This window comes from Colossoma macropomum, unplaced genomic scaffold (assembly GCF_904425465.1).
Source record: "Colossoma macropomum unplaced genomic scaffold, Colossoma_macropomum, whole genome shotgun sequence".
NCBI lineage: Eukaryota > Metazoa > Chordata > Actinopteri > Characiformes > Serrasalmidae > Colossoma > Colossoma macropomum.
The window spans coordinates 1,381,627-1,669,984 of NW_023495761.1; the positions used below are offsets into that span (position 1 = coordinate 1,381,627).

Consider the following 288,358-nt stretch of genomic DNA (forward strand, 5'->3'; position numbering starts at 1 on the left):
TTGATGTATTTGTATATTTTATTATTTTTCTAGATTTGTGGCCACATTATAAAATGTACACAATCAAAGCTGTGGATTTAAGACTGCTGTAAATTGGCACACCTGCACAATGTTTGAAATATTTCTTTCCTAACTAGTCTATAGTTAAAACTATAGATCCTCCTTAATTGTTATCCTGTGATTGTCATTGTCTTTTGAAGGTACTGTATGTATTTGTTAAAGTTATTATTAATCATGTTTTTAAGGACGTAGATTTGAAATGGATGAAAATGTTAGCCCTTTAATCCACATTGTAGCAAGATTACGTGGGTCATAACTGGTATGTAGATGCACATAAGTAGATTATTTAATTTGCAGAGTATATACTTTTTTTCAGGCTTTTTAGGTGTTTTAGACATTGTTTAGGTTCCTTTTGAAAGGCTTTTTAAGTAGAAAATGAAAGGTTTGTCACTGTACACTACAATCAGGGAGTAATACAATTCCAGGTATATTCAGACCAACACTGTCTTGCTGTTCACTATTTTTGGAATATCATTTTCATAGTATGATGGTCATCAGGCTTACACACTATACTGTATGTAAAGCATAACGGAGCTGTTCATGTTTAATGGTTCACTGTAAATAACGTAACTTAAAAGCCTGCCCTTTTACCACACATCAACTCTGTGATGAGCTCAAACTGAATATGCACAATGAAGGAAAACGTAATTTAGTTTTGTTACGTACATCTGACCATGTATGTATATTTTTATAATTTATTTTAAAAATGAAGGGACGTATTATTTTTGTATTTGGTTCTGTTTGTATAAGTGGGCATCAGACCATGGCAGCTCATTTTAATCAGAAAAAGGTTTTTAGACTTGAGGTATTACTACTGGTCTGTTATATCTTTTGTTTCAATAATGAGAAATAAAACTGGATTGCTGTATGAACTTTGGCTTTTATTACTTTTCTTGAACATTTCAGCTGTAACCCTTTAAAGCAATAATGTACATAGAACAAACGCTGCCTAGGACAAACACAGACCAAAACCAAACAGTGATAAAAGAAAAAACACCTGTATAAAATCTATGCTACCAAGAAGGATAACAACATTGAAACAAAAGTAAATGAGTATTATAAATGAGAGAAAACGACATTCTGGCTGTACTGGCTGAAGAGTGCTACATCAGTCTCTTAAGTTGTTCTAACATTGCTGCTTGGACCTGCCTGAGACAATAGCAGCTCCAGCAGGCAGTCTGTGGCAATGCAGGATGAAGGCTCTTCCTCACCCAGACACACTAGCTGCCTGTACAGACCCTGAGGAACCGCGCACAAAACCCTACAGTGCAAACACACAAGCATCAAACTTCTTATATAGCACCAGATGCACATTAAGGCCTAGTTACAGTCACAGGATGAGCCCAAGTCAAATAATAATGCATTAGTACAGTCAATTGTGATATTTTTGCCATGTCACTCAGCCAACTAGAGGCTGTTCTTTCTTGTTGATTTTGGACTGTTATCAGTTTTAATTTATTAGAACAAAGCTCAATAAAACATGAACTCATTTTTTGGCCTACATTTTCTAAAATCTTGGTGTATTTTTTTTATATTCTACTTCTGTGTAAATAGTTCATCCAGTAAAATTTGTCTAGTATTAATTCTAGCAAAATATTGAACTGAATTGAATTATAATGAACACTGAAATTTCATGATGCACTGACATGTTTCCTAAAAAAATCGTAAATAAATCAAACTGTGAGTTCAGACATTTACACCCCCTGTTTCTAGTGAGATGTAGCACACAATAGAGGGACCAGGTAGTCATTTCAGACTCAGCCTAAGAAGTCTGACTCTACTAGAGGTTTTTAGTTCACTACAAGCCAAAGATCTTCCACATTTTGCAAATGACCCTAGATCTGAGAGGGCCAAACCTCATTAGATCATTTTGGATTTGCACAAGTGATCCATTGTAAGGAAACAACAGTTTCATCATTAGTTTAAAATAGTCATGAATCCCCTCCTTGTGTTAATGATGAGATGGGTTTGTGTTTGAGTCTGTTACCACTCATAGATGTCCTCAGTTTCTGGATCAGGGTATGTCTGCACCCACTGCCCTATAGACCACGTCCTTACTGCTCTGTCGTCTGCTCTCATTTCTCTCACTGCTTCTCCTTCTCCTGCCAGCACAGGAACATCCTCACAGCACAGGAAATAACTGCAACAGGATTACAGCATAATGAACGTCTTCCTCTGGGAGCACAAACTAATATGTGCTGTGAAGTACAATTATCATGTTTCATGAAATATGACATAGTTGAATATACACAACATTCTATTTGATTGCATTCAGCTACAAGAACACTAGTGAGGTCAGATACTGATGTATGATGAGTTCTTAACCACAAACGCCACTCCAACTCATGGATGGAGCTCCATCACTCCAGAGAATGCAATTCCACTACTCTACAGCCCACTGCTGGGGGGCTTTATACGCCTCTAACTGACGCTTGGCATTGGGCATGATGACCTTATGGTCATGTGCAGCTGCTTCACTCAGTGTCTCATTCTACTGGCAATGCTCTTCTATGGAGATTTGTACAAGCAGTAGGTCAGCTATTGGTGCAACTTAAAGTAGCTGAATTCACTAATTAGAAGGAGTGTCTGGATACTTTTTGAAATATAGTGTACACTATATTTTTTTAAAAAATGCACTGTGCTTGTACATCTATACCCACAACACAAACTTCAGAATAAAAATGATCATCTAAGAGCCTGTTTATGACAAGTGTTTACGCACAATCAAAGCAAACGATATGAACTGCTATGAATGGCTACTTCATGAGGGTTTTAGGTGCACCGGAGATGCAGGTGAGACTAAGTGTATTTGTTTCTTCAAGCAGAACTACATCTTACAGAACAAAGGTGAATACATTTGTCATCGTTTTACTCCATAAGCATCAGAAAAAGTGGGTCAGTTATCCCTTTAGTTCTTGCAGAATGTACAATATTTTAGGCATGTATGGCATAATTTCAGGAGAAGCAGGAAAATAATTCCTTAGATTTGTATGTAATGTGGGAAAACTGATGAGACCAGACTTCTATTTGTCTAACTGTGATGCATTTATGTGGCCAGGTGTAAACAGAGTGCTAAAAAATCTTATCTGGACATGAAGTGACAACTGTAAGCCGGCTCTAAGACAATTTCCTAGGGCAAAATCACGCATTTCACTTGTTCATATTTATTTCTTCTCGTTTTATTGATCTATAACATAAGCACTACACTGACACGTAAAAGTCTGGTGGGCAAAACAGCCCCCGTCTGAGGCGGGTAATGAAGTGCACTGTAACAGTAATCTGAGACACTGCCATTGACTATCTAGGCCTGCAACACACTACTTCCTGCCTCACTGCATGGAAAGATGCAAGTAAAATGCTCTGAGAAACAACCAGCAATCGATTCCATTCTCTCTCAGTCTCACTCACTACTCTGTACTGTTGTCTCGCTCTCCTTCCAGCCTTTCCTCTTTCTTTTCCTTTTTTTCTGCACCCTCTGCCTCTCGTGTTCCTCCCATCCCCCTTTCTTTCTTTTCTTCTTGTCCTCCTCCTCCTCCCTCTGTCTCTCTTACTCGCTCCACGTTCCAGCGCATGCGCTTGTACAGGCCACTGTCAGCTGAGGTCAGGAACAGGGAAGGGAGGCAATAACGGAAGATTGACAGCCTGATGTTATCTACCTGACACTGACCAATGTAGAAATGAGAGATACTGAGAGAAAGAGAGAGAGAGAGAGAGAAAGAGTAAAGCTAGATGACGGTAAGCAAGGCTCATATATCAAGTACAGTGTCAAAGCGCAAATTCTGAATACTGATTAACCACCACCTTCCATTTAATCAAAATCATTAGGGTAATAAAAAAACTGTTAAAATTAACAGAATCAAGCTTAATAATTTGCAAATATTTTCATTTTATCAGGTCCACCTACCTGTAATTGAAGCTTTACAATAACAGATAGAAGATCTGTTTCTGTGAATAATTTGTTAGGCCCCCTTTATATCATTCATCAATGGTCAGGACCCCCACATAATGATCTACCTCTAGGTCCAGCATTCTATAGCACCTCTTTAAAAAGTCCCACATTTAAATTAGCATACAATGAATGTGCTTGTGTGGTTATGTTTGCTTATCGAAGACGCCACAAAGTTAAAGCAGGTGTTTTACAAAGCACGGTTTTTCAGTTTAGCCAGATAACTTAGGCCTACAGTCAAGTGAATCCAACAGGAAAAGAGCTGTGGGACACTGCTATTGTACTTAACTTTGGGGTCAAGTTATCTGGCTAACTCATGACATACATTACAAGAAACATGTTAAATATGGTCCATGTATGTAGGTTTTAATGACTAACAGTGTGCTTACCTTCAAAGCTTTTACAGTTTAAACAGAAGCTAAATTGTGTTCAAACTGCATGATCACCCTTTCTTGTTTGTTAACATGTAAAAGCGAACCAGACGGGACATCAGCTCTTACCACAGGGGGTTCTCCTCCACCAGAGAGAGGTAGCCAAAAGAGGCATACATTATCAGCAGCTGCTCCAGCCGACTGCACAGCTGCTGAGAGAACTGCAACAGCTGCAGCAAGTGACACATAAGAGATGATGAATGTGGATGTATTTACCTCAAACACACACAAATGCAAGCTCGGTCTGGAACTGCGCTCATAAAATATCTCAGAAACAGAGCAGTTCAGCCACGGTCGTAAATAAGACTACTGGTTAAAATGTAAGTAAATTTAAACTGAGAATAACGCAGTCTTCAACTTTCCCCCTGTGGCTATTTTGGTACGGCTATTGGATTGTCTAAAGCAGCATTCCTGTCCATAAAAGCGCTATTAATTTCATCTTCTCAGTTATTGGTGTAAACACTGATGTAGCACTGGAAACATGAGCAATATCTGAGTTGCATTTGAGCCGCAAAATGCTAAATGTTTTTAATACCAATGAGCTTGTTTTCTTTGTAGATTTGCAGTAACTGAATATATTAGAGACCACGCAGGTTTACTGCCAAACCTCATACATTTTATTCCCTTGCTGTGATTATCATTATTATGGCAAAAATCTGCTGTTTTCATTTGAACAAAACATTCCTTATTTATTTATTTTGAGAAAACAGAACTGAGTATTTTACCCTAGTATTAAAACTCCTACACAGGCTGGCAGTTAGTCACAGAACTGATTTTAAAGTTTTGCGACTTATCTAACAATGACTCAATAGCTTAGGACCAAAATACATCTCTGATCTTCTCAAAGAAAAAAACCTAAAAGCCTTCGCAGATCACTCAGACCCAAGCATGGTGATCCAGCATTCAGCTTGAACACCTTCCAAAGCTGGAATCAACTGCCAGAAGACCTCAGATTACGTCCAATCTTTACGGGTCAGACTCAAGACACCTTTTTTTCCCATGACTTTGACACTTTCTGTCAAGAACAGTGGTCACCAACCCTGGTCCTGGAGATCTACTCTCATGCAGAGCTTAGTTCCAACCTGAATCTAACATGCCGCCCCACTTATCTAACACTAATCTGATGCACCCAATTGAGGACTTCTGAAGAAGTTCATTAGCTGGAGAAGGTGTAGCAGATTGTGGCTGGAACAACTCCAGTGTTGGCGATCAGCGCTCTAGGCTTTGTGCTTCTTTTAAAATTCATCTTTTATTTCCTTCTTTTGTTCTTATACTGTTTTTATTTGTGCTTTGCACTTTGCATTGCATTGGTGTATAACAAAGTGTTATGTAAATAAACTTGCTTTGCCTTTATTAACTGGAGTGACACTCACAATCAAACCTTGAAAACAATCAAAGATTACTCAGAATATTCCAAAAGAAAGCCAGGTTTCCCCAAACGTCACAGCCACTGTACATCAACAGCTTGTCTGCCTGCTGTACAGTGTACTGTGTGGTTCATCTCTGGTGAACAAACTGACTATAGGTTCTATGGGTTTTACAGTATGCATGTTAACATTCATTTTTCCAATACAGGGGTTGCAAAACAATGCACACTGTGAACTGAATACAAATAGATATACTGCTATAAAACCATCATTTACAGTATTGTACAGAAGTCAGAGACCACCCTTAATTCTATTTAATTTCTAGTCAAAACGGCATTTAAATATAACTTAATAATTTTCTGCAGCAGGAAAAAAAAGAAAACCTATATTCAAATGAAAATTACAGAGAACCCTCAACAACTAAATATAACTTTTCAGTGTTTAGTGTGTCCACCCTTTGCATTTATCACAGCTTCCATTCTTTTCAGGAGACTTGCTTTTAGTTTTTAAAGAAACCTGCAGAGATATTTTCAGTCTTGGGTTGCATTTTCTGTTTCTTACAGTCCAAGTTATCCCAAACACCTTCAGTGATGTTGAGGTCTGGACTCTGGGGTGGTCAGTCTGCTGTTCTGAGAACACTGCGGCCTCTTTGATTTGCAAATGTTCTTTTTTGTCTATTTCCTTTTCTCAGTAAGAGCTTCTTGTCAGCTACACATCCTTTCATACTCATAGTGTTGAGTTCTCTTTTCAAAGTGGAAGGATGGACAGAAACACCAATGTTAGATCTGAAGTAAGAGTGGAGCTTGATTTTCTCCTCTCTCTCAAAGATGAAAGCTTTCAGTGCTGTTTATCTGAGGGGACAGTTATGGTGTTCTACTAGGTCTTGCATGGTAGTTAGGAGTCTTATTTTTTCCAGTTTTAGAAACTTGTTTTTCACCTATTTTGCTTTCCTGTTCCTTTGGAGAAAGGGGGTGATTTTATGTCTTCAGGAATATCTGCTGAAAAAGAATAACATGTATTAATGGCCATTTTGTCTGAAAACTAATAAAGGGTGGTGTCTGACTTTTGATAGAGTACGATACTGACATAAACTGAATGGTTTCCAAGGTTCTATTACAAAATGCTCCATGATACTCCTAATAGAGACAACAGTAAAAAAAAAAAAACAACCCTATTTTATACCCGAAACCTTTTGCCAATTTGCCGTCTAAGACATGTACTTGTTTCTGTTAATTATGTTTTTATCAAATGCTGCTGTCTTGTTGGGATAACTGGAGTTTTTACTACTGTATCAAAAATGCACAGGCAAGAACCACAATACATACTGTGTCACAGAATCTGTATAGATAAACCCCTAAAAGGTTCTTACCCGAGTGCGAATGTACATGGGCAGTGGAGTCCGGTCAGGTGAGGAGTTGCGGGCTGTGGACTCCAGGTAGGTGAAATATGGCTGACAGGTATGCAGAAACGTTGGCACCACACGAGCGAAACCCTCACTCTGGAGCCGGTCTCGACTACAAAACCCATACAGAGGGTTATTTTTGGTTGGCCATGATAATTTAAAATATTTATCAACAATGTTTTTATATAAAATCACTGTGGTTTTAAAAAAGTGTTGAGATCTGGAATAGAGAAGGATCAGTAGCAGACATATGTAAAATTATGTATTATAGTTTTCTGTGTTTATGTTTTATTAGCTAAACATTTTGCTGTGCAAAGACACTTGTATATGGGTACAATGTGATGCTGACACATCATGATAATGAATCTCTGCTGTAGCGATTTTTTTTTTACCATTCTATTTGACCAGTAATGATAGTTATATCCATGATATATTACCCAAAAAATAGTAGCATTCATGCTGTTAGTGATTTAATTCTACTTAGTGCATTATACTCAAATTATGCTAGAGCTGAGAGTTCAACTTTAACACAATGGGAAAATATTTTGTTAAAACAGATCAAAAAGCACAAAAACTAAATAAACAGTAAGTTAGTATTGACTTTATTAATGCTACCTTATATATTGCTTGATGCCATGATATTATTGGCACCTAAGCACATTGTTAAAAACCATTTAGCAATACATGCTTTTGCTTGTAAAAACACCATATATCACCGGAATAGATGCAAATTAACACAAATATAGTAACAAAGGTAAAAATAATTTACTGTTTTGAAAAAAGTAGAAAATATTGTCTAATTTGCAGAACAAAGTTTGGTTCCAGATGTCAACACCCCTGGTCAGAATCAATATAAGAATCACACCCCTAGTCACTGGATGGATTTGCAGTTATTCTGATATCAATGTATTTCTGAGCAAATGAAAGTTTACTGCACAGATAAAGAGCTTTTTAATTCAGCTTTCCTCAGGGGCCTAGACTTTGCACAGTACGATATTTGGAAAACACAGTGATACTAAATTTTCATTATCAGTATCAATCAAAGCACTTTAAAAGAAAGCAATAACACAAAGATGATTTTCCCTGCACCTGTGAATGAGGTGTGTCTGGAACTCGTCTGCTTTGCTTAAGAGATATTGGAGTTGCTCTTCTATGGGATGCAGCTTTTCATCCATCATTTTCAAGCAGGATGGAGCGCAGTGCGCTTCTTCACCGGCAGAGGGCGCCGCCGTATTGCCATCTACAACCACAGGCGCGGAACAGGGCTTTAACAGAATAGACGAGGATTTTTGGAGACAGTTAGCGACACTTTATTTTTCAGTCTAACTTACCGGCTCCTGTCTGTGGTGGTTCGGGATTATTCTCGCTACTTTCAGGTATCAGTTCCTCGTGAACTGCCCTCGACGTCCGCCATCTCTGCGCTCCGAAAATAGCGGTTACTAAGGTTAGCGAGTTAGCCGGTTAGCTGCGCACACAAATAAAAGTAATGTTAAATAGCAAACACAGTGATTCCGCCGGGTTCTGTCTAACTTTAGTGATACTATTAAGACAAAATTAAGTAATCCAAGTTTTAATTTAGCTTAAATCAATTAGTTTAAAGCAGCAATCTGCACTGGTGATGTGAAGTCGATCACGAAAGAATCAATTCTTCGACTCCAGCTAGTCTGGGAGTCGGGGTCGACTCTTGGGCAGTGACTCTAAGAGCCGAAATGTTTGGAGTCGACTCTTCGATTCAGTGTTTTTTCATCGTTTTGACAGAAGCTGATGTACAGCAGTAAAAAGTCTCACTGGTGTGAGTTTGTTCAATTGCCAGCTTTAAACAGCGCCAGCTCTGCTCACAAAACCGCTTTCGATTCTCCCTTTCGATCCGCCCTGCACCGCAGCTCTTTATTTTCGTCATGATTTGTGTTGGAATAAACTATTATTAGAAACGGTAGAAGGAACGAAAACAAAAAAACAATGTTTTTACAGACCGTTGTGGAAAACCGGATGAAGCCGAGGCTCATTTTCTGACAGCTTCTTATTTAAACCGTTCCACCTTAAGTGGGCCGCAGTTACTTTCTGGCGCCGACGTTTCGTTAAAGCAGGGGTCGCAACCCAAATGTTAAGAAGAGCCATTCTGTCCTTTCAACAAAAATCAGACCACCTTGGGAGACACAACATTTATGTCCATTTTACTGTCGTGGCTGTAAAGTGTCTCAGTGTGCGCTAATGTCCTGGTATAGGCAAAAAATATAATATAAACGAAAACACGGCTCTTTCACCAGCTTCTTGTTCTAGTTTCCCCGTTCCACCTTAAATGGTGCCGGAGGCGCCAGAGTGTGACTGCTGCACCGTTTAAGGTGGAACGGGACAATTCGAACAAGAAGCTGGCTTCAGCTTAGCGACGTTAGTATTTGAATTTTCTCGTTTCAGATTAAACGTTTCAAGACACCAACTGGAGTGATTATAATACAAACAGGTCAACTCGTCTCTGATTTATCTATGTCCGTCTTAAATCTCTCTATTTACCTGTTCTTTAACCGCTAACTAGGTGAGACGGGTGTCCGCGTTGCTGTGGTGACCAGTGGTCTGCACGCCAACCTTCAGGGTTAAAGGTCGGTGGATAAGCAGTTACACATTAACTCCAGCGTTTAAGACCATTTAGTGTTAAAACTGTGTAGGAACGATCAGCAGAGCTTTGTTTTACTGGAAATGATGATTATTTACCTAAACAGTCGAGCTAATTCTGCTCTGGAGCCGCAACAGGGCAGTAAAAGAGCCGCATGTTTCCGACCCCCCGCATTAAGGTAACTGCTGCATCACTTAAGGTGGACCGGAAAAATCGTATAGAACCTGTCGAATGAGAAGCCAAATTTAGCTTCTTAAAAACAGGAACACCATAGCTAGCATTTCCTTTTTCAAAGAACTGAAAACAAAATGAAAACATTTCCTTTTCAAAGGATTCGTACTCCGTCAGCACACTACTCAGAGGTCCCCTTTGGATAAAATGGCAGTGATTCCAGGGTAGGTGATGATGTGGCTGGCAGAGGCGGTGATACAACTACAATTGAATATCACACTTAACATTTTAACTTTTAAAATGATTTATATCATATTTAATCCATTAGTCTTTATCAGTCTGACCACTTCACTAAAATTAAAGGGGAACGCCACCGATTTTTCAAAATTTCTGCATAAATGGTTGAGATGTAAACGAAGTCATTCAGAGTGTTTTGGTGTTAAATGCTTTATTCTAGAGAAATTTACAGAGCCAGAATTGTTCACAGTGGTGGTGATGGGAACCAGACGTCTGAAGTGTTCAATGCCTCTAAAACAGAGGTCACTGAGATGCAAACCGTGGTCCGAGTCTGGACCCAGACGCTGTCCTGTGCAGACCTGGACCTATAACCGATAAACTATGGACAATTATTTAATTTTGATGGGAGGGGTCTATTTTAATCGGTGTAACTTTTCCAGCCTGTGCGGTACCGCTTTAGTGGCCCGGGAAACTCACAGACCAATCGCATGCGTTGTAAATATCACGCGTCTACTCAGCCAATCAGATCTGTATATTACAATGAGCACTGAGACTCGAGTGAGTGACGCACACACAGGTTAGGGACGAGGCGAGACACAGCAGTCGGAGAAGAAAGTGAGTCAAAGGGAAGTTATTTCACATTACGTGCTCTAAAAAGAGAAAACTGACAATAAATGTTGTTGAAATATTACTGAATTGTACTTTATTTGATTTGACATTCAGTTGTCGACTACATAAGATGTTGATATACCTACTAGGCTACTTCAGTATAGAGTGTATGGCATTGAATCATAATGCAGGTTAGACAAATTTTCTCTAACTGGACCTTATTGAATTTTATTTAACCACCCCTGCTCTAAAAACTCCCTCACAGGAAGTTATTACACAAATCAATATATTACATGACGTCATCAACGTCACATACAAAACTTAGAAGATATGTTTAGGTTCACTGGTGGTTTTGAATTGCAAATTAAATGGCTATATTTGTGTTGAAGACATGGTGACCCTTGGTTCCTATCACCGCCACTGCAAAGAAGCCTGTGTCGGCAAGTTTCTCTACAATGAATCATCGCACATCAAACCACTCTGAATGACTCTGTTTACATCTGAACCACTAAATTATACAGAATTTGTGAAAGATCAGTGGAATATATTGAAGCATCGTTCTCTTAGGTTTGTTCCATCAGACAGAACTGCTTGGTGTGCTCTAACAGGAGGACTTTGGTTTGATTCCTAGGAGAGAATAGTTTACACACCTTTACATTAGTAGAGAAGTAAGGTCACCGCTGCCCTGAGGGTAACAGGAGCTGTTAGGCCAACTTAAAGCTGTAAAAGTACCTGCAGATTTCTAAATCAGTCTCTCCAAAGCAAATTAACACGAGGCTCAAATTAGGACACATAAATGACAGGACTGACATATGTAAGCTTGGTTTAAGCGAATGATAATTACGATGCAAATAACACCAAAACAGTTGTAGACACACCCTTATAAAATCTATTAGCAAATATAATTTCTCTATATTGCTGTTTAATACTTCTATATTTTCGATAATATTCATGTAGCACTGTTTAATAGTTTTCTATGATATACACAGATCTTTAAAAGGGGCAGTCCAAATACACGTGAATGCTTTTTAATTGACTTTTTACGTGTTGGTATGGAAAATGTTCCATATGAAGGTTTTCCCGAGACAGCAGGTGTCAATATTTACATTGATAACTTCGAACCGATCACGCTTTATTGTCCTTTTCCTCAGGCTGGTCACGTGACGCGAGGAGCGCGCTCCCGCTGCCCTGTTGTCTGTGCGCGCTCCCGAGCCATCCTCAGTGAGTTGGAGAAGCGCGGTCTCTATTCAGACACGCCGAGCGGTTCAACCGGCAAAAAACACGCGTACAGCGCTGTTTTATTCGCAGTTTAAACGGATACCGACAACTCCGGGCGATGGCGAGCGGCGGTTTGGACGGTTTCGGTGCCGGTTCAACACACGAAGACTAAAAGATACGGCTCGGTGAGATGCGTTGAATAAAGCGAGGAAGGCTCAGCTCAGCACAGCTCAGCTCAGCACAGCACAGCTCTTCCCTCCTGGTTTGGCTAGCAGACCCTGCCCATTTCCAGTGGTTTGGGGTTTTGGAAGCGGGAGACCAGCATGCTTCTTCTAGCCGGGGTTTGACTTGGCTCTTTATGGATGAACGTCTTCAGGCTTTTAGTTAAAAATAGTCGTCGTTGGAGAAGCATGAACTGGACTTTACATCTTCAGATGAAGATATAAAACCTCTTTCAGAAATCACTCTTAACTTGTAGCTGTTATTCAACGTTTGTTCCTCTTCCCTTCTGAGAACAGACGTGGTGGTTGAAGCCCACATGACATTGACTGGATGGACGTTGGACGCCCATGAATAAGGCTTTAGTTTAAATGTGTCAGATTTTATTGAACATCTGTTATCTTTTACTTTAAGAAAGAGCTCTGGACGTGCACAGCCCCTTTGTTAGTGACCACTGATTCTCTGGAAGGAGGGAAAGCAGAAGAAAACAACGGTTGCTGCTTCTTGGAGTGCCTGACAAGCCATCTGGGTTCACCAGAAACACCTTTTTACCTGAAACAGAAATGGCAAACGACTCAATTCAGGTGAGTGACTTCACGTGAAGTGGTTTGATGCTTGTTCACAGAGCTAATGTCACTGCCACACTGCAGGCTGATCCTTTTCACCTGTGACATTGTGAAACATATAGTAACATCAGCCACTTCACCACACATAATCCACTGCATTCAGGCTGCGCTGCTGTGGCAGGCTGATTCCATGTAAACGCCCTGTGGCTATTGAGGACCTTCCTAATGGCCATGCTAACAGGAAAGCAAACCGCTGGCCAGTGTTTGTGCTGTACACAGTCTTCTGAAAAGCCCTGGTGAGACTCCATGGACACTTGCTGTGTGTCAGATACCAATATTTATGTTTGCCTTGCCACCTCCTACGGCCATGTGTGGTGTTACACATTGGGGCAGCTGATTAAGGCTTCGACACTTGAATCTGTTGTCCCTCCAGCTCTTTATCGTGAGTGTTATCAGCTTGTGCCAGAAGAACTTCTAGGCTTTTTCCAGACCTTCCAAAATAAAACGCAACAGAATTTCACATCTAAATATTGAACCGGCCCTCATGGTCCAGCCAAATATGTATGGAGTAAGAGAAACTACATTCTTAACTTGAGCTGGCACTGTACCACCATATTAAAATATTTGAACGTATTGATGTTGAAACCTTGATTATTGGCTGATCTGATGTTTTCCTTTAAAAACTACTGCACTTTTAAAATGAGCTATTTTTAATTGACTCTCCTAACAGCATGACATCACACAATGTGAATGTGTGCTATTGAGGCTAGACTTGTTACACGTTCTTAAAAAAGGTGGCCCTTCAAGGGTCTTTAGTAAATGGTTTCATATAGAACCATGAACACTCAAAGAACCCTTTGCATGATTAAAGGGTTCTTTGCATCAAGAAACAGTTCTTCAGATTAATGGGGAATGTGTTGTATATGGTTGTATATAGAACCTTTTTGAAAAGGGTTCTATATAGCACCAGAAAGGGTTCTGCTATTGTTACAATGTCAAGCTTTTCAAAAAGGTTCTACATAGAACTATACAGGACACATTTTCCATTAATTTGAAGAACTCTTTTGTGATTCACAGAACCTTTTAATAATGCAAAGGGTTCTTTGAGTGTTCATGGATCCATATAGAGCAATTTTCAATACTAAATAACCCTTGAAGCACTATCTTTTTCAAGAGTGCAGGGTTGAATCGGATTCATTCTTTTTTTCACTCCGATATCTGATCCAGCATTTTCTGCTGCCCCATCGATACTGAAATGCCATCTCTAAACAATGATCTGCACTCCTCTTTGGAGTGATGCAATAGAAGAATGACTTTAGTTTCCCTAAAGAAACTTTCAATGGACGCTTCTTTAAAGAAACTATGTTTGTAAATGAAATGTGAACATGAAAGACCTTTTTAAAGTTTAAAGAACCTTCAGGTTTTATACTAATTAAAAATGTTAGAACTATGGTAGAACTTTACATCCAAGCCAAGAACCATCGAAGGACCTTTGTTTATAGAGTGTAGAGAAAGTGGGGTAAATAAAGAGAGGAGACGTTGATGGGAAACAGTAAGTGTTGTTGAAAGTAAAGCCTAGAGATAGTCAGAAGGGACTGAATGAAGGAGGGTGAGGGGTGAGATATACTGTGAAGGTGGAAATGCCCTGGTGGCTGATTTCCAAGGCTTTAAACACACTGCTTGGTTTGTGTGTGTGTGTGTGTGTGTGTGTGTGTGTGTGCGCGCGCGTGCGCGCGCGCGTATCAGTGGATGATGGTCTTGTGGGATTCAGGTGTCTTTTATCTAAATCCAGAGTGAAGCCCCACAATGTCATTCAGCCAGTGTGTTTTGTGTCTGAAGTTTGCTTCTTAGTTTTGCAGCAGAGATGGCGTTTAGCTTCTGTATGTTATTTAGAGGTAAGCTAGAAAAATACATCGCACTACAGGAAGACATTTTTACAATACACGATATGTTTCTAGGCCTGGGCGATATCAGACAATATATAGCACAATTATATCTCTCTCTCTCTCTCTCTCTCTCTCTAACCGACGACTGGTGCGATTATGGGCTTTTACACATGGCTGTTGGGTTACTTGTCCATCATCGACGATATCCAGTAACATTTCTCTGTCGTCCTTATGGCCTATATGTGTCACGATATTCTGTTTCTCTGAGGTTTGATAAGTTGGTACAGGTAAAAGTCCCAGTCGTGCCACATTTTAACATTCTGTTAACAACTACAATACTATTGAAAATACAGTGATTCTGATTACCAAAGACTAATTATTCACAGTGCAAAATAATGTCAGAATCATATAAGTATCTGCAGATATTAGTTTTAAAAAATTGTCATTGGTCAGACGTTTAGATTTGACAGATATTTCAAACTGATATTTGATGATGTATGTATAGTACTCCAGAAGAGCAGAACTAATCCAGGTAGGAGTACATTCTAGAAACGTCTAGCTACAACATTGTCAAATAAGTACATGAAGTATCAGACATAGGCAACAACCCGCAATTCCCTACTAATTATGCTCTGAAATGTCCACAGTATGCTCGGAAAAGCATGTTGTGATGTAATTTAGCACAGTAACAGTAACTGTCATCATATTAAACACCCCTACTGTTGTGTATAAAAATGGAAATGTTGCATTGCTGATATGTAGTGCCATCTTGAAGCCTAAGTTTTCCTGCACTTTAGTCTATTTTAATAAATAACACTATCATACAGTGTCAGAAACCACATCGTCAAGCCTGTTTGTGAGGTTTGAGGTAAGTGTACATGATACTTGTTGGTGTCAAGTTTCAGTTACTTGTTAGCTATGTTAGCCTAACAGGCTGATTGAAGTAAGAGAAAAACAGTGTAAATTAGATTTATCTTGCTGAGCTATCGCTTTAAATGGTGGCTTTTTGGAACATCTCTGGTGTAGACACAGATACAGACATATACTTGGATGTGTACCCACTCTTTCTGCTTCATTGCATATTTTGTAAACACACATGGGAGAACTGAGCAAAAACAAGTCGACCAAGAATGTGAACCCTTTCTGACACTTCCTCCCTGAGGTCAAAGGAGAAATAAACGTTCTTTGTACAGTAAATGGAGGGGTATATTGTTTCTCTACTAAGCTCCAGCTCCAATTTCATTGTAATGTACATGAACCAGATTCACATCTCCTGTACTTTTTCAAAGGCCTTCTTTCCCGTCCTTCAGTATTAAGGTTTTATATCAATTCATTCTCTTCTTTCCTTCGCTCTCACTTTCTGTGCCTGTGCTTTCTTTTTTGCGTCAGTTTCTTTCACACACAAACACACTATAGATCACACAGATACAGGCAGCCCCCGGGGAGGCCGTATACAGACACTTCCCATAAATTCTTTCCTGACGTCATGCAACAGTTATGCTCGGAGACAGAAGTCCAGACGCTTCATGGGTTCAGTGAGAAATCGCAGTGTATTACAAACATACAGCTCTGTGAAAGAGCAGTGGAAATTGTACAGTACAGATAATGGAGTACTGCTTCAATGTGTTGCCAGTAGACCTTAACATATAGGGCCTCAGTGGAATTCAAACATCCATTTATTCCCAAATAGTCAGTAGTCACTTTACTAACTTCCTGTAGCTCTCAAAATGGCACCACAGACAAAGGGCCATTTATTTGGAATGACCCTAGAGCTAGTCATTAGCAAGGGTTAAATGGAATTACCTGATTACCAGTTTCCCAACTGGGTGTGGGTTGTTTTTCACAGCTTTTTAACCCCAGTGTAGTTTGTTTCTTGTCGATACAGTGCATTCATTGATTAGTTCATTGATCTGCCCATGTTCATTTTCTGGATGCTTAAGCCTTTGGGTGGTCCCCAAGTTTGCGTTTTAGTGACACACGCTTGTCATGCCTCTAGAATCTGGTCAAAAAACAGTTAACCTTAACTGGTAATTGATGGATCGTTGAGGCTGAAGCTTTGGTGTTAGCTAGAAAACATTGACTAAGTTAGCTTAGTTAGTTATGGTCGCCATAACAAATGATTAATAATGCTAAATAAAAGCAACATGCCACTAGGGCAGCCACAAGGGTGAAGTTATAATGCACGTTTTCTTGATATCGGATGAAAAAGAAATATCTACACTTATAAACATTAGCAGTGTTTATTAATAAAAAAGCTGTGTTCAACAGTTAGCCTGTTTGCGAGAACGGCTGACAAATACTAATGGAAGACTACTGCAAACATGGGAAATGTGCTGTTGTTTACTAATAAATGATAAACTGTTAATTGTAATATCAAGTATTACATATAGGTTGAGGTTGTCCATTGTAAAAAATACTGTGAACAATCAGACAAATCAGACGTCACTTTTTATGCGTATCTTATTTAGTTCCCATTGATTTCACAGCTGTCCATGGGCAGGAGTCGATGATAGGATAGTTGGTTACGCCCTTACATGGTGGAAACATGTCAATATAAAGTGTTGAACACTTGCTATTCTCAAGAGAATGTGACCGTGACAGCATCTTAGTTTTAGCAGAGGCATCCAATCTTCTCAGTAACTCATTATGTACCCATACTGGGACAGACGATACATCACCCAGCACTGCTGGTCCTAGTGCAGTTTGAACAGGCATTATCTCAGAGTTAATTGGCCATCAGAATTTGGCCCTGTGCTCCTATTGGTTGGGAAGCTTTATGGTGAGCTCTCATTGGCTGCAGTGTAGTTGGCTGACAGTGCAGTTTTGAAGGGGATCAGTAGGGCATAAGGTTGATGCTTGGGCACAATGGACTCCTTTGTGCAAGTGCCGCGCCAGATCAGATTCATCATTTCCCTAATGTCCTGCTCTGCTGCCACGCCCTCACCCCATTCACTGACCCCATGCAAATAGCCAGTGTGTGTGTGTGTGTGTGTGTGTGTGAGAGAGAGAGAGGGAGCGAGTAACACAGAGGTGCTTTGGATTTCCACAGCTGCCTGGGTTTGAGTTGTAGTTTCCTTTGCGTGTGTGTTTGTATGTGTTTTTTGGAGTTAGGGATAGTGAATGGACGCACTTGTTTTTTTTGCTCTATGTGAATATGATGATAACATCTTTGTATGTGTTTCCCTTTAAAGAGATTGGTGGGTAAATATATAAACGTTACATCAGATGTAGTTGATCAGTTAAGACATGTTTGACGTCTGAAGTTTGCTTCTTTAGTTTTGCACTGGAGCTATGAGGCTGATGTAACAAGTAATAGAAGCTGATAGTCCACTAGCATTGTGCAAAAATCTTACACTCATACTGCTTTGAGTTTTCAAGTAATCTTACATGGACTTGGTTAAGTGTTTTCTGCGTGTATGCTACGCAATATACTGTTATCTATTAAAACGGACAAAAGTATGTTGCATAGCTTATACAAGCTATGTGTAACGGGTACTTGAGTACTTGGTTACTTACTCGAGTTGCCAGTGTTTGAATACTCAAAGTGCTGTAGGGTATTCATTATGTTTCAGCATTGGAAGATGGTGAAAATATACTGGCCAGTAGTTTTATGTTTATGATTTTATGTTTTAACTGGACTGTAAAATGTAGCAGTTTTGCTATTAAGTATGAAATACTTTGTTACTATTAAACGTGTGCCTAAACGTGACTGTGTTGCCAAGGATGTGACTGAAAAGGCAGAGATAATGCAGCCAGTGCTTTCTCTACTATAACTACTCTAGCTGATGTCCGCTAAGGCAACAAACAGTGGATATAATACTTCTCTGAAAAACTAACATGTTGGCACATCTTTCACTGAGGAGAAAAGACCTTGTGTAGAAGATGCATCCAGTGTCATACTGGTTAATGTTAGTTGATTAGCTTCTCTGAAGAGGCAGCTTCAGTGACTTATCTGAAACAAAACACACAGATTTTGCTTGGGTATTTTTTTTAGTAAGAAAATGTTTCCATTATTTCTTTCCCTCTTTGTTGTTGCTTTTTCCTTCCTGTGGTGGTTAACCAGATATCTGGCTATTAACTCTTACAGATACTTGAATATCCAAATTGGTTGGAATGCACGTTCGTAGCTAAAACAAGTAGTAGCAGCTATCTTGAGGCCTGAATTTCATCAAATGATTGTTCAGGCATACAGTTTGCACAGCGCTAAATGGTGGGATATAAGCTTCAATAATTTGTTAGCTACATTAGCCTTTTAGCTCCAGTGCAAAACTAAAGAAACAACACCAAACAGTGTTGATTGACTTATGTCTTGACTTGAAGAAAACATTTGGTTTTGGAGAAATTCAAAAAATTTGATTTTTCAGCAAAGTAATGCTCTTGTACAAGCTTTTTTGTGTTTCCTTGATGTGGACCTTTCTGCTCTATAGTATACCAAGCATATGATTAGCCTTGTTCAGACAGTCCAGCTGTCTAAGACCCTTCAGACAACAGTGGTATATTTCTGTCTCTGAGTAAATCAACAGCTGGTTTAATGCTGTGATGGGTGGTTTCTAAGCGGCTCCTCTGCTTTTGGGTTTTCCCTCCCGCCTCAAGTGTCAAACAGCTGCCTTTTCTCATGACCTCACCAACACCAGGCCTCGCCCTGTGCTCTGTCCCCGCTCCCTCTCTTCTCGCGCTCTGTTATAACCTCATGACTTCTGTTGCCATGGACAGTTCTGCCCAGTCGACTCGCCTCTGTTCTAAAGTCCACTTTGGGCTTGCATAACTGGCCCATTAATAAAAGCCTGGTCTTCGTTATTCCACTGCCGCAGGCCTCTTCCCCATGTATTGATCTCAACATAAATTACTCTTTACATCTTGTACACTTTCACTGATGGCGCTCTCTCCATCGCTGTCTCTCTCTGTCTGTCTCTCTTTCTCTCACTTTTTTTTTCTCTCTTTTCTCTCCCTCTTTTTCTCAGTCGATTTTTAGATTTGCTGACATTTCAAACTGGTATTTAACGATGTAGTTATTGTACTCTGAAAGTGCAGAACGCTTAGGATGCTCTAAAGGCCTCTGCATTTTATTAATGTTACTGCATTCATTACCCTACAGAAATAAATGTTACTTTTCTCTGTATGGGTGAGCGATAAGGATAAATAGCATATCATATGATATCTTTACACAAAGACAAAATACACTAGCAGTGTCACTTTTATCAACTGCTGTCAAACGCTGTAAATACATTTTTTTTTACATTTCACATACAATACAGCACCTAATCCAGTTAAACAGGACTAATTATGCTCTCTTTGTAATGAAACATGCAGTTGGTCGATGTTCTTTTACAGAGGATACTGAGGATACCCTCAGATTGTCTTGTATCACAATAACAAAAACTTGTGACTAGGAGCCTGTCACAAGTGGAGTTAGGTATTGTGTGTGTGTGTGTGTGTCTGTCTGTCTGTGTGTGTGTGTGTGTGTGTGTGCTGTCTGTCTGTGTGTGTGTGTGTGTGTGTGTGTGTCTGTGTGTGCCTGTGTGTGTTTGTGTCTGTGTGTGTTTGTGTCTGTGTGTGTTTGTGTACTTGTTCTTGTATGTCTATTGTTAAAATGATTATAAAGCGTGCGTTATTATTATTATATATTATTATTATTATTATTTTGTCCCATTTTGTACATTATACAAGTTTTTATGTATTGGCATCATCCTATAATTCCCATATCGGTGCATCCCTAAAAATCAACATATTATATATTTTCCGTGTTTGGTGAAGGGCTTTAATTATTCCTTTGTAATTATTTATTTATTTGTTTTTTTTTATGGTTTACATTTCTATTGTCATTATTGTCTATATTTTTGGTATCAAAATGAGGCCTACATTCCTAACTGTAAAGTTAGGCAAAGACTTGGCAAGTAATTCTGGACCATGTTTATTGGTCCAGTCATCATAAAATGTTCACACAATGTAAAAAAATAAAAAAGGTTGAAAATATATAATGGCAGCTGAACAATGGAGCAAGTGAAGCATATACATGCTCTCTTTATTAGAGGGGGAGCAAACATATGCTTTTGATCTCTCACCTTTTATTTGAAAGAAAAAATGGTGTCCAGTGTACATAAGGGCATGCGCATGAATTCTGAAATTTATTAAAGTCTAAATTGTTTTTTTTAACTAGATTTTTCAACCTCCCCCCAAAAAACACTGTCTCTTTAGAAACACCACATTCTCTGCTGTCAAGTGTAAAGTGTAAAGTTTTTATTAGCTTCATTAGTTTTTAACTAAATTTGGACTAAGGTTTTACTAAAAACAGGAACAAAAAATTACAAAAATGGAAATACAAGGTTTTGTTCAAATGGCGGTGAGGTGTATGTATGTATAAAAAAGAACATTGTCACCAACATTTTGATTTTGCTTGTTTTCATATGTTTCTAATTAAAAAATGATGTGCTGTAAGATAACATTTTAACAATATGATAACATTTTAACAAATGTTGTGCTGTTAAACAAGTCATGCTAGCTCAGTATTTTCTCCGAGAGCGGGAAAAGAAAACCGTTTTAACAGCTGATTTCCGGTATGTCAAATCAAACAGTGGATTCAATTAACAAAAGCCTGGAATAATGAAATTTAATGATGGGAGGGCAGCATATTACAGCCTACAGGAGCCCCCCCGCCCGTCCACTGCGGCCCTGTTGCGCTTTGTCTGACAGCGACAACAGTTTGGGAGTTGTAAATCGATCCACAGAGCCTCATTCTGACTGTTATTCTCACTCACTCCCTTTGTCTTTGTCTTTGTCTTCTCTCTCTCTCTCTTTCTCTCTCTCTCTTTAGTGTCACCACCTGCTCAGCCCTCTCCCATGGGACCCCCTTCCTTCCCTCTGAAATCCCCATTTTCTCTCCCTCCCTTTCCCCTTTCTCTTTACACACGCTCTCTCACACACACACACACACACACACACACACACACACACACACACACACAAGCTCTCTCACACACACACACACACACACACACGTCTCTCCTGCTGTAGGCTCTTCGTTTTCCATGCTCAATTTAGGATTCAGGCGTTCTCTCTGTGGACACTGAGCTCACTGTTCATGACTGAGAAAAAACGCCTGTGTCTATTTGGGCTTCACATTCTCTGCTATTGCAGATTTCTTAGAAAATGACTGATATCTATCCATCAGATTTATCTCACTGTAATGACAGTAACTGTAATGAGAGGAAGTTAAATGCTGTAATGCCTCCATAAACACAAGACCATAAATAATTGGATTACATATTTTACACACTCAATTTGATTTGTGCAAAATCCAAATACTGGAAATGTTTTGTACTCATTGTTGGGGGGGCAGACTGTTTGATTTGTGCCTGCAAATTAGCTCTGGAGCCCTGCATACATTACATTGCATTTTGTGTAACAGTGTTTATTTGTATTGCCCCAGTCAAAGAATGTTGATTCATTTTTTAGATAACTGTTTTAAATGCAAAAATGTAACTGAAGCAGCTATTTACGCAAGAATACTGACAAACAACAAACCAGACTTTTTTTAATTTATATGTTTGAATTTTATCTGGCACCTTTTTACTATAATCTGTTATACACATATATGTGTTTAGCCTTGGTTATGAAGGTGATCAGCCCAGGCAGAAATCGATTTCATAATAAGAGGGACATTTGTACAGATGTTTTAGAACTTTTCTTTAACTACATACATTATTATCATTACAGGTGGTTTCCTCAGTTCATTGTAGGATCTGCATTTGCATTGCAGTGATGTCATAAGTGTATTTTAATAATATTTTAGAGGCAGTGAAAACATATACACGTTTAACATATAGAACGGTATATCTTTGCTGTCTTTTCTCCTCAGAGGACGACGTGCCAACATGTCAATTTGTCAGAGAAATGTCTTTTTGATGTTTCTAGACCGAGCTGACGTCAGCTGGAGTAGTTAGCCTACTTAGTGAGAAAGCCACATCAGAGCTTCACCACCACATTTACATTCCAGTACTCGTATTTCATAGAATCAAAGTGTAACTTAACAGACTCACTCCAGATCACAAACTGAACTGTTACGTTTACAGACCTATTACAACATAAAATGGTTATTTTACTGAATTGTTGGACTGTTTATTTTCTCAGCCTTCCTGTGATGAAATGCAACCGAACAGTGATTTTTGTTATTCGAATAGTGACGCCTTGGATGGTAAACTGGTGAAGGTGCCACTATTTAAATACTGAAATTATTGTGTGTATTTGTTGGGTATTTGTTGCGTTTGATCACAGAAAGATGGAGAAAATAAGCAGCAGTATTCAAATAGTGGCACCTTACATGGGTAATCAAATACTCGAGTACATGTCATCACTACTTTTTACCTTCTATACAGTTTTCACAGGTAAGATGTCTTGTTATGACAGCAAAAATATGAAAACGTGGCCCTTTTAATGCAATAAATTTGTGTTTGTAATGTAGGGCTGTTAGATGAGATCAGAAGTCAGATTTCCCTTTTTTTTCCAATAATCAAATACATTCAAATTCAGATATACACAAAATGATTTTACAAAGAAAGATAGGGTACATTGCTACAGTAAATCCCCGATTTGTCAGTCAATGTCATGTCTCCTAAACCCTCAAGGGGGTGCTCAGCATTAATGATCAGTCCCCCAAACACAGTTTTTAAACCTGCGATTCTCAGCCCAGGGTTCGTGACTATTCTGTTATGTCTTTGATGGCACTCACTGTAGTGAAAGTTTAACTGCCGCTGGTAGCGGTGTCGCAGCTTACCCACACAGCTAAACTACATTACTAGATTACTTCACTTCCTTATGAGGTTATTAGCTTACCGCACTACAAAGCTTCCACATTCGGAGCATTGGCAAGTCAGAAAAATTCTGCCATCTGAAGCAGATCATTCGCTAACCTCACAGGAGATTTCTGCCTTTCAGCTAGGCTTTCAGGATTTCATGCTTCCATTTGCTTTACCGTTTCCGTCTGTAATTTTTCAGCGGTCACTTACACCGAAGTGGATGTGGGAGAAAAAATGTGCATTGCAAATGTGCATTAGATAGCTAGGTTACATTAGTTACCTTCGAGTATCGAGTAGCACTGCAGTGGAGAAGAATGGGGGTGTTTTGCATCAAAAAAATGCTTCTGTGCAGCTATAGGTGAAATACATTTCAGAGTTTTGTTCTTATGCTCCTCATGTGTCTCTTTCAACAACAGTCTTCACGGAGTCAGACACACCTCCCTGTGTGAGCAGAGCCTTCTTCACTGCCAGCTGAGTTGTTTGTTCAGTAGTCTGTCAGTGTACATTCAACTTATGTCACATGGTATCAGCTGGTGTTGGTGCATTTTTATGAAGTCGAGTTTGAGTAAATGAGCACTGTACTGGCTCGATAACCGATATCAGTATCGGTATCAATGCATCCCTAGTTTTTACCATCATTGGGGCTGTTAATCTTGGTAATGCGTTTATTGAGTGTATTATTGAGCTATTGTTGAGCTTATTATTGAGCTTGTTATTAAGCTTATAAAATAAACAGATCATTTCATTCAGAAAGAGCGAGTTGCTAAAAAGCTGTTGGATGTTAGTAAATATCTCCACACAGTTTCAAACTCCAAAACAAATAATTGTTCGGTTTGTTTTGTGCGTTAGTGTTTGCATAGGTAACCTTGTGTGTTTGAAGAAAGGGGTCTGTGTGTTTTTGTTTGTTTGTGTGTATGCATTCAAAGACAGAGTGTGTGAGAAGACAGGGAGAGTGAGACGTGTGTGTGTGTGTGTGTGTGTGTGTGTGTGTCTATGAAAATGGCTTTTTTCCTTCAGCGGCTTACGCAGAATTCCCCCATCAGCAGATCAATCTGTGATAACTTTAAAAACTAAGCCGCACAGCCGTGTGTAAATGAGCCACTCCAGGAAGAGCTGAGTTTCCGTCCAGCTCAGCCAGCGAGCAGCCCGATAACACCACTGATAAGCAGATGAAGAGCTGATTGGGATGAAGATATGGAGAGATTATTCTCTCTTTTCCCCTCTTTCCATTGCTTCATTTATTCTTCAAAAGGATGCATGTTAATATCATGACTACAGCAGTATTGATGGACAGTTGATTAAGTTACATATAACAGAACTGAGATATTGTTCCTAATGTCTAATTTTAGTCATTTCTAACAGTATTAAATGTATTAAACGAGTAGAACATAAGACTTGCTTCTTTGGTTTTGCTATGAGGCATGTGTACCTACCAAGTTGTGGAAGCTTACAGTGGTTTGCAAAAGTCTTGGTGCCCTGGTCAAATTACAGATTAATAGATCTAATACATGCTTCTGATTATTTTAATGCACAGTTACTTTTACATTTCTGTGACCTTTTTTGGATCATAGTTCTAGAGCTTTTGAACTGTTTTATTCCAGAGGGGATAAAGAATATTACAACTCTAGGGTTTCTTTTGCACTGTTTAGCTGGTGAGGAGGCATGACAGCTAAAACGTTGTTACTTATAAAAAAAAACCTGAACTGTGGAAAAAACACACCATTTGTTCTGAGAAACATTTGCATTTGTTCAAAAATGTTCATACCAGAAGATTGAGGTCTGCGTTAACGCTTCTTTAGGGTGCTTGCTTGACATTTACAAAATGTCTTGGCTCAGCAAAGTCACCTGAAATATCCTGAGGTGAATTCTCTGCTATTGCTACCATCACAAACTTTGGTTGAAAAGTAGATGTTTTTATGGTTGTTAGAGCTTGTTGAGCTAGTGGATGAGGAATGTAGGGTATAGACCAGTGATTCTCACCCTGGTCCTGGAGGCCCACTGCCCTGTGCTTTTTTAGTGTTTTCCTGCTTCCAACACACCTGATCCAGCTAATGAGCTCATTGACAGCCCAGCTGAGTTTAAATAGGAGTGTTAAAGCTGAAGTGTACTAAAATGCACTTAAATGTGCTGGGCAGTAGACCTCCAGGACCAGGGTTGAGAAACACTAGTACAGACCATGCACATTGTGTCGCTGCAGTGAGTCCCCTCTGTGTTTGATGCATGACCAAAGGTGTCACTGGTCCAGCTTTTCTTTGCTTTATTCTCTGAAAAGGCTTTCATGGTGGAAAAAAAAATCAGGTCTCTAGTATGACACAGCACCTTAAAATGAGTGACAGTACAGACAAAATTCAGGTTTCAAGATGGCTTCTGCTACTGTTTTTAGCTGTCTGACACTTTTTGGGACAGACTGTTCTGTTAATTGGTTCGCACTCTGTACTCACCAGCTGTAGCCATACTCACCATAGATCTGCAGAGTGCTTTAATTGTGCACCTGCAGTGGGAGGGGCCAGGTGTACACATTCTGTCTCCCTGGAAACAGTTACCATGGCTGTGATGCTTGATGATTGCACAGATGTGGCTTTCATGGAGGAAGATGTGACCTGCTCCCTCTTTGTTTGAGGAGATAAACATAACCGAACAGTGAGGACAGCTGTTCCATTTCCGCCATCCTGATAAGGAGGTGCAGAGGAGTTGGAAGTTGAGATGACCCAATGCTAAAAAAACACTCCACTTGGAGAGAGGTTTGGAAAAAGTGCTCCTTGGGGCCAATTGGTCATCTGTTATTTCTTCTTGTTCTGCCTTTCTCTTTCTCCCTTGTTGTCTCTTTCTGTTTCTGTCTTTCTCTCTCTCTCTCTCTCTCTCTCTCTTTTGCTCTCTTTCCTTCCATCTCTGTCCACTCAAGCTCTCTTAGTTGATTCCATTCAAGTAAAGGAGGTGCATTAAAAAATAAAACGCCTTCCTAAACAAAAGTTTTTTACAGGCATTTTTAACAATAACAGCATGTCGTCCAGTGTCAGTAACCACATTGGTGAGTCTTTTTGAGATTTCTTAACAATAGTATTGTAAATCTTTTTCTGCACCAGATGAAGAGAGTTGGGAGACTGGATTATTTAAGGGCACTTTGTGAGATGAGCAGTGGTCCAGTCTGGGTTCAAAACAGCGCTCTGTGCATCTGCACTCTCAGCCTGCAGAGATCCTCTTCAGCCATCATGCAACATGCATTTCAAAGCATGTTTTATCAGTCAGAAGTAGCCGAGAAAAATCAAAACTCATACAAAGTTTGCCTCTTTAGACGAGCTTAAACTACAGTTAACCAGTACAACACTGGATGCTGATTAGGACTTGTTGTCTTGTCCTCAGGTATTTTTTGTCCTCAGTGGACGATGTACCAACATGTTAGTTTGTTAGAGAAATATATTTTTACTGTTTCTGCATCTAGCTATCATCAGCCTAGCCTATTTAGCGATATAAGCCTTGCCTTCTCAGTCGCATCCTTAACAACACATCCTTGGCAGCACGCTCACATTAACACTCCTGTGTTTTAGAATAGCAAAGTATAATATAACACACTTACAAATACAGTGAAATGAAATGAAGAAATATTCAATATTCTGCACTGTTTCTGGGTCACTGTTCAGATTTAAGCAAATTTGTGACATTGACCATGTTGGTCTTATGCCATATCAAACAAACATACCACTAGGGCTGTCATGAATATGAATTGTTAGCTGATGATTATTTGTCTTAAACATAACTGCGATTTAATGGCTCTTGTTCATCAAAAGCAACGACTACAGTACAGGCCTAAAGTGGCCAAATTGGCTTTCTTTCTAGCTGTGTTTCATTAATAGCTAATACTGGTTGTACTGTTGAAATGGCACACTACACCACTGCTGTGTGAGCTAATACTCACACAGGTGTCTATAGAATCATGTGTAGAGTCAAGTAAAGCTACATGAGAGTGAAAATATAAGCACACAAACACGCCTTCATGCTAGCATACATGCTGCAATGTTAGAATTAGCTACATAGGTAACAAATACAATACAAAAACAAAAACAAACTTTATTTTCACCAGAAGCATTGTAATGAATGCGTTTAAACACTTTCTTTTATTCACGTTTATTTGCCTAAACCTAAGAAACCCAGTTCGCTTTGTGTTTGCTGCAAAAATCTAACCACTGTGGAAAATTATTGTAGGCTTAAATAACCGTGATCATCCCCAATAATTGTGATCATGTCAAATAATTGCGATCAGGCGATTATGTAATAATTGTGACAGACCTACACAAAAATGCAATATCACATACTGATTGTATTTCAATGACTACAAAGTAAAAAAAACTACTGCACTCATTTCCATAATTGTCTCTCATGTCACACATTTACTAGAATGTTGATGACTGTGCCTCCCAAAGGCTTTATCATAATCTGCTTACAGTTCTGATTAACAGTTCCCTGTATAGACTAAGCCATATTGTACTTGAGTTTAAGTCTCTAGTCTCTAGTCCCCTACAGCCCCCTCAAAAATGGTTAAGTCTGTTAAAAGTATGGGTGGAGGATGTGACTCAAAACTGACATTCCAGGTCTTTGGATTTTTTTTGGAATTGTTTTGTTACCATGACAAGTAACATTCTGGGTTTGAACAACAGTGGCGTTTCTGGATAACCTTTGGGGCAGAAGTCATTGCAGATGTCCAAGAAAAAACATTCCTTGTTTTTTAGTTAGGGTGGGAATCACTAGACAGTATGATATTTCTGTGAAACCTGAGCCATCATCTGATTCTTTAGCGATTTTCACAGATTTGTCATATGCTAATACTGTGATAAGACAATGTGACATATTGCATTTATTTCTTTTGACTGCACATTGCCTACAAAAGAAAACTTTATATTTATTGAAGTTTACACTAAATCACACTTGAAGCTAAAACAGAATTGAGAATGGTTTACAATGGTAGATAAGGGTAACATTAGGAATCTTGCCCAAAGACATGTATTGATATAGCAATGAAAGTGGACACCCTGACTGGACAGGAATAGACCTTTGATTAACCGTGTGTGGAGTGAGTTTGTGGCCTCCTGCTTTATCAAGCTGGGTTTTTTTTCCTCATTAGAAGGAACAAAAAACAGACAGTTATGCTCGCTTCTCCTGTTTTTCACCCAAATTGTCACAATGATTAATTATTTTTGTCTCTGAGCTCTAATTTCTTTATTTTATTTTCATTAAGACATTTGTCAAGTAGCAGTCACAAGCACATCTACAGATATGATTATTTTCATGTACAGAAGCGTAGAGGGGCCATGTGGGTAGTCAATCTAGGAATGATGATGCAGCCATAAAGTGTAATGGAAAAAGAAGTGCACTTTAGATATTTGTAGACATCCAAAACACCAGGGAGAAAAGGAGTCAGCTCTAATGTTTGAGATATATCTGTCAGTGTAGATTCTCAGAGCCTGAATAGAACATAGCCTAAAATCTGGCTAAGGCAAACATGATATGTACATTGTGGCACCTACATTTTTAAAAAGCAAAGGGAAATGTCCTCTGCAGGTCACTCCAGAGAATGGTCTGACGTATTTTCAACCAGTCCTGGCCCAGTGAGCTGTCTAAACAGCTTTTAATCTTTTGCTGTTGTCCCTGCTCCAAAAAAGGACAGAATAACCTGCCTCAATGACTGCACAGTTATTAAACTCACATTATTCTCTGTTTCTAGCTGACAGTAGCGCATGAACAGCTACTACCACTGCAATGGAATTGGCCCCCGTTTTGGGAATGGTGTGTGCTACAGCTGCACAATATGGACAAAATGCTAGTACTGTGTCTACAGTATGCCTTGCATTGAACAAAAATGCAATAGTGAATCAATATTGTGACATGATTAAAGATTTTCCTGCTTTTTTTTGGATTATACAAACACCTCAATTCACCAAAACACTCTTAGAAGTGATTTAGAACAGTTCTAGAATTGGTCTAGAACTGTGATTGGTCAAGATGCTCTCAGCACACAAGAAAGTACTCATTTGCATATTTCTGCCTTCTTCAGTATCAGTGTTGCAAAAGAAATTATCGCAATAATGATTAACAAACAATAGATTGTAGAGCCCCAGTCATACTACACAGTCTAGATGTCTTAGGGCAACATTGTCCAACAGTGGCTGGAAACCATCCATTCCGTAAGACCTCACAGTACATTTGCATTAGAATGTAGAAGTAATTAGAAGTGGCCCATTATCTGGAACGCTTGTGTAGAGTAGATGAGTGGACACTGGCACACACAAGAATGTCTGGACCCCAGAGGCATATATAAAAGAATCCGGTCTGTGGGCTTTAAAGTGACATTCAACACTGACAACTCATCCCTGATCTTCTGTTATTTGAGCTGAACTGACACATATGGATGTAGATCATAATGGCTCCAAATGGACCTAGAGTTTCCTGACAAACAGGAAACAGAACATAGGGCTCGGCTGCTACCTGCCTCACTTCCTCCATGACAGAGCAGGTGATTCATCTTGCATGGAACATTCAGCGGCGATAACAAAGATATTTTAATGAGACATTCCTTAGCCGAGTAGTAACTGCAAATGCTGTTTTTGGCTTTTTTTTTGCATTAATTTCTTTCTGGCACAAAATATGGACCTTTCCATGCTCCATCCACAGATTCAGAAGTGTTGCTAGGAGGGAAAAACTTTACAGAACATTGCCAAAATTCCCAACGTTTTGCAAAATAACCCAATGAGAAATAGAGCACAGCTTAGTGTTATTTGTTTCAAATGATTTTTATTTTGTATGTGTGCCAAAGGTCACACTACTGGGGATGGGTAAGGTGTAGATTTTTATTGTTTATGTAGGTTAATGTTAACCTGCTGGTATGTTGTTGCTGTTTGTAACCTGCTACAAAAGCATAGCTGCAGTTCGGTAGCATAGCATTTTAAATGCTAGGTAGTGACTCTCAGTAATGATTGCTGAAATTTCTCATTAAGTTCAGTGCTAGTTCATACAGCCTGGCAGCAATAACTGTAAAATAATGTGTCTGTGAGTGAAGCATGGATTGGTCAACTTGAAAATTGGGACCACAACTAATAAACAGTAATAGTTTCTGCAAAAAAGATTTAGAGGGCAGTCATTCCAAACCCCAGGTACCAGAGCAGTTACTTTTTCCAAAAATTGCCAGTTTTTTCAGATTCTGTCAGAGAATCACATTATAGTTAGTTGCACTGTAGCATAAAAGTAATTCACATTAGGATAGAGTTGACTTTAGCTGCTTTCAGTCACTTAATGGTGATCATACGGAGGAATGGAGTAAAGGCTGTGTAAATAATTCAATGATAATGCTGTTGCAGACTGACCTGTTTACCAGCAGTCGATTTAGTGCATTAATGACCAGAGTCAGCCTACAACAAAACTCTGACAGTGACAGAAATTTTTGACCGAGAACGCCACTACGAGACATATTTAAAAAGCCATCAAAAGAAGAATGGCATGGGATGACCAAAGAAACACACAGATGCAGGCTCTGATGGATGACTTAAGAAGCATTGTGTCATTTTTCTGCACTGTAGGCTTAATTTTCATTGTATAATGCAGCATGTTGCACATATATAGATTTTGGTACGTGGCCAAGACTTAGTCGCCATCATCGCATACAGTGTGCCTCAAATAGGCTTGAATTTCTATAAAATTATACAGCCACTGCTGTGGAATCTGTCCTTCTTCTGGAGGGATGTTTGCCATTTTTCTAACTAATCACAGCCATGCGGAGTGCAATAAAAAATAGGCAGAGAATCAAATGTCAACATGTGTATATCCCATCTGGAAATTGGTAACAGTAACTTACAAATCATTTGAAGTGGTCCAGCACAGTGTAAGGACAGCTTCAGATTCATTCTCTTTTTTATCCATTTGATGCAAGGAAGTATATGTCTTAGCTAATGCTGCTCATGGATAGATGGTCTCTCTGGCCTTATAAGTTGGCGATCTTTAGAACGGTTTCTTGATTAGAAGCGATATTGGACATCAGGCCTGTTCGGATAAGACCTATTCAAAGTTAAAATTGCCTGTCACAAGATGTCTTGTGGAAGTCAGATTAATGTAACTAATGTTCTAATATGAAGCTTTCAGAAATGCTACAGTGTTTGGAAGTGAGTTGTTTGTTTGTTTGTTTGTTTGTTTGTTTGTTTGTTATGAAGCTTGCTAGAGCATAACCCCATGCCTGCACTGCCTGCCTGGTATCTGTCATATCAGCTGAAGCAATGGATCACAGCCATAGTATGACTCAAACAATTGCTGAACACACACACACAGTTGCTGTTTATGTGCCATAGATATACAGGACCGTGTTTAACACAATGTCCCCTCAATCTGCAATTAAAAAGGTTTATTCTTTTGTTTGGGCCATCTGCCTTAATGTTGTATTGCTGTACTTGTAAGTGTCGCCTAGGCAGGCATCGACAGATATAAAAATAAATAAATAAATAAATTGCACTGGCCACTCAGGCAGGTCACTAAGCCAATGAATCTTGCCACAATAATGGAAACATGTTTATCATATATGCATTGAATTTATAGTTAACAAGCATGACCAAAATCAGCCAAATGTTGCTTTTGAAAAAGGAATTATTTATTAAAAACTTCATTTATATGAAGATTACCATAGTTGTGGCCCCTCCTGCCGAGCTGATCCGTCCTGACGTCATTTGACTGAGATCATGTCAGTTAGGTACTGTTTAGCCACTGCTGTGATAGCGATGTTATTAGAGTGATATTAGCAAACTTTAGCCAACAGAACAACATCTCTATTGCCAGGTAGACCAGCTCAGCAGGAGGGACCACCACCGTCACCATACCTAACAGTAACACACTAATACAATTAACGAATTAACAAATTCTGACAAAATCTGATTTGTCTGATTAGCTCTGTGTGTCTGACCAAACTGCTTTGTTAAATGGGAGACAAAAACACAAAAAATCTCCAAGGCAGTTGGCCTGTTGAGCCACAGGCCCTGCATTTTTGGTGGCCAATGTGAAATTTTGTGGCCAGGGGCACCGGACAACAGGCAGTGTCGACCCTTGTTTGTCGGTCAACATGAAACATAAATCATAACACATTTTTCTTCTACTGTGATGTACTATGATGAGAGTGTTGGGAGGGGGAGGTGAAACATATTATTGGTTAATGTTTCTTTCCCCATCTGCTGGTGCACATTGACATAATTAAAACTCCGAAGATGTTTTAGAGTCAGGCAAAAGGAAAACAGGAATACTATGTTTTAAATGATGTGATTAGTTGTACTTTCTATGACCAGGGACATGAACTGACATGGTAAAAAAAGGTCAGTTTTGTTTCGAGGTTGACTTAAAGATGTTTATATTTTGTTGTTGAGTGTTGAGTTAATGCTGTAATATAGGGTCTATCATAACAGCATTATCTAGTGATTTCCATTCATATGCATGGCTGTGTGTGTGTGTGTGTTTGTCTGTAAACAATAGAGGCTAAGAAGTCTCACTCTTTTCCGCCTCTGTCTTTGACTACACTACAATGAGACTATTCATTTTTACTCATAGTGCTTACACATATACACACACACACACACACACACAGAAACACTCAAACTCACTCTCTGTTGAGACTGATTGAACCCCCTGAAGACCAACGGCAGAAGGTTCTTTGCACACTGAACTCTGTAATGAACTCTGTGCACTGTGCTTCAGCGCACACACACACTCAGTCATTTTCTGGCAACACACTCAAGTGTGTGTTTTCTCCCTCAGCCAGGGCTCTTTATTGCGCTCTTGTGTGATTGCTTGCCAACAGGGTCAGTGTGTTTTTGTGTGTGTGTGTGTGTGTGTGTGTGTGTGTGTGTGTGTGTGTGGTTTTTTCATACATTTTCGGGACAAAAAGTCTTGCTGTGTAGGACAATCAGAGAAAAACAGACTAACTTACAGTTTAACCAAGGATGTGCATTCCGACTAATTTTAATACCAGAGTATATGTAAGAGTTCATGAATGGATGTCCAGTTAACCGAAGGGGTGGAAAAGGCAACAACAAAAAGAAGAAAAAAAAGAAATAGGCTACAGTTAGGGCTGTATTTTGAGATGGTATCACTTTTTTTAGTAAGTTAAAATTTTAAAAATATATTGATTAAGTAATGGAGGCAGCCTCAAATGAGATAATGAGCTAATGCTAACATACAGCTACCAGGTACACCCACAGAGGTTAAGGATAAAGAAGTGTTGTCTCCTAAAGAAGGTCTTTTTTTCCTTAGCAGATGATGTGGCATCATATTCATTTGTCAGAGATAATAGAGAAATATCTTGTTCGTGTCGTCACGTCACGTCATTAACAATGCATTCTTGGCAGTGATCATGTTAAGGCATCCATGTTTCAGAGTAGCAGAGTGTAATATAATATAATAATAAAACCGAAAGGCCCAAACCATTTCTTTTAGTTACTGAGGTTAAGACTGAGGTTCTGTTTTGGCTTCTTGTTGCTTCAGACAGATCAGCATATTGTGAAAGAATTCTTTGTGAGTTAAAATCAGGATCCTTGCTCATTTGTTTTATTACTCCATGGTGGCTGATTTAGTGCCTTTGCGACCAAAGTCAGCCTGCAGTAATGTTCTGTTATTGTTACGCAGCAAAGACACAAAGATGATGAATAAAAAAACTTCATTGCTTGGAAGTTATATGTTAGCTTGAAATGGTAGAGTTAGCTATCATGTAACTGCTTGAGTAACAGACTCTGAATGAGCTAATGAGCTAATGCTAAAACTTGTAGATGGTGATGTCTTTTAAACAGGTTTTTGTCATGTTAGTTTGTCGAGGTCACATTGAGAACATAGAAATATCATTGGTTTTAGTTCTAGCTAACGTCAACTACAATAGTTCGCCAAGTTCTCTGCACCTCCTCTCCCTTCTGTCATGTGCTTTGTGATGTGTCCATGGGAATTTGTTCGCGTCAAGGCATTTTTGTAGTGACCAAGTGTAATATGTTTACTTCATTTTAAATATGTGCAAACATACTTGATCTAAAATACAATACAAGCGTGGCACTCCACGTCTTGGCGAGATATAAAAACAAAAGTGTATGTGTGTGTGTGTGTCTGTATGTATCTGTGGTAGTATTAAAATTCTGACAGGCTGTCATTTGCAAGTATGAAAATCAAACATTTGGTCCGTGTTCCTGTTTTATATACTTGTTCTGCTGCCTTTTCTCCTTTTTAACACACACTCTCTCTCTCTTTATCTCTCTCTCTCCTCTCTTTCTTTAACTGTCCATCTTCTTTCTTTCCTTCCCCTGGAGGTGTGTCCACTTACTGGACTACATCTACTGTCACTGCACAAGAATGTGAAGAATCTTCCAGATGTTTCTCCGTGTGTCTATGTGTGTGTTGGTGAGAGAGCGGAATATGGTCAGAAAAGGCATTAGGCCAACAACTGTGGGTAGTGCGAGTTCCCATTAGTTGAAAGGTTCTGTCTCTTTTCTTCTCCTATATCTCTCCCTCACTAAGCAGATGTATGAATCTTTATAGCTAATTCTTTAATACTGAGGCAGTAAAGAAACTGTTTCTGCTGTTGGATCTCACTGTGCAACCAACACTAAAGACAGCAGGATGCTTCTTTTATACATTGATAGAATCTACATTTTTAATTAAGAGAAAATTGTGTACATTTCATCTGTCACCAGTTTTTCCTCTAGTGTTTGTTCTCTCTCTCTCTCTCTGTCTCTCTCTCTCCCTCTCTCTCCTGTCTCTCTGTCCCACAGTTTGTGCCCCATGGGTTTAACTGAACCCAGAATCACTGGCATTCTCACGAGTTACGGCAACTGAATAGAGCTCCCTGTGTGTGTGCATGTCTGAGACAAAGAGCAAGAGGGAGGAGGAGTTAAAGAAAGGCCGCTTGAATGCAGAAGCCTTGTGCCTGCTTGCTTTGACATCATAAGTTGAACTGTGTAACCCAGAGCTGGAAATGAACATTACACCACTTACACCAAAACCTCAGCACCCTGATAGGCTTCCTTTACATGGTGATACTGTCACCCATCTGCAAAAGTAGTTGTGAAACGTAAGTTCCATGCAACTTGACATTTACAAGAAGCAATGAAGAGTTGCATGCAACACATTTGTTTCCACTGGTTAACAAATGTAGTAGCTGGTATATTTCATCTATTGTATTGTTTTTGCCATATTCAGTCTTCATATCAAAAAAAGAGAACATTAATCACCTACCTTTGGTCTTCAGTCTGGACCTTGAATCCAGTTTCTGGTCCTGTGTTTTGTAATGACTGCTAGTAAACTGATCTGTTGATGTAACTCAGGGGTTCTTAGGGAGCACCTTACAGTCCAGGTTTTTGCTCCAGCCGCACTTGGAAAACATATGAATAGAGCAAACATGAGGTCTGTCTGAGGGTCCCTAAAGAGTGGTTTGAGACTCGCTGATGTAAATGATTAGCCAACAAGTGACTGCAAAATCCAGGATTGGAAACTGGATTCAAGATCTGGACTTCAGGACTTCTGCCATAGACTTTCATTCCAAGGGATCTTTTCCTCATTGATGAAATCATTCTTTTCCAAACAACATTCCGGTCTCCATTTCTGCTTTTAATTATTGCTGTTATTCTTCTACTAAAATTCTTTTACTAGTGATTGTTTGGTTCTCCTGCCCAGGCTTGGCTGTTGCCATGACCACAGAGTAGACACTAATGCTAATGACTCCCTCTAGGTCCTTTCAAACTGCTGTCATGTTAACATTGGCAGGTAATTAACTTGCTAAATAAGCTAACTGGTTACCCGTAAATTAGCATCCTTTGTTGTATTTTGTACTCTATGATGTGTCAATAATTAAAATCAGTTGGCTGAAACAATATTATGTTGGTCACATAGTATGTTGTCTTGTTTCACCAACTTGTTTATTTCTGCCCAGTATTGTTTTTTTGTCCAACATTTAATGTATCACCTCTTGACTCTTCATAAAAACAGGCCTCACTCATTGGTCTCATTGTAAGATTTGTCAGATGATGACTTTTCCCAAAGGCAGCAGTGTGTGTTTCTGTATTTGTGAGTGTAAACATGTGTGCCACATGTATGTGTGTTTATGGTTTTGGCAGCTTTGTCTGGGGGGTTTTGTGTGACTCAGAGGTGGTGTGGCCCTCCTAGATAGACACACAAGCACACACACCCACACACAGTTCCAGGCTATTTATAGCCAGCCACATCATTGCACCATTAAATCTTCATTAAAGGGAGGGCTTTTAGGCATGGTCTGTAGACACGCTCCATGTGACTGATTTGTGTGTTCAGGTCAATTTAGGGCCGAGTGGGGGCAGACAGAGTGTGAGTGTTAAACACCCATCGAAGACCCCTACCCAAAGGCCAGCAGTAATTGAGCCCTTGCAACGAATGTGTGACATTTCTTGTAAAAATCATATAAGCATGATGTGACATTGTTTGTATGCATTTTATTTAAAACAAAGGGCTCAATAATATGTAAAAAAATGAGCATGGCTTTTTAGTGTAAAAAGTCATGCAAAATAACTGATACTCTAAAAAAAGAGTAGAACAGTTAATACATGGACTGCATTGGAAGGGCTCAAGTATTCTGCAAGGCTCAGGTCATGGACAGTGACTTGCTGATTCAAGTAACTAACTATCTAAAGTAAATAAAAGGGTCATGCGTGCAATAACTACAAAACAAACAGTGACCAATTTCAATAGAAATGTAAATCTCTCCTTTCATGATAACTGTCTTTTCTTTAGGAAAAAATTCAATGCCTCAGGAATTAGCACCATGAATCGATTTGATTATTTTGGTATGATTACAATTTATTTTTAGAAATACTTTGAATATGTAAATACTTTTACTGTGTGTCCTGTTTGTTTTCCACTAGATTTTGGAACATTACTGAAAGGATTCTCTTCCTTTCGGTCACAAGAGTAGACCACTGATGCTGGGCCATAAGGCCTGGCTAACAATCAGTGTTCCAGCTCATCCCAATGATGTTGGATGGAGTTGATGTCAGTGCTTTTTGTAGGCCAGTCAGGTTCTTCCACACCAAACTCGCGTTTCTTTGTGGACCTTGCTTTGGACGTGGGCCATTTTTTCATTGTGTTTACTCGGCAGTAGCACTTAGTGTATGAGCTTTGTTCACGGCTTAGATGTTGTTACTGCTCGATTCTTCCACTTCATTATAACAGCGCTTACAGTTGACCAGAGCAGCTCTAACACGACAGAGATTTGATAAACTGACATTTTGGAAAGGTGACAGTGATGGTAAACATGACAGTGCTAAATTTAACACACACTTTTTAATGCCAGTGTGTACGTGGTGATTGTATTGTTGAATACTTGATCTTATGCAGCTGTTAGCAGTGAGTGTGACTGAAATAGTTGAACCCACTAATGAGAGAGGCTGTCCATAGCAGTGTTTTCCACACTTAGGCTATAGGCTGAGTTTAGATTTTATTTATGTTTGAAATCAGTTACAATTATTTCACATCCTGTGACTTTTTAAAAAGACTGTAATCAGATTTTTGGAATTATTGAAATTCTTAGTTTGAGTGTATGTTGGGAGGCATAATTAAAACCAGTAACTGCCCCATCCGTAAAATGGACCTATTTTTTTTTCTCCTCACACAACCCAGCAAACCAGTTTTATCATGAAAGCACCTCTTGTCTATCATTTCCTGCCTCTTTTCCTTGCTCCTGCCTTCTTTTCCTCTCCCATTTTCTTTATTTCCTTTCCTGTGTCGCTCTTTTCTGTTGGTGTGCTGTCGTCCTGAGCTCCCCTTCTTTGTCCTCACCCCGTCTCCTCTCATCCTCTCATTTTCTTGTCCCTTATTCTGCTCTGCATCCTCTCTCGCTGTTAAGCAGTGACAGCAGCATTGTGATAAGTTGCTGCTGATAGAAAGCGTTGCATTAAACTGACAGGAATTGCCCAGGGAGCCTCAAGAGTGTTCACATTGAAAGTGCCCTCTTGTGTATCATCAAGGAAATGCAACACTTTTCAGTTAAGCTTAGACCTGGTAAGGGAGTCATATTTGAGATTACATGCTGTAAATAGTTCCCTAAAAACATTAGCCGAAACTGTCTTTATTAAGTTGTAGACAAAAACTCCCTTGATGCCTTACTACATGCACTCAGAGCTAGAAGTGAGCGAAACTATTCAGCCCCATAGTTCCAGCAGTATGGAGGTGCATGGCTTTGGTCAACTTTGTCAACTTTGGGAAGATGTCAGATTTTCTTAACCCTTTAGATGGTGAAGATACGCTGCTAGTTCCAAAAATCTTTATTACAATCTTCCAACACCCGAGAGCTCAGTTTGCATTGTAATCCATGTAGTTACTGAATAATAAGCCTTAGGATATAATAAGCCTGGGCTTTTATGGAGTTCATAACAGCTTTCCAGCCTTAATCTATTCAGTGTTTTAAGTGGCATATATTGTACAATTTTCTTGGATTTGTAGCCCTTCAGATTAAGCAGGCTGTTTTTGTTGCTGTGCTTTTGAGGCCAATATATGTAAATGTTCTGATTGGGTACCCTGTATTATACCTCATTTTAAAAGCAGTCCGGGCTAAAATGCTCGTCATGACTTCAGTGTGAATGCTGCCTTTACACAGCTGTATAGGTTGATTATGTAAATGCATTGGTTTTTATGACATCACAAAATCAATGAATTCAAAACAGTTTGTTGTCAAAGCTTAGTTTCCAAGTGAGTTGAAGCGTTTTAAACTTGAACATGTTTAAATACTACATAAATTTAAAAACAATAAGGAACAGTTGTTTTTTTTTTTTCATGATATGCATCAAATATAAGCTGAAAACAAAATGTTAAACAGAATGTTAAAGTCCACAAGGCTGTTGGGTTGCTATCTGTGATGTAGTCTCTCTGAAATCTTTCATACTCACTTATAGTAACTGGAGAATAGTATATATTGCTATGGGTGTAGGATATAATACTTGATTTTGGATGCAACGTAAGTGTAAGCCTAACCAGGCAAAAGCATGACACAGACTTTGGTGTACATGCTGACGTGTGCTGTCTGCAGTCGAAGACTATACTCCATTGCCTCAGATATTTTACAACACCAAGCTGGAAGTACTTTCCCATTGGATTTCTAGGTTTTACAAGCAGCTGTATCCTGTCAGATGCTGGAACCCTTGAGAAGCTACCTCCTAGACTTGTGGTTCCACTAATCTGGTGTAAACCAGTCAACAATTCAACCAAGTCAGCAGTGCTCATTGGAATGGTTTTGATATACTTTATATTTAAAAATGGAGGAAAGTAGGTCATATAGCTTAAAGCAGTAAGAGAAGCCATCTCAAGGCCTGACTTTTGTTGGCACTTATCCATTTTTGTAGATAACAGTTTAACTTACAGTGCCAGCAACCACATATGTAAGTCTGTTTGAGATGACTGGACAACTTGAGACAATTTAAGACGTGCAGACTGATGCTAATTGGTATAGTATAATCTTTCATTACTTGTTAGCTACATTAGCCTTCTAGCTTCAGCAAACAGACACCAAACATATCTTGGCTGATGGGCTAGAGTTGGGCTAAGGAGAAAATGTGTGGTTCAAACTGGCATAAGCCCTTTCCAAACTACAACCAATGGACGTAAGAGACGGACAGCTCTCATTCAGGAGGTTTTCCGGTGTTTGAGTTGAACAGAATCAATCGGATTTCACTCCAGTGTAGTCCAGTCTGCAAGTATTGCTTCAAGAACTCATGATCATTCAAGCTAATCTAAATGTTCAGTAATAGGAATTGATAGGAATAGGAATTTGTATTTTTTGGAGATCTGAAACCAAATTCTTGACAAAAGAGTGGAAAGTTACCATAAGCTTCTGCAAATTAAAGAAACTAGTGAATAGGATTATATGCACAATAACGTTCTGGTCCCCCATACTTACTAGAGGCCGGCCAGTATATAAATTACACCGATCAGGCATAACATTATGACCACCTCCTTGTTTCTACACTCATTGTGCATTTTATCAGCTCCACTTACTATATAGGTGCATTTGTAGTTCTACAATTACAGACTGTAGTCCATCTGTTTCTCTGCATACTTTGTTAGCCCCCTTTTACCCTGTTCTTCAGTGGTCAGGACCCCCATGGACCCTCACAGAGCAGGTACTATTTGGGTGGTGGATCATTCTCAGCACTGCAGTAACACTGACATGGTGGTTGTGTGTTAGTGTGTGTTGTCCTGGTCTGGGTGGGTCAGACACAGCAGTGCTGCTGGAGTTTTTAAACACTTACTGTCCACCCTATTACCGTTTTGGTCTGCCTTGTAGATATAAAGTCAGAGACAGCAGCTCATGTGTGTCAGCATAGTTTGTATTGGTCATCCTCTAGTCCTTCATCAGTGGTCACAGGACACTGTTGGCTGGATATTTTTGGTTGGTGGACTGTTCTCAGTCCAGCAGTGACACTGAGGTATTTAAAAACTCCAGCGGCACTGCTGTGTCTGATCCACTCAGACCAGCGCAGAAACTTGCAGTTATATATTACTTTTGTTTTTTCTTTTTTTCCTTTTGTTCTGCATACGAAGTTTTTTGGTATTTTATGCAAATGCTTAAGTTAAAGTTAAGTAATTTTTTGTGATTGTGTTTTGTGTTCAGATTCACCTTTTCAGCCTGTAATGCTGTCTTGTAGTTAAACAGGTGGTGACTTACACTAGATTCTCTAGCAGCTGTTGTCTTGTTTTGCCCTGCCATTGGGAGATAGCATGTTTGAATTCTGTTGATGTTGCAACCAAAAAAAGTCAGTAATTACTGGTTACGCTTGATGTTTTCACCAATACTGATAAAACTGCTCCTCAGTGTTGGCTGATATTATCGGCTAACTGATTTATCAATGGAGTCCTAGTGCTTACATCATTTCCGTCCAGTTTGTACCATGCAGAGTTAAACAGCACTATTGACTTAAGAGCTATAGATTAATTTCTGCCATTTAGGGACCTGAAACAGACTTGTTTGCCAAAAGAGTGCTGATCTACAATAATGTACTACCTTTTAATCAAACTAACAGGATTACATGCGCACAATCCTGGATTAGCACCCTTAATGTGACAAATTCTCACTGTTATTGTTCATTCAACAGTTTGTAACTGTATCTCCGTTGCTTGCTGCCATAGATCAATGCAACAGCTGGAGTCTTGCGACACATTTGATTCTTGCATGCGTGCTGTGTGTCTCTTGCTCTCTTTCTATGTTCAGGAAGTCATGGGGTGGAGCTGTAGCAACCTTCTTTTTTCTTCTTGATTTTCTCTTGTTCCTCACATTAAAATACTTTAGTTATCCCCTGTAGGAGTGTCTGCGATTTTTTTATTTATTTATTTTTTTTTTGGTATTACTTTGGTTTCCTCAAGTTGGGAGTAGGCCTTGTGGTTTTGGACTTGAAAAGAGCTGAACGATACTAAACAAGGCTCAAGAAGTGCAGTTTTGACAGGGCTTGGTGTTGGGGGTGGGCTGCGGCATCATGGCCACAGAAGAGGGCAGCGGAGACGTCCCTATAGAAAGACGCCCGACGGACATCGTGGGCCACCCAGAACCGGGCGAGACCACACACGGGGTAGGCTTAGCCATTGTAGGTTAGCAGTGGTGGTGTACTAATGCGTTCATCTGAAGGTGAAGAATCAAATATGTCAATTCTTTGCCATTATTATCAATTCTAATAGTGTTCATTGGAATATGCACATTATTTCTTGGCTAAATTAGAAATATTCGGGCAAATTTCAAGTATAGAAAATTCAACAGAAGCTTGGTATATTGTTTTTACTAAGGAACTATGGAAATAGGTCCTCCAGTCATAGTTGTGTACTGTGGATTTTTAAAAATTATGAATTGCCACAAAATAACTGACAGAAATTGAATCAAATCATTGTGAAATTTGAGATTTGATGCACTGAATCATTTTATAAAGAGTTTAGTTGAATGTAATTGCAGTGAGGTCAGAGTTGTATACCACTTGTTAGCACAGTGGCCAATTTTAGCAAATTTTAGTGTTGTACTTGCTCTAACCCAACTACTTCAGCTTAGGAAATGCTTGTTAATTAGTTTGAGCAGGAAAACGCTGTAATATTAGATTAACATATGGTTCTGTCTGAATTAGGAACTTTAAACAGGGTTAAAGCTCTTTACTTCCTTTGCCTCCATTGTTTTTGTGTTTTTATCTTCGTCTCCCCTCCCCTTGCGTTTCTCACTTTCCCCAGTTTCAGCAGTGCTTTGCTACGTGTTCCTCTACTCTCTCTCTCTCTCTTTTTGTTTCTCTTCCTCCACTGCTACCTCCTCTTTCCTCTCTGGCCGACATCTTTGCTGTGTTGCGTCAGCTGTCGTCTTCTCTCTCTCTTTCTCTCTCTCTCTGAAGTCTATCCCCCTCTCCCTTTGCTTGTTTTCTCTCATTTCATCTCTAACGACTTCAAATTCATGTCCTCTTCATTTTAGTGTTTTTCAGCTTGAGAACTTAATGACTATATATAATATATGCATGGTGCTAATTATGCCAACAGCAGTTGCCCCATACCCCTAAACCATTCACTACTCTTTGAGACAAGCAGACCTATTTTTTTCTCTGTTGATTTGGTCATTTTGTCTCACTCTCGCACTATTTTTTGGGTAAATTTTTGGTACCCATGTGAACATGTTTGGTTGGGTGAAAGCGTGCTTGTGTGCACTTTGCGTGCCAGTGTTTCCCACACAAATATTTTGGAGGTGTACCCAGGTCTATTCACACCTGCCAAAGTAAATTTCACCCCATTAAAAACAAAAAATTACTATTTTTATTCATTTGGAAAAAAAATTGAATGAAAAAAAATTAATTTGACTGCTGCGTAAACACAGCTCTGGTCGAGGGACAGTGAGAGAGAATGAAGGAGACGACGGGAGAATGACCAGCAACAGCAACACTTGCATAAATTGTCTGTTACACATAAAAAATACTTAGCTGCGGTTGCACCAATGATTCATTTAATATTCACTGAACAGATGAATGCTGAGAAATATTTTAAGCCCTGGAGGAGCTCAGGTTTTCTGATGTGTTCAGATTCATGGTGTCAGAGAAGTGCTTTGCAGCTATTAAACAAGCATAAACCCCGCTGAAATACAGTCAGAAGAAGGTGCTAGATCTTAGAGACGTGCATTTTGGGCATTTCAGCAGCCAATATTCAAGTCTAGTTTGTGTCTTAGTTGTGTTTTTGACATGTGTTTAACCCCTTTTGTCATTATGGTTTCTTCTTCTGTCAGTAATAAAACACTGCAGTTCGCTGTTCGCCGGAGCAAAAAAGCTCAGAAATAGATCCAAATAGTTATTCTTTTATAGCGCTATATATATATATATATATATATATATATATATATATATATATATAGTTTTGCCCATTGCAAAACTTCCTTTACTACAGCGATTTGAAATTGGTCCGGCAGCTTGTCCACATTTTTTACTCAACTTTTTTAAGTCTTGGTCCAGTAGGGTTACTTTTTCTTTATATTTCACACATCCTTTTTAGGAAAAATCAAATGTTCTGTTTATCACAATTTGGTAATTTTTCATGATGTGATAAAATGGGCCAGTATCTCAACAAAACCCCTTCAGCATTTGAACATTTGAGTTAGATTTAGTGGGAGTTCAAACTTGGCATCCAATAGATTAGTTGAATCAGGTGTGGTTGAGTAGGGAAATCACCAAACAGTGCTAGACACCAGTCTACCAACATCAGAGTTATGCGCCCTTGGCCTATAGCCTGTTGTTTTTAGGCTAGGCTAGTGACATTTTAATTAAGTGAACGTCATGACAAGCTTTGTCCCCAGCCTATAATTCTGTGTTTATATCCGGAACACTTAACATGTTGACACTGTGGTTCAACAAAGCCAGTTTGGAATGAGGACTATCACACAATGTACACTGCATACTGTGCATGATTTTGGAATCAGTGTTCTTGATAATATAAAACCAGTTTGGCTGAAGAAAAGCGTATAAAATGATTTTAATGTGCTGCTCCTGTTCACAGGTTTCAAACACTAGGGAGCTGTAAATAAAATTGTAGAAATGTTTGATGTCTGATGAATGGAGGTGATTTTATAATGACTCATATTTCAAAAGTGGAGATCAAATCTCAGGTAATTTGACAAACATGAATGTAAGTAGATAATTATGTTGTTTTTTGTTTGATATATTTTGCTCCCAGAATTCTTGAAATATTGAATAAAACATCTGAAATAGCTTTTGGCAAATAATTTGTAATATTTAAATCCACACTGTATAAGATATTATTATTGTATATAAAATGTTAATGTCAAGTGATTCCAAACATTTGAATGGAAGTATATAACATTAGTGAACAGCTGATTTGTTCATATAAAATCCTAGTTTCCTATATATATTTTTAGACTTTTGTGACTATTAAACTGTAAAACATTGAATTCATTTCTTGTGTAAAGGCCAAGAACTAGGACTGGTGGATTTTTCCATTGCCACTATTGATTCCAAATACTGAGCTCCAAGTCTTCTTTCTACTCTACTCAAATGATAAATTTATGTAATCCCTCCATGTAAATGTGTTGAACAGTTGTGCAATTTTTGCTCATGTAGTTTGGCTTTGTCCCAGCAGGTCAAAGCTAATTTTATTGGTTGTTAGGCTTCATGCTGTTGCTGACTCACACTCAGTTTATATCCGGTTTCTGTGTGGATGATGATATCTGTGATTGGCAATAACCACTGTACTGTTACCCAGCAGCGAGCTTTGATGTCAGTATTCAGCAAGTACTGGTAGCCGTATTGTCACATCCCCACTAAAAACTGATACTATCAGCTGTCACATCCGGATGTTTCATAACGAAACCCCAGGATTCACTGCTAGCAAAACTAAGCTTCAACTTGAAGTCATCAATTTCTTCCTCACCCCAAATGTTTGCTTCTTTAGTTTTGTAATGGAGCTACAAGTAACGGAAGCTAATAGCATTGTGCAAATTGCATACCTAAATCAGCACACTCTTCACTCAGATTATGTTGAGTTGTTAAGTAATCTCAAATATGTGCTTATGTGGTTTCTGACACTTAATGACACACTGTTTTCAATAGAACTGGACAGATGTATGTTAAGCAGTTAAAAGTAGTAGTAGTAGGCATCTTGATCTGTGCACTTTAAGTAGGGCCAGAGATTCGCTTCTAAGCCCAAGAATCCAGTTCCATAGTATTGAACACCACCTCAGTGTTGTAAGTAGAATGGAGACAGGTTGTTTGTGGTATTGGAGCAGCTGTGAAGCTCTCTCTCTCTTGTTATGAGTCAGGTTTGCCCTCTCATCCTCCCTTACTGTAAGTGACTCATGTGTTTTTGAGCAGGCTAAAGCTACTGTAATGGCCCCTGGCTTAGTCACAGCATGCTTTTTGTGTTTTGGTGTTGTTCATTTCGCTTGCAGAGACCTGCACATATTGTAAACTAATGGGCAAGTGGTTGTGAAGTCAGGTTAAAGACGTCCACTGTGAACGCTTGAAGACAGCGCTGGATGTTGGTGTGTGTTTGACTAGACTTCACTGTGTGTATGTGCACTGATCAGATTGTAGGCTGAAGAATGTGTCACACAGGCATTTTAAACATTACTATTTTCGTATCCATGTTAAATAATGGTATTTGAATGTCCTGATAACAATGAGTATATTTGAGTTATATTTGTTTGTGTTCTTTTTGGTTCATTTTCAGTTGCACATGAGGTAATCTGTACCTGGATATTTGGTGATACAGACTTACAGTGAGGCTAAACAAGCACTTATACACTTTTGTTTTTGTTATTTAATATGTTTTTAGTGCATATATCTGCTTCATTTTGCCCACACAAAATGTGATTTTGAAATGACTTTTTCCTTACAAATATAAACAAAAAGTAAATATTGATGAGCATAAACAAAGATTTATTTAAAAAAAAACAGATTAGAGTAAAAAAAAACAAAAAAACATTCAAACACCACAAATAAAATTAGTGCTTTGTCACAAAGCCACTGTTGGCAGTTACAGCTTTGAGACTACGCAGGTGAGAAGTAATTAGCTTTTTGGTAATGTTTTGGTTAAGTTTTGGCCCGTACCTCTTGGCAAACCATTTTCAGTTCCTCAAGTCTCCAAGGGTCCCTATGATGGATGCCTAATTTCAACTTTTTCCATTCATTTTCAAAATAATTCAAGTAAGGGGAAGTGCAGAGGCCATGCAATCACTTTCACCTTCCTTTTCAGAATCCAGTCTTGAGTTATTTTGGCTGTATGTTTGGAGTCATTATCTTTTTGAAATATCCATCTTCTCCCCAGATTCAGTTTCTTGGCAGATGAGCTTTCATAATTTCTCCTCTAATATGTCCCAGTACATTTCTCCATTCCTGTTTCCTTTGATGACGTGTAATGCCCCGGGACTGTTTGTAGAGAAGCATATCATGATGGTCTCATCTCCATACTTCATTGTGCATGTCCTTGGAATCAAATGCACATGATTTGGTTGTGATTCCAGGAACGTTACCCTTACATATTATTGAACCAGTTGCACTGACAGGGATGTTTAAGATCTTTTTCATTCAAGTGTTGTTTAATGTTGACACTACCAGCCAATGGTAACTTCTTATATAATGCATGAGATTTTTTTTTTTGCAGCATTAATAACTAGAACTTGATTGTAACAATTTCTTTGCAGACTTCTGCAGGTTTACCTCCAAAATGCCTTTGTATGATTTGACTTGTTTTATTGCCACACACCGTGCCAGTTGCAATTGTATCCGGTGCAAAAAGATGTAATCCAACTCTGTTGTAGCATAATACACATAAACATACAGTATAGTACATGTACAGTAAACAACATACAAAACAATACACAGTATACAAGATTTAACATGGGGGGTCATGAAAAATTGCGCAGTAATTTTATGTGTGCATTCTTACAAAGGCTGGAAATCTTACAGTCAGACTTTATTTACACTACTCAGGGTTCCTGAGTTCATGAGCCCAATGAACAGAAGCTCAGTGATGCCATTTTAAGGCCCAGACTTTGACATTTTCATCTCTGTGCTTTACAGTACTCTTAGTGCAGTCTGGTTGGAATCCTTCTCCAGGCTTTCTACACACAGAGTCTACTATCAGTTTGATGTTGCACTAAAGATGTTCCTCTCTTGTTAAACATTTTATGAAGTAACCTAAAGGAAAAATGTTTAAAATGTCCAAATACTTTTAGAGGCCACTCAACAAGAGTCTCATTATCAATAGCAGCCAGAAACCTATTTAAAAATACCAAACATAATTTATTTAATTTTTTATTCTAGACTAGACATGATTTGTACACACCTGATACCATAAATACTGAAATGAGTTCAGATATCCATATATTTGAATACCCATCCTTAGTAGCAAAGTGTTTTGCTGTTTATCTTTAGGATTACTCGTTGGCCGCCTTTGGAGGTTCAAGTGGATTTATTGCCAGTTAATTTAAGGTAGCCTTAAATTGAACCCAAAGGGATTTTGCCCAGCTCAGCTTGATGCCGCCTTAAATTGAACTTGCAGTTGGCTTGCTAACCCTCGAATCCAGCTCTGTGTTCTACCCCTTGGGTGTTAATGCTAAGCTAATAATAGTATTGACTTTGCCTGTTTGTCTCTCTCACTCACACGTTGTTGCTCACACTCTCTCTGGCTATTCAGACTCGCACTGCCATGCAGCAGAGTGTTTGAGGTAGAGGTGTGTATGTGTGTCTGTAGACTTCACAGCCACTTGCCCATTAGTTAACAGGATGTGCACATCTTGGCCAAATGAAATGAGCTTTGCAAGCAACTGTGTCTTAAGCAGAAAGCAAACATGTAAAAGCTATGTATCATGACTGTTACATGTGGCTGAGTAGTTGCCAGGCGTCTTTCTTAATATCCCAGTAGGTGATGTTATTGTTTATATTTGGGGGAAAAAAGGGACTTGGAAAATTCTATCATCCAGAAGTTTTCAGATCCAGACCTTGAATCCAGTTTTTGGTCCTGTATTTTGTAATCACTGGTCTTTATCTGACCAGTGATTACAAAATACAGGACCAAAAACTGGATTCAAGGTCTGGATCTGAAAACTTCTGGATGTTCTCAATTTTTAATACCTTCTGTCGTTTTTACAGAAGTAACACTCTTTTAGATATGATAAATATGACAAGGTGGAGATCTAACTTCTGAAATTTTTCACAGCCCCAGTTTTAAAAACACTGATCTAGTTCACTGAATCACCCTTTCCTTTAGCACCCATTGACAGTCACCCATGTTGGGCATAGGCTGATCTAAATAGAACATTCCTCCACTGTAAAAAAAAAACAAAAAAATGATTTCACGATTAATCTCATGATCGTGTGTTTGCATTACTTTCATCTTAAACCCTCAAGATTGTACTGTTTTTTGCAGATACTCCAGTAATTGTTGTATTCTAGTTGTGCTCATGTACTGAGCATTCACACAGTTGAAGGGGAATCCCACCAATTATTCTAAATTTCTTAAATTGCAAAGATAAAACAAAGTCATTCCAAATACTAGTGGTTTGATATGCTCTGTTGCATAGAAACTTTTGATTAAGAAACAGTATTGTGGATCGATCACTTCTGACCAATATCCATTTATAATAATCTCAAATCGTCCAGACCTACTTTTATCATGCGTATTCCGCTGTAAATTAGCCTTTTATATCAGGAAATGTATCACCCCTCTCTTAGGCCAGGAGACTGAGTGGGATAGTACACTTTGTCATGTTGAATTGAGGACATGAGAGCTGAGCTTGGAGCTCCACACCCAGTGCTTCCAGAGATATCTTAGTGCCTGCAGGAGGATTAGTCATGAAAGGGCCGTTATTTTGTCCCCTTGGAATTCTCAGTTATGGCATGTTGTTTATAGGATTTATTCCTCATAGCTTATTGAAACAAGTGGAGAAATTCTGTCAGATCTGTATGATTTTAATTTGTTTTTGACATTGAAATAAATACCATAAAGTGCAGATTCAAGCTGTTGATACAGAATGCAAGTCAAATGTAAATGTAATTCATTATATAGCTAGGGAAATTAATTATGTAATTATGTGGTTAAATAGAGTAACACCACAATAATACCAGTAAATGATAGACAGCTATAATAAAACCAGTGGTTTAATGGTTAAAATAGCAAGAAGTACCATAGTAATGAGATGCACAGCAAGTGTGGGGGGAAAAAACCGTTCGCTGTCACAGCAGTCCAGTTACTTCCTGTTCTGATAGCGTAACAGTGTTTTGAATAATTCTGCAGGCTGGTTGTTTACTGTGTTATGCTTATTAGTCACACTGAGAGCCTTTTAGGCAGTTTTCTCCTCTGTACCTCTCTCGAATTCATGTCTTTTGTGGCCCTAATAGGAGGATGTAGGTTGGTTGTTAGTGTTAGCCTGTGTTTGTTTAAGTGAAGCTGCATTCAAGGAATCTGAATTGGATGCAATTGCAGGAAGAGTTTTTCTAGACCTGTGTTCACATCCTGTAATATGAGCTAATGATGTCCGTGTCTCTCTTCCTCTCAAAACACACTTCTGCAGTTAATGCACAATTATTGTTTATTTGCTGATATATATATATATATATATATATATATATATATATATATATATATATATGATATGTATATATATATATGTGTGTGTGTGTGTGTGTATGTATATGTGTGTGTGTGTGTGTGTGTGTGTGTGTTATATTATATATATATATATATATATATATATATCTATTATATATATATATATATATACACATACACATTAAACTCAGCAAATAAATAGAAATAGAAACAAAATTGTCTCAATCTCTCTCTCTGTCTGGTCTGTCTCTTTTGTTTCTCTCTCTCTCTCTCTCTCCCTCTTTTGCTGTCTGTCAGTTTCTCATTTGTCATTATGAGAATTCACCCTGTCCCTCCATCTTTTACTCCCACTCTTTTTCTCTCTCTTCAGCAGTTCTGCTGTTTGATCAGTGCTTATGAAAGGAAGAGAATGAAGACGGTAAAAATCTGAACCAGAGTGATTATAAAGGCACAGCATGTGCTCGTGTAAACCCATGTACTATAAACTTATAGGTATTACTGTAGATCACATTCTTCACTGAGCTGATGGGCATCAGTTAAATCTTTACTAATGCACTTAATTTACTTAAATAAAATATGTACATTAATTCCACACTTATATATTACGTCAAAACGTTTATTGCCAAAAGGACAGAATAGTGTCGATGTAATACATTTTATTCATGTGAAAATGATGGGTACGTTTCAATCACACCCGTCGTTTCAAATTCAGTGCGTCGTTTTTGTCGGTTTAGAACTGAATCACCACCAAAACACCAAACCACTGGTGCCGGCCAGTCAACCCGAACTTGACAGGAAACAGGAAGTGACCGTGCTGAGGCTCAGCCGGATATCCTGCCCAGGGAGGGCGACCCCAACCATGGCTTTCCCTTCCTTTCTATCTCTCTCTCTCTCTCTCTCTCTCTGTCTGTCTCTATCTCTGTCTCAGTTCTGGTTTAGTGGTTAGAAAGTAGGGCTGGAGTGAACAGCATGTGCTGGTCGGGGGAATGGGACCACTGGGATCGCTGGGATTACCTGGACACGCAGGTGGAGTGCCGTTGCTCACAGCGTTTTTGTTGTTTTCCATGAATTTTAGCTGTGTGATAAACCGCAAGAGTGAGTTGCATCAGACATGTTTGAGTTGTTTACCGCAGTGTCGTTATGATGTGAATGCGTGTTTACTTGGTTGTATTGCTGAGCTGCATTTTAAAACTAGTCTTTGCAATATTGACCTGGGTTGCGATGTAAACATATTAAGCTGTTGACATTTATATTTATGTTGTAGTTTCACAATCCTGAATGTCCTTAATGGCAAACATTTTTCCTTAATAACCAATAGCGTTACATTCTTCTTTCACTTTTTGTTTTCACTTCAAACGTGGTGTCATTCTTAAGGTATGTTAAGTATTTTTACTTCATTTTCTATTTGTATTCTGCAAGGCTAGTTGATGGATTGAGTAGCTTTGGAATGACACTGGTCACAACAGCAGCAAACCGTAGCTTCCTGGCTTATCAGAAATCAGATTTGTTTCGATGGAATTCGAGCTTCTGCAGTTCCTGGAAAACAATAGCTTAGTTTTGAGCTGATGTGTTAAGTGCTTTTTAGAGGCTTTGCAGCTGATTGTGTATTTGCTTTGAAAGATCTTTGATCTGTCTGCCCAGCATTTAGTGTTGCTTTGTTTCCCTTTTTGTACTTCGTCGTTTTATTCCTGACGATTATTTTGGTCTCAAGGCACAACCTCAGACCCAGCCACTTCTGTGTTTACAGTTTAGCCTTCTGTCAGGGCCGTTTGCTTTTTAAATTCAGAGAGTTTGCATTTGCGTGGCTTCCTTCAGCTGTTTCGTCACAAGCTTTTGAAGCTGTCTCACATACAGCATCGAGTGACTCTAAATGGTTGAAACAGGTCTGTATTTGTATAGAATTTCTGCAATGCTTTCACAGCTAAGCAGAGTATTTATTTATTTATTTATTTATTTTAAAGTTTTTGTTAAAAGTCAGTTCTACTTCAAGGATTTCAAGCAGTTTGGTCATTCTGAGCAATATTTGAACTGTACATTTAATCGCATGAATAGTAAACTATTATGAAGTGAATGATGTGGACCTCAACTATTGAACAAAAAGACTTTATTTCTTTTGATCAATGTGTCTTAAGCCTTTCTCAGTCCTGTTCACTACAGTTCACTTCAGGCTGCTTTATTGGCATAACAGAGAATAACACATAGCACAAGGCAGATATATAGGCTGTAATATTTGCCACAGTAATGCTGCTGTAGACACAAATTGCACAATGTGCCTCCTGCCTCCAGTTTATCAAGAGTACCCTGCCTTGAAATTGCATGGCTAGCCAGGACACAGTGTACAAAACAATTAGCATTGTTACATTATTAGAATAAGGTGGCGCTGCAGGATGACATAAGCTGAATCACAGTAGCATTTTAGGCCTGTCATCAGAGAATCTTTATCGTAGAATCTGGCATGCAGCACACGTAGGGCTTGTATGTACATAATAGGAGTGGCCGATATACACAATGTTACAATTTTTTGTTCATCTAGTCAGTTGAAACAGACAACAATGAAGCAGTAGAACAACATTTGAAAATATGAGTACAATGATTTTTGCTCATTAATTCACAGTTACACTAAATCCACTTAAGCCAGACTAACTATGCTCTCTTTGCAATAATACATGCAGTTGAGTGTTCTTTAAGTACTGACGATATCCCTGATATACTCAGAAAAGCATAGTGTGTTCTATTGTGACGTAATTTTTTTCATGATAGCGATAAATGTCGTCATATTGCCCAGCCCTAGTCCATAATCATATGTTTCAACAAGTTTCAATAAGTTGTAATGAACAGAATCTGAATTGAGTGTGGGTTTTTATCAGTTAGGAGGCAAATGCATGTAAACAGAAGAAAATAGATGGATATTGAGACGCGTATTGGGTCAAAAAATACAATTTCTATCTTCTGAGTTGTGCTACCGCATGTTTATAGTAACAGTGAGCCAGAAAACAAGATAACTAATCAGCCAATTTGACCACTTTAGGTTAGTACTTTAATAACGTACAACTTTAATAACTTACAGTAGATGAAAAAAGCATAAATTGTTAATCACGATTATTTAATTGGTGCTATTTATCATTAGTGGCCTGACTGCCATCCCCCTTTCCATGTTCTTTGGAAGACTATTATTATCACCTAAGATGTTTAGTTAATAATTCCATCTGTGTTTGAGATTTTCAAAACAATTTGCCTTGAATGTATCCAGAGCCAGCCCCCTCCCCCAGAGTAGTCATTTGAACCCACCATTCTTCTCGATTTTTTTTTTAATTCAACCTCTGAGCACATGTGAATAGTACGCTGTATAACTGTTTTAATTTTCCTAGACCAAATGACATTTATCATTTTTTTCCAAGTGAAAAGTTTAAGTGAAAACCCACACACAGTACACATATTTGATTATCTTAAAAAGATAATAATTTCTGTAACTCTCCAAACCTCGCGCTAACACTAACAATAACCATGTGACAGCAACAGACCTTTAGGAAGATTTAGCTGACACAGGAGTGGAGGTGCCCTGTTTTACTGTGCAGTGTTGGTTGCACAAATGCGATCTGCAGGGAAGAGTCATCAGAAGGAAATCTCACCTGTGATCTCATCACGAAAGTCAGCGTCTGAAGTATGCAAAGCAACATCTAGATAAGCCAAGGTATTTTGGATAGTGCTGTGGACTGATAAAATAAAAATAGAACTCTATCACGAAAGGTATGTGTAGAGAAAAAAGAGCAGCATTTGATGTATAGAACACTCTGCCTACTGTTAAGTATGGTGGTGGATCTGTTATGCTTTGGGGTTGAGTGGCAGGCTGTGCCACAGGAAACGTTGCATGGGTAGATGGAAAAATTGACTAAATTTCAGCAAATTCTGAAAGAAAGTGTGACACGGTCAGTCAAGAAACTTGAAAATGAAAGCGACCGGCTACAGCAGGACAATGATCCAAAACATACCTCCACCATGAACTACTTCAAAAAATGCAAGCCGAAGCTTTTGGCGTAGCCCTCAGAGTCCCCTGACTTGAATATCATAGAAAGTCTGTGAATAGATCTTAAACGCATTGTGCGAGCAAGACGGCCCAAGAATGTTGAAAAACTAGAATCGGTCTGCAGGGAAGAGTGGGTAAAACAGCTGCTAGCTGACTATAGAAAATGTTTGTAAGCTGTGAAATCTGCCAGAAGAGGGGTTAAATACTGACTTAGTAGAGTGTCTGAACTTTTGCACATAAGCCAGTTACTATTTTTTTAAGTTAATCAAATATAAAGTAACTGTATATCAGCATTTGCAGTAAATAATATTTGAAAAATGAAAAAAGGGCTTTATAAAACTTTTCTCTCTCTTTCCGCAGAGTGACCCTGGCGGGTTGTCTGTCCTGGAGCAGCTCGGCCTGGACCACAGCTCAGACTTTTCAGACTCAAGCGTGCAGCAGCGGCTGGACGAGCAGCGTGAGCGAATCCGCCGCGAGATCCGTAAGGAGTTAAAAATAAAGGAGGGCGCGGAGAATCTGCGCCGGGCCACCACCGACAAGCGCAATGCTCAGCAGGTGGACAACCAGTTGCGCAGCTCCAACCGCCGCCTCGACTCGCTCCATGCCCAGCTGCAGGAACTCGATGCCCATATTGTCGTCAAGGGAACTGACGACACGCGTGGTGAGCTGACTAATGACAGAGTCTCTTGGTGACAGGGATGCGGGGCAGTTGTGTTGTCGGCAGTGGGTATTGTCAGGCTAGCTGACAAGACAAGCCTAATACGAAACAGTGTAACAAAAATACTTAGCTGGCTACTTAAATGCCTAAAACTACTCAACGTTACTTTTGTGTTGTAACAGCCTTGGAATGGCAAACCTAAAGAATTGGGTTTATTAATTAATTTAATTGGGTAATTAGCCTGCCTGTTTCAGTGTTAATTTGTTAATTATGGCCAGATAGGTGTATTGCTTGTGCCAAAACTATGTGGACGTCTGACCATCACACCTATATGAACTTATTTGATTCCCATTCCAAAACCATGGACATTAATATGGCCTCCAGATGTTATAGCAGCCTCTCTTCTGGGAAGGCTTTCTACAAGACTTTGGAGTGTGTCTGTGGGAATTTGTACCCATTCAGTCAAAAGAGCATTTGTAAGGTCAAGCACTGATATTGGAATAGAAGGCCTGACTCAGAATCAACATTGTGATTCATCCCAAAGGTGTTCAATGGGGTTGAGTTCAGGGTTGGAGTACATCCACACCAAACTTGTCAATTTGTGTCTTAATGGACCTCACGTTGTGTACAAGTCACAGTGATCCTGGAACAGGAAAGGGCGTTCCCCAGATTGTTGCCACAAGTCGGAAGCAAATAATTGTGTAAAATATATTTGTGTGCTGTAATGTTACCTTTACTCTTTGTTGGAACTAGGGGCCCAAAACTCTGAAAAACAGCCCTAGACCATCATCCCTCCTCCACCAAACTTTACTGCTGGCATTATGCATTCAGGTAGATAAGGTTCTCCTGCCATCTGCCAAACCCAGGTTTGTCCCTCAGCCTGCCAGATAGTGAATGCTGCAGACTGCTGCAGGGTCCAGTGGCGTCGTGCTTCAGCTGACGGTGATTTCCGATATGTGTGCAGCGACTCGGCAATGGAAACCCATTTAATGAAGCTCCCGATGCACAGTTCTTCTGCTGATGTTGCTTCTAGAGGCAGTTGGGAGCTTTGTGTTGCAAGTGATTTTTACACGCTACGTGCTTCAGCACTTGGTGTCTTCGCTCTGTGAGTTTGCATGGTGTATTGCTTCGTGACTAAGCTGTTGTTGCTCCTGGATGCTTGCCTGGGGCAGATCTCACAGGGCAGAAATTTCATGACCTGGCAGTGGTGGCATCCTATGACAGTGCCACACTTACAGTGACTGAGCTCTTCAGTATGACCCATTCTACTGCCTTTGTTTGTCTATGGAGATTTAATGGCTATGTGCTTGAATTTACACATCTGTTAACAGTGAGTGCGGCTGAAGCACCTAAATTCAGTAATTTGGAGGTGTGTGGGTAAACTGTTTTATGTTGGCTTGGGGCATCGCTTGAAATTGAGTTTGTTCTGGAACATTTTTTCTGGATGATTACATCACAGAATTGTAGGAATTTGCATTATCATGACTGGCTATGTTTAGCTATGTCAAAATGGCTAGATGAGACAGTTGGTTCTGAGTCATTTATTACAAAAGCCTGTGGCTGTTTTCTGCGGTGAAACAAGCTAAGTCTAGCAGCCTTGAATTGAGGCTTAAACATCCGTTTGGGAGGATCATGCGTTCCCTGCAGTTTTAGTGTATATCAATGTTGATTTGTTCACAGCTGGATGTTTTTCTGGTTCACATGAATATTTAAATGGGAGAAAAACACATGTTTTGTGGGGTGAGATATCAATAATGGATGACAGAAGTTTTACTCTACACTGTGTTTCAATGTCCGTAAACTGTAGTAAGAATTATGCAGTGAACAAATCTGTAAATCATAACTGAATAGACATTTACCAACAGCTGATTTACAGTCACACTCAATCAAATCCTAAATCCTAAGAAGCTGACTTCATATAAGCAAAAAGAGCAGCTTTTGCATGGCAAAAAAAAACAAATTTCACATTTCACTAAATATAAACTGGATGCCTAAATCGTCACACACTTGCTTATGTGTTTTCTGACACTGTATGACATACTAACGTCTATAAAAATTGACAGAAGTACATTGTGGGAGCATTAGTAGCAGTAGTAGCATAGATTACTTCATAACTCTGTAGAAGACAAGTGTCTGATGATTTAGGCATGCAGTTTGCACAGTGCCAAGCTTCCAGTACGTGTTAGCTGCGTTAGCCTCGTAGCTCCAGCGCAAAACTAAAGAAGCAAGCTTTAGGCACAAAACATGTCTTGGCTGACTGACTATATGTGGGGTAGGGGGTAATCTGTGTGCATTTGATTTTCCTACAAGTTACTATTTCAAGGTAACAGGACCTAACTGTGACATTTGCCCTGCAGATGATGTGCCCCAGTCTCCAGGGGCAGAGAGCCGAGCATCTGCTCATCAGGAACGCATCGCAGCCCTGGAGAGACAGCTCAACATTGAGCTCAAAGTCAAGCAAGGAGCCGAAAACATGATCCCAATCTACGCCAATGGCTCTACAAAGGTAACCCAAACACAGTCCATTTCTCGCTGTTCAAACACAAACATGGCAAGATTTTCGCTGCAACCTGAAAACGTAGTTCAAATTAAAGGTGAGCGATATGGAAGAAATGTAGTATATGATATTTGAAGACATTTTACATGTCAACATGATATCGTTGTATACAAAAGTTTAGGCGCCCCTGGTCAAATTACATGTATTTTTTCCCTCCCCCTCACAAAAATCATCTCACTTGGATAAACTCATCCTACCCCTCTTCTTTGGATGAATAAAAGATTACTGTTGTTGTATCACCCAAAATATCTATAAGATAATTCCATCTCCATTTGAGAATTACAAAACAAGTTGCAAATGATGTATCGGGATGCACCCAGTGCTGGTTGTTTAAAACCGTGAATGATGTACAATAATTCTATAATGGCATATTGCAGCGTAATGGTTTGTGCAGGGTATTTTGGTGAGGTTGCCAGCCTTATATCAATTCAGGGTCCTCCAGTGTTAGTTTGCATATAGTCATATTTCTGCTCCCTTTAAACTATTTTCCGGAGAAAAAATGTTCACATGGCAAAATGTATCCGCTTTGAATAATTTGTAATACAACCTCGTTTTCAAAAAAGTTGGGATGCTGTGCAAAAGGTAAATAAAAATAGAATGCAATGATGTGCAAATCATTTGAACCCTAGATTTAATTTAAAATAGTACAAAGACAACATATCAAATGTTGAAACTGAGAAATTTTATTGTGTTTTGAAAAAAATATACCCATACATAATATCATTAAAAGAGTCAGAGAATCAGAGAAATCTCTGTGTGCAAGGACAAGGCCGAAAACCAATATTGGATGGCTGTGATCTTCGAGCCCTCAGGTGACACTGCATTAAAAACACACACAGTGGATGTTAAAACCCTGCCATGCAAAGAAGTAACCGTATACAAACAGGATCCAAAAATGCTGCCGCCTTCTCTGGGACTGAGCTCATTTAAAATGGCCTGAGGCGAAATGGAAAAATCTGTGGTCCGACCAATCAAAATTTGAAATTCCTTTTGGAAATCATGGACGCTGCATCCTCTGAGCTAAAGAGGAGAAGGACCGTCTGCCTTGTTATCAGCACACAGTTCAAAAGCCAGCATCCATGTTGGTATAGCGTACATGGCATGGATGACACGTCTGTGAAGGCAACATTAATGCCAAATGATATATAAAGTTTTAGGAGCAACGTGCGCTGCCATCCAGATGATGTCTTTTTCAGGACAGGCCTTGATTATTTCAGCAAGACAACGACAAACCACATTCTGTGAATGTTACAACAGTACAGCTCTGTGGTAAAAGAGTCTGGGTGCTAAACTGGCCTGCCTACAGTCCAGACCTCTTACCCAATGAAAACATTTGGCGCATTGTAAAATAAAAAATACCACAAGGATGCCCCAAACCGTTGAACAGCTGGTGATGTGTTATTCTACCTTTCATATGCTTAACTTTTGATTGTGTGTTTGTGTGTCTCAGGATAAGAAGATGCTACAGACGGCCCAGCAGATGCTTCAGGACAGCAAAACCAAGATAGACATCATCCGCATGCAGATCCGTAAGGCAGTGCAGGCCTTCGAACACAACGAGGACATACAGGGTGAGTTTGCCTGTTGCCTATTTTTATTCTTTGTGAGGCTCCTCCTTGTATCACATTGTGTTATTGCTATGAAGATGCAGTGCTTTGATTGATGATGATAGTAAACAGATCGATGAGTAGCTAAATCTCTGTATGTACAGAGGGGAGTGTGTGTGTATGTGTTTTGAACCACACTGCATTATTGGATTGATAGTACAGTCGCTTTATTGATCAGAATGGTAAGCAGATCGCTGTGGATTGTATGTGTGTGTGTCAGTGTACGTGTGTGTGTGCACGAACACTTGTAATGACTGGGCGTGTTGACCTAACATGACTTGGGACTAGATGCAAAGTCATACACTCGTTAGGATTGTTAGAGTAAATGAAAAATTTTAATATTCATTAAATAAAAAAACAGTGTTTGTTTAAATGGCATCACGTTTCTGGGCAGAAGTTATGTGACCTTATCACCCACACAATGATTCCCAAACTTAGAAGAGTAGAACATTGTTAAGATACTTGCAAACGTCCAACACCTCTTTAGAAAATAAGTAGTGGACAAAATGATATGTTTACCATATAAAGTGAATAACAACAGTAGGCAGAATTGCGTTCTTTAATGTAGTAACTGAATGGTCTGCTTAAGTTGGCATAGAAGCCAGCGTTCCAAATGATGGCTGGGGTATTCGAAGCTGGCTTGTGTTCTAAGGTGTGCTCTTATATGTCGTGTTTTGTGTTTGTATGTCATTTTTTTATTTATCTGTTTATTATATTTTGTGCAACCTGGTTAAGCCAAAGACACATTTTCAGAAATGGACAATACATTTTTTCTATTCTTCTATTGTATTCTATACATCAGTGGCCAATATATCGGTTGATTAATATTACAACTTGAATATTATTATCTATATGAATTCCAGAATATCCGAAGAATCATAACCGATAACTTGCTTTCCGATGTCGAACAGAGAGGGATGGGTTTCCCTTTTGAGTCTTGGTTCCTCTCGAGGTTTCTTCCTCTCTTTGGTTTGCTCATGGGGGCTCGGACCTGGATTTTTCTGTAAAGGTGCTTAGTGTTTTAAAAATCGCTATATAAATAAACTAGACTTGACTTGACACATGCATAATCACCCTCAGATGCTGCAGAGTGACAGTGTCAGCAGTGTGGACGTTTTTCACTGTTTTACCGCAAGACAACAGTCTTGAGGTATGCAACAAATATTCAGGCAAGGCACAGCAAGGGGGAAACACAGAAGATTTGCTGTATCACTATTCTAATTAGTCATTTGAAAACTTTGTCATTGCAGTGATGTATATTGTAGCTTAAACAATTCGGGGGAGCTAGCATTAACAGCTAGCATCTTTAGAGCTGTGCTCTTTGTAATTCATGCAAAAAAGTGTAAAAATCAGTTGTTGATTTTTCTATCAATGATTACAGTTAATTATCAATTCTGGTTATCAATATCGATGACTGTGATTTGTCAGGGTTATGTGTAATTGTTTTTCATCACTGTCCACTGTATACAGGATAGTTCACCCACACCACTCACAGACTCAGTGCAGGTCATTAGGCAGAAGCTGTTGAATGTGTGCAGTCTGGAGACGGTGGTTCAGTATTAAAAGCCTGTTTGTGTCTGTAATGCTGTTAAATGCACTTTACTCCATTACAGCTCTGACACAGAACAGAGACGCCGCCGCCTGCAGTCAAACACATACACAAATATTATTACATCAGCACACGCGCACACGCGCACACACAAACACACATACACACTCGCGCTCTCAGTCGAGACACAAACACACTTCCCTCGAGGTACTCCCTGTCTGATGCCTTATTAGGACATGAAAGCATCTCTTCTCATCCAGCCTCACCTTTTCATCCTTTTTTCCATTCGCTCTCATCCTTTCTTTTTACATCTCACATTTACATTCTCTCTGTTTTTCTCTCTCTTGTTGTCTCTCTCTCTCTCTCTCTCTCTCTCTCTCTCTCTCTCTGTCTCTGTCTCTCTCTCTGTCTCTCAGTTTCTTCCTCGCTCTTTCCTCTCTCCTACTCTTTCCCCACTTTCCTACTTACTCTTTGTCTCTCCTTGTTTCCATGTTCCTTCTCTGTTTCTCTTCTTTCTTTTCTCTCCCTCTCTTTATCTCCTTTTTCTCTCTCTCTCTCTTGCTCTATATCCCATTTTTTCTCTTCCCTTTACCTTTTTCTGTTTTTTCTCTCCCCTTTCCTCATTCTGCTTGTTTCTTCTCTCTTCTCTCTCTCTCTCTGTCCTTCTCTCTCTTCTCTCTCTCTCTCTCTGCACTGTGATTAGACTGTAGGTGTTTACAGTAAATATTGTCTGCAGACTGTTTCTTAGTAGAAGTTCTAGGTGAAAGTATTCCAAACACTTTCTTCTCAGTACCTGCTGTGCTTTCTGTGTTTACATAGCAGAACATTACAAGAATCCTCTGATTCCTCTACGCCCACTGATATTTAAGGCTAGTATTAAACAGTTGCTGGGCTTTCTGTTTACACACACAGCATTGAGACATTTCTGGCTATGGCTGTATAAGTCATTTTGACATCTATTAAAATAAGAGACAAAGCAAAATAGCTTCTGGTTTCTTTTACAGCTTGTGTTAGGAACATACTGTATATATTACAACTTGAGTATTTTAAAAGCCTAGTATTAATTTTCTGACTTTAATTCTAATACATGTCACAGTTTCTTAAAGAAATAGCTGACGTACTATAAGACATACCAAACCAACCTTCTAATTAGTAACTCTCTTAGTCAGCTACTTTGAAGGTCATCATGACCAATGCCCAGCATCAGCTATTGGGGTATAAAACCCCCACCCCTTCCCCAGCATTGGGCTGTGGAGCGTGTGGAGCGTGGGGAACTGTGTTCTGTAGAGTGATGGAGCTCTATCCAGTACCTCTGGAATGAGCTGGAGTGAAGTTTGTGATCCAGAGCTAATCATCCAGCATCAGTACTTGACCTCACTAATGCTCTTTTGGTTTCAGACGAAGCATTGAATGAGCAGGTGTCAAACTTTTGCCTATCTGTAAAAGTGGAAAATAGAGTAGTTTCGAACAACTGTATGTGTGTGTGTATTCAGGTAAGCCTGACCCGTGTGGAATGGAGCTGAGGATTGAGGAGTTGAGGCATCATTACCGAGTGGAGCATGCTGTGGCTGAGGGAGCCAAGAATGTACTGAGGCTGCTGGGGGCCAGTAAAGTGCAGGACAAGAAGGCCATGTCAGAGGTGAAATCAAACACTCACACCTTTAGCTAGTACCATCTGGCCAGGTGCTCTTTCAGTTCTACAAAGATGTCCTATAAAGTTTATCATTAAGCACAGACTATACAGGTTTTTATTACTCCAGGATTTTCTAATTATGTTTTTACCCCTCATTCGCTTCCTCTTTATTTTTTTTTTTACTTTTTTTATTCTATTAAGACTGTATTGATTTCAATACAGTGTTGAAGGGGAAAAATGTATGATGGAAATTTAAAAATATGTCACCAATGCATCCCCCATGCTCTTCTAAGGGCCTCTCATTTAGTTTAGGCATGTGGGTACATCCTATCGGAGTAAAGTGGGTGAATATGTGTGTGAGGCTTAAGTTATGCATATACTGTTGTATGTTTTTAAGTAGCTTATAACTTGTCAGGGTTGTGATTGTGTTGTTGTCTAACAAAAATCAAACAGCATTGAACCTAAAAGTCGTTACACTTGATATCCTTTTTTCCTTTATTTGTTTTTTTTTCTTTTTTCCTGTTCTTGTCCATACTTTTTAGAGATTGAATAAGCATAATGCTAATTACACTGTCTCTCACGCTCTGACGCTCTCTCTCTCTGCAGGCTCAGTGTCGTCTGAGTGAATCCTCTCAGAGGTTGGATTTGTTGAGGGATTCTTTAGACCAGCGTCTGGCTGAGTTGCCTGAGGATCACCCTAAAGCGTGTTTAATTAAAGAGGAGCTGGTTCTGGCCTCCTCGCCCGCTTTCAGCTCCAGACACGGCGCCCCCTACCTGCACAACCAGTACAGCACCCTCTCCAAACCATCACCGCTCACTGGTAACCGCACAGGGTTTTCTTTGTTTTATCCATTTTCCACATCTTAGAATAATACTAAGGGCAATAAATCTATGATAAAATTACTGCACCCAGAAATATTGACCTTCTTACAATAGTAATTTCACATTATGAGGACTTTTAATGAGGCACACATGTTAGTTAGAATGATACTTTGGTTCAACATTCTGCAGTTTTACAGTTCTAAAAGAAACTGAATGAAAACTTTGCTATGTTAAGAGGTGTTTTTTGTTTACAAGCAAGGTTTAAGGATTTCAGCGTATACCTTTACATCAAAATGTGTTTAAAATTTAGAAAACATATCGTCAATACATGATTTTCTTTGGACAGCGACAGTATGATACATTCAATCAAGTGTAACCAAACCATGCCTGCTAAGCCTACTGTAAATGTTATTTGCCTTCTTGGAAAATGTTCTTACTTGGAAAATTTCCTTACTTGGAAAAAATCTTTTTATATTAACTTCCATTATAATTTAAGAACATTTTTTCCTTCTGAAGAATTTCCATTTTGGATGTGCAAGGTTTTGTATTGGTTCCAACAGCTGTGATATAATAATATTATAAGACTACAATAATTTATAACAAATTACTTTCGGACATTTAACCTGTTAGTTATGTGTGTGTTTCAGGCACGCTGCAGGTGACGTTGCTGGGCTGTGTGGGCGTGATGGAGGTGGTTCCGGGTCGTTGCCGTGGCAGCCCGGTGGTATTGCCGTGCTACAGTCCGGGTGAGGGTCGCTCGTTTATGCGCAGCGGGAAGGGCCTTTACAGCCGCAGTGGCAGCGTGAGCGGCAAGAACTCGCTCAAAACAGACGAACTCTCCTGTGAGTTACTGCACATAAACTTTGTTTGTGTATGTGTGCGTGTGTGTGTGTGCGTGTGCGTGCGTGCGTGTGTGTGTGTGTGTGTGTTTGCTCTGTCTTTTACTCTTTTTGTGGGAATTAAATGACCCCACAGAGAAAGAAATTTCTGACTTTGTGAGGACATTTTGCTCTTCCTCAGAAGTGGCCAGAGCTGTATTTAGCCACAGTAATAGCTATAAAGATTAAAGTGAATTAAAAAGTCTGTGCATGCAATTTATATACCTGTCACAATCATTAAATTTTAGCTGCTGCTGATTAATTGCCATATAAATAATTGCAGTTAAAAATTGTATTCCTTTTTTGTTCATTTTATGCAGTTATTAAAGTACAAAAGTGGCTAAATTAGCTGATTACCTCTTGTCTTACTTCCTAGCTTATTTAGTAGCTCCCAACTGATGACAAAACAGCCTGAGCATTACTCACTGCTGCTCTCTAAAGGTGTTAGAGGACAAAATCAGAGGTCATATTTTTGTTGTTTGTGAAACCCATGGTATGTGTTGTCCGTTTTATGCTTTATTCTGTTTACAAACATTTGCCTCAGTGCAATAGACGAAAATGCACCCAACACAAACGTTCTGTTTAGGGAAATGTAAATATGTGAATGTTAAAAACAAACTGGAAGATAATGTCAGTCAGCTTAAAGTATTGTTTTATATTGGTGCTTATGTTGTTTGTCTAATCCAGTATGCTGAATATGTTAACAGTTTATAAATCTATATGGGCTTTGGTTGGCCTTTTATACTGATCTAAGACCAACTGTTTTTACCTAAATCTTAGTCTTACGGCCACATTAGCAGCGAGTAGTCTTTATATGACAATTAGAAAAGCTTTTTTTATAATGTCATGAAGCAGAATTTCTCAGTAAAGCTGGATATTTAAGCCAGCAGTGAAAATTTTCCAGTAGCAGTCCCACAAACATACGCATTGTCTCTTTTCCTATTGGACAGGTTTTAATTTTGGCTTAAGTTATCTGGCTGAAAAAAACCCTCTTTTGTGAAATACTAGCTTATTTAGCTGAGTATTAACAGATCCCATTAACACTTCTGGTACAGCGGAGGTGAGTGCAGTGCTGAAGCTGGATAACTCTGTGGTGGGTCAGACGGCATGGAGGACTGTAGGAGAACAGGCCTGGGATCAGACCTTCACTATAGAGCTGGAGAGGGTGAGCCTTCAGCAGTTTTCTCCTGTTTCTGAAATTCAGCTCCTGAGAAACTTTGGTCTTTGGAGTTTTTACACTTGTCTCACAGATGGCTTAATTTTTTGTGTCTGACTCGTTTCACCCCAGTCTTATCTGAGTAATATTTTCATAAGAAAAGTGTAAGATCTTATCAATTTCTTTATCTCTCTTATGTAGATCATTTGACATTCTCATTCAGACTCTGTTAATATCTTTCTATTATTGCCTGTATATGTATTGTTTTGAAAATGTTCTCTTTGTGTGTGTGTGTGTGTAGAGCAGAGAGATGGAGATTGCAGTGTACTGGAGAGATTACCGTTCTCTGTGTGCACTGAAGTTTCTGAAGCTGGAGGACTTTCTGGACAATCAGAAACACAGAGTTCAGCTGGAGTTAGAACCACAGGGCCTGCTGTTGGCTGAGGTATGTACAAACACACATGCATATTTGTTTTTATACCTTGTCAGGATGTGGGGTCACATTTTCTCCATATGTATTGTATAGACGTAAATATCTATGTAGTAATATATAAGTAATTATATACTATGTAATAATAATGTACTATATAGATGACTGTGTGTGTGTGTGTGTGTGTGTGTGTGTGTGTGTGTATATATATATATATATATATATATATATATATATATATATATAGATATATATAGATATATATATAGATACACAAATAAAAAGTACAAAGTCAGGATCATTGTATTCGCCATGATATTGCAGATCTCTGATGTACATATATACACATTCATATAATCACTGCTGAAAAATACTTCTTATTTCTCGTGTAAGTTTTTGTGGCAGTTTATCAGTGTGTTTGTGTGCTTCAGGTGACATTCTTTAACCCTGTCATTGAGAGGGTTCCACGCCTTAAGAGACAGAAGAAAGTCTTCTCTAAACAGCAGGGTAATGCTGCAGCATCAGCCCTGCAGATTCACACCTACTGCATACTCACATACACCTGCACCACATCTGCTCAGATCATTTCAAACTAAATGTAATGATGTGCTGACAGACACAAGCTCTAATTTCCACTGCGTTCTCTGAATGTATGCACTTCGGCCCTATTCAAGCTGGATTCGTTTTACCAGAGGAGGCAGAGTAATGTAATATGTTATGGGTTTGACTGGCCCTTATTACGGATAAAGTATCTGTAATTTCTCTAAAGTACCTCGGAGAGCCTGGATCAAAACATCATAGCCCAGACATACACTTCAGTGATCAGATTAGATTTAAACTGACCCAAAAAACCTGAACAACAACTTCCAGTGAATACCAGTTAGAATATCATTAGCTTAGTAAAATGGGCTCTTTTAACTAAATCAGTGTTGAGAGGTAACTTTGTGATTCTCATTCTAATTAATCAGTTACCGAAATGTTTTCAATTACACTACTCTTGTTTTGCAGATAAAGAAACGGTGCTAACCCCATTTTAGCAGTTATCCTCATCTGTCACCAAAAGGCAGAGACATTGATAACTATTACCAGGATTTGTTAATACATTACTATGATGTTGACAGTGATTTGAACAGGACTGCTGTTACTATAGGAGCTCCATAGTTATGATTTAGCAGACTTGTAAAAGCTACAAATGTAGCAGATTCGTACTGGATTAAAATAATGGATTTCCTTGGTAAAACAACTTGAACAGGCCTTTAGTTTAAGTAGTATAATGTACAGAAATGCATGATAAGGAAGAAAAGTGTGAAAAGAAAGGTACTGAGAAGACAGTAGTAGACTGATTAAAGAGAGAAAGATGAGAAAGTGAGCTTAAGCGTAGGGGTGAGTATTATTCAAAATATTTCAGTATGGATATCTTGATACCTTGACACTTGATGCTAACACTAGAACAATATTTTTTCAATACCTACAAAATATAATGAATTAAAAGTCAGTTATTGCATCAGTTTGCGATACTAATCAAAGGAGCTCTGCACAGAATTAAATAAGTGCTGAAATTAATACCTTACTTGCAGCCAATCAGCAGGTGAGATTTTAGAACAAGCATGCGTATTGGCTTACTCATGCTGATAATATTGACTGCTTAGGTATTGAAAATTGGCCTTAAATGACTCTGTAGTATTGAAGTAATTCTGTCAGTAAAGAAGTTCAGTACCCAGCTCTACTTAGGACCATAGACACATGACTAGATGGATAAATACATAAATGAATAGATGAGTGGTGAATAAAATAGAACAAAAGTTGATGAGATAGAAGGCTGGATTTTAGACTGTGCTGGGTGACAGACAAGGTTTCAAAATCTAGAAATGATTTACTGCGCCCTCTAGTGGACAGAGTGTTGATGTAGAGTCTAAGAATGCAGCAAATTGCACTGAAATCAACATTTTTTCTGAAAATAGTGAGAATAAGTCAAAATGCCTTGTCATTTTTTTCTATTTTCAAAAATTTGATCCAAAAAACCCAAACACTGTACTCCCTGTAAAGGATGTGTTAGTTTATTTTCTTATCCAAAATAAACAAAAGAAGTAATTTGATCAGGCGGGTTGAAACGTTTGCATAGGACTGTAACACTAAATCACGTCAGTGATCATGAGAATTGAAAGACTTTTTAATAATGAAAGGTTTTTTCCACTCATTACCTAGTAGTTAGCCTTTACTCATTTGCCTTGTAAATAGTTAATATTATAAAAAATACTGAATTGAATATAATATATATAGTGAATATATTATTATTATTATTATTATTATTTAGGCATTTGGTTGTGGTTTTGATTTTTGTTCTTGGTTGCCTCAAATTTGTTTCTTCAAAGAATATTGATTTTAGTGGATCAGTAGTAGCTTACAGGTGTTGTGTATGTCCACAGGTAAAGCGTTCCTGCGTGCTCGTCAGATGAACGTGGACATCGGCACGTGGGTGCGGCTTTTAAGAAATGCTATTCCAACAGTTAACAACACAGGAACCTACAGTCCGAGTTCAGCTCACACAATACAGTCTGGGTAAAACTCTCACTCATATCTAATCCAACGAGGGCTTAAAATAACGCTCATAGTGCAGTATATTGCTCCAGCATGTTGGCCTCATTTCTTTTTTATTTTCCTGTGCGTGTGTGTATGGATGGATGGGTTTGTATGTTTTGTGTGTGTGTTTTAGGGAGATCTCTGTGGAGAAACTGAGTCTGGACTGTGACTCTCCCATGAGAGTGGACCTCAGGAGAGACGTGACAGATGCACACACTCCAGTGAGAGATAATCTATATAATCCGTATAAGAGCTCTTAAAGTGACATTTGTCAAAAGAACAAATTTACACAGACCACAGGTGGGGGAGTGGGAGCATACTCATTTATGTGAGCAGATTGTCAGAGCTGGAGCTTCCCAAAAGCATCTGGGCACAAAAATGATTCTTAAACAGCAGAGCAAGCATAACACTGAACACCCTCTCTCACCCTTGTCTCTGTGGAGACAAAGCCTTGTATGTCTGCCTTTCTCATATGTTCTATATGAGTATTAGTGAATTACAGTTTGGAAGCTGTGAATATAAGGGTTACTGTCACTAGAGCTTGATACCTATGAGTGAGGACTGCATGCCTAAATTATCACACACATACCACAAATCACATCTTCAGTAGTCTCTAATAGATTTATTTATGTGGGTGTTCAATGTACTAGTAATGGGTGTACATGTTAGCTGCATTAGCCTTGTAGCTCCAGTACAGATCTACAGAAAGAAACTTGAGAACGAGTACATTTGGCATAAATTGTTAATATCGTTTTTTTCACTGAAAAAAATGCTGTTTCCGTCTTACTCTTTTTTCCTTTTTCCTTTTTTCCGTGTAAATGTCTCATGATGTCGGTAACTAACAAAATGTCGCCAAAACACTGCGTGACAGTCAGTGGAGCATTCCGAGTGCATGTAAACATAGTTGATGTGTAGTCAGTGTCATTTTGTGATTGTTGTTTTCATACCTCATCTAATTGGTTTTGTGTCCATTCTTTCTCTCTTGTACCGTCTCTCGTTGTTCATTTCTTTCCTTTTCTCCTTCCTTGCTTGTTTTCAGGAGAGACAGCCTGCCACTGAGCCATGCCCTCCTCAAGAATCTTCTACACCTCAGCGAAACAGCAGAACACACTCACTCAGCAGGTCCTCACACTCACTTTTATGCTTCACTGCTGTATTTTGCCCTGCTTGTTAAAACCTAATGCACTTAAAAAAACATTAAAATAATGATTATATAGACTGATATTTATACCAAATGTGTTACCATAGTGCAGAGTTCATATTTTTCCATTGAGAACATAACTTTCTCAGTATGTACGCAAAGAAAGGCAGGAAACTTGCCTTCAGATACAGAACATGCCTGCTCTTGCTAGCTAGCTAACTTGCTTGAAATGTTTAGTGCAGGAAGCTGTTAGCTAAAATAAATGATATTGGCATTTAAAATCATGATGGTGTCAAATTAATATTTCATACACTGTCAAATATGGTGTACCTGTTGTAGTAGTATGTAGCATTCTGCTGTATTAAACCTGTGTTTTTTGTGTGGAGCTGTTAATTTAAGGTACCTTTACTTCAGGTTCTCGTTAGCACTGAAAGCTAGTGTTGACTTAGCAAGAAGGCCTTAACAGCTTTACACGCTTCCACACAGGTTCATTCCAGCTCATAGTAGCTTTGCAATTTTAGAGAATGAAGACTCAAATCTGACTGGTGAAATCTTATGTTTTTGTGTAGATGGAGCTGTTTAGCTTAAGTTACTTTCAGTTCATTTAATTTAGAGGCTAACATTAGTTTAGCAAGAACGCTAAACCACCAGCAATTCTGGGTCACTGACGATGCGCTGAGGCACGTTTGGAGGATAAACGTTGAAATCTGAGCGAGTGAACTCGAGGGACAGGTGACAGAGACAGAATCTTTGTTTCTGCTCAGCCTCATCTCATCTGCTCAGGCTGTAACATGGAGACATCATTCAGGGTAGTGGGTGCTGAGGTTTAGGAATGCTCCTATGCCGTTTGTAGTAGTGTCTTGGGCATAACTATTACATAAAAATAACAATTTGTTATTCAACATAGATTAATTTTTTGTATTTTAAATAAAGATTTTAGGGATAATCATTAACTCATACATGTTATGTATGTGTGTGTGGACCTGTAGCAAACAGAAAAAGACACCATTGGGGCTGCAGGACTTCAGATTGATCGCTGTGCTCGGCAGAGGCCATTTTGGCAAGGCAAGCTTTGTCCTGTACTTTTTCCTCTTTTATTTCTGTCCTCCTGTTTCTGTGTGTGTTCGATGTGGGTATTCTTTCTTTTGCCACTAAAACAGTTTTGTCTTTCTCAGGTGTTGCTGTCGGAGTATAAGAAGTCAGGCACTATGTACGCTATCAAAGCACTGAAGAAAGGAGACATCGTGGCCAGAGATGAAGTGGAGAGGTGAGTACACAAAAAACACAAAACCAAATGAATAGTGAAGAAAGAAAGAAAGTCCACTCAAAACAAGCTCTGTTCGGTTTGTAGGACATTCTTTCAAATAGAGTTGGAGTACTCAAGGAGAATGGGTTCATTTACTCTTTTAATGCAAACTGAAATATAATGAAATATCCTCTGATACCAGGATATATTCAGAAAAGATTGCGATATTGAATGTTATCTGTACTGCGCACGGTCAGCTACTTTCAGGTTGAGAGGAAATTCTGTTGCGCAATTATTGCTTACCTCATAAGTGGAATGTTGACTAAGACACACTGTTTTCTTTACAGCTGCTTTCTAGCAGCTATTGTGTGTGTAAGTCCCAGATGTGAAAAACAGACAGAAAGAAGAGAATGATTAAGTAGTTCATGTTATTAGTGAATCTCTGACTACTTACTGTTTTTGTGTGTCTTTATTGTTGTGCTCTCTCTCTCTCTCTCTCTCTCTCTCTCTCTCTCTCTCTCTCTCTCTCTCTCTCTCTCTCTCTCTCTCTCTCTCTCTCTCTCTTTTTTTCTCTCAGTCTGATGTGTGAGAAGCGGATCTTTGAGATCGTCAACAGTTCTCAGCACCCGTTCCTGGTGAATCTGTTTGCGTGTTTCCAGACACCGGAGCATGTGTGTTTTGTAATGGAGTACACAGCCGGCGGAGACCTAATGATGCACATCCACGCTGACGTCTTCACCGAGCCACGTGCTGTGTATGTAGAGCATGTGATTAGTTTTAGTTAGTCAGTGGTCAAATGTTCTTTTGTCAGTCAGGTGACTCTCCCACTAGCATAGTTTTAGCCAAGATTTATTAATTAATTTATTTATTTATAAAGAACCAATACATTTTCCCTACCACTTTTGAAGGTTTGACGTAACCCTTAGTGTCACAGTATCAATGGAATCTTTTGTTTTGCCCTGTGTTGTGTCCGTTGGGTTTATGTAAGTGTGTTGGCATATAAGATATATGTGTGTGTTATCTCATGGCATCTGTGCTTGTTTACAGGTTCTACGCTGCCTGTGTTGTGCTAGGCCTTCAGTTTTTACATGACCAAAAGATTGTATATCGGTAAGTATATCCTCCAAATGTGTTTATATTGTGTCCTGTCCACAGTATACTCCTGTTGTTTTATCATATAATATGTTATATATAGTTGTAGTTGTACAGTAACTTTAATGTTGATCGTGTTCTTTCTCAGGGACCTGAAGCTGGACAATCTGCTGCTTGACACAGATGGATATGTGAAAATAGCCGACTTTGGACTGTGTAAAGAAGGTAGGTTTTTATGTATATTGGTGCTGTTTGACCAAAACCTTGCTTCGTCAAAGTGGTAACTACCCAAGAAGAGGAAAGCGTAACTTAAAGTTAATGTGAATCAGAAATCAGAACGAGACAGGAAATGAAAACAGAACATTTGGGCGGGAAATAACTGTGGGCAGGACATGCGTTTATCCATTGGGATTTGATTAGATCGGGCATTCGAAAACGAGCATGGAGTCAGACCAGGACTCTAATCTGCAATTAATTGTGGTGGACTACTCACCTCCTGCAGCACTTGGCACCCATGAAGAAGGAAGTAGTGGTAGTAGAGAAGGCACAGAAGGAGGAGGGGACAGTATGGAAATTATGCACAAAATATATTTATTTGAGCCTGTACCTGCAGCTCGGAGCAGAGTTGGTGATCAGTGTTTTCACTCAATGATGGGCAGGGGTGGTAGGGGGAAAACATGCTATAATAATGATTGGTTAATGTATTTTTACCTCGCCCTTGGTATACGATGACTTATCCAAAAAACAGAAGTCATTACACTTTGATCAAAGATTATGGAGAAATAATAATTTTGTCTTTTGAGTGGATTGTGTGTTATATGAGCAACTACGTAAACTAACAAGGTAAAAAACAGTCCATTTCATTGGTTGAATTTAATGTACATTCACATAACTACATTTAACAAGTAATTTTGGCCTATTTCTGTTCGTCCAATCATGATGAAATGTTCGCATAATGTGAAGCACACCTGGCATTTTCAAGTAGCGTAAAAAGTTAAAATGAGTCTCTCTTTTAGGTATGGGATATGGGGACCGGACGAGTACGTTCTGTGGAACTCCAGAATTTTTGGCTCCAGAAGTTCTGACGGACACGTCTTACACACGAGCCGTGGACTGGTGGGGCCTTGGAGTCCTGATCTATGAGATGCTGGTTGGAGAGGTGAGAGAGATAATGTAGTACAATTCCCAAAGTACAAGTGGTAGAAGTCCCCAAGAATTTTACATTAGAAATATGAAATCATACACTATGATCTTTTGAACCATAATGTTCAAAAGTCTGTAGGGAGTTTGTTCTCTTTTTGCTGCAGTAACAGTATCTTCTCTAAGGGACTTGACACTAGATGTTGGAACATTGCTTTAAGGATTTGAATGTGTTCACAAGAGCATTGGTGAGGTCAGGTACTGATGGATGATTAGTTCTGGATCACAAACATACTCCAGCTCATCCCAAAGGTAAAGGATGAAGCTCCACCGCTGCTACACTACCCAGTGCTGGGGGCTTTATATGCCTCTAGCCAGTGTTTGGTGTTGAACATGGTGATATTAGGCTCATGTGCCGCAGCTCCATAGCATTAAATTCTATTGGCAGTGTTTTTCTATGGAGTTTATATAAGCTGTGTGTGCTAATAAATTCCTGTGTCAGCAACCATAAAGTCATTAATTAGAAAGCTTGTCTAGACAATTGTATACTTTTGATAGTTGATACTTTATTTGTATCAGTTTTTATTGTTTCAGTGTTACCGAAAAATTGGCGCCATATCATAAATGAGCCATTAGCAAGTTACCATTTGTCGCATCGTCCTTTTTTTTTTTTTTAGAAAGTCCTGTGATGTCCACACTTTAGCCAGTTCCTCAAAGCGCACAAAATATGCTTGTTTGCTGTTGCTGGTTGTAAATGTGGGTGTTTATACTCACTTGAGGAAGTGTGACAAAGTCTGCAAAACATCTAGCCCATTATAAATAGAAGGTTAAAAATTTCTCACTTATTCATGATTTTTCTCTGGTATGTCTGCTCCCCGCCTTCCTCTCCTTCTTTCTCTCCCTGTCTTTTTTCCTTCTCTCTCTCTCTCTCTCTCTCTCTCTCTCTCTCTCTCGCTCTCACACTCTCTCTCACACTCTCTCTCTGTCTCTCTCTCTCTCTCTCTCTAGTCTCCATTCCCAGGGGATGATGAGGAGGAGGTGTTTGACAGTATAGTGAATGATGAAGTCCGTTACCCACGATTCCTGTCGTCTGAAGCTATCGCCATTATGAGGAGGGTGAGTTTCACAAACACACACACACAAAAGCTCACAGAGCAAATCATGAACTGATGTATTTGTGACTGTATTAAACAGTTATGTTTACACACTTTGTTGCTGTTTCTGTTACTTTTTTTGGGACAAGGATAAAATGTTATTAATGTAATTGTGTCTCATGACATAATGTAACATCTGATAGTGAAAGGTGTGAAATGCCATCTGAAATGCACACAATGTACAAGTCAGCTGGAGTTTTTGAATGATGTAAAAAAAAAAAAGAAAAAAAAGATTTTGATGCAAAAACAACATGTAGGAATGCTGGACTGTTCAGTTTGGGAGTTCATTCGGGTTTGTTTTGTGTTGGTTTACAGCTTTTAAGGAGGAACCCGGAGCGTAGGCTGGGCTCAGGAGAGAAAGATGCTGAAGAGGTCAAGAAGCAGCCTTTCTTCAGGGTATGAATGAGAGATTTCTGTCTTCATATTCTCTCAGTGCAGTGCCTTATAGCTACTCTTTCTGATTTCATGCATGTACTGCATCATGCAGAATTTAGCTAGTACTCAGATGTTTTTGTACAAAACGAAACAAAAGTTTAATTTAATTATAGTTTAAAGAGGATTTCAGATTTTTTTTAGTGTATGCTGAGGATGAGATGATGTGTATGTTTAGTCCCTGCCATGAGTTTGTATGATCCACTTGATTTCACTAAATAATTTTACTTGCAAGCTTGAGCTAATTAACAAATGTACCTTTAATTAACCAATATACCCTTCAGAATATGAATGAAATGTCCAGTCAGTTGTATTGCAGTTGCAGGACTAGCTCAGGTTTGGAGATCTCTGGTTTGGATGTGACATATGAGTGCATTTGGATTAGTGTCTCAAGATTTTTCAGAGTAAAATGGGGGTAATGGGAAAGTTTTTTCTAGTTTGCTATAGTTCAGTTGGAAACAAAGTATTGACTGATTAATTATAGCTGACATAATGTACTTTTGAATATGATAAAGAACAGTTTCTATAATACATTAACAAGTTGATGATAGATGTGTCCCAGGACTACTTTTGAACACGTATGCATTTATGGAACATAATAAAATGTAGTTTTCATAGCATTATATTATTTCATAGTATATTTTATTATGTTTGTATTGTTTTTTTTCCCCCACAAGGCTCTTAGGTCAGCTTTAAGTCTTTTAAGTACAGAGTATGTTGGGAAATGTCTGTGTATGTCCATCTCTAAGCAAGGAATAGTGTGACTTCTGTATGAGAAGTTTTTTTTTTTAATTGTACTATCTCTCCCATTTACTTTCTCTTAGAACATGGACTGGGAGGCTCTTCTTCTTCGGAAACTTCCTCCTCCTTTCGTTCCCTCTATTGGAGACAAAGAGGACGTCAGTAACTTTGATGAAGAATTCACGACGGAGGTGCCGACTCTCACTCCGCCTCGGGAACCCCGCGTGCTCTCGCGCAAAGACCAGGACAGCTTCCGCGACTTTGACTATGTCTCCGACCTCTGCTGAACTTCCTTGAATGTCACAGGGAGGTTGAGGGCCACGTGGAAGTTGTCCAGGATTATTCTGTTTTCTCTTCGACTGTGATACCGGCGTAGCTATGCCATTACCACTACACTGTGACTCGGCGAAAAATAAGGGCAGGCCATCTTGGCTGGCTTATGTATTTTATGGACGCCAGAATGACGTTTGCAGAGACTACGGCTTGATGAATGTGTGGAGTTTTACGCTGTAATGGAGAAAGAACTACACAAAGGACAAGAAACGAGAGATGGATAGTGAGAGAATCGTGGACTCGGCAAGAGAGGAGGTGCTAAGGGCCAACTAGCAAATTTCCAAAACAACAATGACAGATAAATGTGTATTTGAAAGGAAAAAGAACGTGTGGTCAAACGTAGTCTTTCCCATACCGCCTCTTTCTGTCTCTCACTTCTGCCTTTCAAAATCATTTATTAATGGAAGATCGAGACACTGAGAGCTTCCCTCCTTACCTGTGAGGTGTCTGAACCAAGTGAGACTTTTTACACACTGTGATCTCTGAAATGTTGCGAACGGAGAATGAAAATGCCTTAACTTTATACTCTTTCCCTTTTAAAACTTTTAACTTTGAACTCTTTTACTTTGAAGCATGTTAGTCAAAGGAACTGAAAAGGTTGCCTTGAATGGACGGTGTGATGTGATGAATATAAAAAAACACAATTGTAAGAATCATGAACTAAGGTTTATATGAGCTAATATACATAAGCAACATTCACTGCTTATTCTGGATGTATCTAGTATTTTAGAAGAGCAGAAAAGGTGAATTTGACAAAATTGGCCCTCAAATATGCCAAAATAGAGGACTCTTTGAACAATGGATTGTACCCACCATTTTTACCGTGAAAAACAGGAAACCCTAATTTAAGACTTAAAGGAGTTTAAAAGATGGAGCATCACTATTCATGGATTTAGTCAAGTGCAAACTTAATTTGTGGTGTGAATAAAAAGCCCACAGGATCTAAAATCTCTATATGTGGGCTGATTTCTAGAAAAGTTTTTAGCACATGTGAAAGGCACTGATCCTGGACCAGTACTATTACTCTGAAATTCTTAAAGGAATACTCCAGCGTTTTCTGCTACATGTATGTTGTTCCATCACTTACCACAGACAATAATTCTGATGTGTTTCCTGTACTTAGAAAACAACAGAAAACCTGTTAGCTTAAAACTCTTTCAATAGAAACCATTGAGCAGTTGCTGAATTAGACCATATTACACAAATTTAAAACTCCAGCTGTTACACTTTAACATTAAAGGTCTTAGGATGAGACAGACATGAGAGGAAAATGCTGCTAAAGCTGCTTTATAAAGCTTTAACCAGGTTTTCAACACTGAAGCCAACGGTAAAAAAGCAACTGCTGTGTTACTGTGTTACTACTGTGTACATGGCAATCAGGCCCACTATGCTGATAATATGTTGCTGCAAATGACGGATACTGGATGCATTAGATAACTTAGGATAATATTTGATATGCAACTTGTTTGTTTAAATTCTGAAACTGAAATTAGCCAGAAACAGACAAAATATAATTCAGCAAACAAAATGGGCTGTGAAATGCTTTACAGTCTGGCTGGAACAATACTACATTCAGGTAAAGGTATAGCAGGCATGTCAAACTGGGGACCTTCTGGGCCAAAGAGCTGCAGATACTAAGGTTTACCCTCATCTAATGCTCAGTTCATGAATGCCTTGCTAATTAGCCGAGGAGCTGTATCAGATGTGTTTAATAAGGCAGTATGCCAAAGTCTGCAGTGTGTGTATATACATACATATATATATATATATATATATATATATATATATATATATATATATATATATATATAATCAAATAACGTAATATCCATACAGCAGAATGGCTACTAAAAGCTCATAATTTAAAGAAAGAATTATACAGATTATACAGATTTATAAAGATTATACAGATTTTACAGATTTATGACTTAATTTACAAATACCTGTAACTGAAGAATTCATGAAAATTGGCAACAAAAATATGTATTTCACTTACACTTTACTGAGAAAATTTAGCAACTAGTCGGTGGATTCTATTCTAAATGCATTGCAAGTCACTGGATTTCACTTCTTTTCTAAGTACAGAAAAATGTAAAATTATTATCATCAAATTTATTGACCATGGTAACTGATCATATGCAACATGTTGAAAAACACTGGATTATTCCTCTTAAGGATTGGACCTGATTTTACTTTTAAAACTACAGGGCTGCTGACAGTTCTTGGTTTATTTTTTTGAATAGGAGGTTTTATTGTTTCATTATTTTTAGGTGGAAATGTATGGCAAAGTCATGCACGTGTTGTTTTTTTTCTTAGCAGAATTATTTTTACTTTAAATCCCTTTTTTGAAACCACTGGCTTGTCAAATATTATGGATGGATTTTTTTTGTTTTTTTTTTGTGCAAAATTAATTTTCACTTTTTCATACCACAGAAACATTAATACACTGTGATAAATATGTAGCACAACCTTTAGTACGGACTTTGGCTTCAGAGCTTATTGACCTTAATGGCTCACCCATCACAAAATCAGAGACGGCTACCATCCACTCCGTAAAGAAGTTATACCAGTGGTTTGAAGGTCAGTGTTGAATCTGTTTGGCTGCGAATCAGTGTGTCCAATGTACGACTATTACACACCATCAAAACTCTTGAGTTAAGCTCTATTTATAAAGACTTGTTGGAATGACTGCTGTGTCTATGTTTCTGTATGTCTGCATTTCTGGCATCCCAGTGTTGCATTTGGAAATTTAGAAGGCCACAAATGTTATAAACTATAGGCTTATCACGTTGATCCTTATTTTTCCATATATTTAGTTACATGGGTCATTTAATTTCCCACAATAAATATTCCATAATACTGCGAATATTAAAATTATGAAAATATTGCAATCCTACATGGTATCTCTAATGTTCCTTGAAACATTCCCAGAATTTAGAAACGTTTCTCTTCTCATGGCTAGTGTGTTAGCTCGAGGCATAAATATTAGCTTGTGGCTAGTGCGTTAGACCAGGGCACTATAGAGCACAGTCTTTGTTTTCTATACTGCTAAGACACTAATGTGAATGGATCAGGAAAAACTCCGCTGTGCCATTTTTAAGTCTAAAAATATCATACTTTTATAATTATGTTTGCAAAAAATGAATATTTTGGTAATCAATTATTCATGTGCATTAAGATCGATCTGCCAGTAATCGATTAATCTGCTTAAATGTGGCCTGTAAATGTGAAAAGCTGTAATAATAAAATGTTTGGCAACATTCTGACAGACTGAGGTATTGTTCACCAAGAGTTCAATTATCACCACAGGAAAAAAAAGTGGCACTAAAGGTGGGCAATACGGCAAAAATATATTACGATACTTCAAGAAGAAATGTTCACGATATATGTCAGTGTTTATTTTTTCAGACATCTGATCAGTTGGAACAGAAAAAAGAGGGATATATTTAAAATTACAATAAAACTATACAATCAAAAAATACAACTGTTTTATACATTTTTTACATAGTGTGTAAAAAGGGACTAATTCTGCTTGTCTTTTTAATGACATGCTGTTGGTCAGAGTTCTAGAAGTACACAGTATGATGCATATTCTATTGTGATATTTCATCACGATAATGATAAATAGTCATATTGCTCAGGCCTATGTGGCATTTTGTTTAAGCCTAACCTATAATCTGAGCTACATTAAGTAATGAGCAGTAGCTAAAACTGATACAGTAGTAAATATGTAGATTAAAGTTGTAGCTCTGCAGCTTCTTTTAACAGGCATAGCTTTTTCATGTTAATGTTCACCAGATGAGCCAAGTGTGAACAGGTTCCCAGGACATGCGGATGGCATTCTTTTCACGTGAAAACTGTTTACAAAATAAGTTGTATTTTAAGCTAATTAACCAGTTGTATGTAGTTAGCTGGCTACTGTATGTAACGATGTGACAGGACGAGCTGCCCAATGTTCAAGTTTATGAAGTAGCTGCTAAATACTGCTAATTAACACAAACTGATACGGCTTAATCCAGTGGCTAACATTAGTGATGTAACATGATGGGCTTTCGTGGTGTTTGTATGGGTAACCTTAGCTAGCTCAATCCGACAAAGCTGGAACACAGCACGACTTTTAAAATCCGAAAATATTTTTAAAGGCCACTTTTATTTTTACTGTAGAAATAACAAGGTATCCCCTTTCAAAAGCATTGGTTTCTGGGTATTAGCCTTGGGATTATGTGGTATTGAAAATGAAAGAATAAAGGAAATTAGTGGTGAGGCCCGTCCTCAGCTGCTTCAGAACCCACACCAGCATGTTCTCTCTTTCGCTGGTCGACGGTAACGTTGTGCTTCTGTGGAAAGCTAAGTGAGACATTCATGCTGTTTTCATAGACAGTTTTTTCTGACTGTCCTTCATTTTCAGAAAATGCTGCCAGACTGACATTACTGGTTCTTTTCTTTCGCTATCTGCTCACACTGGTACCACACTGTGAGTGAATCGCTGCCCTCTTCAGGTTAAGCTGTTAAATGTTAACTCGCTCTCTTCAATGTGAAGGAAAAATGGGGAAAAAGGGGAAAAATATGGGAAAAAAGAAAATATTTGTATGATTTTTTTGTTTACATGATCAATAACATGATTGAATAATTGCTTCAGCCCTAATTCATGTTGAAACCTCAAATAAAAGTAGAGAAATTAATTTTGCTGTATCGTATTGAACCGAAATATAAATTTCTGCTAAAAAATCACAGAAAACATTAAAAGTCTGTTGGTTTCTGGTGGTGTCCAATAGTCAGTAATGGCATTTAGTGTTGTCCTGATGGGTTGATATCACAGTGTACAGGATCATAATGGTTTAACAGGTGTTCTTAGACTGATTCCAGTCGCATTTGATGGTTTCCTAATGGGATCTAAATGTGTCCTACCAGAGACTAGTGGTCTCTAATGGTTTTAATCTCAATTATTAGCTCTAATGGGCTTTTTTCAGCAGTGTAGAGCAGTCCCCCCTCCCTCCCTCCCCCCTCCCTCCCCCTCCCTCCACCTCCTCTCTCCTCTCTCTCTCTCTCTCTCATCCGTCTCTCTCTCCTCTCTCTCTCTCTCTCTCTCTCTGTGGTGTGTGTGTGTGTGTGTGTGTGTGTGTGTGTGTGCGCGCGCGCGTGTGCGCGTGTGTGTTGTCCTCCGATACTGTCGGCAGGGGGGACTCTGAGTGCGAGTGCGGTGTGTGTGTGTGAGTTTTGTGCCGGAGCCGCTCGATGGTGCTGCTGAATTTTTCCAAGATGTCGTCGCTGGAACAGAGACTCTCCCGAATCGAGGAGAAGCTGAAGCAAGAAAATAAAGAAGCTCGGAGACGAATCGACCTCAGCATCGACATGAGTCCACAGCGCTCACGCCCCAGGCCGAGTAAGTGTCCCGAGAAGGCTGTCGGGTCGCCGGAGAAAACAGAGAGACGAGACCCGAAGAGCGAGCGAGCGAGAGAGAGAGTGAGAGAGCGTGAGAGAGAGAGAGACAGGCAGAATGGAGAGGAGCTAACAGGCTACATAAACAAACACCGAGTGTTTATCCGCTAGCACACCGCGGTGTCACACTGACAGCCTGTTCGCAACATAAGACAGTCTGTGTTCAGTGTAAACTCGACAAGGCGAACATATGGAGACGTCTGTCTGACGAATAACCACGTTTTTGTGCCCACTTTCTGCTCGTTTCGGTACCCGTTAGCTGCCTGGCTAGGTTAGCTAAACAGATTAGCAGGCCCTCGTCCCCAGTCAGTCACACAACATGACATGGCTAAGTAACGTTAGCTCGCTGGCTAGTCTATGTTTTATCTTGACTGCTCCTCAAAGTCTTATAAACGTGGGTCGTTTGCGTGATTAAGGGCTGCTTTGAAAGTCGTTTTTCAGGTACATACACGGCCAAAAGCCGACTTAACGCGGTTAGCGGTGTAGCTGTCTGATTTGACCGTTCTCAAGGTAGCCACTAGCAAAACCTCAGCTAACAGGCTAAAGCTAGAACTGTAGCTCTGAAACAGCTACAACATTTTAATGCAGGGAAGCTGAACTGTGGTCCTGGAGAGGCGAAGTCCAGCACAGTGTGCTGTGTTCCTGCTCTGACACATCCAAACCTGGCTGGCCCCAGGTTCCTCTAATACCAGAGTTTAAAAAAGAACCAAGCTGGCAACCAAATTAGGTATAAATATCAGAGAAGGTGAAGAAGAGCCTATTATTACTTCTGTTTTCTTCAAGTGACTGGACTGCCGAAGGGGTTTGGTGACAAAGTTGGCAGTTTAGGTGTAGGTTCCACACAGTTATCTTGACACTTGGCCATCCTTATGTAACCAGGTTTGAATTACAGATTACAGCAAGGAGGATATGTCTCTGTACTGTCCTGCAAAGGTCTTAATTTGGTGTAGTCCGTTGTCCAGCTACACACTTCTTCGGTTCATATGTGCTTCCCAGAGTATGTGTGTGTTATTTGTGTTGTAATGAATACATGATGTGTTTCTTTGTGTTTGTAAGTGTTTTTGTCAGCAGCGTAAAAGTGTAAATGTAGGTCCACTCTTCAATTCCTGACTTTCATAGCTTCATAACTTCATAACTTACACATTACTTTCTCAGTGGTTATGGAATGATTTGTAGTAGTTACTTAATAATAAGCCTCAGGATTAAAGAATGAATAACAAGCCTGTAATTTTAAGGGTTTGGCGTATTGAAGTATTGCTGTGCTGACTTAGCCTAAACGTGTTACGTGGGCTGTGATTGATTGCCGGGTGATTACATATCAGTATCTGGTTAAAAAAGGAATGAATCCAATCCAATTCTGTAACAAATCTACCCTGAAATAGGACGTGTCCATATTGTTCATAGCTGTGTATTTTTTCCTGTGGGGTAGAAAAGTGGTTGAGAAGTTCTCACACCTTCTTTGGTGGTATAGTTTCATGTTTTGTTAGTGCCCTGTTTTTGACAAAGCATATATGAACACCCGTATTTGTATTATTAACACTGTTGTTCCTTTCATTGTGGTACGGTGATTAGATTGTGTTTCTCTGAAGTTGTTTTTCTATTAAGTTTTCTGTTTCTGTTAATATTTAATGTATAATGGATAGTATCTAGGGAATCTACCTTAATATGTGAATGAGCTGTTGCCTTTCCTGCTCACACTTGCAAATTCTGGTTTCTGCGGTGTGGAAAAGCTTCCATGGGTGAAAGCAGAGCTTTAGTTTGTAAACCGTAAATAATCTGTGAAGCCAGAAACTCACCTTTTCAGTGCAATGGCCAAATGAAGGTACTAAACTGTGGTGTGTGTGCACGGTCATGTAGGTGGTGAGATAGAGTGGCATGTTCTTTCTGAAGCGCTTTAGGGTTGCACTGTTTTTTCTCATTACATATTTCTGGGTGGGCGATATGGCAAAACTATAGCATCACAATACTTGTAGCCATTTTCATGATGCAAGACACGTATCACTATATTTAGTGTTTTTTGAGGTTGGTGAAATTGGAACGGACAAAATGCACCAACGAAACAGTAGTGCAACATTTAAAGCTACGTGGTGTATGCAACATTCGGAATGACAGTTTGTAATGTCGATTGTACTTACCTGACTGGATGAATCTGACTATTGCAAGAGTATTGAAAGAGAACTCAAAACCTGGTGAAGGACTTGTCCTCTGAGGGTGGAATTGACTTATTTACTGTTGTCGTCATATCTTCAGTATGATGCTGATTTTTTGCATTTGAGACCTGAATATTGAGCCAGACCTGCTTTTTGAGTTGTATGATGTGGTCTAAAAACTCCAGCGATGTCCAACCCGATGGCTCTGACTTTCAATTTATTATTCCAAGCTTTACAAGGAGACTCATAGCAGCGCACTGTGTAATGCTGCTTCTTTAAATTTGAACAAAAAATCATGCATAGTGCAAATTTAAAAAAGCTAAAACGATTGTGAGCGGAGCTGCTCGTTTCTTTGCCATTAATGCTGTTACTACACCCTGGTTGTTGGTTACAGGCTACTTTTTATTATACATGGTGTTCAGTATTTTCAGTACATTCAGAAGTGCTGATGTTGCCTATGACATACTGCATGATTATGCTGGTGACGTGCTGCCACCGCTGTTGACCTATCAGTGCTTTGCCCACAAGAGCAGGAGTCTTTTTTGGAAACTTTTGCAAAGTTGGACAAGCTTTACAAACTAGCAGAACATTGTCAAAAATCTCATTCGTCCTAATGATAAATTGTGCATACAACTTCTTTTTTCAAGTTTTTGTGAAAATATATAAATTTAGAGTGCATTTTTAATTTCAAATGTTATTTTCTTTGTGTGTGAAAGATCTGACTGTCAGGGGGTGTTCAGACAATGACTTTACAAGCTCTCTCAAGTGTGCTTCTTTCCATTGTTGTCTACAGAGCATTACAAACTGTGGCTGGAATGCACCCATCCTGTGCAACGGCCTTTGGGTTTTGAAACCACAAGTTTAAGTTGAAATCCATCAGCCATACATCATCACTGCTTACCAGACAATATCAGGGATACCTTCTCTTTAGTCAGTCACTCATCCAACATGGAGTAGGAGCTAGTTTTAGCTGTTGTTGAACACAGTTAGTAGTATTCTTGCTTTTTTTACTGTTCTGTTTTTTCTGTTTATTATTCATGTGTGTTGCAAAATGTCAGTGATGTTCTCTCAAATCCCTGACTCATGTTTACTTACTTGTCGACCGTTTGCGTCAGTCCGCCCCCTAAAAAGAGTGTACTGCTTCATTTTAAGCTTGAGTTACAGCATGTATGGTCTGAATGTCCCCTTAGGATAGATCAGGTGTAGATTTTTTTGGCAAATTTGTCATTGTCTTTTTCAACCAGCTTAATTTTGATTAGCTACCACGTAGTGCAGCATTTTAAACTAGAAAGTTGACGTTAAGTTGCAAATCTGAACTCCAACCGGAATTCATTAGGTTTGAAAAGAATTTAACAGTGTCCTTTAAAGCTTGTCCAACTTCGCAACAGTTACTATGGAAGAAGGCGTTTTTGGGCCAGTCCCATTTCCAGGTTAGTCAGGCTTTGCTTTCTTGGTGGGCTTTAAAGCTCTGTGAATGAAAGTCCTGGAAATGCCGTCACTGAGCGTGTGTAAAGGAGTTTTGACTGAGTGAATGAAAAAGTAGATCACCCTCACAGCTGTGTGAGGTGTGTGTGTGTGAATGAGGGAGAAAATAGAAGAAGTGAAGCAGCGTCTCTGCAGTGTGAGGTGTGTGTGTGTGTGTGTTTGTGTGTGAGAGAGAGAGAGAATGTGTGTGTTTCTTCTTTCAGTAATGAGCGTGTGTGTTTTTCTCTCCTGTATCTAGTCATCGTGATCCAGCTCAGTCCTGCTCCAGCCCCCTCCCAGCGTGCAGGTACCATTCACCAAATCACCCACTGCCACTGCATCTCTCTCTTTCTCTCTCTCTGTCTTTTTCTCCTTCTTTCTCTTTCTCTCCCTCTTCCTCCCTATATACACCAGTCAGCCACTTCATTAGGTACACCTCCTTGTTTCTACACTCATTGTCCATTTTATCAGATCGACTTGCCATACAGATGCATTTTGTAGTTCTACAATTACAGACTGTAGTCCATCTGTTACTCTGCATACTTTTAGCCCCCTTTTACTCGGTTCTTAATGGTCAGAAGTCCCACAGGACCACCACAGAGCAGGTGGTATTTGGGTGGTGGATCATTCTCAGCACTGCAGTAACACTGATGTGGTGGTGGTGTGTTAGTGTGTGTTGTGCTGGTCTGAGTGGATCAGACACAGCAGTGCTGCTGGGGTTTTAAACACTGTGTCCACCCACTGTACACTCTATTAGACACTCCTACCTTGTCAGTCCACCTTGTAGATGTAAAGTCAGTGACGATAGCTCATCTGCTGCTGCACAGTTTGTATTGGTCATCCTCTAGTAATCAGTGGTCACAGGATGCTGCCCACAGGACGCTGTTGTCTGGATATTTTTGGTTGGTGGACTATTCTCAGTCCAGCAGTGACACTGAGGTGTTTAAAAACTCCAGCAGCACTGCTGTGTTTGATCCACTCAGACCAGCGCAACACACACTAACACACCACCACCACATCAGTGTTACTGCAGTGCTGAGAATGATCCACCACCCAAATAGTACCTGCTCTGTGGTGGTCCTGTGGAGGTCCTGAGGTAAAAGGGGGCTAATATAAAAAATATGCTACAGTCTGTAATTGTAGATCTAAGTGCAGCTGTACTGTAAGTGGTGAGTGTAAATACAAGGAATTATATCAGATAAAGTGGTCGGGGTGTTTGTGTGTGCGTGTCTTTGCACACACACACACACATAAAAGATATATATATATATATATATACACAATTTCTCTGCCTGTCTCCCCTTTAATAACTTTTTTTTTGCTGTCTCTCCCTCCTTCTATCACTTTCCCTTCCTCTCTTTGCTCTTTGAATCTCTCTGTCTCCTCTTCACTCACTCATTCTCTTTCTGATTCCTCTCAGTCACTCTCATCCTTTCACTTTCTTTTTCTTTTTCTTTTCTCCTTTACATTTTCTTTCTCTTTCACCTTCATTCTGCCCCTTTCTCACATTCTTGTTTTACCCCACACTCAGCACCAAACGTTTCTAAGCACAGGCCTCCATAGTACATCGCCATTTCATTTCATCATTTATTGCCACAGTACATTCAGGAAAATGAAGGAATAGATTGGAAACACTTCAGCTGTCCAACTCCATTAGTGAAGACGTTGCTGTCTGCCTGCATCATCTTAATTTGACCCCTTTTTCTACTCATAAACCTTTCTCCTGCACCTTCTGTCCTTCACTCATTTTTCTACATGTTCATCCCCCACCACTCTCTCTTTTTGCTAGAGTGAGTTCAGTGGCAGAGCTCTGTGTGTGTGAGTGTGATTGTGTGAGTGGGTTGGAGAATGTTTTTATTAACCCATTTTGATTGATGTTGTGCATGACGTAGCTGTAACTGCACGGCTCAGATGTGAACACGTGAACAGACGTACACTAGGGGTGTCGTGATACACATATTAATATTTATTTTCCAAGTCGATACCCACTGTGATTTGAATAGTTTGGTTTTCAGCTATAAAATATTTGCATATAAAGTACTGTGTTAAAAGCAAAAGTCAGAGAACACCCTTTCATTTATTCAGTGTCCAGTCAAAATGACTGTTAAGTTATTAATTTTTTTTGTGTCACAAAGTCAAACAGGAAACATTTAACAAAAATTGTTTGTCCACTCTTTCCTTTTCAGCACCATATTGTGCCTTTAACTGTCTTAAAACCTGTGAGTTACTGCTGTGTCCTCCCAACAAAAGCCAAAAGAGTCACTAACATTATGTTCCCTTTTAAAGAGACATTAACATTCACACAAGCAGCTTCCCAAACTCACCTTACCACTCTTGCACATTTCTTTCTCATGTGCACCTAAACAACTAAAAGACACATTTCTGTGGATTTGTGGAAAAATATTCCTGCAGATTTCTTAAAGCAAGTCTACTGAAAAGAGTGCAAGCTGTAATAAAGTGTGGACGCAGTAAATACTGAAATCTGTACTATTATATTTAGTGGTTGAGGCTTCTGTGGAATTTTCTGTTAAAAATATGGATCTCACTTTATTTGGATAGTCCACTGTAGTCCTTTATACACATTTTCTACAGATGTTCAAAGGGTTAACAAACTATCTGTTCAAACTCAGTTGATTCTAAACAGTGGTGGGGTTAGGATTAGAGTCAGGTTTAGAATTAAAGAAATTATGGTCAATTTAGTAGATATTTAGTTGAATGTGACTTGAAAGTCTATAAAGCAACTAAAGTGGGCTATCAAAATAAAATTACTAAAATATGTATATATTTTTTCCTGACACTGAAAAATGAAGAACTTGTATGTAATGGTTGTTTTAACTGGAAATTAAATTAATGAAAGGAAGGCCTCCGACCTGCACAGTACTTTATAAAGTATCAGACATTTGAACATAAATTGAAATGGTTTCCAATGTTCCATTAAACTAAATGCAATCATATACCTAAACGAAACAGCTGTGAAAGTAAGCAAAAAGCTTCCCAGCACGCTAAAACCATTTGCACGTCGTGTATATAAACGTATTTGCTTTTTAAAGAAAATTACTTTAATTATTGATTAATTCCCCTTTAGCTGACACTGCGATCTTCTTTTGGCAATTGGACTTTCACCAAAATAATGAAAGGAAAATAAGTGTTCGCATTTTTTTCTTTTGTATCCAGATGCAAAAAAGGCAGTGCACGTTGTATCCTTGAATTTGTGTGTCATTACACCCCTAATGTACTCGCACCAGCTAATACACACACAGCACTTGTCAGGGCGTCTGAAGTGGTCGTTTTTTTCTGGGTGTGAAGTAGTCTAGCCTTTTTTTCCTCTCTGGATTGATCTGTCTGTCCGTCTTTTTGCCTTTCGGAATGGCTGGCAGTTTTCAGTGCTCGATGCCAAGTGAGAAAGAGTGTGTGTGAGAGTGTGTGTGTCCTGCAGGTGTCTTGAAGTCGTGTGTATGTGGCTCAGTTGCCTGACTGCACTGACTAACCCACACTAACTGATTCTCTTCCACACACAGGTTTTCCAGTGGAGGAATCAGAAGCACAGCAATTTCTTTTTTTATCCTTTTCCCTCAAACACGTTTCTAAGGTTACCTGTACAATACAAAAACTCCTCCACTTCCTCTTAAGATCTGTTTGGTCAAGGCAAATCTAGCAGAAGTGATGCTGGAGGCTCGAGATTTCAGCTCACCAGCAGTAGACCACAAATCCAAGTCAACAAAATCGCAGGCCATTCACAGTTGACCTGTCCATGATCCGCCCACAAACGCATCCTTTCTTAACAGCTTGTTAGACAAGCTTTAGTCTCCAAACTCTGTTTGTCAAGGTATATAAATTTGGAGTGTGTTATTGACATAAGCAATCATTTTCCACTGTCATTGGATTTCGCTCATGTTATACTGCAACGAACAGAATGCGAATGGGGTGACACAAATAGCAAATCGTTGGTGTCCCAACCACCCCCCAAAAAAACAAGTGTCCCCATAATGGCAGCTTTAAAAGAAAGGCCAAAAATGTTCTGTGTTCTATGTAAGTTAATGTGAAGAGATTTTATGTAGTCATTTTGGAGCATTACTATTGGTTCATTTGTCATGAAATTTTTACCCAATGTAAAACTTTATTTATTTATTTATGTATAGCGACTAATTGCATTAATTTAGACATCATGGCGCTTATGAAAACAGCAAAAGTTCTAACACGGTACTCTTAACGTTAGGAGGGCAGCATTGAATAATGTTTGTTTATTTGTTAGCTATGTAGCTAATTCTAGTGTTTTAGCATGGATGCTAGGAGAAGATTTTTTTTTTTTTGTATTTTCGCTCCTGTGAAGAACATTTGACAGAGCAACCAGTTAGCAGCTGGTTAGCTACTTAGTAAACATAGATAGCAAGCAAAGCACATTGGCCACTTGAGGCTTGCATTTTAATCAAACAGTGAACAAGAAAAGAAATTGAAATTATTTACATGACAGTTACGCATCAAGCGATCGAGACAGCCCCATGTATGCATTTGAAAAGTGACACTATTAGAAGAGTTTGTATTTTTTTTTGGGTGTAGTTGAGCTTTTAGGAGTAAACTGGCTAAGCAGTAAGTCTACCACTATGTAGTATAGTATGGCTCAAGTCATACTAAAGGCTTTGCCAACATAATTTTCCTCAGGCTTGCCGTTTGCCATCCACAAGTTTTTGTTCGTGTACATGTACAAGCTGCTACAAATGTTTAGATTGCATAGATACTTAATTCAACTTACAAACAAACAAGGAAAGAATCGGCTGTATTTGTCTATGCTGTGATTAATGCAGTTGATTAAGGCCGTCCTTCTGCACTGTCGAGGATGCATTGAGTTCTTTAACGTACACATTGGCGATATTATGCGCTCATATGTGTCACTGACCACTGCTGAAGGTGGTTAGAATGATCGGATCACTGCATTTCCAAGGCACCTGTTCTTAGTGCTGTCTACTAATGAGCTAATCAGCCAAGACACACATTAATGAATTCTTTAAATTCTAGTTAAAAACACCATAAGCCATTCTGTGGCTTATTCCTATAAAGAATACATTTATTGGCTTATTGTTATAAAGAGATTTCATGACAAAAAAACCACACCCTATTTGTCCTGACAGTGTGATTTTTCCCGCACATATAAAATAAATATCTTATAAGATTAATAAGTCAATAAATGTAGTTTTCTAACAAAAACAAAGTTCTGCGCAGCCGTTTCTCATTAGATTGTACAGGCCTTTTGCCCATGTTCTATAAAGCTTGTCCAACCTCCTGACAGTAGCAGTAGAAGTACGCTTTTGTGTGTGGATCGTGGATACTTCACTTGAACTGGTTTATTTTCTTGAAAAATTGTTAAAAAAAAAAAAGTCAGTTGGAGCCCTCCTCTATTTGTGAGTTTCCTTTGCCCAGGTGCATGCTGGGAAATGGCTAATGCTAACTCCAGGGGCTGGTTTTGCACCTATTCTTTGTGTGTGTTCTTTGCATGTCAAAATACAGGTCTGTTGAGAGCTGGGTCTGGTGTGTGAGGCAGAGAACTAAAGTTTAACGCTTTCAGAATATAGGAGCTTGAAATGTAACTTAGATATTCTGGTTATTAATTTTAGGAGATGCAGTGGCAAAACTGTTTAAATTAAGTTTTAAAAAGTTTGTCCAGATCGTGGTCAAGGTGTTAAAACATATATCAGTTAAAGGGGAAAAAGTTGTCCGCAGTTGTCCCCCTTAACCAAAATGCATTTAATCCACAAAGACTTGTGTGGTGTTTGAAGTTTGCTTCTTTAGTTTTGCACTGGAGCTATAAGGATGATGTAGCTAATAAGTACACATAACACACTTTCCTCAAACTGGGTCAAGTTGTAATCTGAAGTACACTTGGTTATGTGGTTTCTGACACTATGACGTATCTGTAAATGACATACTGATATCTATCTGTGGACAAATGTCAGGCGTGAAAATGGCTGCTACTACTGTATTTAGCTTGTGATGTACATTTGTCCCTTTTTGTACAAAGCAGTATGTAATCTGTTAATTAGTGCAGCTAATTAGTGGGATATAAGTAAGGGTGGGTGATATGGCAAAAACTGTTAGGACATTTTCATGACACATGATACTCATCACAATATTTTGGCATAAAACACTGTTACTGCCACATTTAAAAACATGTCATTTTTATTCAGCATTTAGAAACATAGTTTTTATTCAGCATGCCACATACTATACTACACTCAATCCATTTAAACAGGAATAATTCTCTTTTATGTACTGATATCTTTGATAAACTCAGAAAAGCATGTCATTTGTCATGATAGCAAAATTCATGATCATGATCTTGCAAACCCTTAGGTATAAGCATCAGTTACTTTCTTAGCTGATCAGTCTTATAGTTACAGTGTAAAACTACAGCAAACTTTAGACACCACACATGTTGACCGCACTTGTGGAATAGGGGAAACTTTTGGAAATTAGTTAAAGTGTCTCCCTGACTGACTGCCATAGTGGTGGTCCTGAGAAGATGGGGCTGTCAACGCGCCTTTGATTGTCTGTTTCTTCTTTTCTCTCTTTCCCTTCATGCCTGTTCTTCGTCTGCTCAGCTTTGCAGTTGCCACTGGCCAACGATGGCGGGAGCCGTTCATCTTCCTCAGAGAGCTCACCCCAGCACCACTCATACCCCAGCAGACCCCGACACATGCTCACGCTGCCCACACCACCGTACGGCCTGCAGAAGAGCTTGGAGAAGTACGCCACACACACATAAATATACATATTAGAGCTGTCATGATTGATTGTTCAAACTCTAGTGCTTGATGTGTACAGATGGACGCATCCATTTGTATGCATTTTTACCCCATAATGATTATTTTTTTTTTAATGTGTTATGGAACGTTAAAAAAACTCATATACTGCATTATACTAAATGTACATCTAAATTGAATTATTATGCTCTGTATTAATGAAAAAGCAAAAAAAAAATATTGTGGCATATTGTGCCATAATTTATTATGATAACGATTGTCTTATTTCTCAGTTACATGCATTGTTATTGTATGGCCTATTTAATCTGTTTGTATGATTAATAACGTAATATATTTCAATTGTTTGATTTCTAACGTAGTTAATGGTAACATCCCTGGCAGATAAATTGGTTAAATTAGCTGTTAGTGTTATTAGAGTTAGTGTTCTAGTTGATTGTGCCTAAATGCAGTCTTGTTTTCACAGTGCTGAAATAGACCAGAAGCTACAGGAAATCATGAAACAGACGGGTTACCTAAAGATTGACGGACAGGTGAGATCCACCAGTTAAAAATCTCTGTAAGCGGCGTAAGATAATAATTTTGGTGTCTCATAGTGGAATCTATAAGTGAGTGGATAGTTAAGGGTACATTAATGGGGGGGATTCCAACTTTGCAAAACATCTGCATAATTCAGTGGTTGAGAGATAAACAGTCATTCAGACTGGTTTGGTGTGAAATGGTGCATGATAGAGAAACATGCTCAGAATCTGACTCAGACTTTACAGTGGTGGTGATAGGAGTGGCAATATCTACAACACAAGTAGCTATTTAATTTACTATACAAAACCACAAGTGAACCTACACTAGAGTTTTGATATGTAATGTTGATGATAGTAAATTAGTGCTAATCTGTAGTAATAGTGGTAATAGTTTTATCACTATTACTGTTTTAGTATTTATAACCTGTACTGCCTTTTTTGATGTTTACCCTGCTTTACCATTGATTCAACTAATCAATTAATGACCTTGCCGGAGTTGGGACTGTCTTTGTTAACAAATCGTGTCAAGTTGTTCACCCGTTACACATATCCGTATAGAATAAAGTGCTATGTGTATTTTTGTGTGTGTTGTAGCGATACCCTGCAGAGGTGACGGACTTGATCAGTGAGGGGGAGATTGGCAGTGGCACCTGTGGGCAGGTGTTTAAAGTGCGCTTTAAGAAGACCGGCCACGTCATCGCTGTTAAGGTGAATGTGAGACAAGTGCAGCGAATGGGTACTTACCTCAGATTAGATCATACTGGATCTGTACTTAGATCAGACCTGCGAAGACATAAGGTCCTTATAAACCAGGTCTGAACTCAAGTCTTTATTTGCCCAGGAATATTATAGATAGAAAAGATCTCACTTATGATGTACCACCCTTTGAGTTTACTTTATTTAAACAGGCAGCTGATTTTTATTTCATATTCATTTTGGCCCATTAGATTTGCAATTTTGACTAGTAGAAAGTGCTGGAAATGTGCTAGTGTGTATTTTTTGTGTTCTTTTAGCCCACAGTGTGAACTTTGTATATTAAAAATAAATAAATAAACATAACAAATGACAATCAAATCTGTCAGTAAAGTATTTGAACCAAGTATAATAATAAAATCTAAATTACATAAAAAACATATCTCAAAAAATAATACATCAGGACATTAAGCCCTTTAAAATCTGTATCATAACGGCCATATTTTTTTTATATCGGTCAGACTCTAATCAGTGTCATATAGATATAGTAGCTGATTCAGTTTATTCTCATCTGTTTGCTTTAAATAAAAGCCAGAGTTTTTTTTTCTTTGTATAAATTCTGCTTGAGAAAGTAAAAAAGAAACATCCTTGTGTGAATGTGTGTGTGGGTGTGTGGGTTTGTTCTTGATTGTGGCTCTTAATTACTGATTCAGAATGCCTTCTATTAAAGCCAGTAAGTAATTACTGTTTACTAATTACATCACTTCAAACTGCAGGCAAAGTGTGTGTGAACAAGGTCGAGAAGTGTGTGCACATTGTGTTTGTTCATTTCTTTCTGCTTTGTGTGTGTGTGTGTGTTCGTCTACAGCAAATGCGGAGGACGGGTAATAAAGATGAGAATAAGAGGATCCTGATGGATTTGGATGTGGTGCTGAAAAGCCATGACTGCCCATACATCATCCAGTGCTACGGAGCTATAGTCACCAACGTGAGTCACTCACATAAACGCACACACTTCACTTATTTTCTTTTTTTTCTCTTTAAGTAAAAACCAAATTGATCAGTAGAAGTAGAAATATCAGTTGATTAATAAAACATTACATACTGATAAGCCTTTTGACTGTTTTTGAACTACAAATCCCATGGTTCTCTGCTAACAGACAGATGTGTTCATTGCCATGGAGCTGATGGGAACATGTGCAGAGAAGCTGAAGAAGCGGATCCAGGGGCCCATACCAGAGTACATCCTGGGGAAAATGACCGTGGCGGTGAGCCTTCATTCTTTTTCCTTTCTCTGTCATTTCTGACCCTGTTTATCTAGCTTACCTTGACAAATTAAAAGTGTGTAATGTCAGCTTTTAAAGGGAGGCAGGTCTGTGCTCTGTGACGCTGTTCATTTATTGACTTATTTCAAGCAAACTTCAGCAAGACACTAGTATTCCCACACCTAAAAAGTACTTTTCAATGCGTGAAGTAAATTGATACCCTACATAACCATATTTATAGTCTAGCATGAATGATGATCTTAATTATCTAGCATAGATAAGTTGTTGTAGAAATTGAGCTATTGAGCTGCACTGAATAATGATCCGATGCTAATAGCTTTGGAAACAATTATCTGCTGATGTTATGATTCTGGTGTTATCATGCATCTCTACCTCATATTAATAGTGATAATAATAAGAAGAATAATTATTAACATCTCCCTGCAGATTGTGAAAGCTCTGCTGTATCTGAAAGAGAAGCATGGCGTAATCCACCGAGATGTGAAGCCCTCCAACATCCTGTTGGACGCTAAAGGCCAGATCAAACTCTGTGATTTTGGCATCAGCGGTCGCCTCGTCGACTCCAAGGCTAAGACTCGCAGTGCTGGCTGTGCTGCATACATGGCGGTGAGTGTTAAGACACTCACACACACAAACAGAGAGGTTTCTGGGATGCATACAAATACACACAAATGTTCAGTGACTCACTGATGTTCTTATGTGGGCGAAGTAATGTGTGTAAATATTTCTTTTCTTATACACATGGTGTTTGTGTGTTTCAGCCTGAGAGAATAGACCCTCCAGATCCCAGTAAGCCAGACTATGACATCAGGGCTGACGTTTGGAGTCTTGGCATCTCTCTGGTGTGTTTTCTACCTGCTTCATAAAGCATTAACTAACACTTTTTACCATATTGTAACACATTATAGCATAGCACTTTACATTATATCTCATCACATTTGCCACAGCAGTGTCGAGCTATATCTGTATCAGTTTAATCTTGTGTTAATTTTTTTAATACTAAAACTATTTTAATACGAACAATATCTTTTTCCATATACGCTCTTAGCTTAGTTTTTCTTTCTATATTATAGCTATATTAATATTCTATATTAATCTGTGAATAATGTGTGGTCTGTCTATACAGAGTTGCTGCACAGTTTTTAATATTACATTCAGTGCCGTTTACTACCGAAGACCTTAAAAAAAGGAAAAATGTGCACAGATGCAAATTTGGTGTGTTACTATCTGTTTTATTCAAGCTGATTGGTTGAAAACATAGACATATGCTTTGTGTCTTTTTATTTTGTCAGACTTTCAGTTCTGCAGTCCTCTAGCCCCTCATCAGTGATCAGTTTCTAACTGCAGGACCACAGATGGCTACATATTTTTGGTTGGCGGACTATTCTAGATTAGTTTAATTTGCAGTGTGACTCTTTTCAACCTGGTCTTGAAGCATCATCTTAGAATGTAATACTCCTAAATTGGGCAATATATTTAAAATGACAAAAGCAGTAAACAAAATTAAATTACCACAGAACATGCCGATACACTCAGCACCACTCAGTCCAGTGATGCAGGCAACCATGCAGGCCACACTCAGTCAGAGTAAATGATGTTGTGTTTAGAGTGCTGTGCAGCACCCTGGCGTGCACTGAATCCATATGAAAAGATGCCCTTTTGCTTTTTTTCATTTGAACTTTACTGCTAGCTGGATAGTAAATATGACACTTTCAAACTTTCATGACATTTTTGAATATTGTAAGACTTTGTAAGACTTTTTTTTTGTTCCTCCTGTCCTGTAGGTGGAGCTGGCCACAGGGCAATTCCCATATAAGAACTGTAAGACAGACTTTGAGGTTCTGACCAAAGTGCTGCAGGAAGACCCTCCTCTTCTGCCTCTCAGCATGGGCTTCTCTCTGGACTTCCAGTCTTTCGTTAAAGACTGGTATATACATGCACACACACCACAAAAAAGGATGGGCTTTATTTTCTGAACTCCTTTCTTATTTGTCAAGGACAAAAGATACAGTTGTATGCTCCCTGCTTAAATGAAGAGAAAATAAGTTAGCACATCCTCTACAGACAACACATTTCTGTTCCTTTTAACGCACAGTTACTATTTATTCGCTGAATTCAACATATTTAACATAAATATAAAATGTGGACTGTGCAAAAGTTAAGGCACATGCTAGGATGTGTTAACTTATTTTAATTTAGAAAATCAACAACTGGGGATGTATGTATGTATACACACACATACACATATGTGCTTATTTCTTTGATTGATGAATATGGTGATTTTCTTCTTGAACATGTTACATGGAAACTAGCTAGCGAGTGGGATTTGGCCAGAATGAATTGGGTAAAAATCAATAAAACAAATTGTATTAATTGTATTCTCTTTGTCTCTGCAGCCTCACAAAGGATCACAGAAAAAGGCCAAAATACCACAAGCTGCTTGTAAGTGTCTCTCTGTGCTAAATAATTGTACTGCAGTATGTTCTGAAATTATATATCAGCTATTTCACTATGTTACTATACATTCCAGATGATTCCATATCAGTCTCAGGTGATTAGCTACAGTTAACTCCTTTAGCTCTAGGGCCCCATCACTAGGTCCAGACCTAGTCCTTTGCCTTATAAATAAGGTAGTAGTTAAGGGATAATATTATACATATTAATAACTGAATAACTGAACTAAGGAGTTAAATCCAGTTGAATGAAAAATAAACAGAAACAAATCTTTCCTTCAGTAACATATTGTTGCTGTCATATGAACTGTATTTGTAACCCTAAAGAAATAATGTTATACTTATTTGTAGTTCTAATTCAGGTAGATGTAGTCTCAGTTTCTAAGTTTTTATTAATGTTTATTTATCAGCATCAATATTGGCACTGGCAGATATGTTCATATGTACAGATTGACCCACAAGTCCTATATTCCACCTCATTAAGGTTGTTGGCCAATTCTGCCATTTAATCTGCTCTTCTTTTATAATTTTATGATTTCTCAATGCTGTTGTGTTTATTTGATACGCAAAGAACGTCTTATTTAACAAAGCTGAACATTTTGTTCTGCAAACTATGTTCAAACATGCACATAAAACACATCAGTTATGTTTATTGTGATGAAACAGTAGTAAGTGCTTACTGATTCATAAGACAGCTCTGTGACCATTAATTATATCCAACAATATAGGAGGCCTCTTCCACACAGAGTCTACATGCTTATATGTTTGACTGAACCAACAGGGATGTGCCTACATTATAATACATCTGGGGCAGATGTACATAAGCTAAGTCAGGGGTGTCCAATCTTACCTGCCAAAGCTCAGTGTGGCTGCAGGTTTTCACTCCAACAAAGCAGAAGATCACCTGATGAAATGCTTGAAGACTGAGACCAACTGATCAAACAAGTGGAGTCAGATGTGCTTCAGCTTGTTTGGAGTGAAAACCTGCAGCCACACCACCCCTTCACGGAAAAGATTGGACACCTGAGCTAAAGAAACAATGCCAAATTTCACAGTGCATCGCTTGTTTTGACAGTGCATTAAAGTTTCTTTTCTATAAAGCTGTTGTTTTTTTTTTTGACAGCAGTGATATACAACCTAACATGTCAGTGCAAATATACCTCACAGTCTGAATGAGCCTTTGTCTCCTGACCTCATAACCTGTTTTCCACAGGAACACAGTTTCATTCGGCGTTACGAGGTGCTGGACGTGGACGTGGCGGGCTGGTTCCAGAACGTGATGGAGCGCACTGAGTCTCCACGCAGCAGCCAATGCTACAGCCAACATCAGCTCCACTCACTGTTCAGCAGGTAGCCAGACAGAGAGAGAGATGGAGCGATGGACGGAGGGAGAGCGAGAGGATTGTGTGCAGGTTGGGGATCGATAAAGGTGCTGGTTGAGAGATAAAAAGAGAAAGAGACTGAGGGACGGGGCAAGTGATTTATGGACATGGTTTGAGAGAGAGTAAAAGTGAGAGCCTGACTGACAGACGGACATGGGCAAGTGTGCTGTAAATCTGAAACATATTTATATATCTATATTAATATATATATCTATTTTTTTCTTTCTTTCCATCCACCAGTCTTTCAGGACGGACGTTAGTGTTAGCAGTAGCTAGTTTGTGCACATTCACTTATCATAGCCCAACATGTATAGTGTCATAGACTTCCACTACCAACATAAGCTATAGTCCACTGTACAGCTGTGAATATTGTCAGACGAGGAGTTCACGTACTCACATTACGCGTTCACTTCCGTTCAATCAGTGTAAGCCATAGGTGGCTGCGCAGTGGGTAGCCACTCTATAGATAATGTACAGTCATATATTGATAGCAAAGTCATAAAGTCATTTAGCACCATGGTCATTAGCTTCCAGATCCTCCATAGCCCCTTACTCAGGGACTGAACAGAGTAGTCTAACAACACTGAGCCAAGGTGAGTGTGTGTATGTTTGTGTGTCTGTAGTACAAGTCTTAGTAGACTTGTGTTTTAGTATACGGCAAGTCTTCACATTACTGCACGGAAGCAGTGCAGCGAAACAGTACAGGAAATCAGAAGAGGATTTAGATAGTGTCCTGAAGTGTATTACTGTTGACGTTTTTGAGCTAACACATTTCTAACTCACGTTTATAGAATTTGAACTTGTTGGAAGATTTCATTGAACGTTTTACTTTGACTAACTTTCATGCATCATAGATACATTTGATGGGATCTTGTTTGACTGTAAAGATAAAACACAAAAAAATTAGCTTGTAGCGTTTTATATATATAGACTACACAGTATATATACACCTCAGGAGCGCAATCGGTATGCAAAAGCAGGAAGACTGATAGTCTGTGAATGGATTATACTTGTGAAGAAAGGCATCAGACAAAATCATGGCCACCTGAGACCACATACTGGTTGAAGGAAGTGATCAGGCAACAGGAGAAAAGTTGTCATGGTGACTGAGCTGTCTTCTATTGATTCCCGCTGAAGAGACGTGGGAAATAGAAAATAGATGGATAGGAAGATGGATATGTGTAAAACAGTGGTATTCAGGCGATCAAGTGACAAAGATCTTAAAAAAACATCAACAATGGAACATTTTTGCTCTAAAACTCCTCCAAACTCATCCATTTCCTTCCAATTTTTTTACCATACTTTATATCATTTTGTTTCCTTTCCACCATTTCATTCACACTTCATTCTTTCTGCCTGATTTGTTTTCACTTGTAAAGAGCATTTGAGTTCCAGCAGACCAAAGCAATTTTGATTTTCACTGCTTTATTTGATGCAACACTGGGTCTACACCACTTTCAGTTGTCCATCAGTCTTTTGTCACCAGTCCACTTCACTCCACACACTCGCTGTTCTTTGGAAATTCATCCACGTTTTCCAGAACCAAAGCTGTAGACCTTGAGACTTCACTGCTCCTCAAAGCCAAATCACTGCTAGGCTGAATGAGGAAAGAGAGACAAAGAGACATTTGGGATAGTAAGAAATGGGACACTGTACGTTGACAGGAAAGGTCAGGATGTCAGGATGGCAGAAAATCGCAGGGAGATTGAGGTTGGACGGGAATAAAGGAAAGCGAAGAAAGATGAAGAGGTGGGCGACAATGGATGGATGTTCTAGGCATTGGAACAGGGCTGTCACTGTCAATTATAATAGTTCATATTATGACAGTTAAACGAATAATACCAATTATTTTGACGATTAAAAAAGGCCTAACACTACAAATAAGACTTGAAGATAACAAACCATTCCTAACCCTTTAAAGATTATGATGTACTTTATTTGCAAAAAGATAAACTAGGAAGACTTCTAGTATAGCTTACATCAGCTTTTACTATCGATTATTTTACTAACGGAGTAATCTACATATTATTTTGGTGATTAATAGAGTAATTAGAGTTTTTAGAAAAGGCCAAACGATATGGACGAAACAATATCAAATCATGAATAGAAGATTCCAAACCAATGTGAAAAAGCCTTAAAAAGACTTTGTTATATGCAGTATACATGAAAACACCACATGGCAAAAAAGAATGCCTGTGAATGAGTGGCTAATTAGGCTTTCTCCCTACTTTAAGTGAGAATATGCATCATAATCATGTGAGCGGTCAACTAATCACTGCTGATTCACTGATCAAGTAAATTTTAATGTATTATTTACTTGGTTTATTTACTTTAGCATTGCGTAATTGAGTTTAATCGTGTAATCGTGACAGCCCTCCAGTGGCAGAGAGAGATATGAGAGGGGAAAAGGAACGTATGACTAGAAGGGCTTAGTAAGGTCTATAAGAAAAGGTACAGGTTTTTCAGAGTGTTTTACTTTTATTTAAGTTGAGCACTGACGTGTGCAGGTTAGGACTTCTCAGTAAGGGGATCTTCACTGACTGCTGTGGTGAGGCGAGCTAGCTGGACATTGCATAAAAGCTTTCAATGGTATCAAACCAATGTACTATATTGCTAGGGACGAATTAGTTCGTGTTATTTTTACTGTCGTATTGATCATTATTGAATCTTTTTTTAAATCAATTATTATATTTATTTATTGTTACTGCTGCTGCTGCTACTTTTTGCTTTAGATGCTGCTGTCAATTATTTTGTTCCCCAAAGGACAATGACTTATTTTCTTCTTCTTTTTTTTTTTCTTTCACGAAACCAAAAAAAAAAAGTGAAAAGCTGCAATGTCTCTACATTTACCAAATACATTCAAGGAAGAACGTAAACAGAGATGATAAGACCACGGAACAAAGTGAAAGGAGAGGTGTGGAGATAAAGAAAAGTGAATATATATATATGATGGGCATATGCACATCATAGGTTTAGCATAGAAACATAGTCACAGTGCTAACCCTCTGTTCACACCTCACAGCTAGCTGATAGCAGGTAGAACAAGTATTAAAGGCACAGAGTAGACACATAGTGGTTATATCTATATATAAGAGCTATATTTCACTGATAGTCATTTAGGTAGGTGTGTTTTGTAATAGTTGTAGTTGGTTCCGTCCTGTGGTGGATGTAGTATTAGAGATTTCCCTACTTTTTTCATGTTTTTTGCCATTTTTATCTAAGAGAATGAATCAATCAGAGGTGCTTCAGGAGGAGGCGGTCTTTATAGATCAGAAACCATTTTAAAATTAGCCTATAGCCCGTAAACATTATATCTGTTCCCTCAATGCACATCGTCACTGTCGTCAAAAGCTTGCATCTGTTTTTTTGTTTTTGTTTGTTTTTTCTTCGTTTTTTTTTCCTTTTTACTCTAATTTACCAATAAAAACGGTCTAAAATTACTTGGAATAAATCTTGTTACATTAAAAAGTTTTTTTTTGGTCCTTCTAAAAGTTTTCATATTGAAGATGCAATGTTTTGTTCTGACAGTGGTGCTATATTTGCAGTAAAAGCACTAAACTTGTTTTAATCTGCAGTTAAGAGGTGACAATTACACAGTTCAACCATCACATCCCTACAAATGTAGTTACTCTGCAAAGCCCATCCGATTGTATCGTAGTTGGATGTCGTTGTAATTGGATGTAGAATATTGTAGACGCTTGCCCAAAATAATGCAGTTCTGTGTCAGTTTGTCAGTCAGTCACTTGCTCTTTCTGTCTGTCACTGCGAAACATGACCATGACGTTACCCACCAAAGGTGTCATTGACGAAACAAATTCAACTGGTTTATTCTGATTACTTGCTATCCATATCAATATAGCGGCTGATAATGCTGAATGTTACTACGGTGACATTGACGCCTCTGTCGGGCAAGCGAGGTGGGGAGTGGGGGCTGCTTACTCTAGTTTGAGTGCTTGCGAGGCGGATGCGGGTAGAGGGGTCTTGTGTTTAACACAGCCTAAGCCAAGCTGTCAATCACACACACATACACATAGAACTGATCCTGCTAGCCCTCTGAAACCAAAAGTTTGTGAATGAGAACAGTAGTAATCAGAGCTGTGAGCGCTGTGTCATATAGGGTCTCATACCTTGTACCTTTTGTCATGCTGAGATACATGAACACACACACACACACATCCGTCTTGTAAAGTTTCTGCGTGCTGATTTCTTTGCGACTGTACAGCCACTCTCCCTGTTGCTGATATGTTTTTAGTTCAGTTTTATTTTTGTTTTTTGTTTTTTTTTCTGCTTTACTTTAATTGACAAGTTGATGTCTGAATATGTGAGCATGCATGTGGGTATGTTTGAGTTCCTAACCCATTTCTTTACGACAGTAGCAGTACATGACCTCACCCACAGAATGAGAAGTAGGTAGTAATACGGTGTTCGCCGCTGCTTCAATAGCATTAGACTTCGTATGTAAGCCTGTGTGGGTGTGCGTGAGTTTGTTTGTGGCAGTGGCATCACTTTATTTTTTTTCTTTCTTTCTTTTGGAGCTCAGGCATGTACTCCTCTGTTGCAGTATGATGGGAGTATTTTTTTATATTTAATTTTTTTGGCCCCGTCTGTAAGTAAACCAAATATTCACTATGCAGTCACTCAAATCAAGTCAGCTTGCTTTAGCTCTAAAGCCTCCTGTATATACACACACACAACGTAAGGCGGAACTGCGGTTAGAGAAGAGAATCTGAATACCTTCTTTTGTTCCTTTTCTTTTTTTCTCCTGAGAAGCGAGTGAAACTGTTATTTTTTCTTTTTTGCCTACAGCTAGTGCGGCGAAAATTCAAGATTGGTAGAAAGAGAAGTGTTTTATTCTTTTCTGTTTGGTTTATTTGTTTTCGAATGAGCTGACAAATATTTAAGGATTGTAACGGGGCAGGGCGGGGGGGAGCGGGTGGGTTTACGAGGTTAGATGGGGGTTAGGTCGGGGATTAGTTTGTCCAGTGCTGTAAGTGTATCAATTGCATGTTATGATCTCGGATGTAACTGCCATTGATTTTAGACTTTTGTTGGGAGGGGAACTGGTGCAGGGGGGCATAAAACTATCTTTATTTATGATTTTTACATATTATATATATATATTCTGTACCTTAATTGTTTTGTTTGTGTTTTTGTGTTTGTGTTTTTAGAAAAAGACACACTTTTGCCTTTTTATGTCACCCTATCTTGTTTTAATTGTTTTTTTTTGGGGCAATATAAAATTTGTACTTTTATCGTTGCTTGATTTCAAGCTGTTGATGTCATTTGTATAGGTTTAAGATCTGTCATGTTTTGTTTTCCCACATGGCATGCTAGCATTCTGCGTGCAGGTGAGGAAAGGAGTGTAAAATTAGTGTCTTTTGTACGTTTAGAAAACCAAAATGCTTTTTTTTTCTCCTCAGTTTCAATTCATTGCAACTTTTGTTTTATTGTGTCTCAATTGTGTCTTGTTGCTATTATTATTATTTTTATTGTTATTATTATTATTATTATTATTATTGTTATTATTGTTATATTACTATTATCTTCAGGGTTAATATCACACCAAATTGAACAAAGACATTGTGATGTTCCGAGAGAAGATGGGCATAGATTTGTAAAGATTTGGGTCTTTCTTCAGGAACATCATGTCAAAGGTGTGTCTTTTTCTTTTCAAAGCTGAGTGAGCAGTTCATCACTTAGTTTCTCACCCTGCAATGTTGACGTTCGTTTTTCTTCTCTTTTTTTTGTGTCTGCTGACCATGATTTGACCCTGAGTTCCATCCGTGTGTAGCTAGGTTTCACTTTCTTGAGCTGTTATCAGGTTCCTTTATGCTGTATAGAGCTAAATGGTTAGAATGTGTCTTCATCATGTGCAAATGTCATCATTCATAGCTGCTGTTGCACTGGAGTTTTCTGTACAATGTGATGGAACACAGGTCCATTTAAATTCACCATGTTCTGTTCAATGAAGATGAAATTTAGATTTGTTAAAAAGCTCCACTTGTACTGGAATAGCTGGCTCTGTTTAAATCAGATACTTCCTCTGGGTTCAGATAGTCTGCTATGTTGCGTAGGACGTAGTTAATTCTTAAGAAAATTGGTGTCAGTGATTAGCTTGGATACTGTTTGCTGTTGTTGGCATCTCTGTGACTCAGACATCCTAATACTGTAAAATTTCACTGATAGACATGCTTTCGTGCCAACAACAACTGTAATTAGAGCGCTTCAGTTTCCTGGTTTATGAGTAATACAGTTATCTGTCTATCTGGAATAGTTTGGTTTAATCTAACAAATTCAGCATAGCAAGTAGAAAACCTTTTAACAGTGTCATCTGCCGAGCTTCAATTTCAGCTAGCTTGTCTTGGGAAGTTTTTCTTTTGGCATTTTAAAAGAACAAAACTAAATATCCCCGACTCTTGTTTTATAGACACAACCATTGCAGCTTTATCAATGCTTTTGTGTTTCTTTCCATTATTTCATTTATACCCCTTTTAGTCTCATTTCCTCAATATTTCAAATGAAATAAATGCCATTATATTGTGAATACCTCAGGATTTTTTTGAGAAAAAGAAAAAACATTTAAAAACTTAAAACAAATAAATACAAAAAAAAATCTTGCAACAAGTGTTTTTGTCGTTCTTATTTAAGTTATAATGACTTTGACTGCTTTTTATAAAGAAAACGAAAGTTGCGTGGATTTCTTCACACCCCTACATGAAAATGTCTTTTTCAGAGACCATTGTACCCCCAAAAAAGGAAACAAAGCATGGTCACGTTTTGGGTCCAGGTTGATTTAGCGGTGCAAACAAGTAGGCAGACAATTTGGAATTAATTAATTATTTATTATTTAGCAATTGTTACCTTTACAGTACAGAAATCATCCATTACAGCATTGTTTGCGTTTGATATAGTACTGCAAAAACATAAGATCAACAAATTATTTTCTCTCTTAATCAGTGCAAAATATGCTAAAGCAACCTAAATGAGAAAACTGTATACTGAATAGTCCATCATTGTGTTCCTTTTCCATTGTGTAGACCATTCTGGTCTCGTTTCAATGGTTAAAAATGCATTTTTAAAAAATGTCAGTGGTAAAACAAATAAATAAAAATAATTGGCAACCCTTTAAATATAAATGAACAATTCAGCAGGAATAATGAAATCAGAAAGAAAAAGCAGTGTGGTTTTTTTGCTTTTACAGCTCTTAACATGAAGGTGCGTGAATGCTCAGTTACAGGTTTCCACTGGAGGAGAAGGCCAAAAAGCTAAGGTAGGACTTTACTGTTGAACCAGGACCAGAGGATTAAGGGGCTCCTTTATGAGCTATAGCACTGTGAGCTGAAGGACGTGGCAGGGCATACGTGTCCTTCTATATGGCCATTTTTGCTGTGTGAATATGTGCAAAAACAAAAGAAAGGCATCCTTCTTTGACAGGCCAGCAGCTGAAGGCAGACTCAACACACAGACATTTTGCACTTCACTCAGTTTCACTCAATTTCATAGACATTTCACACACATTTCACCCAAAATGCTAATGAGGACAACAACGAATGAACGCTTTCAGTTAGAACTCTGATTTGCATAATAGCTTTCATTCCTTATTAGCAACATGAGCATTTTGGAGTGTAGCTTCTTTCAGTAAGCCCTCAAACAAACACACACACACATTTTGGGCACAACTGCCTCATTCCCTACATTTCTTTTCATCTCTTGCACTTAACAACATTTAAATCACTCGGTTTTCCATCCTTTTCTTTAAAAGTACACTAAGTGATGTTTTGGAGTGTTACTTGTAAACTGCATAACTTCACGGCTCAACACATGATTGAATGAAGTGTTGTGTTAAAATATAAAAGTTTGTACAGCAGATTTCTCTTAGTGCACTTTTAGGGTTTTAGACTGTGCTCTACATTACTTAGTCTTTAAAGTTAGTCCCATTTCACAACGCTTAACCTTCACTCCATCACTCCATCCCTACATTTCTAGGTCCCTATAGTAAATATCACACACTACACCAGTACCTACCTTACCTGTCCTATACTACTTTCCATTTCATCATTAAAATCTATCTACATACTGGTTACTCTTTATCCTTTCCAGTTGCAGGAAAATGTACTGAAAAGATCTTATTCTAGCATATGGAAAGCCTGCAGAACAGAGGCAGCTACAATCTATTTGAAATTATCTTTGGATGGGACGGGTAATGTATAAGGTTAATAATGTTACTATTATTCTACTGTCAGATTTTCCTCCCATACAACAATGTATTTCCACTAGTGTTGGGTGATACAGTATTCACATGACACAACACTGACTTGTAGCAGTGCTGATGGATAACCTCGAAAATCTAGAATTAGTTACTTGCAGTTTCATTTACAGGGTGTATTAGAGTGTTATGGAAGCTTAAAAGTGTAAAAGTAAATACATGCTAAAGTTTCTTTCTGGAAATATGGTTTCTGTGTGTTTAACGTTTAAGGCGTATGATGTATTTTGGTGTATTTTTAAGAGGAGAAAACAGTTTAATCAAAACAAGCTATGTCAGGTCTGTAAGACATTCTTTTAGCGTAGTGTAACTGTAGTGAAGAAGTAGCTAACATGATGTATTTGGTAAATATCATGATCTTGAGTAGAGGACCCATCCCATTCAAAGCTAAAAATGACCTGAAAATGGACAAAAGCTACTAAGGCATTACTATTCTATGGAGGTGAATCTGTTTGCTATCAGATCTATTCCAGCACACCTCAGAGCTGCTCCAGACTACTTACAGTGCAGTTGACTCCAGAAGAATATTCTGTGAACATATTCTTACCCAAGAGAGTTCTTCTATCTCTGGAAGCACACATGCACATATACACACACATCCAGACACGTACAGTTCCAATGGTAATGGTAGGTTGTTGCCGTACCAAGTGAAACAAAGACATTACATACGCAGTTTGTTCTGTACTGGCCGTTACGGAAAACCTGTGCCTCACTGGGCCCTGTGAAATTTCCCTACTGTCTTCCAAAGGAAAAAAGGGGAAAAAAGTAGAAAAGGCCCCTAAATTCAGGTAGCGATACTTCTTTGCATGGGCCCCAAATCCCATGATGCTCACTGTCATGAAGCACTACAGAGGGAACGTTTTGTTTTCCCCTCAAAACAAGAGAAGAGCAGGTGTCACAGTTTTTGTTTGGGTTGGTTTTAGTGGTGTTGCTGTATGTTGTGTAGCACAGTTATCTTTGGTTGACCACTCTCTCTCTCTCTCTCTCTCTTTCCATCATGTCTCCATCTTCATCTTCTCGGTCTACCTTGACTTCTCTTCTCTATCATTCCACTCCAGATCCGTACGTGAGGGAGCTACTTCCCTTTCACGTGCCTTCTGATGTCTGGATGTCGCATCACTTCCTGTCAGCAGTCAGACAACTCAGAGCACGTGTTTGAGTCGCTAGGATTCTTCCTCCTCTGACGGGGGAATTTCTCCTCGTCCTACACGCGCACACACACGCACACACACACACACACACACGCACACAGAGTATTTACACTACTGTTCAAAAGCTTCGAATTGCCATTCAGAAGTCTGGGGCAAATATCTTCAGCTATTATCATTAGTAGTAGTATTAATATTAATTAAAAAAATGATAAAAAGTTTGTTGCAGATAGATAAAATTATTCTAATTTGATACCAGCACTCCAGTTTCATAGGCTTCAAAAATGGTAAGACATTTTAGACGTTTCAGTAATGATGAACAGAGCTGTAAATTATGTAAAATGACTGAGAAAGCCAAGTAAGTATAAAAACCAGCCTGCCTCCTATTTTAAAAGTAGTGATCAAATCTCAAAAATTCCAGAAATAACTATAATTAGATAATTATAGCATATTATTAATAATTTAATGACATTGTGTTGTTTTAAACAGGGTCAGTTTTAAAGCATAGGTGACCAAGGCAGCTGCCATTCTGCTGATCCTCATTTCAGCCCGACATACAGCTGGCACTGATCCTGACTGTGCTGATTGCATGTATCAGTGCTGTGCTGACTGACTGCCCCCGACCACCGCCCACTCCCTCACTGGTCATACGACGAGCATGGTCCTTCGGTGTTTCGGTATTTTCTGCTCATGTCCACCTGTCATGCACTGATAAAACTTGATAATGTAAGACTAGTTAGCTTGTAGTATTCTAATATGTGGTGGTAGCGTACATCCCACTGCAATACATTTGTTTCGAGATCCATTTCAGAGTCTGATACCTGATGAATATCATACTTTCACAATGAATGAAAGCATCTATATAAAATAGCTATTTTCACATGCAGGATATTGTATTACACTTGCACTGATATCTTTTTTATGTTAGTCTTTTCTCCCTAGATTTAGATCCATTATTTAAAAACTATGTGGGCAGAATGACGTGCTCGCGGTGCGCTGTTGTGAACATACCGTGGGCTCAGGAATCTCTTACAAATCGTAAGAGTATATCCACCTTACGTTATTAGGATTGCTCAAATAATAATCATCTTGTTAAAAAAATTGGATTGCTGATTACATGATTGTATGTGATACCCCCCTCTCTGAAACACGCCCCATCGACTGCTGCACAGGACTTTGTTTCTTTTTTCTTTAGGCTAAGGGGTTTATAGCCACTGCTCCCACAATACATAAAATTTAAAAACAGCATCTGGATAAAACAAAAACAGCATCTGGTGTCTATAATGTTTACACTGTTTAAGTTATTACTGAATTAAATTACAATTCTTAAGATTACAAGTTATTCCAAAATTTTAAACATTGTGATTGTGACTGTAATAAAACTATTATTTTAAAAAAGCTTAAACCAGTAGCACCCGTGTGTGTATTTTCCTCACCGCCTGAAAGACGCCATTTGCTCCCCAATCCCCAGGTGAGTGGTCTTCAGGGTCATCAGCTTCGTCCTCCTCTTCTTCACCTTCCTCCTCCCTCACTGTGTCCATTCCATCCTCCTCATACTCTGTCAGACCGTCCGACTCCTCTGCTGCGCATACACACATAAAACCATCATCACAGCATACTCGATGACATCAAACTGTTTCACATTATCAACACTCTCAGGCTCCATTCACGTCTGGCATTAACATGCGTCCTGGTTTATTTGAATATTAGTGGACTTCGCTGAGTTCAGGTGTAAATGGGGTACAAAGCGTCTCGGAGACCGTGATCCTATCACTCAAGTCACCTTATTAAGTGGTCAGGGACACATATCATTTGAGCACCCTGAAGCAACACCGACAGCAACAAATGACCACCTTAATCAACTGTGATATCACAGCCGAGAGGAAAGGAGCTGCTTTGCGTAGCTTCTTTGTCTTTTTTCCTATTTTGTTTTAAGTTGCGTAATTTAACTGTTTGTAAAAGCCTGTACATTTACACCAACAAAGACACATGGGACATTTCTGTCTGACAATGAATGCAGCGATAGACTGACATAGTAAATGTGCAGGGAACCCTTCCTCCAGTCACAATCAGGTCATCACCGGACACACAATCGAGACACATGAAAATGCCAGGTGTAAACGGATAAACATCTTGCTGTCCACTTGTGATCAGATCACTCCACGTGGATGTTAATACCAGGCATGAACAGGGCCAACGCATTGCTCAATAAAATCTGCAACAGCACTGGTCCAACTCAGGGCCTTACAGAACAGAACACACAGAGTACATTCAACACTGCTAAGTTCTAGTTAGTAGCAAGTTACCATCAGCCCCCACGTAGCTCTGCACCGGCTCAATCCTGGACACAATCTCAGCCAGGTCAGTGAAGTCTGCCCCGGGACACGTGCAGCTCTGCCATTCAACAGTAAACAAACAAAATACCACATTTCAACCTAATGTAGGTATAAGGCTATGAAACACCACACTTTGAGTCAGCTCTCCGCCGTCTGAAGTGCTTGTGTTTATTAGAACATGGATAAACTACATGAGTACTCAGATCTGGACACACGGGTATCAACACACAACTTTCCATTTAAACTATTACTTATATATTGAATCTCTTGGTTTGTCAAGGAAACTAAAGAGATCGCTGGGAGATGTAAAAGTAGGCTCATATGAATCAAGCATTTCATCAGCACTCACATCAGTTTTCTTGCTGTCAGTATAGTCAGCTGAGCGGTGGTCTTTCAGCACGTTCTGGATGATGTCACCGCGGGCCCAACTGGTGAACAGCAGTTTCCCGTGCTGGTAGCCCACGTCCTGCAAATGTAAAATACACAGTGGTCATACTGTCACCAGGGCCTGCCTGATATAAACATTTTGCGGTCGATATTGATTTTAAGGGGCTAAAAATTCTGATAATAAATAATTTCGGCCAATGTAATGTTACAGTTTCAGTTAAACAGGGCTTGATATGACTGTCATGACCCATGATATCATGATATGATTGTTGATTAAACTCAAATAAACAGAAGAAATTAACCAAGCCTTAAATAATATAAATGCTGAAGAGGAGTGACTTATACTGGGGTCCATAGTGGCAAGGTTTAGCCCTATAGTAGGGAGACTGCGGTGTCCGAATAGAAAACAAAAACTACAATTATTCGTGTAATATTGGCAATATTTCTGTTGAAGCTGATCAAACCAAGGGTCAACAAAATCAGGCTTTAACTGACACACTAGGCTATACTGGTATGTACTAATACAGACTATTATTGTGTAAAAAAGAGGAAGAGGGCATCTGGGTATATATACAGTTTGAACACCACTGGTCAAATGACATGTTTTGTTGATTTCCTGAGTGAAGTTAACACATCATCTCCAGAGAAGAAAACTCAAGTATGGCAATTTTCTACAGATTTTAGAATATCATTTCTATGCATTTCTATGCATTTGCTTTGGATAAAAAAAAAATTTAACCAGACTTTTTTTCTCAAATAAACAGTAATTGTGCAATAAAATTTGCTGAAGTATGCTCTGTGTAGAGGATGTGTAACTTATTTTCACTTAAAAAATCAACAAAACATGTCATTTGACAGGGGTGCACAAACATTTGCATAAGGAACTAACGAGCTGTACCTCTTAGATACCCAAAATTCAGTAATACACAAAAATAATGTACACAAAGGTCACTGTAATTGTGTCTGATTTAAAAAGTACTGTTTATGCTGTATCTTTGGTTAAGCATGAAATTTTTCAGAAATCATCAATCATCCTTATCTTAATCACCGGTGTCTGTGTACACCCCACCTATTTGCATTGCTTTGTTCAGCCTTGTCTTTAGTCAGTTCTATCTCTTCAGTTACTTTTCTTGTGTGTGCCTGGCGCACTGAAAATATCTGTAATCCAATTTCTGATCCTTGTCCAATTTAAAAAACAGCTCCTGGTCATCTTTTCCTATTTTGGGTTCAGCATCATCTCAGATCCAAACAGGCTGTGAAAAGCACCTGTATAGTATCACATGCCGCATGATCATAATATAACAAGTAATCTTAAAATGCAATACAGTGGGAGAAAATTCAATTGCACTCACGTAAATCTCGTCAAACTTGCCAAAGTCCATGGTCTTGAAACGGTCAATGGGTGGCCGGATGTACTCGCAGTAGGCACTCTTTTTGACCACCTCAAGCTGCCGTACACAGGAAACGTAGGCCAACCGGGACTGAATCTCAGCCATGTCGGGAACCTGACGGAGAGATGATCATTCTGTCTCATTAATCAATCCTTTAACATTACAAAGTATACAGTTATAAACAGTTATATTGAACTATGCTGGTAGCTGGAGTCATTTTTATGATACATCATCTTTGATCGGTTGAAGCTGACCAGATACAGGGACTGATTTCCAGCCCCAGTTTCTTTAGGGTAGCCCTACAGTAAAAATGTGGAATCACTTGTCACAATAATTCCAATACTTTTCTGTTATTTGATCAGCTTGTTAATGATTTAAGTATTACTATATGCTACTGTTCAAAAGTTTGAAATCACTTAACATATTAATAAGTTAGGTTATTTCATATACCTATATACATATACATAACAATGTAAATCTTTTGAAGTACACACAAAGATATTATACATACATACATCATCTAAACCGCTTATCCTTCTGGGTCGCGGACAAAGATATTAGATATTCAATATTTTGAGTTATTATATATTGTTAATTCTATGCTATATCTATTACCAATATATATATATATATATATATATATATATATATATATATATATATATATAGTCAAGTCATCTACCTCAAGATCTTTCTCAACATTTTACAGCAGTTATTTTAGAATTATGTACACTCTGTTCATCATTCTGGACACATCTAACACTGAACTATGAAACTGCACAGAATGAGCATACTGAATTCATTTTATACATTTATCTGAAATCAAACTGATTTTATATTGTTATATTGTTTTGAACAGCATGTAAGTGGACAGCATAAATGTATATTTAGATATTTAATATATAAAATAATTTGAGAACAACAAGAAGTTAATTGATAAAATACTGTAAACTATAAGTCATCTGATTCGAAATCTGATCACAAATGTATATAGAGATATTCTGGGTGTTTATTTAATATATATTAGTCATTATAGAATCATCTACAGCTCTGTTCCTCATTCTGGACACATATAAACTGATTAGTAAAACTAAGTGTGCTTCTGATTGACTTGCGATGAAAACCTGCAGCAATGCTGACCCTTTGGTGACCCCTGTGTTAAACAGAGCATCGTCACTTGAATCAGTAGCTTTAAGATGTACTGACTGTAACTTGAGGTAAATAAAAGAGGTCTTGTGTGAACTGAAGCTGTGTTCAAGTGGAAACTGGCTGGGAGGAGGTTTTGCCTGTCCTAATGAAAACTCATCCTAGATTAGTGGATATTTTCAGCTTGGCTCTGGGCCTTTCATCAGAGATGATTCCACACAATTTCTGTAGTGTTGACAAGAACAATCTGTTCCACCATTTATCCTTTTCCACCTCCCCACCTTCACTTTCTCCGCCCACGGGTTGATCCGTTTCCACAGCAACCACCAGCCGGACAGGCTGTCGCCGTAGTTACAGAGATCGGTCTCGTCCTGGCTGCCCACGTCAATGGCGATGACTGTTTTGGCACCTATGTTCCGGGCAATGTCCGCTGTGGGGCATCATAATCGGAAGCAAAGACACACACACACATCCAAGGGGCAGCAGGAAGAAGTAAACTTTGCGGTTATTATTTCATCACAATAGTGCAGCGAACTTTTTATTACACAAACCACTACAACCAGAAAGCTGCACACAGCTGATGTGAGCTATGCTGTAATTATACACAGCTTACATCAACTTTCACTCTAATTCGAGACTCTGTCGAAAAGTTTAAGGCTGTCATTATTGATTATACTTGTAGTCGAGTGATCTACTGATTATTTTGCAGAATAATCAAGTAAGTTTTCAGAGGCCAAACAATAAATATTGAACAATAAAAAACTACAAACTGAAGATTCCAAACATTTCCTTTGAAAAGAAGATTAACTAGGCATAAAATCGATAAACTTCAATCACTAAACTTAAAAATAGTTGTGTCCATCAAGTTTCTTACTAGGGCTGCAACGACTAATCAGTGTTAACATCTGCTTTTTAGATATTTTAATTTTATTTCAGCAATATAAACACAGTTGGCTTAAGGGATGAGTTATATTTTGCTCTAAATTGCATGGCTAAAATAAACTTGTCCATTATCAGAGTGTTTGTGTGCTAATGCATCCAAACTTTCTCCACATGGATAGGGATATTTTAAAAAAAAAACTACTTCACTAGAATGGAATTTTTGTGAAGCATTTTATGGAAAATTATTTACAGGGTGGGGATTTTAAAATGTGTTTTTTCAATTATTGATTAAATGATGCCATAATGAACCAATTACTTGAATACTGAACTCATCAGTAGTTGCAGCCCTATTTCTTACTATAAGAGAGAACAGTAGGAGAATTTAAAATATGCCTTATCATCACTAAAACTCCCAGTATTGCAACACTGCAAATTTGTGCATCACTATACATGCTAAATGTTATTATTAGCATCAGACAATTTGTTGTTTTCTACACTCATGTATCTGTCCCTATTTAATAAAGAAAGAAAATTAAATAAATGGTAACGCTTTATTTTAATAGTCCACTGTAGATGCTCTGTAGCTACTCAGTCTGTTTTTAACCAACATTCAACTAAATATCTATTAAATGCAATTGAAGTTGAGTGTGATAGATTCTCTTAAATCTAACCTTTACCTGAACTTCAACACAAAACCTACACCGACTCCTAAACCTAAACCCATAATGTTGTTGAAAATCAACTTATTATCAACAGAAAGTTTAATAATTTAAGCATTTGTAGATCATCTATACGGGACCATCGAAATAAAGTGGGAACAAATAAATAGGACTTTTCTGATTATGTACATTTTAATCTGTGTTTTTTTCAGGTTTATTCAAGTAATCGTGACAGCCCTAAACTTACGACAACGCATGAAGAGAGTGGTTAACTCAGCTTACTGGTGCGTGTTTGGTGCTTGAGAGCCAAGAGACTGGGAAAAGCCAAGATAAATTCTCAGTTAAACTCAGATTAGACTGAACAGGTTTGTCACCAGTGCATAATAGGACGTGGCAGATGACAGTGAGCATGGCTACACTTAGACAACAGACTGAAAGGTTGCCCCTCAGATTGAAATCCGGTCTAATTTAATTCTTGTGCTTTGATGGAATTACTGCATGCGCTCAAACTGGAACTGAAAATACTATGTTCCCCATGTTTAAAAGATATGTATCAAATTCATAAAAAGGTATTTGGACAGCATGTTTAAATAATGCTAAAGATATGGATATGGCTGAATAACAAGTGAATGTCTCTGTTTCAGATACAGTCTTCCCAGTCCCAATGACTCTCACAATTGACATGACATTTCAGAAACATGTTAAAGTGCCATACTTGTGAATCTCAGTGTAGATCTCAGTTGAGACCAATCTAAATGTCTGAATGCGACCAATCTGAATAATCAATAATAATTATTTTAATAATATATTTTAATTATATAAGAGGCATCCTTAATTATGGTAAATTACATTTGGACCAAAGCTGACATAAACATTGTAATAATATACGATTCACAATTAAGTCAATTCTGTAACATGCAGAGTCATGTCTTAATTCACATAACAATATAACATTGGACACTGTCTGGTGTATGACACTTTTTGTATCCAGTTAGATTTGGGGAAAATAAGCTTTACTTAAAAAGCCAAGGAACAATGTAATTAAGTGTAGTGTATTCTTTGTGTAGCTCAATCATAAACCAGACAGAATATCACTGACAGTGGGGCGCAGTTTTAGAGGGTGGTGGCGAATCAAGAAAATTTCAACTAATCTCATCCACCAATGCTCTCAACAGCACATACCCTGTGACACTTTCACCATCTGGAGCTCAGCATACACAAGAAGTCAAATAGATTATTCGTTTTTCTTTCAACCAATGTCAACATTTCAAAAAATTAAAAAAATGATCATTTTAAAACTGTAAATGGATAGCCCAGATGGAAAAAGTAGAATTACTGACTTAATCATCTCCCCGAATAAAGGGTAAACACACTACTTACCCACAACCAGATAAGGGCACAGTTTCCCCAAATCATCAAAGCACACAGATCACTGTAAATCACTTTGATATCACTTGATATACTATCTCTAATAGTTACCCATTAGAAGTCACAGTTATTGCCAGCAATAACAAAAGTATTGTGTAATTCTATATTAAGTATTTCTCACTTGTAGCTCATTAGAACAAGCGGAGAAATTATCAGTCAGTTTAGTGCAGGGGTGTCAAACCACAGGGGCCATATTTAAAAAATCTCAAAAAATCTGTGGGAAATACTTCATTTTTAATTAATGTTGCGCTACAACCCCAACTGGCCATACGCACAAACTTTAGCAGTAAAATAAGCAGTGAAAGGCACTTATAATAGATCCTAAAATATATACATAGATACTTGAAATATTGAATTTAAATGTCCCCAGGTGCTCAGTCTTTTAAACCTACCTATTTGCTTGAACTAGACACCTGGTACTTTCTTTGCTGCAAGTTCATTGATACTTGGGCTCAATTTCTAAGCTGCTGAGCTAACGTTAGGTGTTTATACTGGTTGAACTGCAGCTGAAATGCAGCTACTGTGTTTGGTGATATAATAGTGTGGAATTGTGTAGAATTGCATAGAATTGAGGTGTAACCACTGTCCCATAGATTGTTGTAGAGGTAGGAGAGTCAGAGCGCACATTATGTGGCAGTGCATGCCAGGAACTGTTGTGCAGCGCACTGTGAAACATATTGCTAGAAAATTAAAATATTCTTGTGGGCCGGACAGGATTGTGTTTGACACATGGGGTTTAGTGGTTCAAAAAGATGATCCCACATTTGTGTTTGTAAGCAGAAGAGGAGATATTCTATTACTATATACGATTACAATCTTATCAGGTTGTAATGACATTTAAAGAGCAATGACTGTGACATTTTGAAAAGCCTCTCTTCTCTGCTCTCAGCCAGTGCTGCAGGTAAACAGCTGCTAATCATTCTGACACAATCAACAATGGAAAGCCACTGTCCAAACAACTGTAACATTAGCTACGCTAGCTAGAAAAGCTAAACTGACCTTAATCAGCATTAACTAGTTAGCTTAAATATATGCCATATCTTATTTGGAGATATGTTAGCGAAAAGACTCTGATCTACATCCATAAAAAAATCAAAAGAACACATAATTGAGTTTTTATTATATATTTTTATGTAATTTAATTGCCATTTCTCTTTAAATAATGTATAGTAAATTCATTGTATAATACCTTTAGACTTCTAAGAGTTAGCATGATCTTAAAGCTCCAATGATCTCCAATGATCCAATGATCAGTGCAGGAAACTGTGCCCAGTCCTTTTTACAACCCACAACTCAACAGTTCAGTTGACTACCCCATATCTTTCCTCTGGCCCTGTCCCCATACAGGCCATCTCTGTCCGAGGCCTGGTGAGGGGCTCTACTTGCCTGGTAGGTTGTTGATGTATCCGCCGTCCATGAGCAGGTTGCCATCTTTGGGGTCGCAGAGGGGCGGCAGGTACCCGGATAGGGTCATGCTCGCCCGCACATAGCGCCACAGAGAGCCTGCCACACGGGGGGAGGGAGGGAGGGAGGAATACCACCTCTTAATAACAGCTAAAGAATGGCTACGAAAACGTGCAGGCAACCTGCCAGCAACGTAGGTTAGTGGCACACGGGCCAGCGGAGGGAAAAACGCGATGATGGTCACCCCGTGGATGGCGTGTGGGAGGCTGGAGTGTAGATGACCATTGGTGTGTGTGTATCACAAAGAGAGGAGGTAGAGTTAACACTGATTTTGTGAGGAAGACTCAAAAACACTGACTCTGTCAAACACTCCCTGCATTATGCATATTGGAACTCAATTCCATTTTTTATCTGTTTACATATTCTTCTCTGAATTTAAATCCGTTAGGGCCCGACCAATATATCAATCTGATGATAAAATTAATTGATACTAAGTTTCCACCGAATTACTGCTACCCCTGCATCAGGGGAAACCTCACAGATAAAAGTATTGATTCATTTAGGTAATTAAACAAGTCAATAATTAAACAAAGGACTTCTGACTGACAAAAACAAACGTTTGGCTAATGCTTTCAGTTAGAAAAAATATTTCTGATAAATATCTGATATTTGAGTGGGGGGAGGGGTTTCATTTAACTTGAGGGTCAACTTTGAATTACATATAAGGGCGCTTAGTGATACACAACTCTGGGTTTTCTGAAGTCGACTCAAACTTTTGTTGCTGTAGATGGTGTTGGCTCCTCAGCTATGCTTAACAAAGCGATATAGCAGAGATTAAACCATGCTAAATGTAGTTTGCAGCACGATCGCACCTTAGACGTGCTAAGGCAGGTTACAAGTGACTTTTTTTTTTTTTAATTGTCACGTTGCTTCTGTTAAGTGTACCCTAAAGCTAAAGCCTACAAATGTGTTTGTTAGCTAAGGGCGAGCTACTGACTTTACATTGTTTAAACGCAGTGCTGAGTTTGATGTTTTCATTAGTCGTGTCCGTAATTTTGGGTTTGTACGTTAATGAATAACAAAGGCTACTGATAAAAAAATCTTCATTCATTTAATTATTTATATGTTAAATTTGGCTTTGTTTAACCTTCAGATGAACACAGCCACGCCTCCCATCAAGACAGCACCTGATGTGAGTGACCAACGCCAGTATCACACAGTGCTACCAAGCTGGGAAGCTGAAGTCGAGTAAGTGCTTCCTCCTGGACAGAACTGGATACTGGTATTGGTTTTAGTGATACATTTTTCATATTGGTCAGGCCCTAGTAGATGGCCTAAATTGCTTTTAAGTTGCCTTGCGTGGCACACTTATATGCCATATATACCATAAATTTCAACCGGTTAACATTTAATACATTCTAACACTTCATATCTAGCAGAGAGGTTAAAAGAGCCAGAGTTGTTGAAGACAAGCTCAGTGAACATGGGCTCAGCCAGCCAGTCCCAGCCTGCAGTATCAAGAGCAACCAGCAGGAGGCAGGAGAGGTGTGGCGGCAACATGGGTTGGAAGGAGAGAGGGGGCATCACAGAGAAAGAGAATATCAGAGACAGGTGTGATCAGTGCGTGGAGTGAATAAAACCGGGCAAACGGTGTGCCATGTTTCTGAACTGCATCTGTCAAGTAGCCATTCAGTTGAGGAAACATTTGTGTTGTCTTTAATGTAACTTCTCTGTTTGTGCTGTAATTTTTAGGATCCAGAATGCAGCTTTATCTTTAGAACACAATGCACACAATGATAAAAGCATAAAACAACAGACAACTTAGGTAAAGAAAGCATACTGCAGAAGACAAGCTTAAGCTGCAAGAGAATCACTCTTAGATGCATCCATGCAAGCAGAAGGAACGGACGAGGATTAAACGGCGAAGGACTTGATAAACAACAGTAAAAGATCAAAATGTAGCCTTGAACAACTACGAGAAAGATAATTAAATAATGTTGTAACTAAAACTGCGACTTAAGTCTGGGCTGCCATTTTGAAACCACTTGCACAGTCACTACAAAATCACATGACTTTGTGGAAAGACCAGAACATGTAGAACTCATGAAGAATGCAGTTTAAGAACATGAGACATGCCAAAAAGAGGCCTTCAACCCACATTGCAAGTTCCCAACTGTAAAATGGACAATATCCATATAAATAAAAGTGGACAATATTTAATAGTTGGCTCTTAATGAATGGTCCAACTTGCCAACATAAATGTGGCCTAATCATGTGTTACCAGCACTCTAAAAGGGCTCACACTAAAGACCAGATGTACTAAGCCTTTTTTGCCAGGTTTCAGATGCAATTAGGATGCATTCTGCCTGACAGGTCATGTATGACAACAGTGTACGAGCCTCTTTAATGTGCACAAAAGTAATTAAATTTCTCTTGTGATGTTTTTTTTTAAACAAGTATTCTTTTAATGTGTAATTTTAATCCTGAATCTTGTATGACTTCATATCATTCTGTATCAGTGTTTTTCTCCACACAGTGTCACACTTGTTAAACCAATAAAACATTTTATTGCGCTTTTGTTGATTTAGCCTTACTTCAAGTGTATTAACATTACTACTCATCCTCTGAAAATACTACTTGAGCTATCAAAACCTCCTATCTACACTGATAGCATTTTCTAATAGGGTCATTTAGGCTATGAATTTCCTATAAAGTAGGGATCCACCTATAAATATGCACTATGGTAGGAAATTTCAACAGGGTAGAACAATTTGTAAAAATATCGTGCAGCAACCTTCCATGCACGGAATGGTGTCCCTCACGAAACATGAATGGGGGCTTAAAGATATTTATGTTCTGATTACACCAACACAGAGCTAGAGTAACAGTAGCCCTCAAGCTACTTAACGCTGTAAGTTTTAGTTGTTCTATTATTTTAACAAGAAGCGACTTACAGATACACACAATTAATTAAACCTTTCGCAAAACTACCAAATGATAGCAAGAACAAAGTTAGTTTGTTAGTTTGACTAACAGGTCAGAAACCTAACAAAACTAATCAAGGTTAAGACCTGACCTGAAAACATATTTATTTTCTGATTTAAGCAGGCATGGCAAGTAAGAAGCAGCCTGCAGTCAGTATTTATGGCTCCTTTTTTCTTTGCACACTGAAAACGTGCTCAGAAGGTGTGCTTTTTTGTGTGTTTTAAAGCATCTTTCGACCTACCTTTCTTTAATCTCTGTGCCTCACAAGCAGAGCAACTGACTGTTTGCCAAATAACGATTGACATCCCTTCTGGACGACTGTTTCTAATCACTACTTGCTCCAAAAAGTGAAAAGAAAAAAAAAAACTAAAAAAAACAAAATTCCTCAGAACAAACCTACATAAGAACACTGGAGGTAACAGTGAGAATTATGGATCTAAACCCTTTTGGAGCTGGATTAGGTTTACCCAGGGAGGTGCTGTAAACTCTTAGTTCTAACCAAATCTAATCTAAAACATTTTTGGCGATGGTCTAATCAGAAGGAGAATGAGATTAAATACCTGAAGGTGCCTTTCACCGGACAGATTGATTTCTGTCCTCTTAGGCAGTTGAATGAGCCCCCATTACTAGCCTAATACTCATCTACTTGGCACGAACTTAATTTTTGTTGTTTGTTTGTTTGGATTTGTTTCATTCTAATCTCAACTCTGAAGTGAACATCTGGGCTATGACAGTTTGCTCCAGGCTATCTGAGGTAATCTGGGGAAATAACATAGACAATTTATTCTGTATGAATCGGCCAGTAGAATCCCTAACAAATGACATTACTAGGGTTTAAGAGATATGAAAAGGTGCTCTTCTCAACTACAGGCAAAAGCGTAAAGCTTGCAGGTTAGGGTTAAAACGCAAAAACACATGCAGACATAGCATTTAGTAGAATCAGATAACCAGCTGCATCATTCTTTCATTATCTTGCAAAGCAACTGAAATGAGGCTGGGCCATGCAGTTCTGACTTACATATAAATATGAATTTATAAGAGGAATCTATGGAGATAATGGATAGGGACAAAACCAAATATACATTTGGTGCTAGAAGTATACCTTGACCAAAAATGCCAAATGTGCACATAATGAATAAAACCAAACAGCCATGAAGTAAATGCAGGAATGCTAAGCTAAGTGATGGCAGTTGGCTTTCATTCATTGGTAGCCATTAACATTTTTGGTCGAAACATAATATAAAATTATCCAAACACTAAGAATAGCACTGTGTCACTCCCTTCCACTCCACCTCCTGTTGGACACTTTAATCTTTCCTTCCAAGCCATGGATTCCCAATGTCCGACTGGTCAGTAATGGGTTAATACAAAAAAAGGGATCTGAAAGAATGGGGAGGTTGTGGGTTGTTTTTTCCATGGGGTTCTCACTTTGAAGAAGTTGGTCACAGGGTGGGTGGGGTTGGGGGGGAATTTCTGACCTGGGACATTGTTTACATAGCAACCATCCACGAGGAGGTGGCCATCCTTGGGGTCGCAGAGAGGAGGTAAATAAGGGGTGTAGGAGGCACTGGCTCTAACATAACGCCACACACAGCCTGGCAAAAATGAAGATGAAGAGGAAATCAAAAACGAACAGGATACAGGAGACAGAGAGAGAGAAAGAGAGAGAAAGAGAGAGAGAGAGAGAGAGAGAGAGAGAGAGAGAGAGAGAGAGAGAGAGAGAAGAGAGAGAGAGAGAGAGAGAGATGCATAGTTGTACAGAAGTAAGCAAACAAATGTAGGAGAAACACAGATTGTAGGGGAGATAAAAAGGATAAAAGAGGCAAATGAGTGAGAATGAAAGGGAAAATAAGAAAAGAATATCTCCAAAACCCCAAAAGGGGATCATTTCTACATGACATTTACAGTATAAAGCTCTGCAACATTCTTAAATCTGGCTGCAGCACAAATTTACTGCTGATTAGGAGTCAAGCTAGGCTACAAATTAAATGTGTGGGACTGGATTGTCCATTAAAAATTCTAAACAGTCTTACTTTCATATCGTATCTGAGGTGTGTGTTGCAAATATGGAGAGATAAGCGTTAGGACACAGCAATGATTAGAGATGACAATGCCAAGCTCAAGAAAAAAAATGAGGAATAGGAAAAAAAAGATAGAACAAGAATGAGAGTGAGAGTGTGTGAGAGAGAGAGAGAGAAAGAGAGAGATAGAGAGAGAGAGAGAGAGAGAGCAAGTCGGTAGGCTTTAGTTTCACAAATTGAGCAAAATATAAAACAGAAATATGCAGAATCTAGACAGATGTTGCCAAGTAAAAATGCATTTCAGAAAACTTCTACTTTTAAAAACTAATACTTTCTTAAATACTGAACATCTCTTAAAGTGCTTTTGATTAACTTGATTAAATACATACTTTGATGTAAAACTACCAGGTTTCTTCAACACATACAGATACCGAGCAAAATTTAGACTAAATTTAACTGTCAGGTTGTTCATTAAAGGGGAATTCCACTAATTTTTCACAGTGGTGGTGACAGCAACCTGGGGTTGTGATGTCTATGAATACAGCTTTTAATTTACTACACACAATGACCAGTGTCTTCTGAGTTTGTATGTGTCATGCAGATAACAGTAAACTAGTGGTAAAAACTATGTCATTTAAATATATATATCATGAAATAGCAGTATATCATATACAAATCATATATGCTATTTTGCCTTACAATGCCCTGTATAAACAAGATTAGGTTGTAACCTTTTCTCAAAACTATTGTAAAAAACATCTCAGGTTTTAGGCAGCCATTTTCTATAATAGCTTTCTGTTAGCTTTTTGTGGCATTAAATGCTTCTGGTTTCTATCACAACGGCTGTGAACAAATCTGTAGAATGCCACAATTCAAATCAAACCACTCTGAATAACTGTACACTTCTTAACCACTGAATTATGTGGAAATGTGGCTTCCACATGTGGCGTAAATTAAGTTTGTAAACTCAACTGATAACTTCTGACGTGTCATCTACAATCTTACTCATAGTCTAACACATCTGATGAAAAGTGTAGCAACGAGTACAGCACCTGTACTATGACCATTCTCTGATAACAGATGAGCTCAATTTGACCCACATTGCAGGGTGATGAAATCTTGCTGCAGAGACTCAATATCTGACCTTTGAAAATCAACCTGTGATTTCATCTCCTTGGTCACATGTTGGAAGCAGTGTGAGCAAAGCTACAGCAGTGGAGAGTGGAGACTATAAGAACAGGGGCAAGAAGTGATGTTAAGTGGGATCAAGGAAAGCACAGGGTAATGTTCAGGATCCTACTACGGGGGACAGTTTTCTCTACACCTCTCTAATGAAACTCTAATGTCACCTCTAAGAATACTGATGGCTAATTAACAGATGTTATAGTTCTAGGTGTTTTGACATTTATTGGGAATTTGGTTTTAAACATATGGCTCATAATGCATAGAGATGAGTAAGAAAAGAAAAGATGGGTCAAATGGATGACACTGGGTGAAAAATGAATAACTACCACATGGACACACATTTAAACAGAATGAAATTAAATTAGGTGACAGCTGAGAAAAACAAGAATGAGAGAGGGAGGGAGGGGGAAGAAGAGATGAAACTGAAGGACAAACTGCGGACCTGCTGTTAGTTAGTCATGCTAAGGGCAATCCTACAAGCCAAACGGGTGAACGGGGATGAATGAATGACCATGTGCAATCCCCAAATCCAGTGTGTCACTGAGCAAAACAGCAAACTGCATAGCGACATTAACACAGTTTAAAAGTAATCAGAATCAGTGGATGTTGATTGGGGACGTAGCAGTGGTCAATCATCCATATAACTGTACAGCAGTTAGTGGCTACAGTCAAGACAGTCAATCAATGCACTAACATTTCAGCAAGATGGACGGTTAGAAAAGCAAGATGGAATGACCATTCTTCAGATTTCACAGTGTAATAATGTAGCCCATTCAATATCCTTATTCAAACCCCAAAAGGGTAAATAACACAATCACAGAACATGCAGCATCAAGCCTTCCCTCATTAAATGTTTACTACAACAAGCAATCACAACCAATAGCTAAAGTCATTAATAAAAACGTCACATCATAATTTAATGTCATTACATTGATAAATGTCTAGTCTACCTATGATATTATATTTAAATGTAATATCGACTAGACAGTACTATAGTACATTCAATCAGTTATTAGAATAAACAAACCACTGCACTTTTTAACATTAGTTCTGAGTCATCATAAATGCAGTTAAAGAAGCTGTGTGTGTAGTTAAATGAGTTTCAACTGTCTAAATGTATTATTATAGTTGATCTCTTTATAAAATGCATAATGCCCTAATACAGAACCCTTTGGAACCCCTCCATTTATAATCAGTGGGGGGAATAATTTTCAAGTTCATGATACATACTGAATTACTGCTAGTATTAAGCTAATCCACGATTGACAGATAAAACACAGGGGCCTATGTTCAGCTCTAACTCACCGTCTTTGTGTACCCGCATTGCAGATGCTGTGATGTCAGTGGTCACATTGAAATAAGGCAGCCACAGGTCCTACAAATTCAAAAAGAGGATAAAATGAGATGCTCATGATAAAATTTGTTATTTTATTCAAGACAACTTCTTACAACTTCAAAACATCAGGCAGGCCACAAAAAAAACAATAGAAAGAGAGGAAAGAATTCAGTAAGAATCATTTCTCTTTCAGCATGAGAGTTCAAGTACTCCATTTCTCTCATTTACATCTGTGACATCTCACCTCTATTTGCTTATCCTCAAATACGTTGGAAATGCTGGTGTTGAATGCGGAGCCAGAGAACATGGACGTAATGGGATAAGTCAGATCCAGGACTGTTTTGAACACTGAATTCATTGCCTAAGGGTACAGGAAGACAAGCACTGATGCTGAAGTACAGCCTTGTACAGGTGGTTGACCTTCTCGTTGACCACAGACTACTTCACAGGCTCTGAAAACTGAGGTGGAAACTGACTCTACCTTCGACCACTCTCTTGCTCGCTGCTTCACCCGAACAGCACTTCTTTCCTCTGCATAGAGCGCACCAATAAAAGAGCCGATAGACGTTCCACCCACTAAGTCGATGGGAATCCCTGCCTCCTCCATGGCTTTGATCACACCGACATGCGAGCAGCCCCTACATTAACAAAAATGGTGCCCAAAGGTAATAAGGTCTTAATTAGAAACATTTCTTAGTGAATTTTAATGGCTAAAATAATGATAAAAAAAACAATGTGTGTTTCTTTGCTAAGATAACAGGAAATTCAAGAACGTGAAGCTGATTGATTCATATAGAATTCTGGGAAAGACAGATATGTGATTCTAAAATTCTGTTAAATATCCCTCACCTCGCTCCTCCTCCTCCTAGTACAAGAGCAATGCTGTTTCCGGTGAGGACTCGGGCCAGACGGGAGAAATCACTATGTCTGTCTGCAGTCTTTTCAAAGACTTTCTCATACACCTCCCTCTGTAATGCAAACAAAAATAACCGACTTTAAGCTTTAAAAATCTGTAAATTCCATATAAATTTGTTTGATTTCAATCTCAATTTGATAGCAGTTTGGGACCTAATTTGGTGGATATTTAAAACAGAATTAGACATAAATCCTATGGTTTTACACACTCATACATTAACAAACCATCATAACAACAACAAAATCCGCAGTATGTTTCTCATGTTCTGAAAACACATTAGAAATCTAGTCCTTCTGCTGGAACACTCATCCTTATCAGTTCCTAGTGGGCAATTCCTTAATTTATTTACACATATTTAAAGTTTGGAAAAGGTCATTACCAGTCTAGTGGGGCTGCGGCGGGAGAAGACTCTGCGGGGGCATTTGAGGTGGAGGTGACCGGAGCACCAGCTACGCATGTTCAACCACTCCACAGTTCTGGAAGGGCCTGGCCCATCTTCACGGTGCAGCAGAACCAGCTGCTTCAGTGCCCGCACTGCTGTGTTCTCCAACATCTGCTCCAACTGTGGGAATCAACATTAAGACCAGTCTAAAACCAATCTAGTGTTTTCATTCATACTAGACCATGTGTACTAGGGCTGTATGAACAAATTAAAGTACTGTGAATATATAGGTGAATATTTTATTTGTAATGCACCTTTCAATACACATAATGCACACCTTACACAAAATCAGTAAGATCGAAACCACGATAGTGATTAACAAACAATATGTTGCGCAGCCCTAACATGTACCGACAGAACACATACAAACCTGGCCAAGAGTGGGCTCCTGGTCTCCCAGGCCAACGATGAGAATGCAGTCTGCTTGCCTGATGCAGCGCTGTGTCCAGGGAGTCATACTGCTGTCTGTCTGATACAGAACTATCCGGTTGATGTCCTCCTGCTGTGCCAACCAGCCGGATAACCTGTACTCATGAATGCTGAGAGAGAGAAACAGAGGGAGACACATGAATGCAGCAAAAAAGACTTTGCATGATTCAGGTCTGACATCTAAAAACATCTTTAACTGTCTCTTGATCATATCCCATATTGGCCATTTTTACCTGTCTAAGGCAGAAGCTCCAAGTCTCTCTCTGATGATGTCACTCGTTAACAGCAGAGTAGGACCTAAAATCAGACAGAGCCATCACAAGTTTCAGTCCATGTCATGAAACATAACTTTTTATAAAATCTAACTCTGGTTTTACTAGTGGCTTTTAATGTGATTTTACATAATGTGCATAAAGACCAGCAGCTGCCTAGAGTTCACTTTGATTAGGTCATTATTCTGTTATATCCCTAAACCTTCCATTCTTTTTTGCTCCTCATTTGTTTTAAGTAGTAAAGCCTAAAGTCACAATGTAAAAAACTCTACACAAGATTTAAAGCAACTTGAAGCACCCAAGTATTATAATATCAACACATATAATATAATATAATATAATATAATATAAATGTGGCTGACTTAAAACAAGCTTCTAAATTCATAGAGCACCAATATTCACCACAGACAGGATTTGAAATGCACAGTGGCACCGTTTCAGTCACGAGATGTTAAACTTGAGCCCGGGTCCTGGACTTCAGCACAACAATACTACCATGAAGCAGCATTACAGTAATATATTATGCTAACTACCACTTAACAACTAAAAGCAGGCCGTACCTATGGCGCTGAGGGCGTGGCTAAGCTCCAGGTTAAAGGCATTGATTGGCACTTCATCACAGACAGGCAGTACAGCTACAGTGGAGAGGTTGCTGGCTGGGTTGGTGACATCAGGACTGGATGCCACAGTAGGCAAACCCAGAGCTGAACCTGGAGAAATAGCATTCACTTGTTTGTGAAGGCAGAGATTTCTTAACCATTAATCATTTGAACTTGAGTTTTGAAAAAAATAAGTGGAATTTTCCTGTAATATTTGTAAATTCCTTTCTTCTTCTTCAAACTTCCTGATTTTAACCAAGATCAGTTCTGACTTATAATAATAACAGAACAATGCAACCTTTCTGTGGGTAAGGCTAAAACCTCTTGTTTCATATTTACTCATTTTATTACACTGTTACCATGATGACTGTCTTCATGTTTTTTTACTCACTTGAGAAATGTCCACGGGTCTGCTGAAGGTTTCCTAGAATCTTCTGGCCCAACAAATGGATCAGCCGAGTAACAACCTACATGCGCCCGCACACACACACACACACACACACAATAGTCGGTCCACATCATATTAGTTAATATCTTTAAGTCTGAATTATATGTAATGTGTATAGGTCTGCTCCCGATACCTGAGGATAGCGTCTCTTAATGTTGTTTAGTGTTCCCTCTGGGAGCTTGACCAGTTCCGTGTCTCGGACCGCATGCACTGTAGTTGCCCGGGGCTGCCTAGTCAACGCCTCTACCTGAAAAATAGGTATATAGTTCCTCATATAATAAACAACAACAATAAACAAAGTGAAATATGACCCACAACATAACAGAAACTTCCTTCTGGCAAAATCTGGTCATGCAAACCGTTTAAATCAGCATTGTAGGCTATAGCAAGCATAGCTTAGTGTTTTCATGCTCCAGAACAACTCAATCCATTGATGAACGGCTTGATAATAAGCTGATGAGTTTTCTGCATTAAACTAACTGCATTAAACAGGTTTTATCGGGAGAGCTCACCACCCCAATTAGATCTCCTCGTCCATACTCCCCAACTAGCTCCTTCTTTCCATTGGCCTTACGGATGACAGAACGCAGACGGCCATTCAGCACAATGTAGGTGCAATCAGACTGATCATCCTGCCTAAAAAAGAAGCGGATTAATCAGGTTTCATTTTGAAGTATTCAAAACCAAAATAAGACAATGTATCCAGGCACTTAATGAATTCAGCTAGTTTTAGGAGATTGCTGACAGACATTCAACTCCGCACACAGAGCTTGTATAATCTCTATATTAAAGTATTACCAACAGAATGGGACGTTCTGAAGAATATAAGCCTAAGGTTACCATGCCCCGTGCCAAACACTGGCTAAAGGGGTTATAAAGCCCCCATAGCACTGGGCTGTGTAGCAGAGAAACTGCAATCTCTGGAGTGATGGAGCACCACTGAATATCTTTGAGATAAGCTGGAGTGGTGTTTGTGACCCAGAAATAATCACCCAGCATCATTACCTGACCTCACTAATGCTCTTATATCTGAATGCAATCAAATCCTCACAGCAGTGTTCCAACATCTAGCATAAAGCTTTTCCAGAACAGTAGAGGCTGTTACTGGAGGAAAGGGGGACAAACCCCCTCTAAATGGCCTTGGTTTCAGAAGAAACTCTGAATGTCTAAACTTTTGGGTGTCTACAAACTTTTAGACATATAGTGTCTCAAGAGCTGTTTATGTATTATGTTTTAGAAAAAAAACAGTATAGAATTGAAAGAACAGTCTGTGAAAATACCATCAAAAAACCTTACAGGCTGTCTTTTTAGCATTAGTAACGTTACTGTTTCATTAATGGTAGTGTTAACAGTAGTACTACTAGTGACTGTTGTTCTGAAGTACCTATAGAGAGCGCGCCCAGCTTCCACAGCCATCCAATCTATAGCAAAGTCCATCTGCCTCACGAAAGCAGACATGCGGATGGCCACAGTGTGAGCTGCACTTAGCACCACGCTGGGCTGCTCCCGCATTATCCTACAGAAAAGAGCATACAAATCCATTAGCAAGACTGAGCAAGAAACAGTAATAATAATAATAATAATAATAATAATTCTGCATCATAGTCATAAACCAGCTGTGTTTTAGCTTGGAGATCAAGCCTGAATTAAATCCTGGTTTCTTCACTGAGTTCTCCAGAAACCAAACCAGTGACCAGGTAAGTAAGGCACCAAGAGTCACACAGCATCTCAAAACAAACATCTTACTTCTAGGTCATCATTAAAGATCTGTACCATCTGGTCTTAGACCAAAACCTCTGCTTGAAGATGCCATATCAGGACCTAACACCTAGAGATTCAACACTACATTTCTCTGTTCTTGAGTTTCTTGAAGCCACTTTCCATGACATGCATATTTGTTCTGTTACTTTTGGAAAGTTATATGATGAACTTTTAGCGGATTAATTTTTGTGGAAGTAGACAGCACCATGTACTGTAATGTAATTTGTAAAAGTCAAATTTTAGCATACACTTCATAGAACAGAGTGGAGAGACTCACTCATAGAAGTCAGATTTGGAGATTTTGAGGAAAGTGCAGTCTCTGACGGCCCGGATGGTGAAGATTAGGGGCTCACCGGTCAGCACTGCCAGCTGACCTACCATCTCACCGGGCTGCGTCACAAACAGACACACATCCTCCTGCTTGTCGATCATGCGCTGATACACGTGCAGGCAGCCTGACAGCACAAAATGCAGACTCACGTCCTGATAGTGGAGAGAAAGACAGGAAGAGGGAGACCAGACAGAGGAAGAGGAACAAAAGAGTGTGGATCGAGTGAAAAGAGCAAAGAAAGGAGAAGTAATTTAATTAATTTGACAGGAAACAAAAAAATTAGATAAAGAGATAGAAAAAAGATTTCAAACGTACATTATATACATTTTGCCTGACCAACACATTGTGACTCATTTATTCCTTGATTTACCAATAGAACTACAACATATTCAGCGAAAAAAGAACAGATCATTGAGCTAAGGCCTAACGGTGCAGGCCTAACGGTGCAGGCCTAGAAGTATTACAACTCCAATCAATAATGTACTAATACAATGTAAATACATGTGCCTTTTAGTGCAAATAGCACTGCATGGCTTCTGATGCCGCATTATCCAAAACTGCAAAGTCAGTTGCACAGTTCTCACACTAGGAGTGCTGATCTGGGATCAGATTCCTCTTTTATTCACCATGACTTTACTGACAGGAACATTTCCTAAATTAGCACTCTTACTTCGAGAAACATCATAAATATAAGCCCAGGTTTTGAAACGAATTTGTTTTTTGTCTCAACTGATATTTTAACAGTGGCTTAAAAGCAGGAAATGTGCATTGCATCTTGGTAAGCAGTTTAAACCACTCTTTTACCCACAAATCAAAGATGATAAAGAAATTATAAAATAAATTGTGGGTGATGATTCATCTTTCATGCCGATTTGACCAGCTGAAATTCAGAGATCATGGCCCTTGATTTGCCTTGTGTTTCAATGTGAATGAATCCAAGACACCAAATAAACAAATAAAATAGTCTAATACTGTCCCAGTGTCGAATTCAAACCAGATCATCATTAGATTTTATCTAAAGCTCCTTATAGAACTTAAGTAAAGGATGTTGGAAGTACATCCCCGTTTCCAAAAAACTTGGGCGCTGTGCAAAATGTCAATAAAAACAGAATGCAATGATGTGAAAATCATTTAAACCTTAAAATATATCAAATGTTGAAATTTTAAATTTCAACAATTTTATTTACTTTGTCATTGTTTAATATATGCCCATTTTGAATTTGATGCCAGCAAAACGTTTCAAAAAACTTGAGAGAGGGGCAACAAAACACTAAAATATTAAAGTTGTGTAACGCTAAAAAAAAAAAACCTGGCAGAACATCTCACAACTAATTGGCTACTGGCAACAGGTCAGTAACATGAGTGGATACTAAAAGAAGATCCCAGAGAGGCTGAGTCTTTCAGAAGCAAAGATGGGGAGGGATTCACCACTCTGTGAAACATTGCGTAGGCAAATAGCACAACAATTCAAGAATAACGTTTCTCAACAGAAAATTTGTTACACCTTGACAATTTCATAATCTACGGTAGATAATATTACAAAATTCGGAGAATCCACAGAAATCTCTATATGTAAGGGACAAGGCCGAAAACCAATATTAGATGGTACAGACACCATTCTGTAGTGGAAATCACTGCATGGGCTCAGGAACACTTACAAAAACATTGTCTGTGAACACATTTGATCACTGCAACCACAAATGCAAGTCAAAACTCTACCATGCATAGCCAACCATAGAACCATCATGCCCCTGTCTCAACTTTGATATGTGTTGCTGGTATGAAATTCAAAATGGGCATATATTTCTCTAAAAACAATAAAATTTCTACATCAGTTTCAACATCTGATATATTGGCTTTGTACTATTTTCATTTAAATATATGGTTTAATGATTTGCACATCATTGCGTTCTCCTTTTAGTTGTATTTTGCACATTGTCCCAGCTTTTTTGGAAACAGGGTTGTATTAAAGATGCAGGAGGGATGGACAAAAACAGAGGGATGTGAAACCTGGTCTCCTTGTCTGGCCAGGACAGCTCCAGCTTTGGCATGGTGCAATGTCACTCGTCCGTTCAGCAGAGCAGGGTCCTGACAAACAACAAGAATAAATGAAGATTAAAGAAAAAATTACAAATTTGAGATTTGAGACAAATCTGAGACATGTCTGGTTTGCTTGTTCTGCGCTGGAGCTAGGAAGCTAATGTAGCTAACAAGTAATGGGACCTTATAACCTTCAATTAGCATCATGCAAACTGCATCACACACTCGTCTCAAACCGCATGGGGCTATTTAGTAAACTGAATTAGATAACTATATGTGAGTTGTGAGACTGTGTTACATATTGTATGACAATCTGACCAAAGAATGTTGCACTGAAGTCTAACATCTGTTCATACTTTTATCCACAATGCTAATTTCTGTGGTTTAAGCTTTCACTCTTCGTTAGCTACATTAACCTCATAGTGCAAAACTAAAAAACTTCTAACTCCAAACATGTCTTATCAGTGATAGCTGAGCTAAGAGAAACATTCAAATTTTCACTGAACTATTCTTTTAAGCTCCTTAAGAACTATTTCTTGAGGGCATGCACAAAACCGTAAACACACACAAGCTGTACCTCAATTCTCATCAGTTTAAGGATCTCTTTCTGAGCTTCTTCGAACAGGGATGCATTGGGTCGCCCTGGTAACGGCCCATAAACGTTCTCGTGGCCTGACTCTTCCTCTGGGTACAGATACACACCTGATGGCACATCATCTACTGTAACTTTCCTCTCTCGCTGGTCCTGAGACTGAGAGAAACACATATTTCTGAACAGTCAAACAAGCTGCATTCTCTTTATAATTCTTCAGTCCCAAGCAGTGCGATCTCTACTTTACGTGATATCGAAGAAACTGTAAAGTTTAAAGAATATAATTGCATGTGTGTGTGAAGGCATGCATGTGTGTGTCTAACCCGTGTAAACGTGGGTGGTGTTGGTGTTCCATCCTCAGCAGACACAGATATCCGACCCCTCTCATATGCCATGTCAAAATCTGAACGCAGGCTCTTTTGCATGCCTACAAAACACACACACATCAGATTTGCAAACCAAAGTGTGTTCAGGAAAGTCTTACTTCAGGTCAGCAGTTTGAGATAAGAGACACCACACATCTTACATCATACAGCAATTTACCATTTATATACTTACAATCAGTGATGAATAATAGTTAAGTTAGTCATAAATGGTTACAATTTGACAGGAAGTGCTTGATTTCTCCTGCAAATTGTTTGAAAAATGAATGTAATTATTTTTTTCACAACACTTGTAGTAGTAGTGCACTGGTTATGGAATGTAACAAATTCATGCAATGACTCAGGACATATCTGATATCTGAAACTATATTTTTATAACTAGCTCACAAGATATCAACTACGTTTTGGAAAATTTTTACTTTTTACTGTGCCTTTTTTATTTTTTTTATTTATTAAGTATTTTTGCATCTATTCTAACAGATTAATTGCTTAATGTGTTTCAATGCACATTTAGACAGAGAAAGAGAGATGGAAAGGAGGAAAAGAGTGAGAGAGGTACAAAATATAGAAGAGTGAGGTTAGCCCAAACAACCAACATTAGATAGCACATGAAAAGATAAAGCATGCTTTTCGCACAGGAAGCATGTCATCATTCAGCCTCTTATCTGTTTGCTGTTTTGCTTCATATTCTCAGATGAAACTCTGCAGCAGGCACAAACACTGCTATTTGTGTTTACAAACTGACACAGTTGCATACTGTTGCTGTCAGAACAAAACCTATTTCCATTTTTTGTCATTTGCCTTTTAAATTGTGTGAAAGCTTCTTGACAAATAGGCCAATATAAAGGTAAAGATATAAGATATAAAGATAAATGAAATTGGATCAATATACATTATCTTACGTTACACAGTAACAACTGACACACACAAACACCCACCGGCGATGTCCACAGGCATGGAGATAGCCCTGCTGAGGGTTGGAATGGTGCTGCTGCCTTCCTTCCCATGATCCCCTACAACAAACCCATAGTACAGAAATACACTTTAAATTACCTTTTACTAAACCATGAAGAAGAACATGAAATACGTTTTTCATTGCCATCAGTTGACACACCCTGAACACACACTACAAACAACTTACAATATCACCATTTATGTTAAAATACATTATTCAGTGCCCTTAATGGACACCTAAAAGTAATCAGAACAGACTGGAGTACTGAAACACCACTCTGGGCTGAACTGTACGTTAACAGAAGTTCTTAAGTGAAAATGATCTAATTATACACATGAGTAATGCTTTCAGCATGAATGCAGATGTTCTGAGTTCACTATTTACTAATGATGTGTTTGGTTAAGGTCATCTTAAAATAACCATGTAAGATTTCAGCAATTAGTGAGTAATTAGCCAGTTCACAGTACGACGGTACATCAAACATTCGGCTGCACACAGAGAGAAAATAGCCTGTTTTCAGCGTTCTGCTTTCTTAAGTCTGGCTCTGTCACAGTGGATATTCTGTGCATTCTTGCTGATGCTGGTTTTTAACTAGAGCAACTTTTTTTACCCTAGAGCTGTAGAGTGAGAATTTGGTGTCTGATCTATATAAATGGATGAAAGTCCAGGTACAATTGACCATTTGCAAAGTGATGTTGGGACGTGGCTCTTAGCCAATTACATCTAGTGATTCTTCCTTCATCAAGCGAAGGAAAAACTCCTCAGTACGAACCTGCAGTGATAATGGCGCTGGCAGTAAATTAGTCAAATTATTAGACTAAAAGATGTGAAAAGGTAATACTTTTTATTCAGACACCTGCTATCCTGATCATCTGGAGGGTGGCTGAGTGTTGAAGCAGAAATGTTTTGTATTAAACTGGAAGACTACACTCACAGCTCAATATCAAAACTATGAACTGGATCTCAGGTAAGCTAAACTTTATCCAGAACAGTTTATAAACGAAATCTTAACGAGGCAAAAAATCTTGAAAATGAACACTTGATTTTGCTTTTGTATTTAAAGATTAACAGACTGGGCTACATATGTATGTGTAAGATTAATCAGCTAGCTTTTAGAAATTTTGTCTACAAATATCTTATTTATTTTTTTGAGACACCTGAAAAGTTTTAAAGCTCTCCACTATAAAGGAAGCAATTTCAAGACGTTACTTACTTTAAATTTAATTGGACATTTTTGTATATTTAAAAGAAAACAAGATTTGGCTATTTTTTTTTTCTAATTTTAGATTTTTTGTGACACCAGATCAAATTAAAGTTACTTAAATCTACGTCTTTAACCAATGAAATATACACTATAAAATAAATGAAATATAAAATATATACTATAGAAACTATAAAATATACTGATTTTAAGATTATAAGATCATCTATAGAAGATTTTTTTCTTATATTAAGAGAGTTTTGAGTAAATATTTCTCTCCATATTAATAGATAATTTTGTTTGATTCAAGTGCCTTTGTTCATGAGTTGTTTTTATTTTTTTACACTGATTTTTTGCAGTGTAATTCAGGCTTTAAGAGGTTTGCTATTGCTGTTTTTAGCTATTTGACTTTTGTATATATGTTATAGATAGCTGTATGTTGTGTCAGACACCACAGGTCTTGGCTGATTAACTTGGGGTAAAGCAAGATTTGGCTAAACTAGATTTTTTCCTGAACTACCATTTGAATCCAGTGAACTACACACTGGTTTCAACTTCATACCTAATTATCAAGCTCTTAATTAGACAGCTGAGATGTGTTACAGCTGAGAATACACTGAACTCTAAGTTTTATACTTATGTTCCAGCAAACAGCATCTTCTTTTAATCTTTTTTCTGCCTTGCCTGCATGTCTTTCTCTGTTTGTCCACAGCATCAGTTTTACTGTTTCTTTCATCTTTCTTTCAAATCTTACCACTGGCGTCTCGGACAGCAGCCTCTCGCTGTTCATCTGGAACGGTGAGGCTGCTGAATCGTTTGCTGTGCCTTACAGGGCTGGTACGGGTGGTGTGAGGAGAGAGGGGGGGCAAACGCAGCGGCTGCATCTCCTGCAAAAACAGTAATACAAAATAGGTAACCGGGTGACAATGGTATGTCATTTGAAGAAGCAGCTAAAGGCATACTTTTATAAACTTGATTTGATGATTGTCTTGCGTTGCTTACTTTACACAACTATTATTACTATTACTGCATTATATGTATGAAACATTTGCTCCCAGAAAATAAATCACCCTATATAAACCTTTTTATGAAGTATGTCGAATTCTCATAGCTTGCTTTATGGAGGCATGTCTGTTTGTGTATGTGCTTCTGTGTCTTACATGGCTGAAGAGCTCATTAGTCAAGCCTAGGTAGTTGTGCAAGGCCAGAACTGTCACCCTCTGCAGCCTCACCATGATAATCTAGAGATATGAAAGAAAAAGAAACATATACTTCGACATCCACTCACACCACTTTTGGATGCAAAGCACTAGTAAGTTAAGCAAAAGTATCGTACATACAAGGGTCAGGGAAATACATTAGTTGCGCAATAATGTTGGCCAATATTGATGACCCATGGTTTCTTGAGATCAGTGAAAATACCACCCATAGCATATGTATAATTAGCAGCTTTTCTGGCTGCAGCATCACCAAGATTGAAACTAGCAAATTCCAGGGAAACTCTGGTCATTTGTGCCACTGGGGTGCACAATATAAGGCTAGCAATGCAGGCTAAACTAGTAAACCTAAACAATGAACACTGCTGTGGTTAAAATAACAAAACCTTTAGCATGAGAATAATATAATATAAACAACTAATGGGATCTAATGAATGATAAAAGTAATAAGAGGTAATGCACAAATATCAAAACCTAAAAGAATTCAGGATAGCACCACTCCAGTGCTACAATATCTATATTATTTAAGACTGTGAGTTACTGCAGTTTATTCAAGTTTAGAAACTGTGAGAATCATATCTACCAGTAACGCAGTGTTTAACTAAACAAATAAAAACCCAAAATAAAAAATGATATTTGCCAATATTATCACCAATCCGAATTTTTAAAACTGTATCAATATCGGCCCTAGTACACACAGACTCCTTACCTGTACCACGCGCACTAAGCTCTCTGGATATTTCTCAAAAATGGACAAAAAAGCCTCGACAGGCAAGCGGAGAACAGTAGACACTTCTGCAGCTCTGGCGGACACTGTCCGATACGGCCTCTGGTGACCCTGAAAGCCACAAAGGCAGAAAATATTACCTATTAACCTATTACATTTAGGGGCATTTATTAACGTTTTGCACCACTGCAAACTCCAATTTGGTGTTAAATAGTGGCTGTTATGATTTAAAGATGCAATGGGGCTTCAGCGCCTATAAAATGAACAAAGAGGGAGTCACTGCTCTTTTTCGCTTTTGCTTCATTGCATATGCAATTATAGGAGTTTCCCTCTCAGAGTGCAAAATACTGGGAGAAGATTATTATAACGAAGCACCTACTCCAATTTACCAAGACAGATCATAAATACTGACTGCGCTATTTAAAGCTTTTCTTTTTTGGCACTAGCGTGGCTGCTACTATTTGTGCTTAGAGAGAAAACACATTTTTACACATTTATTTATTGTTGATGGAAAAAAAACACTTCTAAATGCCTGACATGTATTCCACAGTAATCTTGATCTGATGAAGGAAATAAAAAACAAAACAAACAGTTTTAGAAAAACAATGTTTCAAACTTTTTGCTTTCTCTTTATAATGTGGGTCTATTTACAACACCATCAAAGAGCAGAGTCCTGTGTGAATCAAGTTCAACTCTGATAAGGTTTCTGACTAAGTTTCAGTTTCATAAAACCTTAAAAATAGGAATTTTGTTAACTCATTTTATGAACTTTCTCTGTTAACCCAAGTTTAAATACCCAAGCATGCAGATGAAAATGTGACATTTATGATGGCCAACTAATCATGTGAAAAACAAGAAAGAACAGAGTGACCTAATTCTCAAAAAAGAAGAGGAAATGTACATAAATATGTGAAAAGTAAAGCATTTATTACAACTGTCACTGTGTTAGTGCTTATTGGAGTAATAACTGTTTTATATTATTAAAATTTATGTAGTATGATTTGCTTCCTCCACAGAAGAAGTGATGTTCTTGACATGTTTGTCAAAAAGGGTCCATCAGTCCCTGATTGGTTGCGATGCAGCCTTGTAAAAGCCTTCGTGAGACAGCCCTCTGGTTTTGCCTGAAAATAATGACTTAATTTCCTCAATTTTTTTACTAATTGACGTCTTATTTTCTCAAATTCATTATGAAGTTGCAATAAACGCATACTTTCTCGACAAGTAATAATTCATTTTTTTGAGTTAGTCAACATTTTGATTTACTAAGTCAAATGACTTTGAAAATAAGTCATCTTTTCGACCTAAAGAGCCAAGTTTGCACCTGAAACAAAAAACATATATATATTTTTTTCACCTATCTAGTGGAAACAGGCTTTCACACAGCCAAACACAGCTGCTCATATGTTCATTTGCATGTACGCTAGCAGATTACCCACTAAACTGGCCATCAAATTGATGCAAAGTGTTGTTAAATTGTGGGTAATTATTACCTCTCTTAGTAAATCTGCCCTTTTGTCTTTTTTTCTCTTAGATTGAATAATTATTTAACATTTTTACATTAATTTGTGGTTTAACATTTGTAATCAAAGTTTCAATTGTTTAGGTTCAGTTTACATGCTTAGAATACAAGTGTAAAAGAAACAGAGAAAGTGAGAAGGGAGAAAGACACAGAAAGATGAAAGAACTAAGGAGGAAGTGGAGATTAAGCAGAAGCCTGTCTATTACACATAAGCTGAATGGGGCTGAGTGTTTGACACATGTACTATGACTGTAAATGAGGTCATCACTCCACTATGGAATGTCTGGGCAGGAAGTGGATGTGACTTACTGTGATGACATCAAGAATACTCAACAGACTATGAACAGAGTCTCCTGGGTACACTTCTTTCACCACTCCATCCTTGCCATCCTTTATTAAAAGATAAACAGTGATAGAGAGTTAATGATTCATGATAAATGCTTGATTGACTTGTTAATTTTGCACACTGCCAGACAATTCTTTCTCAAGACTAAAATTGACAAATCAGTCAAAACACAAAACCCCTAATCTGATACTGTAGGAGGTAAGTGGTTAGGGCTTAATGATAGCACACATGAACCTCTCTAGATAACAAAGCACACCATTATCTATGTGCAATTATAGACCACACATTCCAGTGGCCAGTAGATTATTATTCTTTAACACACACACACACACACACACACCTGTCCGGTAAGACACAGCTCCAGTTTGCCGTCCTGCACCACGTAAATGCTGCTGTCAGGCTGTCCGGGTCTGAAGACGTACTCGCCCTGCTGGAACTGCAGGAACACCATGTGCTTACAGAGCTCCAGAAATAAAGGCTTCTCAAAGTGGCCTAAAACACTGCACATAAACCACAGAGAGAGAATACAGGTCATCTCATGACTTCCCATATACAGCACTGTGCAAAAGTCAAAAACCAGTCAAAAATGGCCATAAAGTACAACTTAGTTTTTCTGTCAGAAAGAAACAGAAACATATTTAACAGAAAATTACACAGAAGCCTCAACAATTTAATATAATATTAAACTGATCAGAATTTAGTGTGTCCACCTTGTGGCTTTATTACAGCTTCCATTCTTTTTGGGAGACTTACTTCCAGTTTTTCCACAACTCCAAAGTTCAGTTTTAGAAGCTGATTGCATTTTCAGCCTTTCCCGATTCAAATAATCCCAAATACATTTAATAATGCTGAGGTCTGGACTCTGGGGTTTTCAGTCCATTGGTCTGAGAACACTAGCCATTTCATTTCACTTCTTGAATTTGCAAATGTTCTTTTTTGTCTGTTTCCTTTTCTTAGTAATGACTTCTTGATAGCTACACATTCATTCAGACTCATGGCGTTGAGTTGTTTCTGCACAGTGGAAGGATGAACAGAAATACCTCTGGATTTTTTCAGATCTGTATTTTTACACACTACCAAAGTTCAGTCTTAGAACATGGTCAAATGTTATGAATAACTTCAGTCCTTAATGGTTACTATAACTGGAAATTAAATGAATGAAAGGTGACTGTCTTTTATACAGTACTGTAATTTTGAAGATAACAACTGTGTAAAAGCGCATAGTACATGATGCATGATGGTAGTGATTCAACTTCATTGTTTTTAAATGTTAAAACTTGACTATTATCGATTGTAGTAGTATTCAATAAAGTAGAAACTCATTCTTTGGCCAAAGAATGTTTTGAAAAGTTAAAATAAATAAATACAAAGTTTAATGCATTGTATTATTGTCTATATTCACTAAACAGTCTCCAGTCACATTTGTGTATACAGTGTACTTTTTAAAATAATTATCAATAAGACAAAAAATAACTGAATTGAAATTGAATCTAGATAAAATCAAATCATTGTGAGGTCTGAGATTTATACCCCTGATAACAACACATTATCAAATCAAGGAAAATAACAGATGACACAGCAATGTTTATGCTGTATCAACATGTCATTATCTCCTCATGCAAAGGTTATTATACCCAGCCTTAGGCTCACTAGACTGCCCTACAGGAAAGAGTCACGTCACTGTTCAAATACAAAAGGAGCTATGAGCACAATGACTCACTAATGATGACCGTAGTGACAACGTATCTAGCTACAACCATTCACTGACAAATGTGTGCTTGCTTACCGCACGTTTTTGAGCATGTAGAGCACCTCTGAAGGCAGGTGTGAGTTGGCCACATCAAATTCTGTGAGGTCAGCCTCCAATACAGAAGGAGGGGGCTCCTTCATTTGGAGAGTGGGTACTTCTTTCTTAAAGCGCAAGATTCTAAGAGAGAGAATGGGAAAGACAAAGAGAGAGAGAGAACGAGCAAATGTATGACAATAATTCTTATTTTCTTGTAGATCGAGAAATGTACACAATGCACCACCCAAAGCACTACTAGAAAGTAATTATCATAAAACTCTAAATTAGCAATGAGATGGTTAACAGTTTTGACCACAGTATAAAATCCATTGATAATCATACTAATAACTAGTAATATTATTGGAAATTATATTACAGCCTTTTTAAAACATTATATGGGAAGTAAATAGCTACTGCAAAGGTGTCTCTCTGGAAAGCACGAATCCGCACAGCATAAATTGTAAGTGATCTTTTGGAGTTATGAAAACGAGGTTGAATAAAAAGTCAGTCACTGAATATGTCTACTGAAATGACCTCAATATGTATTACTTTACCATTTTAGCATTTTCAGTATATCATAATAATACTGCACAGATACTGAAAAGCTTGATATAACTACAGGAATTTTCATTCCGTCCCATTCCTTTCTCTAACTACATACTTTTTGGCAATGTTAAGCATCTTCTGCTTCTTCTTTAGTCTTGGGCGGGAGGAGGAGGACGAAGACGTTCCAACTAAAGATGACGTAGACTGAGACACTTTCCTCATGATCTTCCTGCCATAGAATAAAACTTTGTCTCTTTTACGGAAACGGTACTTCGGGGCTTCTTGAGCTGCAAGGTCTGCAAATTCAAAAGCAAAGAGGTCAAAACATTATCATCTGTAACTGTATATGAGGAAAATTCTGACAGAATATCAAACAATGAAGCAACTAAAAAAGCACAGACATGAGTAATTCTAATTAATGAGAATTTTTCTCTAGAAGGTTCTAAATACTGACTCCGGAGCTGGATTCTCCGCAGGACGAAGAAGATGAGGATGGCAATGAGGACTATGGCAATGCCAGCACCGAGCACTATTCCCACCATCTGATAGAGAGAGAGAAGAGTTAGGGAGAGTTAGATAGAAGAGAGAACTTCAAAAAGGTACTTCACCCTCGTGCATCTCGTTTACAAATGTGGTTCTTTGCAGTACGGATGCACAATGATATCGAAACCACCTCAGTATTGGCAGATATTTGATAAAAGAATTATCAACATTAGTCAGATGTTTAGATTTGATCAATATTTTAAACTGAGGATGTGTTTATTACACTTAAGAAGAGCAGAATGTTTAGGCTTCGCTGGGCTGCTGTGATAAATCTTTAAAAAAAAAAAAAAAACTTAAGGCAACTATTTTGCCTTACAATGGCCTGCACATTCCTCTCCACTATGAACGTATTTTCAAAATTATGTTTTAGACTAAAATCTTAACTCAAAATTATCTTAAAATAATGTTTCAGACATTAAACACTGTAACCATTTTGTGTAACAACGTTTGGTGAGGTAGTTTTCGGCGGCATTAAATAATCTGGATGTCTGGTTCCTATCACCACCACTGTGAAATTCTGACTCTGTAAACGTCTCTGGAATGGAGCATTTCATATCAAATCACTCGGAATGATTCTGTTTACATCTTAACCATTTATCTATGCAGAAATCTGTGAAATTCCCCTGTAAGATTGAATCAAAAAGAACAGAGTGAATAAAACAGCTATCAGCACAGAGGGTGGAGTTGCACAAGTTATGACAGCTCAACTTGCACCATGTGTTGACATGTTCCCTTTTGTAACGGTAATATGTGCATTATTACTAACCATGCTGGTCTGAAGATGGTCCTCCACTAACGTCTTTAAGTTTCTAAATCCGTCGTGCTAAAAACAAAAGGAGATATACAGATTGAGGGAAAGATAGAGAGAAAAAAAGGGAGAGAGAGAGAATAAGTTTGACAGATGCATCATACCATCATGACCATTATACTGCTTATTACACTTGGACGAGCAACTTTTTCTCCTCTTCTGTCTCGTCCACGCACTCATTATACAATTCCAGCTCAGTCCCTCTTTCAGTTACTCCTACACTGCTTCCTAGGCTCCTACTCCCTCATTCTTTCCCTTTCTCTCTTTTGTCTGTCCTTTGAAACCTTCATTCTTTTCTTTTACATATCAAACCAGTCTCCCAACACTGCTAATAGAAGTCAAACATGTTTTTTTAGCTGTTTGGCTATCTTTCAGTTTAGCCTCCAAGCTTCAACAGATATGAAGCAAGGACACAGTCATGACAGCATAATAGACATACGCAATATACAGCATGTAATGAATAACATCAGGGGAACTGAAAGAGAGGGACAGATAGAAGATGAAAGAACAGAGAGGAGAGGGAGCAAGGTTCATAACCTAACATTTTAAAATAACTTCTGTAAACAATGACAGAAAAACACATATAAAAGACACAACACTGACTAGTTCTAGTTTTAAATATGGAAGCAGACCAACGACAAAAAAAATCTACATCTTCAGCTACTTTAAACTTAACATTCAATCAGCATTAGAAATTCTGTTTAGTCTAGGATTAGGCTTAATCTTGGTCAGGGAAGCTGACTCTAATAGATCGGTATGTAGGTCTGCATATCTCATATGAACTTACATATTAGTTTCAAGCTACTGAATAATTTACTGAATAAAAGACTCAAAGGGGATGGAGAAAAACTAAATATCATGGAATTGTCCTCACAATTTTGAAAAAAGTATTGTTACAGTATGTCAACATTGTCTTAATCAGCCTATTGCAAATATCTGCCCTTTCAGCCTACAGCAGTTTAACCTGTCTACTGCTGTCTATTGTCTATGTTGAAGTTATAAGGAGTGTTTCAGCCCCTAGGCACAATGCAGGGCAGCCAATCAAAACAGAGATCATTAACATATATCGGTCTTAAAGGCTCAATAACATAAACAGCCTGTTTAAATGTTTAATTCTAAAGGATATAGAGAAGTCAAAAAATGGTCATGTAAAAATAAATTTTGACTATTTTGGTAGACACTTACAAATGTCATAAGTGGACACAAAACATGTAGAATATGGCCTTTAGTAACTGCAAAAGTAGAAGCTTCCTACTCATGTTTATGTTCTGGGAGTGTCTCTTGCATTCAATCTACAAACAATTAATCAGTGAACGCTATCAACCCTTATGAACAGCCATGTAGTATTTCAGCAGTAACATTAGTGAACTCTTATGTAATGGTAAGGCACACCAGCTCAGATAGTGTATTCAGGTAAAAATACTTCTGTTGCAGCAATGTAGCTTCTTCCTCTTTACAGCAGATCTAGGGTCAGTTTACTGTCTCCAAGTTGTAATATGAGCCATTACACAAGGAAACGCAAAGCTCGTCTCGCTTCAGGCACAAAAGGATACTTATGACTAGTCACTGTAAAGGGATCACAGGATCTCCTACCCAACCAGCTTTGACCATCTGCCCTCATCAGTGAAAGACCAACAAAGCAATCAAGTGCTTAAACAGAGTCCTGATGAAAAAAAAGAGACTGATTGGAGGACGGAAAAGAGGTGAACAGCTGTTAGTATTGACGAATGATCATTCGGGGGAAGAAAAGCTGACAGCTGGTCATAAAAAAGGACAAGATGAAAACGGGGAGTGCAGTGGGAGGAGTCTAAACAGACTTTGTGGGTGTATGGCTCATTCATTTGTACATGGCCATTTTTCAACCCCTCTTTATCTCTTTAAACTGAACGGCTGTAAATGGGCTCTGTTCTGATTAGCTGTCCTGTATTGTTCCACACTAAAAAGCAGTCCAGGCTGAAACACTTCTCATAACTTCAGCATTTAACTACTATAGACTGAACAAGCAGATATATGTATATAATTTGTTTTTTCATGATATCACAAAAATAATGAATATATAGGCTGCAGGTCAAAAAAATATTTTTTGCAGCTTAGTTTCCATATATGGCTTATATGGGCCGGGGAGTAAACAGTATGTTTTGAAACTTCAACAATGTTTACATATTACATTAAACTCTTTTAAATTTGGTGTTACATAATATGAGCCCTTTAACCCTGCTCACCCTGATAAAAAAAAGGTAAATAACATGTTCTGAGCAAATACATTTTTGCCACTGTCACTTTTGAAATTGACAGGTTAACCAGTCATGTCATTCTGCCTTGTGTCTCCTCTTTTTACTGTTCCCTCCTGTATCCTCAGATTCCAGAGGTTTGATCATTATTGGGAAAGGTAATGGGCTGTGGAGCAGTGGAAATGTGTTCTCTGGAGTCACAGAGCTTCATTCAATCCATCCTCTTTGTGTTTGGTGAAGAGAAAGTCAAAGTTACACTCCATTTTTTGATGATGTTCTTGATAACTGGACAACATTAGTGATTTCTAGAAAGTGGCAGCACAGCATTTACAGTCAATGGAACTGATTTCAGGTTGCACTTATGACATTCAATTTTTTGCCATATCACAGAAATTCAACATGTTTCTCTTTGTTAAAGCAAAACTAAAAATGCTTCCACCAAGGCAGTAAGTGATGTGACAATTTTACCCACCACAAACCCCCAGTTTGACTGCATTTGGCAGGTTGAGATGAGACTTCGGTCAGCATATAAAAATCGTTTGTCCCACTCACGAGGCAATAGTATTGGACTCTTCCAGGTGGTCAAAGGGAAATGCAAAGCCATGCAGGAACAGAAGGGTTATCTTTAAGGATGCACTATTGGAATCTTACTATTGTAATTTTGGCTGGTCTGCGTTACAATTTTAGGACATAAATAATGTGAGCTTCCCCATTCAGATTCAATTAGTCTTCTCAGTGATAAAACTCACACATCAGGACAGCAATAAAATTACTACAGAAGGCGCAAGTTTTGGGCTGTAATTTCTAAAAACTTGGATGTTTACATGACTTGATGATATTATGTAGCTATATGTCAATAAAAAAGGTTTATTTTTACAAAATGTATCAAAAGACTGTTGAGAGGGAGAAGGAAAAGGGAGAAAAATACAGACACAGCCAATCCGGGCGTAAATAAATCACAGAGGAGCACCTGTACAAGAGGAAATTACCCCAGGTTCCCATGTAAATTTACTCAAATGGAGCGAATGGGGCAAAGCGTCTGAATGGGGCTTTTAAATGCTGCTGCTACACCAGTACCAAAATATCATAATTATACATGACTCACTGTGCTAAATAGCCAGTTGTCTCTTACTTTCCATGTAGCATAATATTTAATTTTATGTTACTGAAATAGACAACTGATTTTTCCTTTTTTTTTCCTTTTTCCAGTTTGGTCCATTAAATTGTATTAATTCTTGGAAATTATATTAGATTATTTATCTGATAAATGTTATTTATTTGAAGTTTTGGTTAGAAAGTACAAGAAATGTGCTAGTGTTTTTGATGTATTCTGTATTCTGTAAAGAAGTCAGAATCGGTTATAAAAACCTATGACCAGTGCATCCCTAGACCTCATGATAAGGATATTTATATCCTTTACATGATATTTACGCCAGGGTGGTACAGAAATGCAGGAGTAAAAGGAATAAGCATGAGCGGGTAGCTGTATTGTGATATGGGGTGAAGTATGCTTGATCAAGTATCGGGTGGAGAATGGAAGGATGTGGTACAGGATGTACGGCCAACAAATTATGATGCTACAGCTTAGAATTTAGAGCAGGAGAGTTCCTAGTCAACTCTTAATCACTGAAGTCTCCTAAATCTCCTAAAGGGCCTGATCTTTTGAGTGTCACACTACTAAGAAGACAGGGTTGTGAGAGGGGAATATTACAGTGTGAGTGTTCATCTTAAGGCAGCACAATATGGTCAAAATGTATAGTGCTTTCACTGCTATATGTTGTGTTTGTAACATTGCAATATATTGGTGAACTTTTAATACCACTGCACACTGGACGCAACGCACGGCATTGTGTGGCTTAGCACTGAGTGACACAAAGCATAGCAACATGACTTAAGAATGTGTCACAGTGAAAGTGCTGATCTTATACTGATTTTTCTGCATAATTCCAATGCAGAGATGTAAGAGAGGTTTGATATGAAATGCATCCCTTCTAGAGAAACTTACAAAGTCTGTTTTTTCACAGTGGTGGTGATAGGAATCAAGGGCTGCAATGTCTAAAACGTGAATGCCATGAAGGTGTTTCAAAAGCTAAATTTTTGGCCAAACGTAAAACTGTCTCAGGCATTAGTAAGCATATTTATAACCATTTTGTATAATAGGTTTATGTGAGCTTTCATAAGCATTAAATGCTTCTGATGTCTGGTTCCTATCACCACCACTGTGAATAAGACTTGGTAAGTTTCTCTAGAATTAAACCTTTGCTTACATTTTAACGATTGAATTTTGCAGAAATTAAGAAAAACTGTGGAATTCCTCTTTAAATTTACAGCCATGTCACCTGCTATTGATTTCTTTGGCCTCGTACCAGGGTTAACTTAACGCGGTAACAGCAAAATGCTGAATGGTTCATGCTCAGAAAAACTGGTGCGTTGGTGTGATTTCAAACTTTAGGGCGTGGGACGTCCAGTGTGCAGTGTCATTTAGTAAGCATGATTAAAAACTAGGCTGAGCAAAATTACTTGTGTTTGTTGAATCATTTGAATGCTTTGATTACAAACACCTACAGGCACTCTAGAGTGTCTCAGCCTGGTTGAGATACATGAAGCAAAATAAAAATGTGATTTTTCAGAGTGCTTATTTGCAAATTGCAGCCTTCTACAATATCTGTATTGCAAAAGTCAACATTGAGATAATCATCATGATACAAATGATATACTGTGCAGCCATAATATGTATTGGTGTATCTCTGTGTGTTAGGAGGTAAAGGGAAAGGGGGGGCATGCTCACCTCTGGTGGTTCTGGGGACTCTGGTCCCGAGGTGCTCTGTCCCATTCTAACAGCGGCACCGTACACAGCTGGTCCATTAACAACTAGTGCTGGAACACACACAGCAAGGCAATGGGCATCATGCAACATGCAGCGACACACACATCCTCTCTTTCTTTCTCTCATTTCACCCACTGAATCCAAGGCTTATTATTCATTAACCTTAAGATTCATTATGTAGTAACTACTATGAAACTAATATGTAGTTACAGGACGGGGGTTTTAACATGTAATGTTGATAATGGTAAATAATGGTAAATCTGAAATTTCTGAATCTGAAAGTTTCCTTTGGGGACTGTTTTGACTTTGAATGGCCTATATGTACCTTTCAACCATGAATGTATCTTAAAAATATGCTTTAGGCCAGAATCTGTTCAGACAACATATCTGTAAAAATGTAATGTAATAACTTTCTGTGAGGTAGAGGCATTAAACTCTTTAGATGTCTGGTTCCTACTGCCACCACTGAAAACAATTTTGACCCAGTAAGTTTCTCTAGAATTCCACATTTTACATCTTAATTGTTAAATCAAAAGCAAAAATTTTGACAAATTAGTGGAAGTCCCCTTTAAAGGACTGGTTAAATCGCAATTTAATGACACAGTTGATCAGCCAGGGCATTTTTTGGTCTCTCTTGTTTGTTTCTTTCGTTTTGCACTGAAGATTATGCAGGTTACAAGTGACTGTCACTTACAGTCACCGGGTGAACGTCAATAAAACTTGCCTGAAACCACACTGAGTTAAATGGACTTGGTAGTGCTGTTTCTGGCTATGTATGACACATTGTTATCCAAGTGGTTTGATGCAAATGTGTGACTAGCTGGTGGCTACAAACTACAATTAGTTGTTAGACTTATTGGCCTTGTAGCTCCAGTGCAAAACAAAAGAAGCAAAGTTCAGACGCCAAACATGCCTTTGCTGACTGACTACATTTGGGGGGGGGGGAATGTGTAAATTTGATTTTTAACTGATCCAAAATAGTTTTAAACACAAACTAGACATGCTTCTATTTTCACAAATACACTTAAAGGAGCTAATCTAGCATTTAATCACATGCTCATTTCAACAAATAGAAAACAAACCTCTGCTGCATGCTAAAGAAATGTACATTTCACCACCATGTCTGAATCATGTTGTAAAATACAGATGATGTTCAGAAACAGACACAACAGCACACACCAGAAGGTCAGAATACTCTAAACACAGCCCCTCCCCCAATATCATTATCTCTCAAAATCAGCAGATGCATGCGCATGTCCACACACACACACACACACACACACACACACACACACACAGACGCAATTTTGATCCCTGTTACGGTCTCTTGATCTGGCACACTGACGCTTTACCCTCTCTATTCTGTCTCTATGTTCTTCATCACTCTGATGCTGCCAGTAGCTTTTTTCCCCTCTCTACCACTCTGTGGTTAACTGCATTTGCCATCAAGCATCCATTAGACCACTTTTCTTCTTTCTTTCTGAATACATCCAGACTTAAACTTTGTCAACTCAATCAGTGGGTGGCGAGGATGGGGGTCTTATGATCCATCAAGTGCATTACAGTAAGTAAGTGTAGACTAGCAGGATATTAGACAATGTGCAGCGTCTGAGAACATTAGCTTAATACAGAAAAAAGCAGTAGGCCATCCTCAAGTGGCTTAACGAAGAAACCTTCACTTTAAAAGCAGCTGCATCTAATTACCACATCTATGACAATTCTCACAGTACGTCTATTTCCATATGTTAGCGCCAAGCTAGCAGTGCACTTTCACTTTCCCACACTGGGAATAATAGCACTTACACAGCAAAAAAAACTTCATTCATTTCAAAGAGAGAGAACTAACTTAAAGAATAACACTGAATATTACCTGAGGCATCTGTTAGCCTAATTCATAAGGAAATAATATGACAGACCCTTGGTTTAACAAAGCTCCTGATCCATTCATATGTAGGGTATTTTATTATGGCTTCTGACTATTTTACTTCATATGCACATCAATCTATATACAAATATCTAATTGTGATATTACTGACTAACATTGTGACTATGATTTAAACTGCTATTATTTTCTATCAATTCTATAAAGGTCCAGAGCTGTTTTTTCGGCCAAGAAGACCAACATATCCACTATTCCTGTCTTGAGGTTTGACCACCAAACGTAATGCACTGGTTGTAGTTGTGTTTTCATGTACACAGCACATGGGTGTTTGTTTGCTTCTAAATGGTCTAACTCATTTACAGGCAGTTCACAAGCTCAGTGTTATTACGTTAAATTTCCCCACTTAAAACTTAAGGCTTGCTAATATAGACAACATAAGCTATTTGTTAAAATTGCATTCTTTCAAATTGCAATTTTGACATAAAAACAACTCAGCTTTCAGCCTTAACATATTCACTGCAAAATAATGGTCAAAGATAAATCAACGAACAGCACAAAGGCTTTTAATAACTTGGTGCTTTAATACAGAATTCAACTGTTGTGAGACGGTTGTAGGTGTACACATGTTTATTATTTTACAGTGAATTTGGCCCTCCAGCCAGATTTCTAAACCGGAGCTATCCATTTAACCCCTTACAATCCCAGGCTGTTTACATATTAAGGCTTATTATTCTGTAACTACAATGACTTTAATGCAAACTGGTTGAGCTATTCTTAGGTTATAGAAGTTTGTAGTAAATTGGTGGGCCCAGGCCTCTTAAGGGAGATAAGGAGAGATTTGAGACTCATACTACTAGTGAACTACTAGGGTCACTAGTGAAGAAGTATGCTACTTGTACAGAACGATTACAGAAAGAAGAGTCATTAAAAGATTCTCTCTTCATCCTCCCTCATTCTTCAGCCAAACTAAAGTGTGTCTAATAGACTGCAGTCTACAGTCCAAGCCACCCCTCAAACTGGCTCTCTTGTTCTGAATAAGAGCAAGAGGAGGGGGCAAGTTAGAAAAGCTTCGACACAGCAGACTTCGCTTGGCCACTAACGGGCACCTCCTAGTAGCCATTGTCTCCTACTAACAATGAGCTCAGTGTGTAACCTTAAGCGTCAGACAACTGTGGGAAATTGTAAACACACACACAAGTTTGTATTCCTGTGAGGTATCTCCATTGACGTTAGTATTACTTTTGCTAAATTCTGCTCGGCCTACACCTGAATAGAAGCTGCATTTTTGTGTAAAAAGCATTTGTCCTCATGGTCATCAGTCAAATGTCACTACAACCTCACAACATTCAAGTTGTCCATTGAGTTAAACGATATCAGTGTAGTATGGAAAATCACAATAATGACTGATCAAAACAGTGAAACAGTGTGGAATCCACTGTCAAGACTAGGCCAATGGGGGCATCCTATCTATTTTTCTGTTCTCTATAGCTCAGTTACTGATTCATAAGATCCCCATTTTACACAAGCACATGCTATTTTCAGGCTTACTCTTAAATACATTTGGTGCTTTTCTGAGCCAAATCTATGTCTGTAATATAACTATAATTAGAGCTCTATAGAATCAATACATTTCTAACGCATAAAATATCGAAACCCTCAGAATCGAATAACCGTATTGAACCTGAAAACGTGCACCGTGACAACCCTCAAACCGGTACTAGTGTATACTGACTACATTCCGTCAGAAAGACGTTACAGAGCCCTCACGAAAATACTCATAAGGATCGAGTGAAAAGATAACCTAGCTAACTACAACAAAAAATCTTTCTCTCCTACTTTAACAATAAAAAAAACATCCCCATCTGAGTGCATGGTGGCAGGCCCACATCCAGCCATGCTGCGCTAGCGGCGCAAGAGAGATGCGGATTTTCCGCACCGCTCTCCTGATTCGTGCTAGCCTGTTAGCTACAGCTAACAACTACAACACGGAGTGTTCTGCTGGTGACAAGCCGTCTGAACACCGGAACATCACTTCTCCGCGTACTTCCTTACGGAAAATATACCCAAGTCTGTTAAACTCATTCGCTAAAATCTCAAGTAAACATCATCACCATGGTGACAGGCTTCAGCTCTCTTAGCTGCCGTTAGCCGTCGGTTAAAGTAAACTCTCTTTCAGCTCGAGCTGCAGCTCGTTAGCCTCAAGTAAACCCTGGCTGGTAACGTAAACAGCGAAAAGAAATGTTAAAAATCCGTTCTGCGTTTATAAGTCTTCCATAAGTGAAGTAAACGAGGCTGTTCACGCAGTGTCCTCTGTGTCTAATGTGACCGTTGGCCGGTGGTCTGCAGTGACGCCGCTGCGCTGCGCTGTCAGCACCATCACCACCATCCACCGCCAGACACATTCGGACCTGTCGCCCGAACACAGCCCTCCTAACGGCTCAGCGCTCGCAAAATTAACCTAAAGGAAGCGCTTAGCTAAAACTGTAGGGAACCAGCGCGGTCGAATACCTCAGCGTTATAACAAAGCAGCGGTAAACAGTGAGTTGTTTACCTGAACCCAGCCGCTCGCCTCCTCTTCTGTCAAACCGCACTCACAGCGGAAACCTCCACGCACCGAAGTCCCACCCACGTTAGAGAAGCGTCCAATCAGCGACCGGAGCACCCGTAGCAGTAGCCAATCACCGTTGCCTACCTTCAATAATCAAACCCTGACGGAACCGGCTAACTTCTGTTCGTTTTGTAGTCACATTTCGTTGCTCCTACGTTGTAAAACCTTTTAAAGAGTGATTCCACTGTTATGTCGAAAGTTCTGCAAAACTTGCTGCTTGAGACCAAACAAAAATCATGTGAAGTCTTTTGAGGAAAAGCAGTCCATCCTGGAGACATTTACCGACGTTTAGCTCTCGACATTGTTAGTGAACCAAAGGTCATGACGCTTTTGTTTACCCACACATTTTGTTTATCCATACTATCTACACTGTCTTTGCATGTATTTCATAGAAGTAACTACAGGATAGTAGTGTGTACAAACAAATACAGTCCTGGTCAAAAACTTAGTTTTACCAAAACCTCTTCGTGTTTTGTTTTTGTTAGTGTTTTGGCTTTTTTGATGGGTTGATATCACAACGTACAGGATCCTAATAGTTTACCAGGTGACCGACGGCTGATTAATGAATTTGGTGGTTTTCTAATAGGATCTAAGGGTGTTCTACATGGACAGTGGTCTCTGTTAAAAATCATTAAGCCAATTTCCAAAGAAAACAAAAGCGTTAGGTTTTAATCCTAATAGTTTCTAATTTTCCTTTTCTGGGGCATAGATTTCAGAGGCTTGAGACCCTGGGCTCCTTTCTCAGTCAATGAGATCTATTCGGACTTTATACATTTGTCTAGAAAGGCACATTTTTCATCAAAGCAATACAAATAAATCTGTCCACAACTCATGGAAACATATGGAAAAGAGCAAAATACATTAAAAATTTCAAACATAGGTGGGATTTCCCTTTAAGGTATTTCCATTAGCATTGCAGCGCCTCAATAATGCTAAAATACAGATTTCACTGTGTTTTAAGAAACATGACACTTGAGTTTACAGACACAGGGGAGACTTTTCTAAATTCCCATTTATTGTTCAGCTTTACTGTGCAGCATCAGATATTTTTATAAATCTACTTCTCATTAGCATCAGATATTTTTGTGAGAAATTAAATTTGCCATCACTGCCTTTTGATTGGCTGGCCAAAAGTGTAGCACAAAGTTTTTTCTTTAATCTCTGATCTTGAGAAACATGGTGCAAAGGTAGTGTTGTATTGATTGCAGTGACATATCACATTCAAAAAAAGATGCAGGTATATTACATCAGTCCTTTCTAACATTCCCCATCCACCTATTATTTTATTAAGCCTTTCTTTCAGCATGAAACTGATCCTTAATTTGTTAAATAGAGATGAGGCTGATAGTCTGTGAGTAATTACACAAACCTGTGACCCAAATATACTGATTAGATTATAGTCATCAACCCCATAACACATCACTTTATAAACAAGGGATCTCTGTTGCCACCTGGTGGCAACTCACCGGTGACCGGTGTAACATCGAGCACAGAGGTCAAATTGCCTACCCCAGTCTGAACTGCAGCAAGCAGCTGAGGCTTAATATAATGAAAATAACTAATGCTACAATGCAAAATAGGGCTATTCAGCTGACTGTGAGCTTTAAACAGTGATCGCTGATTGTATTCTAATGCACCCAGCATGAGAATCAACTCTGACAAGCCATATAGTAAGAACACTACTCAGTTCCCCCCAGGAAAATCTGCCTATAAAACGTACCCATAAAACCCCCTCAATAGTGTCTACAACCTAGAATGTGAGACATCAGTGATAAGTTAGCATTCAAAGAAAGATAGCCATGATGTAATGGTTACAGACTGTACATGTTTATTTATGGACACTACAGCTCAGCAATAGGCTTGTGTGGCCAGTATGGGTGCTTGGCCTTGTCCAGGGTGGTCTCTGGGAACGCAGCGTTCAGGTCCTCGATGGTCATCTGATCGAAGGGAATCATGCTCTTGAACTTTTCCAGCTGTGAGAGAAAAAGACAACTCTCAAAACAGACTTCATGCTGAAGATGCAAACATGAATGCTAATGTTCAATACCATAATTTTGGTTATACTGCTACCTGACATATGCCTTACAATATACTACAAACACCCTGACATAAGGTTATAGATTTGCTTGTATTATTTTGACTAGAATTACTTAACATTTTTATTTTATGGGAGTTCCTTGATTCATCAAAACACTCATTGGGAACATCCGACACTGTTCAGGCTCCCCACAGGACACAATAACCATGCTTACGTGCACACAGTGGCTCATCTAAGCTCTTAGGTAAATGTTAAATAATTCTGGGCTGGACCAAGATGTTTACATGAGTCGTAGTCCATTTATAGTTGCTTACATGCATGCAAGCATAGTCTGATTTTACAAACAGCAAACACCCTCTTCATGATGCACCTTAGTCATGGAAGTTTATACAACGTATGAGTTTCCCACCATTTAAAACATTTGATTCCTTTTTCCTGTTCACATGACCATGACTTAGTCAGAGGAGCAGTCTTAGTAAGACCTATAACTAATTACTGGTGTGCATAAAAAACCTGGTTAAGCAAAATGTTTGTCATTGGTTAGAATGTTAATTTGCATTATGCATCCTTCTGCGATATCAGTATCAGTGGTAATGATCAACAAAACATGTACTGTGCAGCCTAGTGATAGTTTCAGTCAAAATTAGTATTAGTACTGTAGCTGCACTTGTCACTATCTGCTATCTGGTACCAGAGACCCTCTGTTGGCGCAGCACGCTGCTTCTTGTCTGGTATGTGGTAACTTTTAACCAGCTTTATTAGTCTTTCGATGCTGGAGTAAACAGATAAGAAACTCGGAGACGCAGGTTCTTCACTGCCCTCTGGTGGAGAATAGAGTTCAGACAGCTCATGGTTCTTTCGTTTTCCCATGGATTTGTATGTTTTTTTACTCTGTTTTCCATTTTAACAACCTATTTTCCTAGATCTCCTGATATTTATGTTATTATCACAGCAAAACAAATGTTGTTTTACTGAGATAACATACGTTATGTCATGGTAATGGCATAAATATCTTTATTTATACATTTGTTATGTTGGGGTAATTCAAACAAACTCAAACAAAACTCAATAAAATGGCTTTTTAGGGCTTTCATACTTATGAGTATTTACATTTAACAAGCTCATTTGCATATGATAAAGCCTAATTTATTATTCGATTTTTTGTAACTTTCATGACTATTTGAAGATCTGAACATTCTGACTCATCCCTCATACAGCCCTAATTTATTAACAAGAAATCTGAATGATTGGCGTACCTCTTTCTCGTAACTAGCAATGCGGGCTTTGGAAGCCTCAATGTAGGCAACAGCATTTTTGTTCTGAAAAGACAGTTAAGAGAAAACAGTCATTAGAATGGTGTGTTTCAATCATCTAAAACAATGTTTGTCAGCCTTCTTTGTGCAATGAGAAGAAGGCAAAATAACCATGTCAAGATAACGATCTGTCAGTCATTTGGCTGTGCTGAATTAAAATTTAGTTCTTGCAGGTCAATTTAATGGAATATGAGCAAATCTAGCACTTACTGCCTCTGCCTCCTGTGCATTGATGGCGCTGGTCTGAGTATCTACTGGCTCAGGAACCTTCAGAGCACTGAACTGCAAAAAACATGAGATATGAACAACCATATGTTACAGTTCAAATGTTTGGAATCACTTGTCATTGGAATAATTATTGATATCTTCAAAAATAATATATACGTATTATACTTATGAATAAGTTAGACACCAGAGATTTGTTTTCAATATTTCACTTTTACTGGGAACAAGTTATTAAATTATAAATGTTATACTGTAATTATCTACTTGCAGTAATTTTAAGGTTATCTGCCACCAGCTTTGATCGTCACTTTTCAAACAGAGGCATTCCGGATGTTAATTTTGTTTCAGAATATTATAAATTTCTCAATTATTATATAATCATCTTCAGCTCCGTTCAAACCTTACTACTAATTATTTGAAATCTACAAGGTAGGGGTTGCACAGAATAGTCAACTAGCCGACTTAACTGCTTGGCAATGACAATTTAAGCTAGATGGTGACTAGCTGCTAATCACCTGATTCTAACACTAACAACAAGGATGCTCCAGAGAAGAAAATAGGTTTTTGGGGTCCATATCTCTAGTTTCCTGAAGGCTAGCAATGTGATCCAGGGCTCTTTGGAAAGTCATGCTCTACAGACCCATGGACTTCTTTCTACTATTTCTCCGGCGATCTACAGTGATTCAAAGATCTGATGTTAAATGTCACTATCTCTGGTTTCCCGATAACTACAACAAAACGTCATGTGTTGCTGGGGAGAGGGCCCTATAATCCTGCAAAGTTTGAAACAAGTTACTCTTATTTTCGCAGAGTTATGGTGCTCTAAATTTCTCTGGCTCTCTGGACCTCTACCAGGGGCGAGCAACTCAGCGAGGCCACCTAAGAGAACAGAAATTTGTAGGATTCTGGGGTCCGTATTTTTGGTTTCCTGAGGACTAGCTATGCAATCCAGAGCTAGCTGGAAAGGAGACGTGATGCTCTAGTGACATGTGGAGTTTGGCTTTTCATGGATGTTTAAAGTCATTTGTTGCAAAGGATTCCCTTCTCCTAGAGTTTTATTCATGACGTCATCAGCAATTACTCCACATCAACTCGACTTGCATCACATAACTGTCGACTTTAAAAATCTGAAGTCATGCAATCACTACTATGAAGTTGAAGTGCACAAGCATCCAAATTTGATCATACTGTAAATTTTTGGTTTGTATTAATTAAATTAATTAAAAAAAACACTGATTCCAAACTTTGGAATGAATGCGTGCACAGAAAGAAAAGTATTATCAAGAGAATTGCTTGTACTTGCTCCTATCAAAGGCCTAATACAAAAAACAAAAGACTTGTGTTGGACTAAACTTGTCAAAAGGTTCATTTGGGCTTAGTTAAAACATCTTGGACAATGAATGCAACTAGATGCCTCACCTTCTTCTCAAACTCATCCACCATGCCTGCTTTGGCCACCACACTCTTGTAGTAGGCCCAGTCGACAGCAGCAGGAGCTTCAGGCAGAGAAGCTAACCTGCATAACACACACACACACACACACACACACACACACACACACACAATGAGTGGATGGGTTATACTTATTGCTACACCACAAAATAACTAGAATTGCTGTATTATAGAGGTTAATGTACATAACATGAAGGAAAAAACTCTATCGTGTAATGTCTGGGTATGTGCTTCATAAAGCTGACCAAATACCGTCACTATTCAAATGTGTGAAGAATTTAGTGAAAACACAACGTCCAGCATATAATAAATGCCTAGATGGTGGACCTAATTTGCTGGAATGTGGTGTTGCACAAACACAACCCACTCAATCCTGATGTGGTATTTATACATGTACAATCATATTTAAAAGCTGAAACACTCCTGGTCCAATTATATGTTTTGTTTATTTTCTAAGTGAACATAAGTTAACACGCTCCTTACAGACAAGAAACTTAAATATGACACTTTTCTGCACTTTTCAGTGCACATTTGAATTGAATATACTGAGAAAAAAATAAGACAAAACATGAAATGTGCAGGAGTCATATTTTACTTAATTTTCTCAATATGTTAAATTCAGCAAATGAATTGTGAAGTGTGTTTTCTGTAGAGGACATGTTAACTTTTTTTCACCAGGGGCGCCCAACCTTTATTAAAGTATTTATACATGATCAACACTCAACATACTTGGCAGAGATGGCATCGCTCCTGGTCTTCAGGGAGTTGAACATGCCCCTCTGGTTCGGTGGGATGCGCTCGGCGAATGCCAGCCAATCAATGGCCTTGAGTGCTGCGCGACGGCCAGCCATTCTGCAACAGCAAGAATTCACATGTAAAAAACAGGCAGTTAGTTAGGAGTAGAATTGCACAAAGTACGTAAAAAGTTAAGACTTTTTAATATTGTAATTCTCATACTTTCAACTATTTATTTAAATAGGCCAGCACCAGGTTGGCATTGGTTTTGACTGCATTTTAAGAGTTTTGCCCTACTAAAAAAAGATTACATAAAAAAAAGCTGACTAGTTAATTAAGCTGTACAAATTTTATGTTCTCTATTTTCAATCCAACATGCATTTGATGTCCATTTCCTGGACAGGAATTAAGCCTGGTTCTAGACTAGAATACAGATCTCAAGCTGAAAGAAAATACAGCCCACAACCAGGCTTAATCCCTGTCTGGGGAAACCAACCCTAGGCGTTCAGACAGTGAGGAGTGTGTTGTTTTTGTATTAGTTTAAAAACCAAAATTCTAGAGAAATTCCAACCAGACTGCACTGCAAATACTGTAAAGTAAAGAGGTGGAATCGTCAAAGTCTGGGCTGTTTATCTTGCAGCGCTGTTGGTGAGCTTGCGCTTATTGATGAGATCATGAACTCAGAAGGGCACAAAGACATTCTGGATGCAAATCTGAAGAAGTCTGCAAAAAAAATTACTCAAACAATAATGATCTAAAACTAGCAAACTTTTAAAAGAAGATTTTGCCAAAAGAAAAACTCAGTCTTGCAATGATGTGTTTAAAATAAATGTCACTTGGTTAGACATTTTGTTTCTTTACACAATTATTTTAATACATTAAGAATACCACAAATGTCCAAATACATCGTGGGGCCAATGTAAATTCTTTTCATCTGAGAGATAAAACTGTTTTATCAAGTACAAAATTGCAAAAGTGCAATTTTGCTTCTAAAATATAATATTTAATTGAATGCAAACAGCAGTTACATTTTAAAATATGCTAAAAGATAAACTGTAGTTGGTCTGAGCCACTGTATCCCCCAATGTCTTCACAAGACTCAAGGTGGTTATCCACAACGTAGCCATAAACGGTTATTACACATCTTTTAAACGTGTAAATACTCTCGAGGCTGGCAAACAGTATCTAAAACGTATCTAAAGTTGTGTAAATCCTTATCACACATTAAAATATCCCGTGAAAACTGAACGGACACTGGACTTCATATGAGGCAAGGTCAGTGGACGTTCACTACCCAGCTAGCTAACGTTAGCACCAGAGCTAACTGCAAATTAATTCAATGTTTCCACCGATTAAATGATAAAAACACCACGCTGGTTTAGTCATGAATACTAACATGCACAATCATAACCATTTTCATTTAGAATTCCTTTCTTTTTTGCCAAAGAGTAACCATAAACTCACCTCCCGACCCGCTAAACCTGTCAACTTGAAGACGGTAAACGTAATGGCTGGTTTAAGGACCCCACTGCTTCCAAAATAAAAGCCCGTTTAAAACAAAAAAAAAGTAATGTGGATTCATTTCACTTATCTACGTTAATCAGTTAGATGTGTTAAACAATATAAAATAAATACATTTTTTTTTTAAAGTTATATTAAAACATAAGATATTTTTGCTGACTGACCTTGTACAGGAACATAGAAACGATGAGCACTCCGCGTATTTGGCCTGCCGCTAGATGGCGCTAGTGAAAAAAAAAGTCACCAAAACGTTTGTTGACACAGGATGAACAACTCGGATACTCAACATGGCAGCTGAGGGGGTGCAAAATAGGTTACTATGTGAAATATGTCTGTTTTAAATACTGAATCTGTCACATAAACAGATAAACACGCATAAACCTATGGATAAGCTTCTGTTGATTGGGCCGTTGAGGACTTTGAAAGGACAACAATGACTGTGAGGACTTTTTCGAGAGTGTCAATGAGGACACTGCTCGACTTTGCCCTGTTTCTGCGACCCATGAGTAGCTCTACTTTAAAAGCGTATTTCGAGAGTGCCTGTAAAGGAGGGATCGTTCTCAAGTCCGCATCTACTGATATTTTCCAAAACCTGGCTTTGGAGGACTGGATACACGAGCACATAGACGTGCAGGAGCGAAGCGTGCTGCTCCTGTGGAGAAACTCGCCAGCTGTAGTTATCGGTAGGCACCAAAATGCTTGGCAGGAGTGCAACCTGAGTTTGATGAGGAGCATGGGAATACCATTAGCTAGGCGTCGAAGCGGTGGTGGGACGGTTTTCCACGATTTGGGAAACATAAACTTGACCTTTTTCACCTCCAAGAAGAAGTATGATCGTCATAGGAACCTAAGAGTAGTTACTGGTGCTTTGAAGGACCTGAGGCCTGATCTGGACGTTAGTGCCACGGATAGGTTTGACATTGTCCTTAATGGCATCTATAAGATCTCAGGCACCGCTGCAAAGTTGGGTAGAACAGCTGCTTATCATCACTGCACCCTTCTTTGCTCTTCTGATCGATCCTTGCTCTCCTCGGTGCTTCAAAGCAACTGCAAAGGAATCAAAAGCAACGCCACCCCCAGCGTACCTTCTCCTGTGAAGAACCTCCAGGATGAGGACCCGTCCTTGGATCTCAGTGCCATTATGGGAGCTATAGCTTCCCGCTACAGTGCAGAGTTTGGGTTTGACAGCCCTGTCATCACTGTGGACCCCAGTGTGGAACAATTAATGCCTGGCATTCATAAAATGGCAGCTGACCTACAAGCCTGGGAGTGGGTTTACGGCAGGACCCCCAAGTTCAGCATCTGCACGTCTTTTACAGCTGAAGGTGCAAACATAGGACTTGATATGGACATCAAGAATGGCGTTGTAGAAAAGTGTGCCATGGACATACCCCACCATTGGCTACCTCCTGAAGTTGGGAAGGAACTGTGCTCTGCCCTGACGGGCATCCGGTTCTGTCCAAGTGAAGTCGCAGTGGTTGTGGCAGCCTTCATGAGAACGGTCTCACAGGCTCCTGACCTTGCCAGAAAGACCCAGAGTGTCTATGAAAATGTTGTGGCAGTGATGTGAATAAAACATTTCTTAATTCATCTTTCTTTTGTCATGTTCAGATATATGTTGAACACACAACCATGTGCCCTAGCAGCTTATGCAATCCCTGCACTGGCACTTTAAATAAACAATTAATTAACATCAATGTATATGTGTGTGTGTGTGTGTGTGTGTGTGTATAAAATGTATGTATATATATATATGTATGTATAAATACAAATAAACAAGTACAGTAAAACACAACATACTGAAGAATATAGTTAGAAGATTTGGTTTGGTTCCTGACTTTGAAAAATGGGTTAGGTTTGGAAATAATTAAGCTAAGGATGTATTGTTTATTTGTATTTATTCTAATATTAGTGCTGTTCTGAGCAAATAAATGCTTACTGGCCCGTAGGACGAGGCAATATAACAATATTTATTGTCACTGAGATAAATTGTCACAATATACTTTTCTCAGCATATATTGTGGATGTTGTCAATACTTGAAGAAAGATCTATACCCAATGCTTCATTACAAACAGAGCTTAATTAACTGTTTGATTTGATTCAGTGCAGCCTAATATGTTAAACTTTAAATAAAATCACTTGTGCTTTAAGTTTCTGAAAGTATTTTTAAATGTGGCGCTACTGACCCATTTGGCCTGTTCTGACACTTTAGAATACAGAAAAAATATCATGAGAGATTGTGTACAGTGAAAATGTCTTGAAGTACTGTGATATATTTGTGCCATATGGGCCACCCCTACTGCCCAAGTAAATGACTTAATGTATCATTTCTTTTGCACAGTACTGTGTATTTAAAGGCTGAATCAAGCAAAAAGGATGCTTTTTTGGTGGATGCACCAGGATTTGTCAACATTTTGGGTGTGGTCATAATTAGAAAATTTTGAACTATGACCTTGCCCAAAACAAAAATGCCCTTTTGTGGTATTATGTTTATGGCAGTTGCATTTGATTGGCTCCTGTCACTCAAGGAGAAATACTACCATACTACCATGCGCCTACCAGTCAATGTCACTGCTGTGCAAATTATATCTGGTCAGCAGCGGCCCTGTGGTCAGAGACTGATCAATAAAGAATGGGGTAGAGGTTGGTTGACAAATCGGGTATGACAACAAATGGGATGCAGTCTGTAAATGTACACCTTCATAATGGACCTATAAAATAGATGAGCGTCATGATGTGGCCAGTGGAGGGTACAAGGTAGAAATTTCAAATAAAGTGAGTGGGGACACTATATATATATACATATATATATATATGTATATATATATATGGTTCTTCAAGGGTTCTTAAGTAAAGGCATACCATAGGCTCTTTATAGAACCATTTCATGCATAAATGGTTCTTCAGATTGATGGAGAATGTTTTGCATATGATTCTATATAGTACCAAAAGGGTTTTTGTCGTTACAAGCTTGACATTGTAATAGCAGAATAGCAGAACCATTTAGAACCATATGCAACACATTCTACATCAATTTGAAGAACCATTTCACCATGCAATGAAACCTTTAAGTATGAAATGGTTCTGTATTACTAAAGAACCCTCGAAGATCCTTATTTTTTAAATGTCTAAATAAATGTATCTACATATGCTGTGTAGACAACGTCGTACAATTATTTGCAGGTAAATCAGTGAATAAATGGAAATTTGTACAGATGTGGTTGGCTGGAACGAAAGCTGCCATTGTGAAGAGTTGCGCAATCGAGGGCGTCCTGAAAAACAGTCTAACGTTTCGGATGGGCTGAAGCTCTGCACCGTTTGGAGAATAACGCGTCCTAGCGGATTGTACAGGTAGTCTAGGGTAATATGTCACAATAAAAATAACCATTTATTTGCCATTTGTTGATGTGTAGAAGTTTCATGGATCTGATTGGGTTGTGTTTGCAATGGTCGTGGTCAATCCAGTTGCTTTAACAATCGGCGAACGCTTCCTTTCAACGAGCGCATGCGCAGTACTGGTGCAGCCGACCATATGCGCTAAGCAGTGACTTACACACGGCAACGAGGGGAGACGCTGCTATACCACACACCATGGGAAAGAAACAGAAAAATAAAGGAGATGACGGGTACGGTATCATCTGTCTAAGGCGAAATTCCGTTGTTGGCGAAAATACAGCCCTCACGTACACCATAAACATTATATACGAGACAGAGAGCTGGCATTTAGCTAAGTTAGCTTAGCTTCCCAGGCTAGGCCTGCCCGTTTCAGTTAGCTGATGTAGCTAGGTTAGCAACCAGCTTTTACCGGGGTTAGTTACCTTTTTACCAGCCGTTTCAGTTTCTGGCTAACCGCACGAAGCCGGATGTCTCTTTCAGTTCTCTAGTTTTACTTGAGCGCTGTGTACGTCTGTAGGTTTGAGAGGAGGACCGTTTTAAAGTGAGTGTGGACGTTGTACGAAAAACGAGGCTGATGTTAGCTTCCTGAGGCGCCAGACTGTAACTGCTGCACTGTTTAAGGTGGAACGGAAAACTTTTAACAAGAAGCTGGTGAATAGGTCAACTTCAGCTTCGCAGGCGAAAATTACCCTGCTGTGTTAGCCAGCAAGTGCAAATCTTATCATCCAGGGAGCCAGTTAGTGTTGTGTCACTTAACTGGTGGTGAGTTTGTGATCTCTTGTTCATGGCATCTGCACCTGTGAGATGTGGGGATTTTGTCAGCTGAAGAGTGATGGCTGTCATTTCACTCCTCTCTAAGCGTTCTCGTGAGCTGTGAGCTGTGAGCGTGCAGCATCATCCGTTTTCATTGTGACTCCCCTGCATTGTCTCCCAAAAGGCTGCTAATGTGTGGGATGCTGTGGGTTACCTTTGTTCCTGGTAGTGCCTTTTAACATCTTTGGGGTCAGCGAGTTGCACACACTGTAGATCCTCATGGCTGAAAATTTGACCCTGGACTTCCCCAGTTCCCTGTTTTGTATAAATGAACGAGGTAGTCAAGATTTCTCTATAAAGCTGAACAACAGTGAGAGAGAGAGGTTTTTTCAATAGGAATGTCCCTGAGCCCTCATTCACCTGAACAGGCTTGACTTTGGGCTGAAGTTATTTGGCTAAGTGAAGTCTTGCCCATGTGCAAGTTAGTGTGATTCACAAAACTGGACGTGACTGCTTTAATAAGGATGACCGGCTCTTGACAGCAGATGATTTTGGGCTTATGTTTTCTATGAGACTTAGGCCTGGAAGGTAAGCCATTCAGACATATCCATAAGGTTGCTGAGTGATAGTACATTATTTCTGTCCAGCTGTCTGGTTTGAAGATTAGAATGTAGCTCAGATAACAGATTCATATATAATACTTGACACACGTGTAAATAGCAGAGCATCCATTTGCTTTTCCTGTGTCTTTGTCGAGAGTGTTGATGAGTTTCCTTTACCTCCGTTGAGCTACATTGCTTCTTCTTTATTGGTAGTAGCATCTGGATTGAGAATACTGTTCTCAGATCCTCGCTGTTGCATCATGCTGGTATGTGGCTCGTTTCTCACGCTGGGAGGCCCTAATGATACTTCTTTTTTCCCCTGTCGACCAGGTTGTAATTACAGTAAGCTGAGACACTGAACTTGGCGTAGTGTGATGCTTAGCAGATAAAGCGTGAGAAGTCTAGGCAGGAGGGAGACAGATAAGTTGATTAAGTGCTTGAGGAGTTCTGCTGTCCTCCATCTTTTGAGGAAGATGGGTGATCTGTGACCTGAGGTTTTGATGCTGTGTAAACTAGGGGTGGGCAATGTGACGATATTTTGTTGCTATCTTAATAAATCATATCACAGTACACTTTTCTGAGGATATTGTGGATATCATCAGTGCTTAAAGAACACTGACCAACTACATTTCATTACAAAGTGAGCATCATTAGGCCTGTTTAACTGGATTTAGTTCAGTTTGTAAAACATTAAATAAAAGTAATTCTGGTTGTAGCTTTATTATAAGCTGCTGTTACAACTAGTTGTTGTTGTTGTTGTTGATTATTATTATTATTATTATTGTTACTACTACTACTGTAGTGTTTTTGTATGTGGCACTATAGGTTCTACTTTGTCAGTTCCAACGTATTAAATCTCAGAAAAACAAAATATCATGACACACAATGTGTATCGTGAAAATGTCTTCAAATATCGTGACATATATTGCTCACCCGTACTGTTTCATATGGTTTCATAAATAAATATATGAGAACACGTCAAATAGGACTGCACAATGTAGTATTTCTCAATGATTGCAATATTGGCCTTTGGCACACTGATATCTTTGAAAGCTGTAATATGAAAATTTACCCCTTAACCAGTTACACAGATTTTTTTGGGGTTTTTTTTTTGAGTGTTGTAAGGGTTCTAACATTAAAACAACACTGTGTAACAAGTATAAATAGTTTTTATCAAAATTAATAGTGCAGGTCAATGAGGAACCATGTCACTGAGGTCATATTAATATATTACAAGGTATGTCATCATTGCACTATGTAGCAATAAAAGTGTGCTTCAGTCACACACTTCAAAAAGTGTTGCACTTTGTTTCGGGAAGTATTCACCTTTCCTAAAATTCCTGGAATGTAAGGAGAAAAATCCATTGGCAAATTCCGCTCAGATGATCTCTACTACATTTTTTTAATGTAGAATAGACCTAGCCCTGCTCTGCCCACAAATACATTCTTTCATACCAACTCTTACAAGGTTGGACAAACTTTTTAGGATATTATTAGAAGCCTGATTGAGTCTAATGAGAGATTGTAGCACAAATCTAGCCAAAATGGCCATTACATACACATACTGCACTTAAAAAAAAAAAATGGACTTCTGACAAACATGCAAAAACTGGTAGACAACACTGTCACCATCAGATAAACAGTACTTTAAAGCTTTCATCTTCGAGAGAGAGAAGAAAATCAGACTCCAGTTTTGCTTCAGATCTAAAAAACAAAATCCACAGTAGGGCTGGGCGATAAAACGATAACGATGATTATCGCGATACAACTTTTCCTCGATAGAGCGATAAAAAAAATGTTCAATACATTTTCTACTGCAAGGAAAGCGACTCTACTCTGCTGTTGCCAGGAGAGGGCGCACTTCTGAGTTTTGAACATGATCAGAGAGGGAGGGGGCGACAGGTAAGATGAGTCTTTAGCAACAGGTGAAACATGGAGTTATACATTCCCTGTTTGAGTGGAGCGACCGGTGATCTGCTCTCCTGTGACCAAGTCTGAGCAACGAGATCAGTGGCGTAACTGTACTGCCCTAAAGTAAACTCTCCTCTTTCCTTACATCCTAACCAGCTTTAGCAGCGTTAAATCACATCTGCTCAACACAAATAAAGCGCTGTTACAGCGCTCGGACAGTCGTATTTAAGTATTAGTGCATTCCCAAGCAACGAAAGTGAAAGAAAGAAGTGGGTGCATTCAACTTACAGCCCTGATTTAAATGAAAGTGAACTGAGGAAGCTGTGAGGCACTGGAGAGTGAGAGAACGCTATCTTTCTAGGCTAGTTGTTTTTAGCAGCTGGCTAACTTGAAGCAGCGCTCCGTCACTCTCACAACACAACGGATTGATGTTACTGTAGATGAAACAAGACACAAAAGCACCGATTTCAGTTTCAGCGTAGCTAAAAGGAGGACTCTGATTGTCTGGTGTGAGATTCACACTGCAGTTAATGCTTTTACACAGCGAGCGTTGGATATATTGCGGTTCACCCCTTAAACTACTACAATAGAATAGAGAAATCCAGACGTCTGCTAGTTGGTGTTTGAATACTGTGATATGCTCTGACATGGATGTGGTAGGAGTGATGGCAGTAAGGCAGTGTGATCCATTACTGACCTACCGAGCCAGCTAATGTTCGCTGTTCGTACTAAGGTGACGTTGTTAAGAAACTAAAGAGTTTAGCACTGTTGTTGGTCACTTGTTTACCATTTGTAACTGGATAGCCGAGCACTCGTCACCAGACAGCTAAAATAATCTTTTCTTTCTTAAATTATGACTATTACAAAAACTGCGGCCGTGCTTTTCCAGCTGGTAAAAACAGCTCACCAGAAACTTTCTCACACTGTCCCATCACAGATTTGTGAATTGTTCCACTGTTTGGCGAATGTTTGTCATGTTTTGACCATAAAGAATAGTTCAAAACAGCAATTAACCACCCAGGAGCAAATATCAGCCTTCAAACTTGAAAGAAATAATGATTTGTATGTATCGATAACAAATGATATGTATTTTGTTTTCGTGATAACATTTTTGGCCATATCGCCCAGCTCTAATCCACAGGTGTTTCTGTCCATCCTTCTACTGTGAGAAGACAACTCAACACTATGAGTCTAAAAGGATGTGTCGCTGTCATTAAGCTGTTACTGAGAAAAGAAAATAGACAAAAAAGAAAATTTGCAAACAAAGCTGCTGGTGTTCTCAGAACAGTGAACTGACCACCCAGAGTCCATACCTCAACATCACTGAATGTGTTTGGGATTACTTGAATCACGAGAATGTGCGACCAGCTTTGAAGACTGAACTTTAGAAAAATATCTCTAAAGATTTCTTTTGAAAAGCAAGTCTGCTGAAAAGAATGGAAGCTGTAAAAAGGGTGAAGGCGCTGGACACAGTAATTGCTAGCAAATTTATATTTAGTTGTTAAATCTTCTGGGTAATCTGTTTTTTCCTCATGCTGAAACTTGTACTTGGCATTTTGACTGAAATTTGAAAGAAAGGGGGTCTTTGACTTTTGCACAGACCTGTAGATCAGATGTAGTTTTTATTTTTTTGCTGAGTAATCCAGCTAACATTAACATGGTGGCAAGTTCTTCATTGCCATTTCCAATCTGGCCTGTTTTGATTTCATGTAACAGCCAGAATGACTCCAACAAAGATCTCTTCAGTTTCTTATGAGGAGGACTTTTGACAACATTCTGTAAAACTTGTCCAACCTAGCAACTGTTGCTATGAAAGAACATATTTGTGGGTGGAGCATTGATAGGTCAGTTAAGCTTCTGTTGCTCTGTGTTGCATGATCCATAGATTTAAATGGCTGAGTACCCTCTGGACAGTGTCAGACTCTTTCCCATTCATGAATTTATCCCTCTTTCCACCTCTCTGTTTATCTATCCATCTCTTAGCTGGTCTGTGTGAGTTTCATCACCCAGTCTCTGTGTGTGCTGAGGGCAGCAGTTTTGTGTATGTGTGTTCTGTCCTATCTTGTGATGTGCTTCATTCTGAGAGGTGCTTTCCATTGCTGATGCAACAGTATGCAAGGAGGGCCATAAGCTCCTCTATATAAAGGGCCCAGCCTGTCTTTTTCCTTGTCCTTTTCCTTGTCCTTTTCCTTATTGCTCTAAGTTTTCCTGCAGGTAAGAAAGGTAGCACTAGCTACCACTAAACTCTGATGTTTACCTATATAGATTCTTTTTGTGGTGCTTGTTCAGGTTAAATGATTATGGCTTTGGCTAATGTTGCATTGAGATGTGGTTGTTATGATTGCCGAGATTACTGGACTCTTTAAATGGTGCATAATGGTAGCCAGGTGGGATGAAGTGTAACGAGTGGGTATCTGTGAATTTCCCAGCTTGGAATTGTTCACAAGTTTTGGCATATGCTTGTTGTCCAGGCTGTCTGCTGTGTTATTTATTCTTTGTGCACAATATTCCCCCCAGCAATTTATTATCTATTAAATATATATAGCATTTTCTTCATAGAAGAATTTTTTGTGCTTTGTCACTCTCAAGCTGAAGTTTAGAGTGTAATAAAGTAAAAAAGTAAAAAATGTAAAATGTTTACATGCATTTTGTATTTTTTGCAATTTTCACTAAATGTAGTCTGTGGGGTGGTGACACAGCCATTTAAGGTTTTGCTTTATCACTGAGAGATCACAAGTTCAAATTCCGACAATGTCGTGACCCGAGACGTTACTAATTATTGGTTATATTTTTCCCCAGTTCTGCTAAAACCACAGGGAAGCAATGCCAGCCAATTTCATTGGCCGACCGAAATGTGGGTCAAGCTCTAATAATTATATGATGCATGTTTTTATGTGTTTTATTTTTATAGTGCCAAAGATGATGGCATTGACATCGATGCCCTAGCAGCTGAGATTGAGGGAGCTGGAGCAGCCAAGGAACAGAGCAAAGGAAAGAGCAAGAAGAAGAAAGGAGCAAAGAAAGATGACTTTGAGTGAGTCTTTCTGATCCTCTACCTTTTTTTTTTTCCTTCAAGCATTGTACAGTTTAATACAGTTTAACAGATGATTGTTGCTGAGCTTACTAATCCTACAAATGTCTTAACAGCTGCTCAGTAGTGCTGTTAGTTGATGAATGAATGTTGTTTTGCAGTGAGGATGACATCCTGAAAGAACTGGAGGAATTATCACTTGAAGCTCAAGGTGGAAAACCAAAAGAACCAGCTAAGGTAGCCCACAGTAGCACAGTGCATTTGTTACATGCTGTTTAAGGAAAAAAACAAATCTGCAAGTTTTGCATTACTTGCAGAAGAGAATTGCTTGTCTGTAGATGTTGTGTATCACTGTCAGATTTGTATAGAAATTTTTTGACAATTGCTTGCACTAAAGCAGGTGTACCGTATCAGTATATTATTTAGTTTTTAATTGGCAAAAAAATTCTAAGAAATCGGCAGCAAGTAGCTAACAACTTGCGTGATAGCGTATATTTGTAAGTTTTCCTACAAAAAACTATGGATTACACTATTAATGATATAATTAATTATAAAAGCTCAGTTATTAATGCATCTTAGTTCATCTTGTTGTCTCAGTTGTCTTAACAATTAAAGCCTTGTTATTAAAGATCACATAATCAGTCAGAGTGAGTCACAGGCTTGTTTAGAATGACATCTCCTATCTGCTGTCTCCAGAAATCAGATTCCATAGAGGAACCCGAACCTGAACCAGTGCTGACTAAAGCCGAGAAGAAGAAGGCCAAGAAGGGCAAGCGGGCCAGCCCAGAGGATGAGGAGGGTGAGCAAGATCAGGGTAAGGACGACATGGAGAACGAGAGCCGGGCGAAGGGCAAGAAGCCGTTGGAGACTCCCGCTGCTGCTCCTGCTGCTTCAGACTCTGACGACGAGGGATCGCAACAGAGACGAAAAACCAAGGGTGGGAAAAAAGGTGGCAGGAAAGGAGCATCTGACTCGGAAGAGGAAGATGAAGATGGAGGTGCGAAGAAGGGAGGAGGTGGTGGAGGTGGTGACAGCGAGCAGTCGGATGATGACTTACAGGCCAACCGCAAGCAGAAGAAGAAAGGAAAAGCTAAGGCGAAGGCTGACAGTGACAACGAGGAAGCGGGAGACGATGATGGCACCTTCAAGATGAAGACAGCGGCGCAGAAGAGAGCAGAGAAGAAGGAGAGGGACCGGAAGAAGAAAGAAGAGGAGAGGGCCAAGATGAGAGCTAAGAAGGAGAAAGAAGAAGAGGTGGCCAAGAAAGACCTGGCCACGGCCGGGGCCAAGGCCACAGCAGCTCCGGCCACAGCAGCTCCGCCCACAGAAATCAAAAAGGTGGAACCGGCCGTGCCGGAAGAGCAAGAGGGTGCTGAAGGAGAAGGTGTGATTTTCACTAATAAAACATGAGCTTCTCAATCTGGTTCTTGAGGAACCCAGGCCAGCCCATATATGTTCCAGACACGGCTTATAGAGGTGGTTCTCAAACCTAGGCCCCAACTTTTTAGTGGTGATCTTGCTTTAACAACCTCTTCAGGATTGGCTTGCTCAAAAGCTGATCAGATGCAGGAAAACAATATGTAGTACTCCAGTATTGGCTCTAGCATTGATAACTACTGCCCCCCAGAAATTGGTAACCACTGACCTCTAAAATAGGTATGTTTGTAGCTCTGACAGAACAAAAATATGGACTGGCTGGTGGAACCCAAGGACTGTACTGATACCCTTTTTTTTGTGAGTAGTGCGACATTTACATTTTTTAAACGTGAAAAGCCAGACATGTTTTGATGTAATGAAAATGCGCAGTGAATTCGGAAATTAAGTGCAGATAAAAAAAAATAAGTGTGGGTGTGTATAACTTTAAACCCACCGTTGACCTGGGAACCTGGAAAGCTATATTAAAAACAGTCAGTCTCCCAGCTGGCAACAAATCTTAAAATTCTGCCACATTTGCTTTCCTTCAGATGAAGGCGAGGGGGAAAAGAAGAAGAAAGACAAGAAGAAGAAGAAGGGAGAGAAGGAAGAGAAAGAGAAGAAGAAAGGGCCGAGCAAAGCTGCAGTGAAAGCCATGCAGGAGGCTCTGGCTCGGATGAAGGAGGAGGAAGAGCGGGCTAAGAGAGAGGAAGAGGAGCGAGAAAGGCGCCTAGCTGAGCTGGAGGCACAGAGACTAGAGCAGGTTGGTCGCTCGCTGCAATTCCACTGCACACCAGCCCAGTGCTGGACAGTTTTATACTCCTTAAAATAGCTGAATTTACATGCTATGAGGGCTATTTGGATACTTTTGAACATGTAGTGCATGACCATTCCCTTCAGTTGAATTCTCTATTAAAGCCCAGGGTACTTTCTAAGTAAGTTAATCTTGCTCTGGTGTGTGCACGATACACGTGTACAAAGTATTTCCTGTATATATGTTTTCCAATGACCACTAAATGGCTGATGTTTTATGTGAAAATTATCTTCTTTCCATGTAAACTGGAGAGTCATAATCTTGGTTAGTGCTTATGTCTGTAGTACCCTCGCAAATAAGTCGGCGCATAAAAGCTGGGTAAAATTCTCAGAAATGTTGGGAGCATTTCACACTAGACTCAGAAAAAAAGGATGTCAGGACTATTTGTAAAGCCGACCTTAACTGGCACGGGAGCACGTCCTCCATGATGGAGCATCTGAAGAACAAACACGTTGGCTCACCGGATAAAGAAGATTATCATCTCGGTAAGATAGTTGTGCTAGCGAGCTAGTTAGCTAATCTTAATGTTCAAAGCCGCCCTACTTCATGTTCCGAGCTGAGCAGTAACATTTTCTATTTCGAAATGCTGTTCTCTGGAATCGTTAATGGAGTTGGAACAGACAAGCAGGTAACTGTTATTCACAACAACCCTGTTTACTTTCCAAGAGCACGCAGAGATGCTGACTTGTAGCATTTAGTTGCAACAAGTCATGTCAAAGTTTATTTATAAAGCGCTTTTTACAGCAGGCGTTGTGGAAAAATGGCTGTACAGAAAAAAATCCAGGTCCAAGCCTCCTGAGTGTCGCGACAGTGGCAAGGAAAAACTCCCTAAAAAAGCAAGAGGAAGAAACCTTGAGAGGAACCAAGACTCAAAAAGGGGAACCCATCCTCCTCTGGTCGACATCAGATGGCAAACAATAACAAAAGAGCAGTATGAACGGAGAATACGGTTTTAACGTTAGTATATAATATTAGATTAGATTAGGTGCTGTCTGTTTATACAGGGCACAAAGTACAGAATGTACTGTTCAAATTTACATTTTAAATTTAGATTGTTTTTATTTACTTGATTAAAGGAAAACTGATTTAGTTTTGTTGTATTTTATTGCTGATACTTTGCACATCCTTGGTTTTAAATTTTAAAAGGAAAAATATTTATTTGTCTTTTGTATTAGCAGTAAGTTAATTAAAACAGTGAATTTTGGAATGTTATCCATCTTCATTGTCTTCATTATTAGTTAGCAAATGCATAAAACCAACCTTAAACTAAATTTAAAAGTCGATAGTATAGGAGTTATTTGGGGAATTGAATGATTCATAATCCGAATAATCGATTATTCGTTTCAATAATCGATAGATTATTCAACTATCAAGTTAGTCGTTTGTTGCAGCCCTAATATAGAGTCTTTTTTTCTCAGTTGCCCCTACTTTGCTCTGTTGGGTTCAGTTTTGCTTCAGTGGCGTAGACAATTGGGAGTGTTGAACTGAGGGATGTCAGTCATGCATTCTTTTCATCCAGACTTTGCTGGATGTTTAAAATAAGACTCAAGTGATACACTTTTAAAAAGATATTCTACACTGCTTTACCTGAGATTTTTAAGTGGTTCAAATTTGAAATCATTTTACTGTTAGTGGAACAATCTTTTCACCGTTATGTTGTTCAGAAACTGCTACAGGCTACTGTTAATGACCTACTTTGGTTGACAGAGGAATTTCCTGTCTCTTGTAGCTTAAAGCAGTTTGTTTAAAATTTCTGCATAATTAGATCAAAGAGATTTAAACAAAGTCATTCACAGTGGTTTGATGTGAAATGGTTTGTGGTGACTTGGATTTCTTTACAGTGCTGGTAATAGGAAACAGAACTCACAACACGGATACACCCATTGGAAAAGAATGTCTTTGGAATCAGACAACTATTATATGTAATTACTTACTGAGGGAAATCTTTTAGAGGCATTAAACATTTCAAACGTCTGGTTCCTATCACCACCCCCGTAAACAAGTCTAAATCTGTAAATTTCTCTGTAATGGATCATTTCACATCAGACCACTCTGAATGACTTTGTGCACATCTCAACAATAGAATTAAGTCAAATTCATATATCTGCCTTGTCATTCAGATTTTACTTCAGTCCCTCAGATATCACTGTGATTTTGTTAAAATGCCAATTTCCTTGTTTTCTTGCAGGAGCGATTGGAAGCAGAGAGGAAAGAGAAGAAGAAACAGAAGGATAAGGAAAGGAAGGAGAGACTGAAGAAAGAGGGCAAACTGCTGACCAAGGCACAGAAAGAGGCTCGGGCCAGAGCAGAGGCCACACTCCGTGCGCTGCAGGCCCAAGGTTAGTGAGACAAACAGACACAAAGAAAGAATTCTGGGCTTTTGATGCAGATTGGATTACCAGGTTATTTTTTAGAGAAGTGATATACATAATCCGAGTTTTTGGTTTCATTATTGTGTGGCAAAACTACCTTTATGATGAATCTCCACACACACACACATATATATATATATATATATATATATATTAAGGTGTTGAAGTGCCATCCAAAGACTCAGTGCCAAAGAAGAAGCCTGTTTACTCCGACAAGAGAAAAAAGAAACCAACAGCACAAACTCCTGAAGGTACAAATTACTTAAAACCATTACCAGATTGTAGTTGTGGTATAAGTTGGTTTTCTTGCAAATGCAGCATTATTTTCTTTTTCCCCCCATCAGAAACCTCAGAAGTGACCTCACCTACATCAGAGGTGGCTGAGCCAATTTTGACAAAGAAGGAAGTGGATGCTCCTAAAGAGGGGCCAGGTATCATTTTTGTTTATTAAAGTCAACATTTAAAAAAAAGTCATGATAAAAGTAGGAACTACAAATCGAAAAACATGAAACCCAACAGTGTGTCTCTCGCTTGACTACTGTTGATAGTGATTCTGTGTGCAATCACAAGCAAGAACTCTCTCTAGTGCTTTATCAAATCTGTACGAAGTATCAGACGGTCAGTATCAAACACATACCTAAAAACTAACAATAGTGTTGTTCATCAGTATTTTCATAAATAAGTCATGAATATGGTATTGAAATGTTTATTCTTCCAGGGGCAGAGCCAAAGCCAGAGGCTGGTGATTTGGATGATTGGGAGGCCATGGCCAGTGATGAGGAAAGGGGTAAGACTGTGGTCAGCTTTATAAACACAGAAAAAAAACATGCACATGACTCTCTCTTACTCTATTCTGCAAAACTGTTTTTCCCAGTACTATTCTATTGTCTCTTCTTCCTAGAAATACTGAAAATGTAACTGTTATGTATCTTAAAATATGATGCTTTTTCTTAGGCAGTGCTGGTAGTCTAGAAATCTGTAGATATCAGTCAGTACTTCACCCGCTTGTATTTAGGCTAAAATTATACTGGTATTTCAGTCCTGCATAGGGATGCGAATTTTGCCAAATTAATTTGGGAAACCAACTTTTGGACTGGAAACCAACTGTTCTAAGTCATTTATTAATTTCTAACAGACAAATCTAAAAACAGGGACATGAACCATTAATGACAGTAATGCAGTGTAGATTTCCTACTTATATTTACTACATATTATTAGCCCTGGTTAATGAACATATAAGGACTGACCAGGACTATCTTGAAGTTTGTGTAGTTTAAACAAAAAGCGACATAGTCAGTAGCTTGCAGCTTTTAAGCTTTTTTTTTATGGGATTAACTACTGGGTGTCGGGGTTGACTTTTTTCGCCAGGGACACAGTGTGGAAAAGTGTGATCGATAGCTACTGCAAAAATGTGTGACTACATGTAAGATTGTTTAATCAGTGCTAAATCCCTTTATCAACGGCTCTGGCGCTATCATTTAAAATTAAGTGGACTCGAGGAGTCAACTCCACTGACTCCAGCAAGTCGAGAGTTGCCATTGACTCTAGAAAACCCTGAGATGTGCACCGCTAAGCAGGGCTACCGAAACAAGTTGCGCCCTTGCACCCTCATATGTAATTTAGACAAGGTGAATGGAAAACCTGACATAAAATTAACATTTTAACCAAAAGCATTGATCGAACATTCTGTGGTTAATTGGTTGATCAGTAACAACCTGCATGATTGTTTTCTTGCCTGTCTCGACCCCAGAGCTGAAGAAGGTCCATATCGAGGTAAAGGAGACGTCAGCTTCTCAGCCAGCCCACAAACCCTCTGCTCCTGCTGAGCAGGAGAATGGCAGCGAAGAAGATGAGGAGGATGAGGAAGATGATGAAGAGGAGGAAGATGAAGAGGAGGAAGAAGAAGATGGTGAGGAGGAGAGTGAGGAAGAGGAAGAGAAGGAGAGCCCAACAGCCAAGTCAAAGAGTGGGAAGGAGGTGAGCTCAGAGTCGAGTAGCGAGAGCGACTCCGATGACGAGCGCACCAAAGAGGAGCGGCTGTACGACAAGGCCAAGAGACGCATAGAGGTACATGCATACATACAGAGAGAAGGTGATGTTACCAGAGGATGTCTGTGAAGTTGAGGACTGATTCACATGAGAGTTCCTTGTAGAAATTAGGAATGGTAGCGTCTATGCCATTAGTTTTGTTGCCACACCAAGAAGATGAAAAAAGTGGGTCTGTGTCCACTTAAGTTAGACTTTAGAATTTGTAGGCTGCTTGTCAATAGCGTATATAGACTGTACCTTTACCACAGGAGGTAGTTTACCTGAAGAGGAATAGGTCTTTACCTGAAGAGATACTGGAGTAATAATTACAGCCACCTTTCGTTAATTTTATTTTGACGTTAAAATAGCCATTAAGTAAGTACAAGTACAAACTTTTTAATTAATCAGGAGATATTTTTGAAAAGATATGATATTCCACCTGCATAAGGAAGGGAAATATTAAGAGGAAAATAAATGAAAAAAAATATACATTTCTAAAACTGGAGTTCAAAAAGAGGATTAAAATATATAGACAGTGGCATGCCTTGACATGGCATGCATAGACAACCATGCAAAATCTGGTAGACCACCAAAACTGTCAACATCAGATAAACAGTACTTAAACTACTTTATCTTTGAGAGAGAGGACAAAATCAAGCTCTGCTTTGATAGCTTCAGATCTGAAAAAAATCCACAGGTGTTTTTATCCATTCTTCCACTGTGAGAAGACAACTCAATGTTATGAGTCTGAAAGGATGTGTAGCTGACAAGAAGCTGTTATTGAGAAAAGGACATAGATAATAAAAGAAGAACATTTGCGAATCAAACAAAGAAGCTGCTGGTGTCCTTAGAACAATGAATTGACCACTCCAGAGTTCAGCAGTCATGTAGCTGTCAAGAAAGCTGTTACTGAGAAAAGCATGTCGACAAAAAAGAAAAGCATTTACAGATCACACAAAGAAAGCTGTTGATGTTCACAGACCAATAGCCTGACCACCCAAATATCCCTGCAGATTTCTTTTAAAAACTGAAAGCAAGTCTCCTGAAAAGAACAGAAGCTGTAATAAGGGCAAAGCGTTGACACACTAAATACTGAAGAAATACATAAATTATGTTTAGTTGTTGGAGCTGTTGCTCAGTGATAGACTGGCGTCCTGTACAGGGTGTATCCTGCCTTCCGCCCAGTGACTGCTGGGATAGACTCCAGCACCCCCTTTGACCCAGAAGGATAAGCGGTTTCAGAATGTGTGTGTGTGTGTGTGTGTGTGTGTGCGCTGAAGCTGTTAACATACGTTTTGGTTGCTTTTCCCCCCGACACCGTAAAATGAATAACTCACTAAATGGCCATTTTAACTGGAAATTAAATAAATAGAGTAATAGTGTACGTTACCATAACTCCCCAAATGCACTAAGCCATATATATTGGCAAAGGAGAGTAAGCGAAACAGCTCAGTTTATTTCTTCATTTCTATTGTAGAAACGAAGGCAGGAGAACCTGAAGAACATCAACCCAGACAAGCTGAGAGCTCCTGTCGTATGTGTGCTGGGGCATGTCGACACAGGGAAGACCAAGATCTTGGATAAGGTGTGTGTTCTGTATGCTGTATATGACTCACTTCAGATCTGATTTTTGCTGTGTTTGCACACCTGAATTCAAGTTCAGTTTTATAATAACTGCGTTTTGTGTTTTCTTGTCTGCAGCTGCGGCACACACACGTACAGGATGGTGAGGCGGGTGGAATCACTCAGCAGATTGGGGCAACCAATGTTCCCTTGGAAACCATCATTGAGCAAACAAAGATGGTGAAAAACGTGAGTATCTGAAACACAAGCACATTTTGGTCTGAACTCAAATACAGCTGTTCTTTTGGTTGCACTAAATTGTACTGTCATGAATTGATTCATTGTTTGTGTCCTGTTTTTCACGAGCATGGGCCTAATGGACCTCTGTGTTGAGCTGATCACTCTGTGTAATGTATTGAAAGTAGTAAATAATGAAGGGGAAATGTAGGGTAAAATCTCTTCAAAAGTCGGTCTGTGGGATCCCAGCACATACTTGTGAAATCACGTCCGAACTCCACATGAGCAATGGGGTCCCGTCGTATTCGGATGAAATATTTTAAGCTCTACTGTGGACAAAACATTTCTGTGACCTCCTTGCTTTGTGTTGCACAACAGTAATTGTCTGTGCTTTAGTTTGACAGGGAAAACGTGAAGATTCCAGGAATGCTGATCATTGATACACCAGGACACGAGTCCTTCAGGTAAGCACTGATCAACTGAAAAACACACACATGAAGTGAGTGCAAATGCTAACTCTTAATGGCTTGGGGGTTGAATAAATGAAATGTTGATATAAATTACTCAGAGAAATTGTGTGAATGATTAATATGAAATAACCATCACTGATCGACGATAATATTGTGGGCAGCACATGGTGACAGGCAAGCAGGAGCCACTGAGAAACTGATATTAGGATTTAGACTTTATGGCACTTTTCACCAATAACACCACAGAGAAGCCTGTGTACACCAGATAAAATAAATACTTGTTTTTTTCAGTAACTTGCTAAGCTAACTTAGGTATGGTTTGGTAAAATCACACTTTTACAACCTATAAATCTCTAATTGTTAAAATAATAAAATGGCCAAAGCTTGCTGAATTAAGTTAGTTAACAGACAACTGTTACTGTAGCCTGTTATTGGTATTAGGCTGGGAAAAATAGGAAAATTTATTTTAGTTTTTAACAACCACAGTGTCCCAAATTTAAGCCAACGTTCTTGTTTCATAAAAAAAAAAAAGTTCCATACGAGATAGGCTACAGCATGGATTTATCTATTTAGCCAATACTCAGGTAAATAAAACAAAAAAGTGGTGCCTTCCGGGTGAAATAAAACAATTGCAAGACACATATGACAGTGTATTTTCTAACTTTTAATTCATCCAACTTGATGGATCTATCGAAGTAGAGGCAGCACTATCAGATGGTTTTGTCAGTTGGCTCAAGCCTGATATGAATATGATCTGCTTGTAAAATACTTTATCGTTCATACTTCTTTCTTTCTTCCCCCCCTTTTGCAGTAATCTGAGGAACAGGGGGAGCTCCCTGTGTGACATTGCGATCCTGGTGGTGGACATCATGCATGGCCTGGAGCCCCAGACTCTCGAGTCCATCAACCTGCTTAAAGAGAAAAAGTGCCCCTTCATCGTAGCCCTCAACAAGGTATGTCTGCCTCACTGCTGCTGATCCAATTGAACTTGATTTTAAGCCAGGAGAGTCTGATCTTGTCCGCAAAGGGCCGATGCAGCGAGTCTTCAAAAAATTGTTCAGGTGTGCTCCTGCTTGGTTGGAACAAGAACCTGCAACCACAGCGCTCTTTGCTAAGATTGGGCAGTCCAGTCCTAAGCACTGTGAAAGAGGTTATTATACTGATTTTAAATCTGCGCTTTAGGCAGCTGAATTGAATCTTTAACAGGTTGGGTTTTATATCTCTCTCTCTCTCTCTCTCTCTCTCACAGATTGACCGTCTCTATGACTGGAAGAAGAGTCCAGATACGGACGTGGTGGCCACTCTGAAAAAGCAGAAGAAGAACACAAAAGATGAGTTTGATGAACGAGCCAAGGCAGTCATCGTGGAATTCGCCCAGCAGGTCTTTTCATGCTCTGAAATACGATGATTCCTCAGTCATAACTTGCTGACATTCTCAGTTTTGCTTGAGGACATTCTTTCTGATGTAGCTGTCAACATTGTTTGACTGGATGTTAAATTAGGACTACTGCAGTTTTGTTTTTAACGTCCTTTTGTTGAGCTTCTTAGTTATTTATGTTCATGCTCATGTTTAGTTTGTCTTGGAGCAGTGCTGTTTGTGGTTCCCTGTTTTTGGGCTTATCATGGTATTCAAGATATGGTGAAATTCATATCATGAAAAAACATTACCAGTATACCTGCCACACCCCCCATCATACTGGGTTCTAGCAACCACATACTGTCAAAGCGAGTCACACTGTGTGTGTTTGTGTCTGTAGGGTTTGAATGCTGCTCTGTTTTTTGAGAATAAGGACCCACGGACCTTTGTGTCCTTGGTGCCCACTTCAGCCCATTCAGGCGACGGCATGGGGAACCTGATTGGCCTGTTGGTGGAGCTCACCCAAACCATGCTGGCCCGCAGGCTGGCCCACTGCGACGAGCTCCGTGCACAGGTCATGGAGGTGAGGTCAATGGTCACACTAATGCTGCACTAGGAATATTTGATTGTCATTGCACAAATTTTGGCACTATATTTTTAAACCCTATTGTATTAATCATGTGATCATTACTTTATTATAAAGGTTTTACCCACTGTACTGTGAGGTCTCGTTCAAGAATCTTTGCTTTCACATTAACACAACTTGCTATGACCGTGCTAATATGCTTGAAGCAGTAGCAGTAATGCTGTTCTAGCATAAAAGAGGTCAGCTGAATCATCGGCATGAAGTTTAATGAAGAAAGTGAATGTGAACTTTATTCATGCAGCAAGTGTTTGAGGCAAGACACTACAGGTAAATACAATAGAAAAATAGTAGATATTCTAAGGAATCTTTCAGTTGCTGATGTTCTGATTATTTTTTTAGTGCTTAAAAAAACATAGTTATGCAAATGAGCTTTGTATTTGATTTGTTTTAGTGTTTAATTGAGAAAGCACTATTCACTGTTACTGTAAAACATTTTTAATAATTTTGTGGTCCAAAACGTAGCATAGCAAATCCAACTACTAGCCATACATTAAGAAATCCTTCCATAGTATCTCTTAGAATAAGGTTAGGAATTAACATGCATGTTTTCCCAGTATTTTTGTTTCTGATTGTCTTTTTGGGAAAAAAAGAAAATTAAAATCAGCCTGGATTACCCAGTGAGATTTCAGAAAACATGCGTCATTTGTTGAATTGTTGTTAGTACAAAGGATATTGACATATTTGGATATTGTAGCAAGAGGGAGCTTGTCAGTGGGACGACGTGATGGCAACGTGATGTAGTTGTGCCAAGTTGCTCGCTTTAGGAAAAAACAGTTAAACACCAAGCGGACATGAATGGATAAAACACGTTGAAATAAACTTTTTTTTTGTTGTTGTTTTGACTTTCTTACGTGTTACAGTTAGAAGACGTTAAACTTGTAGTTTAATGCAATAGATGCAATTCATCCAAGTCTGAAAAATTACTCATGGGATAAAAATCACTACAAATCATTATTTCTGCCTGTAATGTCTTGCCTTAAAAAAAAAAAGTCATGATTGTTGCTGTTCTTTTAAAAACAGTGAATTAGACTCCAGTCCTGGGGGGTCAAAGCTGCATAATTCACTGTTTCACTGTTTACTCTCACTACAAAAGTCTTCATGAGTTGATTTAGGAGTGTTACAGCAGATCAAACACTTAACTCTGCAGTGCTTAGCCCTCCAGGACTTGACTCTCACCTCTGATTTAAACGTTGAGTAACTTAAAGATCCATTTAAATCCTCCTTCTTCTCTCCCATGCTCCAGGTGAAGGCTCTGCCTGGTATGGGCACCACAATAGACGTAATCCTGATCAACGGGCGTCTGCGTGAGGGTGAGACCATCATAGTTCCGGGTGTAGAGGGGCCCATCGTCACTCAGATCAGAGGACTGCTGCTACCCCCACCACTCAAAGAGCTTCGGGTCAAGGTCTGCCCTGCTGCTTTTCTATTTTTTTTCACATCTACTTGCTTTAAGGCCTGTACACAACATAATTTATTCAGACATTAGTTAAATTTCAGGGTTCCAGACTAGCCATCTTTGGAACCATCTCAAAAAATATTGTCAGCTGTGAAAACTGGCCATCCAAAATAATAAACTGTTTTGTTTACATTCCATTTTTCTTTAGAAACTTTCTACTACTTTGTCAGAGATGCCCAAAAATGACAAATGTCAGATAGCAACACACAGAATACATGCTTAGCACACACATACATATGTATAGAAACACAAACACATCTATGGTCCATAAATATATTTGTGTATACAGTAGCTGAATGTGCTTTTTAAAAGCTCTGTAGCTAAATATGTAACGTTTTAAAGCATCACTTTATTCCTTGCAATGAACTGCATACTTACAATGCAAAACAAATCTCTGTAAATTTAGATTGTGTTCAGGATGTCTTTTAATAATTCTAAACTTATTATATATTAGTCATCAGTAATAGCTAGTAAACAATAATTATAAACAATTATAAACTTTTGATTTACCATCATATATGGCAGCTTTTAGAATCAAATTAGATCTAGGTCATCATTGTGTTATGGAACATAATTTGGGTATAAAAGGGTTAAATTTTAAGCCACTATGAGACATGGTTGTCAAATCACTGTGAGCAGCTTCTCGACTAGTCTGCATGTTACAAACTTATCATATTCTAAAAGATTATAGAGAGACTGTAAAATCCTACAAAGTAAGAAAATCTTGCTTAAATGTCTGTTTTAAAGCTTTGTGTTTAAGGTAGAGCATGCATAATCGTTAGCTTGAGGCTAATATTATATAGGAATTTCCATTGACAATTAGAAAGCTTGTGTTAGATATCTGATTATAAAAAACACCACTTAAAAGCAAATTCTGGATTACATATTGCTGTTCTTAGGGTGAGTGTGGATGGCTGTCACATTAACGATTTTATGGCTTTTTTTTGACAGACACTGTGTTAAGTTCATGCATACATGTTAGTTGGCCCTAAAGCATCCAAGAACTGTCAAAACATTGTCCTGTGTGCCATAATGATAAAGATCTTATACATTGACAGAGACAAGTCTCTGGCTTTGGCGTAGGGACAACTTCAGATGCACGACTAGTCACTGATCTGCTTTGCCAAGTGTGGTGCCAGCTTCTCCAAAAGCAACTGTAACTGGGTTACAGACATTAAAAATGCGAAGTTATGAAACTCGTTAGAAAATTAAAGCAGCACTTCGAGCTCCTGTTTTCTTTTCGCTTTTCTTAATCAGTTTCTTTCATTCCTCTTTTTCTTTACCCTTCACAGTACGTAAACCTTTTACACATCATAACTAATTTCTGAAAAACGTAATTGAGCTTTTTGCATTTTTTTATTTTATTTAAAGACTGCTAAGTGCACTAATTCTTAAGTAACAGCATAGTTATAAAATGTTAGAGATTTGTTATGCAGGGGTATGTCTGTTATAAATGTGTAATGTTTCTCTCCTTTTGTGTGTGTGTGTGTGTGTGTGTGTGCTCGTCTGCAGAATCAGTATGAGAAGCATAAGGAGGTGTGTACGTCTCAGGGAGTAAAGATTCTGGGGAAGGATCTGGAGAAGACTCTTGCAGGCCTGCCACTGCTGGTGGCCCATAAAGAGGATGAAATCCCTGTACTGAGGGTGAGCCTGTTATGATTAGTTCCAGGAGCGTTTGTGGTTTTATCTAAGAAATAAGGCACAGTAACAGACAGACAGCCTGTTAAATTGTAAGGAATGCAAAGAGGTTGAAAAATTGTCAAATGACAAAATGGTGTTTTTGGTGCATAAACCAGCACATAAAGGTGGAGCTCAGGGGCAAAACAAAAAAAAAATTAGTATAGGCCCTTTTTAATTGTGTTCATTAAAAAAAATCTAGGCTCCCGAGTGGCGCAACCGTCTAAGCGTTGGCCCTATCATCAGGAGATCGCGAGTTCGATCCCTGGTGATGCTACAGCCATCCGTAGCCGGGAGTCCAAGAGAGTACAATTGACCTCGCTCTCTCTGGGTGGGTGGGATGGCCCCTCCTTCTCCCCCCATCACTCAGCGCGAGGCTAGCCTGTGTTAGCCTTCACCCTCCTAGCGTTGATAGCATCGTGTGATTGGGGGAGTCCTAAGTAGTGGGTGGAATTGGAGACGACTAAATTGGGGAGAAAATTGGGTAAAAATTAAAAAAAAAAAATCTAAACTTTGCTGGAATGTTAAGTGTAGACATGGCTTATGAAGGTATTTGGGAAAAGTTACAAAACATCTAGTGCACCGAGTTTCCGCACTGTGATGCTAGTTTTCTTTGTGTGTCTGTGTAGGATGAGCTGATCCGGGAGCTGAAGCAGACGTTGAATGCCATAAAGCTGGAGGAGAAGGGTGTGTACGTGCAGGCTTCAACCCTGGGCTCTCTGGAAGCTCTGCTGGAGTTCTTACGCACTTCTAAAGTGCCGGTAAGTTCACAGACCCATCTTTCATACATCTCCATTGCTTTTAACACAGGTTCAAGTGGTTGGTATAACATAGTGGATAAAACTACATGCACCAGAACACATCTATGGTACATCATTTGTATCATAATCTATGGCATACGGTCTGTATCTGTAATACATCTGTAACATGTTTAAAGTGGAAGTCTGTCTGGATAAGAGCGTCTGCCAAATGCAGAGTCACATGCAAAAGTTCGGGTTTCCCTGGACAAACATGTTTTGTTGATTTTCTGATTGAAAATAAGTTCACACATCTCTACAGAGAACACACTTCTGTAACTGTTAATGCACAATTACTGTTTATTTGCTAAAATTAATGTATTGGGAAAAAATTTAAACATAAAATGTGGCATGTAGAAAAATTATTGCAGATTTTATATTTTGCAGTTATTTTCCCCTATATGTTAAACTCAAATAAATAGAAATTATGCATTAAAATTCGCACAAAGACCATGTTTACCTATTTTCACTGAATTAATAAGGCTAATTTGTAACCAGCTGTTAATGGTAACATTGATATAAGTGAATTGTACTGTTTCTCTTATTTTGTTTTAGTATTCTGGCATTAATATCGGTCCTGTCCATAAGAAAGATGTCATGAAGGCATCTACAATGCTGGAGCACGACCCACAGTACGTACTGGCTATACGTCTCAGTAAATGTTGTCACTTCTACCTGTTTCCTGACTGAATCCTGTGATTTTCAGTGGTTCACAAACACTCTCTCTCCTCTCTCTCTCTCTCTCTCTCTCTCTCTCTCTCTCTCTCTCTCTCTCTGTGTGCAGGTATGCTGTGATTCTGGCATTTGACGTGAAGATAGAGAGAGACTCTCAGGAGATGGCTGACAGTCTGGGTGTTCGGATCTTCAGCGCTGAGATCATCTACCATCTGTTCGATGCCTTCACCAAATACAGAGAAGACTACAAGAAACAGAAACAGGATGAGTTCAAGTATGGAAACTGCTGATTTTTTTTTTTTCGTCCATCGTTGTGGAAGTGCTATAAAGTGATAATTTCTCCTAAATCAATGGAGAAAACATACAAAAGTACAAACATGATTGTCCCTAATAACTAATCAATTTTTTGCTTGCTCCATTCTCCTTAGCACACTCCCATTGATTCTTGATGATTAGATCAAAAATATTTTTTACACATTAAACTAGTTTTTGTCAAACAGCTTTGTTCTGGTGGGGTCTGTACAAAGTCATTTTAGGATGCAGGTGTTAAACTGGCTGAGGAGAATGACTGCAAGAGTAATACAAACTGTCTGCTGTCACTTACAGGCACATAGCAGTGTTTCCCTGTAAGCTGCGTATCCTGCCTCAGTTCATCTTTAACTCCAGAGACCCCATTGTTATGGGGCGTGACTGTGGAGGCTGGTGTACTGAAGACAGGCACCCCGCTATGTGTGCCCAGCAAAGGGGTAAGTCTGGAGAAGTGACTATAAGGCATAAGTGTTTTTAAACCGTTTTTATTATTTCGATATCCACAATTTCTTAATAGTAGTGTTGTATATTATGACTAACCACCTTTGTAATAGTTTATACAATATACATCAACTGTTCGTCCTTTTAAAAACTCATTATATCCAAAATTCTTACAAATGCATATATAGCGTTTAGGCATCAAGTATAACTGTGATGTAACCGAAAATCTATAGCACATATAAACGACAGATACAGACGTAGCCTATTATAACTGTACTATCAAGCAAAAAGGACAACTACCTTAGGAATGCAAAATAAGGTAATAAAACGATATCCTCGCCATTTCCTCAATGCAGCTATATATTTTGTGATTTATCTTTGTATTTTAGGTGTATGTGATTTAACACACTACCAGTTGGGCCACATAATAATAATGCAGAGTTGCACAAACGTACTATGTATACATCTTTTAGTTTGAAATAGTTCCATGTTTAGCTCTCCTTTTTCTTAATGTGAGACACATGAAGAAAAACAGCTTGCTGTAGTCCAAGCTTGCACTACAAAAAAACAAGTTGTTGTAGTCCAAGCTACACATGCATTAGTGTAATACAGAGAAGAGTCTGGATATCTGTACATTTGAATAACTCCACCCATCCCTCATGAGTGTGTCTGTTTTGATGAGCACATTTTATTACACTGTTTCACTCCTCCTTCATACTGATTCTAATATTTACACTCTACATACTCTGATCTGTGATCTATTTCTTTCAGTTTGTAGACATTGGCATTGTGACCAGTATCGAGGTGAACCACAAACCTGTGGACACTGCCAAAAAGGGCCAGGAGATCTGCGTGAAAATCGAGCCCATTCCCGGAGAGTCGCCCAAGATGTATGGCCGTCATTTTGAGGCTGTTGACATTATAGTTAGCAAGGTAGGACCACGTTTAGAAATCTTCTGATCTTTCACTGACAAATGAAGCTAAATGCAGTGCTAAATGAGCAAAAAGAATCCACAGAACTGCAAAATTTATGGCATGCTTAGTTTTTTGAATGTTAGGCTTAGCAAATGAATAAAAATTGTGTCCTAAAATTTTAAGAAAGATTCCACATTATAGACATGATTTTCACTTCGGAAATCAACCAAACGTGTAATTTGACTAGGAGTGTTCACGGTTTTGCTTGTGTGGGTGTATGTTTGTATGTGTTTTTCATTTATCCTCAAAGTGCATCCAGGCGAAAAGATTTTGTCCACCCCCATCAAGTGCCTCCGGCGTTGAAGGCTGAGATGAAATTGCAGTCCTGAAAACAGTCTTTCTTTCCTTTTTCCGCAGATTACTCGTCAGTCCATTGATGCTCTAAAGAACTGGTTCCGAGACGAGATGCAGAAGTCAGATTGGCAGCTCATCATGGAGCTGAAGAAAACTTTTGAAATCATCTGAGAAGACAGTGACTTCTAAACTGACCTATGAGCTGAGACGACCACACACCACACACACCCACACACACACACACACACCCACACACACACACACACACACACACCATCCTATGCGCACTCCTGAGTTCATCTGTGGTCAAGGAGTCCTAAGTGTTGCTACTAGTTTCTTACAAATGATACGAACGTTTCTTTTTCCACAACCACAGAGGGGATAAAGGTGGGTGTGTGCAAGGTCGAGCACATGCTCGTCCCCCTTTCCCTTCCACCTCCCTGGGACTGGTGGAGAGCACAAAAATGAAAAAAAAAAGAAAAAAGAGAAAAAGATGAGTGTTTTTCTGTGAGAAACTGAACTATTACCACTGTTTTAACAGTGACCTGTTAGACAAAAAAGGTTAGAGAAACATTTACACACTATTCCGAACGTGCCTGTTCTTTCTGATCAATCAATTTCCTTCATTTCTCAGCTGCTTCTTCAGATGGACACCGTTGCTTACCCCCAGCTGGGGCTGCTTAGTGGTTCACCCACAAATGCTAATGTGGCTAATAATAAGTAAAAGATCAGGAGTACCTGTTAGCTTGGTCTTGTTTGAATAATGGTAACCAGCTCCTGTTGACTATAATTATTAGCACCATTAACAAAAAGCTTAGGAGTAGTTCATCCACAAATGCTAATGTGGCTAACAATATATGAAGGTTAATGGGAGCCAGTTAGCATGGTCTTGCTTGGGAAATGCTAACTGGCTCTTGACTAGAATTATTAGCAACGTTAGCTTGTCTGGGTGAAGGATACCATTGATGGTTATTTCCAGATTCCCAGGATCCAATTTAGCCTGGTCTCCGGTAAAAGACATTTAGGTGGTGATCAGGAAATGAAAAAAAAATCAACCACAAGATGTAGCGGACAGATGGCAGCAAGTGTAACTTTTCACTTGTCCTGCTTTGCTGGACTCAAAATTAAACCAGGATTTTAGACATCTGGAAAAATCTTGACCTTGTCAGTGTTTCTTTTTTCCCCTCCTTGATAGTCCTTGGTCCTGGAATGCAGGTCTTTTATGCTCCTTTTTGAGGTACATCTATATAAGTCAGTATCATGACCCAAGCCCTTTGCCACTACTCTATTGAATCTGCCTTGTGCCTGTTGTCGTCTTTACCAAGACAGTGGAAGTGCAAGCTTAGGTAAAAGGCATCCCTTGACTCGAGTTTGACTTGTAAAAGCAAAAATAAATGGAGATTTAAAATCAGCACCAATAAAGAGATGGCATATTTATAGACATGGTTGTATTTTGGAAAGTGTTTGTTCTGACATAGTAATATGCTGGATTTGTGTTGCAAAAAAATGTACCCATTGTATGTCATGTACCTGATGAGTGGGAAACGCTTTTAGAAACCACTGAATGCTTTCCATGATTGAGAGCATGTTTTGAAGTGACCCCGCCAGCAGGATCTAACCACATGATTCATTTCAACTAGTTTGGCAAATGATGAGCATTGGAGAATATCACAGAGCAGGAGTTCTCAGTTAACTGTGGTAGCAGTTAGTCAGAAGTTAAGGTTGGCCAATAGAGACGTTTTTCCACTGCACATTCAAAAACATCTCAATCTGGAATCAACAGAACTTAGGGTTCTAGTTCTAACTCATTCATCACTTTCTGTTTGCTTTTAGAGACAACCTCTATGGTTATACTGACAACATGAAAGGGACACTGTGGCCAGTATAAACATGCCTACTCGCATCCTGCACTTGTGCCGTACTTGTCTCTAGAGTGATGTTTTTTGGTTTAAAGACTAGGGGACCCCCCCATAGTGATGTCATGAAGAGAGGTCTTTTTTTTTTATTTTTATTTTTATTTTTTTTTATAGCTGGCTGGGGCCGAAGGAAGCCAGATAGCTGTCGTCACTGCCAGTAAGCAGACTATCACACCTGTATTTATTAGCTTCCAAATAAGTGCATTTATTTATCACAGCTGGCCAGTTTTTTAGAAGTTTTATAGACCTCTAAAGTTGAGTCTTCATTCTGTAACATGCGTGATGCTCATTTTAGGAACTCCGGTTTTAAGTTTTTTGTCTGTTGAGAAGCTGATGTCTGTTTTTGAAAAGTAGTAACCTACAGTGTGAGTAGCTGATGTTATCACAGATATAATGGTGTTTAAGTTTAATAGCATACTTATTTTTGTGTAATGTCATTTCATGCTTGTAGCATGTAAGCATTATTCTTATTTGGACTCCTAAATGGTCTCATAAGTAGAATCCAGTGACATTCAAGTGAAAAAATGTCTGTAGGAAAAAAAGTATCTGGGTTGGAACTGTTTTGTTTACTGCATTGGTGCAATAGCAGAGAATATTGAAAATTCCATTCTTTTCTCCCATAGAGAAATATATATTGATAGATTAAACAGAATGGTGATTTTTTTTGTCAAACCGATGAGGCTGAGGACACAGTGCTGCACTTCAGAATACAGTATAACACAATGCATAGCTTTAGGCTGCAGTGCACCTTTAATAAACTACCTTGTGTATTGTGCTTGTCACAATCATGACATTTTATAAATAATCACAAATAATGCCATGTTGCCTGTTAAATAGCTTAATCAGTCAGCACTGAATTGTACTGCTCGCCTCGCCCTTAAGTACCATTAGGTCCTGTTGGTACCAGTCTTGAATAGGTACCAAAAAACATAAAACTGGAACCTTCAGTACTGGATCAACGGCCAAGGGTAAAAGCACAGTTCTAGTTTTCTAGTGCTTTGTGCAGTGGAAAAACATCTTAGGGTTGCCCACTGCCTCCTCTTCTATCTTTGCCTCTTCCCTATTTAAAATGCTTTTTTATTTTTTATGTCAGTGACTAATATGAAATATTTATCTAAATATCCTTTAAATTGGAACTTCCACCGATTATTCAGAATTTCTGCATATTTAAATGTTTAGGATATAAACAGTCATTCAGAATGAATGTTCTAGAGAAACTTATTGAGTCAGTATTGTTTTGAGGGGTGGTGATGGGATCTGAGGAGTTAAATGCTTCTACAATCTCCATCACGACGTATTACTACATGAAATGTTTACGAATACATTGCCTGACTTAGACATTTTATGAATGTTTTGGGATAGGCTAAATTGTACCCAAAGAAAAGTAATTTTTTTGGATTTACTATTTTACCATTCTCAACATTTGCATTTTAAAGACACACTGAGGTTTACGGGTCATTTTGGGTAGTAAATAAAATGGCTATATGTGTGTTGTAGACTTGAGGCCGGGTTGCCATCACCATCACAGTAAAGAAATGTGCACCATTTCACATCAAACCCTCTAAATGACTTTGTTCACATCTTAACCGTTTAATTCTGAAGAAACTGTGAAAAATCAGTGGATTTCCCCTTTTAAGGTCTCTACTGTACTATTCTATTAGCAGCATAAAAACACAGCATAATGTACAAATACAGAACAATAAACAATTGATTATTGGCTATGTTTACAACTTAAGGATGGTGCAGTGGTCGTTTTGTCATTGTAACCCAATGCAGTACCATATGCACTCAAATGACATTAAGGTGATGCATTTCAGGATGCCTAACTGGCCAACTCAGTCCTGGAGGGCCTTACTCTAGTGCAGCTGGGTGATGTTCCTGTTGAAACATACCTGATTCGACTCCTCAATTAATTACCACGTTTAGCAGCAGGTGTGTTGGAGTAAAGAACCCCGAACCTGCTGGACAGAGACTGTTCAGGACCTGCGTTGCCCACCCTTGCTTTACTATATGACTGAATGGCTCTGTAACGCTATATATGCCAACTATTAGCGTCCAGCAGGGAGCGCTGTAAGCCAACTTTGCCTCCTGCCTAAGAAACCCAGAGGCTGATAAATTCTGTATGTCAGGATGGTCACTGGTGCTAAAATGCTAATGAATTTGGACTGTGGTTGTCTGTGCTGAGGAGACTTGTACCTCTGGTTAAAACTGCTTCTCTGCGTCCTACTTTACCAACAGGCCTCAGTGTGTGAAATACATATTAGGTTTCATAACTAATCACAAACATAGGCCAGTTTCCTCTCACAGATACAGGCGAGGATGCTTGAGTAAAACTAAACATATCATTTGAAGATTCTCAGAAACGTACAGATCTATCAGAACTGTGCTTAAAGGAACGATTCACCCAAAAATGAATTGTACACAAATTTCCCCTTATCTCAAATGAAGTATAGGCCATAACATATTTGGTTCTCAAAGTTTGCTTCTTTAGTTTTGTACTTGAACTACAAAGCTACTGTCACTAACCATTAATGACAGCTGACAGAATCTTATTCTGTGAGACACTAATTTAATTATATCAGCCTCATGGCTTTGGTGCAAATTACCTTACATCAAAGATCTATTATACTATAAGCAGGATTCATGAGTAACTAGCTACATGAACTTAAGTAACATTTTGCTGTATTTGTACTTCTCTCAGCATTTTCAAACAATACTTTAAAATCAGAAAAAGAAAAGATAAAGAAGAATGACTTCAGTCCCTATCCGGATAGATGCTGGACGTTGTAAGCAGTTCAGCTGCGGTTGTAATCAGTACTTAAGTAGTGCTTTTTGACCTGGTTCTATTGTACTTCAACTCCAGTTGTTTTTTGTTTTTTAAAGGTTCTTTAACTAGAGTCAGTGTTCAGGTGAAGTAACAATACTTGAGGAAGGGTTTAGGCTACTCTGTCCCCCTGACTTGCAAGAAACTTTAAGATTTCTAGAGTGCTGTACAATATTTCTATAATAATCTGTAATATTTGAAGGGTCTTGTTCCAAAGCGCATTAAACACCATGTCCATGAATTTTCTTTTTTCTACATAGTAGAGGCTTGGCTTTACATATATCAATTACATATAAATACATTATAATTAATACCACCTAGAGAAATAAAAATGTTTATCAAAGTTTATTATATGTCAGGTGTTATTCTTTTCAAATATCTTTATATCCAAAATACAAATGAGTGTACAGCATTTTGGAATAAAACATCTATTTATTACTGTAGTACTGTGCTATAGTAATCTAATATAATCTAAAATACTTTAGTATTCTGTAGTAAACTGTGGTAATTGTCTGAATTTAATAAACTAAAAGGAATCTTGTAGCATTACTTTAGATCTTTTGATTTATTTATTTTTGGTGAACCATCCCTCTAAAAGGCCCATATCGTGGTAAACTTTTTTTTATAAAATAGTTTGATGTCACATGTAAAGATTGTTTTAAAATGTTAATTCCACAGTTTATCAGTCTGTATACAAAAATAATATCATAATAAATTCAAAACACACTTTTGAATTCATCTTAATGATAGGTCACAAAAAACGAGCATATTTACATACTGCCTGTTCAGCCTACAGTAGTTTAGCCCCGCCCCATTCACACTTAAATTATAAAGAGCGAACGAGGAAGGCGCAATACAGGGCAGCCAATAAGAACAGAGCTCATTTACATATATCTCTCTTAAAGGCACAGTAACAAAAACAGCCCAAACATTATAAGTGTTTATAAGTATTACTGAGTTTTTTTCAGGGGAAAACGATAAAATACATAGAGAACAGAATATGGGTCCTTTAAATACATGGGACTATAGTTACTAGACCTCCAACCCAATCTTTAATAGTCCATCCACCGGCACATATTGGTTTTGTTGATGTTGGTTTGGGGAGGGGGGTCAGCTGACATCCTGCCAAAGGGGGAATGGGGAGGAGGGGTGGCGGGGGTGAGCGGAGAACGAAACCAGAGCCGCCACACAAATGTAGGCAAATCGTCAGCTGCAGCCAGCAGGAGCAGGAGGGCTCATATCCACCAGCCCCAGCGGACGAGCCCGTAGCGTGAGGGCAAGAGAAGAAAATCGAGGATATCCATGGTTTCTTGTGGTCGAGGTTGGCGTTAGCGTGTAAGGACATAAAGGAGGTGGCCATGAACTCGGCCGAGCAGACGGTAACATGGCTTATTACGCTGGGGGTCCTGGAGTCGCCCAAAAAGACAGTGTCAGACCCCGAGGGCTTCTTGCAGTCCAGCCTGAGGGACGGAGTGGTGCTGTGCAGGCTGCTGGACAGACTACAGCCAGGATTAAACCTCACGGTGAGAGACACAGACAGACGGTTTGAGGCTTTTTCTTCACTCACTGAAGAAAATAGTGCTTTGAGTAGTGTAGCTGGTTCAAATGTGAACGTTGGAGAGTATCATTTAACATCCACATAGGCTAGTTATCGCTTTAGTTCACTCAGTTTGTGTTTATGCATATGAAAATCATGTACATGTTTGAATGGATTAAATTCAAAGCACTTTTTCCTACTGTACACACACACACACACACACACACACAGCTGCTGGTGTTGCTGCTGCCCGTTTTTGGGTCACACGCTCTCACACACCAGTTTGTATTCCTGTCTTTGTGGGGTGTTTCCATTAGCGTGGGTACCGATTGCTTCACCATACTGATTACTTGATGCTAGTGCTAAACCAAACCCTATGCAAAAATACAACTTTATTCTCAGGAAGCAAAGAAAAGTCTTTGTCTTTTTCTCAAATACAGATACATAGTAGAAAAACGTCCTCGCAGCGACAAAAGTGTTTTCCGTTTTTGTGGGGACGTTCTGGTCCCCACTAAGGCCTAAATACATGTTCGCGGACACGCGCACACCAGCCTCATTGTCCTGTCAGGCGAAACGCACGCGGGACATTCAGTCACAACAGCAGCGATCAAAGCGACCGTCGGTTCACTCAAACTACTGAACAGAGGATCAGCAACACAGGCCCGAAAAGGGTCTAAATGAGCAAAACAAGCTTCATCTACAACACGAGGTGGTCAGTAATGCTGAGTAATGAGTATCGGTCATGCAAATGTTAGCATAAAACCTAGTTCAGTGCGGAAGAAGTGAGACGTTTGTGTAAATATAGATTATGCTGTATGATGAAGAGGCTGTATTCTGATCTGTGTGGCTGATGTTTATGGGTTCATCACTATGAGCAGGCGGCCATTGACATTGAGCGAGGGAGAGAAATCCCCTCAGATTTAAAGGCACAGTACACTTTTCTAAGGGAGCTAAAAGTGTTTGCTTTGTAGTGTTTATGCTTAGAAAAAACAGGTTTCTCAAAAAAGGTTTCTCAAAAATGCCAACTTTACTTTGTGTGTGTATGTACACATACATATACACACACACATACACACACACACACACATATATATATATATATATATATATATATGTCCTGCCTTCCGCCCAATGACAGCTGGGATGGGCTCCAGCGCCCCACCGCGACCCAGAAGGATAAGCGGTTTAGATGATGGATGGATGGATGGATATATATATATATATTTTTTTTTTTGGGGACTGCATTGATAGACATTACAGTTCAGGCATGGCTTGCTGATATAAGCTCTCTAGACGTCTAAAATGTCTACACCTTGTGTTACTAATGTGTTATAACAATATGATAAGTGCTTCAGGAGTTGGAGAAGAGGTTTGAATCATCCACAAGTAATTGTTTTTACTTAAAATGAAATACTGAAATAATGACCAAAGCAGAAGTAAAAGTAAAAAAAAAACCTCAAATATTAAGTTCCCAATCAAATTTTATTGGAACTCCCACATCCGGCATCTATCAGAACAGTGAAGTTTGTTACGTGCTGTTCGTCTTTTTGTGGTACTGAAATAAAAGTTTTGGTCCCCAGAAAGGCTCAGAGGTGAGAGGTGATAACAGTCCAGGTGCTGAACCAATACAACAGCATTAAGTAACCCCAAAAGCACTACTACAGCTAGAAGTGGACGGAGTACAAATGTTGATGTACTCTTGGTAAATTACCACTTGAGTAAAAGTATTCTACCTAAAAGTTAAAGTAATTCTAATGCAGTTCTGTTAAGGAGATCTGTCTGTTTATGTCTGCAGCCACACAGCTCGTCCTTCAATATAATATTATAACTCATATCACTTTTACTTTGTACTTAAGTACATTTAAAAGCAAGTACTTTTCTACTTTAAGTAAGAATTTACCATCAACTTTTACTCAAGTACAGTATTGTACTGTGTCCACCCCTAACAGACTGCTTGTAGTAGTGCTTTTGGGGGTTTACGTACTACAACTACTTACTTGTCATTTGTTTCAGTAACACTCCACAGACCTTACACTCATATTAAAAACCATGAAAGGTATATTCACTGCAATACACAAGAAACATTTGCAGATCTGACCGCCTTTAATGACGCACAGACTTCTCTGTGTCTGATCTATGAAACTTTTGTATGTGTCGGAAACAAGATTTGAGCACAAATGATGAATCGGCTTCAGTGCATGAAATCAAGCGCCACCTAATTTACATATCATTTACATGAAACAAAACTAATTCATGCAGATCTTTCAGCTAATAACATTCAGTATTCAGCAGCTCACGAGACAATGGCTGCACTTGTGAGTGGAGTTTAAGGTCAAGCAGTAAGTGCACTGCTTCCCCTACTGACCAAGCCTTACAGCATTAAAGTTACAAAAAAAAGTGTCCTTTTTTTTTAAAGGACGGCTGAATGGCTGTGTAGTGTGATTATTTTTCTAAAATAAAATTAAACGCTTCTGCACTGGCTGTATTGTTTTTTTTAGGGGTCAGTTTTAATTGGTGTGAAAAAACAGTGTAATATGTTTGTAAAATGGAACATGGAATAGTTGCAGCATTTGTTCAGACCAATGTGCATGTAAAATAAGTATATGCAGTTTTGTACTGGGTTGCCATGTGCACAAATTATTAGCTTTCATTGTTATTTTTCATTTTTATTTTTATGATTGGTGTTCTACATGACACTGATAATAGTTTTGATTCGTTAATCACAAATCAGGCTTTTTTCAGCTTGTTAAATAATTGTGCTTAAAGTTACACACAGTCCTACCAGACATTTGTGACGTCTGGTTCCTATGACCACCACTGTGAACAATTCAAATTTGGTAAGTTTCTCTAGAGTGATGCATTTTACATCAAACTACTCTGAATGACTTTGCTTGTATGTTAATCATTGAATTATGCAGACAATTTTTAAAAGTCAGAGGAATTTTCCTTCATCTATTGAAGTAAATACTGAAGTAAATCAAAGTAAATATTATTTGAAGTAAGTTTAAAATAAAATTGAATAGTAATACATGACTCAGAGGGAAGGTAAATCAATTTATCCAAGGCAGCGATGATGTTTTCTTCTATCATTGCTCTATTAAACATAAATAAGTCTTGCTCTCAGCCCATGCTGGAATATGCCAGATGTGGCTCAACAGCCTGGACAAAATCATTCTGTGTGAGGCAAAGTTTCATTATGTTACCCCCCCAATTTTAGCCTATTATTAGCAAGGCTGTTTCTGTGGGCAGTTTTTTAGAGCAGTCATTGTGTGCTCATAAGCAGAGGTGGTTCAGTTGGTGGCTATATTTGAAGGAGGAAACCATGATGAAATGGCCTTTAGTGCGGCTTAGATACAAGCAGAACTGGAAGGCATATTGCAGAGTAGGCTGCTTTTGTCCCAGATGCTTTCGTCAAGAGTTTGGTGTACCGACTTGTTTAAAGGTCACACCCATGTGCACAAACGTTCACTATTCAGGTAATGCCAGACTGAACTAGTGGAATGAAATGAATGAAAGTGAAAGCTTGACTGAAATTGTCTTTTTATCTAAGGCTACAGAAAGATCTTTTAATGCAGGTGGATTTTCTCTCTCCATATTTAGTGGTATAGTTAAAGGTTGCCAGACACAGAAATGCTTTGGACATAAATCCTTAGTTACTTAGAGGGGAATTCAGCCATTTCTTTTAAAAAATTGCATAATTAAAGGTTAAGATGTAAACAAAGTCATTCAGAGTAGTCAACTTGGGCACTGCAGAGAAACTTACTGACTTACTGATTTTTGATAGGATGATGTCTACCATGAACATACATCTGTTTTGTACTATGTAAAATGACCATAAAACTACACATGCCTTCAGAGTTTTTATATGTAATGTTTCTTTAAAAAAATAATAGTGGTCAGTCTAAAAAATAAATAAATAAACTAAACAAAAACGTGCAATTTTGCCTTACAACACCTTGCATGTACCTCTCTGATATGAATGGATTATAAAATACATTTGAGACCAAAAACATTTCTCAAAACTATTGTAAAACTATGTCTAAGTCATCAGGCAGCGTATTCATAGCCAGTTAATAATAATCATTTTATGTGAGGTAGCTGTTAGAGAATTAAATGGTTTGGACGTTTGATTCCCATCACTTTTTCCCCTGTAAGATCCTATTCCCCTTGAAGTTCCGCCATGAGCAGTGTCGCATATCACTGGTCTTTTTCTATAGTTTCGACAAGAAGGCTTCTTTGCTTTTCTCTTGCACCCTGGACTGCACATTTTTGTGGTTGACACCTGACCCAGCTTATCAGGTAAATGATCAAACCCTTCGTGAGCTGATTCAGGCAAATCCAGAAATGTGTAGTGCCTCCAAACTGGCTGAAAAAAGTCCTTTTCGAACCATCCCATCAATGGAAAATCCCATTAGGAAACCATGAGATGTATCTGAAATCAGTCACAGAACACCTGTTAAACCACTAAAATCCTTTACACTGTGATATCAACCCACCAAGAAAAGCCAAAACACATGAGAAACCCACCAGAAACCAAGAGAAACTTTTTTTTTTTCTTTCCAGCAGGGAAGTCTCTACATAACTGCAACTCATACGAGGGTATTTCACAAAGCAGGATTTCTCAGGGAGCTTAACTTAAGCCTAAAGTGACCAAAGTGAGGATTGCCCAGGAATGTCCATCACCTCTCCTGCTACTGGACAGGCTTTTGGCTTAAGTTATCTGGCTAACTGAGAAATCCTGCTTTGAAAAATACCCCCCAGACCCTCTAAAACCGTTTACTGGAGTCTCAGGGAAGACTTCATCCAAGGCTAGTGAGAAGAAAACAAGATATTTTAAGCTTCGGCCCACTGCAAGTACTTTATCCGTCTGTAAACACAGCATAGCCGCTTCCACTCAGCGCCAAGCGCCCTCATCTGGCGTCACTTCCGCTTTCCCTGCGCCTCCTTGGAGGATGGCTGGCTGGCTTTCTCAGCTTTCTCAGCTACTGGGGAGATGATGATGATAATGATGTTGTTGTCCGCCGTTAACGAATGTGGCTTGTCCGGTCTGGATACAGTTTACAGTGCGTGAGACTCGAATAAGCTGTGCTAAGCCGCGGATTTCTTCCTCTTCACGCAGGTCTGTCAGGAGCCCCGGACCGACAGCGAGTGCTTGAGCAATATCAGGGAGTTCCTGAAGGGCTGTGCTGCCGCTTCATTCCGTCTGGAGGTGAGTTGTCGAGCTTTCCACAAGTCTTGTTCGAATTGTCCCGTTCCACCTTAAACGGTGCAGCAGTTAACGTTACGTTCTACAGCCTGAGGCGCGAGAGTGTAACTGCTGCACCGTTTAAGGTGGAACGGGACAATTCAAACAAGAAGCTTAACTTACTTCGGCCTTAATTGTTATTTTTATGTTTGTGGCTTTGTTTTTAGTGGATTCTGTCTCCATGCTGTCATTTGTTCACTGCTAGGCTAGCGTTAGTTATTTTGGGCTTTGCAGCAGCAATAAGGCAAAACGGGGTCGCCAGACTGTGGCTCAGTGGGAGTTGGAAGTGAGGTTGGGTTTAATCCGTGAAACACCGAAACAAATCACGACTTGTGTGCTTTGCGGTCTTTAGGAGCTCGTTTACCTGGAACAGAAGCGTTTAATGTTTACGCTGTTGTCGTAGTGCAGTTCTGTCTGTCAGGCGGCAGAAGTGTTGTTAAAGGGGAATTCCACCGGTTTTCAAATTTTCTTCAAAGGTTGAGATGTAAAGCAAAGTAATTCAGAGAGGTTTGACCTGAGATATGGTTCATTGTGGATAGACTTAGAGTTTTTCTTTACAGTTGTGCTGATAGGAACCAGGGGTCACAATACCCACAGCACAAATATGGGCATTTTACTATCCATCCAAAACAACCAGTGAATCTACACGTGTCGTCTGGGATTTTATATGCAGTGTTGTTAATAGTAAAATAGTGATAAAACTGAAGACATAGGTTTTTTTGGTAGCCATTCTGCCTTGCAATGCCCTGCATGTACCACTGCACCATGAATGGATTAAAAAGTATTTTAGCATCTCCAAGCTATCATAAATCAATGTCTCTGGCACCAGGCAGCATATTCATGGCCATTTTGTGTAATGGCTTCTGTGAGGGAGCTTTTAGAGGCATTGAACTGAACAGTTCTGACTGAGTTTTACTAGAACAGGGCATTTCACATTAAACCACTCTGCATGAGTTTGTTCACATTTGATTGAAAAATTGACGTAATTCCTCTTTAATGTTGTTATTTATGGCAACAACATTTTTCTAAATGACAGATCCTGCTCATAGACTATAGTCTATTTAACATAGACCTCTGTGAGACCTGATGGAATGGGCATTTGTGCATGACTGGGCTTTCAGTTTTTTAGACATGCTGAGTTTTGTATAATTACATGTGCCAACTGGTTTCATTTCATCAGGCAGATTGTAGTAATGTGTTTTAATGATCTTGAGGAGGAGGAGCAGGCTTTGCCTAGCTGGCTCAGCCATTCTGTGTTTCCAAGAGTGTTTTTTAGGTTCCATGGGTGGGTCACCCCGTGACTTGAAGGCATCTCGGCAATATCACATCATGGGCCACACCTGCCGGCTCTCAAAGTCTGCCCAAATATCTAGGAAACATTTAAAACACGCTAATGTTCTTTAATGATTTTAGTGGCTAAGCAGCAGTGCATAGTTTAATGGAAGCACTAACTGACTATTGCTACGCCTCTTCTCAGCAGTAGCTGTGTGTCCAGTTCTGTCGTCCTGCTGGCTTTGTCTGCAGCTCTGGCCCACAGTCAGGCTCAGACAAGCCCTCTATTGTAGCAAATAGAGCAGTGGGGCTGAATAGGACTATCTTGCAGCTCATTAATGGCTTTGGGGCAGGCACACTCCAGTCCTGTGAGAGGCTCTCCAGTGAAGAAGGAAGGGAAAACCCCTGGTAGGGAAAACAGGGTCCCCCTTTTTGGATGAAAAGAAGGGTTATTCCGGTAGACTGCGGTCATTGGTACATTTGGTTTGTCATCTAAACTGCAACTAGTTGGGTATTATAATGTCAGCATTTGCATATAAGTGGAATGTATAGCTTGTATATGTAGATATTTACAGTTCTGTTTTGTTTGCGTAGATTCTAACATAAGCCATCTTGTTCATAGCCAGAGAATTACTGCTTTGTTCTCAGTGGAGGGGGAAAAATCTAGAGCTTCATGCTGTGCATGCTGGCCAGTTGCCTCCTGTAACGTACACCATGTAGTCAGAGCATCTCTCTAATATTGCTGATTCAGTTTGTTGATGTTTGTTGAAAGCAGAAAAGCAGATTTCTACAGTCATTTTCAGAACTGCTAAGCTGTACAACCCTCATAATATCTTTAGGGAAGGTCATGGTTATTTAATATATAATAATATAGTGCTATTCAAACTCATCTTAGAATACTTGTTTGCTTAATTGGGCATTTGAGTAGGATGTGTCGTTTGAAGAAGAAAAAGGTGAAGTAAATTGTGTTGTTGTAAAGTTGGAACACAAACAGCTGATAATATCACTCACTTTCTGTGACCTAATGACATCCAAGTGGGGCTATATATGGAAATATTTCTGACAAAAGGATGATAAATTCAAAGAATTTGTGAAGTTATTGTTCTGTAGTTTAAATCATAGTGTGTTAAATCACATGTGTCTAAAACCCAATGATAAATCACTAAATCGACTGAACAGGTGGGTACAGATCACATCTTACGCTAGCTCCATGCAATAAATTGATATTACACCCTTTTTATCCATAGCGTTATAAAATATTGGAATGTTTGATTGCCATTTGTTTAAATATTGAGGGTGCCTGAACAGCACAAGTAGCTGAAATATACTATATACCATAGCAAATGATGATATTGTTTTGGAAATTAGGGGAGAGGGTATTTTTCTCTAGTTGTCAGTTTGCGGACTGGTTATTGCATTTGTTTACAATGAATAGGGATGAAGTATAGAGGAAGTTGTGCTTCATGGGGGAAGCACCACAAGCCTGGCTGAAAAGGAACAAGGAAAGACCTGAATGAAGATCTGCCTAGAAAACATAAACAACAGCTTAAGAGATCCGCTGATAAAGTTTGTTTTCACTTGCCCTGTCCTAAACACTGTTGATCTCTTGCTGATATCTTTCCTGGTTAACATGTCTTGGGACTGCTCTCTATATTTAAAGACAAAATCTGATTGGCTCCTGACTGTGAGCAACAAAACATTCCAGTAAAACTTCAGCGGCTGTGTAAATCACTCTTAGTTGTTTTGAATTTAAGTGAGCAGTTTGAGAACATATTTCAGCTCATTCTGATGGTTCAATCAGCAAAGTCTACAGACTATGAATCTACAAAAGTCTGTTGACTTGATGGGCATTTTCTGTGGAAAACATTTGCTTATTTTGCTTCTAAGAAGAGTTTCTCCTTTAGTTTTACACTGGAACTGTATACAGTTTCCCCCCGTAGCCCAGATGTAGACAATCAGCCCAGACATGTTTTGTGTCTGAAGTTTGTTTCTTTCCTTTTGCACTGGCATAACAAAGATAGTGTACATACCTAAACATGCCTCAAACCATGAATTAGCAGATATAAGCTCACATTACATCGTCACCAATTTTCCCTGGGCGCTATCACCATGGCAATGTTTACATGGCTGCATCGCTGCCATCATCTTTCCACACCTTTCATGCAGAAAGTTGTGGAAAGACGATTTTTTTCAAAATAAGTAAACATAACGTTAATGTGCTCTGCAGTTTCTCCTGATGGTGAGAACTTAGCTGAGGTTTGCATAGTTCATATAAGCTATTTACTTTGGTTAGCAAGTAACAGTAGTTAGTACTTAGCCGTGGGGAAGAAAACAATGTTCAGCACTTTAAAAAAGCACATTGTTTAGCTGTTCGCTCTGAACATCTCATATACCTGCTGTCGTAAAAGGTGGACTTCTAGTTAGTTAGACTTTACCTATACAAGGCTGAAGGTGGCTTCATTTTCAACGCTGCTCTGCCTTCAGTGGTGTACCAGTTACATTCTGGCACCTCAGAGGTGAATAAGAAGCCAAGAACTCCATGTATGCTGTCAGTCACTGTAGTAACTTATGTTACCCAGTTAAACACAAAGTAAGCAGTTAAGACATAATGCTTCCTGATTGTCTCAGTCTGTAAACTGCTTCCCCTGCCCCTCCACTAAAGTGGAATTCTGGCTATACCACTGCCATAAGCTTTCTCCAAACTAACGACAATCACTGCCAAAACCACAGTAACAGTGTTCGTTGTTTCAGCTAGCCAATCGAAGGAAAGCAAGGAATGCCAACAGTGCTGTATTCACCGGAAATGATGCTCCTACAAGTCATGATTGGTCGCAGCTGTTACAGGGATGTTTTTGCTGTAAAAAGTGTAGTTATACACAAGCAGTGGAGACATGGGTTGTCTATAAACTGAGACTAGAGTTGCCCTAACACAGCCCTTAGGCACAGTTCTTTGCGATTGGAAATCTTTCTGCAACGCACAGTGACATTCAGTGACAGTGATGGGATGCTGGCAGCCGTGTGAGGCTGGTCATGCTAATTTAAAAGCCCACTGTAATGAATAGAGCCTTAGAGCTGTTCATTAGTATTAGCCTGTGCACACTGAAGTACTGTGTTCGGGTTGAGACTATATTTAGATTTGGGTTATTCTTGGTTGTTTATTTTTGCACCTCTGTTTATTTGGTTGTTGCATAACTGTATGCCAGTCCGATTCTGATGTGCCAGCAGTAAGCACACATGAATCTGCTTGTTGTCAACTCTGATGTCAGCTATTGAAAGCATGCCCTGTCAGTTAATATCACAGTTGCAGTTACAGTTTAGTAAAAAGACTAGTAAAAAGACTGTCTTCAAACCAGGCCAATTCTCAAGCTCAGGAAAGGTTTTTGCGAGTACAGCTGTACTAATATATTGTGTGTCTGATTAAAATTGGAGGATTTAAGTTTCTGTATTATTGTTGGTACTGGAGAAAATTGCATGCACTGAAGTTGCATGTTTTATATTTTAATGAACACACACCATTGATGTAAGAAACCCACTGATTTTCATGATTTTAATCGTTTCATGTTCTCATACCACTCTTTCTAGAGACTGCAAAACGGGCAGTCACCACTAGCTTACCTTTATTTATACTGTAATACTAACTGAACCAGTACACTTTAACACCAGACGTGTTATAAATGATGGCGAGAATCTAAAACAGTCTCTCAGAGTAGTCTCTAAAACATCCTAAATAACTTTACGTGTTTTCTCTGTATGGGACGGAGAGCTTGAGCCTAACTGTCTTAACCCAAACTGGAAGTGTGTGTGGTGTAGTTTAACCCATCTAAACATTCAGATCATCAGTTAATTAAATCTAAAGTCATACACAAATTTTATTACACACCTTACAAAATGGCTCTGATTCCAAATTGTAGCTGTCAGAACTGTCAGTTCTGTTTGGGGCACACACCAGGTACATTTTCACATATGTTCTGGGAATCTGAACCCATTACAGACTTTTTGCAGTTTAATAGCACTTCAGTGAAAATGTTTAATCTCACTTATATTCCAGACCTAACTCTTTGTTTACTGAATGGTGGTGGTTTTAATACGCTTAATCAACACAGAACACTGCAGTTAAAAGTCGATCGTTCAGTATTGGTTTATTCCTAATTTTAATTTACGGAGGTTTGGGATTCTTACATTTCACAGAATTGTGACCCATGATGGTGTGACTGCAAGGTTGAATAAGGCCCAATTAAAGACAATACAATCAGCTTGAACAGAAATGCCGTCTGCTACAGGAAATTTTGTGTAGACATGTAAGCATTGTACTATCATCAACACTGTGCTGAAAAGGTTACAGTATGCATGTATCTATATGTGTGCCTCAGTTTATTTACTTATTTATTTATTTATTTATTTATTTATTTTTTAAGGCTACCTCCTATTCTTTTTGCCCCCTAGATTGTCAAATGTTTCTGGTCAGCTACTTCCACTTGTAAACAAAATGCAACAAACATGAAAAAAATAGAGCTAATTAACTGAAACCAACAAAACTACTATAAATGCAGAGAAGCTCCACCCCCTCTGTTACAGTGCTTATTAGGGGTGTAACTAGGGATACACCAATACCGCTTTCTCCCTCCTATACTGATACGAGCACACGCACACGCACACGCACACGCACACGCACACGCACACACACACACACACACACACACACACACACACACACACACATTTATATGTGTGTATAAATTAGGGATATGTTGTATTAGTAATAAGAATCATGTTTAACAACTGAAGGAAATGTTACACATTTTTATTGTGCTGCAAGTAGTTAAAAATAGAATTCAACAATATATAGATTAACTTGTGGTGTGTACATATAAGCAGCTCAGCAAAACCAATGCTGAACATTGTTTCACTCCCGAATTTCTTAGGTCATTTGTCTCATATGACCTGTACACTTGAGCTTTCTGTGATCTATTTTTGGTTGATTTGCAGTTTTGCATAATTTAAAAGCTCCAGTTACTCTTTGCATTGTATTCATATTTTATGATGAATGGACCAACAGAAATGGTCCAAAATTACTTGGAAAACTTTTATTACGTTCACGATTATTAAATTCCATTATTGAACTTAAGTTACGAGTGAAGAATGTTTTTTACTTCTCTTGTAAAGTTACCATTTCGTAGATACGAAGTTTTATTCAGACAGTGATGAAATATTAGTCATTCTTGCTATGCTATGCTATGGACTAACCTTAACTCAGACTGTAACTGACTGGACAGTGGGAGATGAGTTATTACTGAAAGAGGCCTGGCTCAGCCATTCAGATAGAGTTACCATTAACTTGTGTTACACTGTTTGTACGGTGCATTATCTGGCTTATTTGTGGCATACCGGTGAAACTGACGCCTTAGGAAGAATTAAAACTGATATATCACCGACTACCATTGCTTTCACACAAAATACTGCTGTTACAGATTTTGCCATGAGCATTTTTACTGCTGCTTGTCAACCCACACCAGTGATGTGTTGTTAAGCTCTGTCTACTGTCAGAAATTGCTTCATGGTATTAGTACCCCAATCACTGATACTGGTACTGCGTTTAAGTGCCAGTATTGGCGCCATTGCCGATACAATATCATTATCAGTGCAACCCTGTGTGTAATGATTCGATTTGATTCACTGTTCTGGCTTCACAATCCTGTATCCTCACATTTTTATGACACTGTTTAACAAAAACTAGAGGAGTCTGTTTGTAAAAGTTTTATTGGTTATTGGAATTTTTAGTTTCTTAAAATTTATCCGCATCAGTGACAGAGTGTTCATATCGGTCAGGCCCTAGTCGTGAGCTGGGCTTATCTGGCCAGATGGTTGGGTTGGGGCTCTGGAGGACTGCAGGAGTAGCAGGGTGTCTGCAGTCTACAAAGCTAGACACACATACTCACCTACACACAAACATTTTCCCTCTTTGTCAGACGTGGGACTGGAGGAGCACAGGTTAAAAAGGAGCGTCTCTGTTTTTTGCACATGTGTGAGAATAAAAAAACACTGTATAAAATTTATTTAATGATTAAACACATTTCTGTTTAATCATGTAGAGTCAGCATATACAGGTTACCTCAACATGAAATATTAAATCGAAATTACACATTTTTCATAATTAAATAATAAAGATGTAAACGGGGTCATTCAGTGTGGTTTAATGTGAAATTATCTATTCCAGAGAAATTTACCTAGTCAGAATTGTTTGCAGCAGTGGTGATGGGAACCAGACATCCAAAGTATTCAGTGCTTCACAAAGCTCAGTCACAGAAACTACATGAAATAGGAATGAATACATTGTTAAGATATTGTTTAACAACAGTTTTGAGATTTGGTTTTGACCTGAAAGGTGTTTTTCAAAGTCCATTCATAGCGGAGAGGCACATGTTCGGTTGTGAGGTGAATAGTGCCTAATTATTATTATTATGCACATCACAGTTTTATTTTTATTAATTGAATTATTTATACTTTATTTATACTTTATTTATTCAGTTGACTTGTGTGCTTTTCTTTCCAGCTGTAGTGAGGTACTTAGGCCAAGGTGTACACGTGGCTCTTAACCTAATTTTATCCCTGATTCTCAGTCTGGCAGAGCTCATGCTCGTTGCCTCTAGTCTGCAGATTTTGGGCAAGTCGGAGTCGACAGTTGGGAGAGAAAATCGAGTAGAGCGCGAGGGGCGCAGACATTTTGCCCTCCAATTGCGTTTCACTCCGTCAGAGTATATCAAACTTCTTTGCTTTTTTTGAGCTGACTTAAGCATGATCTAGTAATGAATACTGGTCAGTGACTCAATCTGAATGGACTCTTCCAAAAGCTAATGAAAACAGAGTGTGAAAGATGAAAATACACAATGTAAAAAAAGAAAAATGGTACAGACATTCATGTCACGGTCAGTGGTTGAAATTGAATAGGAAAGCTTGTTAAACTTAGCATGACTTCTGTTTGCGAGAAAAGTCTCACCCTTCAGTAAAATGAGCCAGTCAGCTTGCTGCGTAAAAGCCCCTCTCTTTGTGGAGATATGCACATGCATAGCAGCCAGAACAAGCTAAAAATCACATTTTGTGTGTTATTTGAGCCAAATGCTACAAACTATTTATGCTGTTTTTGTCAAATTTTATCTCGGATTTTAAATATGCTTTCGAAACAGTAATTTTGCTTTTAGTTTTGTCGTTTTAGGCCTCTTCCCATTCAAAGAGACAGGAGCCTAGTCTTGTATGGCTGGAAATAACTGCCTGGTGGCGTTGCCAAGATGGCCGTGGAGTGGAGAGACTTTTCTATAAAGGCTTTGGTTTGGTTCAGTTCAGCAACAACTTAAAAGCTGTGTGCTGTGTAATCCCAAGTCGTTTAATGTGTGATCCCAAATATTTCAGTCTCCTTAAACAATCTGCAGAAACCAGTCAGATAGTGTGAGATTCTCAGTCTGTTTATAATCTGTTAAGACTTTAAAAGTCATGTCGTGTAACCAAGGCTTTACTCAGACTCTGCATGCCTGATCATATTGCGCTCATGCAAAGTTAATGATGTTTGTCTCATGGGTGTGGGAGAGCGAGAGAGTTAGAGGCGTTTTCACGGCAGGACTGTAGCACTGAATGCTGTACCGAGGGATGAAGTGTGACAATGTGTGAATGACTGCGTCTGTTTGGATTTTTGCATGCTGCCGCTGTGTTTGCATATACTGTGCTGGGTTACATTTCCATTGCTCAGCATCGGCCCTTCGCAGTCGCTAACTGTAGATATGGTTACATGTTAAAGCTCACAGTGTGTTATTAGCGTTCAGTGTTCCTTATGCAGTGTGTACAAAATTTCTTATGCAATGTATGCAAAGGAGTTCAATTGAAGGCCAGTTCAACACACATTTGCATAAGCAGTGCACTGACTGCTCTGTAAGCTGTGTAGCCTAGCACCACTTTCATAGGTCAAATTGTCTATCCCAGTCCTTTAAAGACAAAGTTCAGCAAATAATCACAATTTCATGATTTTACCTGATCAGCATCTGTAGTATTACGTGCAAAAGTTTGTGCACCCCCCATTAATTAGCCAGCGTGTGATCGCACGCTAACCTTACACTAGCCATCTGTAGCCTTAGTGTACTAGTAGGCTAAATGAACTGGCCCCTCACCCCATCTGCACTTTGGCCCTGTAGTTCCTCGTCCTGACCTCCAAGCAAATCATGCACTTTCATTTCTTTGATTTCTTGAGTCTTGTTTAAGTAACTTTCTGTTTTCTATCATCTACCCCCTTCCTCCTCGGAGGTTAGGGAACCAGCCTTGTGACCGGAAGGTCGCCGGTTCTATCCCCTCAGCTGACAGTATATGACTGAAGTGCCCTTGAGCAAGGCACCTAACCCCCAGTTGCTCCCCGGGGGCTGTGGATAGGGTTGCCCACCGCTCCTGGCAAGTGTGCTCACTGCCCCCTAGTGTGTGTGTTCACTAGTGTGCATGTTTGTGAGTGTTTCACTGCATGGATGGGTTAAATGTGGAGGTCTAGTTCCTCTGTGTGCAAGCACAGTAGGCTAATGGTTCTGGTTCCTTACTCTTTTTTGGGTTTTCTTCATCTCTGTCTATCTAGCCTTCACAGTTTAACTCCTCTGGTTTTTATCGTTATGCTTTGTTCTGGAAGTGGCAGCTTTTGCGTGATTGGCCAATGGCCACACACTGAGAATTCAGTAAGCCATTAGCGTGTCTAGAAATGAGCACTTTAGTATTCACCCAGAACATGCTGTTTGTCTCGGGTGGTCTCCATTCATTTTTTATAAAGCTACACTAGAAACGACAATGCATTTATCTCTCACTCTCACAGTGGCCCACATACAAAGCAGCTCACCAGAAATTGTCTCAGTCCTCACAATGATGTTATGTTGTACATGCACCCACATGCACATGGCTGGACTTCTAGAGGATGTGGTTTTTGGGGTTATTTTATTAGAGTTCTTGGCCTTCAAAATTAGGTGCATCATTATGCTCATAGTGCACATACATATGTACATATGTGCAGTGCGAATGGCGCCAGCATCAACAGATTAACATTACCATATGAACAAAAGGCACGTATTTAGGCACTCCTTATAAACACGACTTTGTGAATAATATTTCACCTTAGATTAGCTGGATTATGGAAGAGATTATGTGCATAATAGATATCCAAACCATATGTAATACACAAACATATTATCTGTAAAAGGATGCAGACTTCTGGGGTATTATTAGGGTTATTTTGGAAGTCCAGTGTTTTTTCTGTTCACAATTATACTATTTCTTTATATTGTGCTTCTTGGTCAAATGTGTTTACATTCTGAAAAAAAAAAATCATAGATGTGTTAGAAATGTGGAAAAGTAAAATCTACATTTGAGAAAAAAATGTTTTGAAAGCTTAACCAAAAGATTACATTTAAAAAATGAAACAAGCTGAACAATCTGATATGAAGAAATACATTAGGCAATGAAGTAACCTATTGTAGAAATCTCTTAACATGAAACTAGTTGTTTACTGTGTTGTGTTTGTGCCTAGTTAAACTTTTAGCTAAGTTTAGAAAGTTTAGAGGAGTTAAACTCCGTATTTAAGGTGTGATTTAGAACCTGAGGAGATAAACTTTAAAGATTCAACAAAAAAACTAATTTCATCACAGCTTTGGTTGTATGATTGTGTGCATGAATTAAATTAGAGCTCAACTGTGTGTCCATGATGTGTCCAAACAGGCTCTACATGAGCTGGCGTGGAATGACCCCTGTGTGAAATTACTTAACTGCTCGATGTTTTTTGAAGCTAGTGTAAGATTATTTTGCACAATATTTTGATATATATAAGCTTCCATTGCTCGTTAGCTACATTAGCTACAAATGCCTTTAAGGGCATAGTATAGTAACTGAGTGCTGAACTGTCTTCAGGCTCAAAGCTCCTTTTCCTCCTCAGGTGGAATATTTAGCTCTGTGTGCTTGCAGATGCTGGCAGATGCAGATAAATTTGGAGTGAATGGCTGTTGCCGACATCATTGTTTGATAAGACTCTTCTGTTTGGACGTGGCTCATTTTAAATTAAGATCTGGGATATCAAAAATACCTTACACTAAAATCAGGATCAGAAAATAGAGAAGTGGTCATTTCTGCGAGAGTTGTGGCTTTTCCTTTGTAGTTTATAGGTTTAATATTTTCCTCTTGAAGGTTTTCACTTTTGTCTGAGGGACATTTGAATAAGCTGTTCAGTTTGTTTTTGGTTGAACTTGTTTTACTTTTTTCCCCTGTGCACAGACGTTCGAGCCTGATGACCTGTTCCAGGGCCAAAACTTCACCAAGGTGCTGAATTCCTTGGTAGCACTCAACAAGGCAACTGCGGGTAAGGGAGGAGATGTGGGTGTGTGTTTCTGTACAAATTTGACTTGTAATAATAAAAGTTAGCAAAACATTATAAGACTGTATCTCAAAATTAAATGAACTGAGCATTACAAGTTTATTTACAGTCTGATCTTGTGTTTTAAATATAAAGTGTGGCTCTTAACTTCTGGCTGAGTGAGTGAGAGAGAATTTTCTGATGTGGCTCAATCACTCCTAGCAAACTACAGAATCCAGCACTCTCTACAACCCAATAGAGGTGCAAATTGGTAGCTATAAGCATCCTAATGTAGTGATTTATTTGTTTTGCTCACTTTTTTATCTTTACATTCATATTGATCACTTTTAGGCATATGGATTGTGTTAAAGAGAACTGTAGAAACCATTCTAAATCATTTTAGTGTCTAGTATAATAGGCTGTTATAACAGCAGCCAGTAGCATAACTTAACACAGAAAACTTTATTAGTATTTTAATAAGAATTTTTAAGCTGTTAAAGTTTGATTTAAAATTCCAAGAAACAAGATATCTGAGTGGAACTTAACTGATTTTACACTAAATCCTTAATGTTTTTATTTAGTTATATTGAGAATTTGTTGCTCCTGTCTCTGTATGTGTAGACATCGGTGTAGGAAGTGACTCTGTATGTATGCGACAGTCCTCCTCTCTGCGGATCAAATCTTTTGACTCTCTCAACACTCAGCCCTCCCACAGAAGATCATCCAAAATACTACACAATCAGTACCGCAGTCTGGTGAGTACTGAAATTAATAACAAATAAAAAAAAATAAAACTGTACCATTGCTGGATCAACTCAAAGGTCAAACTTAAGTACTAACTTAGGACTGCTTAGTAGGAGTGCTGAAATCACTACTACATAAGCTAACTGTGTATGTATGTATATATGTATGTAACTGAACTAGTATTGCAGTTTGGGGCACAGTTTTTAGTACTGGTTTAAAGATGTGTTACCATTTTTAATTTGTTTTGTGAAATCTGAAATACTGGTTTGGCAAACTAATTTCCTTTTAGTTGTTATTTTTAAAATTAGTCATAATCTTTAAAGGGCCCATTCCTACATTCATCTTATATTTTATTTTTCTCCCTAATGTCCACTTATAACATTTGTGTGTGTTTGTATCAAAAAATTTTTCAGCCTCTTTTCGTCCCTTAGAATTAGTGGACTTGTAGACTGGATGAAGCTTCGTTTCTGTATGTAGACTGTACAGACTGTGGGGTGAATAGTGTGTTTGTTTAGCACTGTTTGCATACTACATCAAACTTTTTAATTTTACAAAAGTGAGGAAAGTTTTCTTTGGTGTGGACTTTTTAACTAATAGTTGGCTTAGCTATTTGGGGAGGTTTGACTGTGAGAACGAAAAATACAACCAACAGCCTGCTCCTAACACTAGATTCAAATCTGCATATTTATAGATATTGATGTCTCTCAAATAAAACACCAATATTAAAGTTACTTGTTTTATGTAGCAATGACCAGGCACCTCTAACATTTAGAAGATGTTCTTATATTCTTGTTAACTTGTTTACTTCATTGCTTGAGCCTTATTAGAAATGTGGTTAATTTATCCCATCTTTCTCTATCTTCCTCTCTCAGGACATGTCTGAGAACAGTTCAGCTCAGTTGTTGGTGAAGGCACGGTTTAATTTCCAGCAGACCAATGAGGACGAGTTATGCTTCAACAAGGGCGACATCATCCAGGTGACGCGGCAGGAAGACGGCGGCTGGTGGGAAGGATCGCTCAACGGCAAGACTGGCTGGTTCCCTAGCAACTATGTCAGGGAGGTCAAAGGAAGTGGTGAGTGTTTTGGCCTGAGAAAAAACTGTATGATGCCTTTGAAAGTCCAGCTGGCTGTTGAGAAATTCTGACTGGATCCAAATCCACTCCCTACTTGCTTTGTAGTGCACTATGTAAAACTGTAGCTAATGGCTATTGAACCCTCAAGACAACTACAGAATTATTTTGCGCACTGCGTGAAAATGAGATAAAGTCAATGTACTAAACAGTCCACACATGGAGTAAGTGAGATTTTTACACTGCATTTTGATTGTTTTTGAAAACAAGTTAGCAACCCCATTACTAATGTTTAGTGAAGCCTTCCCTAGCAAGAATATCAGCACTGATCTGCTTTCTGTAATGCTTAATAAGGTGTAGCTCCATTGGGCATATATTGTGGCGGGTCTCACAGGTCCTGCAGGAATTTGCAGGAGTGCAGACCTCTAGTTCCAGTGAAATTGTTCAGTGTTCAGGTGCTGCATTTTATGGCCTGCTATTAGGAAAGGCTGCTTTTGTTTAATAACAGTTCAATAAAGCATGTGGTCATGACGGTGGCATCTCGCAGTGCATTCTAAAATTTTAAAAACCCCAAACTTAACTACACTGTGCTGTTCTAAAACTGTAACCTTTGGGTTCCTTTCTGCCTTTCTCACCATCCTCCTCAGTGTACGTGTCAGTATACTCCTGTATCCTCTTCCTGGCAAATTTTCGAGTGATTCAACTGTTTTCAAACTTTTGTATCATCACCCTGAGTGTGCTTAAGGTTAACTTTAAATGATTACATTTTTTCATAACAATTTCCTAATCTGTGCACGTCCACAACCTTTTGAGTTGACAGTTCTTTGCTTTTACCCATGTTGATAGATGACAAAGGGATTTTACATGTGTGTAGCCTCCTAGTTATACACTTGAGAAACAGGAAATGGTCATAGACAACAGTGGAGTTCCTGAAGACGAGTAGCAGTAAAAAGAGAGACCCCCCCACCGCCTACCCAAAAAAGCAATTCTATTGGTTTTATTTAAAATATTTTTAGTGCCGCCAAGAATTTTGGCCCATATGTTTTTGAAAGAATATACAAAATAAAACAAAACTACTTTAGGAATGATTTCAATTAGATAAAGGGGAAACAATTCCTCCAAACGTTTTTGAGGAACGTATAAAACATTTATGTGTGTTGTTTATTTTATGTGATTGATTTGCCTAATTTCTTGAGTGGTGCCAAATTATGGGGGTGACTGTAACGTAAGTGCGCATTACATTGTATGAACATTTCGAAAAGGTCCATAATTACTCAGAATAACTGCTTACAGTAACGTATATAGAAGTTAAGAACTTTTTTCTTTCTCCTATATAATCGCAGCATTTCTCAGAGATGATGCTTCATTCAGCGGAGTTGATATTTATATAAAGACCCAATCAATAATCACGGAATGATCACCAATCACCAATAATCACCCTCGAGACTGCTCTGAGTTGAATAATTTAGTAATAGTACATGGTTAACTTACCTGTATGTCGTTGTAGACATACTGTCATTATTTTAGTTTAAAATTTTTGCTGTTCATTCTACTAAAATTTGAATTGCCTGTCATCACAATTCCTGACTGACCCATTAAAGGCTAAAAGATGTTAAGAGGATCTTTATTTTAGAGGTCCTGAAATCCATCCCCTGACACCAGTAAAATATTGCAGGGTTTGATGAAACCCCATCTGATGTGGCTTTTATGAAACAAGCCTTGTAAATCTCCCTCTGAGCGAAGTGCAGGCCATTAAAAGGCCGATTAAAGCTTAAATAGATTAAAGCTTATGTGGTAAGGGAAGCACGGTCAGTGTGGAGCTTATAGAGGCTCTATGCTGTCTTAAACCAATAGGAAAAGGCTTATAGTAAAGGAACACTTCACCTAAGAGTGATTTAAAAGCTGGAGGAAGACAGCATGATTTGTTTGAACAGTGCTAACGGCCTTTTGCTAACATTCATTTGTTATTACCAGCATTATTTTTGGGGGGGAAATTCTTCTTTAAAGAGAATAAACAATAGAGTTCTGTATTATATTATGTCTGTTCCAGCTTCTACTGTACAAAAACATATGTTTGTTTATAGCCTATTTATTTGAATGCATTAATTGTTTGCATCAATTTATCAGACTTTTCTATTGAATGTTATGACTAGCCCCTCTATAAATGAACCCATCTATTGCACTCTTGCCACCTTCAGCTAATTTGTTTCCAAACAAAGTTGCTCAAAACAAAATTTATGTTTTTAATTTGTAGCAGAGATGGGAAGGTTTGAATGATTCACAATACAGGGCATCCAATCAGAACAGAGCTCATTTACATACATCGGTCTTGAAGGCACAGTAACAAAAACCAGCCTTTTTAATTATAAGGGTAAAGAGAGGTTAGAGAATAGTCATGTGAAAATGACTTATGAGTGTTTTTGGTATATAAAACCACACAAACTTTATAAGTGGGCCTCAAAAGAAAAAATAAAATGTGCACCACTAACTGATACAGATCATGACTGCATTTAGAAACTCATCCTAAGATACCCATCAACACTGCCGTAAGTCTGAGTGAATTCTGAAATGTCTGTGGATGTTTCTACATCAAATAAAATCTCACATATACAGTCTGCTTCTGGAAGCATTTGTGTTTCCCATGTTTTCATTCCCATTCCCTACATGCAGGGGGATCCAGTTCCGCATATCTGGCTGAACAAAGACAGCAGAGCATCAGGCAGGGCCGTGCCATATTTAGCGGAAGGGAAATAGTGCTTGCTAGCTGTGGCACTTCCTGCCTTTGTTTGTGGATGGGGTTTCCTTCCTGATCGGGCCGGGGTGCACAGGCTATGATGTCATCTGAAAGGATCCCCATTTAACTAAGATACATACAGAGAGGCATATGGAGATTTACAACTACATAGATATATAGGGAGCATAAGGATAGCACAGCTGAGAGCTTTAAAAAAATGAAAGGCGTGTTTCAAAAACTAACCCAACCATGTGGAGGCTGCACTTTAGCCTGAGTCTTGCTGTGAGTTGTTTATATGCTTCAAAACAGTGCTGTGCTAAAGGATGATTAAATATATAGGTGTGAGTTCTGTCATTTATACACACAACTAAATAATCAAGAACACTTTTGATAAAAAAAACAGCCTTGTATGTGAATCTCAAGAAGTATCTGTCTGATACTTCAGAGTGGGGGAATTTGCATTTGGCACTGCTGTGGTAATACAAGATGATGACCAAAAGCATGTTCTTCTTGCTATGGGAATACAAGAAGATGACCAAAAAGCATTTTCTTCTTGAACCTGTTGAACTATATGAAAAAATCTGTGACCTCTTACCCCACATTAAGTTGTGCTCTCCACTCCCTTACTGATACAACTTATGCAGAGCTACAGCATGGTAAATAGCTAATACATTTCTATATTTAAAGCAGAGCTGTGTAAGCGTTTTTGTTAAAACTGAAAGAAGTAGCATTAAAAATCATGCTAAAACATGTTGTCTGTGGCTGCATGGCTGCCCTGTAAAGCCTGAAATAATAATATAGAAGTCAGACATAAGGTCTGATTTTGCCTGGAGTTTTTCGGACCTCATCATATGTCTTTAACGTCACAGACAGGCACAAAAAGATGATCTGGTGTAACAAGAATAGTTGATTGACTTCTTAAATGTAGACCTCTAAATATTGAAGCTAATGCTGATAAAAGTTGACAGTTTATAGTTTTGCGCAAACTTCTGCTCATGCAAGTTTAAGCTTAAAGAGTGACTTTTGACAGCGTCTACTTTTTCCGTCACACTGGCTCGATTTTTAGTTCTCAAATGCAAAATCAACGTTAAAAGAAAGACACATCCTTCACCAAGTTTTGACTGAGTTCTCTTTGAATACTCCTTTGGTGTGTTCACAGTCATCAGATTCCTCCACTCGGGGAAGGGAACCCACGTTATAAAGTGTTCTTTTGCACATTGCTTGCAATTACACATTTCCACCAGAGGGGTCTCCAAATAACCAAAACTTACGTAATGCAGCTTCAAAAAGCCTAACAGTATGTTGACGTTGTATTCTATCTGTCCCTACCGAAGTATTCTCCCTAGTGGATAAAACTGCACATACTAAATTGGATTGGCAGAGTTGTGACCATAAGGTGTATGTTTTACCTCCGCCTCACTGTTAATCTTCCTTCAGAACATGTTAAATGAGCCCTTGTTTAAATAATTTAGTTACTTACTAAATTGTTTATTTTGATATATTTAACATTGGGAGAATCACTGCAGCTGTTCTTTTATGAAAAAGTCAGTGTGTTTTTGTTTTGTGTTCTCTTTTATCCTCCTGTCCACATTCTAAAGGAAATTCTCCTTCCACACGAGAAGCGTTTCATAATGCACCCCCACAGTGCTTTAAACAAGCACGTAGTCTTATGTTTTCCTGGTACCTTTGCTTTACTGAGCTAAAATAGATACACGCTGAGTGATAGAACCCTGTGAACTGAGCCACTCCTGCAGTTTAATGTTCTTTCTTCTTCAGTTTGGCCTTCAGGACAAGCTTACGTATAATTTTCAATCTAATAGAACAAAATGAGTCCAGATGCTGGCTGGAGTATGTGACCTATTTTTTTTTTCTCTTCTCCTTCTCTTTTCTTCACAGACAAGCCCATCTCCCCCAAGTCTGGGACGCTGAAGAGTCCGCCCAAAGGGTTCGAGACTAGCACTGTTAGCAAGACCTACTATAACTTGGTAAGAGCAATTGCGGATTTGAATTGGTGATATGGTGAGATGAGCATGCAGCAAATTAGGTCACAGTGGGCAGTGATGGGTAAATTATACAGATCCTGCTGAGGACTTTAGAGGAGGGTGTGTAAGAGACACAGACAAGGATTGAACACTGCCTGTCAAATGTTTGGGGACACTGTATTCTTTGGCATGCATATGCAGCTATGATAACTTAAAATGCTTGGTTACAGCTCAGTATAGGCTTAATATAGGCTGTCAAATGAATAAAATAATGTACCATGATGATCACAATATTTTGTACAGGTAATTGTGATCAGTAACATTTGGTTTATGTGTTCAATAAAAACATTTTCTCCATTTTGAAGCAACGAGTTTTATTATATAATGAACTAGGCATGATAATCGTGATTTTCATGGAGTGAATGCAGTTTCCAGTTGTAATTATCAACAGTCGGTAAAAGCAAAAGTAGCTGCATGTGAACCTAAACGTAGCTTTAAGAAAAAGTCTCAAATCCGTATTTTCCATAGAATTTTTTCCACTTATTTCAGGACCATGCAAATGTTTTAGACACCTGAGCAAATTGCATTTAAAAAGCTATTTAATTGGATAGTAAGTGTTACATTGCTCAGCAAAGCACTAATATTAGAATATTTACAAATAATATTAATATAATAAGTAGTGATATTGTATATGGCAGTGTGTTTGTTCATTTCCAAATCTCTCCTAGTGGCCACCCAATATTGATCATCATGCATCATTCATCACATGTTTTTCTGAAAAAGCTCTTTTTTACTGCATCAATGTTTGTGTGCATGTAATCTAATGTTATGTAGTGTTTCTTATCAGCAGAAACACATTTACTGCTCAGATCATTTTAACAGTTTTATCAGATGCCTTAGACCATAAAACCAGGGTCAAACCGTGAACAGGCATTTATAGCAGTTAAATAAAAATTACTGGTATCAATAATTTATTGTGTTAACACATGGCAAGACCTTAACACCCTTCGAATTAATAAAATCATTTTACAAAAAGATACATGCACCGCTGTATTGAAAACATTTTGAAATGCTAGATGTCCTCAGACTATTGAGGCAGTGCACATTTGCCTTTCTCTCACATAAAACACACACCCACACTACAGACCTTCATTTAAGTCCCATATACTAAACAAATACCATATACAATACTAAAAAGATTTTATATGTTTGGTGTGTGTGTATGTAAGTAAATATTTCTCCTCGGAATGACTCTCGGTACAGTCTGTGCACTCGACTATGATCCCCTAAATGTTTTGACAAGGTACAACAATATAGGTCACTGCTCTCTTCAACTGCTGGAAGCACATCTAAATGGAAAATAAGCATCAACTCCATTAGTCTGTAGATCTGAGTTTATATAGACACTGTGTCACTGTAGATGTAATGGAAACCATTGGGTAAGTGTTCCAAGAACAGTACCTTACACATCTCATGCTTATTGGTCCATTTTAACTTCTGGCTAGTGTTGAATGTTAACGCACTTCACAATTCAGGTAGATTTCGATTCAGGGTGCCAAGTGATTATAAAATGATTCTTAATCATTCTTAATAATTTTTGATTTCTATAGCCTAAACAAAAATTATTTATTTTCTGAATATCACATATTAAATTCTGTAATACTGAGTAACTCAACCTTTTTAAATGAGATTACTCACATTTGTCTTCTTTGCTCAAGTTTGACTTACTGAAAATATTATGCAGTATTATGCTCCACCAACCTGGGATGCGCCAAAGTAGGCCTGGGCAGTATGATGATGTTAATCGTTATTGTGCTAAATTATGTCACAATATGTCATATGTGTCTGAGTATATCGTATAACGTGAAAACCTTTAGCCAAATCACCCAGCTCTACACCAAAGTATCCAGCTTTATAAAGTCTCTGAGTGTGAGTGAGTTAATTCTACAGTAGAGGAACTGCAGAGCCTGTGTAAAAGTCTGATTTTGAGCTTTTGTGAATTGATTGATTCAAAATATTTTGGGAGAATCACGATGCATGTAAGAATTGATTTTTTTCCCAGTGCCATGATTTTTTAAAATATAATGTTTCACATACTGCTCAGAAAAGCATACTGTTTATCACAATAACAAACAAAATTTTTCACAGTAATTATTAAAATATCGTCATTTTGCCCACCTCCAAAGTATCATGCTATGTATTTTTTGTGAAATTTGCTAAGTTGATTTGATAAGACAAAAAAGCACCAGTAATGCTACATTATAAAAATACAATAAAAAACTATGACGATAATGTTTTTTGTTCATCACTTCACATCCTCCACTGCACTAAATCCCTTTAAATTTAGGACTAATTATGCTCTCTTTGTAATGTAACATGCAGTTGTTTAGTGATTTTTAAGTACTGACAAGATCCAGGATATTTTCAGAAAAGCATATTGTGATGTCAAGTAACAAAACTAAACACAGTAATGATAAATATTTGCCATGTCTACAGTGGATAAATTGCAAAACTGTGTGTTGAATCTGGAATAATGCTTGATTTATAGCTGTGGATCAGACAGCCAAGTTGATGTTTGTGTGTATCCAAAATGTGCAGTTAATCTGGCTTTGGCAAACTGTTCAGAGAAACAGTGCTTGCATGGCATTTTCTGCATTTCATTGCACTATTTTAGTTTATCCTCTCCCCTGCATGCTTAATAATGCAGCTCTGTATGTGTGTGGGGTGGGGGGAGGGCTCAGTGTAAGTTTGGGTTCATGGCCCACTGCCCTGATGAACTCTCTTGACTTCAGTCACTCACTTCAGAGTGAAGGACTGAGGCTAAGGTTGAGTTGTTTTTATACTGGCTGTAGGTGGTCTCTGGGATATTATTGTGTACTTGTTTATCAGATGTGGATGTTGTGTGTGTCCTCGCGTCTCGTGTGTGTAATGAGGTTTTCAATTGTTCTCTGTTTGTCTGAGTGTGGTGTGGTAATGTAGGTCATTGTTTCCATCTCACTGACCGTTAGGACAGCTGTGCCTGAGGTCTTTGGCTGTCTGGCTTGTCTGTGTGTATGTGCGTGGGGTGCGAGTCTGGTTTTATTTCTTAGTTAGAGTGTATAGTGACAGTCCAACCCTGACAGCTCTGACCTGACCATGATCCTGTTTGAGTGTTTGGCTGAAAATGGCCCGAAAAAAAAAATCCCTATCAATATTATGTAATATTGATGATTATGATACACATTTTACCTCAACCTTGCAGCCTTTTTGTTCTCCATACCAGAATCCGTATCAGAGCAGCATAATCACTTTATTGAAAGTACATCAAACATTCATTATCAATATTGAAAAGGTTTGATTTCATTTAGGCCTCTGCCCAGTGATGGTAACCATGTTACCATGGTAACACCCCCCCCATCCTGAGGCAGACTTTGCCCCATTACAAGCAATAATGCCCCACATGATGCGTGAGAGCTCTCCATTGACAGGTACAGGATGTGGGAAGCGAAGTTGAAAGTGAATACATACTTGTATGGTGTACATTTAAGGACATTTATCAGGTTTCACATATCAGTCAAAACTGTTCCTGGAGGGGAGAAACAGCTCAGGTCCTGGGGAAAACAGTCTTATGTCAGCTCTCGTATAGTTGGACATCAGGTGAATTGGCCTTGGACAAAATGCATCAGGCTAAGTGGCCACAGACAAAATGACCTGGGATGTTAAAGTGTTCGCAATTCTGTTTTTTCATACAGGATTAATTACAGTTTTCTGACCAAATTAAAGATGAAAATTTACTGCAGTTTGAACTGTATAATTAGTATGTTCTTTCATAGAGATCAAGCTTCAGCTCATATGCTGGCACTGTATTTGCTTTCACATTCACTTCAATGTTAGGAACTGTCTCAAAATCACTGGAAAAAGTACTTTTGTGAAAATGCATCCCACCCCCAGCCTCCTAGTCCTGGTTTAACCCTTTTACTGTTGTAGTTTTCCACACAGTTACCTGAATAGGATGAATACGTTACGGAGACAGGCCTAATTTCTATAATGATGGTTATCGTTTTATCCCCCAGACCTAGCTTGTCAGGTTTGATTGTGTTTGTGGAGTGTGTGGGTGTTCATAATCATCACTGAGAAGTAGTGAGAGGTCAAAGTGATGCTTTACGTGGAAACCAGTGATAAACAGGTTATTGTGTAACCTATAGCTCCGAGACATATTTACTTTAATTTGGTTAGCAGGACAAAGATATTTATTTACATGATGCAATAATGTATTTCGTCCGTTTATTTAAACAATGGGCATTGTTTCCTTTTTTTATTGCTATTTTAGTGCTTGATTGTTTTATTTCTTAAAAAAATACAGCTGTGAACGTGAATGGCTCCGAAACAGTAATCGGATGTAAAATCATAATTATGAATGAAGACAGTTTATGTAACACCAATATAATTTTGATTGTGTAAATCATGAACATGTGGCAGTGTGTTTGTTAAAGACTATTACCTTTATTGCTGTCAGCTAGAGGATCACATCCTGTTTTAGGAGTCATTCATGATTAATTCCAAAGTCATTCCAAAGGATTCACAAACTTTTCACAACTGTGAGCACAGGAGTAGCAGAGCTGTCTTCTGTTGTTGCATAATTCATCTTAAAAGGAAATTCCTGACTCTTACATCTCTGCTACTGTTTTTGAGGATGAAACGACTTAAAAGCGAGACATTATTAGCCTGAAAGTCTCTCTCCAGTCTTCTTTGCTTCTAATGTGGGTGTGTATAGAAGTTAGAGAAGACAGAATTTTAGACTTTTTCCAGTATGATTGACCTCATTCTGTCGTTTCTGCCTCCCTCTTTCGCTCTCGGCTAAAGAAAAGAGGATAGCTCCCTTCACTCTTTGTTGTAATTGCTTCAGAGGTAATAGCTTCTATGGACTGTGTCCCTAAGTGACCTGTCAATCAAAGAGACTAATCTTAGTCAGGCTTTGTTTTGGGTGACTGTTTGCCTTACATGTGCTATTTGTACAGTTTTTGTGGGGTAGTTATTTCATGCTTAATGCATGCACAGATTTCAAGAAATATATTTAGGTGTGGTCATGCCAAAGTCAGACCACCAGTAATTAATTAGTCTGACTGCTAAATTTATCTTCAGGCCAAAATAAACCTGAGTTGCCACCAGTATATCGCTGTTGTCAGAAGAAGACCTCGTATCTCCAAAATGATAACTTCACAGGAGTAGGAAAAAGCCTACTTTACTTTTAATGTTAGTCAGTGGAACCAGACATTTTTCCAAGTAATTTTGGGTTGTTTCTTTTGGTGAATTCATCATGAAATTTACATTTACATTTACAATGTGAAGGACAGCAGGCATTTTCAAATTAGGAGAAAAAAAAGAAAAACGACAAAAATGGAAATACAAGGTTTTCTTCTGACAGCAGCGATATGATGAGATGTTGTTATGTCCAAAGGTTTGTTTTGGACATTTGCTAATCTGATGGTTCAGTAACAGCCTTTAGTCTTATCGGAAGGCTTTACACCATGATGCAATATTGCTGTGAAATTTGATTGCATCCAGCCACAAGAGCATTAGTGAGTTCAGGTACTGATGTTGGATGATTAGTTCTGGATCGCAAACACAACTCCAACTCATCCCAGAGGTACTCCAGAGAAGGCTGTTCCACTGTTCCACAGTCCAATGCTTGGTCAGTTCTTCTTTATGGAGATTATACAAGCTGTGAGTGCGCAGTTGAGCACTTGTGTCAGCAGTTGGTATACCTAAAGTGAAGTGAGCTGAATGCACTAAATAGGAGTGTCTGGATACTTCTGGTTATTTGTTATGTGTGGTTTTAAAGATATCCTCTTGTTCTTGTGTGTTTTCTACAGGTGATCCAGAACATCGTGCAGACGGAGACAGAATACTGTAAAGAATTACAGACTCTGCTCTCGACATACCTCAGACTACTGCAGCCCACTGGCAGGTACTGCCGATATACGTTATCAAATAAGCAGCTACACTGAATGCATGTTACAGTTCATTTAATAGATGAACTGCTATGTTTCTCTTACTACCTCTGTCTTTTTCTCTGTCTACTTTCTCTGTATCTCCCTCTCAGTCTGACAGTGGCAGATATTGCTTATATTCTGGGCAATCTAGAGGAGATCTGCTCCTTCCAGCAGACGCTGGTTCAGTCACTGGAAGAATGCACCAAGTAAGGCTTTACTTCTCTTTCCTTGACTTACTGAACTGATCTGAGACCAGTTTTGCCATTTTTTTATGACGGTTAACAGACCCGTATCTTGGAAAATGTAACTTTCATCACTTTTTTAAATAAAGGACTTTGAAGTGCCATGTAAACATTGCTAACGATTCAAAACATACTGTTCAGTTCTTGGTGAATACAGTCAGTGAATAAAAAACTAAGCTGCAAATTCATTGTTTCTGTAATGACCAAAAAACCAACACATTAACATGTATTTTCATCCTAAAACAATTTAGCCCTATACACTGAAGTTTTTAGGAGTGTTGCAGTCTAGGCTACTTTTTGAATGAGGCACAATACATTGCAGCCAATCGGAACAGAATTGATTCACTTGTGCACAGTAACAAAACGGCATTGTTTAATTCTATGCGATAAAGAGAGGTTGGAAAATGAATTTTGACTTGTTTTGTAACGTAGATTGTAAGTGGACCTCAAGGAAAAAATAAAGTTCAAGCAGAATGCAGGATATGGGCCTGTTAAGGTTATTTTGTTTGAGAGAACCTGTCCTACATCAGTTGCTCTATCATAAGCGAGCCACATGTGCTTCTACCTGTGAGGTTATGGCACCATCTAGTGGTGTTACTTTGTACTTCACCAAAAAACTTAACACTAGTAATTCAAGTTGTTGATTTTTGTTTGCTAATACTTGGGTATTTTAGCAGCATAGGATGAACATATGTATTTTTGACATAAAAAGATATTGGGATGATGCTGCAATATCAGTACTATACAGCACTTACTTGGTGTACTGAAGATCATACAGATGCTTTATTCATGTCTTTTGTTTTTTTTTGTGTGATTAGATTTCCAGAGAGCCAGCAGAGGATAGGAGGGTTCTTCCTTTCCCTGATGCCTCAGATGAAGAGCCTTTATGTAACTTACTGCTCCAACCATCCCCATGCTGTCAGTGTACTCACACAACACAGGTATGTATCTATATGGACATATTTACATATGTGTATAGATGGCTCTTGTTGCCTTTTGCAGTATTCATATTACATATTACATATTTGATCTTTTGATTATATGCAAGAGTTAAATTAGGATTAATGAGGTGGATAGCCATGGACAGCATGCCAATAGTGTGCAAACAAAATTGTTCAATTTGTTAGTTATATGTTAATCAGTATATCTAGCTATGTCTTTAGCTCTATTTAGCCAGTGTCTTTAACAACAGTCATTTGACGAAACAGCAGATTACACAAGCAAGCTATCTTGTCCATTCTAATGAAATAGCCCTACTGTAAGTTTGATTCACCTACTTCAATGGAAACAATTTAATGGCTGGCTATTTAAACTAAGCACTAGCTGCCCTTTGTAATAGAATGCTTTGGAATAACTTCAGATGTAGCGTTACAGCCGGAGTTTAAGGTTCCTTAGGTACTTAAAGGTTGACGTATAATGAACTAATCTATGTAGTAAGTAGTTACAGTAACAGTAGAAATTATTGTAAACAAACTTGTATGATTGTTAAAAATCAGCTGAATGTGAATAGTAGGATGTGCTACTTCACAAATATAGGGCTTAAAAGCAAGAATGATCTTTAGAATAACATTAAATGTGATGGGTCAGTTGCAAGACTAAAGCTGGCTAGGGATTATCTTTGCTCCAGATAGTTTTGTACATTTCACAAATATTGTTTTAGAGCAATACAGTACTGTACAAAAGTAAGAAACCTTTTATTAATTTATTATTAACATCCAGTTTTGAAAACTTTTTTCTTTCTTTTTACTTTTCCCTTCCCTATGCAGATGAATCATCTTGTATCTAATCTCCTCAGAAATCTGTTCTAAAAAATGATTGTACTGAATGGCTGTTTTGACTGAAAATTAAATTATGAATGGTGGTCTTTGGTTTTTGCACAGTACTGTAGGCCACTGGTTTTCAGCTCTACCTGCCGTTCACTTGAACCAAAGCACTGGTGTGCCTCATCCCAATATAATCCCTCGTAATATGTGCGCATGCTTAAAAGCTGCTGTCAGAAGCTTGAGCGAAGAGTGAGCAGTCATGGTGTTTTTATACTCGATGTGTGTTTACAGTGAGGAGCTGGGTGAATTCATGGAGAGTAAAGGTGCAAGTACTCCTGGTATTCTCACCCTCACCACCAGCCTGAGTAAACCCTTCATGAGACTGGACAAATACCCCACACTGCTCAAAGAACTGGAGAGGCACATGGAGGTACTGCTGTGTGTTTAAGCCTGAAACAAATAAGGATTATTTTAAGAATGCCTGCTCTAACCCCCAAGACTATGTCAATTGTAGTCAAGATGCTGTAAGTGGAAGTCTTTTTTTAAATGTGACATCACAGTGAAATTGAAAATTGAAGATTTCAGGATAATCTTGCAGACAGAAATCTGAAGTACACTCTTCAAATACACATCATTCATGGATGTTGGGGGTTTATTATCTCTTTCAAAAAGAATTAGCAGCCTGTGTTTTTTTGTAATATTTTTTTTGCTTGTGTGAGTCTGACTTCTTCTTTATTCTTCTCTGTCCTCTCCTCAGGAGTTTCACCCAGACCGTGCAGACATTCAGAAAAGCCTGACTACATTCAAAAACCTCTCTGTAAGTCCACTGCTTTGTATGCTTCTCTTTTTTATAATTTGAGATTTGGAAGTACGAAAGTCAACCTGAAATCAAAATTGACCTTTTTTCCTTGTTAGTTCACATCTGTTGTTGTATTAGGCACAATTTATTAAGACAAACTTCTTCTTTTTACATAATCACTGATCAATTTGTGTTATTTGAAGCATCTTTCAAGTTTTGTTTATGTTACCATGCAGCAGTGTTTTTTTTTTTAAGCCATTCATTTTAGAGGGTACTGTGAGGTAAGATAGTCCCCCCAAAAGTATGTTTCTCTAGAATTAACCATTTTGCATCAAACCACTGTGAATGACTTTTACATGTCAATGATTGACTTATGCAGAAAATTTTTAAAAAGTGGTGGTATTCCCCTTTAAGCCCTTTTGGACTTTCTGGACTGTTCAGTTTGTGTTTTAGTTTATGTTTAATTTGATCTGGAGACATGTTTTTTTATTGTTGCTGTATTTGAGTTTATCACTCTATCTGTGATGTGGTAAAATCCGTGGGACATCAAAGGACAATAACATACCGGTTCACTTTTATACGGGTACACCTCCCACCCCAGTAGTCTGTTTTGTACAGTGTATTAAGCCCTTTTGGACTATGTTTTGCTTGTGTGCCTGCAAAATCCTCCCCTTGGCACAAGTACATAAAATCCCTCGCTTCACTCTCTGTATTGTTCTCAGACTGTCTGTCACAGTTCAGCTCAACTTCCCCCCTCCCCTTTCTGAACACCTCTTATCATTCTGCTACAGAGAATAGACTGTCGGAAAGAGAGAACGACCAAGGCAGAGGGAGAGAAAGTGGACAGGGCACACTATTTCATTAGGACTGTCCACATACATCCCACCATTGTCCTCGTTTTTGTGTTCATTTGCCACGTTCTCTCTCTCTTTGTGCAGTCGCCTTATTGTCGGAGAATGAATTGTTGGAATAGGGGAGTTCAGAGGCTTTTGTCTTGTCCGTGCGGCTTCACAATGACTGTTGGGCAAAAGCCTCTGCCAGACTGGAGTAAAGAGGATTGTGGGACGTGGAATACAAATCAGAGAGAGAGGCAGAGAATACGGTGGAGAGCGCAGACTGAGAGGGCTTGCAGTGCAACCTATGGATTGTGTACACTACCTGTTTTTTTTTTATATATAAAACGAGTTGGTTGCATATTGGTATTATTGTTGTTATAACTTTAGTGTGTGCAACTTCACAGGTTTCAAATAATTAGTAGAAAGCTAGAAAGATGTTCAGTTCAATGGTTGAGATGTAAACAAAGTCATTCAGAGCGTTTTGATGGAAAATTGTACATTTGTAGAGAAGCTTGCCTACTTGGATTCTTTACTTTGGTGGTGACAGAGACCAAAAGTACTAATGTCTACAATGCAAATCTAGCCATATTAGTTACCATCCAAAATGACCAGTGAACCAACACATGTCTTCTGAGATTTTATATGTAATGTTGATAATAATAAAACAGTGGTAAAGAGAGTCTTTTTGCCTTACAGTACCCTGCATGTATCACTCTGCCATTAATGGCTTTTACAAAAACACATTATAGGCTGAAACTTTATCTCAAAACTTGTGAAACAATGTCTCAAGCATCAGGCAGCATATTTGTGACTGTTTGGGTAGCAGCTGTCAAGTGAGATATTAAATGCTTTGAATGTCTGGTTTCTATCAATGCCACTGTGAACAATTCTAACAGTTTCTCTTAAAAGGAGCCGTTTAGATCAAACTGCTCTGAATGACTTGTTGACATTCTATTCATTTAATGATGCATGAAAGTATTTAAAAGATCAGTAGAATTTTCTTTTAAATAAGCAAAAGAAGAAATTTTAGATATGTCGAGTGATGAGGCAGTTTAGCATCATCAATTTTTTTTTTTGTTGTTTTGAGAGGGGAGATTTTTTTTCCCAATTTTCCAATTCCACCCGCTAGTTAGGACTCTCCCAGTCACACAAAACCACAAGCGTTAGGAGGATGCATCTTTTTGAACTGTCGCTAAGGCAGAACACATTCGAAGGAAAGTGCCAGCCACCAGTTGTTATGTCAGCTAACAGACGCCTGTGCTGACTAGCACCACCTAGTGATGGGGAAACAGCTCTCTTGCACTCCCGGCCACGGATGGCTGTAGCATCACTAGGGATTGTTGTAATAAAATTCATATCCAGAAGGCTTCTTGTTTCTCACAAAATAATGTTGTAAAAAAAAATATATATTCAATCTACGTTGTATACACGCTTATTTTGTATAAAATAACAAAAAATATTAATATGACAGTTGATTCTAAACTTTTAAATGGTGTATGTATGTTTAACCTGTATGACTGTGTATTTTATGGCATCAGACTCACTGTCAGGAGTTGAGGAAAAAGAAAGAGCTGGAGCTGCAGATTCTGACTGAGCCGGTGCGTGGCTGGGAGGGAGAGGGCATTAAGACTCTGGGCTCTGTCATCTACATGTCTCAGGTCCTCATGCAGAACCACGGCAGCGAGGTGAGTTAAAAATAAGAGATCTGTTTCTTTAAATAACTGCTACACTAGTATGTCCAAAAGAGAACAGATCCCTGCTAATCAGGGAATTCAGCTACTTTAAGCTACTTTAATCTCCATAGAAAAGCATTACCAATAGAATGAGATGCTCTGGAGCAATCGCACCTGAGCCTAATGTCACTATGCCCAATGCAAGCATCGCCTAGAGGGGTATAAACATACCCTGCGTCGGGCAGAAGTGGAACTGCATTCTCTAGAGTTATGGAGCTCCAACCAGTAACTTTGGGATGAGTCGAAGTGGCGTTTGTGATCCAGAACTGGTCATCCAACATCAGTACCTGACCTCACTAATGATCTTGTGGCTGAATGCAGTCATTTCCAACATTTAGTGTAAAGCCGTTCAGAAGAGTATAGGCTGTTATTGCAGCAAACGTGGGATAAACTTCCTATTAATACCCTTTATTTCAGAAAAAATGCTGAATGAGGAGGTATCTAGAAACCTTAGGACATGTAGTGTATGATCAGTATATATTAGCAGTTATCACTTTCAGTCATGACATTAATATATTGTAATCATGCATCACAGCAAATATTTCTGATTCCTAAGCTTTAGAGTCAACCCCCCCAACACACACACACATGACATATATGTGACCATCAAATGATATTTGTTATGCTTTAGAGTGCTGTTTTGTGGTAGAATTGAAGCACTGGGGCCACACCTCACTGGAGAAATGAAAAAGCTGAGCTTTTAAAATATAGGTCAGTTCTGTTGATATGTTTTGAGGATACTGACATTTTGTTTGTTTTTTATTCTCCCCTCAGGAGAAGAACGAGCGTTACCTACTGCTCTTCCCTCATGTGCTACTTGTGCTCTCTGCCAGCCCTCGAATGAGCTGCTTCATCTACCAGGTGCTTTATTGTGGGTCTCTTGATCAGTAGGGGGGTCAGTGGGTTGGTTTCTGTTAGCACCCAACAAATCGAGGACTTAGAAGATGGGCCTAAAGGAGCTGAGTTCCTCATCCTCATCATTTTAACTAGAAAATATGGATACTGCCAAAGCTGTCCTCGATCTTTCAAAACAATCACAACGATGGCATTGACGGCTAAGTAATGCAATCAGTCAACAATACTGCATTAAGGAAAGCAAAAGTTTTTTTTTTCAATGGTAACGTGTAAAGACAGCATTGCACTGCTTAACTGTTTTTCCAGATTGTGGGAACTTAGCAGAGCTGTGCTAGTTCTTATAGGCTGTTTACCTAGTGAGTGTAGCTGACTGTGACGAATACAAAGTTCAGTACAACGTGAAAACTAAAAGAACATTGCAGTCTATATTGGTTCTCTAAACAACTATGTTTAATGTTGTGAAAGGTTAGCCTCTGATTAATTAGCCAATATTCGTAATGCTGTCAGATGTTTGAAACATCTGTTATAACTTGATGTTTTTCTTGTTTCTAAAAACTTAACAGTGCAGTAGGCTTTTTTATGTGGTTGTCATCCTCACTATAGCAACTCTAAGACATAATGCTTCCTAGCTGTCCCCCCAACATGTATAACAAGGCCTGTTTTAAAATTAAATTCTGGCAACAGCACTGGTGTTTGTTGTATTATGACTACAGAAACTCACATCATCATTTCTTTTGGTCTTTAGGGGAAGCTTCCTCTAACAGGGATGAATGTCAACAAGAGTGAAGATACAAGAAATGCTTTTGAAATATCAGGTGAGTGAATAACTGTACCAGTACTGTTAGATTAGCAGAAAAAATGTTATGCACTCGATTGTTACAGCATTGTTTTGTCCTGAACTACATACTTTGTGTGTGTGCCTTTATAGGGAGTATGATTGACAGGATACAGGTGATCTGTAATAACCAGGAGGATCTCCATGAGTGGGTGGAGCATCTTCACCGCCAGACTAAACGTACATCAACCAGCAGTTCTAAACCACAGTCGGTGCCATGCCATACGGTCAGTCTGTATTCTCACACGCAAATAGATACAAACAGATTTTCACTGTGGTTTCAAACCCAGTTTTCAAGGAAATTCTCAGCAATATAGCATTTTCTTTTTAAAATAAAAATGTGCATGGGAGTGGGGTTTCGATAGCAGTGTTCTGGAAACCACTGAGCCAGTAGTGCTGTTCATTTTAACCATTTTTCGTTTTGGAATATCTTTATTTTTGAACAAATCACATTCAATTATCCCAGTGAGAAAAGATTTCAAATCCATTTGAATGAAACATGAGAACATGGAAGGTTTCACATTTGTTTATTGTGTGCAGCTAGCGTAAGGGGTGGTCCACACTTCATCCTTTGGTTGATTTATCTTTGTGTTTTTGGCGTGTTGATTTAATACACTACCAGCTGACATGCATAATGATGGTTCACAACTTAAGTACTATTTATAAAGGATTAGGTTAATATGGAGAGTTTGGATATCCACTTGTTGTATGGATGAAATTGCATCTTATATTTGCTGCTTATGTGTTTCGTTCTTGTACCAGCTCCCCTCTCACCCAGTCACACCGTCCCGACACTCAGAGAGTCGAGGAACAAGTGGAGCTCCTGCCTATCACACGCTTCCACATCCCTCTTCACACGGCACCCCACACAGCACCATGATGTGGGGTCCTCTGGAGCCACCCAAAACCCAGAAACCCTGGAGCCTCAGCTGTCTCAGACCAGCACCTCCACTCAAACCTTCAGCTGCTCTATCCTATAAAGAGGTTTGCACATTGAAATGGCTGTTTCACTGATAATAACAGTTTCAGTGATATTAACAGACTTCTTAATGCACAACGCCTGTCAAAATATGGGGACGCTTAGCTTTTGGGACACTTAGCTTTTCAGAAACGTTTTTAATACAAATGAGCATGTTTTAATTGTCAATTTGCAGATTTATGAGGTTTGTTTTGAGCAGAACAATGTTGCTAAATGTTGGTAAATATTTAAAAATACTTGAAAATTATTTGTGACAGTACTACTTTGGGAATTCAGCTCCTGAGTATCTGTAGTGTATTCATTTCGTGTTTATAGTTATTGAATATTAGAACTGCTGTGATAAACAACTAGAATTAAGTGGTATAGCAGTTATTTATATGCTAGCCAGAGTGCTTTGTTTTGTGGAGATGCAGTTATTTATTTATTTTATTTTATTTTTTATAACCCAAAAGTGCATTACCACTCATGTTTGTTTTACGCAGGATCTCAGTAAGAGCCCCAAGAGTATGAAGAAGCTTCTGCACAAACGCAAACCTGAAAGGAAGCCATCAGACGAGGAATTTGCTGTGAGGAAAAGTAGGTTGATGATGTTGATGCTTTTCAGTTTTTTTTAGTTTGCAGAGGAAGTATAAAGTACTTAACTTGAAAATTCTGTATACAATGTTATGATATTGTAATTTTTAGATATGTCTGAAAGTTTATTATAAAAGAAATTCTTACAAAAGGATAATTTCGTGTCCGTTAAATTTCTCGTTTGATATTGGACAATATACTGTTTGTCTTCAGGCACTGCAGCCCTGGAGGAGGACGCGCAGATCCTCAAAGTAATTGAGGCTTACTGCACAAGTGCCAAGACACGACAAACGCTCAACTCAAGTAAGAATATGTCAGAAATACTTTGCAATAGAAAAACGAATAGGATTAGCTAAAGTAAGGTTAGTTTGTTTGCCTTTCTAATACTCCTGATTCTGTGTTTCACTCAGAAATGTGTCAAGGAAAACACGAAATGATTCTCATTGACCTAAATTCTAATTGGCTATTATGTTGCTTAGAAATGAAGAACAGATGAACCTCCGTCCTGCCTTGTTAATGAAAATGCACCTTCATTTGCAGAGATGTAATGCCCACTGGGGCATGTGGCACAGGTGGAATTCAAACCAAAATCCCAGCAAAAGTATAACTGCTCTAAATTTTGGCTGTGCTTTAATATGTGTACCAGCCTGTCATTTGACTTAGACGGTGACAGTGACTGTGATGACAGCAGGGAGCAGAAACTAGTGGGTCACTCTTTTTATGTACTAGCCCTCATTTGCCTCATCAGTAGAGATTTCCTTGTATTCCTGCTGCCATTACAGGAAATTACGCCGTCACTAGGAGTACCTCCGGAGCTGGCTGCAAGTACAAGTTCCAGGAACTGCCCGTAACGGCTGCTTTTCAGAGAATTGCAATTTACGTGCTTGATTTCTATGACTCAGCCTCTGCTTTTGCTAGAAATTGCAAAGTGGCTAGAAATAGCACAAATAATGACATCTTACTCATCAGTATGTTATCTTGAAAAGCATTTTTAAAATCAATTTAATTTGGGTCAAAATATCTCTTAAGTTGTTTTTTATGCATATTTTACACCATTTGTAAATGCTGCTATATATGCTGCTATAAATGCAACAATAAAACAAAAAGAAAAAAGGTCAGAATTTATAGATTTTTGTCCTTAACTACAATTTGAGCAAAATGAGCAAAGGAGACCACGCCATTGAATAGAAGTGATTCTTTTTTTTTAGGAGATATTTCTGAAGAGATCAGACATTTACATCTACTTGCAAAAGGAAGGGGACAGTCAAAGGAAAATAAGTGACAAAAACATCAGCTTCCAAAACTGCCTTTAAAAAGTGTATTAAAAGATGTAAAGAAAATGGGACTCCAGCAACCATTCAAGACCTGGTAGATGACCAAAACTGTCACGATCAGATAAACAGTACTTAAACTTTCATCTTTGAAAGAGAGAAGAAAATCAAGCTCCACTCTTCAGATCTGAAAAAATCCACAGGTGTTTTGTCCATCCTTCCACTGAGAGCTCAACACTGTGAGTGTGAAAGGATGTGTAGCTGTTAAGAAGCCCTTACTGTGAAAAGAAAACAGCCACAAAAGAAGAACATTTGCCAATCAAACAAAAAAATTTAGAATCACTGAATATGTATAGGATTACTTGGGTTGTGAGAAGCAGAAGAAAATGCAACCAACCTTTAAGACTGAAGTTTGGAGGTGTGGAAAATTATCCCTGCAGATTTCTTTGAAAAACTGAAAGCAAGTCACCTGAAAAGAATGGAAGCTGTAATAAAGACCAAGAGTGGACACAGCAAACACAAACATCTCTTACTATATTTAATATAGTTGTGTAATTTTCTGTTAAATATGTTTTCTGTTTTTTTTCCCTAAATTAATTCCCTGAACTTTTTTGACTGGACATTAAATAAATGAGAAGTTGTCTCTGACTTTTGCAAAGTTTTGTACTTAAGACTTCTTACAGTTATTCTGTTTGAATAAATGTGCCCAACATCTAAAATGAGCTGTTAATTATTTAAATTGTGTTTTAAAAGTGTGTTCGCATTTGCTGAGAAACTGCCATGTGTGTAACAATAATGGCAGAGGTCCAGAGTCTGAGTCTGCCATTACTATTGCTGCTTCTTTTTGACATATTTGGTGTGTTACTAATGCAAGGCCCTTTGAGTCACAACCGCTAGAGCCTGTGGTTTAATAAGTGAAAGCTTGTGTCTGCATAACTAAAGGACCTGCACTGTGCAGGGAATCAGTGTTGTTTTTCACTCTTTATCTTCCTTCTACTAATCTTACACTTGTCTTTATGCTCTTGTAACGGTATCAGGGCCTTATTGGCTGTTGCTGTCTGTAAACACTTTTGTTAACATCTCTGAATGTCTTCAAATCTGTTTTAACAACTTACTCTTTTTCTGTCTCCCTCTTTCCTTGTTTTCCTCCCTCTCCTCACTTTCTGTTCTCCATTTGTTACAATTCCACAAATCCTACAATTCTTTATTTATTTATTTAATTATTTTTATTTTGGCCCTTTTTGTTCTTGGTTAATTTAATCTGCCCTTCGTACCCCCTCCTTCTTCCATTTGATTGGTTTGACCCACCCCCCCCCCAAATTATTAGCTTGGCAAGGCACTGATTTGATGCATAATCATGTGCTGGCTGATGTTGACCAATCGTGTGTGGAGGCTATGGGTTGCCGTACCAGCATGTTACGCCTGGAACCCGCATCTGACCAATCAGAAGACTCGGACTATGACAGTATATGGACTGCTCATAGTTACAGAATGGGTTCCATCTCTCGTAAGAGCTGCTGCTCATATATATGTCTCTCCAATACTAGAGCACTGTACCCTGCTTTCTCCATTTTGTTTTCCCATTTGAGTAGCTGCCTTATTTAAGGGTGGGCGATATGGCAAAATTCTGTCACCACAATACTTGAAGGCATTTTCAGTATGGACGATATGTATCGTGGTATTTTTTTTTTTCTTCTGAGGTTTGCGAACATGTTGGAAGGGGCAAAAAACTGTAGTGCCACATTTCAGAAAGGCTGTGCAAAACCTTGAGGGCAATGAGTACAAATTCAGAGTTTGCCAAAAGAAAAACTTTTAATATAAGAAGACAATTGCATAATGAACTGACAGCCAATCAGCCATTTGTCACTATGCTGTTTATGCAGTTACTATATACTGGTTGTGTACAGGCTCATAGTTGGACTATAATCTGCTCAAAGTCTTTTTTTTATATGATGTGTAGTTGTTTGGTGTTCTAGAAGTACTAAAGATACCACGATATATTTATAACATATCGTCATGTTGCCTATCCCCAGCTTCATAAACAAATAGATTCTCTTATATTTGAGTTTTATTCACTGTAGACCTGATGTTAGACCATCTCTTTGGTTTGACTTCTCTAGTAATTTAACAGCTTGTTGCCTCTAGCCCCTCTTTATACCCCAGTTCATTGAATTTTAGCTGTGTGTGACTGTCAGTGGTCTGTTTAGTTTCTCAGTCTCTGTTTTTTGCAGTGCTTTCATTTTTCATGTTGTGTCTAGCAGAGCATGTGTGTGTATATTTGTTTATTAGGTGGGTCTGATATTCAGATTAATATGCGTAAGAGATGTCTTATCTTCTGCCCATTTTATTGTAAAGAATTTTTATTTCATAAAATGAGTGAGATCACAAGTGCAGTTTCTGTCTTGACAAAATGTATATAACAATGTTTTAGTTACATAGGCTAATCTTTCAGTGTTTTACTGTAAAAGTGCTGTATTTTAATTACATTTTTAATATGATGTTTGCTTTTTTGGTTTATTTTACGTGCTGATTATAGGTACAGAGCAGTTATTCGTTTATCATAGGTGTCCGCAGATGGACCCAGAGATAATTGACCTAATATGTTTTATTTACTCTCATTAACCTTATATTCTGTTTTTTATTGCAATGTAAAATATATGTCCTTATGAAAGGATCATAAACCATGACATATGTACTACTGAGGGTGAACACAGGCACTGTGTTTTTACATATTTCTTCCACCTTCCCCTGCATTGTTACCTGAAACACCTGTCGGTGTATTAATTACCTAAACAAATCTAAATCACTTGCCAACCACTGTGAAGCATCAGACAAATCTGTTTTTTGTGTTGGAACAGGTTCGAGAAAGGAGTCAGGGCCTCATATGCTTTTCCCTGAAGAGGAGAAGATTATTGTGGAAGAAACAAAGAGCAATGGGCAAACAGTGACTGAAGAAAGGTAGGCTTGATTTAATGAATCTTGAATAGAAAGATAGGAACTTGATTAAACCCCATAATACTTTTACAGTAGTTACTGCATTGACTGAATATTTGTTTATAATCACTCATCTTTTGTGTGAAAGGAGTCTGGTGGACACAGTGTATGCACTGAGGGATGAAGTTCAGGAACTCAAGCAGGTACCTCTTTATTTGTATTACTTGACATGTTATATTTGTAGTTGATATGATGTCAAGATATGTCATGAGTTCAAACAAACGTATCATGAGACAGTTCCAATATGTGAGTCTTCCGCAACTACAGTGGTTTCAAATAGTTATAAGGAAGCTGTTTTTTTTTAAAAGATCCAAATACTGTACATATTGTAAACTAGGCACCAAAAAGCACCTTTAAATGTATTATTCACTATTTCAGGTATTTTAGGTTTGTCGGTGGTTAAATGATTGAAGTGAGGCCCCTGCACATTTATTTAAGCTCGATTATCTGATGTTCTCCTTCTGTTGCCAGGACAACAAAAGGATGAAGAGGACTCTGGAGGAGGAACAGAAGGCAAGAAAAGAGCTGGAGAAGATAGTTAGGAGGGTATTAAAGAGCATGAATGACCCCTCTTGGGATGAGACCAATTTATGAAGTTGGTCAGCGATGATTAGCCGATATGCATGCAGCCCATGCCTGGCACTGAAAGGGGATGGAGGACACTGTAGAATGGAAACAACATCCTGTAATGCAGCATGTGTGATTGGTTGAAGAATCAGGCTTAACTTTTGACCAAAAAAAAAAGAAATTGAGCTGAGCCTGAAGTTGAAGATGATGGAGATGCTAAATGACTGAACTGGACCAGAGCTTTTCACTTCCAATCACTGGATTAAGGCCTGTTATAGACTCTCTTTAGAAGTTTACCAGTGCCAAATTTGCCAAATGGATAATTTAGCCTCTGAACTGTAAGTATATATCAAGGAACAGATATTGGAATAAGTGGCCAAAAATAGCTTTAGGTTATGCCTTAAAATTTCTTTTGGACACATTTTAACATGAAATATACTAATATATAATTATTGGTAAGTATGAAAAATTCTTCCCAAGAAACATTTCTTATTCTGGTGTTGCTGGTGTTGCTACAACTGCTAATACGGCTTCCACCACTTTTTCTTTCTGTATTTCCACTGAATACAGTGTGAATCCAGTAAGTACTTTTTTTGCAAATAGCTGATGTCACATGGTTCCCAGTTTGGTGGTGAGTTTGACTGGGAGTCTCAGGGATTACAAAGAAAAAATGGTAGCCACGTCACTGCCTGGATCCTTCACTACAGCCAGTCTTTAAGTTTAGAACTTGTAGGAATCTATAGCCAACACTGTGAAAGAGTGAAATAACTTATTTCCAGCAAGGAAACACAGCAATAGAGTACTGGAACCATTCAGAGGAAACAACTTTTTTTCTTTTGCTTTTTCTCAGCATTTATCTTGGTTATTTTTAATTACCTCATTTTCCTGCAACCTTTCTTAAAGTCAAACAGGTTGTACCATCGCAACACCAGGCAGTCATTGACTTATTTTATTGTTTATTGTTGATCTTTTTGTTTTTAATTTGTTATTCCACTAATGAATTTGTACAGATATTAATTTCTAGCCTGTATTGCAAAAGATCTGCAGGAATGTGCCTTTTTTGGGAAACGGTTTCCAGAAATTTCTTGGCATTTTTCTCTGCAATTCCGAGACCATTTGTAAGAAAACTTCATATGCAACCGATATTTGAATATGCAGTGCTACAGTGCTACTTAACTGACAACTCAAGAATCTTCCATGTTGTTTTATGTAATTTATGTATTTAAATGAAATGAAAAGCCGTCTAATGCAGAACATTGTCTATATTGGTTCTATTCAATTGTCTATGTGGGTACCATTTCCAGCAGACTCTTTTCTGTGCATCAGTTTCTTCTATCCTTTCTTTATTTCAGTCTTACTTCCTTTCATTTGTTCTCAGTCTCTTTCACTCTTCTCTAATCTGTATGATGATGTATGTGGATTAAACTAAATAAAACCTTGCTTATTAATTATTTATGCTTTAAGATGGTGTAACTGTATTCTTCACTAATGATGCAGCCACATTCATTCTTTTGATTTAATCAGAATTGTCCTTTTCTTTTCAACCAAGAACAACCTACACGAGCAGGCAAATCAACATCGGAGGGTTTCGTGGTCAGTTAATGTCCTTCCACTAAAGCACTGGGCACTGGTGATATTACACCATGTAGTTAATGACATCTAGACTATCTTTTGGCAAACCTTGTTCTTTTTGTTTTTGGGGCCAGTATTTATAACAGAATATTAGGTATGTTTCCAGCAGACAATACATCATCTCATCAATGAGCGGGAAAATGTTTTATTACGGTTATTTTTTGCCAGCTGACCTAGGGCCTTGCTGACCACGTCATGGATAGGCAAAAACTTCTGTTCAGTTCATGAAACCATGCTCCATTTTTTTCATTTATGAATAATTTATGATAAAAACTGAGCTTAGCAGCTTATATTTGTTGGGTGCCTCTGCAAGTGATTCTGTGCATTATATACAGCGGCAAGAAAAAGTACGTGAACCCTTTAGAATCACCTGTATTTATGTATAACGTCTTAAAATATGATCACGAAAATAATGCATTGTTCCTGTCCATATTGAATTCATCATTCAAACATTTATACTGCAGGATGGGAAAGTATGTGACCCCCTAGGCCAGGGGTTGACAACCCAAAAGAAGAGCCATTTTGTCCTTTCAACAAAATCTAACCACCTTGGGAGCCGCAACGTTTTATGTCTATTTTACTATCTTGGCTGCAAATATGTCTCAGGATGTGCTAATGCATTAGTATAGGCTAAAAAATAAATAATATAAATGAAAACACAGACTTACTTTGCTCTGCTTTAAGCTTTAGCTCAGCTATAGCCACTTTTCTCACATCTCTGGCAGGAAACCTTCCCAAAAGTGGAATAATTTCTTGTAAAATGTCTCTCAAGGTTCAACTTTTTACCAGGCTGAAGTCAGCTCCTCATTCACCAGCTGCTTGTTAGAATTTCCCTGCTCCATCTTAAATGGTGAGTCGTCAGAATGTAACTGCTGCACCATTTAAGGTGGAACAGGAGAATTCGAATGGGAAACTGACTTCATCTTTGTGAATTTTAGTGTTTGACAGTTTCTTGTTGCAGATTAAACGTATCAGGAAACCAGCTGGAGTGATTATAACTGCAAATAAGTCCATTCATCTACAAATTATTGATGTAAGTCTTAAATCTTTGTGTTTGCCTTTTTGTTAGCTACTAACTAGGCTTGACTGTTATCTGCTATGGTGACCAGCAGTCTGTGTGCCAATCTTCAGGGTGAATTAGCAGTTATACATTAACTCCAGCGTTTCAGACCATTTAGTGTTAGAACTACAGGACAGTAACAGCTGCATTTTGCCGACCCCTGGGCTAGGCTAATGACTTTAACAAAAACTAGATTAAAACTGGGTTAGAGGTACTTTGACCACTTAAGCATTTTGAGTTTGCTGTTCACAGGAAGCATCTGCTGATGTGAACCATGCCTCAAAATCAAGAGATCGCGGAAGACCTGCTATCAGTAATTGTTGATTTGCAAAAAGCTGGAAAGTGTCACTAAATAATCTCAAAAAGTTTAGGTATTAATCAGTCTACACAAATTGTCCATAAATAGAGATGATTTTAGTACTGTGTCTACTCTTCCGGGAAGTGGGCGCTCCGAAAGCACAATGAATGCTCAATGATGTAAAAAAAAGAACCATAAAAAAGGAGTAAAATATAAAAGCTTAGTCACTGACACTGGTTAACATCTCTGTTCATGAGGCTACCATACAAAAAAACATTGAACAGCCCTGGCGTTGAAAGAGAATTGTGTCCTGTCTACCTTTTTAAGAAAATTGTGTTACCTATTCATTCTCCTTGGTTTTCTGTGATTAGTGTATACTATATACACACATCTGTTGATTTGCTGAGATTGTCTTATACTCAAGCGTTGATCATTTTAGAATTGTGTGTTTAAGGATAGCCTGGTGACTCATAGATCCAAGGGCTCTCCATCTGTCTTAACTAAATGGCAGGTATGGTCATAAATAACAGGTCATTAAAGTACAAAGTGAAATTTTTTTTTATTCTTTTATTTTTTCTTTTTCTTTTATTCTATTTTTCTCTTATTTTAACCAATTTAATCATTTAATCATTTTGTCCATGATGATTTTTCTTCAACATCATGAAAGCTGTTTTTATCTGACAAATTCTTCGGCAAAGACGTTGCTGAATTTGCCACAACTTAATTTCTGCACCAATTCAATTCAACCCCTGTCTTATAGTAACCCTAGCAGGACACCTCAGAGGAAGTCACTGCTCTCCAAAAAAAACCCCATCACTCTGAGGTTTGTCAAAGAGCACCTAGACACTCAAACAGCTACTGGAAAAGTTTTTTTTGACTGATGAAACTAAGATGTGAAGTGAAGTATGCTGGAAGGAGTGTCATGATTCGGGGCTACTTTGCTGCCTCTGGGCCTGGACTGATCACCATCGAGGGGAAAAATGAATTCTCAAGTTTATCAAGGTGCGCTGAATCTCCGTAGAAGCTGAGAGATGCAGCAGGACATGGACCATAAACATTGCAGTAAATGTACAGAATGGCATAAATAAATAAATAAATAAATAAATAAATCCATCTTTTGGAGTGTCCCAGATCTTAACCCAACTGTGGAGTGACGTGGAGAGAGCTGTTCACACCAGACATCTAAAGAATATGGCTGAGCTGAAGCAGTTCTGTAAGGAAGAATAGTCCAATGTTCCTCTTGAACGTTGTACAGGTCGGATCTGCTGCTACCAGAAGCCCTTGCTTGAGGTTGTTACTGCTAAAGAAGCTTCAACCAGTTATTAAATACAGGAGTTCATTTACTTTTCCAACACTGTGAATGTTAAACTGGTGTGCTCAATAAAGACATGAAAGATTATAATAGTTTGTGTGTTATTAGCTTTAGCACTTCGTGTTGATCTGTACATGTGACTAAGATGAAGAGCAGATCATATTTTATGACCAATTGCATAAACTGCCTCCAAAGTGGACTTTTAGTTGTGAGGAACCCATAATGTAACTTCAAATATTGTATGCAGAAATTCATTTCATGGGTTTAAAAGAAATCTTTGATAGTTTTTTGCTAGAAAAAGTTAAAACCTGACAGAGATTGCATTTTAAATATAGATTTTACCCTCTAACAGAAGCAGATTGTCTGACTGATTAAACTGCTGTGGGAAGTTATTAACATGAAAAGTTGTAAAATGAAGAAATGGAAACTGAATTAAATGAATTAAATAGAATTTTTTTTCATGAATTTCTCTCTTTTTAATTAATGACATGACATGCAGTGATTGGCTGAGAACTGCAGCCCCATAACACATGAACAGCCGCTAGTGATGAATGTCTGTTCTTAACTACATTCATCCCCTCAGCACAGCAGATCAGTGGTATCTAGACGTCTACCTATTCATTCACCATCCACTGTAAATCCATCTTTAGAGTTTTATGCTGTCTTGCGGTCACTGCACTTCATATTTGGATTATAGGGTGAGCTTGTTTTGAAATGCAAAGAAGCAAAATTACGGGTTATCGGTACCAATTTGGCCATTAAAAAGCTGTTAATACTTATGAGTCAAAATCATGATTAACATTTTTGCCATTGGTTAGCATTATTACCACTGAAATGCCTTATCAGTGCATCCTTCATTTGGGAATGTGTCTGTTCAGAGTAGCGCAGTGATGATGGATGTTTTATAGATGGTTGTGGAGCTGATGTGAAATCAGCAGTGCCACTCTGAGCTGCTTTCGGTATTGGGGCTTAGGCTTCCCCAGGTGTCCAAACCTCATTTGTTTTGTCTTTTCAAGCCGTTGCACGAACCTTTTCGCTCTGCCCAGGAATATTGGCTTGGCATGAGCCCTCGACTGCTTCCTGTTAATTCCTCCATTGTTGCCGTCCTGCCCACGGTTTTCTTCCCATTGTGTGCGAGTAATCCAGGTTTGGGCTGAGGACAGCAATGGAGGTGGAAACTGTTGAGCCAAAATGGGTTTGCACGAGGATCCCAACGAAGAACTGGAAAAACAAACACACTGGCTTGCAAATCCAGGCGGATGTTGGTATGATTGGACATTAAGATGCCAACTGATGTTGAGCTGGACTGATACTGTTCACGTGACCAGAATTAATCTCCCTCTTTTTTGTGTTGGCTTACTTCTTGCTCTTTCTTTCTCTGCCATTCTTCTGTATTGCTTGGTCTCTGAATTAATTGGTCAGTCTCTAAGCTGCTGCTTTTCTGCAAGGTTAAATGCAAAGTCTCTGCGCTGGATGTCAAATTGTTTTCTATTGTTGTTTTTTAACATCTTTGGTTCTTTGTTGGAATTAATTCGGCAGCATTTGTGATTTGTTTGTTTGTGTTTGTATTGTTTCTATTGTCTGTGTCTGGATCTGGAGATTTGCTTGCAGGTGTGACAAGTTTGTGTGTGTGTGTGTGTGAGTGTGTAAAATGTGTGAGATGTTTGTGGTTTTTGTCCTCAAACTGCTACCTCCACCTCCTCCCTATTATAACAAACAATGAGCGGAATCAAAAGATTCTAAAGATGCGCGATCCTCAGGGATAGCAAGGCATTGTGGGAGATTTTAATCGCTGGCCGCGGCCCATGCAAAGAAAGGCAGGTTGTTCTTTTTGTATAGGCACTGAGGTGACAGTGACATTTGGGGAGAGAATGACGTTCCGAAGGCATTAACATGAGGACAAAGGCTCCAGCGGCGAAGGAAAACAAGAAAGAGAGAGAAAATGTTAGCTGTCACTTAATTGGGCACTGCTTGGGTGGCATCAGCTGCAGCTAGAGGGGGCGTTTATGTGTGCATGTGCGTTCCTGGGCCTTGAGAGGGCTAGAGATGAGCTGATATCAGTGGCCCTTCACTGATAGATAGATAGATAAATTAATAGATAGATGGATAAAGTTGTATGTAACAGTTTAAACACTCCCAGTTGAATTATGTTTTGTTGATTTTCAAAGTGAAAATAAGTTTTTCGAAGCACACGTCATTACGTATCAATATCACACATACAGACTCAAAGAGAAGGTCTGGCTCAGTGTTTACGAAGGCACGTCTTCTTGTGCACTTAGGGAAGCACAACCAACATTACAAAATATTTTCCATACTTTGTGTGCAATTCCACTTCTCCACCAGAGAGGTCTCCAAATCCCCAAAACGTACATAGTGTAGCTTTAAGTAACTGTCAAGTCAAGTCAGGCTTTATTGTCATTTCAGCTTTATACAAGTACACAGTGAAATGAAGCAACGCTCCAGGACCATGGTGCAACACAGGAACACAAGTGTGAGACAATACAATAAGCACAGGGCAGACAATACAGTACAATAAATAAATACGAAAGACTTACAATAAATACAAAACAGGACATGGTACTGAGTGAATGTGGAGCTGTGCAAAGGAGGATGTAACACACTATGACATATTAGCAGCTTAGCAGATAGCCTAGCATATTTGAGCATAGCAGTTGCAGAGGTAGCAACCAGACCAGCAATGTGCATTAAGCAGTATTTGGTTGATTTAGTAATTCTAGCAGCTAACATTTTAAAGTAAAGTAAAAAGTCAGATACTGTTGTGGAAATAAAATGTGCAAATGTGTAAAAAAATGAGATTCAGATTTGCAGTCATGTCAAATGAAGTGTTTCAGTGAAATACAGTAATTATATTTTTACAGTGTTCCATAATTTGGAACTGCAAGAAGTGGGGAGTGAGTTAGACCCATATTTTTATGTATATGTGTGTGGGTCCGTGTGGGTGTTATGTATGTGCGTGTGGGTCCGTGGGAGATCTGTCATTTTCTCCTGGTTTTATGAGCAAATGTTTCATTTTTTAAACAGTGATGAATAACTGTAACTCTAACTGTCAGGAATCCACAAGAGTGTTGTAGAATTCTGGTGGGGTCTAAAGCATTAACAAAAGGAGAACCTTCTAAAGAAGGAAACGAATACCAGCATCACTAATACTTGGGTATTCAAATTATTTGGCCCAGCTCTAGATCTTACGTTTCTCTTCTTGTGTCTTTAGTTTAGGAAATGGGTAAAATTTCACTCCCCATCCAAACTTCTAGGATATCGGTATCTGATTTTAAAATACCCCACACAACATTACACCATTTTCTTTCATTCTATGCTAGTATGCTGAAGTTGCCCAGTTGCTAATCTATGATTGGACCATAGGTGTTCAGGTGAGGGATTTAGTGAAAAGTCTACTTCTGTTTTGATTTATTTTCAAAGGTGCATCATGTTCTTTTGCATATTATGAAAAATGTCATTTTTAATTCAAAGTATTTTGCAGAAAGTAGTGAAGTAAAAAATGTGGATATTTTACTGTAAAGTGTAGTGGAGTAAAAGTAAACACTTTCATTTTTATACTTCTGTGAAAGGTATTTAAAGTTCATTCTTTCAGAGATGGAACTAGTTAACTAGACGGAAGAATTTGTAGTAATTTGTTATCAGGGTAATGGTGTGGGTGAAGTTTCCATGAAATTCATCATGGAAGCACGGAGCCAAAAATCTACTTGAGTGAAAGTAAAATTTATTTATATTTGAAAATATTCAAGTATATAGAAATAAAAAGTAAATGTTTTATCAAATAAAATTAAGTAACTAAAGGCCAGTACCGTACAAAGACGAATTAGGATACACTCTTTAAAAAGAGGGTTCTTTAGTAAAAATAGTGGTTCTATACAGAACCATAAACCCTCAAGAACTATTTGCATGCTTAAATGGTTCTTTGCGTGGTGAAAAGGCTCTTCAGATTGATTGATACAGAATGTGTTTTATGTGGTTCTATATAGAATCTTTCTGAAAATGCTGGTCGCCTTTGAGTTTTGAATTTCAGCACCCCAACGTAAATTCTTTCCCACATCCCTGCAAGAGTTAATGAATGGACTCTCGTACACCACTGGAAGGAAAAACTAGCAGTAGGCTTACATGTTAAATGACAGCACTGGGTTTGCACAATAATTAGCACACAGAGGACTACATTTGAATACATGTTCGATTATTAGAAGTATCCAGGATAAATCAATAGGTTTAGAAGGTTTTTGTGTTGGATGAGTAACAGAGGCTGCCTCCTCAGAAGAGCTAATTAACTAAAAGAGCTAACAGGTAACAGTGCTGGATGCTAAAGGAGACTCATTGACGTCTTACAACTGGTCTTTTCTCCTCAGTGGATGATGTGCCAACAGTAAGCTTCTCAGATTAACAGGCCTAAATTTTCACTGTTTCTGAACTGAGCTACCATCAGTTGGCAAAATTAGCCTAGTTAGCAGTAAAGCTGTGCTAGATCCGGTGTGAAGCCTCTCTTATCCCCCTACCTATTTCACTTCCCAACGACCCTCAGGCAGAGTTAGCCAGCTAGTTAGCACATTTGTATTATTATGTGAGCCACTACAGTTAACTGTAAAAATCACTGATAACTGTATCACTCATTATAATTCAGGTGTGTGAAAGGCTTGTTGCTTTTATTTACAAATATATTTTAGCTCACAAAAAGTCAGACACATAACTTAGCGCTACATAGCATGACATGCTATCTCTGCCTTCTCAGGCTTATGTAATCTGTAAGATTTATCAGGATAACAAACCCAAACAACTGAACAAATTGGCATTTGCGTCTATGACACTGGACTACATTAAAAAAATACATAATATGTGTAACTTTACAAAAAAAATCTATGTAATGTAGCTTGTATAACGTTTTCCGACTTCTTTTTATCAATGATCTCGATTGTTTCAACTGTTTGTTCATCTTGTATATAAGTGCACATGCTTATCATTATGATAAAAGAAATCTTATGAAAAGTGTTTCATATTTTGGGAGCCTTGTGATTTCAGTATTCGAATACTGACACTTCAAACAGCTAACAGAGTACTGGAGTAATCTGTATTCAAAGTACAACTGCTTAAGTATCTTCCATCCCTGACAGTTCTGAGCAGGTGTGAAAGGAAAAGACTGATTCTAGATCAGTTGGTGACATCAAAGGGGAGTTGTTTCTTTATTCTATTCACAATGACAGCGGTCAAAGCTGGTCTGGGGAAAGAGAGGATAGTTCCTATTCATAAGCACAGAGAATGAAAGACAACAGCCTATTCTCTCTCTCTCTCTCTCTCTCTCTCTCTCTCTCTCTCTCTCTCTCTCTCTCTCTGTCTCTCTCTCTCTGTCTTTCCCTCTCTCTCACACATGCACTCACGTAGACATATACACCTGAGAGTTAGGGATGTATATACCCTGCCTTTATTACAGTGACAAGTCAATTCCATTCCTTTATGGACGCTCACTGGCCCTCATTGACTCACAATGGGCAGGATATAATTTTGCAGATGTTGGTGAAAAGCTCAAATGTCAGCTTCCTTTCACGGAGCCCGTCCCGCCTTTGCCCACCCATGAATAATGTATTAGTCACCTTTGTCTCCAGTTCAATATTCGTACATAAGTACAAAGGAGCATAGAAAAAAAAAGAAAACATCCAGAAGAAGAGCCTTAATTTATCTTCTAGCCGTGGAGAAAAGTCCTGGATGGTTTCCTTAATGAGGAGATGAAGAAGAAGACGACAGTAAACCTACATGTCTGGTAAAAAGGACACAAAGGGAACTTCTGTCCGACTGGTGTCCTCTGAATTGAATGTGCTATTGTTAATGCCTGAGGTCAAGCAAAAGAAAGTGGAGGAGCAGAAGAGGTACCTCCACCAGTACGCTCGCAGAAAGGAAACCTTTAAAAGGCCCATTCATGGAAAAATACATTTCTCTTGCTTTTTTTTTTTTAATAAGAGTCTGATGTAATACGTAAACGCTGTCCTCATTTCTAAATGTACCATTCACTCCCCAGGAGACGAAGCTGCAAAAACAGACAGTATTGAATTCAGTGTAGTTGTTATGCCACAACCATAAACAGATGGAATATAAGAAACATGTAGGATATGGCCTCATGGTCACTGGTTTATCTTCCTGACTTTTCTTCTGTAAGATCTGAGAGCATCTGTTTCATCTGCCTGTCCTACTTGTATCCTAATGCCACTGAGTTTTTTCTTAATTTTGTTCTTGAGAAAGGTCCCTAAAACAAATCTGCGTCAGATTCATGACGCGTTCTAAACCAGTCCTGGAAATCCCATCGATTAAGCATGCATATTGTCTCTTTAAGAGAGCATCACAGTCTGTAATTGGTGTGGTTTATTAACAGTTAAACAATTAAACATAAAGCATTAAGAACTGCTAAAAACTAAACTAAAAAACTGAAACTGAAATGGATCTTGAAGTTCTTCAAAGCAACACGGACCTCTTAAAGACAATTTTAACTCACATCTCTCTAAGAGCCAGATCAATTTGCAGGGTAATTGCGAATGACATAGTCCTACACACTTGTATGTAGTTAACACCACTTCTCCATGAAAAATACTTAAATATGATGCTATGATCACAATGTTGATAATATCAAGGGAATTCAAATCTAGGAAGTGTAAAGGTCATTTCAAAATCTTGAGTTTTAATTTCTTGAAGTAGTTCTAGGTTGATTTTTATGTGTGTTTTGAATCATTGTATTATCCAGAGCGACTTACGATTTGATCAGTTTACACAGGTAGGTGAAGATAGTGTTAGGATTCGTGCCCAAGGACTGTTATTGGTATAGGCTGGGGATTGAGTCCCAGTCTACAGCGTAGGAGGCAGAGGTGTTACCCACTGCACTATACCAACCAACTCTTCAGTTTCCTCACTGACTATGGGACATTTGCTTCCAGAATTAGTTGATATTTAGTAGAATCCTTTCTTCTCTCCAACCCCACAACATTTTCTATGCCGCTGGTTGCCACACAAGCCCAAAGCATAATAGATCCACTTAACATGCTAACAGTCTGCATGTATTTTGGTAATCTTTTATTTAAATGCTTTGCGTTTTATCTCCAAACATACCTTTGGTGATTGCAGCCAAAGAGTTCATTTATTTCCCTTGATTCCAAAATGTGTGTTGCATGTGTCAGAATTTTGTGATCAGATCACAGGTATCTTCTCCTGACTCTTATGTGTAGATGATGTTTGTGCAACAACACTGCACAGTGGGCCAGAGCATCTCTGTTCCTGTCAGTCAGATCTTCTTGTAGATCTTTGGCAGTGATGTGTGGGGTTTTGCTTAGCACACCTGACCAGTCTGTGAGCAGAGATTTCTTAGTCTTCCAGATCTTGTTTTGACTACAATGATTCTATTTAATTGTCATATCAAAATGACATTTCAGACAGTCAAAATTACAAGTAGGAAGTGTTTAGAAATCTTTTAGATTTTTCTCTTGAGAGTAAATTATCTTTAGCTTCAGATGCTTAGCCGGCTGCTTAGATGATCAACAAAACATATCATTTGACCAGGGGTGCCCAGACTTTTGCATACAAGTATACTATGTCAAACTGGGTTCCCTCCAGGCCACAGTTCTGCAGTGATTGTCATTTCCCTTGTCTGACACTCTGACTTCATTAAGTCTTACAAAATAGCTGACGAGCTGAATCAGAAAGAACCCTGAAGTCTGCAGTGTTGTGGCCCGTGAGGACTGGAGTCTGACACACATGCTGGTAGATGGTTCAGATATCTGCAGTGTCAATGGCAGGATGTTTTAGACACCTAACAATATATTTACTTTCCTCTGAAACATGATTAGAGTGTCCCTCTGGATAACAGTGTCTGCTATATGCTGTAAATTCAGTTGAACTTCATTTACATGTCTGTGCACTGAGAGCCAGAGAGTGTTTCTCTCTTCACTTCCAAGTTGTCCCAAGATCAGGCCTGTTACCATGACCATAGCACTCTATCATTAAACTCTCCCAAACTCTTATTCACCAGAGCACATTCACTTTTAATACACTGTTTTATAACTGCTCTCAATGCACCATATAGCTGGAATCAAGAGAGAAAGAGAGTGCAAGAAAGAGAAGAGAGAATGGACTGCATTGTGCTCCAGTGAAAGCCATAGAGACCTGGCTGCCATCGATAGCCCCGTGTCCCAATGACGCCGACTCACTGCGGACACTTAACAAAAGCCAGCGGCAGCCACGTAATTGTAGCGCTCCAAAACCATCAAGGTGTCTTTCGTTTCTTTTTTTTGTTCACCAGTCGGGATCAATCAGGTGCAGACACCCCCCACCTACAACCTGGCAAACTCCCTGCCCTTCTATACACACTATAGACACACTCTCCTACCACTCTCGCACTCCGCTAAAACTGTGTTGACTACGCCAGGCCCCATTCATTCAGCGGCTGGCCATCATTTAGATTTGACGAGCATTGTATTGTGAGTTCTCAATGTCTCTCTCTCTCTCTCTCTCTCTCTCTCTCTCTATATATATATATATATATATATATATATATATATATATATATGTGTATATAATACATGTGTCTCTTTTGCTCTTTCTCTCTCTCTCTCTCTCTCTCTCTCTCTCTCTCTCTTTCTCCACTAGCCTGTCATTAATTTCTAGCCTTTGCAGGTTTTACAAAAAAAAAAGATGAAAGAGAAGAAAAGCTGGGAACAGCACACTTTCTTTAACAGCAGCTCTGTTTATTGGGCAAAATAGCGGCGCAATAATTGCCAGTGGTTTACTCTAAAAAGCCTTTTTCGCCTGCTTGCGTATTGAAAGGAAAGCAATAAAGGGCCTTTCAATAGGCATGAATAAAAAAAGAGAGACAGAGGCAGAGAGAGAGAGAGAGAGAGAGAGAGAAAAGAAAGAGAAAATAGAAAAGAGCCTTCGGGGGGTTGGCCGAAGGGCTGCTATTCTTCAGCTGGTAATCAAATTGAAGCTGAAATGAAATGGAGGTTTCTTATGAAAATGGCCTTTGTTGACGGGCTAGGCTGGTAATTCATAAACAATGCGCCGGCCCTTTTGTAACGGGTAATAATATATTCATGCTCCTGTAAGGCAAAGGGAGTGGGGGGGTTGGTGGTGGGGGGAGTGGGGTATAGAGATGGTGGAACAGCAGCGAAGCTGAAGTACAGTGGATAAAAAGCAACAGGGGTTGGCCGACTTGACCATTTCTCTCTCTCTCTTCCTTTCTCTGTCTTTCTCTTTTTCTCCCGTCTGTCTCTTTCTTTCTCTCACTTTCTATCTCTCTGTCCTTTCCTCTGTCTCTCTCTCTCTTTTTCCTTTTCTTTTACCCTCTTTCCATCTTTCTTTTTCTCCCCTTCTCTCTCTCTCTTTCTTATGTCCTCAAGCCTCTTTCAAGGTTGACCAGCTGCTTCTGACTACTCCATATGAACTTCTCCACCTTCTTTCTGGACCAGTGGGTGGCCGTGCATGCCTGGAGGAACTGATGTGAGATGTGAGAGGAGGTGCTAGAGAAGGAAAAGAGGAGGAGAGAAAGAGAGTGGGAGGGGGAGAAAAAGAGAAGGGGGCAACAGCGTCTCACACGGACAGTGGATGCTGTCAAGTTGGCGGCAGAGGAAGTCTCTCTCTCTCTCTCTCTCTCTCTCTCTCTCATTTCTTCGCCTCGTTTTCTGTCATGTGCACACAGTTGCTATGACTTGCTGAAAGCTGTTAGGATTTCTAGCAGCTAAAGAAGAATAAGGAGACAATGACAGAGAAAAGAAGCCCTCTTGGACTTTATCTGCAGAAATACAGAGGAGAGATGTGTAGAATAAAGCAAGAAAAGAAGGAGAGCAGGTGAGTACTGACTCTGAGTCTGTTACTGTCACAGCCGTCTGATATTCATGGCTGAACCAAACTTATGGATGTACCGCTCTGGCTAGAAGTTGCAGTGCTAGCTTAGATACTATTTTTTGTAGTTTGCTTGTGCTGGTCAGCGGTAAGATCATTTCATTTCATTCAGTCGACGGTTGCTTTCATCAAAAGTGACTTTCAAGTGAGGCACATACAACTCAAGCACACACTAAAGGTTACAAGAGGGTTCTATGGAGAGTTGCCTTGAAACAGTGGTCACCAACCCGGCTTCTGGAGATCTACCTTCATGTAGGCTTCAGCTCCAACCCTGATAGACCCCACCTGATCCATCTAATTACTTGATTGGGTTGGAAGTGATACCTGCACAAGGTAGATCTCAAGGAGTAGGATTAGACACCACTGTCTTAGAAGAACCACCTAACTAAAACAGCAGTTTTTGAACTACCCTTTAGGGTTACCCAAGAAGTCTACATTTTTGCTTGATACCTACTCCCAACACATAGGGATAAAGCAAAACATTCCATCTGGGGATTGGCGGCAATGGGGGATGCTGCTGTGGACTGGTCTGAGAACCATTACCCCAAAGAACCTTAGTGAAGACCATTTTTAAAGGTTTTAGGAACCTATACTTGATTAAATGTTGTGTGGTAGTTAAAGTTTTTTTCTAAAATAATGCATCCAAGCCAGTATAGCAACATTTATTTTTGAGAATGTACATCATGTGGAGCTTCTTCAAACTTCGGAAAGGTTCTTCACACTTTTATGTCTTGTTTGCAAAAATAACTCTTTGAAGATCTTCAGAGAGAGGGAACCAAAAGTGGTTCTTTTATGGAATCACCTTTTTTGAGTGTGTGACATGACCATGTAAGCATGTCAGGAATAGTGTGAGACAGTTACACGGTATAAGAGCACAAGGCAAAAACCTACAATGTTCAGCAAGTGCAGATAAACATGGTGCAAAGTACAGTTTAGCAAATGCAATGAAAAGAATCCCAGTATTGGGATTTGGGATTTGTCCATTTGATGTATTTAATGCTTGTATACAAAATAACACTGTTGTCTAATCTGTAAATTTACAGAATTTATTTTAGGGTAAAATACCAGTTTGATATTTCACAGGATCATACTGTTAATAATCATGTAGAGCAGAGCAGTGGTTTACAGTAGCATACTAATGACTGTAAACTAAAACACAATTTACAGTGATTTGCAAGCAGCAGAGTTGCCAGTAAAGTACTGTAAATTTACAGTAAACAATTATAAATTTAATAATCAGCAAAATACTGCACAATATTTACCATGAATCTACAGTGCTTTACTGGAAACTCTGCTGCCAGTAAATTATTGTGAATTTTATCTTTTTTTTTTTTTTACAGTGTAACTTCTATAGGAAAACTTTTAATTATACCAAGTCACATTGGTCCACTGTGTAAAGTGCTGCTAACTGTTTTGAAAATCTTGAAAAGGGCTTACAAGGTTTTGACATGACAGCTACGATAAGTTGTCACAATCTTTGAAGTAGAGAGCCTACTGTCATTGATTCAAATGAAGCTGTCTGGAGTATCACATGTGCAGAGTGCGATGTCTACAACATTTTATAATAGATGTATTGAACAGTCTGATCATTTTGATTGTGATGTGCTTTAACAAAGTTAACCAGATATTTTAACCCAAACATCAAACTGGTCCAATAGGATAAGGAGTAATGGCCTTTCCTATTGGACTCTCAGACAGGAGCTTAGTCAGATGCATTAAGGAAAGACCATAGATTATGGTTCAGGGTGTAACTCTGACATTCACTGTGCAGTTCTGACTTCTCAATTCAGCAATGAACATATCTTTCAACAGCAGTGACAATATGATATGAAATATATAAAACAACCTATGAAAAGGTAAATTTAAAGCATAAACTCATTGAGTTGTTGTAAGTCTTGATCAATGTAACTCCTTCAATATAAAGCTCAAGTCAGACACCATATAATTCCGGTTAATAAAGTATGAATGGAGAAACATGTTCTAGAACAGTGTGAATGGAAGAACATGCTCTAGAACAGTGTTAATGATGGGAGAAAACATTTTAGTGGAAAAACATAACAGAACAGCATGAATGGAGGTAGAATGTTCTAAAACAGTGTGAATTATTGGAGAACATTCCAGAACAGTGTGAATGGAAGAACACGTTCCAGAACAGTAAGAATAGGGGAAAACATTTTAGAACAGTGTTAATGGTGGGAGAACATACCACAACTGTGTGAAGGTTTTTAAAAAATGTTCTAGAACAGTCTGAATTGTGGCAGAACATTCTATAATGTGAACAGGGGGGACCATTCTAGATCCCGCCTATAGGGAACCTTGTAGAGCAGTATGAATAGGGAAAAAAATTCTAGAATAGTGTGAACGGAGGAGAACATTCTAGAACAGTGTAAGTGGGAGAAAATATTTTAGAACGGTATCAATGGGGGGAAAACATGAAAGAACAGCGTGAATGGAGGTAGAATTTTCTAAAACAGAGTGAATTGTGGGAGAATATCCAGAACAGTGTGAACAGAAGAGAACATACTAGAATAGTGTGAATGGGGTGGGTGAACATTCTAGAATAGTGTGAATGGGAGAGAACACTCTAGAACAGCGTGAATGGAAGAAAACATTCTAAAACAGTGTGAAGGGAGGAGAACAATCTAGAACAGTGTGAATGAGGCAGAACATTGTAGAGCATGGGTGCCCAATCTTAGTCCTGGAGAAGCCATCCTGAAGAGGTCAATTCCAGCACACCTGCCTGTGATATTCAGAAGCTTCTGTCCTGAAGGCCTTCATTACCTGGATCAGGTGTGTTACATTGAGGTTGGAGCTTGGCCTGTCAATTATTACAGAATTGTCTATTCTCAATAATTTGGGATGATTGCAATCATTTAAGATGATCACATTTAAATTATTTAAGATGACTGTGATATTTTTCTGCAGTCATTACATTTAACAGCAATATTATATTGCAACAAGCAGAACATGAAGCAGAAGTTACAGCTTCTAACTTGGTGCTCTGACACAATTTGATCGCAGCACAAGTAGTGTTTGTTCATTTGCTACCTATGTGGCTAATTCTAACCTTTCAGCATGTGTGCTAACAAAATGAGTGTTTTATGTATTTTATATTTTTGTCTATTTTGGCTTCTATATTTAAAAAAGTAGCTTTGCTTGACTCTACATGTGATTGTGTGTAGACATTTGTGTAAGTGTGTACATGTAGTATATCATTTTGACAGTACAACCAGTGTTCGTTCCTAAGTAAGCATAATTTAGAAACCATATAGCTATTCAGTCAATTTGGCCGCTTTTTTGTAGGTGCATACAATGAACAAAAAAGATCATTCAGTTGTTAATCACAATTATTTATATGGCAAATAATTGTCAGCTAAAATGTTATGATTGTGACAGGTCTGTTTGGAGCTTAACTCCAGTAGTGGAGCTCCAGGATCAGTATTGGGCACCAGTTGTAGAGCCTCTACAGGTACAGTACACCAACCCAGTGCTTGGGTTGCTGAAAAATGCTGGCCTTAGAATCAATATGAATCTGAAATCATAATGCATTTTCCTTCTGTACCATGACATATTTTAGAGTGAAACCCATTATCAAGGAGGGTCTCTGAGCTAGAGACCCTTTCTGCCTTCTTCATTTCCTAGGACTCAACTGTCTGTGAATTTAGCAAAGTTTATACCTGATCAGAAAAGTGTTTTATAACTTTAAAAAGATTCATCATGAAAGAATACAATTGTACTTTTTGTAGATTTAGGGACAAAAATGTTGAATCTCTTTTACCGGATCAGCGGTAGCATAAAATCACAGAGAAAAACTGGGCACAAAGGGTTAAAACTGGCCTTTTCTCTAAACATTTTCACAGCTCATCCCCTCCAATAGTAAAGCAACCTTGAATGAAAATGAGAATAAAAGCTGTTTAAATAAAAGCTAATATTATTATTGTTATAGTAACATCAACAGTGTTTACTGTGCTCACTGGAGCTTAAGTAACTTCAGCGTCACTGAAGCACTCAAAGGTGCTAAAAAGGATCTTTAGATTGATGCCATCGAAGAATTACATTTGGTTCCCTGAAGAACCTTTCAGTTGATAGTCCTTTAAAGCAATACTCCAGCCTCTTTCAATCTAATCTCTATATATTTTATCTTATTTTACTAAGTATTTAATTATTGTTTATGGTAATCAACCTTGTGAGATTAAGTTGAAAAAGACTTTCAAGAACCAACCATGGAACAGTTCTTCAGCGAACCAGAAGTAGTTCTTCTATGGCTTCATTCCAGAGAATCTTTTTGGCACCTGGTGTTGATTCACTTTAACAGAAGCCATTAATCTCCGCGAGGTACACTGCTGTGAAGCCCTGAGGAAGCTGCACATATTCTCTTAGTCCATGGCCGAGTTACCAGTGACCGGCGTCTTCTTCAGTCGATGAAGAGCAGGGCTTGAGTTTTTAGAGGCCGTCCCTCCTGAGGACCGCGTGCTGTATCGACTCTCGGTGCTGCAGACAGGCCTTCTGAAGAAGCCGAGACGGAGAGAAAAGGATATTGATTTCAGGGTCTTTCCAATGCCGCTCTTTCTTCTCTCTTCTAATAGGATCAGCGATTGTAAGGTGGTACAGGGGAGTGGGCATGCAGAGAATAGAATAAAGCAAACAGGAGAGAGAGAGAACGAAAGAATGAAAAGAGAGGGGAGGAAAAAAGGGAGCAGGGATGAGGTAAAGCGGCTTAAGAAGGTAATCTCTTACCCAGAGGGGGGAGAGAGAGAGAGAGAGACAGAGAGAGAGAGAGTTTTATTTGCACTTTTCTTCCTTCCACCTACGTCAGCCAGGCTTGATTGAACTGTACACCTAATGTTTGAATTACTTTACAACATGTTGTGCAAGTGATATTGATTCATATTCACTTACAATGACATCTGCATAGAAACACTGTAGAGTGTGAGGACACAAATCCAGTAAACAAACACTTTAAGGATGCCATTTGCATAAAGAAGTCTTCCGACTTTAAATGTTTGACTTTCCAAAAGTAATCCTGGTGTTGTCATGGCTGGCCTGCCTCCTCGCGCATCAACAAACCCTTAAAAACCCCTTATTGCATGCTAAGGCTTATTATTCAGTATCTACATGGACTACAAAGTAAGCCTAAGTTATTTTTAAAAAGCTCATATTCCTACATTCTTCATTTTTATCCTGAGGTTCACTTATGTTTGTTTGACTTCATAGTGGTGCTTGAAAGTTTTTAACCCTTCAGAATTTTCTCTATTTCTGAAGATTGAATTTGGGCGAAAACTTCATCAGATTTTCACACAAGTCCTAATAGTAGATAAAGAGAACCAAATTAAACAAATGACACAAAAATTTTAGGAAAAAGTATTAGACCAGGTCTATTTTTGTGTCATTTGTTTAATTTGGTTCTCTTTATCTATTATTAGGGTTTGTGTGAAAATGTGATGAAGTTTTAGGTCAAATTTATGCAGAAATATAGAAAATTCTAAAGGGTTCACAAACATCAAGCACCACTGTATGTGCTACCATTGTATTGTGCCCCATTTGAAAAGCAGTCTGGCCTGAAGCAGTACTTCATAACTTCAGTGTGAAGTTATGGTTATAGTTATATGAAGTTATATGGACTGTATGAACTGGGGATCGACTGGTGCGTTTTACAACTTTTAACAGAGTTTTTGTACTATATCAAACTCTTATATTTAAGGAAAAAGTGAGAATAATTTGGTTTTCCAATATATGGATCCTTCAGGTTACAGTGTGTGATAAAAGTTTGGACCAGCATTGTGCTGGTCTCTGCCTCACACGTACACCTGACCCCTATATTAAGCTAAGCTGGACACAAGTGTTGGTAGGGCTGTTTGATTCTGTGGCCTCTGATTGTGATTCCGAGTGACAGGAGCCGATTCTAAGAGTCAATTCTACACAATAATCTCAATCCCAAAATCCAAGATATAGAGAAGGATAATCTGGCAAAAAGTACATTATTAGTTCTATTTAACCTAGCAGGAACATGTTCTAGAACAGTGTGAATGGGGGAAAACATTCTAGAACAGTATCAATGGTGGGAGAAAACATTTTAGAATGTGTCAATGGTGGAAGAACTTACTAGAACTGTGTGAATGTAGGAAGAATGTTCTAGGACAGTCAGAATGCTCAGGTGGAGAGTCAGGTGGCTCTTTCTTGCCAAAGTAGGCGGTACTTCACTACATTAAGCGACAAAATGCTCCAGACTCTAATGATAGGCAGATGCCTGGCTTTCAAAACTAGCACTGTGTAAACTGCACACCTTCATCGTCACACACTTTCAAACCATGTTGAATTGTTGAGTAATCTCAAATAGACTTGCTTATGTTATGACATTGATATGTATAAAGATGAAAACTATACAGACAAAATTGATGTTTCAAGGCGCTGCAGCTACTGCCTTCAGCTATATGACGTACTTTTATCCATTTTCATAGATGTCTTAGTAAGAAAAGTAATAAAAACCGTGTGCAGTGTGAGGCTTCTCCAGGACTAACACTGGCAAACTGGCAGACTCACAGATGCTCTGACGCCGTCATTTAATGTAGCTCTGCTGCCCTCTACAGGCGACATCCGGCACCGTCCTTAGGCGCAGGCAGACACCTTTTCTGACTGCACCAATACAAAGGATTAAATCTCCGGCCGTTTAATCATTTATTGCTCTTTCAGAAAAAAACGAATTCATAATGTTGTTCGTTTTTCTTGTGTGGAGAGTCTTAACCGCTGTGGTCTGCTGTTACAGCTGTGTTTGTGGAGAGCATTTTTTTCGGCACTTCATGTAATTCAGCGTTACGACCAACAGATGGCAGTGTTGTCCTAAGAAATAGCCGGGATTGGACGCAACCATCAGAATTAAGACGCTCAGATGTAACAGGTGGCCAAACTCTGATTAAACTGAATTGATCAAGTTTACGTGTTCTGCGTTTAAATTAAAGGGCAAAGGCGACTCCAAAGCATTTAAGTCAAGTCAAGTCAAATTTATTTATATAGCGCCTTTTACAACAGATGTTGTCACAAAGCAGCTTTACAAAGAATCCGGGTCCAAGCCCCCAGTGAGCAAGCCTTGGCGACAGTGGCAAGGAAAAACTCCCTCAAAAGGAGGAAGAAACCTTGAGAGGAACCAGACTCAAAAGGGGAACCCATCCTCCTCTGGTCGACACCGGATAAGAGGACAGACACAAAACAGTATAGTGGATACAGTTAAACACCACTGTGCAGTGCACCGGCCGCATCTCAGGTCAGACCCTCTTAGGACAGGCAGCCGCTCAGCTCAGGGAAAGAGAGGGGGAGGGGGAGGGGGGATGAGAGGGACATAGTTAGAAAAACAAATTAACCAAAAGCTCGATTAAACAGGTAAGTTTTTAGCCTAGACTTAAAGATAGAGGCTGTGTCTGAGTCCCGAACACAGACTGGTAGGCTATTCCAAAGCTGGGGGGCTTTGTATGAAAAGGCTCTTCCCCCTGACGTAACTTTATTTATTCTGGGTACTAATAATGAGCTGCACCTTGTGATCTAAGTGGGCGTGTCGGTTGATAATAGGAAATAAGGTCACTGAGGTACTGAGGAGCAAGGCCATTCAAAGCTTTATATGTCAGTAGAAGAATTTTGTACTCAATGCGGAATTTAACTGGCAACCAATGTAAGGTACACAAAATTGGGCTAATGTGGTCGAATTTCCTGGTTTTGGTGAGAACTCTGGCTGCAGCGTTCTGGACTAACTGAAGCTTGTTAAGGTTTTGGCTGGAACAACCAGAAAGCAGAGCGTTACAGTAATCTAAACTGGACGTAATAAAGGCGTGAACTAACATTTCTGCATACTGTAGCGACAGTGCATTTCTTAATTTAGCGATGTTACGCAGGTGGAGGAAAGCTATTCTGGTAATATTGGTAACATTTAACAGTTGCGTGACTATCAGTGTGATGAAAACAAATCATGGAAATCATTTAAAGTTCCTGTTGGTTCTTGGTGGTGTCCAACAGTCTTTTTTGATATTTTGTGTTTTCCTGATGGATTGATATCACACCGTAAAGGATTCAAATGGTTTAACGGGTGTTATGGAACTGATTACAAAAGAATTTTCCTACTTGGATCTAAAAGCGTCCTACAGGATGGTAACCATTCAGCCAATTCTCATTAGAAAGCAAATGAGTTCCATGCTGGTCTAAACTGGTTTATGCTGGTCTGGTGTTGGTTTAGCTACCGCACCAGTATCCATAACACAACATGTGCTGGTTCTGGTGGTGATCAGCATAACAACTTCCCTTGCTGTTGACCAGCATACCGGCATCTAACAAAACAATATATTATGCCAGTTTTGCTGCTGACCAGCAATGCGGATGCTTTTTTTTCTAGCGGGGTTATAGTTTAAGGATATCGCTTTGCATTTGGACACTTTCAGCGCTTTACAGCTCCACCTGTGTAGGATCACCTCCCTCCTTTTCACACTTACCCGGTTTAGTAGTGTTTTATTTGTGCGCGTTTGCAGTGCAGCCGGGAGAGGGCGCTCACGCTCCACTCACTCAGCCCCAGTGCTGGAAAGGGAAAGCTGGAAATCTACTGCAAGAAAAATTGTAGGCTCATTCGTTAGACCTCATTTTGTGTGTATGTGATGCACAACAGTTTTTACAATAACTCATAAACTAACTTTTCTTTTTTCATATTTGTCCAGTATAAGGACAGCACTAGGGACACTCATGTTCATCCACTCATTTGAAATAACAACCTCGAGCAAGACTGTTTTATTTCACATTTGGTTAGTTGTCTTGTATCTACAAGATAGCTCTGATTGGCTTATACAAACGTATTTGCATAATAAAGTATTAAATATCATGTTTATTAGTGTTAAGTGCTTCTGGAAAAAAGCATGACTACATTTATTTGGGCTCCTTCTCATTAAAGCTTCATTGGTCTAAACTGGTTTATCTTGGTTCATGCTGGACTGGTGCTGGTTTAGCTGTTCACCCAGCACGGTTGTGCTGGTTGACCAGCATACCAGCATTCAAAAGACACATACATAGGCCGTGCTGGGTTTGCTGGTGACCAGTCATGCCGGTGTGTGCTGTTGTTCTAGTAGGGCATTTAGTAAAAGATTTTCCCTTTCTTCATTTCTGATTTAATCTAGAATCAATGTGGCTCTAAAAGTGGGTATAATGTAATTTTTTCAAGAGGTCACCCTCTGAGATTCTTTTCCTCAGAAATGCAGAAAACTGTGTGTAAACATGTTTCCAGCAGGTTCGTGTTTTTATCGCCCCGGTTAACACCAGGTCCTACAGGCAGCAGGTTGTTCTTAGCCTGCAGAGTGAAAAAACATGAAAATAAATAAATAAATCAATAATAGCATTTTATGACAGAGCTCAGCAGGAGAAACTGCCTGTTTTAGTGGAAAACATCTACAGCTCCACATACAGCTCTTACAGCTCAGCTGTAGCCTATATTTAACCATTATTCCACCCAAAGGCGCTGTGCTTTCTTATAATTACATTTTAGTTACTCTTTTTTTCACAATCTCCTTCCTAATTCTCTTCTCTTGTGTGGTTGGTGAATACTTTTTGTTGTTTTAGGGGCAAAAATGTAGAGGATACATTGTAGGACAGAAACTTTTACAACTTTTAAATGAGTACTGCTCCTTTAAAAAAAGTGTTAGAGATAAACAAACAATACACAAACAATCTTCAACAAAAGTGTTGTTTAGGTAAAAATTTTTGGCAGTCGATGACTGTGTATAAATAAGGCTGTGATTCCTATATAGTTCATCCAATATAGTTGTAAATACCTTTAAGCTGACAACCTGTACACGAAACTCCAATATACAGGAAAACAGAGTGAAATCTACCTCAGCAAAACTGTGTCGCTATCAGGCACGGAGAGTGAATTTGGCTATTATTAAGATCTGTATAGTTTATTAGACAGGAGTATACAACTCTTCTTTCTGGTTCTGGAGGGCTGTTATAAGGGTTTATTACTGATCAAACAACAGGCCTCTCTTGTTTGAAATGCTGAAATAGACCAGCATATTCTTCACTGTTGTATCTTTTAACATAGAGGATAAATCAATGTGATTTATCCAAGAAGCAGCCGTATAACTACTAGACAGTCCTGGTGCTGGAAGCTGGATTTGTTCCAGCGTGCGCCTTGCGTTCCAGACTCTTTTCTAGAGCTTGAGAACAGAGCAGTTTGAATGTGGATGAAGGTGCATTTGTGTGTATTTAGCTCCTAGTGGGGACCAAACATTCCCCAGAGTAACAGAAACTTCCTATGAGGAAAAATAAAAAACAATAAAAATGAACAAAAACAGTTATTATATGAAATGCTAAAAGAATCTATAGAAGTATAGAAGTATAGTGTGGAAGCAGCAGCAGTTCAGAAGTCAGTGGTTTTGGAGTGGGGGGGTAGGTATTAAAAGCTGCTGTACAGTATATGGCCTTGATAAATGTTACCTAAACAATTACTTTGTGTATCTGTGTTGGTTACTCAGCTTTATAGTCTTTACAGGCTGATATCATGGAAAATTGAATTTTCCTTGCTTTTTTAAAATAAAAGAGTTTAACAACCTACTATTCACTTCCCAGGCTAGACAGTCCACATATGGAAATTATGCTGCAAAAACAGGCCTTTTTGAATTCATTGTTTTTGTTACGCTACAATAACCAACACATTTACATATACATCTGCCCATTTTACAGCAGTTTAGCTTCGCCTATTCATGCTGAGTCTGGACTGCTTTTTGAATGAGGCACAATACAGGACAGCCAATCAGAACAGAGATCATTTACCTATTTCAGCCTTAAAGGAACAGTAACAAGAACTGTCTGTTTAACCCCTTAAATAGCGAGGACCCATCGGCAGGTCCAAAGTTTTACTACACATAGTTAATAATTAATAAGCTTTAGTATGTAGTAAGCCTGTGATTTAAAGGGTTTAATGCCAAGAGAGGTTAGAAAATAGTCATGTAGAAATTAATTATGGCTGTTTTGGTACATAAAACTACACAAACATTATAAGTGGGCGAAATGAAATACAAGTAAAATAGGTCATAGGTCTTTAAGGGCAGGCTTACAACCTTAATATAGTCAACTGGTCTATTACAGCCTGGTTGTAAGAAGTTAATAAAGAGGGCTTTATCAGTAAAAACTCATATGAACTACAAAACTGATCTCATGTACATATACAGTATATACTGCAGTATGTAGGTAAGCAGACATCGACACATTTGTTTTTTGACTCTGTGCTCCAGCACATTTGATTGGAAATGAAACATAACTAAGGGCTGATTTCTTTGACATGGATTAAGCCTAGCTTACCTAGTGCCAATGCTGAATCACTATTGATTTTGTTTTTGCTTAGGCTTAGTCTGGGTCTGAGAAACTGGCCCTGTATATTTATAAGATTTGTATACGTACTATATTTGAGTTATATGTGAATAAAAGCTCTTTTTTATATGGTCAATGGTGGTTAAGATTTTAAGAGCCTTATTTTACGAAAATGCGATTTATGTCCATTTACTTTTGATATGCTAGATGAGCTATATATTAAAACTTCACCAAGTATAGACATAAATACTTTCTAATAACTCACTTTAAGCTCTGAGCCATTGTTCCAATTTCAAATCCAGTGTGCACAAACAAAACTATGAAATTATCACTGTTCTATTGCAGACTGCATCATTATACCTAGAACCTATACTATATATCCCCAAAAAGGGTTCTTCTGTTGGTACAAGAACCCCTTTTTGGTGCTATATAGAACCCTTTTCCAAAAGGTTCTATACAGAACTGTATACGGCACATTCTCCTTTAATCTGAAGAACAATTTCTCCATGCAAAGAACCATTTACGCATGCAAATGCTTCTTTGAGTGTTTATGGCCCTATACAGAACCATTGAAACCCTTGAAGAACCGTCTTTTTAAAATTATATGTAATCTGCATCACAGTGAAAGAACCAAAGTCTTATTTCTGCAGCTCACATCTCTGAGCTTCTGTAACTCAAAACTGGGCCATGTGTGTTCTGCACAAACGTGACAAATATAAGTGAAATCTGCATTTAAAATGATGTTTACCTGAGCCAGCCTCAAAGTAAGCCTCAAGGCCACACTCTGACATAATCACAGACTAATCTTACACTTTCACAGCTTAAAGGGACTTAATGTGAAGCCTTTGGATCTCTCTATCCAACCCTGTGTCTTTAGCCAGCTTCTGCTGTTGATTGAGACTTCAAAACATTGCAGTTACAAGAAATAAAAGAATATAGAAAAGGGGATTTTTTTTACTGGGGTTGGGGGCGGGGAGTAGGCAATACAAATCCCATATGGATGAACGCTTTGTCTCTCGAATGGTAAAGCTCTCGGTCCACTCCTCCTTTTTTTGAGCTGTCTTTCGAAACGTGTGCGTTGGTCGGCTGTATTATTTTGTTTACAGCGTGTTATTTCGCTGTCATAGCCCGACAGCAAGTTGCCAACAAATGTGACAGAATGAGATTATCCCCTGGCCTCTGAGTTCTCCCAGTGAAGACTCAGCGATTCAGAGGCTCTGCACTAAAGCACAGAATGAGAACGGGAGACATTCATGAACTGCACATTAGTTTTAGGCTGCAGTGGTGACTATTTTAATAGCACATCTCTTCACAGAGGCAGTCAGTTTTTCAACATCTATTTATAGTCTTAGACCGATTTCCCCAAAAGCTTTTAAAAGAGCTTACCACTGTTTTATCAGAGTGATTTCTTATTACTTCTCTTAATAAAAAGTGCTTACTTTGACTTATATCATTGTTATACCTATGTAATAATGATGTAATAGACATCTACAAATCTTATACTGCAATGTTACAATTACAAATTTTATTACATGTTTTTAGAAGTCTTCCACTTTAAATTTGTCTCAATTTCTGCAGACAACAGAAGAAAAGAAGACTATATGGGTTCCCATATAGCTCATATAACATATAAATAATGAAATATTTAATTATTTGTCAGCAGAAAAATTGACAGGTACTGTGACTAAGATGTTTACAATGCAGAGGCATATAATTTTTTTTTTTCATTTTTAAAATTTAAAATAGAGATTTAGAAAAAAAATGCTGATGAGCTGAAGTGTTGCTTTAATTAGGATAATTAAGCCTGGCCTCCATTGCCCTAAATTACCTGTTCTTAATGAATGTGTGAGTCTGGGAGACAGAGAGAGAGAGAGAGAGAGAGAGAGAGAGAGTGCCAGAGAGCATAAAATAACCCTCTTTCAGCAACACAAGAGTGCTATAAATTCTTTGTTTCCTCTGAAACCCCCGTTCACAAACAATCCCCAGCGATTTTGATAGGCTAATGGAAAAATGGGCGGCCTTTTGTAATTGGCCATCATAAATCTGAAGAGGCCGTGGCAGAGATACAAAGCGCCTTTAATTCTGGCCTTTTTCTCACCCTCGTCCCTCACCATAGATCTCGACTCCACAATAGAGGACGTGAAGGCTCCAATACACACGTTACAACCACAGACACGCGGCTGTTAGCCTCATCATGTTGATTTCCTACTACACTTCCTGTCTGTGAACAGCAAACCTGGATGTAGCAGTACAACAATGGCGTCCTTCTCTTATCTAGATCAGCCTCACGTTGGCTCGATGGCTCTGTCAGATGGACATTAACTCTTCCTTTTAAAGCTTAATAGCACCATCGATGAGGCCGGTTCAAGAAACGTGGTGGGTGAGGGCTTGATTAAGGAATGAAGGGTCGATGATCTGCTGACTGGTCAGATAGAGTGATAGTTATGTTAGTTAGTGTAAATGTGCATGGATGAATGTTGGTCGGTACACTGTTAGACATAAAGGTGTTGTACAGGCACAATTTTCATTCATCAAGGTACAAACAATGTAAATGTATCCTCAAAGGTACAACAGTGGTTTTAAGGTCTAGTTGTGTACCTTAAATATTTTTTTTCCAGGTGAAAAGTATGTATTTGTACCAGTTCATATCCAAATTTTTTTAAACAGAACAATAAAATAAAAAGCCTGGAGACGAGACGGGGTGTGGAGACAATACAACTTAGAAAGTGTAATTTCAGTGGATTTTGGTACAGTTATGTTTTATGACTAAAGGCACTGAGATGTACCCTTGAGGGTACCACCCCAGTGACAAGAGGGGTACTGCCCTGTTTAGTACCTTTATTTCTGAGAGTGTAGGCCTTGTTGTGTTATTCTGACCTTTATTCAGTCTTAAAAATAAAGGTTCCTAAATGGTTCTTGGCTAGGGAACAAAAAACTTTGATTGGTGTAGAATCTTTGACCAAACTCATAAAAGGTTCTATATCCTTTAATGCATAAACAGTTCTTTGCATGACTGTAGTTCTATGCATCTGTATAATAGCGTACTGCAATACTTCTGCTCTTGTTTTGCTCTTTCCCTCTGGGATTAATAAAGTTATCTATCTATCTATCTATCTATCTATCTATCTAGATGATTCTTCTCTATGATGGAAAACCATGTATTGTATACAGTTGTTTATCGTACTGAAGTGAGACAATCAACTCATCAGAGTTTAAGTATTCAAGATATTCAGGAGATCTTTTAATGGTCAAATGTGCTCTGCTCTCTCATTCTCATCCTCTTTAGCCTCGAAAGTGAAGCCCAGTCAGATCTTGTCATTCACAGTTCCATGAAAGTCCAAAGTTTTTGCTTGAAAATGACCATGAATCTCTAGCTACCTCTAAATCATCCCCTTTTAAGAGCGCTAGAGATTCTGATCTGAACCATTCACATCAACATATCCATCTAAATTTAATATCTTGTCCAACAAAATCTACCTCAGATATGTAAGCTTGGCTTTAAAATCTCTTACTCTACTTAAACATACACACAGACACCCAAGCACAACCCTCCCCCCAACAAAAACAAACACACAAACAACCCCCCTCAAAAAACCCCAAACAGATTCCTACTCGTCCCTCCACCACTGGACATCGAACCAGCACCAATATTAGCGTAGTTAGTGTTGCACCCCTGCAGCATTCAGGCAAGTCCTCATCGTCCTCTTCAGTGATAAGCAGAGGCTATCGACAGCTCTCGTGACGAGTGGGAGATACTCAGATTTCACCCCACCTCAGGAGGGATCAATGGTAGTTTGTGTAGAGTTGGATAATTGCGGCTGTTAGCCAGAAGTGGCAGTTCCTGCAAGTGACTCTCCATATAGTGTGGCAGTTGTCTGTTATCATGTAGGGGGGGCTAGGGTCCAGCTAAGATGGACCATTTTGATGCAAGATGAAGGCATGTAGTCCATGTACACTCTTAAAAATAAAGGTGCTAAACAGAACCAAAACAGGAGATTTGTTATATAAGAAGGTCTTTCAATGGAATGGTTCTATGTCAAATGAAATGTGTGAGTTTGAATAACCTTTTTAAAGCTCCTCACAATATTATGGCTCTATTGCAAATAAAAAATTCCCCTAGAACTCTCCCTCCAATCTTAGAACCACTGAGAAACGTTTATTTGTAATACTTTCTGTGCTTGTGGTGGGATTCAGGATGTGATGGAGATACGTGGTGAAGCATTTGGAATAAGAACATATGTTTCATGATCACAGATGTTTTTCAGATGATTCTATTGTAAATCTATGCACATCAATGCAAGAGGAGTCTTACGGAGAGGGAATGTGGAGGAATTAGTCCTTTGCACTCTGAAATGCAGTTCATCCAGACACCTATGGGTGGCACTTATGCAGTATGTTAGAATTTAATTCCACATAGCCACAGTGAAATCATTTTTACGGTCCTCTCAGTGTATATGTTCTATTTGTGAGTGTTATGTCTTTTTATTTACACTAAAAAAGTTTTTTTGGAGTGGTGCAACAAAAGAATGTCTTTTGGTTGGAACATTTCAGTGGATGGATCTCTGAAAAAACATTTCTGTAAATGAGAATGAGTGAGTGAGCCTTTTTAAAGTGTAAAGACCCTCCACATAATGTAATGGTTCTATACCAATTGAAGTATTTTTTGTAGAACGATTCACCCAAGCCACTGAGGAGCCTTATCCTGTGCTTTTCTTATATTGTATTTTCCCCTCTGGTCCAATTATATTTGTGTGGTTTTATGTATCAAAAACAGTCATAATGCACTTTTACATGACCAACCTCTCTTTATCTATTAGAATGAAACAGGTTGATTTTGTTCATGTTAATTTTGTTCCGTAAGACTACTATATGTAAATTAGCTCTGTTTTGATTGGCTGCCTGTACTGTACCTGACTGAAAAATCAGTCCAACTGAAACAATTTTAGGCACCTGTGAAAATAATAAATAAAAAGCTGTTTAATTGGGCTGTAATTCTATTTGCTAAGAAAAACACTAATATTACTACACTGTTAGTAATAAAGATTCTGTGCAGGTACATTTTTTGTTCATCAGGGTACAAACAATGTAAATGTGTCCTCAAAGGTATAACAGTGTTTTTAAGGTCCAATTGTGTCCTTTAAATACATTTTTCCCAGTGAAAAAGTACATATTTGTTCCTTTTCATAACCTAATGTTTTAAAACAGAACAATAAAATAAAAAGCCTGGAGACAGGGTGTGTGGAGTCAGTACAACTTAGAAAATATAATTTCAATGGATTATAGTACAATTATGTCCCCTTACTGAAGGTACTGAGATGTACCTTTGAGAGTACCACCACAGTGACAAGAGGGGTTTTCGTACCTTTATTTATGAGAGTGTGTAAATAAATATAATATTAATACAGTAAACTGTGACTTTACATCAATGTGTTGACTTGACAATTTCTAAACCTCTCCTAGAGGCAGCCCAGCATTATTTGCAGGTATCATCTAGTACTCTGTTCTATAATCAGTACTTCATTAAACTCAATCAGCTATGCTTTTTTTGAGTCCATACAGTGGCTGAAGGCATCGAGGTGAAGTCTGACTTGTGGACTTGTGGACATCTAACTAGCTCACAACTACTTTCTTGAAAGAAAGAAATTCTTGTCACTTTTTACTGTTCTTAAGTTTGTTTACATTTATTCTAATGTCAACCCCTTAAAATCAGGCTTATTACATACTAAGGCTTATCGTCCCATAACTAATGCGAACTGGTTGAGCTATTCTTAGGTTATATAATTGTGTAATAAAACTTTGTTTCTGCTGGCAGGCCCTGACCATATAAGGGGTTAAACGGTGTTTTACAGTCAAAAACACTCTTTCTGCTGAAATAAATGTTTTTTTGCACAGTACTGTATGTGAATGGGTTGGTTTTTTGTGACATAACAACATCATTTCAAAATGTAGCTTAGTTTCCATTGAAAGAATCTACAGACTGGGCAGTGAATGATAGTTTTTTGAAACTCTAACAGTGTTTACACACTACATCAAACTCTTTTATTTGTAAAAAAAGAGGAAATTTTGTTTTTTTCATGATAAGATCATCCCTGATCACCTTAAGGACCATGGATGTAGTATGGAAATCAGTTAAATCAGCTGTATGTGTGGTAATGTTGTGAAAGAGAATGGAGCTTTTTAAAAATGGTGAAATAACCAAATTAGCAATTCTTGTAGAAATGTCAGGAATCAGGAAGCGGGTTGAACATTGTGTTGATTGACATCCCTCCTTACAGCTGTCTCTTCAAAAGTGTGTGTGTGTATATGTGTGTGTTTTATGTGCATGTAAAAGAGCTTCCGTGCTCTCTCTGACATCCTTTTGATCCCTCATGTAAATGGCTCTAGATTACAAAGCGCCAAATCCAAATTACCAGCCTATCGTTTTACACAATACAACAGGAAATCATGTCGGGCGAACTGTTTCCATATCTCGCCCTCCTCAGGTGGAAAACTACACATCAGATGTCTTAGATTTACTCTTGTTTACTTTCTAAAAAAAAGCCCCTCGCTGTCCCCCACCCCCTTCCCCATTCAATTCAACCCGCCCAATTTAAAAAAGCACAAGGAAAAAAAAACGGCATCTCAGCCTTGCAAGTATTGCTTATCATATTAATTAAAATCTGGTTGACACAATGGGCGCCGGCAGCTGCGGAGGAAAGCGAGGGAAATTAACAAACGTTTGATTTGTTGTATTGTGGATGTGACACGTATTATACAGGTCAGGGTAAAACAAAGAGCAAAAGCCCAAATATGCTAATGGGACTCTGGCAACCCAGGGCTAGTGGCACGAACATGAAAGCTTGGGCTAAATATCTTATTATTTGTCGTTACTAGTAACGGCACCACACAAACTGAGAGTGTGGGGGTGGGGGGGATTGGGGAAATAGGAAGACTGATGCCAATTCTTGCTGAAGAATGACAGGATGAGGTCCAAGTGAATGTTTGTGCATATTTATTTACATAAAAATTGGTTGCTAACAGTAATTAATTAACAACTATTTATGCTACACCAACATGGTCTCCTATTGATAGCAGAATTCAGTTCACTCACTGTGTTTAACAGGCATGATTGAATAAAACATACACAATCACAAAGATGTGTTGGAACATCTTGGACTTACAGTTCTAGGAAAAAAACTTTCATTACTATAGAACCGTTATATGTAGAGGTTCTTTAAAGGGCCCATGTACTACATCTTTCTTGTATGTTGTTTTTCCCGTGAGTTTCACTAATAACGTTTGTTGTGGTTTTATGTGCCAAAAATGGAATTCATTTTTACATGACCATTTTCCAACCTCTCTTTATCCTGAGCTCTGTTCTGATTGGCTGACCTGTATTGTGCCACATTCAAATATACTTAGAGGTGAAATGCTCCTTATAACACTTTATAAACACTCCTTGCTGTTGGCTGAATTGGCGGGTATACACCGATGAGCCAAAGGCATGGACTCTACAAGACCTCAGAAGGTGCCCAGTTGTATGTGACCCCAAGATGTTAGCAGCAGATCTTTTAAGTCTTGTAAGTGGCCAGGTGGAGTCGCTGCGGATCAGACTTATTGTTCCAGCACATCCAGCACACAGATGCTCGATCAGATTGAGATCTGTGGAATGTGGAGGCCAGGAAAACTCCTTGAACACTTCATGTTCAACAAACCATTCACGAACAATGTGTACAGTGTGGCAGGTGCATTATCCTGCTGAAAGATTGAGGAATACCTTTGCCGTGAAGTGATGTACCTGGTCTGCAACAATGTTTAGGTGGGTGGCACATATTGTATTGACATCCACATGAATGCCTGGACCCAGGGTTTCCCAGAAGAACTTTACCCAGAGCATCACACTCCCTCCACTGGCTTGTCCTGTTCCCACAGTGTATCGTGGTGCCATCACTTCCCCAGGTAACGGTGCACATGTACCCAGCCATCCATGTGATGTACAAGTAGATGGGATTGGACCAATCAGACTGTCTTTCATTGCTCCAAGGTCCAGTTCCGACACTCAGGTGCATGTTGTAGGTGCTTTTGACTGTGGACAGGGGTTTGCATGGGCACTCTGACCAGTCTGCGCCCCTCTGTTGGGTCAGGAGATGCTCCGACCCATTCGCCTGGCCATAACGATTTGGTCATCATGAAAGCTGCTCAGGTCTTAATGCCTGCTCATTTATTCTGCATCCTGCATGTCGATTATGAAAAATGACTGTTTGCTTACCGTCTAATACATCCCAGACCTTGTTGTTACAAGATAACCAACTTTATTTACATCTGTGAGAGGTCATAATGTTTTGACTCATTATGTTGAATGCTGTTGGTTCTTGTGATGTCATTGAAACAATTCATTCAAAATGGTCTAGGCTTGCAGCTTAGTTTTCATGTTCAGACTGAGTGGACTAGGCTGTGAATGGGACATTTTTAATATTTCCATAACACTTTAGACCATTTAAAAAGCGGGATTTTTCCAAGAGAAGAGCCCTTTAAACTTTAGAAAGGTTTTTTATACTCATACATCCCATTTACAAAATAGATTTCTTTAAATAACTGTCCATTGGTTCTTTAGGGAACCCGAAGGGGTTCTGCTTCAAAGAGTCCAAAAGAACCCTTTTTGGCACATTTATTACATTTCAGAATGTTCTTTTAGTGGAAGAGATGACATCATATCAGATATCTTTTTTCCAGTTGCTCTGGGGAGAGACAGGGAGAGAAAATAAGAGCAAAATAGCTGAAAAAGAGAGAGAAAAGAGAGAGAAAATTAGATAATGGGTGGCAGTAGAAGGTAAATGTCTGCTGCTGTTGTGATAGTTTATCTGAAGCAGAGGTGGTGAGAAGTCAACCGTTAGGTTGACGCACCGTGACAGGACATTATGTAGATTTGTCCCGGGTGGCGGGCAACTGAATCGCGGGGTTAGTGGAGGTTATATGGGTCAGGCAGAGAGGGGGGACGCCGTTGCCCTGAACACACAACCTTACACTCTTAGGGGCACCACAAGATGGAAGGTTGTGGAATATTAGGCAGTGTTCTTTATTTTGCCTCTGAGGTCAGCCACAATCTTAGACTGCGCAGAAGAGCACCTGTACAGGTAGTGCAGCAAAATAACACCAGGAAAATTGAGGTAAAATATGAAATGTACCTATTATTTGCTAGATCTAAGTGCTGATAAGGTTGGTGAAGGGGTCATTGTGATTTTACCTCTAATTTTGTATTTTAGAGAATTAACCCTCAAAGTCACAGCAGTCGTCAGCAATAACAAAAGTGTTATTTTTCCTCTGGAGCTGAAACAAGAGGAGAAATTCTGTAGTGCAGATTCTAAACTTTTAATTGTAACAACATTTGTGTTATAAGTAGAAGAGGAGATATTTTATTATGATTTGAACATGATTGAATAGTTAAAATGTTTCTTCCAAAATGCATTAAAGGCCATCTTTAAGACTGTTCTTTTTTCCCCAAAATATACAGTACAGTACTGTAAAAGGGTCTTGGGCACCTAAGCACATTATTTAGAACCATTTTTATTGGCAACAATTGTGTTTTTGCCAGTAAAAACATCATATATTATTAGAATATATGCAAATAAATATAAATACAGTGAAAAAGTCACAAGAATTTCTTACTTTGAAAAAGTAGTTAGTCTTGTGAGCTAGTCTATAGAATGAGTATGGTTCTAGATTTGTCCATCTTCAGCCATCACACAAATGTGTTGGATTTTATCGCAAACACAGCTGATTTAACATAAACTATTGATTAGCTAAACCAGGTTTTGAATTAGGGCCGGGCGGTATAATGCTCATAAAATATATTGTGGTATTTCAAAATGATGCTGGTATTTCAAAATGATGACATGCCAAATTTCTGTTCCACCTCTTAATGGTTAAAAAAAAACACATTCCACCCATTTATATTTAAGAAGAACTCACTCATTTGTGGTGCGCAAACTCACCGATAGGTGGCACTGACAATAACAGAGAGAAAATCAGAGCCAGAATAAACCTGAGAAAAACTAAGCCTAATAGCGGCTTATCGAAGGTGTGTAGCCCAATTTCAAAGTTAGCACATTTTCATTGTCAGGCTCATTTTCAAGTGTGATAATGCGGTCTTCCATACCTTAACTGAGACCTTATACATCTAATTTTGTTATGGGTTTGAGAAATTAGTCATAGTTCACTCTTTGCACCAATCTCTTGTGAAATTGAGTGAGTTTTAGATTTATAAATATTCTACAGCATAACTTAAGTTTTTCAGCGGTATTCTGAGCATAGTTACAGTTGCTAGCTATGAAGGGCCAACAGGGTGAACTAAAACTAATTTTCTACAGCGCCACCCTGAGGCAGACCAGTGCTGCATAGTTAAGAATATTAAAGACAGACTCACCAGTTCTGAAGTAGAATAACGACCTTTGCCTGAATTTGTACTTGAGTGTGTTTTTTTCCCTAATGGACAGCATAACTTCATAATAAGTTTATTTTCAGGAACCCCCCAGAATTTTGATTTTGAGGGATTCAGGGGGTCCAGTAGATTAACTAGGGGGTCTTCTCAGGACCTCCTGTGTTTCGCACCTTGCTTACAGTTAACTGTAAAACTTGTCCCAGATTGTAATTCAGCTGTAAGCTAGCTTTGTAGCGTTTAGTTATGAATGTAATGAATATATTTAAGTCAACATAAATTCAGGCACATACATATTTACCTATTTCCTTTGGTCCATTTCCTTTGAAAATTACACACAATGTAAAGGACATTTGCTGTGTTCTAATGATCAAAAATCAAGAAAAATAGACACAGATTCTTTTGGACTGCAACAATATGGAATTACAGATGTAATTTCATAATGACATTTGAATAATAATAAGTTATGTAATAACTCTCAACCTTTGTGGGTTAATACTTGATGAAAAGAGCACATTGCGCATAACCTCTAACCGTTGGAACCAGCTTTGTATCGTATCTCTGCAAGTGAAAGTTAGATGTCGTATAGAAACGGCTGATCCAAAACCAGCACTTGCCAGCAGGTAAATGGTCCCACATTTATGATGTCATGCTGACTAATGATGATGAAATGAGCGATGGGGGGATAGTGACAGAGGAAGAGAGGGGAAGAGGGCAAGTGACAGTGAGCGATGCAGTCTGTAATTACAAGTCTATCAAGAGGCGACGAGAGAGCAGGCAAGTGCTGGGAGGAACCATCGACACCCTGCATATTTGCCCGGGGGCACAAATTACCGTGACCCCCTTAGAAAAAAAGGACAGTTTAATGACTTCAAATGTAACCCTGCAAACTGCATGGCAATTAAGGGGCCTGATGGCTTCTCAGGCAGTTCATATAATGTGAGGCTTACCTCAAGACATATAAAGCAGAAAGCAACAGAAAGTAAAGGGAAAAAGCACCATTCAAATGCATAACGTGAATCTATAGGCCAGCTATGTGGCACCACACAAACATGGCTCAAGCTGATTTTAAAACAAAGGCTGCTTACAGTAAAAGAGGTATGAGGTTCCCTCAGCAACTACTCTTTAATTGGTGTTCAAAGCCTGTTTATGTGAGCCAGTTCACTTTAGCCATGCTTGTATTTATCACTGTGTACTGTAACTCTCTTATTCGACTAGCTAAAGTTGGAGGTGGGCCCAGACACCATTAGTTCTGCAGTGATGTCTGACTGGTTGGTAAAATAAAGATAGCGGAGCTCCACTAACTCTTTATTCTGGTTGGTGTAGTTATGTAAGAGTTATCACTGTTCTAGCATGCTAGCTGGCTAACATTGTTCTGATGGACCTGTGCAAGTGCAACATTAACACAGCCTAGATAGCAGAATTTACTCTGATCAGGCATAACATTATGACCACCTCCTTGTTTCTACGCTCACTGATCATTTTATCAGCTCCACTTACTATATAGGTGCACTTTGTAGTTCTACAGTTACAGACTGTACTCAGCCCCCTTTTTCCCTGTTCTTCAGTAGTCAGGACCCCCATGGACCCTCACAGAGCAGGTACTATTTGGGTGGTGGATCATTCTCAGCACTGCAGTAACACTGAAGTGGTGGTGTTGTGTTAGTGTGTGTTGCGCTGGTCTGAGTGGATCAGACACAGCAGTGTTGCTGGAGTGTCCACTCACTGTCCACTCTATTAGACACTCCTACCTTGTCAGTCCACCTTGTAGATATAAAGTCAGAGACAGCAGCTCATCTGCTGCTGCACAGTTTGTGTTGGTCATCCTCTAGTCCTTCATCAGTGGTCACAGGATGCTGTTGGCTGGATATTTTTGGTTGGTGGACTATTCTCAGTCCAGCAGTGACACTGAGGTGTTTAAAACTCCAGCAGCACTGCTGTGTCTGATCCACTCAGACCAGCGCAACACACACTAACACAACACCACCACGTCGGTGTTACTGCAGTGCTGAGAATGAACCACCACCCAAATAGTACCTGCTCTGTGAGGGTCCATGGGGGTCCTGTTATGCTATGTTTTGTTTTCTTTCCCCAACATGTTATTTAGCAAATGAACTGACATTTGCATATTCAAGTTTGTTCACTGTAGAGGATTTGTTAACTTATTTTTACTTAGAAAATCAACTAAACATGGGGTTAAGCAAACTTTTGCATGCAAATCTAAGTGTTCAGTATCACTTAGATATTTAAATGCCATGCAGACAAACGGTGGTATGTGGTACACTGGCTATCACACTGTGTGACCTTGTTCCTCTGAGACACTCCCACAGTTTTTTTGGCCTACCCTCCAGATACCAGGATCTTTCAACATGTTAGCCAAATTCCAGATGTTTGCTACCAGCACCGTCATGCTGCCTCCTCCTCAACAGTCGCTGGGGGTCGAAGAAAAAAAATCAGAGGAGCATTAATCCTGCTGGTCAAATTATAATTAATTTTCAGCTCTGCAGGTGCCTCACAAATGCAAAGAAAAGCACCACGCAGTCCTGTCAAAACGATTCCATTCCTTCATCCTCCCCGGTGAAGTTGTCATTTTATAGGCTTTTACAAATAGCAAATACAAAGTGTAGGGGTGGGGGGTGTTGAGGAAGGAAAGGGAACGAAAGGCCTGCTTGCTAATTCGACACCCCTGGGGCTACCTTGCTGTGCATCTTTTCTGGCCGTGACATACAATGGAAGGAGAAAGGCGCGTATCCTACAGGTAATGGTATGTAATCGCCTATGTGTTGTTATTGAATGGCAACACGCATGGCATAATAGCTGGGCTGGGAGGCAGCGTGTGTTTGTGCTTGTTGTTGTTGTTGATGTGTGTGTATATGAATGCATATCGGTTGGAAGGAACACATGATTAGACTCACTGAAATAAGTGCATTCTCTCCTGGGACAGCTCCATTTCCTGTTGCTGTGTACGTCTGAGTCTGGCCATTGTGCTTCAGCCCGAACAGCCACTACTGTGTATTTCTTTGTGGTTGGCAAGCTGCTATTGTGTGAACCATGTTTTTATTGTAAGAGATGGTTCAGCAGGGTCAATGCCTCAATCAGCACTGCTTAAATGTGATTTTGTGAACATCTATGATAGCCCACCTCAACCATCCAAAAAACAAACACATCATACTTTAGACTTTGACCTTGAGTGTTATTTTGGTTTTATACAACAGGTTTGCACAGTTAAAAAACAGTTGAGCAAAGAAGGCCCAAATATTTTTCCAAAAGTGGTGGTCAAAAATGCACTGTTATCAGACATAACACCATGGGTAAAGCACTTTTCAGCATGTCAGATTGTGTGGTTGGAACAAACTGCTGTAAAACCTAAAATGTGACCTGACTATTTATTGGATTTGGCCGGGTTTTTGTTTTTCATGCTCAGGTCAGGTTCAGATTTTACGTTCGGATTCCTCACTGCCTTCCTTGTGTAGCAAACCAGTGGGTTTGGATTGGGTTGGGACCGTTGGGTTTGGATTCAAATCTTGTTGATGTGGGTCATGTTGGGTTGTACTTGGTTGAATTGTACTGGCTTGTTCACAGGCTATATTCAAATTTAGGTCAGGGAGGGTAAAGTTCAGCAACCTCACTGCTGGTCTTTAATTTAGGGCATCATATGCCATCAGAGAAAAGTGGGGACATTTATTTATTATCGCCCACCCCTAATTTTTTCAGTGATATGAAGCTGAAGTCAGCTATTTGCCAGCTTCTTGTTTGAATTTTCCTGTTCCACCTTAAATGGCCACCATTTAAGATGGAATGGGAAGTTTAGCTAGCTGGGTAATGAGACAACAGCATACTACTAGGGATTTTTTATGCTTGTAATGAAGAAAAGGACCATAATACATTGAAACAACAGTGACTAAGACAATGCACTAGTATCATAATTATCATAAAAGTTTTACATTTGTGGGTTTCTTTGGTCGCTGGCTTTCTTTGGTGTAGCCATCTTTGCTGGTTTTTCTTTTTTTTCTCATAACACTCTGTTTGGAGTGTGACTCTGAAAAACCTCCGTTTGGAGGGCCATGTAGCCCCAACACTTCAAATTGGGACACCCTATCCGTTTGCATGAACACACAAAATGGAAGGGTGAGGGCTAAGTGGTAGGGGCGAAATGGGATTGGGCCTAATCTTAGATGTCACAGTCTGTCCACTGGTCATTGACCATATTGTCTCCAGTGATGATGCGGTCATCTGCTGGGAGTTCAAGAGAACATAATTGGTCTCACTCTCTCTTGTTGATGTTACCTAATAAATGCATATAACTGAGTGAAACTGAGTCAGTTGTGTTGTTTCACTGAAATACAGTGAGTTGTCAGATTTACTTAATGCATGTTTGCTAGATCAATGCAATTGTGTTGAGTAAAACAAAACATCCTTTTCAATTGGCTCCTGGCATCATCAATTTGCAGATGTTTTTTTTACTTGTTTTATTCACCCTCTTCATGTTGTCTCTCTCTGTACCTTCCCTTGTGTGTACATCTTCCTCATACTCCTTGGTTTACCACCTAGCTTTGTTCTTGTTGGCTGTAAGAGTGAGATACCCTGTAACCTACTGCTAACCATGTTACTATGACAACTGTGGAAATATAGTAACAACAGAGGGGAAACTTCAGGGCCTTCTAGGCTTTATAATTTCTGTAAATTAAAAAATACAAGTCTGTCATTTTTAGGTATTTTTGACCAGAATCATACTTTTATTTAAACTCTGCGTTTATCACAGCATTACTCTTGCCTAGATTGTTAAGTATAGGTCAGAAACAAAAGGGTTAAATACTTGAAACACAGAGTGGAAAACTGGCCAATCAGGAGTTATTTTTCTCCATGGTGTCTAGGTACATAAAGCTCTTCTATTGGTTAGGACTTCAAGAGCTGAAAAGAAGACCTAACGCATTAGATTAACCATCAACATAATAATGAAGTGACAAAGAATCAGCCAGACTGTTTTGATTTGCAATAGACACAACCAGTTTCATGAGAAAAGCATCACTCTAGACCTCTTGAAAGTTCTAGATACTGACCTAATCAATAGGCTGTTAGAAACAGAAAACAGTGGCAGCAGTTCTATACCAGAGCTCTCATCTGAAAGAGTCAATGTGAAACTGCAACAAGGTAAAATATATGCTAATGTGTCTGTCACAAGCTTCAACTCATACATGTGATGTCTTTTAGAAGCATCAAATGTCTGTGTTAAACCTAGAATTTCTCATCCCACCTTAGACGTGGCAGCAGTTCCATCCGGGTGATTAACCTAAAATTCGTAAAATTCCATTAAAAAGCTAACGTCAGCCTCGTCAGAAAGTGTTCATGTGAATCGCCATTAGCTTAGCACTAAAAACTACTAGATGCCTATAGGGATGCTAGTAGCATTGTTGTTGAGGTGAGTTTTTTCCATGTGTTTTACCAAGTTTTGACATTTAAGGCCCTTCTTGCGTCTTGAAGGAAGCTTGTGTAGCCTTCACCGTCTCAGCTTGGTAGCATTGTGTGATGGGGAGACCCAGCTAGCAGGTGGAATTTGGGATTATTAAACTGAAGAGAAAAATTGCAGTTATGTCATAACAGTCAGCAGAAACAAATATTGTAATTTAATGCTCATTATATCTCACTCGTAGCTCTCATAGTAACTGAAATAAGCAGAAATAACCCTGTTTGTGTTTGTGAGTAGAAGAGACCTTTTATTATGATTTGAGTTTGACGAATATTTATTGTTGTGCAAATAGTCTTGTTTTGCAGAAAGAAACGTCTTTGTCATTGACAGTGAGACAAATGGAAAATGGTCGGAAGTGCAGACTCTAACCTGCCGATACAGAATGTGAGCTGAATGTAAATGCTGCTAGCAAAGTAATTCATTTTGTAATTATGTAATTAAAGTAAATAGTATAGCAATTTGACAGTAATAACTCTAGACCAGAGTTAGCTGAAGCTCTAATGTGAGTGAGAGACAGGCACAAAGTTTTTCTCTCTCTTTTTCTCCCTCTAAAATCCTCTTTTCCAAACTGTCATCAGGCCACCCCCCCCAAACGGGCAGATGATAAACGACTTGCGGGCGCCAGATTTCCATTCAAACTCCCCCCCTCCCTCCATGTGTCACATTTAACCCGCGTTTACCGAAATCAATTATCCAGCTATCACTGGGGCAGGTGCTCCGGGGAGAAGGAGGAGGAGGCTTCCATCCCTCCATCCTCTTTTCAATTAGGAGGTAAATAATCAGCGTTCAGAGGGAGGGATGGCTCTCTCTCTGTCGTTCTCTCACTCTGTCTCTCCCCAGGGCCCTCTTTACATCTATCTGTGCCGTAGCTGCAAGGCTAAAGACTCAATATGGCGCGTAATGGCCGTGGCAGTTGGTTAATAGGTGTCACCGTATTTGTGCTGATCGGAGATCAGTTCTATTTGCTGTGAGCTGAAATGTCCTGGGTTGAGTGGAGCTGATTCTGGAGCAGTGAAGGCCCCTCGCCATCTGCTGCTGCTGTTTGTTTTGTTGGTGTTCAATATTTACCGAGCAACCAGCAGCCCTTGGGGGGGCATGAGGGTGGCACTGTGCCAGATTGGGGGTAGAGAGGTGTGTGTGTGAGGGGAGGCGGAATGGGGGGAGGGGTTTAAATGATGCGAACGTGTAGGAGGGGTGTGATGAGGCCTGTAGGGATTGGGTTTGTATGTGTGTGTTTGTGAGAGAGTGTGTGGCTTGTTTTGAGGTGCATTTCATCAGGCTAATTAATTTACAAGCACCTGTTTAATCACGGGAGCTGCCAGAGGGAGTGAGAGGGCAAACACACACACACATTCACACGCACAGTGTGTGTTTCAGTGATGGTTGGATGTAATGATTTTATCTCATCTCCCCATGACTAAGCTTGTCTTCACACACACATACGCACACCTGTGACAATGAAACATACGTACAATACTGTGCAAAAATCAGAGACCATTTATTTAATTTCCACCCAAAAAGGCCTTTGAGTACATTTATTTTCCATATTTCTGAGGATATTAGATAGACGATAATCCACTTGTGTAAGGAAGGAGAAGGTCAAAGTGAAAAAAACGGACTTTCCAAAACTCAAGTTGAAAGAGGTACAGAGAAAATGGCAGTCTTAACGATAGTGCAAGACCTGGTAGACCAACAAAACAGTCACCATCAGATAAACAGCACTTAGAGCTTTCATCTTTGAGAGAGAGGAGAAAATCAAGCCCTACTTTTGATTCAGATCTGAAAAAATCCACAGGTGTTTCTCTCCATCCTTCCACTGAGAGAAGATGACTCAACACTATGAGTCTGAAAGGATGTGTAGCTGTCAAGAAGCCCTTACTGAGAAAAGGAAACAGACAAAAAAGATGCAACTTTGCAATCAAAGAGGCTGCTGGTGTTCTCAAAACAATGGACTGAGTCCAGACCTCAACATCACTGAATGTGTTTGGGATTATTCTAAGATTATTATTCTATTTAACTACTAAGACTGAACTTTGGAGGTGTGGAAAAAAATCCTTGCAGATTTCTTTGAAAAACTGAAAGCAAGTCTCTGGAAAGGAATGGAAACTGTAATACAGGCAAAAAATATACACACTAAACACTGAATACATGATACTACATTTACTTAATGAAGCGTCTGTGTGATTTGCTGCTTTCTGTTGTTTTTCCTGACATTGACACAAGGAATAAATGGTAATTTAAGAGTGTTTTTTTCCTGGACATTAAATAAATAAAGGCTTGTGTCTAACTTTTGCTCAGTACTATGGATGTATCTAGGCCATTCTCCTGAATAAGTTCAAACTGTGGTCCCACAGTAGAAAACTATTAAAATAAATATTAAATTAAATTAAACATTTACAAGGATTATGTCATGATGTATTTAACCCAAAGCATTATTAGAAAGAGTAATAAGCTTAATATATACAAAATAATCATTTATAGGGTACTTCTATTGGAAGGGGTCTGTCCCAATAGAAGTACCCTAACTTTGGTCTCATCTGACCAGAAAACAGAGTCCCACTGAGTTCCAGTAACGTTTGGTAAACTGTAGGTGCTTGAGTTTGTTAGTTTTTGACAGTAGAGGCTTTCTTCTGGCAACCCTCCCAAACAACTTGTGGTTATATAGGTTGTGTTTGATTTTGGTTTAGGAGACATTCTGACCCCAAGACCTAACTAATGTCTGCAGTTTCTCTTCTGTGATCCTTGGAGTTTCTTTGTCTAGTCAAACCATCCTCCTCACGGTGTGTGGGATCAGTACAGACATACGTCCTCTTCCCAGAAGAGTCTTAACATCTCCAGCTGTTTTAAGCTTCTTGATTATTGACTTGATCATGGAATTTGGCATTTTCAACTGTTTAGCCATTTTCTTGTAGCATTTTCTTGATTTGTGCAGCTTAACAACCTTTTTTTCATACATCACTGCTGCATTCTTTGGTCTTTCTCATAACAAAGGATGATTGAGGGAATTTGGCCTGTGTTTCATCTCATATACATTCCCCAGTAAATCAGGAAGTCATGGCTGACCATTTAAGTGTACCTAATCACTCAGGTGAACCTGAAAACATAAAATATGAATGGGAATACACAGTTAGATTTAACTCTTAGGAATTTCTAGGGATTCCAACAATTGTGGCACACATATATTGAAAAAAAATTTTATTTCATGACAAGATTGTTTTTTTTTTTTTCAATCATTACACCTTAAATGAAGATTGGATTTTTGCTATTGTTTCTAATGAAAGATCAATGGATCAAAATTTCTTTACAGCTCATATATATGTATTTATATACATGTATGTGTCTATATGGTTACAGATAAATTATTTCATGTCTCATCATCCCACATCTAAGCTCTCCTTAACACATACACGCACACACTGGAACTAACAGTTATATTGTTTCTGCTCAGCAGTATTATTGTTGTTGGACATTTCCAGATTGATGTGTAATTTTCCATTTGGCTCATGTAAGTATGTGTGTGTCTGAGTGTGTGTGTGTGTGTGTGTGTGTGTGTGTGTGTGTGTGTGTGTGTGTGTTTGTATTGGCTAGCTCCACTCTACTGATTACTGTGAACTGAATGCTGGAAAATGCCAGTGCCAACACTGCCACCGATGCTATCACACAAACACACACAGCTGCTGAGACGTGTGTACGCACGTGAGTGAGTGAGAGAGAGAGAGAGAGAGAGAGAGAGAGAGAGTGCACACAGTGAGGAAGAAATTTCCTTTAGCTTTCAGAGAGAAGGAACCTATGATTATGGAATGGTTTTAGCCCTCTTCTCACTCTCTCTCTCTTTCAGCACATCATCGTTGCGAGTGGTTTCTCTACTCTGCAGTACTCATCACAGAACACACTTACCCCATTATGGCCTCCCACATGAACCCTTTATTTCTCACTGCTGCTGCTGTGGAAAACACTGCAGAACAAAACAACGGTCTTCATGTCCTCTATAAATCACTGTAAATGACTCTAAATGACCTTTGAGTTTTCACTTATGCTTTATTTTAACAGTCCACTGTTTATGCTTTGGAGATTCTCAGCTTTCTTTAATATACATTTAACTAAATGTCTATCAAATTCACCCAACACTCCCTCTAACACTAACTATAATCTGAGCCGAAATGCTAAACCTAATCCCAGAGTCGGGCAGAATACTTTGTAAAACCAGTGCTGGCTGAACGCTCAATATACTGTCCTGAATGTGCCGTATACATACGTCATACATACAATACATAAGAAGTAACATGTGCACTGTTAGAAATAAAGGTTCTGTGCAGGTACATTTTTCATTCATTGGGGTACAAACAATGTAAATGTTTCCTCAAAGGTACAACAGTGGTTTTAAGGTCCAGGTGTGAGCCTTAAATAAGTTTTTTTCCAGGTGAAAAGTACATATTTGTACCTTTTCATAACCTAATGTTTTAAAACAGAATAGTAAAATAAATAGGCGAGTAATAAAAAGACGAGACAGGGTGTGTGGAGTCAATACAACTTAGAAAATATAATGTCAATGGATTATAGTATAATTGTCCAGTGACAGTTTAGTACCTTTATTTCTGAGAATGTACTCAATACATTTAGAAAACATTTAGGCCCAATCCCATTTCACCCCTTGCCCCTACCACTTAGCCCTTAGCCCTCTGTTTTCCGCGCTCATGTCTAGGGTAAAAGTGTCCCAATTTTTGTTGAGATAGAGTGGTAGGGTGAAGTGTTACGGCTACATGACCCTCCAAAGGAAGGTTTTTCGGAGGCACATTCCGAACGGAGTGTTAAGAGAAAAAAAAGAAAAACCGGCAAGATGGGTGCGTGAACGACCGAAGAAACCCACAAATGTGAGAATTTTCTCTGTTAAAAAAATACGATAACCACTGTATTATCTTAGTTTAATGTTGTTTCAATGTATTATGGTCGTTTTCTTCATAACAAGCATAAAAAATTGCTAATAGCATGCTTATGTTTCGGGAGCTAGCTAGCTAACTTTCCCGTTCCACCTTAAATAGTCCAGCAGTTCTGACGCCTGAAGCGCCGGAATGTAACTGCTGCACCATTTAAGGTGGAACGGGAAAATTCAAACAAGAAGCTGGTGAATAACTTCAGCTTCGTATCACCAAATAATTAGTGGTGGGCGATAATAAATAATTGTCTTATCCCCCCTCTTTGACAGCATATGATGCCCGAAATGTAACTAAAGCTCAGCCCAGCAGAACTTTGAGGTTGCTGAACTTTTCCCTTCTCTGCTGTCACTGAAGACGGGCTGGGTCACCTACAGAGCACCGCTAGTAGCCTGTTAATGAAGCTGTCTTTTTTTTTTATTATTTGAGGGTTGTCCCATTTTGTGGTGCAAGATTTCAACCACTACCCCTTGTAACTCAGTTCCAAGGGGTTAGGGTAACACTCAAAAACAAAGGGTAGGGGTAAAAAGAAGAAATGGGATTGGGCCTTAAAAAACATATTGACAAGGCAGATGGAAAAAACTCTCCATGAAAAATTCACTTATTATTTAAATGAAGTTTTTTTTGCTATAATCGCCTGTAGGTCTGGCTGAACTAGCAGGCCTTGTGTGGTGTGAAAACATTTACTAACTTTTGATCTCAGAAAGCCAAGAAGGATCAAAAGAAATCTCTCTTCTCTTTCTCTCTATCTCTGGATCCTGCTCCTGTCATTGATTTGTCTTCACCTAAGAGGTCTCTGTTTGTTGTGTGTTTTCATCTTCTCTCTTGTTCTCTTGAAACATTGCTTTAGGGAGATCATCAGTCATTCACTCTGAATGCAGATGTTATGTGTTTACAGCTGTTACAGCAATGATTTCATATTTTCACTGTTTTGCTTGTACCTCAAATGTAGTTGCTTCTTTAGTTTTGCGCTGGAGCTACAATACCAATATAGCTAAGGCCTAATCATCACACACTCGCTGAGTAATGTTCAATAATCTCAAATAGACTTGCTTACGTTGTTTCTGATACTGTTGTGTGTGAAATGGACAAATGTACAGAGAAAAAGTAAGCTTCAAGATGGCTGCTGCTATTGTTTTGGCTCTGTTAAAGTAGGTTTTGGCCGTTTTTAAATGAAGATTAATGAAGAAAATAAGTCTATTTAAGATCACGTAATGACTCAACACAGTTGAGGCAGGTGTGATGACTGAGGCTTGCAGTTTGCTCAGTGCTATTTGATAGCATATTTACTTCCCTTACTTGTTGGCTACATTAACCTCATAGTTCCAGCACAAAACTAAAGAAGTTCAGTTACCAAACAGGTCTTGGCTGACTACATTTGGGGTAAAACAACTGCATAATTTAAATATTTGGCTGAACCATTAGTGTAAATTACTGTCACTAGGTTTCCATCGAGTTGTTGAATTAAGTTCAGTTGAATATCTGGAAATTATGTCAATTTAGCTGCGTTTCCATCAGATTTACATCACATCACACAATGTGAGAGTGTGCTGGTTCAGAATACATTTGTTACAGCATTGGATCACAAACACACACATTATCTAAGCCGCTTATCCTTCTAGGTTGTGTGTGTGTGTGTGTGTGTGGGGGGGGGGGCAGTCATTGTGCAGAAGGCAGAATTAGATCTGATACCAGTGCCTGCTATCAGATCGGTGCCATCTCTACAGACAGTTTCATTGTTACATTACACAGCTACATTATAAAGATATAATATTTTTTATAAATATATAATATAAGTTTAAATTCTGCTTTAACAGATTTTTTCATCAAGCAATGCTTTCAAACAAGTTGGTTGTCTGAATAAACTTTGCATAATGCTATTTTATTCCTTGTGCAGCCATTTTCTCACAAGCGAGGACCCTGTGGACCTCACATTCCTAAATTTGAGAGTGGCTGACTCCAGCAAGGCAGATTAAAATAGTTTTAAGGTAATGAAAGAAGAGAGGAAGAACAAATTAAGGAGTAAAATTACAGCATCAGATTCATTTTTTCCCTGGTATCCTATCCAGCATTTTGTACTGATATCGGCCCAGTACTGATACCTGTTGAAAACACTGTTGAGAAGTACAGAGTAAACGTTTTTTGGAGATATTTAAAATTTTCATATGAGCACAGAGACATAACACACAGGCAAGTTTAACCGCCCTGGAACTGTCTAACAATCAGCTGCAGGCACCTGGTGTCTGTTTTCACTCTTGTATCACAATGTTTTTTGTTCTTTGATCAGATAAAGGTCCATTTTAATTTCTTCGACAGTCATTTTGTAGCGTTGCACAGCTCCAACTGGGAAATAGAAATACCTGATCAGTTATATCATTTTATCACATGCTACTTACAATATTTATTCAGCATGTGTTTCCACTGTATTTTTTTTTTTTGATAAAATGTATCCACCTCAAGCAAGCGTACAAACTTTTACGCCAATTTTGTCCATTTTATTTGATATTTTCCATTTTCAGCAAGTATTCTTTGTTTAGTTTGTCAAAATCCACATAAAAGCACGAGGATGGAGACCTAGCTACAGCGAAATTGTAGTGTAGACTGTTTGGAGCTTGTTTGCATGCATCATCCTCTTGTAAAGTGAGGCAGATGTGAGCATATTTACACTGTACTTCAGTCAACCAGAGCTGCCTTATTTTTGTGTTTGCCTCCCGCACTGGCACCTGGCAGAGAGAGAGAGAGAGAGAGAGAGAGAGAGAGAGAGAGAGAGAGAGAGAGAGAGAGACATGTGTAATCCAACCATTATCAATATTTACTTACTCACGGGCTAATGCATAGACCTCTAGAGACTTTCTGTATAGCGAACACTGCCGCTGAGAGGGTCTTGTTCACAAATAGAACACAGTTTTGTAGACCTATTCCAATACTCAGTGTCACATTAAAAGGCATCAAGGAAAACAGAATTTCTCTTGCTTATTTTTTTAAAATAAGAGCTTGATGTAACACCATTAAAGTTTCAAGACCTATTCTTCATTCCCCAGTCCATAAGCTGCAAAAACAGCCTATTTTGAATTTGTCATAGTTGTGATGTCAAAGCCATGAGCACACTTACATATGACCACACATTCAGCCTACAGCAGTTCAGCCTGTCCATTGTTTTTGAAGAGATTAAACAAATTACCAGTTTGTGTTCAGCCCAGACTGCTTTTTGAGCAACAAGCAAAAACAGAGCAGCCAATCTCAGCAAAGATCATTTACTAGTGGTGAACTGTGACGGTTAGAGATAGGCCTTCAGTTCAGACCATAAAGTTTAAAACTGGGTCAAAAGATGAGGAAAACACACCTCTACGATAGGGATGTCAGATGGCAAGGATTCCTGTGAATGTTTTTTGGCAGTTCTAGATTTAACACAGACATTTGAAGCATCTAAAAGACATTCTGTGTTTTAATTGAAGCTTGTGACAGGAATATTAGCAAATGTTTGACCTTGTAGCAGTTTCACAGTGGCTCTTTCAGCGCTGACAGAAAGCTGTCACCACTGTTTTCCATTTCTAATAACCCACTGATTTGGCTGCGGCTTGTTTTCACAATTAGTGACAAATCTAGAGCTTCCAGAAGGCCTAGAGCAGGGGTCAGCAACATGCAGCACTTTCCCGTTTGAATTTTCCTGTTCCACCTTAAACGGCACAGCAGTTACATTCTGGTGCCATTTAAGGTGAAATGTGAAAATTCAAACAAGCAGCCGTGAATAAGAAGCTGACTTCAGCCTCGTAAAACGTCGAACGTTGAGAGACATTTTACAAGAAACTATTCCACTTTTGTGGAAAAGTTTCCTGCCGGAGATGTGTGAAAAGTGCCAATAGCTGAGCTAGAGCTTAAAGCAGAGGAAAGTAAGTCTGTGTTTTCATTTATTTAATAATTTTTAGCCTATACTATGACATTAGCACATACTGATACATACTCACGGCCAAGACGGTAAAATGGACATAAAATGTTGTGGCTCCCAAGGTGGTTTGAGTTTTGTTGAAAGGACAAAATGGCTCTTCTTAACATTTGGGTTGCCAACCGCTGGTCTAGAGTGACGTTTCTTCTACCAAAATTGGTTCCCTGTTGGAAATCAAAATATGAGGCCTTCTCTTCCACTCTTGAAGTCCTAACAAATTGAAGAGCTTGCTTAGCTATGTCTACCTAGAGACTAGGGAGAAAAACAGTTCCTGATTGGCCAGTTGTCCACTAGACATTTCAAGAATTTAACTCTTTCATCCAAAACTTAACAAGAGTAGTACTGTAATTCTCACAGAGTTAAAATACAAGCATAATTCTATTGAATAAAAATGAACTAAAAATTATAGACCTGTATTTTTTAGTTCCTAGAAATCATAGAGGTTGGAAAATAGCTGTGTGAAAATGAATCATGGTGGTGGTACAGAAAATAACAAAAATATTACAAGTGGTCTTTAACAACTTTGGCTCATTTATTGTCAAAACTCAGTGTAGGTTATATATACATTCATTATGAGCCGATATAGTCCTGTTTCCTTTTAGGACATTATGGTCCCAACACAACAAGACCACCAAGCTGCCATCTGCCATGATGGGCATTCAGTCCAAAGCCTTGATTTGGCCTCAGCCATGTCAAAATCTGCCTGGATCAAGAAACGACGTATATAATCTATTGGCGATTGATTTTTTCTTTTATTGCGCTTGCAGCCCGTCAGAAGATCGTGGGTGTAATGGAGGATGAAAGTGTGCTATAAACCGCCACTCACTCTTTGGCGTATTCTTTGTGTATTTGGATCGATGGGCCTTGAAGTATGGATTCTGTGAGAGAGATGTCAAGGGAGGCCGGTCAGCTGGTCAGCTGCTTTCTTTGTGCATCCCTGGGGACACATGTTTAAGTGCCGTGGAAAAGATTATCATTACAGGGAGACGAAGGACCTTAAGCAGAGGGGCAAAGTGACTTGCTTTGAAGAAGAGACTTCAGCAATGTGGTTTACGAGATTGACTCCCACCCCCCCCCCCCCCCCCCACCAATGACAGCAAGCTCTTTAAACCATATTTCAAACCTATGAATTATGGTATTTATCGTATTTCTAATTAAATCAAGCCATAATCCACAAACCAGCATTGGCAGGTCTATGTTGAAAGCTCACAGGCTTTACGGAATCAAAGTGACAGGATAATCTAGCTAGGTTCATATCTGACATTAGGAAAGCCTTAGACCTGGATATTACGGAGTTTTAAGTGTTTATCCGAATCTATCCGAATGAAGCAGAAGGTTCTCTAACTTACATGGCACACAGAAACAATTAAACCTAATCTGGAATCCAGCATGTGCAGTTCTAATCCAAGTTTTTTTTCTCCCTCACTGCGTAGGGGCTCTTGCCAAGGAATTTTGGAATGTCATCCAACATTCCGAACTAAAACCCTGAAAATCCATGAAATGTTCCAGTCAACAAAATTACAAATCCTCTACACCAGTATGGTCATCAAAAAGCTCTGGCTTTGGGATTTCAAGTGGCGAAAGATTATGATTTACAGACACAGACTGTGCAGTGATAGGATTTGGATTGATTTAAAATGATCTCATAAGATTTTTTTTTTTGCCTTAAGGAATCGTTTGGCAATAAATAGAAATCAAATGGAGGGAAAGAAAGACACTTTTCATGTTATGAAAAAAATCTAAGGAACTTTGTGCCGGCACAAACAGCTGCTCTCTTTTCTTAGATATCTAGTTTTGATATTTGATATTATGATCAGAAAATTTTAAACTGGTGCGATGTCTGAAGTGTTTCACAATCGAGACTCTTCAGTTCAGGTGGATGTCAGCAGGAGCCTATAAACCCTTCGATATGTAGCAAACTCCATAAACTCTTTCTTCTCTCGTTTTTGAAGAAAACTTTCATTAGCATTCATTATATTGTCATCAGATCAGTTAATCAGTCACTTAATGTCCTTTCGTGTTGAAATAAAAGACATGGGAGGGAGCTGCTTGAAGGCTAAGGTCATTTGAAACCTTTGCGAACCTCCCAGCCTGTATTAGCCACATACCGTTCTACCTCAGTGTCTCGCTAACTGATTTTTAATCAACTGGTTTGCATACGGACTGCCTAGAGGTCACCTCCCAGAGGAACGTGGGGTCACCGGCTTCCTCCACAGCCAAATGGGTGGCCAAAAGCAGGAGAAAAAAGCCTAGCATTGCCCAGTCAACATGCTAACTCTGTTTGCTAGCATTTAGCGTTGCGTGAAAACATTCTTAGCCTGAGGAGTTTGCAGTGTCAATGACTCGCTATTTATTGTCCTCCTAGCATTATGGGTGCTATCAATCAGTAATAGTTAGTGCCTTGTGTGCAGGTTAATGCCCAGAAACAGAGAGGAATTATATCCGTGTGTGGCTGAGGGGGGACAATAGCGAGGGGTGAGCGAATGAATGCGGGAGAGTGAATGGGAGAGAACGATATGGGCGTATTTGGAAAATTACCCATCACACTCCGGGTATCACACACACACGACACAATCCCACCGGGACAGCTTGCCAGACGGGGCGGATTGACACACACGCAGAGGCACACACACACTCGCTGTGGCCCCTCTGCCTGCTCTGGCTTGGGAAAATGAAGACGTTCATTAACCAGAGAGGATTAGCGAGTGCTTAAATCATTATGGTAATACGTGGCTGGGTGTGGGCCGATAAATGTAGACTTACCTTATCAAGGCGAACACCTTTAAGTACAAGTCTCTCTCTGGAATTTCCACTTGGTGTGATTGTTTTGGACCCTCTCTTCCATTTACCATGAACGTATTGTTAGCAGGTGGCCATCTTTCTCTCTTGGTCTCTTGGTGGCTTTGGCTTTGGTAGAAGTTGCCGTTTGTGACTGAATTTGGAGTTTCTAAAGTAATGACAGAAGGTGAGGGTTGTGAAAGGTGAAACTGGTCCCAGATCAGGCTAAAAAGTTATTTTGTTTTTGTTTAAATACCTGGCATCGATCAGACCAAACCTTGTGTCACCTAAATAGTAG

At 38.8% G+C, this 288,358-nt stretch overlaps 8 protein-coding genes across 15 annotated transcripts; 5 read left to right on the forward strand and 3 right to left on the reverse strand.

Moving 5' to 3' along the window:
* Window positions 1-1,176: 1,176 nt before the first annotated feature.
* cunh19orf67 (chromosome unknown C19orf67 homolog) lies at window positions 1,177-8,667 on the reverse strand (the record flags this gene model as incomplete). Its single annotated transcript, XM_036563370.1, has 7 exons — window positions 1,177-1,321; window positions 2,048-2,200; window positions 3,469-3,747; window positions 4,507-4,607; window positions 7,174-7,318; window positions 8,296-8,471; window positions 8,542-8,667. Coding segments are annotated over 7 exons (1,125 nt in total), but the record flags the coding sequence as incomplete, so codon positions are not given.
* Window positions 8,668-12,051: 3,384 nt separating this feature from the next.
* Window positions 12,052-77,963, forward strand: pkn1a (protein kinase N1a). 3 transcript variants are annotated; one of them, XM_036563410.1, is made up of 22 exons: window positions 12,052-12,855; window positions 54,486-54,786; window positions 57,141-57,289; window positions 58,791-58,911; window positions 61,990-62,135; window positions 62,736-62,949; window positions 63,599-63,793; window positions 64,885-64,994; window positions 65,287-65,430; window positions 65,847-65,922; window positions 67,842-67,974; window positions 68,129-68,216; window positions 69,035-69,117; window positions 70,126-70,201; window positions 70,312-70,403; window positions 70,960-71,136; window positions 71,430-71,492; window positions 71,623-71,699; window positions 72,491-72,633; window positions 73,623-73,730; window positions 74,084-74,164; window positions 75,025-75,228. In XM_036563410.1, exons 1-22 carry the CDS (start codon window positions 12,835-12,837, stop codon window positions 75,226-75,228), a joined length of 2,802 nt encoding a protein of 933 aa, XP_036419303.1. In that variant the 5' UTR covers window positions 12,052-12,834. The 3 variants fall into 3 exon arrangements, with proteins under 3 accessions (XP_036419303.1, XP_036419301.1, XP_036419302.1); XM_036563408.1 differs by lacking the exon at window positions 12,052-12,855 and adding an exon at window positions 41,797-42,096 and having other exon boundaries at window positions 75,025-77,963; XM_036563409.1 differs by lacking the exon at window positions 12,052-12,855 and adding an exon at window positions 50,799-51,127.
* A 2,494-nt stretch (window positions 77,964-80,457) lies between these two features.
* Window positions 80,458-100,020, forward strand: map2k7 (mitogen-activated protein kinase kinase 7). Of its 2 annotated transcripts, XM_036563392.1 has the most exons (12): window positions 80,458-80,657; window positions 84,587-84,634; window positions 90,921-91,065; window positions 91,546-91,612; window positions 92,195-92,308; window positions 93,162-93,281; window positions 93,454-93,561; window positions 94,006-94,185; window positions 94,341-94,421; window positions 95,364-95,506; window positions 95,976-96,021; window positions 97,246-100,020. In XM_036563392.1, exons 1-12 carry the CDS (start codon window positions 80,510-80,512, stop codon window positions 97,384-97,386), a joined length of 1,341 nt encoding a protein of 446 aa, XP_036419285.1. In that variant the 5' UTR covers window positions 80,458-80,509; the 3' UTR covers window positions 97,387-100,020. The 2 variants fall into 2 exon arrangements, with proteins under 2 accessions (XP_036419285.1, XP_036419287.1); XM_036563394.1 differs by lacking the exon at window positions 84,587-84,634.
* A 6,526-nt stretch (window positions 100,021-106,546) lies between these two features.
* Window positions 106,547-151,519, reverse strand: pnpla6 (patatin-like phospholipase domain containing 6). Of its 3 annotated transcripts, none has more exons than XM_036563389.1 (35): window positions 151,338-151,519; window positions 146,866-146,954; window positions 141,805-141,861; window positions 140,950-141,037; window positions 140,611-140,791; window positions 139,950-140,090; window positions 138,504-138,663; window positions 138,127-138,207; window positions 136,281-136,409; window positions 135,515-135,595; window positions 135,109-135,241; window positions 133,137-133,211; window positions 132,139-132,242; window positions 131,801-131,974; window positions 131,194-131,271; window positions 129,130-129,335; window positions 128,476-128,607; window positions 127,604-127,727; window positions 127,225-127,338; window positions 127,035-127,110; window positions 126,605-126,754; window positions 126,006-126,069; window positions 125,714-125,882; window positions 125,281-125,463; window positions 124,835-124,953; window positions 124,467-124,623; window positions 124,230-124,346; window positions 123,955-124,024; window positions 116,441-116,557; window positions 112,367-112,515; window positions 110,901-111,053; window positions 109,511-109,627; window positions 109,132-109,219; window positions 108,262-108,407; window positions 106,547-106,881 (listed from the first exon to the last, which is right to left on the reverse strand). In XM_036563389.1, the coding sequence occupies exons 2-35, from the start codon at window positions 146,908-146,910 to the stop codon at window positions 106,804-106,806; spliced, it is 4,056 nt and encodes a 1,351-aa protein (XP_036419282.1). In that variant the 5' UTR covers window positions 146,911-146,954; window positions 151,338-151,519; the 3' UTR covers window positions 106,547-106,803. The 3 variants fall into 3 exon arrangements, with proteins under 3 accessions (XP_036419282.1, XP_036419283.1, XP_036419284.1); XM_036563390.1 differs by lacking the exon at window positions 116,441-116,557 and adding an exon at window positions 120,922-121,038; XM_036563391.1 differs by lacking the exon at window positions 116,441-116,557.
* Window positions 151,520-153,199: 1,680 nt separating this feature from the next.
* On the reverse strand, window positions 153,200-158,885 carry LOC118802979 (ATP synthase subunit d, mitochondrial-like). Of its 2 annotated transcripts, none has more exons than XM_036563452.1 (6): window positions 158,843-158,885; window positions 157,152-157,274; window positions 156,390-156,486; window positions 154,956-155,027; window positions 154,689-154,751; window positions 153,200-153,367 (listed from the first exon to the last, which is right to left on the reverse strand). In XM_036563452.1, the coding sequence occupies exons 2-6, from the start codon at window positions 157,271-157,273 to the stop codon at window positions 153,236-153,238; spliced, it is 486 nt and encodes a 161-aa protein (XP_036419345.1). In that variant the 5' UTR covers window position 157,274; window positions 158,843-158,885; the 3' UTR covers window positions 153,200-153,235. The 2 variants fall into 2 exon arrangements, with proteins under 2 accessions (XP_036419345.1, XP_036419344.1); XM_036563451.1 differs by lacking the exon at window positions 158,843-158,885 and adding an exon at window positions 158,622-158,691.
* Window positions 158,886-158,942: 57 nt separating this feature from the next.
* On the forward strand, window positions 158,943-160,353 carry lipt1 (lipoyltransferase 1). Its single transcript, XM_036563450.1, has one exon. The coding sequence runs from the start codon at window positions 159,112-159,114 to the stop codon at window positions 160,246-160,248; it is 1,137 nt and encodes a 378-aa protein (XP_036419343.1). The 5' UTR covers window positions 158,943-159,111; the 3' UTR covers window positions 160,249-160,353.
* Window positions 160,354-162,200: 1,847 nt separating this feature from the next.
* eif5b (eukaryotic translation initiation factor 5B) lies at window positions 162,201-186,936 on the forward strand. Its single transcript, XM_036563395.1, is given in 25 exon segments — window positions 162,201-162,305; window positions 168,253-168,375; window positions 168,534-168,609; window positions 169,069-169,756; window positions 170,337-170,548; window positions 172,788-172,938; window positions 173,130-173,222; window positions 173,316-173,402; window positions 173,690-173,758; window positions 174,722-175,038; window positions 176,477-176,584; window positions 176,701-176,811; window positions 177,196-177,263; window positions 178,081-178,222; window positions 178,519-178,650; window positions 179,027-179,209; window positions 180,516-180,677; window positions 182,241-182,372; window positions 183,035-183,166; window positions 183,758-183,834; window positions 183,987-184,151; window positions 184,484-184,559; window positions 184,561-184,623; window positions 185,399-185,560; window positions 185,960-186,936. Coding segments are annotated over 25 exon segments (3,672 nt in total). The 5' UTR covers window positions 162,201-162,270; the 3' UTR covers window positions 186,068-186,936.
* A 4,849-nt stretch (window positions 186,937-191,785) lies between these two features.
* arhgef7b (Rho guanine nucleotide exchange factor (GEF) 7b) lies at window positions 191,786-235,431 on the forward strand. Of its 2 annotated transcripts, XM_036563421.1 has the most exons (22): window positions 191,786-192,159; window positions 197,293-197,382; window positions 208,969-209,053; window positions 209,669-209,802; window positions 210,664-210,865; window positions 215,493-215,581; window positions 221,431-221,525; window positions 221,661-221,756; window positions 222,611-222,733; window positions 223,847-223,985; window positions 224,313-224,372; window positions 226,729-226,875; window positions 227,698-227,784; window positions 228,524-228,593; window positions 228,707-228,840; window positions 229,376-229,597; window positions 230,075-230,168; window positions 230,379-230,468; window positions 232,764-232,943; window positions 234,295-234,394; window positions 234,519-234,573; window positions 234,902-235,431. In XM_036563421.1, the coding sequence occupies exons 1-22, from the start codon at window positions 191,995-191,997 to the stop codon at window positions 235,022-235,024; spliced, it is 2,580 nt and encodes an 859-aa protein (XP_036419314.1). In that variant the 5' UTR covers window positions 191,786-191,994; the 3' UTR covers window positions 235,025-235,431. The 2 variants fall into 2 exon arrangements, with proteins under 2 accessions (XP_036419314.1, XP_036419313.1); XM_036563420.1 differs by lacking the exon at window positions 232,764-232,943.
* The last annotated feature ends 52,927 nt before the right edge of the window (window positions 235,432-288,358 follow it).

Bases quoted from the DNA above. Each gene is read 5' to 3' on its own strand.
- pkn1a (XM_036563408.1), top strand. From the start codon at position 42,004: ATGGCCACAGAAGAGGGCAGCGGAGACGTCCCTATAGAAAGACGCCCG. The intron at 62,136-62,735 runs GTGAAATCAAAC...CTCTCTCTGCAG, and splicing joins ACAAGAAGGCCATGTCAGAG to GCTCAGTGTCGTCTGAGTGA. The intron at 65,923-67,841 runs GTAATGCTGCAG...GTATGTCCACAG, and splicing joins AGTCTTCTCTAAACAGCAGG to GTAAAGCGTTCCTGCGTGCT.
- map2k7 (XM_036563392.1), top strand. From the start codon at position 80,510: ATGGTGCTGCTGAATTTTTCCAAGATGTCGTCGCTGGAACAGAGACTC. The intron at 93,562-94,005 runs GTGAGCCTTCAT...ATCTCCCTGCAG, and splicing joins TGGGGAAAATGACCGTGGCG to ATTGTGAAAGCTCTGCTGTA. The intron at 94,422-95,363 runs GTGTGTTTTCTA...CCTGTCCTGTAG, and splicing joins GGAGTCTTGGCATCTCTCTG to GTGGAGCTGGCCACAGGGCA.
- pnpla6 (XM_036563389.1), bottom strand. From the start codon at position 146,910: ATGGGACAGAGCACCTCGGGACCAGAGTCCCCAGAACCACCAGAG. The intron at 126,070-126,604 runs GTACGGCCTGCT...GTCTGATTTTAG, and splicing joins CCACGCCCTCAGCGCCATAG to GTCCTACTCTGCTGTTAACG. The intron at 109,220-109,510 runs GTGAGTGCTGAT...GTTGAATGGCAG, and splicing joins CTGACAGCAAGAAAACTGAT to AGCTGCACGTGTCCCGGGGC.
- LOC118802979 (XM_036563452.1), bottom strand. From the start codon at position 157,273: ATGGCTGGCCGTCGCGCAGCACTCAAGGCCATTGATTGGCTGGCATTC. The intron at 155,028-156,389 runs GTGAGGCATCTA...TGTTTTTTGCAG, and splicing joins TGGATGAGTTTGAGAAGAAG to TTCAGTGCTCTGAAGGTTCC. The intron at 154,752-154,955 runs GTAAGTGCTAGA...CTGTCTTTTCAG, and splicing joins ATGCACAGGAGGCAGAGGCA to AACAAAAATGCTGTTGCCTA.
- lipt1 (XM_036563450.1), top strand. From the start codon at position 159,112: ATGACTGTGAGGACTTTTTCGAGAGTGTCAATGAGGACACTGCTCGAC.
- arhgef7b (XM_036563421.1), top strand. From the start codon at position 191,995: ATGAACTCGGCCGAGCAGACGGTAACATGGCTTATTACGCTGGGGGTC. The intron at 221,526-221,660 runs GTACTGCCGATA...TCTCCCTCTCAG, and splicing joins CTACTGCAGCCCACTGGCAG to TCTGACAGTGGCAGATATTG. The intron at 227,785-228,523 runs GTGCTTTATTGT...TTTGGTCTTTAG, and splicing joins TGAGCTGCTTCATCTACCAG to GGGAAGCTTCCTCTAACAGG.